Source organism: Macrotis lagotis, chromosome 2, assembly GCF_037893015.1.
Source record: "Macrotis lagotis isolate mMagLag1 chromosome 2, bilby.v1.9.chrom.fasta, whole genome shotgun sequence".
In the NCBI taxonomy this organism is placed as follows: domain Eukaryota; kingdom Metazoa; phylum Chordata; class Mammalia; order Peramelemorphia; family Peramelidae; genus Macrotis; species Macrotis lagotis.
In genome coordinates, this window is record NC_133659.1 from 275,778,365 (window position 1) to 276,066,722 (window position 288,358).

The window sequence follows — 288,358 nt, forward strand, 5'->3', positions numbered from 1 at the left end:
GAGCTTCTTTTGCTACTCAGGTTGTTATATCTATGCTTCTTAAAACCATGGCAAACTGCTAAAATGTGGGTTCTTATAATGGAAGCAGAATTGTGTAGAGGTAGGGAGAGGAATCTATAGTATTATAGTGTTACTACTGTGAATTCCAAGTTAGCACTATTATAGTAAGATTTCATGCTGGAGCTAAGAAAGAGAGTTGAAGATTATTTTTGTTTCAACAGTTTCCCAGGACACAAATAAATTTATCAGGGTTTCTATAAGAAAATAAGTCAGCAGCTGTGGTTGGGTGACTAGCTTTGTAGGTTGGCATCAAGGCTATTGGTCACCAATACTGTGGTCTCACTTAAGAGGAAAATCACTCCCCCAGAAATTAGATGCTGAGGAAGAAGTTTTTTTAAGTCACACCCCAAGATTGGTCGAACAAGTTATAGTCTATGAATGTTGCAGAGCAGTATTGTTCTATAAGAAACCATGAATGGTTGGACTCTAGAGATACATGGAAAGAATTACAGGAACAGATACTAAGATGAGAACATTATACACTTTAACAACAATATGTAAATTGATCAATTAGGATAAATGAAGCTCTTCTCAGCAGTTCAGACAGCTAGAGACTTTGGAAGACTTGTTATGGCCACACCATCTACATCCATACCAAAAAAAAAAAAAAAGAAAAAGCCTTACAGAATTTGAATGAACACTATGTTCACTTTTTAAAAAGTTCTCTTATGTTTTTCCATCCTATTACATGGTTTTCTTTCTTTTCTCTTTTTTTGCATCATTTTCTTTTTTTATTTAATATTTATTCTCATTTTATACAAATAATTTTTTTACATTAATAAAATATTCTTGTTTAAGAATAAATGAAATACCCCCTCCCCCCATAAATATAGACTTGCTTGAGTGATAAAGTAAAAGGGAGAGAAAAAATTAAAATAAAAAAATAATAATAGTAATAATTGTAGGTATGGCCAGGTGGCTCAATGGACAGCCCTGGAGCCACGAGCACCCAAGCCCACACCTGGCCCTGTACACCCAACAATCACTCAGCCGTCTGACATACAAGTCACCTGAACCCCACTGCCTCGCAAAAAAAAAAAAAAAAAGAAAAAATACCCAAAATAAAATAAAATAGTAATAATAGTAGGGGTGGCTGGGTGGCAGACAGAGCATTGGCCCTTGAGCCAGGAGCACCTGGGTCCAAATCCGGCCTCAGACACCCAACGATCACCCTGCTATGTGGACCCAGGCAGGCCACCTAGCACCGTTTGCCCTGCACCCCCCCCAAAAAAATAATAATAAAAAAGTGCTTGAGTCTTTGTTCCAACACCAACAACTCTATCGCCAGTGGATCACATTCTTTTTGATAAGTCCATGGCAAAAGTTATTTTCATATTTTTCCACCATTGCCATTGCTGATCGCAACTCCCTCCTTTCATATTTCTCCACTACCATGTACTATATTTTCTCTCTCCTTTCACTCTGACTCTGATGTAGGGTAGCTGAGTGGCGCAGCAGACAGATCCCCGGCCCTGAGGCCAAGAGGCCCTGAGCCCCCACGCCACCCCTTAGGCCCAGCATCCACCTGGCCCTATGGTCCCAGACAGGCCATCCAATTCCAGCCCCTTGCAAGAAGTAAAAAAGAAAATGTGTTATATCTGACCACTCTATCCCCATGGTCCATCCTCTCCTCCATCACTCACATCCCCCCTCCCCCCTGTCCCCCCAACTCCTTCTTACTCCAGATGTCTATACCCCATTGAGTATATATGCTGTTTCCTCTCCTAACCACCTCTGATAAGAGCAAAGATTCCCTCATTCCCCCTTGCCTTCCCCCCTTCCATATCATTGCAATAGCGCATTATAATAAAGAAAAATCTTATTATATAAAATATCTTGGCCTATTCCCCCTCTCCTTTTTCTTTCTCCCATTACATTACCCTTTTTTCTATTGACTCCATTTTTACAACATATTTTATCTTCAAATTCAGCTTTCTTCTGTGCTTCATCTAAAATCTCCTTCTACCTGCTCTATTAACTGAGAAGGTTCATATGGGTATTATCAGTGTCATTTCTCTATGCAGGAATACATGCAGTTCATCATCATTAAGTCCCTCATATTTTCCCCTTCTTCTCCAATCTCTATGCTTCACCTGAGTCCTGTATCTGAAGATCAAACCTTCTGTTCAGCTCTGGCCATTCCAACAGGAACATTTGAAATTCCCCTGGTTCATTGAAAGTCCATGTTTTTCCCTGAAAGAGAACATTCAGTGTTGTTGGGTAGTTGATTCTCAGTTGCATTCTAAGCTCTTTTGCCTTCTGTTATATTATTTTCCAAGCCCTACAAGTTTTTAATGTAGTTGCTGCTAAGTCCTGTGCGATCCTGACTGCAGCTCTATGATATTTGAATTGTGTCCTTCTGACTGCTTGTAATATCTTCTCTTTGACTTGGGAGTTCTGGAACTTGGCTATAATATTCCTAGGGGTTGGTTTTTGGGGGAATCTCTTTCTTGGGGGGATCGGTGGATTCTCTCCATTTCTATTTTGCCCTCTGCTTCTAGAATATCAGGTCAATTTTCCTGTAGTAATTCTTTGAAAATGATGTCAAGGCTCTTTTCCTGATCATGACTTTCAGGTATTCCAATAATTTTTAAATTATCTTTTCTAAGCCTGTTTTCCATATCAGTTGTTTTTTCAATGAGATATTTCACATTTTCTTCTAATTTTTCATTTTTTTGGTTTTGAAGTATTGATTCCTGATTTCTGGTAAATTCATCAATCTCCCTGAATTCTATTCTTTGTCTGAAGGATTTGTTCTCCTCGGAGAGTTTTCTTACCTCTTTTTCCATCTGGCCAATTTTGCTTTTTAAAGCATTCTTCTCCTCAAAAACTTTTTTTGAACTGTTTTATCTATTTGACCTAAGCTGGTTTTTAGCATGCTATTTTCTTCAGCATTTTTTTGGATTTCCTTGACTAGGCTGCTGACTTCTTTTTCATGTTTTTCCTGCATCTCTCTCATTTCTTTTCCAAGTTTTTCTTCTAACTTCCTCATTTGATTTTCAAAGTCTTTTTTGAGCTCTGTCATAGCCTGAGCCCAATTTCTGTTTTTCTTGGAGTCTTTAGGTGCTGGAGCTTGTGCTTCCTCATCTTCAGACTGAGTATTTTGATCCTTCTTGGGCTCATATGCAAAATATTTCTCAATGGTGTTCCTCTTTTTTACTCTGCTTGCTTATTTTCCCAGCTTAAGCCTGTTTTGGGGGTGTTTCCTGAGCTTTTGGGACACTCCCACAAGGGTCTCAGTGTGTGAGGCTTTGTCCTCCCTCCTGGTCTGTGAATGACCATAAGTGCCCCCCTCTGCCACGGGGCTGAGGTGGGGAGAGCCCTGCTCTTCTATTGGGGGGCCTAGACTGTGATCAGGATCTGAATGTGTTCAGAGCCCCAGAGTCCTGTTCCAGAGGCAGAGGACAGAACTCTGCAGTCTCTCTCTCTTCCTCCCCTCCCTAGGCTCAATGGGCTCATGCCCTGGAGGCTCCTTCTTACTGACTCCACCTGCTTCTGTTTCCTGGATCTGGACTGCCTTGGCCATGCTACTTGCTGTGTTCCCTGAGGGCTGGGCTTCAGTGTGAGCCCCCCAGTGCCCTGCAGCTGCCTCCAGGAAGCTGAAGTTCTTTCCTTCTGGCAGGCCACCCCTCTGGTGGGCCACCCCTCCAACCCCAGGGAGCAGAGCCTTTCTGCTCTTTTCCAGGTTACCTTGAGTAGGAAAACTGCCTCACTTGGTCCCTCTGTGGGTTCTGTCTCTCGAAAATTTAGTTAGAGTCCTTAGTTTATAAGTTTTATGAGAGAGCACTGAAGGCAGGATCCTTTCTTGTTGCCATCTTGGCTCCGCCCTCCTTTCTTTTCTCTTAATCCTAATTCCTCAAATACAAAATAACTTAATATGTAAACATGTTAAACACAAACATGTAAAACATTCACTTAACTTTTGGTCACTGAGAGGAGAGAGGTGGAAGAAAATTATGTAACATAAATATACAAGTTGATAAATGTTAAAAAATTTTTCATAACATGTAAGTAGAAAAATAAAATATCAATCTCAAAAAAAGTACACCCCAAGTAGGGTAGGGAGTATGAGTGACTGAGCCCTGTGTCTGCATGCTCACAAGCTTAAAAATACTATCACTACTACACAAAAAATAAATCAGTAAAAACTCTATAAAAATCTACCACCTACCAAATATGTAGCAAGACCGACCTAGTGTCTAGAATTATACATTAGAAACTCTCTCTTTCATAGGTTGACAGATTGCAAAGTCCCATTATTATAAATACAGAGACAAAGTAATATATACTAGATAGGGCTAGTCAAGAAGTCCTAAGTTCAAATTTCACTCCACACACTAAATAGAGTGATTTAACATCTCTGGACTTGTTTGCTCATTTATAAAATGATGTTTCTTTCCTCTCTAAAGAATATTTGGTCTATGATCATATGACCCCAAAATATTCTAAAGAAATTCAACCAATAAATTGAACTATTATCATAGAATGAGATGATTGTCTCTATCTGCCTGGATGTAATTTCTTGCTGAGTTCTTCTTCAGTCATGTTTGACTCTTCATGATCCCATTTGGGATTTTCTTGGCAGTGATACTCAAATGAGTTGTCATTTACTTCTCCAGCTGATTTTGCAGTTAAGGAAACTGAGGCAAAGAGGGTTAAATGGTATGCCCTGGGTCACACAGTAGCAAGTGTCTGAAACCACATTTGAATTAAGCTCCTTTTTGACTATAGGGATAGCTCTCTATCCACTGTTATTACTTAGTTACTCCTAGATGTAATACTTTACACAAAACTGAATTACGTTTTTTTTTTAAAAATGCACCATACCAAATACAAATAACCTCACAGTATTATTCAACCAAAAGAAATGTCAACATTTTTGCCAGTATCTTTGCCAAGGAAACTCCATGGACAACTATGGTCCCCGAGCTCATGAACAGTTGGGGACAACTGAACAACAATACTGTAATACTGTAGGAAAAAACTGTCTATGTACCTAACTGCACATCTCCATAAACCTTCAATGTCTAAGTCAAAGAAATATCACTGTGTGATCAAATTTATTTACACTTCTGGTTTGACCTTTTTTTTTTAACATGGAAGAAAATTGCATTGGAGGGTTGTAGAAAGATTCAACATCCCTGGTTAACAGAGGTGACATGTTTTGATGATTACTTCCCAAGATTCTTATAGGCTCTGGCAGAAAAAAAAATACTACTTTCTTTTGCCCCAGAGTCATATTTCTTATGCAAAAGAGGCAAGTCTGTTGGTCTATAGGGGAAAGGGAAGAAAGAGTCAGCACCTTCCACCTTTAGGAGGAGTTAAAAATGACAAGTTGATTTAAGTACCAGAAATCCTAAAACTTGAAAGAGAAGTATTAACCCCCCCAGATCATAAACAATGACTTCATCTACTAACTTTGACCTTGTTATTCTTCTCTTGGCCAAAGCCCTGGAGGTTTTCTTATCAGAAAAGTGATTCTCTAAGGATGCTTTGAGAGCAGTATTAGACAATCCTGAATATACAATAGGACAAACTTCTAAAGTGGCTTTTGTTTATTATGGATATTTTTTAAATCTTAGTCTCATTTTCATTTTCCCCTGCTCCTATAATCTTCCCTCTATTTCTCTGGGAGTTCATCAAATATTATAATATTTATAAAGCTTTTAGTCTGGCTGGTTCCCTATCCCCTTTTGCAGACTACATGTTTCTATATTTACATTTTCCCTTCTGGTACTTCCCAAGGGGAAAAAAAATACCTTGTGGGCTGGAAAAGCACTGGAAATTGTAATGACCAGTTCCCAAGTCATCTGCTAAGTCAGTTGAAATAAACAGTAGTCTAGTTAAAGTGAAGGTCATTTCTAACTGAGAACACAGCTGTCTAAACACCAAAGGCAGCCGGAGCTCCTTCAAGTGGGGGGTTATAGAGTTTCATTTCATTCATAGGGATAATTTAAGCAATGACTAAGAATAATAATCATAGCAGCTAATATTTATATAGTGCAAGTACAATATTATCTCATTTAATCTTCACTCACAACAAGCCTGGCAAAGTGATTATTCCCATTTTATAGATGAGGAAACAGAAGCAAATAAAGGTTAAATAATTTACTTAGGGTCACACAGAGAACATATTTGTGTTTCAGCTTTCAATTCTCTGTTCTCTCATTAACAATAAACACACTTTGCACATTAGATCCTGACCCCAAAATCCAACATAAATCGAGATTAATGTTTTTCCCCCTCCTAAAGATTCTTTTATAAACACATAAATGAACCACTCATTTTGTAAGCTCTTTTCCATGGCTTTGCTTAACTAGCTTTGCCGACTTTTTCTCAATCCAAAATGACCCTTAAACATTTACCAAAGTTATTAAAGAAATTGACTCAGGGACAAGATCACACAGCAAATAGATAAATCTGGGATTCAAACCCAAATCTCTGGATCCTCATTCGACTCTCCTTTTATACTTTGCCTCTCTTCTATCTAAAAACAAGGTCTTTAGCTGGGTCATATTTTTCTGGCAACTTCTTGACCAAATGCTCTTTTCTCTAAATCAAGTAGCTTCTACTTTCTCCAAATATCCCTTTGTCCAAAGGGAAGAGCATGGAGTAATGCAAAGACTTTAGAATTTGTACTTAAAAGATAACAGGTTCAAGTGTTGACTCTTCCAATTATTAACTGTGTGACATTTAAGCAAGATGTGTCTCCTTTTTGGGTCTCCTTATTTATAAAATTGATCATTTGGACTTAAATAATAACTATTATTTATATCATGTCTTATAAAGTGTTTTAAATACATAGCACGATAAGATCACAAAATTAAAGTTGCAAAGCATTTTTGAAGCCACAGAATGCAACTCTCTCATTTTACAGGTAAATAAATATATGAGGAATACGGGTGCTTGGCTTAAATGAGATGTTAAATATTATATATATATATATATATATATATTCATATATATTACAAAGACTGGGTCTGCCTATGACTGCTGATGCTTATGTGTAGGTATGTGAGTGTAAGACATAAGAAATGAACCTGACCAATCATTGAATTGAATTGAGGTCCTCTCACTTGATATTAAGCCTCTTTCTACAGGGGGAGGTCAAGACTAGCTTCAGCTAGTCAAGGGTTGACCTAGGGTCCTTGTCCTTTAAAGTATGCTTGCTCAAGAAGGTTCATGCATATTACTGTTCACTCCCCTATGTTCATTAACAAAATGACCAGGGTGGGGAAAACATATTATTAGAGAGTGATATTGTTGTGAGTTTATTGATTAGATTGTAACCCTGACCAATGGCATAAAGAGGAGGAATACACCTTTCAAGCTGCATATAAGACTGTATATTGTTGTATTCTCTGCCTTTCTCATTAGGAGAAATGACCATGTCTGCAGAAAAGTTCATTAATAAAAGCTATTTTAATCATTCTGGATTAAGTATTCATAGTTACAAGTAATTTATAACATTATTATCTCAGTTAATCCACACAACCATTCCAGAAAGCAATGATCTCCAAGATTCCTTCCAGCTTTGAGACAGCTAATAATCAAGTTTCTCTATTAACGTGTCAGAGAAAAAAATACAGTTGTTATCTTTATTTAACTTTATTGAACAGTTAATATACATCTGTTGTCTGGCAAACATTCTAAAATAATTCTAAAATTATTCTGACTTTAATCTGTCTTCAGAGCATTTACAATATTTGATTGTGTCCCTGGTAATATGAATAATGAATAATGATTACAGTATATTACAAACAGTCAAAGGTCACTTACATGAGAAATTAAGAATGCAAAAGTATCCAATGCAGATGAGGACATTGATTATTTAGACTTACATTTCTATCTAATCTATAACTTTTCTCAGGAAAATATCTAGCAACATAATTTTGAAAATAACATGACTAAAAAAATTTCTAAATTCATATAGGAAGAGAACATAAAAAGATCTACAGAAAAAAAAGTTCAAAAGTAGCTTCTCTCAAAAATGAAGTCTCTGGTATTGATCTACAATAAATTTTGACCTCATGTGCGTGAGATTAGTCGACTTGTATCTGCTTCCAGTGACTACCAGCTCAATATTTTCTTCCCTGAGAAGAAAAAGAGAAAAAGTCAAGTATGGATACAATACAGCATCAAAGGACCTAATGAAGTAGTCTTTTCTATATAGTAGATCCTTCATCCACCCAATTAGCCCATACTCATAAACCAAAGTCATAAATATTCAGTCATTATTTATTTGAATTTTTAATGTTCTAAAGAGAAGTCATGATGTGCCATAATTGTTATGAAGATACTTTTTCATCAACTATGCCTTTATTTCTATACTGGAGAAACAAATTGGAAAAAATACTTCCTATGTCTCCATTCATAATAAATGACAAGGAAAGGGCATCCAAGATGCTACTAATCATGGAATGATGCGGCAGAAAGAGGAAAAACATTTTTGGACATGAGGCCTGCAGCTTCAAAAAGAAGCAGTATGCAATATTATGCTTTATTAAACTGCTTCAGGATTAAAGGTCAGATTACTTCCCAATAAAATTTTACCATAAGCAAAATATTTCTATACTTCTGCTAATGGCTCACTTACTCAGCAATCACAAATATCTATTAAGGTCTTGGGTACTGTGATAATGTTTTTTCAAAAATTCAGTCTCTGTCCTCAAGGAGTTTACAATTCACTGGGAGGGAAAGAGGAATGGTATGGACAGAGACAAGTGAAATGCAAGGTAAGAAAAGATGGAAATAAAGGAGAAATACAAAGTACCCTAGTGGTTTTGGCTTGAAGGAAACAGGGAAGGATTTCACAGTGCTCACCCCAACACTAAGAGACTCTTGGGACTTCATGCTCTATATGGCTTTCACAACTGTTCCCTACATCATTTTTTTAAAATTTATTTTTTTAAGGCAATAGGGTTAAGAGTAACTTGCCCAAGGTCACACAGTTAGGCAATTATTAAGTGTCTGAAGTTGGATTTGAACTCAGATCCTCCTGACTCCAGAGCTGGTACTCTATCCACTGTGCCACCTGACTGTTCCCCCCCAGATCATTTTTGTGGCCATTTTTAGCCTCTGTATCTTTAGACTGACTGCCCCCACATGCCATACCTAGAACACACTTTCTCCTCACTTCTGTATCTCTCTTTTCTTTTGATGAAAAATGCTGCTCACCTCCAGTCAGAGAACTAATGGCCTCTGAGTGAATATTAAACCTTTTTTCTTTTATTTTTCTTGCTTTAAAATAAACATGACTAATATAGAAATGTTTTTCACATTTTCACACACATATAATGGGTATAAAATTACATGCCTTCTCAATGGGTAGAGGAAGAGCTAGAGGAAGTGTAAGCATTTGGAACTCAATATTTTAAAAAACTAATTTTAAAAATACATTTAATTTTAAATTTTTTCCTTAAAAAACTCCCACACAATTCCTCCATTAAAATATAAGCTGCCTCTCGGTAAAAATCATTTCATTCTTTGTATTTGTATCCCTCCTCCCTAGCACAATGCTTGGTGCTTAATATTTTTTTAATCTTTGGTAGGCAAAATATATTCCAGTTTATTCCATGAAAGAAAAACATGTTCTTAAGATCATGCTTAGCTATACAGTGTGATAGGCTGGAAAGAGAATAGACTTGGTATTAGAAGACATGAGTTTGAATCCCAACTCTACCCACCCACCCCCACTAGTTATGCAATTATAAACCATTTGATTTCTCAGATCCATTTGTGAAATGGGGGGTTTAGGCTAGATCAGTAGTGTCAAACTATGTGAATACACACACACACACAAACACACACACACACGGATCTCTGAGGGTTATATAAATGAGGGGATTGCTAGATCAGTGATGTCAAACTCAACTAGAAATGGGGGCCACTAAAGGGTCACATATTAACATAGAAAATCATTTGTCATCATTATCTGTTTTATTGCATTTTCACTTATTTTGTTAAATATTTTTAATTACATTTAAATCTAGTTTGAATGGTACTTGGGAGTGTTGTGGCTCACAGACCACATGTCTGACCTCTATGAGGTAGATGATTTCCAAAGTCACTAACATTCTATCATTCTAAGTAAGAAAAAATAAGGTTTTGGGGAACAAGAAGCTATTGAACCCAGTTGTTTAGAGGGATGCCCTGTAATAAATAAAATAGCATACATTTAGGGAAAGAAACTGGATCCTTGATTTCAGTAGTATAAGTGATGAAGGGAAAAATGTTGGGGTAGTCTATAGTTTCAGGTTCAAGAATGTGTGAACAAATTCATGAAAGATTGATTCAACTCAGAAGTACTTAGGGACCAATAAAAAGGTTTATTATGTATTATTGTCGTTAGCAGAAGTTAAGAGAGAGAGAAAATAAAGGCAGTAAAGGCAGTTGGAATGAGCAGCAGTAGCAGTCAGAGAGGAATAAGCAGCAAAGAAAGTAAAGGATTGTTAAAAGGGGTTGTTACTGGACTGATCATAGGGGATCCTCAGCATGTGAGAGATATAGGGACACAAGAGTTTATTTGGGGGATCATGCTTTCCAAGAGTGAGCTGGCCTCCCAAAAGGAGATGGCAACTCAACTGAGAAGAAGGTGAGCTTGTAAAGGGGAAGAAAGAGGAGTTAATTAGGAAGACGTAGAAGAGGGGTACATGCTGGGGAAGGGGGAATGGAGGAGTTAGGGGAAAGAGTTGTGATAATTCCTGTTATCTCAGGATAGCCTTTGGGCCACCAACTTCAAGTCTCTTTATCTGAATATCAAAATATACAAGATGGGAGCAATCTCTGCCTCTAGTATGATAGATTTAAATGTATAGGTTCAACAATGGGAGCCATTCTACTTAACAATCAGAAAGGAGTATGGGACATTATCATGATGGCCTCCATCTTTAAGTTTCATGTTAAATTCAAGAGAATAAAACTTCATATCTAATTTATTTTCTGTCATTTTCTTTTAACCCTATATTTAAAGACATAATTTATATATCTATACATTTGAGGTCACCTGGCTAAATAATAGAGATGGGAATGGAACCCCAGACTTCTGATTCCAAAAATGACTATCTTTTGCTGCTTTTTGTATCCACGGTGCTTAGAATAGGGCGTGGTATAAAGGAGGAACTTAATAAATGTTTATTGATTGATGATTGATTGATTACATCATAGTAATCAACCATAATACCAGTTGACTCCATGCAACAACAGAACTAAAAATAATCAAAAGGTAATTGGAAAATATTTAATAAAATCAAGAACATTAAATTTGAAAACTTAGGGGCAGTTAGGTGGCACAGTGGATAAAGCATTGGCCCTGGAGTCAGGAGGACCTGAGTTCAAATATAAATTCAGAGGCATAATTGCTTAGCAGTGTGACCTTGGGCAAGTCACTTAATCCCATGGCCTTAAATAAATAAAAAAAATTTTAAATTTAAAACTTGATCGATATACATGCATGAAAATTCTTATGCAAGATCAGTGGTTGCCATTTCTCTTGACTCAGACACCCCTACGGTACTATTTGTTTTAACACCTTGGTAAGTCTATGACTCGATTTTTCTCCTATTACCTTTTACAATTTACTTCAGCAAAAGGTGGGAATAGATGAACTTCTTTGCAGCTAGCCTCTTTTTTAGACTCTGCAGCTTTTTTTTCACTCTCCTCCACCTTGGAGCTGCCCTCTGGATTCATGAGTTTTCTAATGGCCTTCACATTTTGTCGAAACTCCTCCAATAGGATCTTGGCTTTTTCGACTTTTTCTTTATTTTTCTTGGCATTCTAAAAAGAATCAAACAGGGAGAGGCAGATCAAGCTTACAATATTAAACAGGTTTAATTGATGTTTATTTTTCATCAGAGGGAAGAACTGTGATTTATAATTCTGTATTGTTGTTTCAAGTATTATCTGACAGACTCATCCCCAAAATCAAACTCTCATTAGACTCTGAAACCAATTCAAACAAGCATGCCTAGGCTTTTTTGGTGAATCCTTGAATTTTTTTCAACCATTGTAGAAAACAATTTGGAATTATGAAAGAAAATAGGCATTAATTAGATCTGTGAGTTGAACATAAACAAAACAAGGTACTATTATAATAGTCTTTCTGTGGATTATAGCAGAACTCTCAGAAATCTGGAAATTTCTCCATTACAGGTGTTATTTCACCTGTTCTAATGAAGCCAACTCAACTACACAGAGAGAGCCTGTGACAGCCAGGCAAAGGTTAACCACTTTGGTCAGCAAGTCTTTTTTGATCCTGCCATTTCTAACCCTACCCACATTCTTGGTCATAGTTGACACTGTCAATTGACAAACTGCAAAATCTAAGGATGAAGAACATCTATTGTGACAAGCAGCAAGTCTGAACCTGAAAAATGGCCCACATGCTTGCTTCTCTGGGGATTTCTCCCATGAGAGGAGAAAATGCTATGCATATTTTATCAGATGGAAAATAGAAAACCCCATAAATATGGCCCATCATAAGTCTTCTTTTTATTGGCCTTTGTATACAACTGTTATGAAACTCATATTAGCACCAGCTATTCAGAAAGTCTTCTTTGTTTTTTATATTTTGAAAAATAAATTACCTCTACCCACATCTCTGACTGAAGGAAATTAGTTGTCATTCAAAGCTCCCATTGTTTGATAGATAAGGTTTGGAAATAGATAAGCAGAGGTCACCTTAAACTCAGTTTGTCTTATTGAAAAACTATGTACAAATGAGATATCAGTTGAATAATTTTCCTGTGACATTTGAAAATCTCAGGTGATAATAAGTCATTTCCTTTTATTTTCTTGTCCTTTACAGTCACCCCTTACTTGGCGGGGTTGCATTTCTCTCCACAACTCTGAGAGGTCCCTAGGATAGTTATTGGTCTGTTGGGCAGAGATCTCCTATGGTGGAACTTGTCTTCAGTTAACTCCAGGGAGAGTGAGGCAGGAGGAGGAGTAGGAAAGGTACATTCCCATACACACCAACATACCAGTTCACTTCAAGAATCAACTTAAGACTTATCACCTTTGAGAAGTCTCCTAATTCTCTTAGTTATTGGTGCCTCTCTTTATGACTGTGAATTAATTTTGTATTGATCTTTAATTTATTTAATTTATTTATCTATAAACATGTATACCCCCAGTGAAATATAAGCACTTTAAGGGCAGGGACTGACTTGCTTTTTGTAGCCTTGTCTTGTAAGGCATAGTCATCTCAGAATCTACCAGCAGTGGACCTTATGGGAGCATTATGTGAAAACTGTTCTGGAGAAATTTGGGATAAGGAACAGAAGACAGAGGCTGGTGAGTATCCCATCTTAGAAACAAATGGAGGAACATTGATAAAGAGTTCATTCTTTCAGTCATGAAGATCATGATGAATGTCTGATTGCCTCCTGGGGAAGACAACATACTCAGTGTGGTGATTGAGGATGATGATGAGACAGTGGGATGCTAAATTAACCTGCTTCACTCCTGAAGCTAGGGAGGAAACCACTTCATCAACTGTCTCCTACCCACTCCCCAGGTGTCTTAACTGTAAAAGTGTTAATGTTTCCTTCTTCCCCTTTCTTCAAACCCCCTTTCTTGCTTCTTATCATGACTAGAAAAAGAATTAGCACATTGATCTTCATTTGTGTATATTGCTATAAAAATGGAAAGCAAGAACAAATATGGGTAAATTAGTACTCATCCAATATCTATTGGGGGAGGGGGAGTTGGGGAGATGATGAACAGGAAGAGATTAGGAATCCATAAAGAACTTCCCAGCCACACAAGTAATAAAATATTTGAGAGAAAAAGAAGTACATTTTTTTAATCCCTTAGTGGTGTCTAGGTACCACCAACACTGGTCGTAATTCCCCCAGCATGTACTATTTTTGTTAGCCGATCCCAAGTCCAGGGCAAAGAGGGAAGGGGGAAAGGTTTATCCTGGGGTATTCTGGATTTATTTCTAGCCCCTCTCCCATATATAGTTATACATGGTAATCCCTATTATATATACATTTCCATGCTTCACTCATAATAGGGGTATTATATGTTACATGATATATTATATGTAAATATAATATATCTACAAATATTAGAAATTAGTATTATTCATTCCTTTGGTAATAATATTTTATATATAGACTGCCATGCTTCACTCATCATGTGGATATTACAAATTACATGTAATTACATGTAGATCTAATACATCTATACAAATATTATATATTAGTATTCTTCATTCCTATAGTAATCCCCTATAATATGTGGAGTATCACACTTCACTGATTATGTGTATTACATATTACATGTAATTACATATATACCTAATACATAATCAATATTAGATATCTAATACATAATCAAATATTAGATATTTGTATTCTTTGCTCCTATCACAATCCCCTATTATTTATGGACTACCACATTTCACAAATTGTGTGTGTGTATTGCACATTACACATAATTACATGTAGATCAAATGAATCTACAAATATTTGATGTTAGTATTCTTCATTTCTATGGTAATCCCCTATTACATATGGAGTACCACACTTCACTCAGCATGTCTGTATTGCATATTACATGCAAACTAAATTACATGTAGATCTAATACACCTATAAAAGATATTTAAATTCATTGTTCCTATGGTAATCCCCTTATATGTGATATGTGTTTTACGTGTTATATGTAATCTAGAATACATGTAGATCTAATACACCTATAAGTATTAGATTATTTTTATTCATAATTCCTAAAATAATTCCTGGAAATCTTAGACTCTTCTGGAAATATACCTCTTAGAATTCTTGAGAGGGATATGGGAAGATGCCTAGGATTATCTGTAGAGAATGCTGGAGAGATGTTGGAAGATAAGAGATTAATCAGTTTCTGATTGTTAATTTTTAAAAATTCTTTAGGGAATCAGGGTTAAGTAGCCTGCCCAAGATCACACAGTCTGAGGCTGAATTTGACCTCAGGTCCTTCTGACTCCAGGGTCAAATGTCCTAGCCACTGTGCTACCTGACCCTGATAGATAATCATCTCTAAGTTTTATTGGAGGGATGGGAGCTGCAAAAGAGGGGAGGGAGGTTCTTGAAGAGTCAATCTTGGTGTAACAAAGAATACTTAATTTGAAAGCAGGAAAAAATCTATTTTCAGGTTATAGTTCTAACATTAGCAATGTGACCCTGAGCAAGGGTCCTCTCTGAGCTTGTTTCTTCAGTTGTAAAAGGGGAATGATAATTTCCTTAGTCTACTCCACTGTGACTTAGCACAGCCCCTGCCAACACTAAAATCCAATTCATGTGTTTGTCAAGGCAACACCTTCCTGATGTCATAGTCCTTTTCAAAAATGAAGAACAAAAACATTGATATTAACTGTAACCTATGAATTATGTGACATTAAGTTTTTTGAGGCAAGGGACTATATAACATTTTTCAGCTTTATATCCCCAGTGGCTACACTCAAAAATGATTTATGAATTGATGATTAATAAATACTTAAAGTCCACTGCTATTTAAGCACAGACTAGTGAGATATCATAAAACTCTCTCACAGAAAAAAAAATTAGTAGACAAAGAAAAGAACAGAATAATGGTAATATTTATATGATGCTTTAATGTTCCCAAAGTATATCACATATGATGTCTCATTTGATCTTCAAAACAACTCTATAAGAGAGATACCAGAGGTGTTATTACTCATGCAAGATTAAATGGCTTTCCCACAGTGCTTTGCTTGTTAGCATCTGCAAGAATGTCTCTCGTGACTTCAAGGCTAGGAAGAAATATTGAAAGAAGGTCATGTTTCTTCTTACAGACTCATTATTGACTTATGGAGAGACCTTGTGACAGAATGGGGTTTTTTTAGCCAAAAAACTTCAAAAAAATGAATAATGCACTGAATATAGAGTAACTAAAATTAAATCTATAAAATAAAAATATAACATCACACAAAGTTTAAAAATACACATAGGAGGGGAGATGGAGCCAAGATGGCAGCAGGAGAAGAGCTTCTGCTAGGTGTTCTCTCCAAAATATTTCAGAAATCTTAAAATTATGACTCTAATTAAATTTTCAAGAGACAGAACCCACAGAAAGATCCAGTGAGGCAATTCTCCAGCCCAAGGTAACCTGGAAAATAGTGAAAAAACTCTGTTTCATGGGGTTAGAGGGGGCAGCCCCACCAAAGTGAAGAAACTTCAGCCTCCCAGGAATAGCCCCAGGGTGCCTGGGAGCCATAGCTCCTGGAAGCAGAAGCAGTTTCCTGACCTGCACCCCAGGGAGAACCAAGCACAACTTGGAAGATCAGCAGGGAGACCTCTGACAGAGCAAGCACAAAGACCAAGGCCTGAGCACAGTTGCAGCACTCACTCAGTGCAGCCATGGCAGTCAGGTCAGACTGCAGCCCAGATCCAGGAAACAGGAAGCAGGCCCATGGAGCTGGCAAGCAAGAGCCTCTAGGCAGCTGTGCCCTGAGAGCTTAGCCCACCGAAGGTAAGGGAGTGGAGGACTTCCAAGGTCTGTCCTCTATCCCTGCAACAGGACTCTGGGGCTCTGACCACATTCAGATGCTGATCGCAGTCTAGGCCCCCCATAGAACAGGGAACCCCCCCACCCTCAGACCTGTGGCAGAGGGGTAAGCTTGTGGTCAATCACAGACCAGGAGAGGAGAGCCTCACACACTGAGGTCCATGTGGGGGTGTCCTAATAAAACTCAAAAGCTCAGGAACCACCCCAAAACCAGGCACAGTCTGGGGAAATGAGTAAGCGAGGAAAAAAGGAACCTGACCATTGATTAATACTTTGTCTATGATCCCAAGGAGGATCAAAATGCTCAGTCTGAAGATGAGGAAGTACAAGTTTCTGCATCTAAAGACTTCATGAAAAATGGAAGTTGGACTCAGGCTATGACAGAGCTCAAAAATTTTGAAAATCAAGTAAGGAAGATAGAAGAAAAATTGGGAAAAGAAATGAGATGCAGGAAAAACATGAAAATGAAGTCAGCAGCTTAGTCAAGGGGATCCAAAAAATGCTGAAGAAATAACATGTTAAAAATCAGCATAAATCAAATGTAGTTCAAAAAGTTATTGAGGAGAAGAATGCTTTAAAAAGCAGAATTGTCCAGATGGAAAAGGAGATAAAAAGCTCTCTGAAGAAAACAAATCCTTCAGATATAGAATGGAGTGGAGCCAAAGGAAGCTGATGACTTTATGAGAAATCAAGACATAATACTTCAACACCAAAAGAATGAAAAAAATAGAAGAAAATGTGAAACATCTCACTGAAAAAACAACTGATTTGGAAAACAGATTTGGGAAAGATCATTCAAAAATTACTGGGATATTTGAAAGTCATGATCAGGAAAAGAGCCTTGACCTCATTTTTTTTACTACAGGAAAATTCCCTGATATTCTAGAAACATAGGGCAAAATAGAAATTGAGAGAATCCACCAATCTCCCCCAGAAAAAGATCCAAAAAAAAACAAGCCCCAGGAATATTATAGCCAAATTCTAGACCTCCCAAGTCAAAGAGAAAATATTACAAGCAGCCAGAAGGACACAATTCAAATATCATGGAGCTGCAGTAAGGATCACACAGGACTTAGCAACAACTACATTAAGGGCTTGTAGGACTTGGAATATAATATTCTGGAAGGCAAAAGACCTTGGAATACAACCAAGAATCAACTACCCAGAAAAATTGAACATCCTCTTCCAGGGGAAAAGATGGGCTTTCAATGAAACAGGAGAATTTCAAATGTTCTTGTTGAAACAACCAGAGCTGAACAGAAAGTTTGACCAAGTACAGGACTCAGGAGAAGCATAGAGTGGAGAAGGGTAAAATATGAGGGACTTAATGATGAACTGAATGTATTCCTGCATAGAAAAATGATACTGATAATCCTCATATGAACTTTCTCATTTAATAGAGCATGTAGAAGGAGCTTTTATAGATGAGGTACAGGAAAGAGCTGAATTTGAAGATATAATATATTGTAAAAATGGAGTTAATGGCTAAAAGGGAAATATACTGGGAGTCAGAGAAAGGAGAAGTGGAATAAGCTAAGATATTTCATATAAAGATATATATATATATATATATATATATATATATTGCAATGATATGGAAGGGGAAAGGTGAGGGGAATGAGGGAACCTTCACTCTCATCAGAAATTGCTCAGAAAGGAAACAGCATACACACTCAATAGGGTATAGACATCTAAAGTAAAAAAGAGAGAAGGGGGAAAGGGGGAAGGGGGGATGTGTATGATAGAGGATAGGGTAGATCATAGGAGAGAATAGTCAGATATAACACATTTTATTTTTCACTTTTTTCAAGGTGCTGGGATTGGGTGGCCTGTTCATGACCATGAGGCTGGGTGGTTGCTGGGTCTCTGGGGTGGTATGTGGGCTTGGGGCCTCTTGGCCCCAGGGTCAGTGCTCTGTCCACTGTGCCACTCAGCTAGCCTACAGCACATTTTAGAAGAGGGACAGAGTGAAAGGAGAGAGAAAATATAATATATGGTAGTGGGGAAGAATGGATGGAGGGAATTACAATCAGCAACAGCAACTGTGGACAAATATGGAAGTAAATTCTGTGGTGGACTTATGATAAAGAATGTGATCCACCCGAGACAGAGTTGATGGTATCAGAACACAGACTGAAACTTCTTTCTTTTACTTTGTTTCTCATGGGGTTCTGTATTTTTGTGGGAGAGGGGGTATTGTGTTTGCTCTTAAACAGGTATATTTTGGTAATATATGAATAGTCATATTGACCAAAAAGGGAAGAGAGAAAAAAAGAAACCAGGAGGGATGGGAATTCAGGGAAGCAAGGAAAGATTTGCATGAACTGATGCTGAGTGAGATGAGCAGAGCCAGCAAAACATTGTGCACCCTAGCAGCAACATGAGGGTGATGATGAACCTTGATGGACTGGCTCACTCCATCAGTGCAACAATCAGGTACAATTTTGGGCTATCTGCGATGGAGAATACCATCTGCTTCACATTTTCTTCTAATTTTTCATTCTTTTGGTGTTGAAGTAGTGTGTCTTTATTTCTCATAAAGTCATCAGCTTCCTTTAGGTCCATTCTACATCTGAAGGATTTGTTTTCCTCAGAGATCTTTCTTATCTCTTTTTCCATCTGGCCAATTCTGCTTTTTAAAGCATTCTCCTCAAGAGAAAGAATTGTGGAATTTGAACAAAGACCAGAGACTATTACCTTTAATTTAGGGGAAAAAATCCATTATCTTATTATGTAATTTTGCTATCTCTTATACTTTATTTTTCTTCCTTAAGGATATGATTTCTCTCTCATTACATTCAACTTAGAACAGTGCATACCATGGAAACAATGCAAAGACTGGCAAATTGCCTTCTGTGGGGGGGGGGAAGCAAGAATAGGGGTAAATTTGTAAAATTCAAAATAAATAAAATCTTTCGTTGAAAAAAAATACATATAAACAAAGAAAATACAACTGACCTCATTCAGAGAAATTCCCAGAGCTCTACCTCAGGGACCCTACCCCTAACCACCGCAAGGTCCTCAAAAGCTTGGTTACTTTTAACACCAACAATCTCACAGGGTTGATGGCTCAAAGTCTTACCAGACATACTTTACTAGAAGATTTTTAATTGGTGACTGAATTCATTCAAGAAGTATGAACAACATTGTTGTAGTTCCTATTTGACCTCCACAGTACAACTGGACTCAGAAAAGGAATAGGGGAATAGCACCTCTACTGTCAAGTCTTCTTGCCCTACAACCCCAAGAGATTTGGGTTGGGGAAGAATATGAAGAGGCTGAGGCTTCCCAACAGCCTATCCCCAGAGGATGATGCTTCCTTAAAGGGAGAAATAAATGCTATTGTAACAAAATAAATTGTGAAAGACCTAGCTACTCTTATTTATACAATGATCTAAGACAATTCCAAAGGACTCATGAAATGAAAAATGCTATCCACTTCTAGGGAGAACTCTTGAGTACAGAATGAAGCACTTTTTTCACCTATTTTTCTTGCTTCCCTTTTTTGCAACATGGTCACTGTGGATATAAGTTTTTCATGACTTCATATGTATATTGGCTATCCTATTTTTTTCCTCCTTATTGGGTAAGGAGGGGAGTGTAGGAAAGAAGAGAATTTGGAACTAAAAATAAAATTTTTTAACAGGAAGAGGAAAGAGACTTGAGAGAATTTCATGAGAAGAGAATCCAAAGGCAAATAGGAATTTTAAGAATGCTGAAAGACCAAAAGATCAAGAGAAAATGCCTATATTAAAACCTATTTTCTAAATAAATAAATCAGTATAAAGGCTCATAAGTACAAAAGAAAGAATGAGGAAAACATAGAGACCAAGTTCTATAAGGAAAAATTAGCCAAATTACCTGATCAAAAAATTAATCCCTAGACATTATGAAACAATATCAATGAACTCTACAATGGTTCAAAAGAGAAATAAAACCTTAAAAAAAGAAAAAAATTAGGAATGAATTTTGGTCAGAAATAATAATTCAAAACAGAATTTAAAAAATTCAAACAGCAAAATAAGAAAAATGTAATGTTAAACAGAGAATTTCTGTCTTTAGAATCTAGAACCAACCCAAAAATGGAAGAAACTTTGGATGAAGAGGCTTAAAAAATTTGAACACATCAAATTTAAACAAATCAATGTGACTGGTCTTAAAGATAGTATTCTGAAAGACGTCTTAAAGATCATAGGTTCTCCAGAAGAACAAGACATAAAATAAATATATATATATATGCATATATATATATATACTTTCCTGAAAAAAATAATCTCCCCCCTACAAATCATTCAAATTATTAAACATGTACAATAAAATATTGATTATGAGAATTCACAGATCCTTGCAAAGGGAAAAAAATTTGTTTCAAATTACAAGAGATATTATGGTTAATTTTTACAATTTTATTTTTAAGCAATAAATTTCGTGAACAGCCAAGTGTTTTACTCTCTCTTAAGACCTAATCAAAAGTCAGCATGGATTTAATATTCTCATTCCCTGTGTGAATCTAAATCTCCTTACCTCTACAAGTATAATCAGGTAGTTTCAGATCAATTGGTTCAAAAGTCTATTCTTGTGACTTGTACTTCCTCACCTGAAACTTCAACCACTGCCCAGATTCTGGAGAAATGTGCCTAAAAGCCAATCTCATTAATCTGGACTATTATAGCAATTCCTTTTACCTACAGACAAATCATGTCACCTAAGAACCGATTTCATTTCCCAAAGGTGTGGTATAGAGAAACTGAGATGACACTTATTGAAACATCTAGCCAATCAGAAGAAAACACACCTATATTGCTTGAGAATTCTCTGTCATCTTATTAATCACCATAAAGGATTCAATCATTCCTAATTCAGTCTCTTTGACTGCTGAGGAACCATTGGCCCTATAGATCCACCAATTTTTTCTAATAGATCTATAAATTCCATGAGCTCTTTCTATAATGAAAGAGTCTATTACCTTGGTTTGGAAGAAGTTGAGTGAAACTCAAAAGGGAGTCCATTCCTAGGGTGGCTCTCTGCAAAGATCTCCCTTGGTAGAAATCTTCCAGAGTGCTCAAGGGAGTCTTTGATGGGGTTGTCCCAGAGACAGTATCCCTCACTTGAGTCCCTTCATAGTCACCAGTTCTCATGATGAAATTAAGGTAAACTGAAGCAATACGATTTAGAGTGTGTTCTCTTTGTTAGCAAGGTAAAAAAATTGGTGGATCTATAGGTTCTCTTATGAGAATTGGTAGAAGAAGAACTCAAATGAATTATGTAAGTGTACTATCAAATTGCTTCTATTAAGTGTTTCTAATTGACTTTTGAGATTTTTCAATCAACCTTAAAGATATATTGCAAAGTTTTCTGTGTCACTTCTTAGAAAGGAGGGAGTCACGATCAGCAACAGCAACAATGGAAAAATATGGAAGTAACTTTTGCGATGGACTTACCATAAGAAATGTGATCCACCTGCGACAGAGTTGTTGGTGTTGGAACAAAGCCTGAAGCACATTTTTTATTAATATTATTTTGGGGGGAGTGCAGGGCAAATGGGGCTAGGTGGCCTGCCTGGGGCCACAGAGCAGGGTAATCATTAGGTGTCTGAGGCCAGATTTGGACCCTGGTGCTCCTGGCTCAAGAGCCAATGCTCTGTTCTCCACCTAGCCACCACTACTATTATTGCTATTTTATTTTATTTTGGGTCTTTTTTTCCCTTTTTTTGGTTTTTGCAGGGCAGTGGGGTTGGGGTGGTTTGCATGTCATATGGCTGGGTGATTGTTGGGTGTATGGGGCCAGATGTGGGCTCAGATGCTCATGGCTCCAGGGCTGGTGCTCTGTCCATTGAGCCACCTGGCCATACCTACAATTATTACTAGTATTTTTTATTTTAATTTTTTTCTCTCCCCTTTATCGCTCAAGCAAATCTATATTTTGGGGGGGAGGGTTATTCTGTTTACTCTTAAACAAGAATATTTTATTAATGTATAAAAAACATTATTTGTACAAAATGAGAATAAATAAATATTAAATATTAAAAAAATGCTTTGTGAACTTAATTGTTTAAGTAAACCAAAGACAAAGACCAAAAGATATAGATATTTCAATTAAAGGTTTGATATATATAGAAAGACAAAGTTTTTTAAATATCATATGTTTTTAAATGTAATAAAGACATCTGAAGCGAATAATTTTTATTAAATACAAGTTATATCAAGTGCTTATTCAAGCAATAGTTCCTTTTCTAGTCATCAGTTTTTCTGTTTAACATATTGTTGAAATCACAGTGAATATGTTTAGAATTTAATTGAATAAAATATTTCACTTAAATTTGGAAGGTACTGAATGTTTTAGATCCAAAAGGGATTAATCTATTTTAAAAGTTAGTATGCAGTGTTAGCCTTTCTCATACTTTGTTGCAATAATACTTTATACTTACTGTTGAACTTCTAAGTTTCCTTAAATCCATAAAGGTCAATCTTATGTCAAAATTTTATTAAGTCATCTGATTTAACTAGAATAAAAAAATTGTGTAACTCAGATGTGAAGCACAATATTGCTTTCTTAACTATATGAGCCGGTTGACATTGAAATATTGACCAAGAAATTAATTTTAACAATAATTCATTGATTTAAGTCAGGGAGATCTGTATAAAGTCACCAACCATACTCTCTCCTACAGAGTCATCTCAATCCAGTGGGAGGCCTTGGATGCAGTGGATGAAGTGGGAGTGCCTTTGTTAGCTGACTGAGGCAATATTCATTCAGTGATTAAAACTAGGTAAGAAATGAGAAAAAAATAGCCTCTTATCTAGTCAAAAAAAAAATCAATCAGGAAGAGGAAGACCCTGTATGATTGACTCTCAAATATACTTTTTTTTTTGGCAAGGCAATAGAGTTAAGTGACTTGCCCAAGACCACACAGCCAGGTAATTATTAAGTGTCTGAGGCCGGATTTGAACTCAGGTCCTCCTGACTCCAGGGCCAGTGCTCTATCCACTGTGCTGCCTAGCTGCCCCTCAAATATACTCTTGTCTGGATTCAAACAAAATTAGGGGGAGAGGTAGTATTTCCCATTTCTATAGCTAGTCTCCTTTTCCCTTTAATAAAAAATTTCTGTTAAAGAGCAGTTGAACGCTAATGCATCTAAGTTACTGTGGGCTCATATTAAAAACACTAGGATGACAATACATAATAGCAATTCCACATCCTAATCAATTAAATAATAGCTTTTGAGTTTGTCACCCCTTAAGAAAGTTTTTTAAATAGCTCTTTCTTTCAAGCTGATATAATGATAATATATTCCTAAGAGGGAGGAATTAGATTTAGATAAAGATGTAATACAAAAATTTTCAAATTGAATGGGGGAGGGGCTAGATGTCACAGTGGATAGAGCACAGGCCCTGGAGTCAGGAGGACCTCAGTTCAAATCCGGCCTCAGACACTTAATAAATACCTGGCTGTGTGGCCTTGGACAAGTCACTTAAACCCCATTGCCTTGAAAAAAACCTAAAAAAAATGAATGGAGGGGAAAAATATTTTTTAAACTTAATTTAAAGAGTTTCAGAGTCTTGTCTTCTGTGATAATTTAAAATGTTTAATTTTTATTTCTCAATAGCATCACTATTTGCTAAAATATCACAGGGCAGTCATACATAGTAAAATTGAAAGTATTCTTCTTATGTACCATATCTTATATGTTGATTTTGGTAAATATTAATCTTTACCCAGAAAAGTTCATCTTCAAAGTCAAGTCCTCATGGATTTCTTTTAAGATTCTTTTGTCTATTGATAGCAGTATCCATATTAAGAATAAGGTTTAGATAGTAACAGGTACAATGTAAAAATTCAATTTCTCTGAAATTTTGGATGAATGCTTGAGTTAATTACTAGAATACCAAATGTAGGAGGGTATACTAAATGATATGGAGTCTTCTTTATAAAAGATCATAATAAAATTAGCTAAGAATCTCTGCAAGAAACCTGAACTTAGAGAAGTTGATCTTCTAGGAGAAGTCCTACCCATCAGAGTTGCTTTCCCATTCCAACATGCCCAAGATGAGATGTTTGCAGAAACCAGACACCTGTATGAGACATCTGAGCCATTGTTATGTTTGGTACTGCTTTAGATCATTACTGAAGTGTTCATTGGAGAGCTAGGAGGATTCTTTTAGGATCTTTCCCATTATCATCTTTCTTTGAAGGATCTCTTTCCTTTATATTTGAAGGTTTTTCTTCTGTGTCATGAAAAAATTTAAGGTAGATTGAAGCAATAACATCCTGAGTATGTTTCCTTTATAAATAAGGTTGGGATTTACCAATAAAAAGAGTCAATGTTTCTTCAGTTGCCAAAAACTCAAGTTAGGGATGACATGGTATTGGGAATGGACACCCTTCTCTCTCATTCCTTCCCCGAACATCACTTTCTTTATAAGGTTTACTTACTAAAGGGGAATGTGCCCAGATGGTGTCTGTCAATGCCATTGGCCACAAGTGGTCTTCAAGACCAAGGGATGGATTGTTTTGAGATTAAATGTTGGACATTTTCTGGGGAAGACCTTCTTTGAAATTAGTCCCATTAATTTAACCCCTGGGATTAAGTTTCTTTAGTTCTTATTCTCACAAATTGAGATCACAGAATTAGAACAGAGATACTAACCCAAACTACTTATTAGATCATCAAGGGACCAGTGCCACATCATAAGGCTTTCCTAACTTTAGTTCTCAAAATTGCTTTTTGTCTCTGATAAATTTCCTTCATTTCCTTTTTCTTTCTTTCTTTCTTTCTTTCTTTCTTTCTTTCTTTCTTTCTTTCTTTCTTTCTTTCTTTCTTTCTTTCTTTCTTTCCTTTCCTTTCCTTCTTTCTTTCTTTTTCTTTCCTTCTTTCCTTCCTTCCTTCCTTCCTTCCTTCCTTCCTTCCTTCCTTCCTTCCTTCCTTCCTTCCTTCCTTCCTTCCTTCCTTTCTTTCTGGAATCACTACTTCAGTTTTACTAAACATTATGGAGTGATAGGTATACATGACTTTTGCTACACTTTCTTTTCTAGCTTCAGTCAGGTTAAGTAATTCATAAGAAGTATAGTCTGCCAAGAATCAAAGAGAGGAATTATGAAATTGGAAACTGATTTTTAATTCTAATCACTAAACCTTAATCAAGCTAGCATAGCTTAAGTATTCTTTCTCTGTTTATCAGTCTAAATCTCTTACTCCTGTAAGTGTATTCAAGGTAACCTTAGGTCACATGGGATCTAATTCTACAATTCTATTCTTGTGACTTATACCTCCACCTTTATAATTTTACCCTCTGTCCACATTCAGGAGAAACTTGGTTAAAATTCAATTCTTCTTGCCCAGAAACAAATTCTATTACCTACCAGGTTAATCCCATCACCTGAAAACTAAACTCATCTCTCAATGATATAATAGAGAAGAGCTTAGATGACATATCCCTCCTCCTTATGAACCAGCTAACCAATCAGAAGAAGACACACCTTTGTTATGTGAGATTTTGCTTTGTCATCTTCTTAATCATTATAAAAGATTCTATTATCCCTAACTTGGGGTCTTTGACAGCGGAAGAATCACTGACTTTTTTTTACTGGCAAATTCCAACTTTGTTAATAAAGAAAACATGCTCAGAATGTTATTGCCTCTGTTTTACCTTAATTTTTATCAAGACACAGAAGAAAGACTTTCAGATATGAAGGAAAGGGACAATTCCAAGTAAGGTGGTAATGGGAAAGGCCATAAAAGAACTTTCCTAGTTCTCTCATCAACACCTCAGTAATGATGGAAAGCAGTACCAAACAGAACAATGATCAAGACCACCAAGGAAGAATACCAGCAAACTTCTCCATCCAATACAGGTCTACATAAGAAAATCCTGAGGACTCTCAGAAAGAAAATGATTAGGAAAGACTGAAGTTGGCAAGAGCTCCGATAAATGGAGCCTAAAACAGTGGAATCTTTTCCCTAAACTGTCAGAGTCATAATGGAAAACAAAACCTACCATGGATAGACCACTGCACTGGGATATAAGGCTAGGGAGAGCAAGCATACCTCAGTATGCCAATTCTTCTGACAGCAGGTGATAGGGCCAGAACCATGGAGGCTATGGGGGAGTTGGAAGAGGGAGTCAGTGAGGCAACTCTGACTTGGGATTTTCCAAGGAAACAAACACTGGGGCCATTATTAACACATACAATGAGCCACTAGAAGATAGAGGCAGAAGTTAGTTATTGCAGCAGTGGATAGGGTCTAGATACCTAAGTATATAAGTATGTAGATATCTAGGAGGTGTCAATGTATGTTATCTAGAACTACAGATGAAATAGTATCTAGACTATAAAAGGGACTAAAGCAAATATAATCAATAAAATTTTAACTTTTTAATAGATGTCATCATACCAAATATTCACAATCTCCAATTTACATGAAAGAAAAAGCTTTCAAAATATAGAGACCAAACAAAGGAGATCAAAATCTTTTAGAAACAGGATGAAGTATCACAGGTATATGGCCTGCTTCTTGAGTTATACTAAGGATGCTTTCAAGTAAGGATGCCTTCAACTAAGTAAGGATGCCTTCAACTATGAAAGAAGGGCACAAAAAATGATGACCTTATAACCTAATCCTTCTTTAAAACTCCAAAAAAGTATTCATTTTATGCATTAATGTAATAACCCATAGAACATTAAACAGAAAAGAATAATAGCAAGATAATTTATCCTAAACCATTTCTATAGAACTCTATAGAATTTTGAGTCTATCAATGCTTATGCCAATTATTTTAGTTTGGTTTCGTTAAAGAACTATTTGCTGTAGGTAATTTGTAATTTTTCTGATCCATAGGCTTAGAATTTTGTGGATTGGTTCTTTTTTAATTGATACTTTATTTTATTTTTCTAATTACAAGTCATGGAAGTTTTTCAATGTTCATCCATTTGCATATTTATAAGATACACATCTTTCTACTACTCTCCCTTCTCACACCTTTCCCCCTGGTAGCAAACAGTCTGGTAAAAGTTGTACGTATACATTTGTTTAATATATTTAAATATTAGTCATGTGTATGAGGAATTAGGATGAAGGGAACAGAAAGAAAATTATGGGATAGGAAAGAAAAATATAAGAAAAGTTTTTAAAAAGTGAACATTGTATACATTCAGATTCTGTGGCTTTGTTATTTTCCCTACTCTACATGTGGATGGCATCATCCACAACAGGTCTCCCAGGGTTGTCCTAAATCTCTGAACTATGAAGCTGCATTCATCATAGTTGTCAACTCACAAAGTTGCTGCTCATATGGACAGTGTTCTCTTGGTTCTGCTTCCTTCTCTCAACATCAGTTCATGTAATTCTTTCCATTCTTCTCTGGAGTCCAACTACTCGTGGTTTCTTATAGAATAATAACATTCCATAACATTCATATACCATAAGTTGTTCAGCCATTCCCCAATTGATGGTCATTCCCTAAATTTCTTGTAGAATGGTTCTTAAAATGGGACCCCTCATTTTCATATCCAAGAGACTTAATGGCATTTAAATATAAAAAATCTTATTGCAATTTAAGAATTTGTGGTATCATGAGAGAAGTTTGTGCAAAAGTTACCTGTTCATTTTTTATAGGTTTTGGCACTGAAATTGAGGGTTGAAGTTTAGGTAAAGTGCGTTTTTTCATTTTGCTATTCAACTCTTCTGTGTTTTTTGAAGTTGAAGCAAGTGTATTTCTTTTTTCATTGATCTTATTCTGTAATAATCTGCAAGAAAAACAAATTGCGAATTCTAATACCAAATCATAAGCTAGAACAGGTTTATAGGAAGAACACACTCACATACATAACTGTTATTTGAACCATCTAAGGAATAAGTCATTCTAATTAATTAGATGAATATGGAATGGATCCATTCAGGAATACTGTTCCTCAGAAACAATAATTTAACTTTGGTTTTTCAGACTTATAGTGCCACACTGTGGTTTGGGAGCAAATATCAGAGAAGACTGCTGCAGAGTCAGGTAAATAGAATCAGAAAAATTTACATAGCAAAAATAATATTTGAAGATAAACAACTTTGAAAAAAGTGAACTCTGAGGCAATGACTAAACACGATGTCAGAGGGGTTGCATAAGAATTCAGTGTTTCTAATTCACTCTCTGATGCTATGAGCAGATAAGTCCCTTTCCTTCCTTAGAGACCCAAAATTCAAAGACTCACTAATAATGGAATTTGCCAAGATTGAAGAATTTCCCCAATTTCCCCCCTTATCCTCATATCAGATGATTGCCCATTTACCTTCCACTAATGTTCACCTCTGATGTCTCATCAGAAGGTGACTCTGGATTTTCTAAAGTTACATCAGCAAAGTTCAACATCAATAATCAGACAAGAACTGGAGAGGTTCAGAGCATGAATCTGGAAACTGATTTTTGAGTTTGTTTTCCAAGGGTCTGCCTTGCTGAGTATGGATATTCTCACTGCAATCCTGGCAAGTAGGCAATGAAATTTTATCAATTATAAAAAATAGTCATGAAATTGTCTAATAAAGTGTGTCAAAGATGTAATTGTGTCCATGGTGATCACCCATGCTCATTCAATCATCAGTCTTGAAACGTGGAAATTTGTCATAGATACTTGATGGGATTTTGCCCAACAAATGGGAAAAGTTGCTGATCTTCTAAACTGGCAAAATTAAGAAGAGGAGCAGAAGGAAGGAAGGAAGGGAGGGAGGGAGGGAGGGAGGGAGGGAGGGAGAGAGGGAGAGAGGGAGAGTGGAAGGAAAAGAAAAGGAAAGCAGAGGAAAATATAGTGATTTTTTTTATATCAAGTCTATTTTGTAGTCTCTTTCCCTTCCTAAATTTACTTTACTTTGCATTTACTAATTTGTAATCCAATCACTCACCTCCAAAATAAAAGTTCCTTGAGGCAAGACTATTTTGGTTTATTTTTATATTTATTGTCTTTCACATAACAACAATTTAATGAGTTTTTTTAGTTAATTGAATTTCTATATAAGAGCAATTTTGGCTAAAATATCCAGAGTTACCTTTTTTCTTCAAAAGACATAAAAAGATAAAGTTTGCTTCATATCACATCTATAAAGTACAGCGCATCCCCTTCATCTGGTGTCTCCAAAGTCATCAGTCAAGCTTTGGGTCATCATCATGAACAACAATTTTCAGTTGAGTAATTACTACTATCTTAAAGAGTTGCCTTTTAAAATAGATCCTTTCAATTACATGAAATTGAAAATTTTTGCAGCAACACAATTAATGTAGGTAAAATAAGATGAGAAGATAAGAGGAATGGGGGGTGAAATCATATATTGGTAATAAGGTGGTGTGAATCATGCCATCAGTCAGGCAGAAAATTCCAGCATCCATTACTCAGTCAAACCAAAGGAATGGTAGGAGAGAGACCAGCCCTCTCAGTCTAAGGTAGGTTGGGGAAGAATAGAGGGGCTACAACTGAAACGATGGAGAAGAATGAACACCAATACCTGGGGCAAGCAAGGAAAAAACAAATGTAATGTGGTCAGTAGAGCAAATGAGAAGTGAATTATGTTGAAATTCCACTCCCAGGTGGAAAGGAATTGACCTGGAAAGTGGGTAGAGAATGGAAGAGATTGGAGTATCCCAGTAATCTTTATGCTGAACTTTTATGTAGCTGTGGGTCCAACCAGTTCACCTCTCCCCAGAGCTAATGGAACAGGAGCAGCAGCTCAGGAAAACTGGGGACAGACATTTCAAGTTTTGTCAATGCTCATTGGAGGTGCAAGAATGAGCTTTGTTTGGTTTAGAGGGTTGTAGGGTTGGAGACTTGAAAATTCTCTTCTTATTCTCTCTTGGAGTCTGGGATCCCCTTCCCTTTTTTCATCTCAGTTGCTAACTTGCTTTTCCTACTTCCTAATGAAAAGGATGATAAATGGAAGCCAATTACTGTCTTTCTTCTACCACTCTCCCCTTATAGCTGCAGATGGCAGGACCACATTGGAATCAGATATCCCTTCCAAGGTAGTAGGTTTCTTTCTCAGTATGTACTTTAGAATTTATTAAAAGACAGACAGAATAGTTATTTGAATTTGTGCCAATTCCACTTACATGAATCTAAGCAGTGAGAGTGGGCAAAGAGACTGAATCAATGTGGTCAGGGAGTAGATTTAAATCACTGAGATTTTATAAACCCAATTTGGCTTCTTGCCAGTAAAAATTGGCTGGGGGTGGTGGTTTCCAATTAATATATTTAACAGAGATTTTAGAGAGTTTGGCAGAGAAAGAGAATAATATTTGGGGGCCAGATCCCTGCTGAGATGCAAACCAAACAGATAAGACTAAATCTGTAAGTGTGTAAAATACAGGAAATATTTACTTTCCATTTCCCACCCCTGGTGGCCAGATTTTTTTACATTTATTTTTAGCAAGTTGGAGTTTTGAAAGAAAGTCATGACCCTATAAAGGGAGGAGGAATTACTTGCTGGAGAAAGAAAAGTCATGTCCCCAATGGAGGGGTGAACTGGAAAAAAAAGATATGACTATGAAAGGGGAGGGGGGGTACCTCTTCAGTGAGAACTCAACCTGCTGCTCTCCAAGGCCAACTATGGTTTACACGTGATTATAATGCTTTAAGATGTTCTCAGTGGTTCAGTCTTAATAGTTTCTTCCTTAAGGAGGACTCCCATTATATTTTTTTTTTATTTTTTTTGAGTCATGTCTGACTATTCCTGACCCTATTTGGGATTTTCTTGGCAAAGATACTGGAATGGTTTGTCATTTTCTTTTCCAGCTCCTTTCTACAGGTGAGAAAAATCAACAGCATGTAATTATCTCTTGGATTTGAACTCAAGTTACATTATATAGAAGTGTAAATTTAGAGATGAAAGGCATTTAGAAAGCCTCCAATCCTACCCTGATAAATTTTTATTTGTTTATTTTTGTTCAGACATTTTAAGTTATTTCTGACTTTTTGTGACTCTCATTTTAGAGGAGGTAAACAAATAATGGCTTAAGAAATATTTGAACTCAGGTCCTCTGTCTGTAAAACTGGTATTCTCTCCACTAAACTCCATAGTCATCTTCTCACAACTTGGAATATTTAGAAAGAACATTGGTATAGAGATCTGAATCACACCCTCACACAATGCCACTTATATTCATGGAATCAAAATTTTATCTTCTAAATATAGTTCACAATGAGTTTTTTAAATGTCTTATTCTGTGATGGCAACCTCATTTTATTTCAAAGTCCATGCCTTAATGGGAAGCTTAAAAAAATTACCTTCAATGCATTTTCCTACCTTCTCTTCTTCTCTCACCTGGTTGCCTACTAGGACTTTTGTGATTGACTTCTCCATCATGTTCCAGGAAGCTTATTATTAGGGTTATCTTCCTAGCCTTGGTGACTACCTCATCACTACTCTCTGCCTCTCTGATAGGAGCTGGGACCCTGCACACCAATCTACATATAAGGAGGGGGCTCAGTTCAGACATCTCTCATCTCCCAGCAGGTATATTCTACTCCTCCTTCCCCCAACCCTGCTTTTCAGTTTTTTTTGTCTCATCCCATTATTAGATTTTTTTAGATCCTTAAGGACAGTGTCTTTTTTCTTTTTCTTTTTCCTTTTTTGTATCCCTAACACATAACATAGAAACATATTGTTGTTCAGTCATCTTTTTAAAATATTTGTCTATTTGTCATTAATTTTTAAATTATTTCTGACTTTTTGTGACCCCATTTAGGGTTTTCTTGGCAAATCTACTGGAGTGGCTTGCCATTTTACGCTCCAGTTCATTTTAAATATGAGAAAACAGGATTAAGTGACTTGCCCGGCATCACACAAACAGTTAAGTGTTTGAGGCCAGAAATTAATTCAGAAAAAATTTCCTGATTCAAGGTCTATCATATCACCTAACTCCCCTCCTAGAAACATAGAAGGAACTTAATAAATGTTTTTTAACTATTGATACATAATTTTGCTATCTCTAATATTTTATTTTTTCCTCAAGGATATGATTTTTCTCTCAACACATTCAACTTTTCTTTTGCAAGGCAATAGAGTTAAGTGACTTACCCAAGGTCACACAGCTAGGTAATTATTAAGTGTCTGAGGATGAATTTGAACTCAGGTCCTCCTGACTGCAGGGTCAGTGCTCTATCCACTGCACCATCTAGCTGCCTTCACAAACACACATTCAATTTTTATCAATGTATAGCATGGAAGCAATGTAAAGATTATCAGACTGCCTTCTGTGAGAGGGTGGGGGGAGGGAAGATGGAGGGAAAAATCATAAAATTCAAAACCTTATGGAAAAATGATAGGTAGAAACTACTATTGTATATAATTGGAAAACAAGATATTTATAAAAAAGAAATTATACTACTGCTTGTAAAAACTCAAATTAATATTCAAATTAATATTGAAATGAAATTAATTGGCAAATTTCTTTTTTGTTGTTTTATTAAACTCCCTCAGAAATTTTTTCTGAGTTCTGGGGTGCCATGCTATAAAAAGGGTGATGACCAGTGGATTGAAGTTTCTATTTATATTCAAGCTCCATAGGTATGTATCTCTCCAACACCAGCATCATTTAGCCTCAAGTTAGAGAAAAGGGCTTTATTGACTGTGGCATGCTGCCACTGACTATCCCAGTGACCCACCACCTATCACCCAAATGTCAGCCAGCTTCAAGTGGTGGGTCTTACCTCTCTTCCAAAGGGAAATTCTTAGGAAAACAAGTTGGCTCCTTTGGGAACTGGAGATTGTTCATGTTCCGAGCCTTATTCTTCTTTGTAATATAATCAATAACGGTAGACATGTTGATATTTCTCGGATCCAACTTCCTTACATTTATCACGGATGAGCTGATGAAAGGCAATGGAGCAGTCGAGATTGGCATGGTTCTCAAGTAGAAATCCTGAATTTCTGGACACCAATAGAACTGTAAATTGAACAAGAGACTAAGTCTGGTTTCATGTGCAGTTTTTAATAACTATTTCAGTTATTAATGATGGTTCCAATCACATTTTTCTGACTAGTGGACTATCTTTCTCTCCCTTGGTGACTACATTAAATCCCATGGGTTTAATTATCATTATAGATTATATTTACATATACACCCCCCCTTTTCTCTTATTTCTTTGGAAACAGAAATGTTAATAGCTGATAACTATCAAGAACATAATAAAATTATTTTTAAAGTCTTTAAAAAAACATGACTATTATGAAAATATATTTTACATGAATACACATTTATAACCTGCATTGCTTACCATTTAAAAAAAAGAGGGGAAGGAAGGGAGAGAGAAAATTTGAAACTCAAAATTCTTTAAAAATGAATGTCTTTACATGTAATTGGGAAAAAATAAAATACTATTAAAAATAATAAGGTCTTTTACAATCTAATCCCTATCTACCTCTTTTCCAGCTTGATGAGTCACTGCCCTCTTAGATCACTATAACAGTTCACTCAAACTATTTCTTTATACAAGAAACCCCATATCCCATTTCCGTGCCCTTGCTTGGAATGCAATCCCTTCTCACCTCTATTTCTGAGAATCCTGTCTCCCTCAATAGTCAGCTCAAGCTGTACCCCTCTACATGAAGCCTTTTGTGATCTGCTCCCTGAACCCTCCCCCAAATATTCCTTTCCTAGCACCCTCTCTATCAAAATCACCTTGTATTGATTTTGTATAACTAAAAAAACCCCAAAAAACCAACATTGGTCCCAAGAAGCTAAGTCCCTATAAAGGGACTCTTTACTCTAGACCCTCCACTACCCCCTATACACACACACAGAAACAGGACTCCTTTCAGACATGGGAACCCTGAACCCCAGTAAGACCTAGGAACTGAGTTCAGTTAAAGGAATAAGATACACATTAATGAGACAAAGAAAAATAGTATTTGATGTTCTTAATGTAATCAAATATTTTCCCTAGAAATAGGCACAATAATCATTACTCTTGAGTTCAGCTTTCAACCCATCATTTTCATGTTATATGACTTATAATAAATATCTAATGTTTGATGATTGACCTCACACAGAAAACAAAGATTTTTGATTTAAAGCAGTAAAGAAGTTTGAGGAACTAGAATTTTTTTTCTTTCTTTCATCTAGTTGTGTCATGTTCTATGAATCTCCCCAAGAGGACCTAAAATTGTTGAGAATAAGGACTTTTAATTTTTGCCTTTGTATTTCCAGCAACCAACAAAGACTTATGCCTAGGCAATAGATAAAGCAATGGGAGTGAGGAAGACTTGAGTTTAAATCCAGCCTCAGGCACTTGACTAGGTGAGTGACCCTGATCAAATCACTTAACTTTTCTTTGGCTCAGTTTCCTCTACTGTAAAACAGGGATCTCCACAACACCTACTTTACAGAGTAGATCAATTAAGACAAGTGATTGGTGGGTTGATTAGGTGGTTCAGTGGGTAGAGCACTGGCCCTGGAGTCAGGAGTACCTGAGTTCAAATTTGACCTCAGACACTTCATGATTACCTAGCTGTGTGGCCTTGGGCAAGCCACTTAACCACATTGCCTTGCAAAAACCTGAAGAAAAAAAGAGACTAGTTGTTGGAGTATAGATTTGTATTACTGTGAGGTGGGATGGTTACCCTTGGATTCAAAAATTTGGTCATTTTTGAGGTTATACCCCCAGGACTTCTTTTCTCAGCTCTTTATTGACTATTTTTTTTTTCTTTCATAAATTTTTTTAGAATTTATTTTTTATTCTCATTTTGTACAAATTTTTTTTACAATAATAAAATATTCTTGTTTACAAGTAAACAAAATACCCCCCCCATGAATATAGATAGACTTGCTTGGGTGAAAAAAGTAAAGGGGAGAGAAAAAAAATTTTTAAAAAATAATGCTAATAATTGTAGGTGTGGCCAGGTGGCGCAATGGACAAAGCACCAGCCCTGGAGCCACGAGCATCCGAGTCCATATCCAGCCTCATAAACTCAATAATCACCCAGCCATGTGACATGCAAGCCACCCAATCCCCACTGCCCTGCAAAAACCAAAAAGAAGGAAAAAAAAGACCCAAAATAAAATAAAATAGTAATAATAGTAGGGGTGGCTGGGTGGCAGACAGAGCATTGGCCCTTGAGCCAGGAGCACCTGGGTCCAAATCCGGCCCCAGACACCCAAAGATCACCCTGCTATGTGGCCCCAGGCAGGCCACCCAGCCCCACTTGCCCTGCACCCTCCCCCAAATAATAATAACAAAAAATGTGCTTCAGTCTTTGTTCCAACACCAACAACTCTGTCACGAGTGGATCACATTCTTTATGATAAGTCCATCACAAAAGTTACTTCCATATTTTTCCAACATTGCCATTGTTGATCACAACTCCCTCCTTTCTTATTTCTCCACTACCACATACTATATTTTCTCTCTCCTTTCACTCTGACTCTGCTGTAGGGTAGCTGAGTGGTGCAGCAGACAGATTCCCAGCCCTGAGGCCAAGAGGCCCGGAGTCCCCATGCCACCCCTTAGGCCCAGCATCCACCTGGCCCTATGGTCCCGGACAGGCCATCCAATTCCAGCCCCTTGCAAGAAGTAAAAAAGAAAATGTGTTATATGTGATCACTCTACCCCCATGGTCCATCCTCTCCTCCTTTATTCACATCCCCACCCCTTCCCACTGCTCCCCACTCCTTCTTACTCCAGATGCCTATACCCCATTGAGTATATTTGCTGTTTCCTCTCCTAGCCATCTCTGATGAGAGCAAAGGTTCCCTCATTCCCCCTTGCCTCCCCCCCTCCCATATCATTGCAATAGCTCATTGTAATAAAAAAATCTTATTATGTGAAAAATCTTGGACTATTTCCCCTCTCCTTTTTCTTTCTCCCATTCCATTTCCCTTTTCTTCTATTGACTCCATTTTTACACCGTATTTTATCTTCGAATTCAGCTTTCCCTGTGCTTTAACTATAAAACCTCCCTCTACCTGCTCTATTAACTGAGAAGGTTCATATGAATATTATCAGTATCATTTTTCTATACATGAAGTTCATCCTCATTAAGTCCCTCATATTTCCCCCCTCTCCTCCAATCTCCATGCTTCACCTGAGTCCTATATCTGAAGATCAAACCTTCTGTTTAGCTCTGGCCATTCCAAAAGAAATATTTGAAATTCCCCTGGTTCATTGAAAGTCCATCTTTTTCCCTGGAAGAGGACATTCAGCCTTCCTGGGTAGTTCATTCTTGGCTGCATTCTAAGCTGTTTTGCCTCTTGGTATATTATATTCCAAGCCCTACAAGCTTCCAATGTAGTTGCTGCTAAGTCCTGTGTGATCCTGACTGCAGCTCCACAATATTTGAACTGTGTCCTTCTGGCTGCTTGTAATATTTTCTCTTTGACTTGGGAGTTCTGGAACTTGGCTATAATATTCCTAGGGGTTGGTTTTTGGGGATCTCTTTCTTGGGGGGATCGGTGGATTCTCTCCATTTCTATTTTGCCCTCTGCTTCTAGAATATCAGGGCAATTTTCCTGTAGTAATTCTTTGAAAATGATGTCAAGGCTCTTTTCCTGATCATGACTTTCAGGTATTCCAATAATTTTTAAATTATCTTTCCTAAGTCTGTTTTCCATATCAGTTGTTTTTTCAATGAGATATTTCACATTTTCTTCTAATTTTTTCATTTTTTTGGTTTTGAAGTATTGATTCCTGATTTCTGGTAAATTCATCCATCTCCCTGAATTCTATTCGTTGTCTGAAGGATTTGTTCTCCTCAGAGAGTTTTCTTATCTCTTTTTCCATCTGGCCAATTTTTCTTTTTAAGGCATTCTTCTCCTCAATAACTTTTTGAACTGTTTTATCCATTTGACCTAAGCTGGTTTTCAGCATGCTATTTTCTTCAGCATTTTTTTGGATTTCCTTGACTAAGCTGCTGACTTCATTTTCTTTTTTTTCCTGTATCTCTCGCCTTTCTTTTCCCAGTTTTTCTTCCAACTCCCTCATTTGATTTTCAAAGCCTTTTTTGAGCTCTGTCATAGCCTGAGTCCAATTTCTGTTTTTCTTGTAGTCTTTAGATGCAGGAGCTTGTGCTTCCTCATCTTCAGACTGAGTATTTTGATCCTTCTTGGGCTCATTCGAAAAATATTTCTCAATAGTCTTCCTGTTATTTCTCTGCTTGCTCATTTTCCTAGCCTGGGCCTGGTTTTGGGGTGCTTCCTGAGCTTTTGGGACACTCCCACAAGGGTCTCAGGGTGTGAGGCTCTGTCCTCCCTCCTGGTCTGTGAATGACCATAAGCGCCCCCCTCTGCCACGGGGCCGAGGTGGGGGGGGCCCTGTTGTTCTGTGGGGGGGCCTAGACTGTGATCAGGATCTGAATGTGGTCAGAGCCCCAGAGTCCTGTTCCAGAGGCAGAGGACAGAGCTCTGCAGTCTCTCTTCACTCCCCTCCCTCAGCTCAATGGGCTCATGCCCTGGGGGCTCCTGCTTACCTGCTCTGCCTGCTTCTGTTTCTGGATCTGGCCTACAGAAAGACCAAGCTGCTAGCTGTGTGCCCTGAGGGCTGGGTTCCAGGTGCTTGCTCTGGCAGAGCCCCCCCCCCCCTGCTGTTCCCCCACTTTGTGCCCGGGGTGCATCTCAGGAGACTCCCCTGCTGCTGTGAGCTGTGGCTCCCAGCGCCCTGGGGCTGCCTCCGGAAAGCTGAAGTTCTTTTGCTCTGGCCGGCCACCCCTCCATCGGGCCGTCCCTCTTACCCGAGGAGCAGAGCCTTTCTGCTCTTTTCCAGGTTACCTTGAATAGGAGAACTGCCTCACTGGGTCCCTTTGTGGGTTCCATCTCTCAAAAGTTTAGTTAGAGTCCTTAGCTTATGAGTTTTATCAGAGAGCTCCTAAGACTCGATCCCTTCCTGTTGCTATCTTGGCTCCGCCCCCCTCTTTATTGACTATTAGGGGCTACCCCATTTCTTCTAAGGGATTCTTACCCACAGTAGTATATGCAGTGTAAAAGTATAATAAGTTTCTTAAGCTATATTCTTGGAAAAAGTCTGATTTCTTTAGATAATGCTTGTCTTCACTTCTCAGTCACCTTTGCTACTAGGAAAGAAGTCAAGATAATTACAAACTCAGGAAGATAAATGATCAGGAAGCTAGAAAACCTGGCATTCCTTCATTATACTTCAAATCCAATTAAATATAACAGCTCATTAGATGGCTTTGAATAAGGCAAGATAGTTTTTGGCTAGTGATTATGCCACTCAACCTCATAGATAGGTCTCCAAATAGATTAACAATTGGATAACTACTCATCTTTCTCTCCATTTAGTCTGGTCATTACCATAATGACCTTCACCTATAGGTTTCATGGTAAATCCTAGGGAATAAAACTTCATGTTATATTTTTAATCTTAATATTTGAAATTTACAGTAATGATCACCTGAATTAAATTCATCCAGTTTTCATTCATTTAAGACTGAGACCCATGATGCTAATGTTTAATCTTTCCATCTTCAGTTGGATCACATCTAGTTTACCTTGGTTCATAGAACTTTGCCTGTAGTAGGAACTTAATATTATTGAGTTGCATTAAAATTAATTATTGAAATAGTATAATATAAATATTATAAACATGGAAATATAAATGTTATTGGCATTATGTAGATGTCACATTTGAATGAGAATTTGTTCTATTTGTATGGTACTTTATCTAATGAAACCATATTATACCTAACTTTTGATGATTCAGGGTTCAAGTGTCCCTATTTGTGAATTGCACAGACCTTTTGCTTTTTCTTATCATTTGAACTATTTTCCTGATTGTTAGTACATCAACCTAATGACAGAAGGAAGGGAATTTGAGGTAATCTTTTTGCAATCCTTTGCCACAAAGGCTACGCTAACTTTTCCTAAGACCCTACCCCACATGGGTTAGGCCAATGTTTTTTCTTAAAAGTTATTGGGGAGGGCGGCTAGGTGGCACAGTGAATAGAGCACCGGCCCTGGAGTCAGGAGTACCTGAGTTCAAATCCGGCTTCAGACACTTAATAATTACCCAGCTATGTGGCCTTGGGCAAGCCACTTAACCCCATTTGCCTTGCAAAAACCTAAAAAAAAAAGTTATTGAAACAGCCCCCAAGTTCATTGGACCAGGGAACCAAGGCTCAGGTCAGAGACATACCTTCCTAATGGATTCAGTATAGAAAGAGTTAAAGGTTCCTCCCTTGACACTGGCTTGCCTCAAGGGCAAATACAGAGGCAGAAACACTTGCCTAACAGAATCCATGCTGTATCCTCACTAAACTATCCTTTCTACACTATGGCTAAGTAAGCTTTCTTTTGTGAATAGGAACTTGGGTTTATGAGTGTCTCACTTTCCAGTCCAGCTTGAACCACTGGTCTGGCGTGAGTCATGTCTGCCTTCCCACAGAGGGAGAGTTCAAATTAACTTGGTTTATCCCAAAGATTTTCTGATGGAAATGTCTGCTATTTAGTTGACTAAAAGTAGGTCTCCAAGCTGAACTTTTCTGTGAATTCCTTGAACTCATTTACAAAACATAGCCCAGAAATGCTCCTATTAGCAGAAGAGAAATAAAGGTCCATTACTTCTTCAAAACCTCTTTAATTTATATCAGTAGAGGAAAAAGTATTTGATGGGAGAGTTACTGAGTTAATCTATCCTATTAAAATAGTAATTTATATTAAGAAATAGCTCTAAAATGCTGGCTTCTCCTCTTTCCCTCCCTCTAAAAATGACTATTCAGGAAACTGAAATTTCCCTTCTAGTGTAGGGTTTGGTTAAAAAATAAATATTTTAGCCTAGAAAAGAAAAATTAAATAGCTTCTGTTCAAGTGAGATATAATTCCAGTTCATTATACCCATTAAAAATCCAATTTGATGTTCAACAAACTATAGAGAGATTCTGCTACCCTTACCTTTCAAAGATCATCTCATATTAGTCAGTATGAGCTGTTGCCATGAGATTGAATGAGTTAATTGCATTGTACTCTTACTGAATATTTTTTTTGTTTTTTGCAAGGCAAATGGGGTTAAGTGACTTGCCCAAGGCCACACAGCTAGGTACTTATTAAGTGTCTGAAGCCAGATTTGAACCCAGGTACTCCTGACTCCAGTGCTTTATCCACTGCACCACCTAACCGCCCCCACTCTTACTGAAATTTGAGCAAACCACAAAGTCTAGAACCTTGAAAAACTAAATTGTCTTCCACTCAGAGCTTGGTTATGAAGTCACAATCCAAAAAACAAAATCATCTTGGGAAATGGGGGGGGGGGGCATGATAACAAAACAGCTTATGTGAAAAAGACCTGGGGGTTTCAGGAAACTGAAGGGATTGAGAAGGTGTTGAGTACCAAAAACTGAGTCAACCAGTGTAGGGATGAGACTTCCGGTGATCAATTTATCCCAAAAGGAGTGGACATGGCAATCTGGATCAAACATTACTACTAATTACTACTAATACCATTCCACATCTACATTTATGGGTGTCTGTTGGCCTTTGTTATTGAAGAGGGCCAAAACAACAACACTATATCAAAGTTATAGGTGTGTCCTATTCAGACAATATGAGCTTGGAATGTTCAACCATAGATCAGGCACAGATAGTCCATGTGAACACCTGGGGTGGAATCTCTAAATTTACTCATGTTTCCTTCAAGATGCTTCCATTCTGCCTTGCTCACAGAGCACAGCACCCTCTCTGATGAGGACACTACACTGAGCAGTCTGAAGCCAAGGTCTCCTCTGTAATACCAAATTTCTTAGAGGGACCTCAACAGTGTCCTTGTATCATTTTTTCTGACCACCTGTGAGGATTGGCCTTGTTTGAGCTCTCCATAAAATAGTCTTTTTGGCAAGGACAATCCTGTTAGTACAGGTATGATTGGCCTCATTTTACAAAAAAAGAAACAGACCCAGAGAGGTTCAGTGGCTTAATTGTGGCTATTAAATAAAAGAGAGAGAATTTAGACTCAGGTTTTCTGAGTGCTACAGCCAGCCCTTCATTCTCTAGGCCATTACTGACCTAAGTTTTTTAGGGAAAAGGTGAGTTTTGCCCAAGATCATCTTAGTTGGTAGCAAAGTCAAGGTTGAAACAAAATGTACATCTATAGAACACCAGGTCTAGAGTTAGGATAACTCATCTTTTTGAGTTCAAATTGAGCCTTGATGGACTAGCTGTGAGACTCTGAGCAAGTTCCTAAACCCTTTCTGCCTCAGTTTCTTGATCTATAAAATGATGGAGAAAGAAAAGACTTTTTTTTAGGTTTTTGCAAGACGATAGAGTTAAGTGGCCTGACTAAGCCCACACAGCTAGGTAATTATTAAGTGTCTAAGGCTGGATTTTTCTTCTATGATACTCTCATCATCAGTCAGGGCTCAAATGAGACATCTCACGGACTCTGAAGATTACTGGCCACCATGATCATTTGTAGACACTTCAGCTTTTCACCTCAATCATCCCTGCATTTCTTCAAGGTGAGGAAAAATCCCGAGTCATACCAAAAATCAATTTAATTCAATTCAAAAGACTGATTAAGCTCCAATACATATAGGGATGAGAGTAGAGGGAGAGATATCAAGGAGAGGTTTGCATCTGGTTCACAGAACACACCTTTCTTTACAAGAGTGGAAAGATCCCCGAGTCTGCACTGAATCCATGTGAGCAGAGGTCACTGAATTAGACTATCTCAGAAATTACTTCACCTACAACACCCATAATAGCAGTCAAAATCTGCTGTGTTTTTTTGTTTGTTGTTGTTTTTGGATCACACCAATGATTTTATTGATTTGGAGAACTGGTAGTAAGGAAGCTCCTTCTACCAATGCAGATTGGTTCCCTAATCTGTGATTTATAGTCAGAGAGAGCTGACTAGGAAGGCTAAGTGAATTGCTCGAGGTCACCAAGTCAATAGTGAGACTTGAACCCAGTCAAGACTTCTTGATTTCAAGGCTAGTTCTCCGGTCACTAAATCATACTACCTTTCCAACTAAAATTATTAAATATATAAAATAATAAAAGACTATCCTAAATACTTTTTCAAAATTGCATTATAACCTGCTATATTCTTAAATAAAAAGAATAACTTTCCCTAAACAGATAAGAATAAATTGCAATGAACAGTAATTGGTCTTTTCCTAGTAACCGCAGTCTTTAATCTGCAGCAATTTAATATGAATAACTCATATTGTCAAAACTACTCACCACAAAATAGAAAGATATTAAATTTGTTGTTCTATATTAAAAATCTTAGCATGTTTGCTATTCTATAAACTTTTACTTCTCTTTTTTCTTTTTTTCTTTTTTGCAAGGCAATGGGGTTAAGTGGCTTGCTAAGGCCACACAGCTAGGTAATTATTAAGTGTCTGAGGTGGGATTTGAACTCAGGTACTCCTGACTCCAGGGTCAGTGCTTCTATCCACTGCACCACCTAGCTGCCCCTACTTTTCTTTTTTATATAATGTATTTATACTCTATTTGTATCCCTTAGATATTGATCAAAACTCACCCTGGCTTAAAACTTATGTTGCCCCCTCTCATAATGCAATCTTATAATTGTCTAATTATCACACCTTTAAGGAAGTTCATAACATACATGGGTTTAGAACTCAGATCAGCAACTAGGGAAAGAAAACTACTGAGGGCCACTCTGTTACATTGCTCCACTGGTCTACTCCACAAGAGTTCCCATCACCTCTAAGTCTAATCAGCCCTGAAACACCATCATACCATTTTGAACTTTGGGGATGATCTGTTTTACAAATTCTTCCAACCTAACAAAAGTCTTTCTCCCACTCAACACATCTCAGCTCAATCCAGTGACATCCTCCATGTTTATGTCACTTAAGCATAATCACCCTTAGATCCCTTAGATCACAGGTGGACTAGTCTCTGTAGGCCTGTGCCATGATACATACCTTTCCTTATTGCTATCTTTCTCTGTAATCTCAACCTTATCCAATTCAACCTTAACCTTTCCCCAGGTTCACTCTGTCCCCTCTATAGACTGTTTTACTATGTTTTTTCTTAACCTGTATAAGGAAAATGCACTAAATCCTCTTCCTTTTCTGCCATTGATTCATTCAACATTAAAGTTCCTTCCATCTTACCTGAAATATGAATTTCCAGTGATGTCTCTACCTTTACAATCTTCTTTAGTGGATACTACTCCTACAAGCACCATCACTCCACAATGAGGCAAAATGGAGGTGTTGGTACATTCCCCATTGTTTCCAGATCAGGGTTCATTTAGCATTCATCACAACCTCTCCTCTTTTGAAGCTATGCCATCTGCTTATACTACACACTCCCCATCCCTTTTCCAATTGCTAACCCCACCCTATAAATACTCTGTTACTTCCCAAGTGACTTCAGTACCTGGTTCATAGATTTCTCCATTTATTCTCCTGCCATCTTTCTTGGTAACCTCAAAACTCACATGATTGAATCTTCCAACACTTTTGCAGTTCTTTGAAGCCCTCATCTCAAATGACCTATTTCTACTCACTTTTACTGCTCACAAGCACACATATAGGCTGGACATCAACATCACTGAGAACTTCACCTCCAAAGATGTTCTGTAGTTGCTTTTTTGGTTTTTCATTAGAGGCAGATATGTGGTAGAATGGGTAGAATGCTAGAACTGGGGGTCAAGAAGATGAGGTCAATTCTGGACTCAAACATGTGGGTAAATCACTTAACCTGTTTATCTCAATTTCCTCATCTGTGAAATGGAGATGATAATAATAGCATCTATCTCCTAAAGTTGTTGTATAAAAGAGTTCTGCAAACCTTAAAAATATTATATAAAGTCTATTTATTATTATTATTGTTATTATTATTCTCTACTTTTCCATTCCCACCCTCATCATCATTCAGAACTTCTCCACCTCCAAGGATCTTCTGCAGTTTTCTTCATGGAGGCATTATCTCCTTTCTCGATCCCTATAGATATCATCCTTCACTTCTTTCCTGAGTCATGAGATGATGGCCTAAAATTATATCATTATTCAACATGGCGAGGAAAACATCTGCAGGGGTAGAGTGTGCAATGTTCATCCCATGGTTGTTAAATTGACCCTTCTTTTCTTTTTCTCCCATCTTGTTGGCCAAGTCCCTCATTCAGATACCTCTGATTCCTATCCTTTGAGATGAAAATCATCCCTGAATGATTCTAATAAACCATTAATATTTCAGGATCAGACTTCAAAGTTTTTTTTCCTAGAACCAAAATATGCAATATTGGGCACATGTAGCAGAGGGGTGGCATTCTAGGCTAGGATATGTGAAACAACACCATAAAATCACCAGAAATAACCAGGATGATAGAGATAATATCTTTCAACTCACTCATTGTTCAGGTAGAAAACTTGAAACCTAAGGTGATGAAATGACTTTCCCAAAGGATCAAAGCCAAGAAATCACAAAGTAAGGACTATACTCAAGTCTGATGACCCTTACTCCAGTGTTCTTTCCACCTTTCCAGGGACCCTGCAGGATCCAAACTTCAACCAAGAGCTCAGCAAAGAGGACCACTCAGCCTTATCCCATAGATCCAGAAACATAAAGTAAGATTTTCTGATTGTATCCATTCCCAGAAATGTCTGTCTTCACTTCTGCCAACCTCTTTCCCTGGGAATCAGAAAAGAGGTGGAGAGTCTTCTCCTCCATATTGTCTAGTATTCTAGTATTCTGTCATGTTCTTGATCTTCCCATCTTTCACAGCAGAGGGCCATTTCTAGTACTTTTTATCCATATCTGGTCACTGGACCCACATAGCTCCAGAGGAGAAAGTGAGTCTTGATTCATGTCTGGCCATTAGACCACATGATTCCTGAGAAGGTGAAGCTGATAACTGCACAGCCCTCCCTCACTTAAATCTAATTCATTTGTAGGTCATGGCACCACCTTCCTGATGTCATGCTCCTCCTTGAGAATGAAGGACAAAAACAATAATTTGGCAGTATCTATTTGAGGAAATCATAATGGTTTAATATTAGTCACAGTCACGACATGTACAATTGATCAGAGATCACTCTTGATTTAACAGTCACTAATCCTGGCTATAATTTGCCCCCAGTATGAACCCTTATGATCTTAAAATATATTGCTGTCAATTTGTTGTTTGCTATAACCCAAAGGGATCGTTTTATTTAACAACTGGCTCTTATTAAGGGGTGTGAAAAGGAGATTGAGAAGGAGACATACTCATGACACATATTTCAATAAAATGTATTATTTACATTCTTTCCATCACTTTCTTAAGTCTAGACAATTAGTAAAAACAATAAACCAAGTCCAGATTGGTAGCATCCACCAATTTTCAAAATATAAATGCTCATACTAGAATTGAACAATCCACTTTTACCAGTCAGTCTGAGTTGGCTCCGCTGGCTCAGACTGAGCTTCAATGAGGAAAATGGGATCAATAATATTGCTTTTACTCAAAAAATTAATTCACTGGCTTTTCTCTCGTATACTTGGTGTCTCAAGATGGAGTTTAATCATTCTCAAGACAAGAAAAATAATAAATGATAATCATGAAAAAAACAAAATGTAAGAGGGACAAAAAAGATATGAGCATGCCTCTCTGTTATTTCTTCATGAATGTTAGAGCCAGAGAAGATAAATATGACTTTATAATAGGAATAGACTTATGGTTTGGTTTGCTGAAACTACACAACTAAAAATATCAATGTTGAAAAATATGGAAGGAAGGAAAAAATTGTAAAACTCAAAATAAATAAAATCTTTTTTTAAAAAAGGAAAAAAGAAAAATATGAAGGAATAGAAGTGACAAGTAAAGCATATTGCCTTATTCCTAAGCCTCAAAGACATGACTAATATTGTACAGTGTTACCATCCTGCCTTGATATGATTTTCTAGATATTGAATGGGCACAGTGCATTGAGAGAGTCAGAGGGAGATAATAATTCCAATGTACTCTATCCTGGTCAAACCACAAAGTGAGCTCCCATTAAGGGAAATACAGTGAACGTGAGTCATTTATTTACAGATTGGTGAGCAACAGAAGAACTCTTCTTGGAGTCCATAGGAAATAATGCTTACCAGTGAACAGAGAAGTAATGTGTCATAAAAAAAACCTTGAATTCAAAGCATTCAAAGTATTTTACATGGGATATGCAATTTGATTCTCACAATAATTCAATGTGGGAATTATTATCCCTATTTTATTATTATATCCTTTTATTTATTATTTTCTATTATTTTCATTTTGTAAACCATCCCTCCTAGGGAGTTGGAATATTCAAATTATTAGGGGATACTTTTCAAAAAAGTTAAGGCAGGGGTTCGTTTTTATTGTTAAATTTTAAAAACTTTTTTCTAATTGCATGTAGATAGTTTTCAATATTTATTTTTGAAACATTTTCTCCCTCCCTCCTCCCCAAGAAAGCAAGCAATCTGATATAGGTTTATATATTCACAGTCATGTTAAACATATTTCCATATTAGTCATGCTATGAAAGAAGAATCAGAATAGAAGGGAAAAACACAAAAAAAAAAGAAAAAATTTTTAAAAACAAATTTTAAAAAGTGAAAATAGGATGCTTTGTTCTGAATTCAGACTCCATTGTTTTTTCTCTGGATGTGAATAGCATTTTCCATCACAAATCTTTTAGAATTGTCTTTGTGCACTGTATTGTTGAAAAGAGCTAAATCTATCTTAGTTGATCATCACAAAACATTAGGGCAGGGGGTTTTAACCTAAGAACTATGGATAGAATTCAGAGGGTCGATGAATTTGTGTGGGCAAAAATTACATCTTTAGTTTCATTAAGTTCTAAGAAAAACTGAGCATTTCCTTCAATTATTTAAAAACACTCTTCTGAGAGTAGGTTTATTAGATTATGAAGGAGTCCATAGCCTAAAAGAACATTAAGAATCCCCAAACAGTCTGGGGAAAAAAGCCAGAGAGAGAGAGAGCTTGCACATTTTGGGGAGCTCCCTAAAGTCTCTCTCCCCTCTCTCCTCCCTCTTTCCCTCTTTCCTCCCTTTCTCTCTCTCTCCTCCCTCTCTCTTCTCTCTCTCTCTCTCTCTCTCTCTCTCTCTCTCTCTCTCTCTCTCTCTCTCTCTCTCTCTCTCTCTCTCTCTCCCCTTCTGGAAGGGCAGAACCTGAGTCTAGGAATGTCCATTCCTATTTTCTACACATGTTCACATCTTCACTTCTCTGTTCCCCAAAATTAGCCACAACCTCACTAGGTTCAAACCTTATGTATTAGACCATTGCCCCAAAATTCAATAATAATAATAATAATAATAAGCATAATAATGTAAGTTAAGTAATAATGATAATAATATTGATAAAATATTGAAGGGTCACCTCTATGAAAGCCAAGCCATATCCATCTTCTCCTATCCCTACCTCCACATAACCTGTTCCACATATGTCCCTGATGGTGATGCCAATTCCTAGGCTAATCTATCATAATCCCAGAAGATCTTTATGATTGTATAACAAAGAGGAATTCATATTTCCAGTTCACAGAAGGAAGGGCAAGCATAACTCTGGTCATGCTTGATGGGAACATACCTTCTGCCTTGTTCCTTAAAAGAAAGGACAAGGGCATGGCCTGCCCAACCTTGAAAAAGAAACCCTTGGCTCCCTCTGACCTATCCATGAGCAGCTAAACTTCTCATCCTTCTGGCAAAAGGCAGGTAGAAAAGGAGGAGGGAGCTGTACCATGGTCCAAATCTCTGATCTGAAAAATGTCACAGGTGCTTCTGAATAGAGGCAATATGGCACAGTGGCAAAACACTGGCTTTGGAGTTAAGTGGACCTGGGTTCTAATCCTGTCTGCCATCTGATGGCCATTAAAACTCTTAGTTTCCTCACCTGTATAACAAGAGAGGTTGAACCAGGTAGCCTCAACTCTTCTAGTTCTAGATCCCTAATCCTGAAATACATATTTCTAGGCTGTTCCTCCAGAGTTTGTCCTCATTCAAGATTATTTTGATAATTATTTTTTAAACAAGACTGGCCTCACTTATATAACAGCCCCCCTGGGCTCACATCATCAATTAGCACTAGCAGGTTGATTCCTCAGAGGGGAAACTGATAATTCAGAATACTATGAGTGATTACTCCTAACAGCATAGTCCACAAGCCCTCACCTATATGTTTCCCATTAAAAATAAGCTAGTAGTTTTAATTACTTCTTACAAAAGTCATTATTCAAAAGTCACAGAAATACTGTAAGATGATCAGCTGTGAATGACTGCTTTTCTCAGTAATACTGTGACTCAAGAAAACTCTGAAGGATTTATGATAAAAAAAAAAAACCAGAAAGAGCTGATGGGACCTGAATAAAATTGACACTTTTTTTAAACTATTTTTTTTGGGGGTGGCTAGGTGGCACAGTGGATAGAGCACCAGCCCTGGAGTCAGGAGTACATGAGTTCAAATCTGATCTCAGACATTTAATAATTACCTAGCTGTGTGGCCTTGGGCAAGCCACTTAACCCCATTTGTCTTGCAAAAACCTAAAAACCGATTACTTTTTTGAGGTTTCTTTATTTTGGGGAGGGTCTATGTTTTCTTTTACAATATGACTTTTATGGTAAGATTTTTTCATGACTACACATTTCTAACCTATATCAAATGGCTTGTTTCCTCAATAAGGGAGGAAGGGAGAGAATTTGGAACTCAAAGTTTTAAAAACAAATGTTAAAAATTGTCTTTATATGTCATTGGAGAAAAATACTAAATAAATTTTTAAAAAATAGAATTGGAAATTTAAAAAAAATTCATCACCAAGACCTATGGTGCACTCTCCCACAAATACAGAGTCCATTGGGAATAGATGAGCATAAACTGAAGGATTGACCTCAAGTCCTATCTCTCTCCTGGGTCCTCTTAGAGTTGATCTTCAGATTGTAGAATCAATGATTCAGTGATGGACGGGTTGCCCTGTTTTTAAGCAGGGTTGATTTTCCATAAAAGAACAGGGTTACAGTTATAGGCAGCTCATCGGATGGGTTCTTCTCTGGACGTGAAATCTCTCTACTGGACAAGTCAATTTACTCTTCTGCTCAGGCTTGTTCATCGATGGGGAGCTATTGTCCACACCACCTCCAGCCTCAGACTCAGGAGTCTTGTCCTTTCAACCGGAGTATTTTTATTTTCCTTCTGAAAAAGCAGAGATCCCTTTGCCTGAGATTGGTAGACGCCCTTCTAGTTCTGTTTTCACAGAACCTCAGCTCTCAGGTTTGTTACCTACAAGAAGGGGTTGAAGAGAGATGCACCCTTTCATATTCAATCACTTCTTCTGGTTCAAAGTTGACCTCCCTTGAGGAGAGACCTCTCGCTAACTTATGACAATCAACTAGTACTGTTTCCAGATTCCTGTTGGTCTATGAAAATGAGTGTCATGCAGAAAAGATCTCTGAAAAAAATAGCTAAGTTGTCTATGTACTGAGGATAAGTTCATATATATAAATATATATTTTATATATGTATACATATATAAACATATTTATATATGAACTTTTTTCACATATAATTGAACTACTCTAGCATGAGATCCGCTATAAGGAAAATTTCAGTTACATCAGAAAGGGCTTCACCCTTACATTTTATTGCCTCTGTCTCCCCCACCTATGACCTTCAACTTTTTTTTTTAGTATTAAGAGGGATGTTCTGTGAGTTGACATGGATATAAGAGAACAAGGAAGATCTCTCTAACCATAGTTGTACTATGCTGTCTGAAATTTTCCTCAAATGATCCTATAATCAGTTCTAAAGATTCCATTCATAGAAACCCATTTTGGGGGAACTTAATACATGTGTCTCTTTCAAAGTATAAATAATCCCTGAGATATCATGAGATATCATCAACCATACATACTTCATTGGGAATTAATCTGGAAAGATTTTTTATTATCCTTAATAACTAGCTAGAATAACCATACTAAGGATATTGTTTTGATGGATGTGAAGGGATGAGAAGAGTAAATAATAATCTGGGTAACTGTGCCACTGCCCAAGAAAATCAGGTCTGGGTAGGGTGCTGTAAACAACATGAGATTATACTCATCTTTTGGAGAGAAAGAGCACTAAATGGTTGAGAGGATGAGAGAAAGACAAAATTGGAAGGTCCAAGAGGGTTCATTTTACCCAAAGTCAGCCCAGATGCTTCCATTTTTCATTCCAAGGTTGCTCTCTATATGAATATGAATGAGTCATGATGAGATAAATATCATAAAATTTCTTCAATACAACCCAAGAGATCAAAGCTATCTCTAGACTTTTAGTGCCCACTATTAATTTAATTTAATTTATATAAATTTCTAAGGCAAAGACCACTTGGGACAACATAAATTCTCTACTTGGCTAAGAGCTGAGGTTATAAATACACAAGCAAAAAAAAGGCCCTACCTTCAAAGAGTTTACATTCTAATAGTGAAAGACAATACATGAAAGGGAAATGAAAAAGTGATATGTAGAGTTAGGTAAGGGGAAAACTACTGCGACAGAGTGATGGAAGAGGGTAACTCTGACAAAAGGGGCTTTAGTCTGGTATACAAGAAAATTCATACAGTGAAGGGGAAAACAGACCAGAGTATTGAGGTAAAAGTCACTGGAAGGGCAAAAAGAAATGATATTTTTGTGGGGTGTACAATACAGACCATCCTAGGTGAAAGGAAGAAATGAATGATACCTTCTAGGAGGAGATCACAAAGTAGCAAGAAACTATAATATAGTAGTCTTTCAACTCTCTGGTCATCAACTAGAATTCTCTCTATTTAAAAGCAGCACAGTTAATAAATTATTAACATCTTATACAAAGTACTTAAACCTGGTGTCCAGGAACTTGTTTTTAAAACATTTTTTTTGTAGTACTTAAGACATTTTTAAAAAATTGAAGGCAATAAACTTTGGTCTTTGTTCAAACTCCACAGTTCTTTCTCTGGTACAGATGATATTCTCCATTACAGGCGCTCTAAAATTGTCCCTGATTATTGTACTGATGGAATGAGCAAGTCCATTAAGGTCGATCACCAAGTCCATGTTGCTGTTATGGTGTACAACATTCTTCTGGTTCTCTCATCTTGCTCAGCATCAGTTCATGTAAATCCTTCCAAGCTTCTCTGAAATCCCATCTCTCTTGGTTTCTAATAGAGCAATAGTGTTCCATAATGTACATATACCACAATTTGTTCAGTCACTGATGGACATTCCACTCAAATTTCCAATTAATTCTTTGCAGCCACAAACAGGGCTGCTATAAATATTTTTATGTAAGTGATGTTTTTACCCTTTTTCATTATCTCTACAGGATATGGAACCAGTAATGGTATTCTGGATCAAAGGGTATACACATTTTTATTGCTTTTTGGGTATAATTCCAGATTGCTCTCCAGAAAGGTTGGATCAGTTCCCAGCTCCATCAACAATGCATTAGTGTCCCAGATTTTCCACATCCCTTCCAAAGTTGATCATTGTCCTTTCTGGTCACATTGGCCAATCTGATAGGTGTGAGATGGTACCTCAGGGCTGCTTTATTTGCATTTCTCTAATCAGTAATGATGTAGAACAATTTTTCATATGACTATGGATAGCTTTGATTTCCTCATCTGTAAACTGTCTCTGCATATCCTTTGACGATTTGTGAATTGGGGAATGGCTTGATTTTTTTATAAATTTGACTCAGTTCTCTATATATTTTAGAAATAAGTCCTTTGTCAGAAATACTAGTAAAAATTGTTTCCCGATATACATTTCTTTTGATCTTGGCTACAGTGGGTTTTTTTCTGCAAAAGCTTTTTACTTTAATGTAATCAAAATTATGTAGTTTGTTTTTAATGGTGCTCTCCATCTCTTCCTTGGTCATAAACTGCTTCCCTTTCTATAGATCTTACTGGCAAACTATTCCTTGATCTCATAGTTTTCCTATAATATTTCTTTTATGTCTAAATCCTGCACCCATTTTGATCTTATCTTGATATAAGGTGTGAGATGTTGGTCTAATCCAAGTTTCTGCTGTACTAACTTTCAATTTTCCCAACAGTTTTTATCGAAGAGAGAGTTCTTATCCCAGAAACTAGACTCTTTTGGGTTTATCAAACATTAGATTACTATAATCATTTCCTGCTGTCTCTTTTGCCTCTAATCTATTCCACTGATCCACTCTATTTTTTAACCAATACCAGATGCTTTATAGTATAATTTTAGATCAGGTAGGGCTAAGCTACCTTCTTTTGCACTTTTTTTTTCATTAAATCCCTGAATATTCTTGACTTTTTGTTTCTCCATATGAATTTCATTGCAATTTTTCCTAGCTCATTAAAGAAATTTTTTGGAAGTCTGGTAAGGCACTAAATAAGTAAATTAATTTAGGTAGAATTGCCATTTTTATTATATTAGCTCAGCCTATCTATGAGCAGTTGATATTTGATCAGTTATTTAAATATGATTTTATTTGTGTGAAGAATGTTTTAGAGTTGTTTTTATAGGGTTTCTGGATCTGTATTGACAGGTAGACCCCCAAGTATCTCTCTAGCTCTTGCTGCTGTATCTTGCTATAAATTTATATAGAAATGCTGAGGATTTGCGAGGGTTTATTTTATATCCTGTGACTTGGCTAAAGTTGCTAATTGTTTCTCTATTTTAGATGCTTTTTTAGGATTCTCTAGGTATACCATCATGTCATCTGCAAAGAGTGAAAGTTTTGTCTCCTTCTCAATTCTAATTCCTTCAGTTTCTTTTTCTTCTCTAATTGCTGAAGCTAACATTTCTAATGCAATATTGAATAGTCATAGTGATAATGGGCATCCTTGTTTCACCCCTGATCTTATTGGGAATGCCTCTAGCCTATCCCCATTGCATAATGCTTGTTGATGGTTTCAGACAGATTCTGCTTATCATTCTAAGGAACAATCCATTTATTTCTATGCTATCTAGTGTTTTTAGTAGGAATGGGTGTTGTATTTTGTCAAAGTCTTTTTCAGCACCTATTGAGATAATCATATGATTTCTGTTAGGTTTGTTAATGATATATACTAACAGTTTTCCCTAATATTAAACCAACCCCATATTCCTAGGATAAATACTGCTTGGTCATAATATATTACCCTAGTGATAACTTGCTGTATTCACTTTGCTAAGATTTTATTTAAGATTTTTGCATCCATATTCATTAGGAAATTAGTCTATAATTTTCTTTCTCTGTTTTGACCCTTCATGGTTTAGGTATCAGCACCATAATGATGGCATAGGAGGAGTTAGGCAGAGTTCCATCTTCATCTATTTTTCCAAAGAGTTTATATAGAATGGGAAACAATTATTCCTTAAATGTCTGATAAAATTCACTTGTGAATTCATCTGGCCCTGGGGATTTTTTTTTTAGGGAGTTCAATGATGGCTTGTTGAATTTCTTTTTCTGAGATAGGGTTATTTAGGTATTTAATTTCCTCTTCATTTAACCTGGGCAACTTATATTTTCATAAATATTCATCCATTTCACTTAGATTATCTTAAAACATTTTAATAGCTGCATTTCAACATAATTGGTTTCCTTTGTAATCCTGTGTATTTCATTTTATGTATTTTACAAACATTATTCTAAGAGGAGGTCCAAAGCTTTTCCCAGACTTCTAAAGGAATCTACACAAAAAAAGACTGAGAATACAAATTTTATAGGAATACTTAAGTGCCATTAAGCAAATTGCTCCAGAAAAGAAAGAAAAATTCTTTGATCCTCTTCTTCTATGGTGACATCTTTCATTTTTCAGAAAATAAAAGAAGAAATGTAGAAAATGTATGATTCTGATTATTGAGGAGGAACTAGTTTTCCAAGAAAAAATGATGGGGACCTTGGAAGAAAGTAATCATGCCATCATTGGATTCATGATGGATAAGAAAGGAATGTGTCAGACATGATCTAACTTGGACTCTAGATTTGGGGAAAAAACAGTGACTTTTAAAGCATTCAGAGGGAAAAATAGTGTGGATCCAGTCATCTTTTGAGATTCCATAAAATTCATCTCAAGAAGACCAGGGGATTCCCATGAATGGGATTCTGAAGTCATGAATATAAGTGATTCTAATAAGAAAGAGCAAGACAGAGCTATCTGAAGAAACCCAGGTGGACAAGCTAGGAGCTTTCTGACTCAGAATTTTAAAAAGGTAGCTGAGGAGCAAGAATAAATGATTGAGGATAAATAAGAAAAACTGGCACATTCCCATAAAAATCATGTCAGAAATGCAAAAACCCAGAACTATTTTAAACTTACCCAAATGAACAGACAGCAACAGGATGACCTGGGACCAAATAAAAACTATAGCTTGGGAGGAGGATGAAACAAAAATGATGCAATGGAGAAAAGGCACAATAGATAGAACCCTAGAGCTAAGGTCAGAAAGCTCTGAGTTCAAGTCTAGCCTCAGAAACTTACTTGCTTTGTGACTCTGGGCAAGGCACTTCACCCTACTTGCCTCACTTTCCTCATCTGTAAAATGAGTTGGAGAAGGAATTGGCACACTCTAGACTCTTTCCAAGAAAACTACAAATGGGGGTTACGAACAACAAGAACTAAGCTCTCATTTTATTGGTAATCTTTAAATCCTAATCCTAATCATAGATTTAGAGCTGGAAGAGACCTTAGAGGAATCAAATTCAACTTCTGTATTTTACAGATAAGGAAACTGTCAAATAAGTCACTTATCCAGAATCATATAGCTAATAAATGCTTGAGATAAGATTTGAACCTAGGTTTTCCCAGTGGAGCTGGGTGAAAAAAAATGGATAAAGCAAGGAAGATCCAAGTTCAAATCCAATCTTAGATACTTACAAGCCATGTAACACTGGGCAAGTCACTTAACTTCTATTTGTCTCAATTTCCACTTTTGTAAAATGTAGATAATAATATCTCTCTTGCTGTGAAGATCAATGCCTGGCCCACAGTAAGCACTATATAAATATTAGCTTTATTATTTCTTAATTACTATTTACCTCAGTTTACACATCTGTATGATGAGGATAATAATAATACCACCCCCCTTATAGGGCTGTTGTAAGGATTAATTTAAAATACTTAGCACAGGACCTGTTACATAGTAGGTGCTATATAAATATTAGGTCTTATCATCATCACATCATCATCATCATCATTTTTCCTGAACCCCAAGTCCAGAACTCTCCCCACTCCTCCATGCTTTCTCATTAGTAAAAAATCAATGTTTAGTGAATAATCTAAAATTCACATGAAAGGGAAATTCTATTTTTCACCATTTACATTAAGATAATTAGATGTTCTGTCTTTGAAGGTGTCGTTTCTTTTTATACTAGCAGAAACCCAAATGACAGAAATGAATTGTTTCAGAGCACATGTCTCTTAGACAGCCCCAGGAAAAGGACTACATTAAGTTTTAATGGTCATCATTAAAGTTTTTCTCTGAATTTTTTTTCTCATTAACAAAAAACAATAACAATGTTACATCATTAACTAAGACTATCCTCTATCACAAAGAGCAACCTTCCTATCAGGAAAATCAGAACAAAACTGGCAGAGGCAGGTCAGGCCCCAGAGATGACCTCAGTGAGGACAATTGACTGCTTGGTCTTCCCCATCTCTTCAATGAGCGAAGAATGCCCAGGCTGGATGAATAATGGCAGGGCACTAAGAGAAATGATGGCTATAATTAATGAGCCACAGTCCCTGACCTTTGAAAACATGAAAGATGCCACAGGACTGAAGAGAGGAAAATAGATTCCTGATTTTTTCAAAAAAAGGTGGAAATTTTCCAAGTTATAAAGCAATGAACTTGACTGGGAATCTTTTTTTAAAATTATTTTTGAATTTTACAGTTTTTCCCCCCTAATCCCTCTTCCCTCTCCCCACCCCTCACAGAAGTCAGTTTGCTAGTCTTTACATTATTTCCATGGTATATATTGATCCAAGTTGAAAGTGTTGAGAGAGAAATTGCATCCTTAAGGGAAAAAAAGATAAAATAAAAGGGACAGCAAAATTACATAATAATTGGGATTTTTTAAAAATTAGAAATAATAGTCTTTGGTCTTTGTTCAAAGTCCACAATTCTTTCTCTAGATACAGATGGTATTCTTCCTTGCAGATATCCCAAAATTGAGTCTGATTATTGCACTGATGGAATGAGCAAGTCCATTAAGGTTGATCATCACCCTCATATTGCTGTTAGGGTGTACAATGTTCTTCTGGTTCTGCTCATCTCACTCAGCATCAGTTCATGAAAATCCTTCCAGGCTTCTCTGAAATCCCCTCCCTCCTGGTTTCTACTAGATGGAACAATAGTGTTCCATGATATACATATACCACAATCTGTTAAGTGATTCCCCAATTGATGGACATTCATTCAATTTCCAATTCTTTGGCACCACAGAGCTGCTATTGACTGGAAATCTTAAAAAAAATTTCAGAATGTTTATTAAATGGATAGCTTGTGAACTTTTAAAAAAAATAGTCATCTCCTCGAGCCACCTGGGGTTCTGTTCATTGAAAAGATGATGTTCCTTAGGAAATGATGAAAAGTATTCCTACTATTCAGTCCTACTCAGTGTTTTCAATACAAATGTTCCATCTTCAATCTCTGTTTCACATGGATAGTCTCTTATATTTGGAACATTCTTCCTTCTTAATCCATGTCTCACTTCCATGGCCTTTGTCAAACCTCAGCTCAAGTTCTGCCTTCTTCAAGAGGGCTCTCTGGGTCCCCCCACCCACCCCTGCTGCTAGGCACCCCCTCCTCAAACTACTTTCTATTCTTTTTGTATTTATTCCTCTCACACTCATGTGTATTCAGGTTGTCTCCCCATTAGGATGGCAGCTCCTTGAAATCTAGAAATGTTGTTTTTGAAACCCAAGAGTAAAACAAAGTATTTAATAATTTGTTGATTCATTGAATGAAAACAGAGGAAAATGACTAAGAACCGAAGTTACTTGTATTTTTTCATCTTACTTTGTTGTTAAGTCATATGACTGACTCTGTGACCACATTTGAGGTTTTCTTGGCAAAGATTCTAGTTTGTTATCTTTTTTCCTGTAGTCTATCTTACAGATGAGGATATGAGACAAACAGGCTTAAGTGATTTGTCCAAGGTCACATGGTTAGTGAGTGTCTGAGGCTGGATTTGAATTTAAGGGGGTTAGCCTTTCTGACCCCAGACCCAACACTGTAGCCAGGTACCACCTAAATCTTACCTCAAACTGGCCCTCGGAAGTCTCTCTTTCCCATAATGTTTATTTTTGGTTTTGGGGTTTTTTTTTTAGTTTCTACAAGACAGTGGAGTTAAGGGGGTAGAGCCAAGATGGCAACAAGAGAGGATGTCTCTTAGGTGCTCACTCATAAAACTTATAAACCAAGGACTCTAAATTTTCAAGAGACAGAACCCACAGAGGGACCCAGTGAGGCAGTTCTCCAACTCAAGGTAACCTGGAAAAGAACAGAAAGGCTCTGCTCCCCAGGGAGCACCACCACCAGAGGGGTGGCCTGCCAGAGGGAAAGAACTTCAGCCTCCCAGAGGCAGCCCCAGGGCTCATGGGGTGTGGGGGGGGGGAAGTTTCCTGATTTACATCCCGGGGAACACTGGGCACAACTTCAGAGAACAGCAGGGGACCTCTGCCAGAGTGAGTTTGTGAAGCCCAGCCCTCAGGGCGCATAGAGAGCAGCTTGGTTGGCAGCACAGATCCAGGAACAGGAAGCAGAAGCAAGTAAGCAGGAGCCCCCAGGGCATAAGTGCAGAGCCTAGGGAGGGAGCAAAGAGAGACTGCAGAGCTCTGTCCTCTGCCCCTGGAACAGGACTCTGGGGTTTTCACCACATTCAGATCCTGATCACAGTCTAGGCCCCCCACAGAAGAGCAGGGCCTCCCCACCTCAGCCCCGTGGCAGAGGGGGGCACTTATGGCCATTCACAGACCAGGAGCGAGGACAGAGTTTCACACACACTGAGATCCTTTTGGGGGTGTTCCAAAAGCTCAGGAAGCACTCCAAAACCAGGCTCAGGCTGGGAAAATGAGTAAGCAGAGAAAAAAGAGGAACACAATTGAGAAATACTTTGCCTATGATCCCAAGAAGGATCAAAACACTCAATCTAAAGATGAGGAAGTCCAAGCTCCTGCATCCAAAGACTCCAAGAAAAACAGATGGAAAAAGAGATAAGACAGCTCTCTGAGGAAAACAAATCCTTCAGACAAAGATAGAACTCAGGGAGATTGCTGATTTTATGAGAAATCAGGACTCAATACTTCAAAACCAAAAGAATGAAAAATTAGAAGAAAATGTGAAACATCTCATTGAAAAAACAAGTGATATGGAAAACAGATTTAGGAAAGATAATTTAAAAATTATTGGAATACCTGAAAGTCATGATCAGGAAAAGAGCCTTGACATCATTTTCAAAGAATTACTACAGGAAAATTGCCCTGATATCCTAGAAGCAGAGAGCAAAATAGAAATGGAGAGAATTCACCAATCCCCCCAAGAAAGAGATCAAAAAAACCCAACCCCCAGGAATATTATAGGCAAGTTCCAGAACTCCCAAGTCAAAGAGAAAATATTACAAGCAGCCAGAAGGACACAACTCAAATATTGTGGAGCTGCAATCAGGATCTCACAGGACTTAGGAGCAACTACATTAAAAGTGCATAGGACTTGGAATATAATATACTGGAAGGCAAAAGAGCTTAGAATGCAACTGAGAATCAACTACCCAGCAACACTGAATGTCCTTTTCCAGAGAAAAAGATGGACTTTCAATGAATCGGGTGAATTTCAAATGTTCTTGTTGGAATGGCCAGAGCTAAACAGAAGGTTTGATCTTCAAATACAGGACTCAGGTGAAGCATAGAGATTGGAGGAGAAGGGGAAAATATGAGGGACTTAATGATGATGAACTGCATGTATTCCTGTATAGAAAAATGACACTGATAATACTCATATGAACCTTCTCAGTTAACAAAGCAGGTAGAAGGATATTTTATAGATGAAGCAAAGGAGAGAGCTGAATTTGAAGATAAAATGTGGTGCGAAAACGGAGTCAATAGAAAAAAGAGAAATGTAATGGGAGAAAGAAAAAGGAGAGGAGGACTACACCAAGATATTTCATATAATAAGATTTTTCTTTATTACAATGAGCTATTGCAATGATATGGAAGGGGGGAAGGCAAGGGTGAATGAGGGAACCTTTGCTCTCATCAGAGATGGCTAGGAGAGGAAACAGCATATATACTCAATGGGGTATAGGCATCTGGAGTAAGAAGGAGAGAGGCAGGACAGGGGAAGGGGTGGGGATGTGAATGATGGAGGAGAGGATGGACCATGGGGGGAAAATGGTCAGATATAAAACATTTTCTTTTTTACTTCTTGAAAGGGGCTGGGATTGGATGACCTGTCCAGGACCATAGGGCCAGGTGGATTCTGGGCCTAAGGTGTGGTATGGGGGCTCAGGGCTTCTTGGCCCCAGGGCCAGAGATCTGTCTGCTGCGCCACTCAGCTACCCTACAGCAGAATCAGAATAAAAAGAGAGAGAAAATATAGTACATGGTAGTGGAGAAATATGAAAGGAGGGAGTTGCAATCAGCAATGGCAACAGTGGAAAAATATGGAACTAACTTTTATGATGGACTTATCATAAAGAATGTGATCCACCCATGACAGAGTTGGTGGTGTTGGAACACAGACTGAAGCACATTTTTATTATTATTATTTTGGGGGGGTGTAGGGCAAATGGGGCTGGGTGGCCTGCCTGGGGCCACATAGCTGGGTGATCGTTGGGTGTCTGAGGCCTGATTTGGACCTGGGAGCTCCTGCTCTGTACGCCACCCAGCCTCCTCTACTATTATTATTACTATTTTATTTTATTTTGGGTCTTTTTTTTTCCTTTTTTGGTTTTTGCAGGGCAGTGGGTTGGTGTGGCCTGCATGTCACACAGCTGGATGATTGTTGGATGTATGGGGCTGGATTTGGGCTCGGGTGCTCCTGGCTCCAGGGCTGATGCTCCATCCACTATGTCACCTGGCCATACCTTTAATTTTTACTATTATTTATTATTTTAATATTAATTTTTTTCTCTCCCCTTTACTTTATCACTCAAGTGAGTCTATATTTTTGAGGGGGCGGGGGTATTTTGTTTACTCTTAACTAAGAATATTGTATTAATGTATAAAAAACATTATTTGTACAAAATGAGAATAAATAAATTTTAAACCCCCCCCCAAAAAAAAGGAAAGTGGAGTTGAGTGGCTTGCCCAAGGTCACACAGCTAGGTAATTATTAAGTGTCTGAGGGTGGATTTGAACTCAGGTCCTCCTGACTCCAGGGCTCCCTTAATGTTTTAATGAAAGCTAAAAAAATCCACATATTTCATAGAGACATTTGTCTCTTGATGGTACTGCACTTACTAGATGTGTGACCCCGGACAAGTCACTTAACCCTATTTGTCTTAGTTTCCTCATCTATAAAATAGGCTAGAAAAGGAAATGGCAATCCACTCCAACGTTTTTGCCAAGAAAACCCAACTGAATAACTACTTTCTGACTCTAATTCTAAAACTTTATCAAATATATCATTTAGTTCCTCTAAGTAATGAGACATTGGCTTTACTTGGCCAAACAAACAGAATGCTGTGTTTGGAGTTAGAAGATTTGGATTCAAATCCTACACACTTTAAAGAACTCTATAGAAGATAGTTACTATCATTTTCCAATATTGCTGTTTCTCTATTGATTTGTAATTTTATTCTCAACCCTCAGATCAGAACTTTCCTTTGTCCTCGTCTTCCTTTCAGTAGACACAAGATAATTTGTCCTTTTTCACTAGAGGAAGTCACATTTAATCTGCATTCTTGTTTTAACTGAATAAATTAAGTAAATAAGGAATGATGAAAGAAAAGGGATTAAAGAAACATCATCTGTTCTTCTGAAACTGCATCAAAATAGAACCTGCATGATGGACACCCCCATTAGTATCAAACTCAGGTCAAGACCTCTGATCTGAAAGGTCAAAAGATGCTCCAGAGGGGCAATCTTTGTGACATAGGTGGCCTGCAATTTTTGAAGCTCTATTGCCATCTTCTGGAAGAAAAAACCAATAACAAAGGCAAGTGGCACTGCAGAAAGCCAGGTGAATGTAATGCTTTGGTGGAGGCCAATGGGAGGCTTAAAAGCCTATTCTGGTATTTCAGAGGATGTCAAACCTAGTGATTGATATGAAATTTTCTGGTCCATATCTGTGAAAAAATATCATTTACATAGGGGAAGAAATTCCTTCCAGTATATTTATTGAGACCTCTTGTACAATTTTGCACCTCGGACGGTTTTTTAAGAAGTTAATAACATCATCCAAGGTCACACAGCCAGAGGTCAGACTTGAACTCAAACATTTCTAACAATGCAGTTGATTCTCCACCTACTTATCCTATATTGTCTCCCAAGATACATTTACATTTTGCCCTGAGAAAAAAAATCTTGAGTTTCCATTTAGGATAGTTCCAGAGACAGCTGGTAAATTTGGAATAAGAGAACCTGGGTCCCATTTCCAGCTGATTCTACTGACATGAACTTAGGCAAGTGAGTTAAACCCCTCCATGCCTCAGTTTCCTCAGCTGTAAAATGAGAGAGCTGGTTCCAAAGAACTTGAATAAACCTCTCAGTTCTTATTCTTTGATCCTAAGTCAGCATCCTTCAAAGAGGAGAGAGAGAGAGAGAGAGAGAGAGAGAGAGAGAGAGAGAGAGAGAGAGAGAGAGAGAGAGAGAAAGCTCAGGGGAAGGATTTCCATTTAATTTTCCTAGAATAGAAATCCTATATTTAGATGTAAGATTTCAGTAACTGGTAAGATTTAACCAGAAACAATTCTAAAGCAAATGTAGGATGTTCCTAAAATGAATTGGGATTATTTTCCATATTATCTTTTAGATGTCCTATAGTTTTCAGCATATACTGAATCAGATATTCTGACCAGTATGGCATGGAGATAAAAAATTTTTAATTAAAAAACTATAATTGACTAGCAATGGAAAGGATCTTGGAGATCAATGGTGTATTGGGGAAAGCACCTCTGTCCTAGGTTAGGTATATGACTGTAGGCAAGCCACTCAAACCTCTCTGGATCTCCGTTTCCCAATCTGCAAAATGAAGGGGTTGAGCTAGATGATCATCCAGGTTCCTCCCATCTCTAAATCTATGATCTTAGGATTGACTAAGTCCAATTTTACATAAAAGGAAATAGGCTCAAAGAGATAATTTGCCCAAAGTGGCAATGGGAATGAATAGTAGAGCTGGGGACTAAAGCTGGCTCCCAAGTTCAATGTACATTCTATTACATACACCATACTGGTTCCCATTGGGTATTTTTGACTACCAGGGTTTTGGGAGTTGGATTTTGGGGCAGTTAGGTGACGCAGTGGATAGAGCACCGACCCTAGAGTCAGGAGGACCTGAGTTCAAATTAGACCTTAGACAAAAATTACCCAGCTGTGTGACCTCAGGCAAGTCACTTAACCCCATTGCCTTGCCAAAAAAACCAAAAACAAAAAAAAAGAGTGACTTGATAAGGTAAACACTGCTAGTAAATATCAAGTGTCTGAGGTTAGGTTTGAACTCAGGTCCTCCTGGCTTCAGGGCCAGGGTTCTATCTACTATGCCATCTGGTTGCACACCCCACCCCACCACCAGGGTTTCTTAACCTGGAATCTGTGAATGAAGTTTTACTTTAACATATTGATAACTATTTTAATATAATTGGTTTCCTGAAATATTATACATTTTGTTTTATACATTTATACTGAGAAGGGAATCATAGACTGCACCAGACTACCAAAGGTGGAGGACACACAGTGGTATTCTGATAAATATTGAACACCTGATTCCATGTAAGTTTAATTGGTATTAACAACTAATATTAATATATTCTCCATCATTTTCTTAAGTCTAAGCAATCAATGATACAATGCATCAAGCTATGAGATGTGACATTTGCAGATTTTTTGAGATTTAAATGTTCACCCTGAAGGTTTAAGTCAGCTTTCCCAATAAATTGTTCTGGAGGGTATGCAACACACAAACACACACACACACACACACACACACACACACACACTTTTGAATAATGCTTTGTCTACTCTGACTTTAACTGTAATAAAAAAATAAGAAGAGTAAAATTGTAGGGTCTTTAGAATGGTAATTCTGGAAAATACCTTTTGTTGTTTTTTTCAGTCATGTCCAATTCTTCTTGATCCCGTCTAGGGTTTACTTAGATAAGATACTGGTATGGTTGACCATTTCTTTCTCCAGTTCATTTTACTAATAATGAAACTGGGCAAACAGGGTGACTGGTCCAGGGTCACACAGCTAGCTAGTAAGTGTCTGAGGCTGGATTTTAACTCAGTTCTTCCTGACTCCAGACCTAGTACTCCATCCACTGTGCCACCTGGCTGTTCCAGAAAGGACCTGAAAAATGATCTGGTCATTTTGTGGATAGAGAAAAGAAGACCCCAGTTCAGTACCTACCTTATTTTCAAACATTATAAATTGGTAGGTAGTTCTTTTCTCTTCATTTTATCATAGAGTATTAAGTTTGAAAAAATTATCTATTTTCATTCTCTCATTTCTTATAAGTGAAGAAAACTAAATGTCACAGAAAGCAAGTAACTGGTCCAAAGTCAACAAAGAACTCTTTCAATTGGTTCACTGGACAACTGAAGCCAAAAAGTATCAACAGCCCTGAACAGGACTCAGCAGCAGTATTTTGAGGACTTTCCTACCTTGAATTGTCTTTGGAGCTCCTTGTAGAGTTCTCCGTCAGTCCCAAGTTTTAGACTTGAGAGACTTTCTGAACTTGATTAAATCAACAATTTTCAAAAGCAGCTTCCCTTAGGTTCTCTTATTCCTCAGCCAGTTCAACATGAACTGAGTACAGAGATAATGGAACATAGAACTTTGAGGCTGGAATAGACTTGATGGATTATTACTTAGTACAATGCCCTCATGTCACAATCCAAGGAGCATGTATATCATATTCATTCATTTGATTTTTTTTCTGCTTGAACAATATTTTATTTTTCTCCAATTACATGTAAATACAATCTTTAACCTTCATTTAAAAAAATCTAGTTCCAAATTTTCTCCCTCCCTCCCTTTGTCCTTTTACCTCTTCTCTCCCTAAAATGAGATGCAATTTGGTGTAGATTACATATGTGTAATCAGATTTCATATTAGTCATGTTGAAGAATCATTAATTTAGCACCAGACTGATGATAAAAAGAAAAGCAAAAATATTCCTCGCCCTTTAGGAGGTGGCAATCTAAGAGAGGAGACAGTGTGCAGGAAAAATTGGGTATAATCCCAGCATTATGGGGCCTGGGACAGACTTCACTGAGAAAATCTCACATAAGGTAGGACTTTAATTGAAGCTTGAAGGAAACCAGTAAGTGGGGAAGGGGGGCGAAGGAAGAGTTTTCTAGACATAAGAGACAAAGAAAATACATCCTCAAGAGATGGATTGTCTTATTCAAGAAAGGAGGCCAACACAGCTAGATTAGATTATTGAGAGGATGGAGGGAGCAGTCTCTGAAGGATTCCAATAAGGAAACTAAGAATCAAAAAAGTCAAGGGAATCCTACTTAGCTGATCAAAGTAAATGATATCCAGTATCTTATAAGATGGCAGCTTGGCACATAGATCCAAAGAAAGATCATTTCCTCCCCAAAGCAGCTCTCCCTTTCACTTTCAGTCAGTTCTAATTGTGAAAGTTTACTCCTAGTATCAAGTCTAAATTTTCTCCTTTTTTACTTTCACCCATTATTCCTAGGTCTTGGGGGTCAAATATTTGAATTCTATAACCTCTGGTATCCATATTGATTTTTTTTTAGGTTTTTGCTAGGCAATGGGGTTAAGTGGTTTGCTCAAGGCCATACAACTAGGTAATTATTAAGTGTCTGAGGTCACATTTGAACTCAGGTCCTCCTAAGTCCAGCGCCAGTGCTCTATCCACTGTACCACCTAGCTGCCCCTATCTATATAGATTTTGATCAATATTTTAAAATCCTTTGAAAAGCTTCCCATTTCTCAGACTCTAACACACAAAGTGTATACTCTATATAATATATACACATATTTATATGTATATATAATATTAAAGTGAGATTATACACTTTGATAAACATTTATTAAATGGAATCAAATGGAAATTTACTCCTCTGAGTTCTTTTTTCCCCAAAAGTTCAATATCAGGAAGATGTAGTGGGTTATAGCCCTACCCCAAATCTTCATACTGGGGAAAGCCTCCAACCAGAGAAAATTCTCAGCATCCCAACCTCCCACTGAACCCAATATTGGCTTGAGAAATTCAGTTCCCATAAACACACACAAAATGAGAGGCTTCATTGGCCCTGGACCAAACGATTGGAGTCTTTTAAGTCTCTCCAACACAGACTGTTCCTCCTACTCCTTCTAAATCATTGCTCTTTTTTTTCTTTGAAGATTCAGCAGTTTAAAATACTGGTTTCTGTTTCATCTTCCAGTTGTTTGTTGGCAATACGTTTCAGTTGTTTTGGGTCTAACTGTGCCCCTAACTACTGTTTAATATGTAAAAAGATGGGGATACAAAAAATTTTTGCAAAAAATCTTAACCAACTAGAGTAGCCCATCAAGGCAAGAAGGTCAAGTTATCAGCACAAAGAACATCACAACGTCCAAGAACTGCCAGAGCTTTTGATGAGGCCAAATATTTTTCCTTTTAAGATTTGTTTTCAGTGAATAGAAATCTAGCTCTCTTCCCTATCTATTTAAAAAAAGAAAATAGAACTTTTATAACAAAAATGCATAAAGAGAAAGTTAATTTCCAAATCAGTCAAGATTGACCATAATTGGCCATCATCTAAGTCTCAATCTGTACCCTGAGTTACCTTTATTCTCTGTTGGGTGGTAGGTAGCACTGCTTTCTCATCAGACCTCTGGAATCATAATTGGTTACATTCATCAAAATTCAATATCATTTGTCTTTTATGTAAAGATAATTATCAATATTCATTTCTCCCTCCCACTTTCCCTTCTCCCTACCTCAGTAGCAGGTAATCTGATAGAGGTTCTACCTGTGTATAATTGTGTTACACATATTTCCACATTACTCACACTGTGAAAGAAGACTCAGAAGAAAGCAGGGGAAACCACGAGAAGGAAAAAGCAGAAAAACAAATTTAAGAAGGTGAAAATAATATGCTTTGATCTGCATTCAGATTTCATAGCCTTGCTCCAGTTGTTTTCCACCAAAGGCCTTTTAGGATTGTCTTTGTTGTATTGCTGAGAAGAGCTGCATCCATCAAAGTTGACTATCACACAATTTTACTATTGAGGTTCTGCTTCTGCTCACTTCACTCTGCACCAGTAAGTCTTTCCGGATTTTTCTGAAATCTGCCTGCTCATCTTTTCTTATAGAGCAATAATATTCCATTATATTCATATAACACAACTTGTTCAGTCACTCCCATCTATTGGACCCCTAAAATTGGATGCATCATAGACATACTATACTCATGTACAAAACTGGACTCAATTTCTTGGCCCCCCAAATTTTCCCTCCTTCCAAACATCCCTGATACTTTTGAGGGTACCACCATCCTTCAAGTCATTCACACTCCCAACCTAGATTTTGCCCCACAACTCTTTCCAAACTTACCCCCATATACAATTTGTGGCCAAGGCTAGCTGACCTTATTTTTCCAACAACTTTGCTAACAACTCTTGAATACACACCTTCTTTCCTTCAGACAATACCCCCCAGTGCAGTCACACCTGGACTATGGTAAACAGTTGGACTGTCCACTCTAAGTTTCCATGTATGAGCTTCCTAAAATACAGGTCAGTCCAACCCCCCCCCCCAATTCTACAGAATGCAGTAGCTCCCTATAACCTCAAAGATCAAGTTTAAAAGCCTTTGCTTGGCTTTTAAACCTCTTCTTAACCTCACTGCTTACTATATTTCTGCTCTGCTTGGACCATCCTACCCTCCACATACCCTGTGATCCAATGACACTGGCCACCTTACTTTCTCTTACACATTTCCTGATTCTAGATATTTTCACAGGAAAAATACCATTCCTGGAATTCTTTTCTTCCCTATTCCTTCATTTCTCAGCTAAATTCTGTCTTCTGTCAGAAAATTTCTTCAGTCTTTCTTAATGCTATCTCCTTCTCTGAGATTACCTTAAATCTATCCCTATCTATATCTATCTATCTATCTATCTATCTATCTATCTATCCAAATAAACACACACACACACACACACACACACACACACACACACACACACATATATATATATATATATATATATATATATATATATATATATACATATATTTCATGCTTATTCATAGTGGCTTTCATGTGGTCCCCTCCCCTGAAATTAGATTGTAAATGCCTTGATGGCAGAGATTGTTTTGGTCATTTTTAGCAACCTTAGCAGGGTCTGGTATATAAGCTTAAATCCTTATTTAAGAGTTAACTGATTCCATTGCCATTGAGACCTACTTCTGAGAGGGCTAGGTAAACAGTTTCACTTCCCTATCACCAAAAAGCGAACCCTCTCTCAAAAGTCACCCTTTGGCCATCTGAGCAGTGACCACTAGGTCCTGCACTGGTAGCAATGTGAAGGGGCCAAATAATTCTAGATTATTTTTTAAAGGGTTACACTTGGCATGCTGTTATAATGGCTAAGGTCCATGACTGACCACTCAGCCTCCAGAGCAGGGGGACATTGGCTATCATGGTTATGCATCTTCTGCTGCTGGCCCTCCCCCATTGTCTGCTGCTGCTGCCAGGGCCAAGGAGCAACTCTCTACCTAGGCAGATGGAGCAGAAGTGTTGCTACCTTTATTGGGACCAGATTCCCCATAGATTCCAAGCCAAAGCTGTGCTGCCCCTTTTGCCAGGGACTCACTCCCATTCCCTCTGCCAGGGACAGCACCTTGACATTGCCCCATTTTGTCTGGGCAGGAATACTGTGTGAAGGCCTACTCTGTTCTCCAATGCCAGAGCTGGGCATTGCCCTGTATTGGACAATGCTCCACTGTAACAGCCAGGCAGTGATTCCCCTTTACCAGGGCTGCATGGCATGATACCAGTGCCCCAGGCCAAGGAGACGCCCTTATTGGTTCAACACCTTGATGCAAATGTGTGTGAGTGAAATAACAGAAACAGGGACATCTAAACAAGTTTTGTTTTGGAGAATAACATAAAAAGCTTCAATTTAAACAAACTGAGTTTAAGTTAGCAATAGAACCTCTGATAGAGATTCCCACAAAGTAGTTGGGTGATACACGGCTGGAACTGGGGACAGAGATTAGGGCAGGATATATAGATTTGGGAGTCATCTATACAGAGATAAAAACTGAACCCATTAGAAGTGATGCAATCAACAATAAAGTGCAAACAAAGAAGAGAGCCCTGGGTGATATCCTTGGCTACAAGTGGGGTGAATAGACACATGGTGATCCAGCCAAGAAAACAGGTAAGAGGAAAGTCTTGAGAAAAGGAAGCATCCAGAGTAGTCAACAGTCTGTGATCAAAATCTGAAGGCAGGTCTAGAAGGATCATCAGAATCCAAAGTCAGGAGATTGTTGGTAATCTCAGAAAGAATCATTTAATTAAATGGAAAGAGGAAGGGAAATCTCAAAATTATATTGCAAGAAATTATAGAGTAAGAGGTTAGAAAATAGAAGCCAAAAATATAAAATGTGGTCAGTTTTCCCTAAAAGATTGGCTATGAGAGGGAAGAGAGATATAGTTTGAGAGCTAGAAGCTCTAGCAGGGTTAAATAAAGGATTTCTAAGGATAGGGAATGACCTAGACAGCTTTGTCTATGTAGGGAAGGAGTCAGTGGATAAGGAAGGAGAAGGAAGAAGAGAAGGAAAAGGAGGGGAGGAGGGTTACAAAGAGAAGCTCCCAAAGGAGATATAAAGGAAAGGAATAAAGGTACTAGCAAGTCTGTTTTCTTTGTTGGGGATGCATTGTCCATCAGCCTGAGTTGTAAACCATGGACACAATTGGTCATCCAAGTCCCCCCCCCCCCACAGGGTCCCTTCCTCATAGTCATCTCATGGGGGGCAGTCACAATACCTGGCCTCTGTCTCCTTGACACGTCTTGGGGGGGGGGCGGTGCTGCAAGAACACAAATCGGTTGAATTCTTCTCTGCCAAGACTTGGATAACCTGGGTATCAGACTGTATTCTTTAGTAGTATATCCAGACTCCATATCACGTTCATCAGGATCCCATCACCTTAAATCTTTTGGGAGCCAAAATCTGGCTGTAACAGATGCTACTATGAAAAGCGCTTACGTCTTAATGATTGAAGATTTTACAGGACCGCTTCCTTGACTTTATCCATATGAATCCTTAATACCTGTAGAGTCATAGCATCCCAGTAGATAGATATATGCTTTTCTTAAAAGCATACCACAAATACTTGGAACTAAAACACTAACATTAATGCAAATAAAACATTAACATCAAACTAAAAACAATAAAATGCTAAAAAAATTACTGAACATAAATAGGATGAAAATAGTAGTATAGCGTTAAATTTTGTAACTCTGTAGAAGAAATATAAGAGTGCAAAGAGCCCTGGACTTGTTTCTGTTCTATCTTTGTATATCCAACACAATATTTAGCAGCCATTAGAATCTAATAAATGCTTGTTAGATGCAATTATGTTCCTGTTTAGTTGGTGCCCCAACCAGGTTCCCATTGAGAAGAAAGTCAACAAGGATTCATAATCTTGAGAGAGTTTTCTCTATCATGATCTGGCCAGGTCCTAGCTATTTCCCTGCATTATTTTTTAGACTTGCAGGATTCCCGGTCTCATTTATCTGATATACAATTGTTTTCTACCAGTCAGTTTGGTGCAGTGGGCTAGAGTAGTGTGTGGCATCATGATAGGGCTTGTTCCTCTCAGGGTCAGTAGACCTGTGCTCATCATTTGGCGTTAAGTGCTTTTCACAGTAGCATCCTCCTCATTGTCATTGCTTGTGTCTCTAGGTCACCTGAGACCAACATTAGGAAGCATCAGGCCAAAGGTGTCACCGTGTCTGAGTGGTGACATCACAGATGGCATCAGGGCTGTTCCAGCTCTGTGAATGAAAGAATAGAGTGATGTACCAAGGGGATACCCAAGACAGCCTTTTCTATATGCTGGAATCATCTCCTACAAGTTCCAAGACTGTCTGTGAAACTTTCAGTGCACCTTGCACCTCAGACATCAGAAGATGCTTCAAATCTAGAGGTAGTGATGTTTTTCTTGACTGTATAGATTTTTAAAAAATGATGGAGAAAATGTTAATAATGAGGTTTAAGCAGTACATTCTATTTTTAAATTTTATATATATATATATATATATATATATATATATATATAATATAGACCCATATATTTTATCTATATCTGCATCTATATATATACAAATAATATCTATCTAAATATACAGATACATATATGCACATATACTTATCAATATCTATCTATATGGATGTATACCCACATATATTTATCTATAGCTAATCTAGATATACAGATATTATAAACATATTTATCTAAATATAGATATACACACATATGTTTATCTATATCTGTATCTCTTTCTTTGTATGTTACACACACACACACACACACACACACACACACACACATAAGAAAGCAAATTATTAGATAGCACAATCCTGAGTGTAACAGTACCTGGACATTTTGGGATGACACAGGCCAAGATACGAGGCTGTGTATTTCAGTGTTACATCCCCACTTACCCACTTAGGAATTTTTGTAATTTAAAACAGTTTTGTTCTCAGAACATCTCCCTTCATTTCCTATGTCATTTTCTTCTTCAAGAAGGAAGGTCAAAAAACAGCAATCATTTCCCCCCTAGCAGTTCTGGTTTCTAGGCCAATTGGCTGAAGCAATGGTTAAGGCACCAAGCCTGGAGTCAGAAAGACCTGAGTTCAAATCTGACCTCAGACACTTAATAGCTAGATAACCTTGGGCAAGTCATTTCACCCTGTTTGCCTCAGTTTCTTCCCCTGTAAAATAAGCTGATGAAGGAACCATCAAACCATTTCAGTATCTGTGCCAAAAAAAAACTAAAATGGGGTCACAAAGGGTCAAAAGAAACTGAAATGAATGGATGAGTACAACTTTGGATTTCTTGGAACTTCCCCATCATACCTTCCTTCCCCAAGAACCTGGAAGATCCCATTTTACTGCAAGGTTGAAGCCACCTGGTTCTCACATCTCACCAAATCCTCAGGTCCCATGACTACAGGGCAGAGCTCTGGGAATTCTACTTAAGAAGGGACCAGCTATAATCTTTTTGACCTCTCTAAGATGTTCCAATATGGACCTGTATCAGAGCCCTTCCTTCCTCTCCCCCTTCAACTTTCTGTTGTGTGCTGTATACCCCCATTAGATTGTAAATTCCTGCCTTTATTTTTATTTATATTTGTATCTCCAGTGTCTGGCATATAGTAGATGTTTTAATATTTAGCAACGGATTGACTACCATCATTCTAGTTTTATCATTACCCCAATGAGAGACAGACTTTCAGATGGTCTCACATTTCTCTTTCTTTGTATTCCCAGTGTCTGGCACTTAATACATGGTTTTTAAATTCATTTTCATTCATTCAGTTAGCTGGCTCCTTGAAGATTTCATCATATTGCATTCCTCTCCAGAGGAATCAAGACAATTCCCATTGCTGCCTTTTTTGCTCAGGACGCCTTCCCACCTTTTAAATGGGGGGATAAAAATAGCTGGCTGTTGCTTACCTCCCAGGGAAGTTCTTATTGGATTTAAAGGGAGTGATACATTTGAAAGTGATACATTTGGCAAACTTGAAATTGCATATAGTTCATCAGTTATTGAGTCAGAACTAAGATTTCTATAGGTCTTTTAAGATTTTCAGGGTGGGGCGGGCCAGGGAGGAGCCCGCGGCGGGGCCGCCAGGCCACCACCTTGAACCCCCGGGAGCGGCGGGGAGGAGGGTGCCCGGCCGGTGCGGAGCCAGACGCCGCCGCCCCGTCCAGTATAATCATGTTGGAAATCCAGAAGATCTGTTGCATTGGAGCAGGTTATGTGGGAGGACCCACCTGTAGTGTCATTGCACGTATGTGCCCAGAAATTAGGGTCGCAGTTGTTGATGTTAACGAATCTCGAATCAATGCATGGAATTCAGCCACACTACCAATTTATGAGCCAGGACTAAAAGAAGTAGTTGAATCTTGTCGAGGGAAGAATCTCTTTTTTTCTACTGATATTGATGCTGCCATCAAAGATGCTGATCTTGTGTTTATTTCTGTTAACACACCAACAAAAACTTATGGAATGGGAAAAGGTCGGGCAGCTGATCTAAAGTATATTGAAGCCTGTGCTAGACGGATTGTACAGAATTCCAATGGATACAAAATTGTGACGGAGAAAAGCACTGTCCCAGTTAGGGCAGCAGAAAGTATCCGGAGAATATTTGATGCCAACACAAAACCCAACTTGAACTTACAGGTGCTCTCCAACCCTGAATTCTTAGCAGAAGGCACAGCAAAGACCTAAAGAACCCTGATCGAGTGCTGATTGGTGGTGATGAGACCCCTGAGGGGCAGAAAGCTGTCCATGCTTTGTCTGCTGTCCATGAACACTGGGTTCCCAAAGAAAAGATCCTCACAACCAACACTTGCTCCTCAGAGCTTTCTAAATTGACAGCTAATGCTTTTCTTGCTCAGAGAATCAGCAGCATTAATTCTATAAGTGCTCTGTGTGAAGCAACGGGAGCTGATGTTGAAGAGGTTGCAACAGCCATTGGGATGGACCAGAGAATTGGAAATAAGTTTCTGAAGGCCAGTGTTGGTTTTGGTGGGAGCTGTTTCCAAAAAGATGTTTTTAAATTTGGTTTATCTCTGTGAAGCTCTGAATTTGCCTGAAGTAGCTCGTTATTGGCAACAGGTAATAGATATGAATGACTACCAAAGAAGGTTTGCTTCCCGAATTATAGACAGTCTGTTTAATACAGTCACTGATAAGAAGATCTCTATTTTGGGATTTGTGTTCAAAAAGGGCACTGGAGATACAAGAGAATCCTCTAGCATCTACATAAGCAAATATTTGATGGATGAAGGAGCACATCTCCATATCTATGATCCTAAAGTACCAAGGGAACAAATAGTTGTAGATCTCTCCCATCCTGCTGTTTCAGAGGATGACCAAGTGTCCCGACTGGTGACCATTACAAAGGATCCATATGAGGCATGCTGTTGTCATTTGTACTGAATGGGATATGTTTAAGGAATTGGATTATGAACGAATTCACAAAAATATGCTGAAGCCTGCATTTATCTTTGATGGACGGCATGTCCTCGATGACCTTCACAATGAGTTACAAACCACTGGCTTCCAGATTGAAACAATTGGCAAGAAGGTATCTTCAAAGAGAATTCCATATGCACCTTCATGTGAAATTCCAAGGTTTAGTCTACAGGACCCACCAAACAAGAAGCCAAGAGTATAGGAATTAGCATTTTTGTATTTTAAGTATTGGAGAATCATGAATACCCATATTATATTAAATAGCAAGCCAATGGAGTGTTTTTAAGGAAACAAAAACTTATTTTTTTTAGTGATTTTCAATCAAGTTTTTAAAAGCCACAAAGCTAGTAGCATACCTAGTCATCTTAAATCTAGAATCTATTTTCTCTATATTTTTATAATATTTTATCAGTTGTTGAATGAGTAAATGGAAAATAATCATGATGATTTTAATGGCATACATTTCTGTAAAAATTAAACTTCAGATCTCTTGCTTTAAAATATGTTCAATACTTGTACTTCAATTTTATACCTTTCTATATTTTGTTCATCAGTATATTTTTTAAAAACTAGATGTTTTGTTAATGACTTAAAATTTTTATGTTAAATTCCAAACTGACTCTTGAACTCAACAGAAATGCCATAAAATGAGCATAATTTGTGTAGGGTGTGATTGTCAGTACTGTTTGATATATAAACCATGGACCATAGAGAAAGGTAGTAAAATGAACATTCTTGGGCCTTTTCTGTTATCATCTTTATATACATAGCAAACTTATTCTCCTGGTTATGAATCCGAAGTTCCATTTTTCATGGTAATTTTTTTTTTTTTAGAATTTTTCAAGGCAGTAGGGTTAAGTGGCCTGCCCAGGGCCACATGGCTGGGTGGTTATTGGGTGTCTGAGGTCGGATTTGAGCCCGGGTGCTCCTGACTCCAGAGCTGGTGCTCTTATCCACTACGCCACCTAGCCGCCCCTCATGGTAAATGGATAAAACATTCCATAAAACCTTAGTGGGAGAGTACGGAGAGCACATTGAGTCACACTTTTGTTCCAAAGAGTCAGTCAGTTGTCATCTCTTTGATAAGTTAAAATGTGTCAAAGTAATTATTCATCAGAAGAGAAAAATAAATAAATAGCCTGGTCATTTTGTTCCTGTCTTCCCATAATTTTTGTTGTTAAAATTTTCTTTCTGAAAATCTGAACTTAAATACCTCCCAACCCCCAAAAGAAAGAACTTCCAAATATATAGCAGAATGCAAAAATGTGGATTATTTATGAAACTGAATCTCAATTTCAGAACTTGCTTTTTTAAAGGATATAATAAATTCCACACATTGCTTTCAAAAAAAAAGATTTTCAATATTCCAGTTGGAGACAGACTTAGAGTTGAAAGACACCTAAGAAGCCATCCCATCCTCTCATTTTACAGATGAAGAACCAAGACTCAGAAAGGTTTAATTTTTGCCAAAGGTCACAAAATAACAAGGGACAGAATTAGAATACGAACACAGGTCTCTTTATTTCTGGACCAGCATCACCCAGTCTCACAGACTGGAGGAATTAGCTAAAAAGAGCATGAGATCAGAGTATCATTGATCAGATGGGGACCTTCAGAACATCAGACACATCAAGAGAATAGTTATGGAGACAAGGAGGGAGCCCCAGGGACTCTGCAGCCTAAGCCAGGTTGTGCTGCTCACTTAGCCAAAAGGACTCCTATAGAGAACTCACACAGGACAGACTCTTATGGGGAGGTCAGAAAAAACAATATGAGGACCCTCAAGGTCTCTCTTAAGGAGAGTGCAACATAGGAGACACTCCTGTTGGGCACAGGACCAACCCAATATAGTGAGTCCTCATCTGAAGAGGTGTTGTGAGCTCTATGAGCAAAGTAGAACTGAAATAACTTAAAAGAAACTGGAGATGTTCAAATTCAGAAAATCCAACCCAATTGTTCACAGGATCCATTTGTGCTCAACCTGAGGTAGACCATTTTGAGCTCTGAGAAGCCTCAGTCAGATGCACTTTAACTTGATTCTAATGGTGATGCTATTTTTGGTTCTTTTAAAAAAAAAAGAGCAACCAGCATCCAAGGGCTCAGGTAGACCTGACAGGTGTGACATTGAAGGTAAGGTAATATGACTTGTTGAACATAGGATTGACTTCAGCTAGTCCCTGTGACACAAGGGGCACTGAGACACAAGCAAAATGAGTTGGTTTTATGAGCAATTTCTATAAGCCTGAAAGGTCTCAGAGGAGGAGTTAACCTCTATTGGTGGAGCATTTGCTCATTTGAAGTTCTCTGTCCCAATGTAATTACAGTTCCAGACCCCTACCTTTGAAGGAGACAGTTCAACGATTCTAAAGCCTTGCGGCTTAAGAAGTTATTCCAGAGAAAAAGAGGGTGCAGGGGGTTAGGAAGAATACAAAATCAATCAATTATTGATTTTTAAAAGTTCTCCTTTTACTTTAAAATTTTACACATAGAATGGGTGATGATAGAAAGAGGTAGTTTTGGGAGCAGAATTTATGCAACCAATAGAGTTGTGGCTAAGTTTTAACTGATGTTATGCTTTGCCTTGCAGATCTTATTTTAGTTTTCTAATTAGAAGGCAGTTATTATAAAGAAAATGAAAAAGCGAAGCATTGCCAGTAACAGTGAGTTCTTTTGAATAAATATTTGCTGGTTTTGAATTTCCACATTGTCTTTTTTATGATTTGTGGAAATATGCTTAAAATCCAACTAAGTTTAATACATGCTTTTTGATGACTGATTGGGGTAAGGAAAATACTTTGCAAAACTTAAAACACTATAAATCAGAGTGTTTGTTATGGAGACTCTGTCCTCTTCTCCAATATATTTTATCACTTCCTTGGGTAAGGAAAAGGAAGAAAGCTGATGTATAATAATGATAACATACATTTACCTAGTCCTTGCTGCATACAAGGCCTCCTGCTAAACACTTCCTGAGAGGAAGTTGCTATTATTCCCATTTTACAGAGGAGGGCTGAGGCAAGCTTGACCAAGGTCACACAGCTAGTGCTTGAGGCCAAATCTGAACTATTATGTGTCATACATTAGGAGCTTAATAAATGTTTATTAACACTCCAGGTTCAGCTATGCAACCAAGTATAAGTTCTGACTTGAAAGGAAAAAAAAATTCTAATAACATTAATAAAGATTACAAGGAGAAAAACGTCCTTAACAGACTGGAAGACTACACCATTGCAAATGTAGATTACCTTGAGACCTACTCCTAACCTTGCACTTTCAGGCTGGATTCCCTAGATCCACATTGCTAAAACTCATTCATGAGCCCCCACTAATAGGTTTACTTTCATTAGTCAGTCAATTGACATGATTAACTCCAGATGATGGATCCGATGAGGATGGAAATAATGAACAAGCAATAGGGAACCAAGAATGGGGAGGGCATGATGACGGAGGAGTCTATTAAATACTGAGGAATGAGTTTAGGTAAGTTATCCCCATCCCTTAAGGGTCAAGTCTCAGGCTGAAGACTTCTCAGGACCAGAGGCAGCTGTGGGTAAGAGAGAAAGATAATCATGAGAGGGAGATGTGATGGCATTTCCCTCCTTTCCTGATAGGCTCCATATGTGATAAAGACCTATATGAAAATGGGGCTAGAATTACCACTAATGTTCTCCCACTGCTTCACCTATATTAGTCTCCCAGTCTTACTGAATGCTAATTTTCCTAGTGGCAGTTAGTGATACCATAGACAGGACCCTGGGTCTATGGTCAAAAATACTTACATTCAAATTAAACCTCAGAGATCTCTGGGAGGGAAGAATATACAATTAAGTGAAAAATTATGTAAAAGGAAAACTACAAATAATTTTTAAAACTGAGTACACAGCTTTTTTGAAAAAGATACTTCCAAGGCCAGCTAGGTGCAGCAGTAGATAGAGCATCAGCCTTGGAGTCAGGAGGACCCAAGCTGAAATTCAACATTGGACAATTAACAATTACCTGTGTGACCTTGGGCAAGTCACTTAACCCCATTGCCTAACAAAAATCTAAAAAAACCTTTTTTCTTTTTTATCTTATTGTTTTATGATGTGATACTTTCTATTCACTGAATATTCATTATGGATTTGTGTTATATGACATAAGTTGTTGGTCTAAAAATTTTTTTTTTTTTTTTGCCAACCTGCTTTCAAATTTTCTCAGTAATTCCTGTCAAATAGAATCTTTCCCCAAATAGTTCCACTGGAGAACAAGTGGTCGAGTTAAATTGTCTGATTCTACTCTGTTCCATTGACCTTATTTCAAGATTATTACTTTACTGTAAAATTTAAGATCTAGAAGAGCTATTTTCCCTACATTCCTACTTAAAAAAATTCCTTGATATTATTGACCTTTTTCTTCCTCCAAATAAGTCATACTCATTATATCTAGTTCTGCACAGTAACCTCATGTTTAACTGATAAAGCTCAATCTGTAAGTTAATTTTAGTCCTAATTGTCATTTTGATTATGCTGGCACAATCCAATCAGAAGAAATGACTACCATTCACTACCACTCTTCTTGAAAGAATATTTTGTAATCTTATGCATATAAGGGGTCTCTCTACATTACTTCCCACACTTGGTAGTCCTAAGTCGGTTCCTGGCTGGGGGGGGGGGGGGTAGTGGGAAGAGTCATCACAAGGGGCTAATGACCATTCCCAGCTCTACACTCCTCAAACTACAACTCACAAACTTCCACCAGGGTGTTTGCTTTAACAGTCAGCCAGAGGACACAATTAACTTGAAGCAAAGGCTTCTACTGGAAAGGCCCAGTCATAAGCAATGGAGACAAAGCCCCCTCCAAGCACCCTGGGACTACCCTTCCACAACTACATAGTGAGTGGCAGAGCACCTAGAAGAGACTCATGAAGAAAGGAAGACTCAGAAAGTCCTGTTTTTGGCACAGCAGGACTCTAATGTCCCTTCTCTTCTGGGGTCTCCATGCTGCTCCTCCTGAGAAACCTGGGCGGACCCCTCAAGCCTTCCCCCTGGACTCAGAAAGTTCCTCAACCTCATTTCTTGACCCACTAGACCCAGATAGTTTTTTATTGAGGGAGAGGCTCCATTTCAAGACCGTTGTGGGTGAAGGGGATATGGAGCTGGGAGAGGAAGTGCATCAGTCATTGACACTCTTACTATAAACTAGAAGACAAAAGGGAGCTGGAACTAAATGCTGAAAACTCCCAGATTCTCCTAGGAGAAGTAAAGGAGTTGGGGGATCCATAGTTCTGGTGTGTATTCAAAAAAACAAGAAATCATTTCATAAGACATTCGGTCATCTTTGATAAATGCAGCTTCATATATCAATCATTATTGCAAAAGGATTAGAAAAGAGAATTCTGTGGAAAAGTTGATTAAGACCTCCAAGTTAAATCAACATTTAATCTAATACTTGGAGACATCAATGAAAAGGTGGGCATGGGAAGGATGCCCAAAAAAAAATAGGTAAAACAAGAAAACAGAAAGGACCAACCATTTGTAAGCTACACAGAAGTCTTACACCTACATATCGTGAATAGTTTCTTCAAGAGTTGGCAAGCACTGGATGTAGTAAGAAACAAATGACACTACCTAAGCGAGAACTGCCTATTTAGCGAAATGATGGCTTAACAACATGAGGGCTTTCTAATCCATTGTCTGGTATGAAGTATGGCCATCAACTGTTAGAACAAACATAAAAATCAACTCCAAATAAGAGAAATATCAAGGGGTAAAATTTAAACAGTTCTTATCTGACTTAAAAGTTTTCAATGCCCTTCAAATGGGAAAAAGGCATTAACAAAGACTATCATTTCTTAAGGAAGTTTAACCTCTGTGAACCAATTGCTCCAAAAGCCTAGAAGCAGAAGTAGCCTCCTCCAAGAAATACTTGATCTCTTTGCCAAGTAGAAAGAGATGGTAGGCCAAGGCAATAGCAATTTAAAAAGTCAATTCATTTGTAAAATCTTATGGAAGATGATGAATGACTATGATAGAGGAGTAAAAAAGCAAATTACGAAGTCTGATGACTGATTACCTGTAAACAAAGCCATTCAGAATATATAAGAGAAACAGAGACAGAGAAATGATGAGAAGAGTGAAAAAGATCTATCAAGATCTCTGTAGGAATCTATTATTTTAATCAATGATAGTGAAGACACTATGTTGGGACCCTAATAGACAGACAGATGTGTGTGATGTGAAGAATGAGGAAGTAGAATGACACAAAGGAAAATAAAAGATGGGGAAATCCCCAATTCCTAGAGATCCATGTAGGAAAGAACACAATTTTGAGGATATTCTGGCCTCCAAGCTAAAGATAATTCGGGGGGCAGCTAAGTGGCACAGTGATAGAGCACTGGCCCTGGAATCTGAAGGACCTAAGTCACTTAATTATTTAATAACACCAAGCTGTTTGACCTTGGGCAAGTCACTTAACCCCACCACCTTGTTAAAAACAAATAAAAAGGCCAATTCAGAGAAGAATGGCAAAAGCTTAGGAAAACTCTTAGACATTATTGCCACTGGGGGGGGGGGGGGGAGTAATCAAGAAGGTATCAGTAACTACTGACCCATAGGTCTACTCTGCAGTCTTTATAAAATATTTAGAATAAGTTCCATTAGAATATCAAGGTCATTCCAATGGACACTTTTGCACTAATAATCTTTAGCAGGTCACATCTTCACAATCATACAATTTGCTTAAAGAAGAATACAATATCCAACTGAACTTATCATTTATGGATTATAAAGGATTTGATTACAGCAAAATGTTGCTTTAAAGGCCTTGTTCCAATAAAGTATCTCCCAAATAGATAATAAAAATCATACAGATTTCTTGCAAAGATGCCACAGGAGAGATAACTTTGATTAGCAAACCTCTGGTTATAAAAAAACAAATGAAACCTATTAAAACAAGGAAAACCTTGGCATTTTTAGATGCCACCACTGTCAGTGTAAGAGAATAGTGTCCAAATAAACAACAGATTTTTATGGATGTGGTAAGGGTCCGATTTCAGGTTAACATACTGAGGATTGCATCATGTCCTAGAACATCATAGAACCTACCATTTCCTAGTCTGTAAAGAGGAGGGTAGGGGTTAGGCCTCTGAGATATCTTCCAATTCTATAATTCTACGATTCTGAGATTCATGACTCAAGAAACTTTTGTTCAGGAAAAAACACCTGGTGGTGTTTAGTTGGATATATACCCTACAGTTAGTCTTATCAGAACGTATACCTGAGAGAAAGAGACAAGATTCTAATAGGACAGAGTAGGCTACCTTGCATTTGGGAAATTGTACAGTGCTGATTGATAACCTTGTCCTTGAAACAAGGGCCATCTTAACATTAGGACCCCCGAAGAATTAAATCACCCAAAGGGCAATGGAGGAATATAGCTCAAGTAGCTGGAGCATATTAAGTATGAAAGAACTATACCAGAAGTGACAATAAAGAGATCAAGAAAGTTAACCCAGTGAAATGACAAAATAGGATGACAAATGAACAGTTCACATGATCCCTAGTTACTCATGTAATAACTAAAAACCTAGGTAAAAGCCCCCAAATCCATCAAGGAGACCCCTGATGGAGGAGTCATGGATGAGTAACAGGTTGCAATTTGCACAATACTCACAGGGTTTATCTCAAAGAACCACTAAAGTATCAAAATACAATCACAAATTGTTACAACGTAAACTATATTAAAATACAATCTGATAAATTTTCACCTACAAGTTCTATTTATGAATGCAAGGTCAAATTTTAGGGTTAATAATCAGAGCTAAACAGGGCAATAGTTGTTTTGAACCTCTAATTTTTATTTTACAGGGTTTCACCAATTTATAGATTTTGACCCCTACTACTAAGGTTTCTGTATGTGACAAAAATCTATTAGGACTGAATTAAGAATAACATGCTATTCATTTAAACTTTAAGTATATGCAGAGTCCTTAATTTTTCTCATGCACAGGCGCAACCATGTGAAACCCTTCCTCTAGATCATCAAGGGTTCCTGAGTGCCTACCACACAAGTATACTGGAAAACATCGGGACAGGAGGTAAGAAATCTTTATTTCAAATTTCTGCTCTGAATCTATTTGCTGTACTTGGGCAACAATCTGGTTCTCAGATTTCTCACCTATAAAAAGAGGATGCTGCAGATTTGAGCTTAGTTAATGTCAAATAAAATATAAACCCCTTAGCCTAGTATTCTGGGCTTACCACAATCTGTTCAGCTTATAGAATCACTGATTGCAGTATATTTAGTGTTGGAAGAGGTTTTTTAGAGAATTTTAATTTCTATTTACAAATCTTATTAACAGAAGGCAAGCAGGATGAAATTACTTGACTAAAATCACCTCAATAATAAGTTGCAAAAGTAAAATTAAAATTTGGGTTAATAGATTCCTATATGGAGGTTGAAGGAAGAGCATCATGACACAGTAAAAAGGACATTGTATTGACAAGTCAGGATCTGGGCTTGTACACTGAATCTTGAACCCATACTTGTGTGACCTTAGGAAGTCATACCCTCTCTCAGGGTTTATTTCTTCAAAAAATTGAGCTAGGAGAAAGTTGATTTTATGCTCTCTCTCATGCCCCTTCTCTAAATCTATGGTCCAAGGAGATTTCCAATATTGATTCACAGCCCTCTCTATCATACAGATTTACATATTAGCTAATCTCATCCTGACTTTTCATTTCTTTGGATTTGTTGGCACTTTTTTCATCATGCTTGCTTTCTCCACCCCCATTTCTGCTGACATTCTTTACTGTCTCCAACCTCCATTATGAAGCTTCCCTAGCTAGAAATGATTGTCTTAGCACCTAGGACAATACTGAAACTTGGAGGAAAAAAGAAATCAATATCATAACAAAACATGCAAATGAGAGAATGGGGACAGTGTTCAATATTATCTAGCTTGTTTTGCAGCATTTCACAATACCATAGACTCATTAGATAGTTCTTTTTTTTTTTTAAGACTTTTCAAGGCAGTGGGGTTAAGCGGCTTGCCCAAGGCCACACAGCTAGATAATTATTAAGTGTCTGAGGCCACATCTGAACTCAGGTACTCCTGGCTCCAAGGCTGGTGCTCTAATACACTGCACCACCTAGCCGCTCCTAGATAGTTCTTTTAAAAGACAATCTGGTCACAGCTGTTGTGTTTTAACCTGACTGACTCAAGACTTTCAGGCCCAGCCCTAATATATCAAGAACTGTAGGTTCAGGGCATGAAAATCAATGAGAAAATTCAACAATAACCCTGCAAAACATCTCAAAGTACAAAATTAGATCATATTGGTCTATCAAATAATCTTTCTTTAAAGCAACAGTAAGAGTGGCAAAATTCTGTTTACGGAAACAAGATTTTAGGTGAAATACCTAAAAACACAGTTATTTTTATGTTGTGACATCTTAAGGGAGTGTTCCCAACATAGCTGATTTTTACAGCTTCTCAAGTAATAAGTAGAATAGCAAGAAGTCAACAAGCTTATCAAGAGACTATACTATATAATCAAGTAGGACCTAGGGATGCAATGGTCCAATTTAGGTCACATTTGTGTTGGACCTTTCCCCGAGGGCGCCCCGCCCCCCAGTTACTGTTATATTGCTCTACAAATGATAGATAATAAAAGCATAACCATGACATAGGAATGATGCCATTACTTTGGCTTGAGGAGACTGATATCACATACAACTACAACTCCAAATCTGGGTAAGCACACAGTAGCTAAAAACTACTGAATTGAAAATACTAATGCTTCAGGGGGTTTAAGAGCTTAAACCTCTTGATACTGAAGAATCAAATACCCAAAATAATCTGTATAAATAGCTAGCTGACATCCATTTTTCTTAAGCATTTTCCAGGAAGTTGAAATAATACCTTTCAAATTTATAAACATCTGAATGGTTAAAAATTGTTTTTTAGTCAGTCATTTATTAAATAGTATCTTCTATGTGCAAGTCACTCCGTCAGCAATACTTCTGAACAAATGAAAACAACTCTTACTAGGCTCATTTTAAAATTCTTATTAAAGCAGTTTCTTAAAAACTAAATATAGTGGGTTCCCCAAAGTTTCATGCTTCCCAACTTAATGTGTCACTATAACAATAAAAATGTTCCAGAAGAAATAATTTCTACTAGTGCCTATCCCATAGCTTCATAGGTATGTATGTCTGATGTGGATTGGGTGCTTGAAGCTTTTGAATAGCATCAATAAACCCTTGGATCAAAATTATTTTTAAGTTATTTTTTTTCCTATTATCAATAGACCATAAGACATATAATTACACACAAGATCAACTGATATTTTTAGATTCCTTACTTGAACACCCCCCCTCAAAACTCCCCCATACCAGGAAAAATGCAACAAATTTCTAATAGCCCAAGTATTGTTATTTGTATGCCTTAAAAAGAGTATTATTGCTAAATGACTTCCCCAGAGTAAAAAATTAACTTGTAAAGTTTAGAAAGCATACATTAACTGTCTTTAGTGAGTAGGGAGTAGAAGATTGTTAACAAGTCTATTTCTATCATCTTCCTCACAGGACTGCTGTTACTTTGGGAAATCTCTATTCCAAGGTATTCAAACTGCTATCCATGTGTCTCATTTATATTCACATCCTTGGGAGAGATTCAAAGAGAAATTACTGTCTTCTTTTATAGCTGGAGAAATAGGAATGTAATTTAAGAGATTGACATGATATCTAGAGTTCAAAATCTTTCACAAAACTATGCTGTATCTGCTTACTGAATGTGGGGCGGGGAATAGAAAACTGTCTATTAGTGACAGATAATCAGTTGGCTTAAAATGTCAGAAACTTGTATTTAAATAATTTGAATATTACCCTCATGAACACAGGTATTTTACACACATATACAATGGCATGTGTATGTATCTATATACTTCATTTCTGCACCTCTCTCCTCACTCCAGTATAAAAATGGATGTTTAACTATCAATTTCAGTTTTGTTAAAAAGATTTATTTGCATTTTTTTAAAAAAAGAATTTTTAAGGTTCAAAAGGTTTTTAAGGTTTTTAGGGTTTAACCATTCAAATTCCCCTTTCATATCTATATCTAATATATTGAAGAACATGAGCAAATATTTGGTCAAAACAAAGTAGTATTCTGCATTACATTCCATTTGAAAAGATTGCTCATCTTGTAATGGAAAATGCAGGTGTGGAAAAGAAAGGTATTGATAATAGAAAAATATATAAATTGCTTGATTTCAGTAGCCTTTAGTGTTTTAAGCATGAAAAACAAACCTTTTCTATTAATCATCTTTTATTTTCCTAACTGATGCACAACCTAGATAGAGTAATGGATTTTGTTAACAACCTATAAGAAATGAACTGTGAGCTCATTTCTAGAGAACCTCTGAAAATCAGGGTTAATTTGCCCAATAGTTATCTATTGCTTCAGTAGATAAAATTTTAAATGTTTCCAAAATATCAGGATACCTATATGCTGGGATACATCCATCTTCCTGGTTATAACTTTGTTGAATTTGCTATTGATTAATTTTAAAAAGATTGTCATCAGAATAGCAGAGATGGGAGACACCATACTCTAAAAACTTTGCTATTTTTAAAGGTCAAAAATGATTTCCTGTATTCAATAACATAGTTGGTTACACTCTAATTCTTACAAGCTGTTCAATGAACTGATAGGAAGTTTATCTCTTCTAATTTCAGATTTTTCTTTAACTGGGGTGAATTCAAAAATCAAATGAAACATTTCTTTTATATTAAAACTCCAATAAACAACAACCAAGTAGCTGATTTTCTGAGGCCTAAAAGTTTTATAAAACCATAGAAATCTGAAAATGTTCAGTACTTAAAAGTATACTTCAATACTTTATCTATTAATAAGTCACCTAAGGTAAGAATTCTTATAAATTCACTTTATTTAATATGGAAAATGTATTTTCTTTTGCAATATCCTGTGAACATAACAAATGTATATACTGTTTCCTTGGAGGAAAATACTATCTAAATATTATAAAGGGGGTTATGGGAAAACAATTCTGTTAGGTACTAAAATATTTCAGGGTGACAAGGTCGAACACGGTCAAGAAATCCTAATTTGATAGAAAACAATTGCTTCTTATTTTGAAAAGCAGAAGGAATATGAATTTGCTTTTATGGATCATGAACAAAATTACCTCATTTTGTCAGATTAGAAAGCAATTAGTCTCAATGCATTGATCAAGTGCAAGAGTGGGCTTAGGTGGTGATTAGGCCTCAGGGCTCTCAGCACTTAAGTGAACTACAAGGTGAGGAAAGATGCAAGTATTTTCAGACAAGTTCAATGCATTTGTTTTGCTTGACTGAACTTTTAAAAAGGAAAAAGTTTCCAGAGAAAGAACTGACCGTGATGAGAAAAGTTATCAATAAAACTAAAAGATTATTTTTAAAGATTACTTGCATGTTGAATTTTTACAACCTCTAGCATGCAACCTCTAGAATCAACTTTCATGTTGAATTTTTGCAACCTCTAGCATGAAACGATTTGTTAATTGATCAATAGTCCATTAACCAAAAAAATCTTTCCTTGAGAAAAAAACTCTATTTTGGGGTTTACCTGGTTTTTTTTCATCAATAACAATGAAAATTAAGAGCAGATCTCAAAACAAAATTTACTATTATATAACATGATCCAAGATAGAGCTATAACGTTTGATTTGCTCCAGGGCAGGTTGAGAATTTTAATATTATGTAAAACCTTGATTAAATCGTATTTGAAGATGTCAATTTTCTATTTGATTAAAATTTAAGAAAGTTCCATATATTTCAAACCATTATTGAAAGTACTTTTAAAAATAGTTAATAGTTCACTTTCATCAAGTTAAATACAGTAAGGATCTTAGTCCATTTTATAACTATAGTAATCATTAATAATGATCACATTAATGGTATAAATGGAATAGGGCATTGAGATGAATCTGTAAAAGTCTAACATAGCTCTTAGATGTTGGTAGCTTGAAGAGATCTCTGATGTTACATTTGCTTGTAAAGGAAAATTTCCTTTGTAACTGAGCTTTTATTTAAAAGCTGTAAAACTTTTAATAACAAACTTAAGGAATTTTCAACCTCTATGAGTTAACATTATTATAGGGACAACTATTTTAGAGTTGCTCTTGGGTCAAAAGGGTATAAATATGCAACAAATTTAATTATAGTTAAGTCCAAATTATACCTGAGTTCTCAGAAGAAAAACTGGCTATGTCTCAATTTCCTACTTCATAAACTAGGCATAAATTTTAAAATAGACCCCAATTAAATATCCTACAAATGAAAATTAGAAGATAAAACTTCCAATAGTCATTGCATTTCCTATTTTCTTTTGGTTTTCACAAGTAATCTAGTAATAGACTAAATTGGCTGGGTTGTTGGAATTAAAAGTAGAGATAGGGAAGCTCAGAAGGGAAAGTAGAATCTCAGATTCCCAAGTTGGAACAGACTATAGAAAGCACCTAGTCCAATCTCTATCATCTTGTCGCATAAATTTCATCCACAACTTCCAGATACCTTCCACTCTGCTTCAAAGACTCTAGTAATGGGAAACTCACGACTGCAGTCCATCTTTGGACATTGTTTGTGGGGGTTCAATGAAGACTGTGTAAATACATATCTCTTCTAAACTAGAACATTCACATAGTCCCATTTTTATTGCTCACAGAGAACAGGTGGAGAGTTACTATAAAGCAGAATTTTGTAGGTAGAATTCACACAAGCATTATCATTGAAACGGAGTTCACATAACAAAGCTACTTCTATGATGGAAATAGGTAGTTCATGAACAGCAACATGTAAGAAGACAGTGTTGGCCTTAAGTCAAGTCATTGACCTGAGTTCAAATCCTGCCTCAAGATAATTATACTCCATGAAATCAAGAGCAAAGTCATCTAACCTCCAATATGACTGTTTCCCTTGTCTGTAAAAATGAGGGGAATAGACTCAATTCTTTATAAGGTACCCTCCATCTCAAAAATCTATGATCTTATAAACTGCTTACAAGTGACTGGCTACAATTTACTGCAAATAACTAGTACAGCAAAAGTTTTCTTCATTCTTATTCTTTTTTTAAATAAGGTTAATATTTATAGAACTCCTCAACTATTTAGGATTTATCATTGACTCTTTCATCAAAGTTCTCAATAACTTAGATGAAGATATATGGAAGGCATGCTTATCAAATTTATGAATGATGTGAAGCTGGGAGCAATAGTTAATGTTAGAGAGCAGAATCAGTATCTGATTTTCACAAAGACTGGAAAGAGGGATCAAATCTAACAAGGAAAAATCTAAAGATATCAAGTCTTATTATACTTCTATTATAAATATAGGATGGGAAAAGGTAAGGTTCAACAGAAATTCATTTGTAAGTGTTTTTTTACTTCACAACAAACTTATTGGGTTAAATAAACTAATGCCATTTTAGGGTACATAAAGAGACTTAAGAAACGAAAGTATTTAAGACCAGTACTTTTTCTTGTGCTGATTAGGCCAAATTTAGAACCTTGGATATGAAAGAGCAACATTAACAAACTAGAGAGCATGTCTAAAAGACTAGTAACCAGGACTTGAAACCAAGTCATATGAAAAATAATTCAAGGAATTAGGGCAACTCATCCTTAAAGAAAATAAGGGGGGGAGGGACAAGCAAGAGGATAGGGACATGACACTGTATGGACCTCAAGATAGATGTCTTAAAATATATTCTAAGGGCCATCATCAGAAGATTTAGACCTATTCTGTATGTCTCCAAAAAGAACTTGGAACAAAGGGCATTAGCTAAGATTTTCCAGATATAATTTCCTAAAAAGCAAAGCTGTTCAAAATTGGAAATAAGCAGCCTTCTTAAGTACAAAAATCTCCTCGAGAAGTGTTTAAGCTTACAACAGAAGACCACTGCATTAGGAAAGAGACTTAATTGTCTTTATGGGTTTTCTCTCAACTTAGGGAGAAAGATTGTTAAGAATTGATAAAGCAGATAAAAAAACAGAAGTCTCTATTAGGCAAGTCACACAACACACTCTTTGGGTCTTAGTTAAATACATATATAAATACAGGGCTTGTGCTAGAATTTCCAAGTTCCCGTGAGCATTAAATTCAAATAATTATATTATTTTAAAAGCTTATCTGCAAAAAAGCTCATCAGCTCTTGAAAACACTGTACACGTATTAGCTTTTCAAAACAACCAACACTAAAGAATCAGGAATTTGGAGGAAGAAAGAAATAGGCATAAAGACATAGATACACATGACATTTTCCTCTTTACATGTGATCAGACCATTTCTTCACTCAAATCTGAGCTGAGAATAAGTTGTAACTAACCTTTACAGACTAACTTCTAATAATATAATCACAACAAAATCCTGCAATGATGAAAACTGAATATGACTCTGGGATTCATTAAAATGTGTAAACCTGCATAAAATACTCTGAAAAACCGTGACCTGTAAAGTTCTATCCCAATGCCTCATTATGGTCTAAGACTGACCCAGGCTTTCAGAGGCTCAGTCCAGATTCTAGCCATCATTATAGCAATACGGAAAGGCTTCAAGTACAGGATCAGTGATGGGCTATGTTATTTTACCAAAGACTAGTAAGATCCAAGAGGCTCATCATCAAGCTGGCTGCAAACTGATGGCATTTTTTGGCTGCACAGTACTATTGAAGAAAACATCTGAGTTATAGAAAGGTCATAATCATTATCAGAAGTAATCACAAGGACAGGATCAGTAAAAAAAAAATGGAAGTAATACCAATTGTTGTCTAATTTAATCTGACTGAAATCCTCAGATTCCATTTCAATTTAGTAATGAGGAAACCAAGGGCCAGGAAAATTTAAGTGACAAGCCCTTAATTACATGGATAATTTAATGGCAGTCAGTCCTAGAACCTCTAACTAGTTTTCTTTCCATATAACACTGTCTCTAGTTACTAAAGTCATCATAAGTCTGATTCAGCACTTAAAACTGGAGGAAAGAAAAGGGAGGAGGGTGTCTGTTTTTCATTTCAGTGCAATATCAACTATTTCCTCTGGTATTAAAAAATAGAATTCCAGATATATCAGAAAAAGTAGACTGCAAGACTCAGAAGAAAACAGAACATGTGTTACAAAAAAAAAAAAAGAAACCCTTGAGAATAAAAAAAAAATTCAACATATGAAAATGCTTGGATTTAAACCTTAGGTAATTAACAGTGACATCCACAAAAATCCATGCATGTCAACCTCCTATTCAGTCCTAGAGCCTGCAGTATTATAATTTATTGTGAAACCAGAAAACCGAATACTTAAAATATATCCACAACATCTACACCTTGATAATGCATAGTACATAATATACTAACAACTCTAAATAAATTTCTAATTACATGTCTATGCAAATTATGTTAATATATCAACTGCCATATACAGAAATGGCAGCAACTTCATAAAAGATTCCATTTGAATGTATTAGCATCCTTAATAATAGTAATGTGATGTGCATTATCTGAAACTCTCAAATAAGAGCATCAAAGCTGTTAACTAATTACTACAATGTGCTGTTAACTAATACTACTGTAAATTCAGATGTTTAAAGCAGTTCAAGTTACACAGCAGGGAAAATATTCCTAATTCACAGTTTCAAAAACAAAGGGTGCAGTTTTCAAATATCTTTGCTTCCCATAAAATTGGTCATTTAGTGAACCTAATGGCTGCCTCTTTCAGTACATGTAAACTACTGTATTTGAATAGCATTAGGAGATGCCATTTATTTTTAGAAGTCAGCTTTATATTACACAAGCACCACACATTTGTAGGAAGAGGCTACAGTGTGAAATGTAGACTGCTTATATATATGTTCAAAATTAGTCAACTAAAGAATTACTGCACAAGATTTTTTCCCCGCAGCATAAGTCCTACATTCAGGAAAAGCAACTAATGCTTAACAAATACAGTTTACACTCCATAAAGGAGGGGAGGAAAACAGACAAAAACAACAACAACAAAAAAGTTGTTAGCTAACAAGCCCTGATAAAACCTGATACAGAATTATCTTACAATAATTTTTTTTTAAGTTCATGCTATAAAATTTCATAATAATGTGTACTCAAGAGACCCAAAGGGATGAAGAATATGGCTCTAGAATTTCTAGGTGGAAAAATGAACAAAATGGATGAGAAAACCTGAATACTTAAATATTTAAATTTAAAATAAGAAAGTAAACTTAGTGTTAATTTTTAAAAAGTGGAAAAAGATTAAGTAAAGAACTTGATTTGAAAAATCTGAAATTTCTCTCAAACTGACATTAAGAAAACCAATTTAATCCTCTCTCCAGAAATGTTTTCTGTGCAAAAATAAATATCTGAAAATTGCACTGATACAATACTTATTTAACTTGTATTATGAATACACTGCACATGCTGCTTTACAGACAATATATATTTGTAAACTTGCTCATGCAAAATTAGTGTGTACAACAGGGGTATTATTTGCTAATCCCCATACTTAAAAAAAAAGATACCTTCTGTTTTTCTAAAATGCCAAAACCCTCTGCGATATAATAAATCTTACACAGAAATTCTTATCTGCCAGCCAAAAGAAATAAATTTATATCGTTGAAACAAAAACAATAAAAGTTATACAAAAACATGGTATTTGTCTAGAGGCTTTTCTGATTTTGTTTTAAAACAGTAAAAGAAGGAATTATAAAAGAAAATTCATGGTCACAAAATTTTAACATTTTAATCCTAAACATTACAGGGCAAATGGATACTGGAACCTAATTCCATACTCCATAAATTCTAACTTTATTTCCATTTTAAATGTGGCTCAAAAACCACTAAAACATTAGTAGTTTTACAACCTTTGGATTATGGAAATACATATTTTTGAAATAAAAGCTACAAAAGCAACAATGGAAGAAAGCCAAACTGACTCCATGAAAGAAAATAAAAGTGGAACATTGTGAAGTTTTAGATACTTCTCTTTCCATTTCTTATGATTAACCTGTCAATTCAGTGCATCATTCAATATAATGGTCCCCATATGTTGAACAAACATTTAACTAGTGTCCATTGATTCCAAGTTAGTGGATGATGAATCTTTCTGGATACTTTCAAAGATGGCTGCCAGCTCTGGGTTAGAGCTTATTTGTGACTGGAATTCGCTCATTAGTGGACTTTTTTCCGCTTCTGGAATGGTCAGGAGCGCTGCTACAGCCCTCATGGCAGATCGCTTTAGCTCATCTTGTTTTTCAAATTCCTGTTTCACTGAGTTTGCCTTTACCTACACCAGAGAGCAAAGGGGAGAAATTAAACACAAACAATTCCTTCAGGTTCAATATCTAGAGACATTTTTTGGGTGTTTTATAAAATCCCAGATAATAATCTAGCCTACAAGTTATGCAGCCTCCAGGGGGAGCTATGTGGCACAGTGGATAGAGCAAGAGTCAGGAGTACCCAAGTTCAAATTTGATCTCAGACACTTAATTACCTAGCTGTGTGGCCTTGGGCAAATCACATATCCCCACTGCCTTGCAAAAACCAAAAAAAAAAAAAAAAAAAAGATACGCTGCCTCCCAACTCCAGGTCTTGCCATCTGCCATACTCCCCTGCCCTGCCTCCTGCAGACAAACTTTCTTCTACAAACCCTCTCTTCCAATTAGAGCATGAATTCCCTGAGAACAAGGAGTTTGTCCCTTTTTTCTTTTTTTTTTTAATCTCAGCATTTAGTAAACATAGGTGCAAGGTACACAATGAAATGCTGAATAAAAGTTTTTTTCATTCATTCACTCAATTACACAAAACACTGAGACTGAACTTGATCTGAAGTGTTCTAATAATGAGATATTCGTACCTTCAATAAATTTGGAAAATTAAAAAGCTTAAAACATCACCAAGTTCAATTGAAGTCAACCCTCCTCAATGTTTACCTTAGTTGTACATGTGGCACGTAGCGGCTCAACAAGTCTGTCCAATCTCTGCAGTACTGCACTTGGACAAAGGGTAGACAGTCTCACCAACATCAAAAATGTAAGCATCTATTAGGAACCAAAATAGGCAAAAGTTAGGCTTGGGACAACTTTCTGAGTATAAAACAAATACTATTCAAGAATGCATTAGATATCAAGTGCAATCCTTAGTAAATGCCAGAAAAGTTGATATAAAATAGGAAGAAGAAAATATACAGGCCATTAGAGCCCAAAACTCTTTCCTTTTCTTTTTCCCCTTGAGGGTCTCAACTTAAGGTCCTGATGAATCACTACCCATAAGAGGATTTCTCTTTTCTATACACAGTGAAAGATAAATAATTGCAGTTAACTATATACCACTTCTGGTCCAGTTAACCAAAGGCCCTAAACCGAATTCAATAACTATATACAACTATATTTTACTAATAATTTGATTCTAGAAGTTAGTTTTACTATCAATTTTATAAGCCATGGCTAACTACTAGAAGCCAGGAGGTTGAACAAAGAGGTCTTTAAAAAAGGCTATTCAGGCATTCAGGGGGCCTAACCAAATCCACTGTTACCTTCAATCCAGTGAGAAAAAGAGAATAGCCTGGGCAATCTGCATGCAGGATTGTGACTATGGCTTTCAGCATACCCATACCTCCTACTTTATTGCTTGCTTTCTTGCCACTCCAGGCCTTTGAGGTAAATAAAAATGGCAAAATGGTATGCGTGATGTCTTTTGACTTGTATATGAATTGTGTTTAAGTGGGGAAGAGTTGTACAAAGGCATCAATCTCACTCTTTCACTTAAGTCTAGTGGCAAAACAAAAGTCAAGATGACCAATGATGACCCAGAATGCCAGTAGATGACCTTGGTATCTCTGACATCTAATGCCAACTTCAGTCTCTTGATGGTCATTGAAACAAATTGTTCTCAACAGCCCATCTACCAGGGGAAGTCTTCTCATGCTTGGGATAAGACACCCTGCCTGCTCACGATGGTGATATCAGATACCAATAAACTGGTTGAGCCCATCTGCTGAAATGGTTTGGCAAGATGTAGTTACCATATATGCTACAGTTTTGGAATCACAAGTGAGACTTGAGCAAATCAGGTGGACACCAAAGGTAGGTGAGCAGCCCTTATTATCAGAGGGACTAGTATTTCCTGAACAACTCCACATCTCAAATAATACTTACTACACTAATTCAGAATAGGGAGCAATCACCATAAACTGAAGTTAGGGAAATTCACTCTACAGAGAGTATGACAGATGTCCAGACTGGGAGAGGAAATGTCACCAATAAGTAATACTGTGATACTTTGGTCCAACTTTCTGGTTGTTTCTGGAAAAGCACAACCTCCTGGAACCCCACTCTCCTACTCCAATAGTTATCTTCTATAACGTACACAAACAATAGTAATCTGCTTTTGTTCAAAACACAACTAACAATTAACTACAAACAGCATGCTAACTGTGACCAAAAATTCTACTTTCTTATTACACTGCTAACATACATTTTATGAGAGTCTTAAAGACATTTTACAAGGAAACATAAATATCTCACCTTAATATCATAATGGTCCTTCAAACCATCTTCAACGTGGTTTAAGAATTCAAAGATGTCTAATCTATCAAGACAACTGTCTAGAAGTGTATACATGCACTCAAAAGCTGCCTTTCTTATATCCAGGCCATCATCAACGGTATGCTTGAATGGTCCCATTTCTACCTGTTAATAAGACAGAAAATTTGAGTATGTATATGAGTGCTCATTAAATAAGCTTAAATAAGTTTATTTAAGTATAAATGAACTGGGGCAGCTAGATGGTGCAGTGGATAGACTACTGGCCCTGGAGTCAGGAGGACCTGAGTTCAAATCTGTCCTTAGACATTTAATAACTGCCTAGCTTTGTGAACTTGGATCACTTAACCCCATTTCCTCAAATTAAAAAATATATAAATGAACTTCACTTACCTCTCTTATAAGTTCCTTTCTAACTTTTGTCTCATTGTAGAGATGTGGAAGAACAGTATCTAAAAGATCCCTTATTAAGGATGGTTTATTATGTGCTGCTGAATTAAATGTTACCAGGGCTACTCGTCTTACATTCAAATCAGGATCTTCTAAAGTTTTTAAGAAGTCCCCTATAAATAATGAAAGAAGCCACTTAAAAACTAACACAAACTGAAAACTTTACAATTATTTCATAATTCTGTTTCCTTTCAATATTATTCTTCCCAAACTTTATATTTAAGGAGGCATCATGAAATTATAAGTCCTAAAAGGGGAAAGGGGATAACAATATGAATGAAAGAGGGAAAAGGAAGGGAAGGAAGCAGGGAAGGGGTGGACTCTAAATTGGGAATTTTATAAAGTCCTTTATCCCTGTGTGCAAGCTAAGTAACTTTGTGTTAAATGGCTTCACTCTACAAATGTGCCATGAATTCTCTTGATGCTCTTCCATATAAAGCACCCTAACAATCTAAGAAAGTTCCGTATAACCTCTCTAAACCTCCCTTTACAGATGCACAGACAAATGTTGGGAGTCAAAAAGTCAGTCTATAAACAAGCTTAAAAAGAATGATCTTCTCATCAGCATTTAGGGTAAAACAAGGGTCTAGAAAAAAAATCAGGGAAAGCATGACCTCTCTTCTAAGAATATGGACCACAGGTACAAAAATGTTTTACTGGTAAGTTTTGCTTCACTATTTTTCTTTGTTATAACTGTAAATGACTGATATAAAAACAACACATAGCATCAATTTTAAAAAGACTAAGGACAGGAAGCATTAAGGTTGAATTCACCATTAAAAGTATGAAATCTAGAAAAGATATTAAATAGGTTCTTAAATATTTCCTTACAAGACTCTCTTCTTAAAAAAAAGAAACCAGAACACAGCAACTTTAAACAACTTAAACAATTATTTAAAGACAACATTATTTTAGAGCTGAAGGACCTCAATCTTTTAGAATCGAGAAATTTATGTATCTTGCCCAAGGCCACTCATCTAGTTGGTAGCAAAGCTGGGATTAGAAACCAGATCTCTCAATATCCAATTAAAGAGCAATATCAAATCTATGTGTCTTTCTGAGTAAATTATTGTTTCTGGTACAATATGTATCCAAATATCCTAAGAAAACTCATGTCTCCAAAGAGTAAAACTTTTCACCACTCTACTTCTGTAATTTACCTGTACACTATTAATTTACTCCATAAATAATTAAGCCCCTTTTAAACTCAATAAACAATGTAAGAATTCTTTTCTTTTTTCTTGTTTCCTCTTCAACTCCATTAAAATCTGATCTGTTTGGTGATAAGTGGAAAAGAAATTTTATGCCCACTACAATGTATACGGTATGGACTCTAAAACTGGATACTGAAAAATTAAACCAGAGTTCTAAACCTAACTCTGATGTTACTTGTTTGACCTTAGACAAGACATCAAATACTTCCAAATATTTCTAAAAATCAAGTTAATAAGAGATAAACTTTGTCCCTACTTACCTATACAATTCTTTAGTAGTGGATCTATGGGTTGTGGATGGTCAGAAATAGTAAACTTCACAGCTGTAACCACTGAACTTCGGGCATAAGATGAGCCTGGTAAGAATAATAATTTATTGACATAAAAACACTAAAAATTCTTACCATAATTACTTTCAAATTGATGTAGTAACCAAACTTTTTATACTTCTTTAATTTTTATTTGGCAAAGAATGGTGCTTTTTTTTAACTGTACTCAGGATAACAAAGACTCAAAATATGTCCTCTGACTTTATATTCTATATCAGGACAACTTTTCCAAAATGAAAAATTTACAAGTAATTATTTCCATGATCATTGTACAGAACTGAACTAGGGGGGGGGGGGGGAATAAATCAGAAAAAATAAACTTGCTTGGCTTGGAAACCTTAATGTTTACTTTTAAAAGAAAAAAATGCAACACTAACATTAGTTTAATTGTTCATACACATTCTAAGTATCTTCTCTTACCTAAAGATTTCAAAGTAGTCAAGAACATCATCACCTATATCAATTTTTACTTGTCTAAAGGAGCTGAGACACACAAATAAATCTAAGGAACCATAGCAAATGAAAATCATTTCAGAGAACACACTTTATTGAGGGTAATTAGGGCTTTAAGTTTTTATAACTATTTGTACTTAATAGTATTAAAAAGTAGTCTGGTATAAAATATTAACTCAAATGGATGAATACATCCACACTTATTTCTTCAAAAGTGGAAAAAATGGCATTAATATGGAATATTCACTATTAAATAACCTAAGTATTCCTTATCTATTAAAAAGAAACAAATTGGCAATCCTCTGATCAAACACTCTATTTTTCTGTGTTAAGGAAAAGAAATCAGAAATTTGGGTGACTTAATTAAAATGTCTCTTATTGCTTCTCAGAATTTAGGTCTCCCAATGTCAAGATCTTTTTTTACATTTAATTACAATATTTCAATATACAAAACAATTAATGACTATCCAAAGCAAAAGACATATTCCTTTTTCTCAGAAAGCTTATGTACCTACCTGATACTAAGTACCCTTTAAGCCGTGGAAGCAGAGTTTCTGGATCAATTAAAGTGAGTTTACCCAAGCATTCAGCAACAACATTCCTGGTTCCTTCTTCCGCACACTCACAGTGTTTCAGCAGTAAGGTCCAGATGTTCTCAACATATGGTTTAAGGCCTACCACTGATGCAGAGCTAATAATTTCCTTCAAGGAATGAAGTAGAAGATACTGCCTCTTAGGCTGACTGGTTATTTCTTGTAAGACAAATGGTAGATATTCAGGAAGATTGCCAACACTAATGCTACCTAATGCATAGGACGCTGCCGATTTGACTTCTTCACTAGGAGATGAGAAGGCTTCTAATATTACAGATTTAAGTTCAAGTTGTCCACTTAAGTCAATATGATGCCCAACTTCCCCAAGAGAAAGTAGAGCTAAGAGACGAATGGAATCAGTAGACCTTGAGTTCTTGACATCTTGAATAAATTGACCTACTACAGCTGGTCCCTCTTTAGGGCATGCTCGAGTAAGGGCAGCTACACATTTGGCAATGGAATAGTAAGACTGCTTGTGAGTAAGTGCTGTGCTTTGAGCATAAACTGGGCCTGTCAACATGCGTAACAAATCCATGTATCCTAAATTATTTGTTCCAGTTACAACCAAAGCTTGGAAAAATTCTAACATGGCACTGAGTGCTCCTCCTTGCAGCAAAGGTGATCTCACAAGTCCAATAAGTTCATTGAGTATGGACCCGCTTATCTTTGAAAGGGAAGAGGGGTACACTTTAGCAAGTGTAGTCAGAAAGCTGATAGCCATCTGGGATACATGCATATCACTTTCACTGATAAGAGGTGGAAGCTCATCCAGAACAGCATCAATCATGGCAGCTGTTAAGCTGTCACTATAGTTTTTAATTAGGATGTCTAGAGCTGAAAGGGTACCCAGTTTCAAAGCTCGCTGGTTTTTCCTAAGAAAAGAAGCAAGAATAGGTACTCCTTCTCCCAGGACAGGTCTTAAATCTATCTTCAAGGGGGACCCAGCAATCAGTGTCAAAGACTTCACTGTTGTTAACCGGGTGATTTCATTCTTTAGTCTCTCCAAGAAAATCTGAAGGGTACTAGGTAGATCACTACCCAGATTGTCTCCAAGGCTACAAATGATTTGTCCCATACAGGAGATAGCCCTCTCTTTGACTTCCTGATCAATGTCAGCTGCTTTTAACCGTTTGATGGTACAGGTGAATAAATCTTTGATGTAGGGAGTTGCATCAAATGAAGAAGGTTGATCTAAAGGACGAATAACTTTGACAAGCTGCTGAGTAACAAGAAGTGCTTCAGATGTGATCTTGTAGAATGGATCACCAACACAAGCCACTACTGGAGGAACCAATGCCTGAACATGCGGATGGAAGACTTGAGGAGAGTGGTTACAGAGGATTACGTAGAGGCATGACAAAGCATCTATCTTCAGATTTGATGAGCTGGATTTGTCATTCAGTGAGAAAATTATCCCTAAAATGTTAAGAAAACCCAGAATCACTATAATGCATTTTGTTCAAGGTAGAGAAAATACCTCAAGAGGTATCTGAATTGTTTAAATTGTTGAATAATTGAATTGTTGAAATTTCTTCCAAAATTCTTTCCTAGTTGTATTTAACAAAGATTAAAATTAAAACTAAGTTCTTTCCATTTCAGCTATAAATACCAATCTAATTTTTCTTAAAAACAAATTACTGTGACAGAACAATCTATCAGTTAAACAACTGAAGTTATGAATGTAATTTTATAGTTTATAGTTTTCATTTTGAAGGAAATAATTTAAAACTAAAGGCATTAAATTTGAAATAAAAATTGTAACTTCAAACATCAATTCTTTGTTACTTTTCCTACCTGGTACAAGTACAGGAATGTGCTGTGTGAGTGCCCCAGGTAATACATTTACCAGCTCAGTTAACATGTTAAAACAACACTGTCGAGTCTTCACACTTTTCTCCTTCATCTGTTTGTGAAGAGCTTTAACAATGTTGGGAACCTATAATTATCAAAAAAACCACCATTAACTGATTTAGTCATTGGGATTTCCAGTGTAATTATCACAAATTACTAGGGAAAGGGAGAATGTACAGGCTGGAATGCATCTTTTATTTGTTTTTTCAGCTAAAACTTTTTCACTATCCATTTCCAACTCATTTCTTCGTTATACATTTTGCATTAAAAACCCACTAGTATTGACTTGCTTCATATGAAAGTAATTTTGCCTGTATTAAAATTCTTGGCTAATTCATTCTGTACAGCAACAAAAGTCTTTTGGTACTAATCAACTTAGAAATCTAAGAAATGTACTGTTTAATCTCAAGATTATCAAAGCTATAATTTTTAAATGATTCAAAGAAACATAAGAAACATGGTTTAAAAGAACATGGGGGGCAGCTAGGTGGCATAGTAGATAAAGCATCAGCCTTGGAGTCAGGAGTACCTGAGTCCAAACCCGGCCTCAGACACTTAATAATTACCTAGCTATGTGGCCTTGGGCAAGCCACTTAACCCCATTTGCCTTGCAAAAAAACCCTAAAAAAAAAAAAAAGAACATTGACATTACACTTAAGCGTTCATAATTTTAATTGAAGAATGCTCTAGCAGAATATTGTGAATAATAGTGGCACTGACAAATATGGTTGAAGAACAGGATATTTCTGTTTTATAAAGTTTTCTATAATTTTTCTAAAGGCAACATACAAATCCTTCCTTTGGGTCTGTCTTATAAATAATATGCCCAGAGGATTAAAAAAAACACATATTCAAACAACAATCCTCCCACCTCCCCACCCCCAAATACCTACAGATGAAATCCAGTCCAGGAATACCCCTCATCAAGTTCTTAGCTTTTAAATGACAGCCACTTATCCAAAACAGAATTTATTAATAAATATTCGTTGTGAACAGCAAGGTAAGTTTCTAAAAACTTCTTAAAAACAATACAACCATCAGGCAAATGAACAATAGCAAGACACTGGGCCCAATTCTCTGAAGAACCATCAGAATTACTGCAGATTTCAGAAGAAAGTACAGTTCTATCTGTACCTCCTAAAGGTAGTAGGCACAACACAGCAGAGACCACTATGCTTAGATCCTACCTCTGTGCAATACTACTGGCTAAGTAGTCATCATTACCTAATGTGTCTCAGGCAATTCCCCAGGACCCTTCTAAGCCATTTTAAGGATTCAACACTGGAGGTTAAAGTTTCCACACCCCAATTCTATGTGTAGTATCAAATCTATCATATATCCCTCTAATTTAGAACTTTTTGCTTCCCAGGTATATTTCTCAATAAGTTTTCAATATTAAAACATTTATGTACCCTGCAAAAAATATACAATTTTTAAATGATATGGACAATACTAAGAACTCCATGGTGGAAATGTAATGCAAAATTCTAACAGTTATAATAACCAACCAAAATTTAAACATGAAGATTAAAACTATTATTGACCATTTAAGTTTTATTCTTTATCAAGTAGATAACAAACCAACAACATTATATTTGTGGTGTGATCATCACCTGGCAAAACACATTCATATTATGATCATTATGAAATAGATGGTCTTGGTTCACAATCAAATTAAGATTTTCTAAAACATTAAAATACTACAGCTTTTCTGTGTGTGTGTGTGTGTATATACATACACACACACAAACACACACACATACATACACATATATATGCATAATAAAAAAATACTTGACAATCGGAAAGCCTTTTCTAAATTTTTTACAAACCTGACTCTGAAGCATTGTCAGGGGTGTTTCTCCTTGTTCCATTGCATCAGGATCACAAAGCCAACTCTGCACAGGACGAGTTTGCTTCAAAAGGGAAAGATATGCATGGAACACATCTGCTTTTACGTTCTCTTCACGTTCTTTAAATCTGGCTATCAAGGCTGGAGACACAGTCTTGTAGAATTCTGGAAGCATTTCATGCCGGGTGCTAACAACAGCATCTAAGCATTTAGCACCTGCCCGTCTCACTTTCCAACTCATGTCATCATCATCACTATATTCATCATCACTCCCTGAAGATAAAATTTTTAAAAAATAGATTAAGAAAAATACACAAATTTTAGGAGTGTAAATGAACTGAGATTCTTCACAATGGAAACAGGTATTATAAATGACATTATATTATCCTACAACTAGAAAACCAAATCTAACTAAAGAATCAATATCTAAATAATATCTAAATACCTAATATCTAAAAGTTACATAACTATAATGAAATATCTAAATATAATGAATAATATTATATAATAATATATAACTATAATGAAATATCTAAACCTTCTTTAAACATTTCTTAAATTTATTTTTATAGAACATGGCTATTAAGGTATACACAGAAATCACATTTTCTGACAACGAGAGAATTCTCCAAATATATTAAGATTTATCCCCCTAATATTTTAAGGTATCAATTTAATTTGTATGGAAATCATCCTGAGACCACATTCTACTTACTCATCTTATTAAATAGAATCGATGAAATCTCCTGGTACTAGCTTGTTTGATGAATATTTGCCTCTTGCCCGAAATCTAGAGATCCTCCATACATCTGCCTTCACTCATGATCAGGACTTTATCCCTCTGGGCTACTAGAATATTTTTCCTTAAATATCCTCCCCTCTTCAATTCACCCTTCACAGAGATGCTCTAATCATGTCACTTCTCTTCTAAAATATCCTTTCTTGGAAAACATTTTCCGTTGTTTAGAATTTAGAGCCCTAAATTCAGGCTCCAATCTTCAGGTCATAATCTTTCTGTGTTCCAATCAGATCACATATGAAATACTGTGTTCAGTCCTAGAACCCAGTGTAAAAATAAAGACATTGATAAGTGTTATGAGGAAGACAATCAGGAAATGTTGTATGAAGACTGGCTGAAGGAACTTTGGGCATTTGGATTGAGTCTCAAATCTTGTAATTCTGTGTTGAGTTCAGCTCTCGAATATGATTTTAAAAATGGTTCATGGAGAAGAATGGTAACACCAGAAAAGGGATCATGGGATTTGAGAGTTGAAAGTAAATACACAAATTTTAGTAGTGAAAATGAATTGAGATTCTTCACAATGGAAATAGGTTACTATAAAATGGCCATTAATTTATTCTACAATTAGAAAACTAAACCTAACTAAAGAACCAATAATACCTAAAATGGATTTGCAGTTAGAAGACCTGAAGCTCATATCCTTCCTCAAAAGCTTGCTAGCTCTGTGACTCTGGATGATGAAAATCATAGTTTGCTGTTGAGTCCCTAAGTCGAGTCTTATTCTTCATGGCCCTATTTGAGGTTTTCTTGGCAGAGACACTGGAGGGATTTGCCATTTCCTTTTCTAGCTCATTTTATAGATGAGGAACTGAAGGAAACAGAGGGTTTAGTGACTTCTTAGCCAGGCTCACAGAGCTCATCAGTGTCTGATGCCAAATTTCAATACAAATCTACCAGACTCCAGATGTGGCACTCTACTCACTTAACCACCTAGTTGCCCTATGGAACTAGCATTTATTAAGTGAAAAATGAACTGAGGTTTGCGCCAAGCATTGTAGGAAGCGTTTTTTACTTCTCTTTCACGGCCACCACTCTGGAGAGCAGGAGCTCAGATGAGCTCAAACAGAGGTTAAGCGACTTGACCATAACACGGGCCCATCCTAATGGTACTGGTTTCTCTTCCTGGAGGAGAGATAGACTGAGTGAATACTCAGCACCCAATACTATAGGTATGGATTCCTTTTGAATAAGGATTGAACAAGATGGTTGCTTTTAACTCTCAAATCCCATGATTCCTTTTCTGACATACTTTTTATCACTCTTCTTCACAAACCATACGTTTTTTGAAAACATACTTTGAGGGCTGAGCTCAACACAAGATTCGAAACTCAAATATATCTAGTCCAAGGTCTTTTAGTCCAATCCCTCCTATCATTTTAACTGGATGCTTTTATTTTTCCTACAACAATCATTTTCTGACCAAATTATCCCTCATCCAGAACCAGACATACTCCCAAAAAACCTTTCTTTTTTTGTAACAAAGAATTATCATTTTGATTGCTTCAACAAACAATATTCAGCACTTACATCTGCTGTAAGCTGCAGAAACTTAATATTTAACTTTCAGAGGCTGGTGGATTATGTTTCAAATTAAATATTACAGAATAAAACTACTACCTAATGTCTACAATATACTGACATTTGCTTTAAATGTCTTTTCCATCATTGTTGATGGCTTGTCCTTAACCCTTTATCCTGCCCCTCTCTTCCTCTTAACTTCAGTCTTTTATTTTCCTTTTAAATTTCACTGCAGCCCGATCCTTTTGACATCCCCATCAGCACTAGTCTTCTCCTTATAATGAAAACAAAACAAAAAAAAGGCATGTAAGCAAAAGCCAAGAGATACCAACCACCTGTGACAGTATAGATAGTACTCTATATCCAGCTGCCACCTCTCTGGGGAAAGGTCTGTTTCTCTGGCAATTCTCCAAGACCATTGTGTGGTTAACAATTCAGAGTTCAGCTGCTTCTTGATATTTTTCTTTATATCACCATAGCCTGTGTGTACTGTTTAGTCCTGCTTTCTTCGTCCTATAGTACTTCATCCACGTGTTCCTGTGTTACTCTCCATGCTTCCTATTTGCTGTTTCCCACACTGCAAATAATTATCTCTCTTACTCATACACTAGAATTTGTCCAGCTATTCTTTAACAGGCTTCCACCCATGTTTTTCCTGTCTGTGATCTGCTCATTTGTGCCATGGACCCCTTTAGCAGTCTGACATATGGAACTCTTCTCAGAATGTTTTTTAAACCTGGCAATGTTTTAAAACGCTGGTAAAAGTTCATGTTCTACCAAACTACTTCACTGACAGTTCCTAATGTAAAGACTTCATTTTCCAGTAATTTGATCACACATCCCTAATGGTTCTTCAATTTATCTAACACTAGACAATTCTGCTTACAGTTCTTCCTTATCTAAGCTATTCCTAGCTAAGTTTATTTTGCAATCAATACTATTAGAAAGTTTGCTCTTCAGTCAGCTGGGTGGCGCAGTAGATAGAGCCTTGGCCCTGGAGTCAGGACCTGAGTTCAAATTCAGTTGCAGACTTGGGCAGGTCACTGAACTCCATTGTCTTGCAAAAATCCAAAAGAAAAGGTTTTATATCCCCCCCAGTGCCTAGCACATGAGACACTTAGTATTTATTTGTTGATAATACATAATTTTAATGAATACTGCTTTTTAACAATTTGAGATTCATTCAAAGTTCTCATGATTTCTATTTCCCCAGTTCTATGAAGAAAACCCTTAGAATTGCAATTGGTATGATGCTGTTTATAAATTACTTTAGAAAGTGTTATTGTCATATTGACAAAGCCTTCCTCTAAAAAAAAATTTCCCCCCCCTTTATGTACTTACAAATGTGGCACAGTGAAAAAAAAAAGTGTTACAGTTGGCAGTGAGAAAAACCTGAGTTTACAGGCCTTAAACCCCTGACTAACTGTGACCCTGAATAAACCACTTAAAACTTTCCATCCCTTCATCTGTAAAATGAGGGTAATCACATTTAGTTCACAGATTTGTTATGAGAAAAAAGAAAACATGTATACAATGCTTTGCAAAACCTCAAACACCCATAAAAACTCTATTTTTTTCCTGTCAAAAAGCATTGAATTTATATTAAGTCCTGAATATTCCCATTAGGATGACTGCCAAACATTCTAATGCATTTTGTATTTTCCCTGTTTCATCTGGATTTATAGAGATTTTTGATTTTCTGTTAAGTATATAAATTATTGGTAGGCTAACTTTTTTTTCTGATTCTAGATTTCTCAGTAAATTTAACATAATATCTTTAAATTTTTCTTATAGCCATGCTATGGTTAGTTTCTATACCTCAGACCAAACAAAAATATAGAAAAACAAAATCCTCAAATACTACAAAAGTCTTCATTGCAAATAATGCTTAACTTTGCTTTAGAAATGTAAAGTCTTGTTAGGAAAATTAAATATATACCACTTATATTGAAGGCCTTTCCATGGCTAAGATTTTCGGGTTATATAAATGCAACCATATCTCATCTTTAATGTTATTTCAGTTATATTTCAGTGCTGGTTTGGTTTTTTTTTAACCTTTCTAGTTGGAAAATGTAGTTGATCAAATTCAAGATATAAAGTATTATCTCTAGATCTTTAGCTATTTTAACATTGTTTACTGCTCAGGAAGCCTTTCTTCCTTTCATTCTTCTTTTGAGTTTGAGTTGAGTCTTGTCCTAGATACTTTAAGAAAGCTAACCTTAGTTCTACATATAAACAACCATCTCATATACCTTCAGAATTGAACTGTTTCTAAGTGAAAGAGAGTTCATCTGAACAGGGACAACATTTTTGTAAGCTCTAAACATCTAATAAGCTTTTAACTAGAGGTTAATACTGATAACAGCTAATTCCTTTGTTTTGCCTTTGTGAAATTTGGAAAGTATGACAATCCCAATTCACCTAATAATAATAATAAATATATACTTATATATTTGCATCTTGAAACTTGTCTTCTTTCGTCAATTATACTTCAGGAAGGTTCTTAGGCAATTGTGGTCAATTTTGTTTTAAAATGAATGTATATTAAACCCTCTAAAGCAAAGATGAGGCAAATACTACTAAAACAATTTATACCACCTTTAAAATTTTATTTTTCTTGGAGTTTTTTTATAGGTGTTTTCTTTTGGAACACTACTAAAATCAAAATATTTTTTGCTTAACTTCACATATACAATTGAGATTCCAAAATTTTTAAATTTTAATTTGGAAATATTTAGCAAAATGAAAATACCAGGGATCTGTGTTTACTCCCCTGATTCCATATAAAGTAAAACAATAATGGATAAAATAAAATAAATAATACTTGCTCACTGATCTGTGTTACACATTTCCAGCTGAATTTACGTATTTTAGCCTCAAATACTGGAAAAGCTGTGCTTCACCTAAGATTGCACAATCCCTCACAAACTGAGTTGAGCGCATAATACTAAACACATGTCTGTTGCTATTTCTCTAGATGTCCCCAGTGTAATGTTTGTAGGCCTTTATTATACATGCTCATTTTCCAAAGTCGAGATGATGCATTTCATGTATGTGTGTAGGACAATTAGTACTGCCTATCTAGATTTTTAACTGCCCCCAAAAAACAACAGGGGTTGCAGGCAGTCCATCTGCCTCACTGAACGAAGCCTGCATGTGCTTCCTCTATTAAGCTCATACAGTGCAAATCCTGACTCTTGATATGTTATGCCTTCCCAGTCACGGACCCTACCACTGCATGTCACTGAAAAATACAATTATGCTCCCTATGTGAATGTTATAATCCATGAAATTTATTCACCATTTATCTGAGGCTTAATTTTTTGCCCTGAATTTATCTGCAGTTCTTATTTTTCCTTATATCCATGTGTCTTTGTTCTGACTGAGCCCAATGCTTCACAACTCTGTAGACCACAGTATGCCAACAATGCCCTACAGTTTTCCTGGCAAGAAAACTGGAGTGGTTTGACATTTCCTTCTCCTATATATACATGTGGGAATTTACAATTCTCATCTCTTAAGATGACTTAGACAATTTGGCTTTCTACTATGATCTGAATAAATTAACATGATCCAGAAATTAAACATGTAGAAGCAAATTTCTATTTTTTAAACTCAGAGTCAAGATAGTTTTCTCCATATTCTCCATCCTTGCCATAGAAGAAAACATAATTAAGAAAAAGAAAATTTACTGTGGGTTGGATTCAATACGTATTCCAATTCTGCTGAGATAGCATAGAAAAACTCTTTCATGAACCTTGCCAGTCTTTGGAAGAGATAGTTCTATAGGTAATAGAAGTCTAACCTTTTAGTACCAATGGACAGAATTGACCAAGTCCATAGAACTAAACTGCAAGTTCAAAATTAAAATCACTCAATCCCTCCAAAATTATAATTTAACCAGATCATTTCTTTACAAACAAGTTAAACAAACCTTCCGCATGAGTGACAAACAATCCAGACCAGGGTTTAGCTATGTAAAGGGTCAAACCCAAGGCACATTAAATTTAGTCAAACCACTCCAAACAAATTATTTGTCTAATCAGATACAGACTTCTCCAAGGACAATTTTCTTTTCAAAAAAGATTTATTCTAAGGGGGTGGCTAGGTGGCATAGTAGATAGAGCACTGGCCCTGGAGTCAAGAGTACCTGAGTTCAAATACAGCCTCAGACACATAATAATTACCTAGCTGTGCAGCCTTGGGCAAACCACTTAACCCCATTGCCTTGCAAAAACTGAAAATTTATTCTAGTTTCATGAGTTAAGCATGAAGAATATGCATCTGTCAAGCAAGGCTAGCTGAATTCTTGCACCAAGCACCTATAGTAAACAGGTACGTCACTAAGGTTCATCATTCCTACTGACTGATCTACTCCCACAGGAAGCTGGAGAGAAAAGCTAGAACAGAGTCACAAATTGTAATGATTAACTTCTATTCTGAAGAAGCATTTTCATCATTTTGATGGTCAGGGTGGTAGTTTCTTCATCTATCAGTAGTGTCAGGACACATGGGTCCCCACTAGGTGATACTGGGTTGGCATATAGGTCTTTTAAAATATAAATATCATATTTCACGATAAAAATTCTAATTGTTACATAAATGCCACACCCAAAATAGAAGAGGAGAGGGGGTTTTATGGATACCTGAACACCTCTCACTGCCAAAGGTGATCAAAAGATCATCAGGAAGCTCACCACCTCCTCGCCAAAAAAGGAAGCAACAGCAGTCATTTCCAGCTTTATGTCCAATACAACGTGCTTCTTAAGAGCCTCCCAACGTCCTGTGGAGCCATGTTGATGATATTGTGAACCAAGGTTGGAATCTTTCTAAGGTTGTCAGGTCATGCCCAGTCAAATCCAGATGCAAGAAGGCACGGGAAAGGTAATTACCCTTGAGACATGGGCACAGCATGGATGCTCATAATGATATGGGTGGTAGAGAAGGCAACAAAGCTTCAATTGCCTATACATGACTGGTGAATTAATTAAAAGCTTCAAATGTGCTCTCTGTCACTTTCTTTTTAATGGCTTTAGTGGATTAGGGCAGTTACCATAAGCAGCAAGACAGGTTGTTTCTCAGGGGTCACAAGGTATAATGCCAGATTTTTTTCATCTCATCCTTAGTGGCTAACAATCCCATAGAATAAAGCTCCAAAATCAATATAACCAAGAAACAATATACCACACCCACCATGAAAACTTTGGTGTCTTGGGTGCCCATAAAAATGAAATACAACTCCAAGGGCATCATTTCCCAGGCAACACTGTTTTGTATATCAGAACAATGTTTGCTAAGAAATGGCACTCCAGACCAAATCTGACCCAGGCCAGAGCAAAGAAATCAGATCCTTCTGCTGTCCAGGCTTCTATATCCTAACCATCAACCCAGCCTAAAAGTAGTAGGGCACAGATAGATATTGGGCCCTGCTGCTTTTAGGCTGGGTTGATGGTTAGGATATAGAAAAGTCTGGCCACAGACTTTTCGCTCTATCCTCCAACCCTGCATGTTCTAGCTCATTGTTAACAAGCTAAGGTCTTGAGCACATTTACCACTGCTGCAGGGAAGGATGTGATACTCTCCTGTCCTATAGCTAGGACTTTCTCTCCTCCAGTCAGTATTTTTGTGATCTGAAATAGAAGGCTCTCTTGATAAAAATAAAACCAAAAAAGCTTATCTGTTAATGCTTCCTACTCCCTCATCCCATCCATGTTAGCTTTCCACTTCTCTCCCCCTATTCAGCTGTCACCCTCTCCAGATCCTGGGGGCAATTACCAACCAGTAGCCAGGTTGGGTCATCTCAGGCTTCCTATCAAGGTCAATCTCTTGCCTTTGAGGTCAATTTTACAGTAAGGAGTGATGACATTCAAACAGCACCCACATGTATTCCACAAACACAACTGAGTGAATTTGTTCTATTTAAAAATAACAGTGGATTCTTTCATTTTCCTGTGTGCCTAATCCCCTCTGCAAATATCTGGACTTTACAAATAGATACAGTTCACTCACATCTTTATGAAAACTTTCATTTGTCTCTACTATCCCCTAAACTATTTTCCTTTATTTCTTCCTTTTCATAGAAAAACTCCTGGAAAAGAAACGTATATTCAGTTACTTCTAACTGAAATAAAAAATTAAATACACTGACTGACTTAAAAAGCTATACAAAATTTAGTCTGTTTATAGTCAATAATACAACAATAGTAATTAAAAAACAAAGTTTTTAGAGTTTCAAGCACTAATAAAGTCATTCAAAACTCAAACGGATCACATATTTATTATACTGGTTATATACAAGGTGTTCCAAAAGTCTTGGTTTTACTTCAAAGCTCTAAGAGTTTCAAGCTATAAACTACACAAAGATTTTGGAGCACCCTGCATACTTCTCATATTAAGAACTAACTGTATGCATATGAGTGCATTATTTATCTTTTAACTATTCTCTTGACTAATTTATATCTGCTGAATTGAGAACGGTAGGACCAGAAATGATTATTTGTTGTTTGTTGATCAACATTAGATCTCATTCAGCATTGTGACCTACATTCAAGACCCAAGGAAATCATAATCATTCCTTCCTTGAACAAGTGTCCATTCTCCTAAATATAATTTGAACCCACCCTCCAAAAGTCAGAGAACTGAAACGTCATCACTATCTAGGACAAAAAAAGAACTGTCAAGCCATGTACTTCATTATGTGTTCAAATACTCATTCACACTCAGTCATTTCTACTATTCCTCTATTAGCAAAAACAGTAGCTCCATTAGTGGACAGCATGGAAACAGAAGAACAAGGTCAAAGCTGTGTCAAAGTCTATGAAAAAAGAAATATAGCTGTTAAGAGTAAATCTAAAGAGCTCTATGAATAATAATCGGATCATCTATTCATTACTAATCCAGGTTATCAAGAGCAAATGAAACAATGTTTTTTCAAAACAAAAATAAAATTATAGTCTGATTTATCTTAAGACATATTTTTGTTAAGTAATTTGGGAAAGCAGTTCAAATGAGTCAGAAGATTAACAACCTAAAAAATATTATTTTTGTGGATACCTTGATCATCATCATCACAGCCATCTGCATCCATAGCATTTTCATCTTCATCTTCATCATCATAATTATAATTGGGATCATAGGTAAGATATTTAAGACAAATATTTATAATTGTTGAAACATGGGGATAAACTTCCTTAGGACATCTACAAATAAAATTTACCATGATTATATTAGAAGGGAATAATAACTCAAACTGAACATTTTTCCTAGCAAAATAGAATAATCATATATACTATATATTTTTTCAAAATACACCTTAAATTCTCAAGTCAATTTCCTTGTAGACAAGCATTAATAGTGCTCAAATAATAACTTGCTCACTCTTTCTAGAGACAAAGAAATTGCATACAATCATTGTTTTGGCCATAAAATCATTCAGTAAAAAGGACTTGGATCTGAAGTTAAGTGAAACTGTTTACATTTTCATCAATATAAAACCCATCTTTCCATTTGCAAGCTCTACATCAGATGATTCTAATCTTGAGTAATAATATTTAATTTAATAATAAAAGTGGTAAAACAAGGATATTCAAAATACTTACCTTCTCACAAACGATTCAAAGGCTTGAATGCAATACTCTCTTAATTCGTCATCATCTACATTACAAAATTTTACTACCAAGGGAATTATTTTCTCGAGATATTCACCTAACAAAGAAAATTTAATTTATTCATAAGCATATGAAAACAAATTTTGAAACATACAATTTTTTTTTTTTGCCAAGCAAATGGGGTTAAGTGGCTTGCCCAAGGCCACTCAGCTAGGTAAGTATTAAGTGTTTGAGACCGGATTTGAACCCAGGTACTCCTGACTCCAGGGCCGGTGCTTTATCCACTGCGCCACCTAGCCAAACCCCAAAACATACAAAATTTTAACATCAGATTCCTTACCTATTCTATGACCTGCTTGTCGACTAATAGCAGCAATACATTGTATGTAGGTCCTTGTTGTAGACATGGAATCATTTTTTGATAGCTCTGACAACAGATGTTCAATGAGATCAACAAAAACTATATTTCCACAGCTCATAACCAGGTGGCCAAGAGCAATGATAGTTCTTTTCCTCACTGCAAGTCTGGGGCTGGTCAACTGGGGGAGCAGACAGGTCAAAATTGAAGGATGGAAATTAACAAGAAGTCCTCCTTGCCTTAAAACAAAATGAAAAGACAACAAATCAATTCATAACACCCAACCATTTATTAGTGAATCAGTGAAAAATGTTTGGCTTCTTCAGTTTTACCTCAACTGAATTTGACCTTTAAAATGCCAACAAATTGCCAACTTGTCATAAATACAAAGGAGAAAGAAGCAGTTAAAAAGGAAGGAAATTGCCACTATTACATGCAAACTGGAAAATGGAGCACTTTTAAAATTAAAAGCATAAAAGGTGGGGCCTCTTGTCTAACACCCTCTTTATCCCAAGAAAAATTTGCTGACATTCCAGAGTATCCATGAAACCTGTATGTCAGAATTTCACTACCTCTCTATCTGCACATTCCATTTCTTAACAAATATAATTGTTAGGAAATTTTTCTTTGTGATAGAGTAAAAGTTGCCTTTCCAAGTTTTGCCCTTATTTCTTCTTTGAAACAACATGGTGCTATGAAGAGTACAGCTTTCAGAATCAAACTTTCAGTTCTTTTACATCATAATCTATCTCTTTTTTCATGTGTAAAAAGAGAGATCAGAGAAGATAATCACAAAGGTTCAGATTACTTCCTTCTAGTTTAAACTACTCAGAGTTGAGTAGATCCAGTTTTCTTTATGACATCCCTTACAATATTTGAAAGGCTAAAAGATTAGGAAATTACAGCCACAGAGGTATTGTTATAATCTAATGTTTCTTCTAGCTGAAGATTCAGCATTCAAGTATACAGTTTACATTCTGATAATCAATAGAGAGGGAGGAGTACAGAGGGAGAAAGGGAAGAGAGATAAGGACAGTATCTTAGAGGGATGCTTTTTGGCATCCTCATATGCCTTAGATTTGAATCAGAAATGTAGGAGGAAAGAAGCCTGAGTAGGCATTTTAAGGAAGCAGAGGTTTTTTAGTTTGGAAAATAAGGATTGCAGGTAAAGTACATGGCATTATATATTAAACACAAAAGGAGTCATAATTTACCTGCTCAACATATCAGCCATAATATCCAAGGCTTCTAATTGAACAGAGACATCTTCCTGCTTCGCTATAGCACTTGTAAGACGTCCTGTGATCTTTTTACAAACATTAGCTGCTAACGCAGAACCTAGACAAGAAAACCAGTGACTATATTAAAATGAAAATGCATAAATGTTAAATTTAATCCAGTTCTCAATCACAAATATTTCCAGTTACTTAAAAGTATTTTATTACAATAAACAAAATTCTGTTAAAACTCAGCCCACCCAAACAAAACAAAAGAAAAAGCCACCACCATTACCACTTAGAACTTCTTGGCTTGATTTCAGAAACTGAAAGAACTATTCAAAGAAGGAAAAATGATCAACTAACAAATTACATAAGACTTTTAAATCAATTAGGCAGATGCCAATAAGATATCCTGGGTAGGAATAGCATAATAAACAGAGAAGTATATTTAAATATATTCTCTTATATCATAAAACAGAAGAGGGAGATTTAGACCCAATCTATAAATTTGCAGTAACACTAATAACTTAAAGCAAACAGAATTATCTTCTACTTGATTCCTTAACCCTCCCTAAACTTCTAGCTCAAAGTGATACAAACCTAACCACATCCAATGACTTTTAGAGGCTTTCAGGGTCTATACTCAGGAGGAGCTCTGCCTCTCATCTCTTAACACCTTGAGACTGTATACATGATCTAACCCTACTTCTTGGACTAAAAATGCATGAAATCAATACTCCCTACAGAAATGGTAGGTCAATGGACTCTCCTAATGCTCCCTCCATCATCCCCATGACTTCTGGTCAATCTAGCTGTTGTTCCCCTACATGTATTATTTCTTCAAATTAAATGTATGGCCCATCTCATGTCTGTATTAGAATACTCTACATTTAGCACACAGTAAGCACTTTTCATTCTAACTCGCTCTTTAAAAGAAAGCAGCAGGGACTCACAATCAACATGGTGGCACATGATTTTAAGAGATTTTTTTTAAAATTGACTTAACAGTACTGACTATATCATGAAAAGATTAATTTCTAGCAGATTATTTAGGGTGTCACTATAATTGAAAAGTATGTAATTTTTAAAATAGATAAGCAGAAAGAAAAATAATTTACTAAAGGATGACATATGACTAGACAAACCAGGTTTTTTTAACAAGAAAATCTAGAGAACCAAGAGTCCATAAAAAATTTTAAAGGGAGGAGAAACTATATCTAACATAAAATAATAAAGTAATTTCTAGTTATCAACAGGATGTTTTATCTTCTCAAAATAATGTCAATCCAAATTTCTCAATAAAAGATTCAATAAGCTGAGAATAATTTTTACTATATTGATCTGTGAAAATAAGAGCCCATAAAAGATTCTAAAATTTTTTAATCTACCTCATGTTCTTCAAAAGACTAGAAATTGATTAGCTTCATTAATTGCTTAGTCCTTAATTCCAAGACAAAGTTTTTCAGCAGATTCTACTTTAATTAGTCATTAATGAAACAATGCTTGTTTTTCTGTTATATTTAAATTTTAAAAAGTTAACATTTCAAATAAGTGAACCAAGCTCCACAAAAACAGCTTAATGTACTAATGAATGAATTATCAATTCTAATCAAGGCAGAAGTCTTCTTTTATACAATTAACACTGGTACTATAAAGTTAAATAATGCTCATGTTTGTTAAATTTGTCTTCCCTTAAACACTGAAGTCAGTCTTTCTAAAATTAAATCTGGGCCAAATGCACAAAATATAACAAATCCTATAAAATTAGTATTTAAAGATCATATCCAGCAAACAGTAAGATTACTGAACAAGTACTTTTTTTTTTAACATCTTAACTATTCAAAGGGATATTTATTTAAGGAGAATTCAAATAAAAGTAATTAGAAAGGAAAACAGACTATCTTTCTTACCACTGGAAGCAGGAGGAAGTTCTCCAATTACTGTTTTAAGGCCAATGCTTGATATATCTCGTAGTTGTTCTTTATCAGAGAGCATATTAGTACATAGAGTATCTACAATTGTTTCCACTTGATATTCTTTCACTTTACTCACCAAAGGGCCAAGGCTGTAATGTTGGGAGGGAGGGAGGGAGGGGAAAAGGTTAAAAAAAAACCCAGAAAACAAAAATTAGCAAAAAAAATCATGAAATATGTAGAACTATGTAATATATATCAACATTTTCCTTTCCTAAGAATAAAATTTTACCTACATATAAGTAAAATGCTACACTACTGCAAAATTAAAAAATAAAATAAAACATAAGAGTATAAAGTATAAGAGAATATAAAGGTGACCTCAAAGTCAAGAAGAACTGGGGGGTTCAAGTTTCAGCTCTGAAGCATATTGACTGTGACTATGGACAAGTCATTTAATCTATCAGTGTTCCAAAGAACTAAGAAAAAGTTGCAGAGAAGATGTAATGGTAAAGAAGTTCTTTACATGAAGGTCCCTATACAGAAGCAATAATACGTCCAGACCAAAATATGTAACATGTCATATACACACATAAATGTGTATGTGTGTAAGCATATTAAAAAATGTATAGTCACACATAACTTTATGTAAACACATACAGTTTTATTAAAATACTGACTAAATATTGACTAGACCACATATTTTGATGGACTGCTATACTTCATGCTAATTCCCATATAATCATATATTTTAAATGTTATGCTACCTGTAGCAATCCATTTGTAAAACAACTATCAATGCATTATGATTGAATGGTCTAACAAAAACCTACTTTGTGGACTAAAGATATAAATTTAACAATAGAATGTTACAGTAAAATTCATCTTTCAAAGTATATTCTATTTTCCTTAGTGAAAGAGTTATAGAACTCAAGATGTCTTCTCAAATAAAAAAAGAGGGTATAAAAGCAAATTGATAGATTATACTAAGCTATTAAATGTAGTCTATGACAACAATACATTTGTTAAAGTGAGAAAATCACTGAGACCTAGACAGTCAAAAAAGTCTATTTTCACAATGTTATTAGACTCAAACCAGCTAAGTAAAATCTCTCATCCTTGTGGATAAATTATGGGCTAGATGATAATATAATTAAACAAATCATTGGCATCCATCCTCATCCATCTAAAACTCAGTATTTTAACAAGAATAAAGATATGGATGGCATGCTGATCAATTCTAGAGAAGACACAAATCTGAGAGGAAAGATAGAGGAGACAAGATTCAGAAATATCAAGAAAAGTAAAGAATGGGCCAACAGATGAAAGTATGTAGAAATAAATGGAAACCACTCTACTTCTTTACTGGAGAAAGGGAGAAGATACCATTAAACACAGGGGGCATTATTAAACAATTCATATTAAAAAAGCGGGGGAGGGGGTACCAGTTCAATGAGTTAACAGTGCAATTACTGGTAGACAAAAAAAAAAGCAGATTAAACCTCAAGAGTAAGGGGTGGGGAATGGGGAAATAAATGATAGACAATAGAGCATTCTTTCCTTGAAAAGGATTTCAATGAATAAAACTGCATAGAAAGTTAGCTGAAATGCATATTAAAATTAATAAAGACCTAAGAAGATAGATTTAACTTGATTCTACTATCTGTGTAATATTAATATCATAGAAGAAGATGAAGAGTTTAAGAGCAAAAGTGTGTAAACTGCTAAATATTTTGGGATATAAAACATCATTTTGTATTGGAAGCACAGAAGTTCACAAGACCTCCTTTTTCATTTTTATTTAATATTTTATTTCCCCCCAATTACATGTAAAAACAATTTTTTAATATTCATTTCTTAAAATTTTGAATTCTAAATTCTCTTTCTTCCTTCCTTCTCTCTCCTGCCCCCAGAAGGCAAGCAATTTGATATGTTATACATATATGTGCAGGTGAAGACTTCCTTTCAAGCATCACTTTTTTCCAAACACATTAAATTTCTATGCTAATGTCTTGCACTACAGAAATTGGTATGATCTATTTCAAAAAATTCAATTCTGCAACTTATTATGAAACTTGATCTAAAGAGTTCTTATAAAGGATGTCAATGCCTTCATACCTCGAAAATAGCAGTGCTCAAAATACAGTTCTTGGGAAGTAACCATCACCTGGTGAAATTCAGTCATCTCCTAACTTTTTTTAGTCATGTACCCTATTCATAAAAAGTTAAGCATATACCTCCCCACCCCCACCCCCACCCCCAGAGAGTGGAATAGTTTTCAATAAAAGACTAATTTTCAGGGGGGAAAAAAAAGCAAAAAAAATTATCTAATTTACCAGCAAAGAACTTTAGAATTTATTTACTCATTTTACAATTAAGGAAATAGGCCTACAGGGTGGAAACACTTGTGTTTCAGTTCTAAAATGAGCAAATTTAAGAAAAGATGTTTGTATTTCTGACTAGGCTTGATTCTTCCAAAAATTTCTAAAAACTGTGCTATAAAATACTGATAAAAACTAAGTATTAGAAAATCAACATTTTTTAACAAGATAAAAACAAACAGTGAAGTCTAACTTTAAAAATCGAGATGCTACTTAGGCCTCCAGGGAGAGAAATATATTTGTCTACAAATAAAGATATAAAATTTTAATGTCAATTGAAAACAGAAACATCAAGGATGACAGCACTGCTGAATGTTGTACTTGTCTTATAGGGCTCTATGCAGTGCTGAAAATGAATTTTCAAACATCATTCAAAATAAAACTGTTAAGTGCTCAGTTCAGGATTATAGTCTGAGATTCTATCATTCAGCAGATTCAAAATTGAGAAAACTTTTATATAACAAAGCTTACACTCTCTTTGCCCCTTACACATAATACATTCTTCCATCTTTCACGGAATATTTAAAAATGATATTGTTTGGATATATGCCAGCTCCAGAAATCAGAAGAGAAACATAGGAAGGAAAAGGGTTATTTTTAATTAAGCAAAGCAGTTGTGAAGTCTCCCAAATTGGATAAAATAGAAATTGGTGAAAATAATAGACTGAGGGGCAGCTAGGTGGTGCAGTGGGCAGAGCACTGGCCCTGGAGTCAGGAGTACCCAAGTTCAAATCCAGCCTCAGACACTTAATAATTACCTAGCTGTGTGGCCTTGGGCAAAGATACTTAACCCCATTTGCCTAGCAAAAACCTAAAAAGACTGAAAGTTGGATTCATTAGAATTCCACATGAAAAAAATTAATTCAAAAAGTTAACATCAGTTCATATTATGCTTGATATGCTCTCCAGAAAGCAATTTGCGTATGTTTTACTATAAAATGCCAATGGTTTCAAGTTTTTGGCTGTTTTTATCAACTCAGGTAAACTGGTCTAACAGTATTTCAAAAACAAAAAGGTCCTTTGAATAAACTGTACTTCAAATTTGTTACACAATTCATAACATATATTAAAATAATCCCAGAAATTACATCACTGTCCCTCCTTCCCAAGATAACATGAAAAGAACTCCTGACTTAAAACTTAGGTCTAACCTCTAGTTCATGGATTTTTTCAAGTGGTAAGCCCATTTTAGCTAATTCTAGGAGTTTCTTCTCTTCTTTTTAATTATTTAAAGAAATATTTACATTCAATTGAAAATTGAACAGGTAGAACCAAGTCACCACAAACACAGAATCAAAATAAAAAATTATTAGTTACTTTTCAGGTATCCTTAGTAAGAAATTTGCTTCACAAATAAAAATATAAAAATAGCTTCTGTGAGATAAATTGTCAGCAATTACAAAACATCTGTTTATGGGGAAAGTGAATAAACTTACCATTTGACAGCTAAGTTTTGTACTTCTCCGTTTTTATCTTCCAGCAATTTCAAAATCATTTTCACTACTTTTCTTTCACTATCATCGTCCAGCTTGATGGAATCTTTCTGTAGTTCTGTCATCAAATCATTTGTTGCCATAAACCTATCAAAAAGTAAATCCAACTGTGAAAATACAGATATAACAAATTCAATTTAATCTAGTAAAAAAAAGTCCACTATTGCTATTTTGTTTAAAAAAGGCAGTTTTTAATAAAGCATTGTCAGTTTTACTCCTAAATGTCATACCTTTCAGCATCACACAATCTAGTCATAGAAAAACATATCTACTTTAAAAAAAAAAAGGCAAATCTCTACTGATTAAGTGAAATTCTCACCCTTCAAGTTACTGCCAAAACCTACTTAGACTTTCCATTAATTTCATGTTCTGTCAACAAGGGTCTCAAATACACTTACAAATCTTAAATGTACTTCAATACTGCTACTCATAAATAAAGAATGTAAAATGCTGCAGTTAAATGATAAATAAGCAGGTTTTTGTCATTTGTAAGGCAGATTTTTAAATAATGGAACATAACAAAAATATTATTTTGAAAATTATTCATAGATAAAATGTAGTTTTTGTCTTAAATTCTTCTGGATCAAATTTTAAAAATCTAAGGATCTTAATAGTTTTTAAAAATCTCCATCAGGGGTCAGCTAGGTGGTACAGTGGATAGAGAGCACTGGCCCTGGAGTCAGGAGGACCTGAGTTCAAATTACGTAGCTGTATGATCTTGGGCAAGTCGTTTAGCCCCAATGCCTAGCAAAAACCAAACAAAAAAAAACCTCCACTAAATATTTTATTTTCAAGAGTAAATGTGTTGTTACTCAGAATAAAACATTTATTTTAGCTCAAATGTCCTTCAGGATATTTGGCATAAGCAAGCTGGAATGATTGCAATATTTCTTTGTTCTTTGATCTGCCTCCTGATCACACAATTTTTGCCAAGAGCCTTCCTTTCAAAAAATAATGCTGATTACCTCAATAGTCTGAAAAAAACTTCCCACTTTCTCATTCATATTTCTTCATAAGTATGATTTTTGAATCATGGAAATTACATAGGGGGAGGTCCTTCATTTTTGGTTAGTGCTTAAAAAAATATGCATCTTGTCCTGATATCAATTGAGTGATTGGTAAAGTATAATTCAATTTTTCTACATACACTTTTTCTTGATGTAGTACTGCAAGACAACAATTTCCTAACATTACTTTCTTTTTAAAAAAGAAAAATTTATTTTTCAAACTATATGCCAAGTTTTTAACATTCAGTTTTTTTGTTAAGAGTTTTGAGTTTCTCATTTTTCTCCCTTCCTCCTTCCCCTTGACAGCAATGAGAGCAAGTAATCTGATATAGGTCATACATGTAAAACTATGTTAAACATATTTCCATATTAGTCATGTTGTGAAAGAATCAGAACAAGTTAGGAAAAAACATGGGTGGGGGAAAAATATAAAGCATAAACAAATCGAAAAAGTGAAAAATAGTATGCTTTGGTCTGCATTCAGACTCCAAAGTTTCGTCTCTGAATGTGGACAGTATTTTAGATCAAAGTCCTTTAGAATTGTTTCTGATCATTGTATTGTGGAGAAGAACAAGTCCATCATAGTTGATCATCACACAATCTAACATCAGTTTTAATATATTGTACACACATTTTTAAGATGTTATTTCAACTTCTGTGGGGGGGGAGTAAGATTAGGGGAAAAATTGTCAAACTCAAAATAAATAAAATTTTTAAGATGTAATTTCAAAGTTAGAATTCATGTGAACTGCAGCTAAAATAATCATTATACAAAGCAAATAATGAACTTTCCTTTACAATCAAAAAACAGTACATATGAATTCTAATCATATAAAGAAGACAGTTTTTTTAATTTAAATTTTCATTTTCTGATTCTGTATTACTCTTCCTGAAGTGTTTCTATCACCTTTACTTGCATCAGCTGCTTTAGTGGATTTCCTCTTCAAACTGGTTATCCATCCCACAGTTATTATTTCATTAAGATAATATAAAATTATTATCTATAATCACTACATTTCAATTTTTTTTAAAAAGTTGTATGATTTTGTTTCTATTTATTGAAAATCAGCTACTTATATCTGCCAACATATTGACATTCTGACTGGGTGACTGTTCTGAGAGAGAAGAGGTAACTAAGGTCTTAGCACCAAAGTGACAAGTGTGTGTGTGTGTGTGTGTGTGTGTGTGTGTGTGTGTAAGAGAAACATTCAAGATGTTTTGTAGGGGTCAGATAGGTCATGCAATGCATATTACAAGGAGGACCTGAGTTCAAATTTGAGCTCAGTCACTTAAGAATTATCCAGCTATGTGACCTTGGGCAGGTCACTTAACCCCATTGCCTTGCAAAAAGTCAAAAAAGGGGAAAAATGTAAATTTATAAACTACAAGATTTGACAGCATATTAGTTTTCTGTAATGAGATAAAGGAACAGGGGATAACAGTTAGATAGTGAGACTGGCTAACTGGGAGGATAGTGCTAACTGAACAATAGAGTAAATGTGGAAAAAGAGAATTATAAAAGAATGGATGAATCCAAAGAAGTTGTACTGGAAAGCATTCACAAATTTTGGACATTGCTTCTTATATCCCAACATTTGAAAAACTGACATTTCCTACAATGCTATGAAATCACATATATATTATTACAAATAAATTTTGTTGGTATGACTTCACCACTTTTATTTTTTTAATTGAATTATAAAGTCAAAACATAACATAACCAAAAACAAGCAAAATTCAAGTTATTGGCTCTTAAAGGGACCAAAGGTCATTGCTATGGCCATTAAAAACACCAGTTGGGTAATGGCTGAATTATAGTGTATAATTTAGATTGGATTACTGTGCTCTAAGAAATTAATGACAAATAGGATAGTTTTATAAAAATCTGGAAAGACTTAAATGAACTTATGCAAAGTCAAGTGAGTATAACCAGAAGAACATTGCACACAGTAATAGCAATAATGATCAATTGTGAATAACTTAGCTATTCTCAGCAATACAATGATATAAGAAAATCCCAAGTTTTTGATTCATGATGAAAAACACTATCCACTCCAGATAAAATGATGGGAGTTTGAATGGATATCAAAGTATACTTTTTTTCATAATTGCATATGTAAAATCTATAGAAAATCATTTGCCTTCTCAAGGAGGGAAAAGAAAGAATTTAGAATTCAATTTTTTTAAAAATTAATGTTAAAAAAATTACTTCTACATTATGGAAAAAATTTAATGTCCTCATAGTCAGAAGACTGAGGAACCCTTTTTCCAATAACCAGTGGAATATACCCTGAACCATCAGTTTCTTTTAAGAGTTATACCACAGGCCCAAAAGCTATCCTAGGGGCAGATTCAAATGCAAGTTCAAAATGACCAATTTCATGTTTCTTCTATTGCCTTGTGCTTCTTCCCCCCTCAATACATTATATACACAAATCTCAAAATCCACATTTCTACTTTTTTTCAAAAGAAATCAATGCAATGTCAACTTTTCTTAAAAAACCAGTCCTTTTGAACCTCCTTATCTTGTCTCTTCTAACATTCATCCAGTTACTACACCTCAGGAAACCCACTCTGTCTTCACTTAATCTGTGAGAAGAAACAATCCTATCCATGGCTGATAAGCCTAAAAATGATATGCTAATGATATGCCTATGAAGAAAAAAAGAAAAGCCAAACAGCGGCAAGTCTCATTTATCAAACAACAAACATTTATTAAGATTTTATGGTGAAGGTACTCTGCTGGCTAAGCACTCAGGGAAACGACTATTTTTTTAAAAAGTCCTTGCCCTCAAAGAGTTTATATCTTAACAAAGGAGAGAACATATATTCAAGGTAAAATATTTCTGAATTTTTTCTATCCTGTATAAACAACAATACTGCCTAAGTCCTGTTGTCCCATTTTCTGATGTATGTGTGCACACACGTGTTTTCAGCTACCCAATTCTTCTCAATTGTATTACAAAACATTATTATACTATTGTTTTTTGGTCTACAATTGCTGTAACTATTTTGCCAAGGCAATAGAGGAGCAGGGAAAGAGGTTTATGATAAATCATTTTCCCCAAAGGAAAAATAGAGCCAATTTTTGGATATATTTTTAGTATCTTTTTTACAAGGTTTCCCCAAGTTTTAAGCTAACTTAAAAACTGCTCTAAGATTTTTGGAGACACTTCTTGTTTTAGTGAGGAATTGCCTGCAAAGAAAGCTCTCAACCTGAATCTAAAGCTAAAAAATTCTACTCCCCCTCTTCCAGAAGTTTATGAAAGAATCCTTCTAGGAGTCTAAATGTATGCATTCCTTTGTCAGAAGGCATTACATCACCCACTTCTGTGGCCTCTGCATAGATTCCCAAACCTGAATTCTTTCTTAGTCTCTTGTAACTTCTAGCATATCTTTAGATTAACTAGATATCCTTCAAGCTCTTCCGGGATTCCCAATACTTTTATTTCCAATCGTATATATTTTTTCTTCCCTCAGTAGAACATATACCCCTTGAATTACAGGTACTATCTCATCTCTAACTTGCATTTCCAGAACCTAGCAATGTACCTGGCATATAGTATACACTTAATAGTTGTTGGTCTAGTCCCTACAATCATCAAAGAAATTAAGTAGTGTTCATTTAGCAGTTATGGCTTTGAGATTTGCGAAGCACTGTTATTACCTCACTTGATATTCAAATATCTAAGAAAAATTTCCTATAATCATCATTTCACTATATATCTTTGTTCCTTCATTACTCTTTATTTAGGTCTTTATTAACAAAAAGTTTAAAAAAAGGGAAGAGATTTCCATTTAGTTATACAAAAAGGCCTCAAAAATCATGCTAGATTCTTCCTTAGTAAAAAGTCTTCAAGCAAAAGCTGAATGATCACTTGCTGGGTATGATACATAGGATTCTTTTTTCAGTTATCCATTGGAAATAAAGGACATCTGAAAAACTGCTGTACAAGTAACAGGTAGTACAATCAGGCTGGGTTATAATTGTGAAAGATACTGAAACATCAGGGACTAATGGTCTAGGGAGCTAAGTCTCAACCAGGCCACAGAAAGTTGGGAGCATCTTCCTCAAGTTACTATGCTCAGGATTCTGATAGTGGTGTCAGCATGGCCAAACAGGATAAAAAACCATACCCAAATGAATCAATACCGCATTCTCCCTCAGGCTATTGCTAAGTAAAATTCCTTTAGCTCTCTCCCAAATGTCAACTTCCTTGCAACCAATGGGCAAGCATGAGTCAGGCTTAACCTAGAACTACTGAGAGAATTGGAGCAGCAAGAGGTGGTGGAATGGAGTGGGAAATGACTCCATCGTATGACTCGATTCTGGAGCTAGCTCAGCTCCTTTCTATTCAATTATGGGTCTAAGTCAAATTTCTGTCCTGGGAGAAATCTTTATTACATTGTTTGGCTCGATCCCAGGTGGCTAGGAAACTGGACCACCTCTTCCTGCTGCTTAACCAGGGCCCTAGACTATACTAACCAGAAACTCAGTCAGATCCAAAGATTGGTAAAAAGAGTTTTTCATAATTATACATCAAGCAATACAAGCCTGCTCTGAAAAACTGGTCCCATACTGATTTGTCAATTGTTACTTCCAGGTTCTTTTGATTGTTTACAGACTATGGGGGAAAAGTAAGATACCTCTTTTTCTGATTTCAGAGTACTGCACCTGTTCACTCTCCCTCTCCCAACTTGGAAAGTCCTTATTTTCTAGATTATCTAGAATTATCCAATAATTCATCTAGATTATCTAATGATTGGTATCCTATTAATTCTTCCCCATATTTGGAGTCCAGCCCAAGCGGAGGTGATCTGGTCCCAATTTATTAAGCAACTGGCATGCATTGCTTAATAAATCAATATCCTCAGAAATTCAAGTCTGAGAACCTCAACAAATACTTTTGCTTCTAGTTTCTATTACTCTATTATTCAATCCCAATCTCTGTGAACCCAGAAAGCCCTTCTCCACAAATGTAATAGGCTTAACTCCCTGAACAGAATTTAAATGAACTTTATTATTTAGATTTTAACCTTCATTAAACTCTGACTTCAGTGTCTCATAACATAGAAGTAAGTCTACATAGGTTAAGATTAGTCAGACAAGCAGATTTCAATCTCTGGCACAGCTTATTACACCAAGATAGAAAAGGCTTCGAGCACAGATTTAGCAATGAAATGCTGTCTTACAAGGAATAGCCCAGTAAAATTTGGACAGGGTCATCAATGTAAAGGTGTAAGTAAAAGATAATTTTTTTTTTCCCCTCTAGCAGAAGTGAAAGAATCTTGAAGTCACACAGCCCTGGCATGAAGTATGTGATTTTGACATATTTCTTAATATCGTATTAACCATATCTGGAAAATTTTGTATTGTCTTTTGTCCTTAATTCTGGAATGAAAGAGCTATAATTTCTTTGAAAGGACAGAACATCAAAAGCAAGTAGGAAATAGTTTGTTGCTGTGGTCTTTCAGGGGAGGAAGAAGGGGCTGTGCTGTGGAGCTTCCTTTGCCAATCAATATTTACCACCTTAGGTGGACTCTAAATGTTCAAATTCTTTACTCACATGAATTTAAACTAAAAGGGAACTGAGAGAACATCTACTCCAATCCCCTCACCTCATTTTAAGAAAGATAACTAAACTAAGACCCAGAAAGGATAAATGACTTACTCAAGAACACACTTATTGTTTTAAGGTGCCTAGAAGTAGCTAGGGTCAGAAGATGTGAGAATCAATCTCTTCTTCCTCACATATTTCCCAGGGAAAGATAAGCCCTTCCTGGAGATAAGTTGGCAGTGAATGTATCACTTAACTGTAGTTAACTAAATCAAGGTACTTATCAACTGAACACCTGTTCTCTAAACTGTATGGTTTCCTACTCCTTAACCCTAAGAATCATGTGCATCCAAAATCATTCACATTCTTCTGACCAAGAAGAGAATCCACAGATACTAGGAATTCCTATTATTTGGAACCTTTCCCACACCTAGGAAAACAGGAAACCTCTAAAACAGACTATGTAAGGACCCTTAACCAAAGAGAAATGGTTAATAAAAGGGGGGGGGGGGGTAAGATAACATGATGAAATGTCTTAGGAAGACTCTTTTCACCAAACCCCAAAGGGATTCTTCAGAAAAGAAGCTAATCAGGAAAAAGGAGAAACCTGGAGCAACAATTTTAGAATCTAGTGTCTAAAAGGTATACACAGTTGCTAAAGGGCATTGCTTTATGGGATGAACTAAAGCAAAGACTAGTAAGACAGAAGCAAATGGGAAAAGCACAGTCAACCTCTTAAGAAAAATCCAAGCTATCAGAAAGTCAGATAAAGGATCATGACTAAATATAGATGGTATCAAAGAACATTTTCCCCAAATTTAGGTTGATTACAGATCTCCTGACCAAAAAGGGAAAAAGTGAATTATGAAAATACAAATCACATTTATATTAACTGCTTATCATTTATGTAAAATTTCAACAAAATACAGTAACAATTTGGTAAATAAAAGATGTGAAGGATCAACTTTAAGTATTATTTTGCTAAGTTATCAACACTTACTCTGTGCTTATTTAACATGTTTTGTACGCTCCTAAACATCATCATCTGTGCACAAATGTAAAATATATATATAGTAATACGGGTCTGAACTAAAGTAAACACAAAAGGTCTCTTTCTCTCTATTCTCTACCCCACTCCAATCCATCCTCCATACTCCCTCTAAATTAATCTTTCTAAAACAGCTTACATCATACCACTATTGTGCTTAAAAAAAATAGGTTCCCTACTGACTTCAGAATAAAATCTTAAAATTTCTGATCTGGAATTTGAAGCCAACAGTAATACTTTCTTTTTTGTGTGTCTCATCTACCACTATTCTTCCATATCAAGTATTCTTAAACTCAAGACAAGAAAATTGGAATTTAAAAAAAAAAGTGTTTTGGTAACTTTCGATATAACTGGTTTCCTTTGTAACTCTATGTAATTTAGGCATTTTAAAACATTACTATGAGAAAGGATGCTATTAGGCTTCAGCAGACGGATAAAAGGGCCCAATATCCCCCCTCCCCCAAAGGGTCAGAATAGTTATTTTACAAAAATCTAATATTAATACATTAGAAAGGGAATTATAACAACCTAAATTGACGTCTGGATCTCAAGTCAGATAAGTTACTTTCTACACAATTCTGTAGAATGTCTACATGATTAAAAGCTCTATGCTTATGTCAGACATTTTTCCATTTATTATCTCCTGAAAGTTGTTTCCCAATCCTCAGATTTGATTATCTTCTACCTGGAATTCTTTCTTCCCTTTAAAAACCTATCTATCTTCAGGCCTGAGTGAATGATCTCTCCTAATCAAGCAACAGAGAACTTATTTTCTTTATTTCTCATTTAGTACTTAATTTACATTATCTTGTTATTTAATTTTTCAGATGTTTCATTTCCCCAACCTGGATTATAAAATAGAAGGTCCTTGAGGGCAGGACTTTCTTTTTCTTTTTTTGTTTCACCAGAGCCTAGCAAAATTATTTGCTAGCAAAATGATTAAAATAAGACCTAACAGGTTGACTGATTGTGTGTATTCCCCTCAGCACCTAGGACAGAGCCTTGCATACAAGCTAGAAAATGTTGGTGAGTGAGTGATCTGAAATTTAAGCTCTTTTATTTAAACTATAAGGTCATTGTAGTAAAAAAAAAAAAAAAAAAAAACTTCCAAGAACTACCAAGGGAGGAAAGTGGGGAGGGGTATCTAAAAACCAATCTTGTTTCTTAGCATACTCTGAGCTAAACATTTAAGTCAAGAATTTTTTTCACTCAACTAAAATTTCAGTTTGGCTATATGAACATTACCACAACTTCTTCAATTGACTCAACCAAAAAACAAATAAAACTTCATTCTTACATAACAGATTATACAAAATGTTTTTTTTAAATAAATTTTGTTTTAACCTTACTGAGAAAAATTATACTAAGTCCTTTGTGAGCCCTGCCACTATCATTAGCCTTATTCCTTTTAAGGAGCAGTCCAGCAGAAGCCTGAAGAAAATACTTCACCAGCTTCTAGAGCCCAAAGATGTGTAAAAAGCACAATGACTGCAAGTTTTGTGAGAAGAGGGGATGCTGGATTGATGCTCTGCAGGTATTTATTCGGCATCTATTATGTACCCAACACGATGGGGTTTAGCATGGGGTAGGCAAGAAATACTGGAGGGGGGCGGGGGACGACTAAGAGTCCTTGTCTTACTAGACTGTAAACTCTATGAGGGTGGAAGCTGTGTCTTCTGATCTTGATGTTTCCAGTACCTTAAAGACAGTAGCCACAGAAGATGTCAAACAAAGGTAAATAACTTGGACAACTTTCCAACTATTTCTTAAATAATTTATGAAATAACATTGAAATTATACTTAAAACTCTATTCTTGGAGACCCCACTTCAGTGCTCTTTTATGCAGACAATTTATTAACATACTAGCTCTGGGTCATAAATCCAGTACAAGAGTTTTAAAGTCAGTTAAGTTTTTATACCATGAAAAATATAAACAAAAGAGATGGAGGAGAGTAAAAGTTCAGTGTTATCATAAAGCAACAGATCCTAAGCTCAATTCTGAACCAAGTCACCAAGCTACATAAAGATATTTATCCATCCTCTTGGAAAAAAAATCTTAGAGAGGAAAGTACACTGGCTAATGCTCTTTTTGGACCACACATGTAGCTTCAGCTTACTTGCTCCCCACCAATACCCTCAAAAACTCTTTTCTTCTCCCCGTTAGCATGCTTAGCCTATGTCCAAACACAGCAAGTCCAATGAAGGCTGAGAAATCCAAGAAGTCACCAAACAGGTCTTCTCAATTGTCTTCACTGAGGGCTGTTCTTTGGTGCACTAAGGTTTCTTTTTAAGTTAAATGATAAAAAACAAACTAGTAGATAAGAACATCAAGAACCAAGATCATTTCCATAGTAAAATGCTAAGTACTTCAGTGACAGTGCTTCCTTTACCAAATGCCATGATCCAGGATATTGATCAGTGTTTTAAGAATATTCCCAAAGAACTAGGCTTCCTTATATCTCTTATGTGAACCACTGGTTTGGTGGGAACAAAATAATTAGTTTGAAAAAAAAACTTGAGCTAAATATCATTATTCCCCTTTTACAATAGGAATAAAAAAAAAGATGGACTATTTACATACAATATATTTATTCATTGCCTCATTCATTTAGGAAGTTACTGAGTGCTACTATATGCATGATTATAATAGTAGGCAAAAAGACAGACAAGGCTGTTCTGTAAGTATCCTTACCTATATAGACCTATTATGTAAAAAAAAAGTCTATCATAACCCACCTTTAAGGGTTTCAAAAGCATATAGATTTCACTAAGATAAAAAAATGTTTTAAATGCCTACATTTCAATATCCTTGTTGCATTTCAATATTACCATTTCATTTTTTAAAAAAAAACATTGGTTTTAAAATGACTTTGAACATCACTGCATTGTTTTTCCTATTTACAATAATGTGCTGCACAATTTGCAGGATTTGTTGCTCTTTTTTTTTGTCTACTATAGTGAGGAGTATTCTGGTAAATATCTAATAACTAGCTCTAAACATACAGATCATTTTATCCATCACTTTTAAAAGTCTAGGCATTCAAAAAAGAAGCAAACTTTAAAAATAAACCAAATGTTTGTATTTGTAGTCTTCTAATTTCTGAGATATAACTATAAAATGCTCATACTAAAAATTTAACAATGAGATTAGAATTGGCTCCAATATACTCTTGATGTCTATAGTCTAACTTGAATTTAAAATGAAAATTCACATTATTTTTGAGTTGGAAAGGAACATCAAATTCAATAAATTCATTTATTGGAATGATGGCCCAGTTCTAGAGGTTCTAGAGTCAGAATCTGATTTGAGTTCTGAATTTGGGTTCAAATCTCACTTCTGTGGGACCCTAGGCAACTCTCTTAACCTCACTGGAGCCTCAGTTGCATTACCAGTAAATTGAGTGGTTAAGATTACATTGGATGGATTGGTCTCTTCAGTCCCATTCAATTCTACTATCTCTCATCAATTAAAACTAGAGAGATTACATATTTTATTCAAAATATATTGGATAAAGTTTGTTAGACAATTGGGTAGTTTTGATCAAAAGTTATCCACCAGAGAAGAAAAGTAAAAAAATCTTAACTTTAGTGAAATTACTAGAATATTTGCCAAAATGTTTGGGGATTCAGGAATGTTTGAAACTCATCAATGTCTTTTCCCATATATATTAGATCATGTTCAGTAATCTTCAAGAATAGCTAGTTCTCCAGTTTTAAACAACAAGAAAATCTTACTTATGGAAGGAAGTATTAACCAAAAGTTAGTTTTCAAGACACTGGAACTTCAAAAAAAAATGGTTAGTAAAGTATCTACTGTGGTGTAAGGGTAGCAAATCTTTTAATTTCCCCTTTGATAGTCTTCATTGCTTAATGATGTCTTTAAAAAGGGAAAAGTTGTAAATAATTTGCAATTATTTGTTTCATTGTTCAATTAGAAAGATACCTCTAAGACTTTTAGAATTGTTTCACATGATTTTACCATATGCTTCAGGATCTCACCACCACCATCACAGAAAGACATTAAAATCTGAAACTGGATACCATCAGAAGGGCACTTTTTAGTATTTTAATGAGCAAGCTAAGATAAAAAAGTAAATTTTAAAATCCCATCACACCCCTGCTTAAATAGGTAACACTTTTTGAAATTAAAATAAGCTTCTGTGACAAGTTGAGAACCAAGGGAAAAGTTCAATATTTTGGTTTATTTTGACCCATAATTATAAAGTGTACAGAAAACAATAATCAATCCAAGAGTGAGTGACCCTCAGGATTAGTCAAATGTTGAATCTTGCCTGTTATTATAAAGTATAGAGACAACAATAATCAATCCAAGAGTGACCCTCGGATTAGTCAAATGTTGAATCTTGCCTAAAATTATAAAGTATAGAGACAACAAAAATCAATCCAAGAGTGAGCGACCCTCAGGATTGGGCAAATGTTCAATCTTGCCTATTATTGTAAAGCATAGAGAAAACAATAATCAATCCAAGAGTGAGCGACCCTCAGGATTGGGCAAATGTTGAATCTTGCCTATTATTGTAAAGCATAGAGAAAACAATAATCAATCCAAGAGTGAGCGACCCTCAGGATTGGGCAAATATTCAATCTTGCCTATGTAGTATTAAGTTCCTGACAAAACAAAATTAGTTTAAAAAAAATGCAAAAATCTTATCGTCAAAAAGTCCCAGAACGAGAGTTTCCGTCTACTGGGTTGCTGAAGATGGTCTGTGTAACTAAAATGACAAGCACGAGAAGTCCTTTTTCTCGGGCGCTTTTTGTCTGGGCGCTTCTGCGTGTGGCAGGGCTCGGCGGGAGGAAGAAGCGAGGCACAAAGGCGGCGAGCCTCGGCGTCTGCGCGGGGCCCCCCTGGAAGGTGGCAAGCCCGCTCTCCCGGCCGCGGCTCCTGTCGCGGGGCGCCGGAAGCTGCCAGCCCGGGATCGGGGTGCGAGGGCCAGCTTCCGGCGCCCCGGGGGCGGCGGCGGGAAGGGGGCCGGGCCGCGCTGCTGCCAGTTCCAGGTCTCCAAACCGCCCGGGCGCTCGGGCCGGGCCGTGAAGCGCAGCCGCCCCAAGTCCAAAGAGCGAGGCCGGCGGGAAAGAAAAGCGCCCCCGCCCCCCGCGCCCCCAACCGTTCCCGGCGCCCCCTTGCCTCCCCGCGGGCCCCGCCCCGCCCCCCATCGGGGCCCCGCGGCGGCGGCTGCAGGGGCCTCACCTGAAGTCCTTGTCGCTGGACGTCATCTTCTCCAGCAGGTTGGAGATGTGGTACGAGGCGCTCGCCATGTTGAGGGCCTCGGTCCGTGCGGCCCGCCGAGGCCGAGACTCCTCCCGCGCTTCCTCCCCTCCCCCGGCTCCGGGGCTCGCGGCCCGGCCCGCTCCCGCTCCCGCGGCTCGGGCGGCAGTGACGAGGGAGGCGCCTCCGAGCGCTGCCCGCTCCCCGGCGGAGCGCGGGCCTGTCCCGGGCGGAGCACACGCCTAACGACAGCGCGGCTCGCGAGGGGCCGGGCGCACGGGCGTGGGGGCGGGAAGTCCGGCCGGGGCCTCTCCGGGGCGCCAGGCGGGCCTGCTCCGGCCTCTCGCGAGCTGCCTTCCTCCCCGAGGCGAGCGGCCAAATCCCGCCTCCTGCGCTCCGGGGCCGACGGCGACCGCGACTCCCGCTGCGTCCCCAAGTACCCAAGGAGCACGGAAACCCGGGGTGAAGGGTCACGGGGGCTCCGGCGAGCGCGCCCCCGCAGCGGCGCCGATCCGATTGGCCCGGGGCTGTGTCAGTCTGCGCACCGACGGCCGTGCGTGAGGCGTGACTGGGACGCAGACGGGCGTGTTCTCTCGAGACTTCCGAGCGACGGTTAAAGGGCGCGAGGAGGCGGCTTGGGGCGGGATGGGCTCGGAAACGGTAAAGGGTGGGCTCGGGCGTCATGCGCATAATTGGGCCTGGAAGTCTCGGATTTGGGCCACGAAGAAAAGCAGAAAGCCACCCCCGGGCTATTTTAATGTGGGAATGGAGCCGAAGTGAAGAATCGGGGCTTGCCTTCCTTTTTCGTGTGGGACGCGTGGCCTGCGGCATCTTCGGAAGACTACGAATCCCACCATGCACCGCAGACGTCACATCCGGGCACGGTCTGATTGGCTGCTGTCCCTGTCAGCTTCCACGTCTCCCCACCCCCCGCCCTCCATCCGGTCCCACTCTCCTAGGAGGGAGGGAGGAATGAATGCCGGGATTCGGAGGTTTGGCCGAAGCGTGCCGCCGGCGCGGGGGCTTCTGGGTCTTGACGTTCCGACGAATCCCTTTTGACCGTGCACGAAACTTGATTTTGCCAGTCTCCCCCAGCCTTCTGCACACGTGCCCAGGCCGGGCGGCCATGGTGTTTGCCTCCAGCGGGAACTGCACTTGTCCTACCCATCCAAACCAATCCGCGGCCTTTAAGCGTCTCACGGTGTTCCTCAACCCCGGGGGTCCAAAGACTGATGGCCCCTGCCCTCGAGGAACTTCCATTTCTATTGGGCTGAAATGAAAAAAAATAAACAAAAACCATTTTTTTTCCTACTCTCAATCTACTTTTCACACACCAGAAATATCTCACATTATTTATCTGTTGGTCCCTCTCCCCTTTTTAAATCAAAGTCATAATAAATCCAACCTACTAGTGTGACCTTTAGGTTTAAAAAGTATTAACTAAGGCCTAAAAACATGAGCTTAATATCATTTCCCACATTTTCAGCCCTTGTAGTTTATTCTGACTGCAAGGAACCATTGTTCTGGCCACATCTGCCTGCCAAATAAAGCAGTAATTTATTGAATAATAGATTTTTCTCTATTTCTCTAATCTATTTTTCAACTGTACAATGATTACTCTTGGGAATTTTCCTCCAAGTTAATGACTATTAGGTAGATTTTTGACATTTGGAATTCTTTTGCAGGGTTTAGATTTCAGTTCAATAAATATTTTTGAAGGCCTACTATACAAAAGACTTGGTGCTGGAGATAGGAGGATGATTGTGACAAAGGAAGTCAGTGTATAACTATGGAAACAAGGCGGAATTCTGAGTTAGGAATGACTAAAGTCAGTAATTTCCCTGGATCCTCAGTTTTCCCATTCCATGAAAGTTGGACCAGATAATCTTTAGGTTCCTTCCAACTCTAAATTTTATAATTGTAGAAATTCCTGTTCTCAAGGGAGTAAGTGTAAGGGATATATACTCATTTTGTATATAATTCTCCTTTTCTGCTACCACTTTAATTATTTATTCTCAAACCTAGATAGTCTACAAGCTGAACTTTTCACTTTCAGTCTCTCCCTGTTTTTTTTTAGTTTTTCAAAGCAATGAGGTTAAATGACTTGCCCAAGGCCACACAGCTAGGTAACTAATTTATTAAGTGTCTGAGGTCGGATTTGAACTCATGTACTCCTGACTCCAGGGCCAGTGCTCTATCCACAGCGCCACCTAGCTACCCCAGTCTCTCCCTGTTCTAACCCATACTATATATATTCCTGCCAGATAGATTGATCTTCCTAAAAAAAAAACCTTTAATTATAATACTGCTATTCAGAACTTTTGATGGTTTCCCCCATTTTTGAATGATTAAAACTACTTGGTCTGGAACTACAACTATAAAAGAGTCTTAAATTCCACACTTAAGTTCCTTTCATCTTTTTTCCTGTTATTTAAGTCATCTGTTTCAGCAAGTTCACTACCTCAGGGCTATTAACTAACCTTGAGTATTTTCTCCTCTAGGCCTCTTTGCATAATGTTCATCTTTCTTGGAAAACCTACTGATCACAGTATCACAAGTTTAAAGCCAGAAAGGATCTTAAAGACTATTTCATCCAAACCTCTCATTTTACAAATGAGCCACCAGGCTCAGTGAGGGCAAGAGACTTGCCTATAGTTGCACAGCCAAGAAATATAAGGGGCAGACCTTGAATACAGGTCTTCCTGACTCTAAGTGCAGAATCTTATCTACCATGCTATGCTCTCTCTCCTTTTCACTCATCTAAATCCTATCCATCCTAAAAGGTTTAGTTCAATGCTGCCTTTTCCTCAAAAACTAGACCACTCAGGCGGCTAGGTGGCACAGTGGATAGAGCACCGGCCCTGGAGTCAGGAGTACCTGAGTTCAAATACAGCCTCAGACACTTAATAATTACCTAGCTGTGTGGCCTTGGGCAAGCCACTTAACCCCATTGCCTTGCAAAAACCTTAATAAAAAAAAAAAACTAGACCACTCAAGGTCCCAGGAATTGTTCCAGTATTTTTTGCTATGACACTCATCTAACACATGCAATTGACAGTATTTTTGTGATGTTATCAATCTATGAATTAATAATCTTCCCAGGAAACTAAAATGTTCTTGGGAGCAGGTTAGCCAGACTATAAACAATAACTGAATAATTCTTCTATCAAACTCAATTTACAAAAAAATTTCAAGCATTTGGGTTTTAACTGTATGTATAGGCAATCCCACCACTGAAAAAGTTCACAAACTTACATAGCTTTAGAAAGTTCTTACAGTCAAAAACCTCATCATCCTATAAAGTACCTAGTATTTAGCAACGTCAGATTTGGGGAAGCTGGTTGTTAAGCAACAGAAATACAGTTCAGTAAACACTGGCCAGTAAGTGAAGGCTTTCCAATATGTACCTGCTGCAGCTTGCCCTACACTGGCATAGCCTATGAAAAATCAGGGTCACTCCCTGCCATGATGAGAGCCAATAATCTTTGGTTGTTGCCTTTCACACTTCAGAGAACATCACTATGTTGGGGTCAAGATACAATGTGTCAGACGATACAAGCTCAAAAGGCTTTACAAGTCAGGCACAAATAGTTTTGAGAGTGGAGATATCTAGAATTTTGCATCTCACATTTCTTTTGAGCTAGTGCAATTCTACTTTGCCATGAGAACACAGTGCCTTCTTTGATTCAGGTACACTATGCTGGATGGTCCTGTTGTGCCTGTGTCTCCTTTGTCTCAAAATCAATTCCAGAGCTCTTCAGAGAGACCCAGAAAGTGTCCATGTATGGCTTCTGATATCCACGTAAGTGCTTGCCTTGTGTGAGTTTTCCATAAATTAGGTAAATGATACGTACATTTGGCATTCCAATAATGTGGCTAAACCATCTGAGTTGCACTGTCCTCACTGTCCAGTCTTGCTGGGTCATCTTTGGAATCTTCCTAAGATCATTCAAATAGAAGTAATTCACTTTTCTGGCTTGGCACTGATAGACTATTCAGATTTCAAAGGTTTACAACAATGAGGTCAACCCAAAATAGACCTTCAGTTTTAGTAGGCTACCTCTTCTCTGTCACATTTGTCTTAGGAAACTTGAACTAACCTTGGCAGCACGAGGATCATCTATGTACACATCCCTGGAAAGTATACTGCCAAGGTAAGTGAACTTATCCAAAGTATTCAAAATTCCTGCAGTTGCTGTAACCAAGAGTTCAAGGTATGGCTGAATAGAAGTTCTATTTTCATTATGTTAATTATTAAGAAAAATTAGCACAATCTATATTTTCTTGCATCTCAGTCTCAGAGGCTATATTGAGTACATATCTAATATGACTATATTGGAGGTATTTTACCTAAATAGGAATTGAAAATGTTTATTGAATATTGGGGGATTTTCTTAACCATGAAAGCTTATGACTTTGGAAAATATAAATACAATCTAAATATATTTTACTTATTACCTACAACCAATACCTTATTTTAAGGAAAAGAATAGTTTCAAAGAAAGCTCCCCTATTTGAATTCCTATTTTGAAATACCTCTGTATTCCTTCACTATGAGTATACAGAGAGGTGCCAAATCAATATTTGTTCATTGAATCCATGCCATTTGCTATAACATTAAATGTATTAGTTCTGTCTCCTCAATTACTTTTTAAGTTCATTGTAGGGAGTGACCAGATCCTATACTTATCTTCTAAACAGTGCCACACTGTTAATCATATATCAGGTACACAATAAATACATTTTGGGTGATTGATTTGTGGCCAACCTAGTGGTTGACAAATTTACCATGGTAAGAATTTTGTCATAGCCCCTAACATTGTCAACATAATCTAGCTCAAGACTATAAAAGTACACTTTGTCCTTCCTGCTCATTTAAAATCACTAATTTAAAGAGGAGTCCACAATACCATACTCCTAGACACTAGATGGCTGGTGGACCCTTGAGCTTTTGACCTCCCACTTTCTACAACTCAGACTTAAGCTATAATTATAAAATCAGATTAATAATACACCTGACAGATAATCATCCATGTTTTGCTTAAATAGCTCTAGTAAGGGGGAACCTTCCTTCCTCCTGAGGCAGTTCATACTACTTTTGGTTAGCTGTATTTCTTAGGAAGTGTTCTCTTACAACAAGTAAAATCTAACTTTTTTTTACAACTTCCTACAAGTTTGGAGGAAAATAGACATAGGGAAGAGGGTCACTAATCTAACTCATATGTAGTTCCAGAAGTCGGCTGCCCTCAACCCCTTTTTATGCCTTTCCAAAGTTGCTTTAAGAACCCATCTTGGTGAACCTTTGGCAAACTAATTTGAAAGTCTACTAAGGTAGGAAACAAATTTCCTATAGTGACTTGCTTCCTTTGAGTTTTTCTTAATGGTTATAAAATTCATCTGACTTCTAAATTTTGATTTTAGTTTCTAGAATCAAAGTAAATTTATCAATTCCTTAATTAAACACATAGAGACTTTAATTACACATGTGCTACTGTTAAATCTCTTGTCTCCAATGACTTTCCATTGAGCTAAATTCACAAAACTTCAACTACCATGACCTGTTTTCTCAATTCCTGTTCCAGGGCTCCTGGATTTCATTAGAGACAATCATTGACAGTTAAGCTGAAGATTTTCCAATTTGCTGGTGCCTACCTCAGCTTGCCCATCATAATGTTCCAAAAATTAGGGTCACCTAATAAGTGACTAATAAGATAACTGTACTTGAGGCATTTTACAGCATATCTTTGAAAATTTCTATGATGATGATGATGATGATGAATATTATTAACCATATGACTTTGGAAAATACAAATACAAACTGATGATATGCTTATTACCTAGAACTAATTCCTTATTTAATAGAAAAGGGTGATTGTGACCACTCACTGAAAAGAAAATATTATACTTATTATCTTGAACTAATTCCTTATTTAATAGAAAAGGGTGATTGTGACCACTCACTGAAAAGTGTTGCTTAACCTTTGTAGTGCTCCATAATTCTTCCCTGTGTTTATGCATTCCCTATCTGATTTTTATGCAGCTTTTTACATATCTATAGCCTGTCCTGTAAAACCTGGAATAAGAAACCTTGCATTCTGAGAAAACTGGGTTTAACCCTTATCTTGCAAAGAAACTTGGAGATAATTCTTGAGAAGAGATTTAATTGATGTCCTGAGAGAATTGAATACTGAGACTCTTAAATTCCATAATTTAAAAATCCCAGGATTTTAAAAAGTTGAAGAGACTTCAGAAGCCATCTAGTCAAACCCACACATGAAAAAATCCTCACCATAGAATAATTGATAGGTCCAGCCTCTGTTTGAGGAAAGCCAAGAAGGGGGAAGTCATACTTCATTAGGGAACCTATTCCACTTTTTGAACAACTAAAATGGTTAGGAGACTTTTCCTGTTATCAAACCTAAATTTGCTTCTTTACAATTTTCAGTCATTATTTTGTTTCTGCCTTCTCAGGACAAGCAGAGCAAAACTAATTCCTCTTTCTCATAACAACCTCAAAACACTTGGATACAGCTATCTGGAACCTCTTAAGTCTTTTTTTTTTCCAAACCAATAATCTCTACCTTCAACCAATCTTCATACGACATGGACTCAAGACCTTTTACCATCCTTATTACCCTACATTAGACACTCTCCATGGACGCCATGGTGCCCAGAACAGAATAGTTAGTAGGCATTCAGAAAAGGAGATAGAGATCACAAAGAACAATGTAGATTTATTAAGAAATGACCTAAGGCAAAGTCATTTTTCTACCAGTCTACTAGACTGGGAATTGGTAGGAATGATTTAAATATATTTAGATTCAGGAATTTGCTAAATGATTAGACCCCAAAACTAGTCATTAATGGTTCAGGTCAACTTGAGGGTGATTTGTATGACCTAAACAATCTGTACTTTGCCATCTGCTCCTTAATGTTTTATATTGGAGAAAGGCATAGATGACACATTTATCAAATATATATAATGGGTAACACATATAATAAGCAGAATTCACAAAGTATTCAGAGGGCTAAAATATTGAGCCAAATTTGATTATTTGAAACTGAAGAGGAATAAATGTAGTTTATGCTTGGTTAATTTTCACAAATAGAAGTGAGAAAGGCATGACTATACTGCAATATACTGGGGAGGGGGGAATCTCATGGTTTACTGCACTATATGCATGCATGGTAGGAGTCCATAATTTGATAAAACAGTCAAAATATTTTTTATTTGACCTAAGACTTTATTAGAAAACCGTGGTGTCCAGACTAAGGAGGTGATAATTCCATTGTCCTATGCCCTGATCGTTATACTATATATGAAGCTCTGCATTCAATTCAATTTTGAATGTTAACATTCTAGATAAGTAGTAAATTAGACAGCAGGAAGTGTGGATATTTAAACTGAAGAAGCAACAACATAAGAATCAGTGATGGGATAACTGTCTTGAAATAATTGAAGGCTTATTATCCACAGGAGGGATTAGACTTGTTCTGTTTGGCCCTGGAACCAAAATGAAGAGAAATGGGTGGAAATTTCAAAGTGGCCCAGTTAAGCTTTCTGTAAGGAAAATCATCCTGGCAATTAGAGGTTTTTAGAAAGGGGATTAGTCTACTATACCAAGATATATGCCAGCAAATCTGAGAATTCAAAAGTAATAGACAATTATTTATAAAACTATAAAGGATTCAATTGAACTGAATACCAAATAGAGATTGTAAATAATCCACTTTAAGAAAAAAAGGAATTGAACTGGCCATAAAAGGAACTATAAAAGAGAAAATCGTGGTCCAAATGGGTTTACAGGACAATTCTATCAAACTTTCAAAAAAGCAATATCTAACACAAAGTATAAATTACCCTACTAAATTGCTTTTGTGAGAAAAATATAGTCCTATTACCCAAACCAGAGAAGACTAAACTAGAGACCTATAGACTATATTTAATAACAATAATGGAAAATAATTTAATTAAAAAAATTAAATCTTGGCAATAAGACCACAGCAATATATTTTTTAAAAATCATTAAATGTAATTAAGTTGAGTATACCTGGGATTCAGGGGAAATCCATCATTGGAAAAACAAAATAATAATAGTGCTTACTATGTGCTAGGCTAAAATCTTTGCAGTTTTCATTTCCATTTGATCTTCCCATTAATCCTGAAAAGAATGTGCTATTTATCATCTCTATTTTACAGAGGAGGAAACTGAGGTAGAGTGTTATATTTGAGAAACATATTCAGAATGCAGGTAGTTTGACTGTACTGCAAAGTACAGGAAGGAGAATGATATACAATGAATCTGGAAAGGTAGACTAAGGGCAGGTTGTAAAAACTAAAGGAGGTTTTTATTTAATCTTATAGACAATGAAGAATTGAGTAGGGGAATAACACATTCAAACCTGCACTTAAGACTTATGTGATTTATGTCTCAGGTCAGAGAGATCTGAGAGACAGGGAAACTAATTAGGAGGAAATTGCCACTATCTAGGCAAGAAGAGAGGGAGTTCTAAACTAAAGTAACCACCATGTGAGTAGGGATAAGCTCTGGTATATAAGAAATATTTGGAGATAGAAAGAGCAATATATACTAACTTACAGATAGGTGGTGAAACATGTCCATTAAAGAAAAATGGCTAAATAAGTTGTGATATATGAAAATAATGAAATACTACTATGCTGTAGAAAAATGATGAATATGACAATTATGTTAGAATCATGGGAAAACTTCTGAATTGAGTGAAATTGGAAATAATCAAGAAACAAAGATCAAACTACTGAACATATTGATTTTTAAAAGTTTATTTATTTATTTTGAATTTTACAATTTTCCCCCTAATCTCACTTACCTCCCCTCACCACCCACAGAAGGCAGTCTGTTAGTCTTTACATTGTTTCCATGGTATACATTGATCTAAGTTGAATATGATGAGAGAGAAATCATATCTTTAAGGAAAAAATAAAGTATAAGAGATAGCAAAATTACATAACAGTTTTTTGAAAATAAAAGCTCTTTGGTCTTTGTTCAAAGTCCACAATTCTTTCTCTGGCTACAGATGGTATTCTCCATTGCAGATATCCCAAAATTGAGTCTGATTGTTGCACTTATGGAATGAGTAAGTCCCTCAAGATTAATCATCAACCCCGTGTTGCTGTTGGGTATACAATGTTCTTCTGGTTCTGCTCATCTTGCTCAGTATCAGTTCATGCAGATCCTCCCAGACTTCCCTGAATTCCCATCCTTCCTGGTTTCTAATAAAACTATAGTGGTTCCATCATATACTTATACCACAGTTTATTAAACTATTCCCCTATTGATGGACATTCGCTCAATTTCCAGTTCTTTGCCACCACAAACAGCACTGCTACGAATATTTTATACAGGTGATGTTTTTACCCTTTTTCATAATCTCATCAGGGTACAGACCCAGTTGTGGTATTGTTGGATCAAAGGATATGCACATTTTTGTTGCCCTTTGGGCATAATTTCAAATTACTGAGCATATTAATTTTTTAAGCAATACATGCCGATTGCATAACAATTCAGAACCACTTCTCCTCAGCTTGGCACTGGACTCCAAATTCAGGGGAGACATATTTTTATGCATTAAAAAGACATAAACCAGGATAGAAGATTAGGTAATATAATTTCTTTTTTTTTTAATTTAAGGCAATTGCTCAAGATCACACAGTTAAGCAATTATTATGTGTCTGAGGCTAGATTTGAACTCAGATCTTCCTGACTTCAGGGCTAGTATTCTATCTATTGTGCCAACTAGCTATCCCTATAATTTCTAATTAAAGGAAAGGTTAAGGGCTTTCCAAGTTAGAAAGAGGAAAGTGAACAGGTGCAATACCCTAAAATCAGTAAAAGATGATTCACTGCCCCCAAGTATCTGAATTCAGTCAAAGGAACATGGAAATAATAACTAATTGATCAGTTTAGAATCAGTTTTCAGATAAGGCATATAGGTTGCTTTAGATATATAATTGTAAGAAAACTCTTTCCATGAGTCTTCACATCTGTCTTGGTTTTTTGATCAGCCTAACCTAGATCCTTAATTAAGGGTCCCTAAGCAACAGGTAGAGGTAGTCCAGCCTCCCACAGGACCAAATCCAAATAATGCAATAAAGTTTTCTAACAATTTTCACAATTGAAGAAAATTTTCTCACAAGACAGATATTAGACTAGACCCATAATTGAATAGAAGGAACTGAGCTAGAATCAGAATTGAGTCACAAGTGGAATCAATGTGGTTAATTTACATCTCACAATTCTCTCAGTTTCCCTCTCTGATTCATGGGGAAGGAACGAGTCCACTCCTCCCATGGATCACTTCTCTATAAGCCAAATTTATAAGATTTTGAACATGCTCATGCTTACCATCAATATTATATACCAAGAAAAGATCGCTTCTAAGTGATGGGTAGAGGTAAACTAAGTCAGGCTACAGATCACACTACTAGAGAGTTCACAATGGACTAATTTTTGAGATAAGAGATTTACATGTCACCAGGGTAACCAAGAAAACTCAGCAAACAAATACCATGAAACAAAAGGTCAAAGTTATACAATGTTGATCATTAATATTAAATAATTTTGTCTTCTTGTGTCCACTCCCCAATGTTCATTTATCATCACATTTTGTCTTGAGTCCCAGATGTCTCACACATAGTCATCTTGTCCTGGAAATATATTTTGTGGAACATTCTAGAATAGGCCTCATTCTTAAGACAGCTCTGAAGAAGGCTCTACTTCTTTCATTCCAAATCACTTATAGAGGTTCCTAGATAATTCTGCTATAATCTACCAGTAACTAGACTTAATACAACTTAGTAAAAATTCTTAAATAGAGTTTTCAATAATTAGTTCATATGTTGAAAACAAGATCAAATCTAATGCTCCTGATCCTGTTAATAACAGTACTTTCAGAAGAACATCAAATTAGCAACCCATAATTCACCTGACTTTAGAGAATTTCCATTTTTATTCCTTAGCTGTAAAGTAAAATAAACAGAAACAGAAAAAAAAATACACAATGAATACCATAATGTAAAATAGAAGAATGATAGCCCAATAATAAAAACTTTAAATTTATAATGAACAAGTGTGATAAGGGCAACATCCATCCTTCACAGAATTGGCTAATGAAATTCACGAATGAATTGCTTCTAGGGACTAAGTCTAGAATTGGGCCAATGTCTTCTTAGTGACCTAAGTATTAAAGAGTATTAGAGCACACAAGACTCCAGGCTCCTCAGACAGAGGATGTCACCATAGCAAATCCAGTGACATTTGGAAGCCATGTCTGACTAAACCAATGATGTATCTATGCTAAAAGTACCCTATTGAGACTGGTCCCAGAGTTTCTCATTTTGTTCTAGTTCTGAGTCTAAACAATCAGACTGGTCTGATTTAGATCTCACTTAGAATAACAAGCTTGGTCCAAAAAAAGATCCTAAAGGAAAGCCCCCTTCTCTGACATAAGGGTATGACATGGCATCTAATATTAGACCTTTTCAACATGTGGATTAGTTTTGTTCTGCTTTTCCTTCCTCATTTTTATTCCTTATCATAAGGGATGACTCTCTAGAGCTGGAAAGCTAGATTGGGAAATACAGGTAATGTAAAAAGAAGAAATATGTCATTAGTTGTTTTTTTTTATTTAAGTATTGTGGTCTGTCACTCCCCAGGACTGTGTCAGTAAATGCTTAACTGCTTCTCTGGGTAGAAAAAATATATGATACACTTTTAAATTTTATCAGTAGTTCATTTTTACCATCACTTTCTTCAACCTAAACAATGAACAGAATGATAAATTAAACTCTTCTTTACAGTGTGGGCAATTTCCAAGATGTTGATGCCAATGCTCACACTAAAATTTTAATGGTCAAACTAAAAAACTAGCTGGCTCTACCACACCTGTTATAAATAGCTTGTGAACACTTAGTCCAGAGTGATTAAAATTGTTTTTTATTAAGACATCTTAATAAATGTCACACCTCTCTCAGGGGAAGAGGGGGCCCCCAAATCTCAAAATGCTAAATGTTATATGCACTTTGAAAGGCTTTGTTCCTGCCCCTTTGTGCCAATCATTGTCTGGAGTCACAAATTTAATTTATGAATTTATGAATTTATGAATTTGCCCCCATACATTTCTCCCACCCTGCTCATCATACTAATGAGCAAGAACAGCCACCTCTTTGACCAGGTCCTAAGGACAATAGCACAGACTCCCATTCAACCCCTGCAAAGTTATTTCACCTTGTCCCTTTCTCTTAACTCTCTTGAGTTTCCACAAAGCAGGCATACTGGCTTTTATAATGTATTATCCTCACAGACATCTATGAGACTCTGGCAATACCCTTTCTTATCCTTGGAAAACAAAACATTTGATTCTTTCCCACAATTTCTCCCCCCCCCCCTTTTCCTTTTTATCAATTTTGCTTTCCACACCTTCCTAGTAATTCCTCCTTCAAATAATAATTCTTATTATTGACTGGCTACTGATTTTTCCTATCAAGATCTTACTTTTTCATTATCAGGCATGGACCTGTCCTATTTTCTAGGTTTGCCAACTTTCTGATGTCTCTGCTTATTTCTTTTACTACTTGCCTATTGTCATCTATCTTTAGGCAGCAACTTGATAGATTCAATTTACCACAAACTCTTCCTTTTCCAATCAACTGATAATCTTTTGTTTGGCTTAGGCAGTCAGCAAGTCCAGGGCCCTGTCTAATTGGTAATTGTTTCCATTATAGCTTAGAATCTAATCAGGATATAAATTGGGGTTCCATAGACCCAACTCCCATCCTGTGCCAAGGTATCAGGCCCATGAGTCTAGCTAACAACTCCCTGACTAACCCTTGGCAGATGGGTATATCACAATTTTCCTTACCAAGGGATCCAGGTACCATCATCACATCTCACATGAGTCTCAGTCCACCTGTCTCTGTAAATTGCTCAGTCTAGAATATGTGTACCCTGCTTCTGGATATAAGTCCACAGACATTTGCTACTCTCCAGGAAAATGTCCTATCCAGGCTGGTATAGACAACAGTCACCCTGAACTGACTCAGTCATATGCCATTGGTGTTTCTCTCCTCTGGACCAGAATCCTGTGCCACAGTACATCTCTGGCCAGGAACTGAGAATCTAGGCTGGACACAGGGGGACTGGCACCCAAGGTAAGTTCTCAAACTACTGTGAACCAGCACAAAGCCAACAGTTAGCCACAACAAAAGACTGGGCATCGACTTCTGTCAGCTATTACTAATACCCCATTGTCTAAATCAGAGATAGGACTCTCCCTAGATGGGATATATAGACTTATATAGGATATAATCATGTCACCCAACAATCTCGACCTCCTTTTCTCTCAGTGGAGTACAACTTCACCCTGCCTCTCCTCCTTTCCATAAGGAGAATCAAGGGGAAGTTACAGTATCAAAGGGGACAGATCCCCAACTAAACAATGTATACATAGGCGAGAAATGGAGATGAATTGGTTGATTGTCTCTCTTCTCTTCTCTCCTAGAGACATCTAATGTCATTCTGCATCTTCTGAATTGGTTCCAAAAAAAGTCCGCTCCAACTCAGGTGACTTGTTGAACTTTCTTTTCTGATGAAGAAACTGCTTATCATTTTACTCAGATCATATACATGTTTTCATCACAAGACATTGAAATTCTGGAGCTTACTACAATTTACATTTTGCCTCACTCACAGTCACATACATACTTCTCTTCAACACAATAAACTTCCATAACTATCCGAGTAAACTCCACTGAGAATCACCAAATTAATTTAAACTTGTAACAAACACATTTAACAATTATCTTAGTGCAAAGAATATCCAACATATAGTTTAAAAATAAAAACTCAATCTTTTGCTCTCATTACAATAATGACTCAAACATTCTCAACCAAAGTGAATGTTTTTCCAAAATATTTCCAACTATACATAGATTTTCCTTTTCCTGATGCACTTATCTGACTCACATTCCTTTCCTTAAATTAGACCTTGAAACTGTAATTATCCTAAGAATTCCCATTCTTCTTCTTACTTAATATTCCCTCTAACATAAAAATTAAGGAATCTTAATTCCTATCTAAACATGTAGCTGGCAGTAGATGTCAGAATCACACATCTAACCGATATGGCTATTAAATCCAATTGACCTAAATTTTCTTTATCAGATTTGCTTATCATTTTACTATAAAAATCCAGTATATCAAAGGAAAATTCCTTTATAGATATCATTTTGAATGTCAGTGTCCAGGCAGAAGTCATGTGGGTAATCAACTGTCTTAGGCCAGATTTATTCTACCAGATCTGGTAGAATGTGACTTTGGGGAAGTCAAGTCAAAAGGGTCCAATCTCAGGCTGCACTGAAAAGTCTCCACTTCAACTGTTTATCCCTGTTGAACTCTTAGCCCATTGGATCCCTTGGCTCCAACAACCCATTGACCTAAGAACACTTCCTTTTTGCTGACCATCCTGGTATCTGACAGAGAAAGGGAAAATTGATTAAAAGTCCCATAATCTAACATAGTAATTTTACCTAATTAGAATTTCAAGTGAATCCAATTCACTAAATTCCCAATTTTAATCTTAATGGGGTCCCAATTAATGAATCCCCTACCTAAAGCTCTGAGTGTCCTTCCTGGGTCCTTGCTAAACCAGGAACTCTTATGGCTGGCTCTACAGGCCTCATCTTCCTACCTCTTACTCTAGATCTCTGATTTCCAGACCCACATCCCTTTGTCTGAAATAATATCTGTTCTATCTCTCTATATAAAGATGGTGTATCAGATTCCCCTTGGCTAGAGACCCATACTTCTATCCTATTGTATTATACAACAAATAAACACCTCCTTTGGCTGGAAGACTGCCTATCATCTTCTAAATTCTCAAATAACAAACAGCTAAATATTGTCACAGAAAATTCTCAAATTATCTTTCTTGTGTTTATCTTTCTCATATTACATAGGTACTTTTACTTTAAAGCAAATAACCACAGTTTGGGGATAGTTTCCACAAAGATCAGGTGTCCTGGTTTTTGTGATGTGTTATCCTCATAGATATCTGTGAGACTCTGGCAAAACCCTTTATCCATCATTCTTGTGGAAGCCGAACACTTGATTCTTTCCCCACCACCCTTGTTTCTTCCTCCCTGGAAGTCAAGTTAAGATGGAGAGAGTAATAACACTTTTCAGGTCTCTTGTAGGAAGGGATTCTTTTCCAGGTATAGATTGTAGTTCAATGTAGGCATCCCCTTATATCCCTTCTCCAAGACTCTATGCCTGAATCTATGCCAAATCTTTAATTTCTCATCTCACCCTCCTAATCCTAATCCATAGCACCTACCCTAATGTCTACTGTCATTTCCTATTAAGGCTATACAGCATCAAGTTCCTTAGTCCCTCTGCTGTATAACATTTTATTCTCTTTTTCGTGAATCACAGAAGAGTTTTAGAAGTAGTTTATCTCCAGGTGGCATAGCTAAGGTCCAAGAGGGAAATCAGAAATTTATCCTCATGAACTCAGCTATCACCAGCTGACAAAAACATGTCAAACAAGTAGCTGAATCATGTGGATTTTGATAATAAAAGTTTATGAAATCAATTCAAAGCTGGGTCATCACTGCCAGAAATTAAAGGTTTGCTGGGTGATGCCTCACTCAGACCAGTCTAATATTTCTGACTAAGGATATAATAGGACAGCTAGGTGGCAAAGTAAATAGAATATCCAACCTGGAATCAAGAGGACTCATCTTCCTGAGTTCAAATCTGACCTCTGACACATACTGGATGTGGGACCCTGGGCAAATCATTTAATCCTGTTTGCCTCAGTTTCCTCAACTTAAAAAATGAGTTGGAGTAAGAAATGGCAAAATACTTTGGTATCTTTGCCAAGAAAACCCCAAAGAGTTAGACACAATTGTAAAACTACTGAGCAACAATAATAAAAATATACATGTAATTCGGGTAGACAGGTTCTCTTCTTCTTTCCTGTCTTCCATGCTGGCAGCACATAGTCAGAAATACATACAGACCCTGTTGGCATTGGGAATTCTGCCAGATCTGAGGAACTTCAAGTCAGTTCCCTAGATCAATTAAATCTTGTCTAATTTAAGTAAATATTATCTATCAATGAAGATTATATGACAATTTCGTAGAAACTGCTGCAAATTTTTGATGGTTGCAAAAATTTAATATTAATTGAATATGTAGCAAAACATGGTCAGATAGCTAACTTACTATCTTCCATGGATTAATAGACAAAAAAACTTTCATACTATAAAAACAGACCTCAATATGTTCTTGAGAACTCAATCAAAATATTATTAGGAACAGCACTTTCATAAATTGTTGCCTACAATTATCTAGAAACAACACTGATCTATTAAAATTTTTAAATGACATTAATAGATGGGTCCAATACCAAATACTTATAACTTGCAAGTTGAATGGAATGGAAAAGCTTTCAAAATACAAATGCCTATCAGAAGAAATCAATATCAAGTGGGACTAGGATAAGGTTCATATCTTCTCCATAATACACCCTACTTGTGGAATTGCCCAAAAGATACTTTCATTGATCTATAAAAGATGAACTTGCATCCAAATACTTTCATTCAACTACAAAGAACAGTTATTTTATTTACCTGTACACAATCCACAGAAAATTATATATGAAAAGAATAGTAGCAGAATAGCTAATTGTCACAGGATCATTTATATTGGAACTCCATCAAACAAAATGTGAATAATTTTTCTAAAATAATAATAATGAAAATTATATTAAAAATTACTGTCTTCACCATAATCCTCTTTGATAGGTAGTAGAATATTCACATCATCCTATAAGAAATGAGTCCCAGGGGCAGCTAAGCATTGCTGTGAATAGAGCACCAGTCCTGGAGTCAGGAGTACCTGACTTCAAGTCCAGCCTCAGATATTTAATAATTACCTAGCTGTGCGACCTTGGACAAGTCACTTAATCCCATTGCCTTGCAAGATAAAACAAAACAAATGAGTCCCAAATCAATATATACAATATATACAACTCATCTCTTCTGAGCTTCAGTTCTATATCCTCAACTTGCTTTCTTGACATGTCTATCTGAACGAATGAGAATCATTTTCCACCAAGGTCAAACTCTGTTCCTGTCCTTGATTCCATTCACTTCACCCCCATCTCTTGCAAAAGGTTGTTCCTCCATTTTCATCCCAGCCCCATTTCCTTTTTTACTTTTAATTTTCAATTTCTCTTTATCCTCTGGCTCCTTTCCTATAGCTTAATGAAAGCTCAGATCTCACCCATTCTTAAAAACTTCACATGAGCATAACATCCCCTCAAGCTTTTGAGACCTAACTCCCCTCCCTTTCACAAGCAAGGCAAACAGCATTAAGTGGCTTGCCCAAGGCCACACAGCTAGGTAATTATTAAGTGTCTGAAACCGGATTTGAACCCAGGTACTCCTGACTCCAAGGCCGGTGCTTTATCCACTACGCCACCTAGCCACCCCTTACAAGCAAACTCTTAACAAAAATCATCTCAACTTTCTCAGTTCTACTCAATTGAATCGATCTCTTCAAATTTATCAATGATCAAATCCAATGACCTTTTCTCAGTGCCCCTTCTTGCTTTCTCCATAGCTTTTGACACCATCTCTTAACTTGGAAATTGTCTGATTTCTGTTTTCATGACACTTCTTTATATGTTTTAGTCTTAACCTTTTAACCATCATAATTCAGGTCCCACTCCCTTCTATAGCCTTGATTCCTCTTCTTAGATCTTTCTAAATTCTTTCTCTTGATGACTACATCATCTCTCATAATCTCTCTACAGATGACTCCTAAAACTATATATCCAATCTGTATCTCACTCTTGAATTTAAATCCTACATCATCAATTGTCTCCTAGACATCATTCCTTGGATGGTCCTATGGAATAGAACTAGGAATGAGACCTGAAATGATAATTACATTGACACAGGGAACTCTCAGGTAAAGGAAACTCCCTTTGTTAATGCTGGTCTGCATCTTTTCTGAAATTATCGCCTTAGAAAGTAGCCTAGAGCACTAAGACGATGAAGGACTTTTCCAGTGTCATGGAACCAGAATATATCAAATGTGTCACTTGAGCCCATATCTTCCTAGTTGAGACCAACATTCAACATATCTGTGACAGAATTCATTACTTCTCCTTTATATTAACCCCTCCTAATGATATTGCCACCTCTTCTATGTCTCCGCATCCCTTCCTACCAAGCATTTCCCATTAGCAACATTTCTTGTACTGGACCCCACCAGGATCATTCCTCTAGGAAAACTCTTCACTGGAAAACTCATTATCCTTTGAAATCAGCTTTGATAATTACACTTCTTCAGTATCTTCTAAAGCCCTCTATCCTACTGACTGTAAGCCTAGAGGTTAAGGAAAAGAACTACTCCCAAAGCTTCCATTTAAAGAGGGGTAACATCTCAGCTGCACTCCTTGAACGGTTCCCCACCTTGCCTCAATGCTGGATATTCTCTCCTCCTTCTCCTTTCAGCTTTCTTTTGTGTATTGTATTCCCCCATTAGATTGTAAGTTCCTTGAGGAGAGCAACTGTCTTTTTTTTATTTGCATCTTTAGTGTTTAGCCCAAACAGTGCACATGATGAGTGTTTAGAAAATATTTATTGACTGTCCAACTAAATTTCTCTTCTCTCTGTTCACATGGCCACCATCTGGACTATTGGAAGAGTTTCCTAAATGGCCTCCATACATGGTTTCTTTTCTCTCTAATCCATCCATTCTCCAAGATGTTATTCCTGACCTTGTCATTCTCTTTCTTGTAAGCCTTCATTGGCTACATATTGCCTCTCAGATAATATACACACTCCTCTTCAGCATTGAAAGCCTTCATAATCTGACCTCAACTAATATTTTCACTCTTATTTCACATTATTCCCTTTTATCCCAATCAAACTAACATACTTGTCATTCCTCTGCACCTGTCCTTGTGCCTTTATCCAAGCTGTTCCCCATACTTGGACTGCTGTCCTTCCATCTCCATTTCTTGGAATATCTAGCACCCTTCAAGGCTCAGCTCAGGTGTTAACTCCCAAATGAAGGTTTCTTGAGCCTCCCCCCCCATCATGTTACTATTTCTCTTACCAAATTACTTTGGATGTATTTATCTGTGTATTTGTTAAATCATGCCTATGTGTCATATATATATATATATATATATATGTACATATATATATATATATGTATATATATATATGTCCTATCATGCCCCCAGGACAATGTATGACCCTTGAGAAGCAGGACTTGTTTCATTCTTCCCTATGTGGCACTGTTTTTGGTCTGTCTGAGGTCTTCCAGGTCACTTTGAGGTGTTAAGATGACAAGACCACTGAAAAATTTTCTCATTAAACCAGAAGGACTAGGTGTGTCAAAAGATTCAAAATTTACTGGGTCCTTCAAGATATTCTTAAATTCTGATCCATCTAGTTAACCAACAAGAGAGTATAGTTTATAACTTTGCCCACCAGATGGCTCTACACTGGATCACCAGCACAATGGTTCCTTCACTGATGAGTGAGATTCTTCCTGGCTGGATAAATAGCCCAATCCCAATAAGCTTCATGGACTCATAGAGCTGGGGAGAGAAATCCCTAATGATTTGACTCTAAATGAATCTAAGATATCATATGGCTTAGCATGATTAAAATACATAAACTTTTATGCGTCATCTCAACCCTGCTCTCTATCAGCCAACAATAATATCCATAACACTCAGGCAAATAATGTTTGATGTGATACATGATATATTCAATATAATAAAATTATATCAAAACTCTCAAGTTCCTCTCATGGAACAGCTTCATTTAATTGGTTCCCCAAAACAAAAATATCCTCCTGCTGAGTCCCCCTAGCTTTCTAGAGTTGGAGAATAATCAGGGAAGGAGTTGTATCTGGAACATCAAAGTCTAGGTCGTAAAGTAAGGACAGTTTAGTGCTTGCAATCAGTAATAGTAATAACTGACAAACACCAATACTCTAGAATTTTTCAGCAACAATGTCTTTTGCAGTATAGGCTAGGAATTTACTCTCAAGTCTGGACCAGTCCCCTTCCACTTGATGTTCCAGATCATCACAGGGTCATTTCTACCTCTAGCCCAAGAAGTCAGCTTCTTAATACCTGGTGTTCCTCATCCACTAGCAGTAAGTCTCTCTAGCCTGAGAAATCTAAGTCTGATTCCCAAAGGTCAAAGCTTCATGGTGGGCATGCTATGGGTCTCTTCCTTCTTACTTCCAATGAATCAAATATTGTACTAGAAGTCTTTTTTGAGGATAAAGGCAGGAAAAAACCAAAAAAGATCAGGAAGAGGTAAAGAACCAATATGAATACTCACAAACAAAATTTCTCGTGTACTTCCCCAGCTTCATCCCTGAACCAACTACACTCTTGGGCAGTTCCATTTTCTGTGTCTTGCTGATTCAGTACTCCAGTGGGAATCCTTCAGCTCCCACAGAAATGAAGTACATTGCATAGGTATCCCTAACACAAACCACAGTAGGGATTTACTAAGAATTTGTTTAATTGAATTGAATTTCAGAGGAGCAAAGTTATTTGGCTAACTACTCCTCACTTCACCCAGTTGTTCTCAAAAAAGGAAAGTAAAAACCAAATGTCCAAATTCCTTCATTAATAACCCAGATTATTCTATACTAAACAATCAATCAATCAACAAACATTTAAGCATCTAATGTGTCAGACCATTTTGCCCTTTCTAGAGAAATATACAATTTCCACAAATAATCATTTTTAGAATGACTGAGTCAAAGGCCAATTCTACCTCAGACACCTACTTAAGATTCATGAAGCCTGGCTATTTAACCTCAATCTGCCTCAATTTTCTTAATTCTCAAATGGGAAAAGAATAGCACCTACTTCCTAAGGTTATTGTCAAAATTAAATAGATAATATTCCTAAGGCATTTTGAGGAGACCCTGGCCCATAATTGGCATTTAATAAATAGCTTGTTTTGTTCCTTTTAGAATATAATGGCCTTTAATTGTAAATACATTACCCATAATGTAATTGTATACAAATAATATTACCAAACCATCTTTAAACTGCAGAAAAAGGAGCCCAAAGACTCAGACACCTTAAATTACTTGTTGAAAATATAAGTAGGAATAAGAAACTAAGTCATGACTTGAAACTCAGTTTTCTAGATCTAAACAAGCCAAGGCACCTCTCATATAACATTGAATAGGTTCTTAGGCTGATGCCTAAGAGAAAATAAAATAATTAATTCAGTTATCCAAGATACCTCATTTATAGCCTATACAGTTCCTTCTCTTCTAACTCTACCATTTAGGGCTTTTATTGTCCATTCACACTTCCATTAGAAGACAAGAAAAAGAAATGAAAGGGGAAATCAAAAGCATTCCTATTTTTGAATAACTGGAGTTGAGCACCCCTCTTGTATTAGTAACCATGTACAGATGGAGAAGGGGGACCAAAAAAGGAGATTTGAGATTTTATTTTCATAAAAATGTGGGAAACTTGATCCCCTATTTTGCTTTAGTTTTTGTCTAGATTTGAGATTTCATCCTTCTGACAACACAAATTGCTATTCACCAATTTTATAATCTTAGAGAGTTGTCTAAGAAGGAATGGAGAGGTGATCCAGGGTCACATATCTAGTATATTTAGAGGTCAATCTAGAGCCCAAACCTTCTTAATTTTAAAGCCAGTTCTCTCCTCCTACTTCTCCAGGTTACCATGAATAATTCAGCATTAGCTCCATATTTTAATTTGTGGATTAACCAAGCCTAAGGTACAAGAATGAACTCTTTTGACAGCATATAAATGAATGCCAGCTGAAAAGGTAGAATTTTGTCTATTCATAAATTTCATGAAATTGAGTCAATAGAAATTGGGAGTTATTTCAATTCAATAGAAACTCTGGGAGTTATTAATATCTGAAATATAATTAGATCTTTGTAGAATGTCAAATCTGATATGGTAATAAGGGAGGGAAAGGGCAGCCCTGATTTGTGTTTTTATGGAGATAGCTTCTCTCTCAAATACAGATGACACTAAATGCTTCCTGTTAGAGATGATTTGTCAGGTCCAAATTCAGTTTAACTGCTAAAGGAAGTGAGAGCTGGACAAGTCTAATCTCAGAGATTTATTTCCAATTGATGAGAAGTAATTGTAGAAGTTTAGTGTTGTTTATAACATGCTTCCCATTGATGCAACTGTTGAATGTTCTGAGTTTTTAGAGTCACATCTAAATCATCTTTAATTACTCTTTTGTGAAAGGCTGTGTTATTTTAGCTTCAGAAGCATATTTGCAGCCTGTTAGAGAGAATTCTAAAGATTGTTCAAGAAATCCTACCCATCATTTGGTATAGAGAAATTCACGGCATTTTGTGATAGAGTGCACAGGTACACTATTCAGGTAATTCAAAACAAATAGAAAAGCTGTTATCAGTTTCCCCAGAAGGTTGTAGGAGGAAAGTACTAGTATAAGTTAAATTCTATAATTTGCTTCAACTATGGATTCTAGTTCAAAGTAAAATAGTTTTGCCACATCATTTAGGGAAATGTTTTGCTTAGTTGACATGTGAAAGCTACAACTCTTTAAATGGACCTTTAAAAAGACATACAAATTATCATAAGTCCACAGCAGTGGAGTCTGAAAGAAATTAGACTAGGAATAAAATCAAGCTAAGGGAAAGTATTTTCAATAAAATTGAAAATATTCTTCCAGAACTAATACTATGTTTTATTAGGTTATAGACACTCCAAGAAATCAGATGAATAAAATGAATCAGAATGATATCTGGTGGAAGAACTGGTGATAATGTGGCTTCCTTGTAAAAACTTTTGCTTACCTAAAAATGATATTTCAAGGACTATGCTTCTTTTTAATGTAATTCAGGTCAAGAAAAAAAATATCTTGACATTTGGGAATGGGAAGGAAGAGATAAATGTGATACCAATTCTTTACCTGATTCTAACCAATCATTTAAAAAATGTTTTTAGATTCATCTCTTTTATAAAGTTCATTGAATGGACAAAGTGTAATCTTAAACATCAGATAGACACAAAGTTTAAGTTTGAAGATTCCAAAGAGTGAAGGAGAAAATTATTTTAAGTAGTCACAAGTTATAGACTTTGGGGTTATTTTCCACAAATGAAGGATTGTCATCTAAAAACTAAAAAAGAAAAAAAGTACTGCAAGTAATTGCTAATCAGAAGTGAGGGATTTCATGTTATTTAGTTGTGTCTGACTGTTCATGATCTCATTTGAGGTTTTCTTGGTAAAGATCCTGGAGTGATTTGCCATTTCCTTCTTCAGCTCATTTTGCAGATGAGGAAACTGAGGCAAATGACTTGCCCAGGGTCACACAACTAGTAAGTGTCTGAGGCCAGATTTGAACTCAAGAAGATGAGTCTTCCTGACTGCAGGCCTGCCATTCTATTGCCTATATACTTAGCTGCTCTACCAGAAGGTAAGAAAACATTGTCAAAGAAGAACTCTTTTATAATGTCCTATATCTTCACTTTCAACATTTTAAAAGAAGGTAAGATTTTATCAGTGTGAATACTCTATTCTCTAATGTAATCCAAAAACTATCAAGAATGATACAGAAACAGTTCCTGCCATCCAAGAGTTTACAGTCTATTGAATGTTTATAACATGTTTACAAGTAAATAAACACAATTTAATTTTCAGTGGAAAAGAGTGTTAATAATTAGGGGGAAAAGGTGGCAAGCAAGGAAGGGAGAAAAATGAAGCCTTCGCAATAGAGCTGGCACCTGAGTTAGCTGAACCTTGAAGGAAAATAAAAATTCTACAAGGTGGAAATGAGGAAAAAGTGTATTTGAAATGGAGGGAGGATGATCTTCAGGTGCAGCAAGCCCTCTGGTCAAGATGTCCTTTATCTCTTGAGTTGGGCTGCCAAAGGGCATCTACTACTCTGTTTTCATTTTCATTCTGGTTCATTAACCTCTATACCTGTGCTTCCCCTTACCAACCAATTGGTAAACACAATTAAATTTTAGCAAAAATGTGTACTAAGATGGCAGAATAAGACAAATAACTAGAAAACATTCTTCCCATAAACCTAGAATGCATTCTCATACCAATACATAACAAGAAGAACTGCCCCAGACTTAGACTAGTAGTCACATGGAAAATTTATAAGGAAATCAAGACAGTCAATAGTTTTTTTTAAGTTTCTGCTATATTCTAGACACTATACTAAGAATTGGTGAGGGGACTACAAAAAAATAAAAAAAACTAGTCCCTACTCTCAAATAGGTCACTGTCTAATGAGGGAAACAACATGCAATCTGTTATGTACAAACAAGATGTATACGTGATAAACGGGGGCAGTCCCATAAGGGAAAGCCCTAAGATTAAAGAAAGTATGGGAGAGGCCAGGACTTCCTGCTTCTCTGATATTGCAGGATCTAGATGTGCTTTCTCTCTTTGTAAAGTCCTCATGAAACTTCCTCCAGACAAAACATCTCTGCTGAACTCTACTCAGCAGGTCTCCCAAGGTCTGATCCTTTCTGAAAAGTATCTCTTTGAGCATTGACTTGAACATTTACTCCAAAAATGCAAACCATAACAAATCCATACTTACTTTTCCTATGAGGTTCTTATTCATATTTTCCAAAAAGGTCACCCCAGCGAGTCTACTCAATGTTCCTGAGCCTTTGTTGACTTTTCTTAACATCATTACAGGAGTACAAGAAAGAAACTCTGGTCATCCATCTGTCATCACTCATTCAGAAGCCCATCTTCTCTTCTTGGTATACACTTCCTTGATGACACTCCTTGATTCATCGTAAGAGTTCATAGTTGAATATGGAAATATATTAAATTATATGTATAAACTATATTAGATTACTTGCTGTCATGAAGAGGGGGAAGGGAAGGGAGAGGGGCAGAACTCAAAAATCTAACAAAAATGAATGTTGAGGGGGGGGCAGAGCCAAGATGGTGACATGAAGGGATTGAGTCTTAGGAGCTCTATGATAAAAACGCATAAACTAAGGACTCTAACTAAACTATCGAGAGACAGAACCCACAAAGGGACCCAGTGAGGCAGTTCTCCTACTCAAGGTAACCTGGAAAAGAGCAGAAAGGCTCTGCTCCCTGGGGTCAGAGGGGTGGCCTGCCAGAGGGGTGGCCGGCCAGAGCAAAAGAACTTCAGCCTCCCAGAGGCAGCCCCAGGGTGCTGGGAGCCGTGGCTCACAGCAGCGGGGGAGTCTCCTGAGCTGCACCCTGAGGAGCACCGGGCACAAAGTGGGGGAACAGCGGGTGACCTCTGCCAGAGCCAGCATGTGGAGCCCAGCCCTCAGGGCACACAGTGAGCAGCTTGGTCTTTCTGCAGCCCAGACCAGGAAACAGAAGCAGGCGGAGCCTGTAAGCAGGAGCCCCCAGGGCATAAGCCCATTGAGCTGAGGGAGGGGAGTGAAGAGAGAGAGACTGCTAAACTCTGTCCTCTGCCCCTGGAACAGTACTCTGGGGCTCTGACCACATTCAGATCCTGATCCCAGTCTAGGCCCCCCCCAATAGAACAACAGGGTCCCCCCACCTCAGCCCCATGGCAGAGGGGGGTGCTTATGGTCATTCACAGACCAGGAGGGAAGACAGAGCCTCATACACTGAGAACCTTGTGGGAGTGTCCCAAAAGCTCAGGAAGCACCCCAAAAAACAGGCTTAGGCTCGGAAAATGAGCAAGCAGAGAAATAAGAGGAAGACTATTGAGAAATATTTTGCAAATGAGCCCAAGGAGGATCAAAATACTCAGTCTGAAGATGAGGAAGCACAAGCTCCTGCATCTAAAGACTCCAAGAAAAACAGAAATTGGGCTCAGGCTATGATAGAGCTCAAAAAAGACTTTGAAAATCAAATGAGGGAGTTGGAAGAAAAACTGGGAAAAGAAAGGAGAGAGATGCAGGAAAAACATGAAAATGAAGTCAGCAGCTTAGTCAAGGAAATCCAAAAAAATGCTGAAGAAAATAGCATGCTAAAAACCAGCTTAGGTCAAATGGATAAAACAGTTCAAAAAGTTAATGAGGAGAAGAATGCTTTAAAAAGCAAAATTGTCCAGATGGAAAAAGAGATAAGAAAACTCTCTGAGGAGAACAAATCCTTCAGACAAAGAATAGAATTCAGGGAGATTGATGAATTTACCAGAAATCAGGAATCAATTCTTCAAAACCAAAAAAATGAAAAATTAGAAGAAAATGTGAAATATCTCATTGAAAAAACAACTGATATGGAAAACAGACTTAGGAAAGATAATTTAAAAATTATTGGAATACCTGAAAGTCATGATCAGGAAAAGAGCCTTGACATCATTTTCAAAGAAATACTACAGGAAAATTGCCCTGATATTCTAGAAGCAGAGGGCAAAATAGAAATGGAGAGAATCCACCGATCCCCCCAAGAAAGAGATCCCCAAAAACCAACCCCTAGGAATATTATAGACAAGTTCCAGAACTCCCAAGTCAAAGAGAAAATATTACAAGCAGCCAGAAGGACACAGGTCAAATATCATGGAGCTGCAGTCAGGATCACACAGGACTTAGCAGCAACTACATTGGAAGCTCATAGGGCTTGGAATACAATATACCGGAAGGCAAAAGAGCTTAGAATGCAGCCAAGAATGAACTACCCAGCAAGGCTGAATAACCTCTTCCAGGGAAAAAGATGGGCTTTCAAGGAACCAGGGAAATTTCAAATGTTCCTTTTGGAATGGCCAGAGCTGAACAGAAGGTTTGATCTTCAGATATAGGACTCAGGTGAAGCATGGAAATTGGAGGAGAGGGGGGAAATATGAGGGACTTAATGAGGATGAACTGCATGTATAGAAAAATGATACTGATAATATTCATATAAACCATCTCAGTTAATAGAGCAGGTAGAGGGAGTTTTTATAGTTGAAGCACAGGAGAAAGCTGAATTCGAGGATAAAATATGGTGTAAAAATGGAGTCAATAGGAAAAAAAGGGAAATGGAATGGGAGAAAGAAAAAGGAGAGGGGGAATAGCCCAAGATATTTCACATAATAAGATTTTTTATTACAATGAGCTATTGCAATGATATGGAAGGGGGGAGGCAAGGGGGAATGAGGGAACCTTTGCTCTCATCAGAGATGGCTAGGAGAGGAAACAGCAAATATACTCAATGGGGTATAGACATCTGGAGTAAGAAGGAGTGGGGAGCAGTGGGAAGGAGTGGGGATGTGAATAAAGGAGGAGAGGATGGACCATGGGGGGAGAGTGGTCATATATAATACATTTTCTTTTTTACTTCTTGCAAGGGGCTGGGATTGGATGGCCTGCCCAGGACCATAGAGCAAGGTGGATTCTGGGCCTAAGGGGTGGTATGGGGGCTCAGGGCTTCTTGGCCCCAGGACCAGGGATCTGTCTGCTGCACCACTCAGTGACCCTACAGCAGAGTCAGAGTGAAAGGAGAGAGAAAATATAGTACATGGTAGTGGAGAAATAAGAAAGGAGGGAGTCACGATCAGCAACAGCAACATTGGAAAAATATGGAAGTAACTTTTGTGATGGACTTATCATAAAGAATATGATCCACCCGTGACAGAGTTGTTGGTGTTGGAACAAAGACTGAAGCACAGTTTTTGTTATTATTATTTGGGGGAGGGTGCAGGGCAAAGGGGGCTGGGTGGCCTGCCTGGGACCACATAGCAGGGTGATCTTTGGGTGTCTGGGGCCGGATTTGGACCCAGGTGCTCCTGGCTCAAGGGCCAATGCTCTGTCTGCCACCCAGCCACCCCTACTATTATTACTATTTTATTTTATTTGGCGTCTTTTTTTTTCTTCTTTTTGGTTTTTGCAGGGCAGTGAGGATTGGGTGGCTTGCATGTTACATGTCTGGGTGATTATTGGGTTTACAAGGCTGGATATGGACTCGGGTGCTCATGGCTCCAGGGCTGGTGCTTTGTCCATTGTGTCACCTGGCCATACCTACAATTATTACTATTATTTTTTTAATTTTAATTTTTTTTTTCTCTCCCCTTTACTTTTTTCACCCAAGCAAGTCTATCTATATTCATGGGGGGAGGAGTATTTTGTTTACTTGTAAACAAGAATATTTTATTAATGTAAAAAAATTTGTACAAAATGAGAATAAAAAATAAATTAAAAAAAGAAAAAAATGAATGTTGAATGGGGATGATGATAAACCTTGATGGATTTCTTCATTCCATCAGTGCAACAATCAGGCACAATTTTGGGCTGTGATAGAAAATACCATTTATATCCAGAGAAAGAATTTTGGAGTTTGAACAAAGGCCAAGGACTATTACCTTTAATTTAAAAAAAAATTATCTTATTGTGTAATTTTGCTATCTCTTATACTTCAGTTTTCTTCCTTAAGGATATGATTTCTCTCTCATCACATTCAACTTAAATCAATGTATACCATGAAAACAATGTAAAGACTAACAGACTGCCTTCTGTGGGGGGGTGGGGGGAGGGAAGCGAGATTAGGGGAAAAAATGTAAAACTCAAAATAAATAAAATCTTTCTTTATTTAAAAAATGAATGTTGTAAACTATCTTTACATGTAATTAAAAATAAATTTAAAGAAAAGAAAAAAGAAAGAAAAAGAGGAGAAAAATAATAAAAAGACTTCATAGTTATTTTTTTTCACATCCATCATGTATCTCACTATTATTTTCTGTGTGATACTTACTCTTATATCTTTGGAGACAATGGTTTTCTATATCTCCTTTCCATATTGCAATATTGATAAAATGTAAATAGACTTGAAAAAACTAGAGAAGTTTTTTTTTTTCCTTCTTTCTCTCTTTTTCCAAGAGAAGCTTATGGTCAGTAAAAGTGATTGGGAATTTTCTTAAAGTTATCTCTAGCATGCTCTCTTCCTCCTTATGAATTCTGAACCCAACTCACTGTTCATCTGTACCATATCTGTCATAAATATACATGCTGTAAGGGAGGACTGGCCAAGAGGGGCCCAGGACTGAAGAACGTGCAGTATTGTCTGAATTTCCACATGGAGAATTCTGAAAATGTATATTGATGCCCTTCAGAGGGTCTCTGCTTTTAAGTCATGTCAAGGTTTGGAGAGCATTTTATTTTACTACTAAGCCAGAATTGGATAATCATAAAAAAAGACAACAGAGGAACTCAACATCTCTTTCTTTTCCCTCCCCTTATTGTTGTTGTTACTAGAATGATGAGAATTGCTGCAGTCTTCTTAGTGGGAGAAGGAACTGTTGCTTCTGTTGCATTATCTGCCAAAGTTGCCATGTATGGTTATGAATGCATGGCAGTTATGTCTTCCTTCTTTCTGTTGTATATAGTCATCTTAGGTGAATGAGTGTTAGTTCCAGAATACACTAGGTATTATTTGAATAGTCAAAAGAGCCAACAAAGGTCCAGTGATAAGAAGTGATAGTGGGGTCTTCCAGGGGCCACAATAGGTGAGGCATGACCTGGTTTCAGGGAGGAGTCAGCCCTGAGGAATGACCTGTTTGACCCAACACAGAAGAAATGAACCCCAAAGCCAAGACATCATGACATCCATCAACAGGACTCTACTTGAAAGTGGATTGGGGGAAGGGGATGGGTAAAATGTTTGTAGCCTGATTTCAAGTTTAATCCAATTCTTTTCCAAGGTCCAAAGTGGTAGAGAGGAATGGGATCCAGATTTCAGAAGTTTCTGTACTTCAGGTCTTCCTATATAATCTCTGTAAAATCCTTTTGCAAAAACTAATTGATGTTATTTGATTAATTTATATTGAGAAGCTATATACTAGTTATTAATGATATTGAAGAGATCACTTGTGAAAATGACATGGAATCAGTAATGACTGGTTAGATATTATTGAGGAGAAGGTAACTGGTTGATTCACAGTGATCCTGAATTGGGACTTGAGAACCATAGAATTAGAAGAACCTTCAAGAGTATCCCTAGATACCTGAGGGGAAATGTAACAGTGACCTTACTCTAGGAACTCAATCTGTTAAGGCAAATGTGAGTTGGGAGAATAAATCTAGATGCTAGAATACTGATGGACAGATTCTATAAGATGACAATCCAAATGCATGTTGAAATCTGGGCAACAGACATTCTTTATCCATTTGTTGTTTTCTGTGTGGGTCAAATTTCTTTAAGTGATGACAAGTCATTTCCAGGAGACTTCAATCCCTTGGGATTTGATGCAATCAGCACGTTATCCACCAGATAGAAGCATCTGAAGGTTCTCACTATTCACAAAGAATCTCTCTTCAATCTGGATACTGAGTTGGATCCACTCCATACAGTAGCAAATAATTTTGGCAAGCATACATCTCTATTACATGCCTCACCTGATGTTTATTATCAGAGGGTTATTGAATAGATTTATTTCTGTTGTTATATCTTCCAAGAAAGCCTAAATTAAACTAATAAGTGAATAAGCAATACTGTCAAAAGAACCTTTAAGAGAGCATTTTCCCCTGCTGAATCAAATGACTTGATATTTGAGGGATTTTGGTAATTAGTAAACAATAATTACAATGGGACCTAATATTCTTTCTGTCTTTTAGTTAATTATAAGTTAGTAAAAATGTGGTCCAATTTTGACTTTGGCTTGCAAAAACCTCTGAGTTCCCCACCAATATCCTTATTGAGCATTCCCTTGATTCATGTATAGATAATATAGATAATAAGCATATAGATCAATAGTTATTGATGTTCTTTTGCTCACCTTTTTGAAATTAAGAAGATCCAATATTTTTTCACACCTTTCTTTGAAATGTCTTTTATATTGGCTCCTCAAAGCCCTCCATTTTTGCTACTTCATCACATATGTCCTCTAGACTTGGTTCAATCTAACTGCTTTTCTTATTTTTGTTTACTTTAGTGCTATCCTTACTTTCTCTAAAAGAACATTAGAAACTATAATGTTAGGTTATAAATGTGCTGTTTTCAGTCAGTAATGAAAAAAACCAGGTTTTTTGGTAATTGTTCTTTTTAAATCTTTTCCATTTTTCTGCTGTTTATAGTCCTTCAGTTTCTATCCTGGAGTACCCTCGGCATGACTTTATTTAAGAAAACTTCCTATGCCCACAAAATTACAGCTCTGGTAAATCAAAAACAAACCCATATAACCAAGGACTATCATTTCTTTTTTACCCCAACATCTCTTTTATTTGTCCCTTCCTCCTCATTTTCACTGTCATGAGTGCTCATTATCTCACTTCTGATTTGTAATCTTCCTTTATCCAATCCATAATAAACAAAAAAGAGCTGACCAACTAACTAATCATATTCAAATACTGCTTTTATTTATGCTTTAAAACATATCTTGAATTCCTGTTGTCTAAACATCAACTGAAAACTGTGCTATGAAAGACCCCATAATTTCGATTCACTACCTTACCACATGGTTCCCACTTCTCTCTGTCAAATGTTCTCCACACTAGTCTCTGTATGCACCTTCCTCATTCTAGCCCAAAGGACACCTTTTCTCTTAAAATAAATAGAAGAGGAACATGTAAGTGGCACAGTGGATAGAGCACCAGCCTGGAGTCAGGAGGACCTGAGTTCAAATCCAGCCTCAGATACTTAACAAAGCTGTGTGATCTTGGACAAGTCATTTAACGCCAAAACCAAAAAAAATTTTTAAAAATACATAGGACATACCCCCCCAAAAATATTGAGCAGATCCAATGTGATTTTGAATAGATATATGTATATATATATATGCTTAGAGATATGTATATATATATATTTATAGATGGAGAGTTATTATTGATATTCACAAAATATGTGAATGTATAGAACTTATATTCTTCAATTTCTTTATCTGTATCATGAAGAGACTGAATTTGACAAATACTAAGGTTCAGTCTAAGACTAATATTACACGAATTCTATGCCTATGCTCCCCAGCTTTCTATCTTTCTCCCTATTGAAATTTATTGAAATCCTTTAATTATTAAGACTGAACTTCTCAAAGCCTTTCCATTCTGAAGCTTTCTTTGAACTACTCCAGTAGATTGGCTCATAGGTCCATAAGTCCATAAAATCCATTTGATCTTTCCCTTCTTTAAATTCTTATGAACTAGTCACTTCCATTCATTTTAGACCAAAGGATCACAGAATTGGAAGGGAATCTGGAGAGTATTTACATTAATACACTCACTTTGTGATTGAGGAAATCTAAATCTAAGAATTTTAGCTGACTTGTCTAAGATTGCAAAGGTACTAAGTGGCAAAGATAGGTCCCTTTACACTCTGGGCAGCTAGTTGGTGAACAGTAGATAGTGTGCTGAGTCTGGAGTCAGAAAGACTCATGTTAACAAGTTCAAATCTGACTTCAGACACTTACTAGCTGTGTGACCCTGGGAAAGTCACTTAATCCTGTTTGCCTTATTTTTGTCATATGTGAAATGAACTGGAAAAGGAAATGGTAAACCATTCTAAGGTCTTTGCTAAGAAAATCCCAAATGAGGTCAGTAAGAGTAAGATACAACTCAACCTGACTCTCAATCCAACATTTTTTCCATAGTGCCATGGTTTTCATGCAGTTTTGCATAGGTCATTAATTATTCTCTAGTTATTTCCCATTTGATAGCTTTATTTTTCTATGTAGGTGTTCATCTCCTTGAGAAAAAGAATTCTTCTTTATCCTTCACGGTGCTTAATACAGTCCTGGATGAATGCTGAGTAAATACTTAGAAAATCATAGTGTAAGAGCTGGAAGGGACCTTTAAAAGCCAGTGATTATAAATTTCTTTTCACAAATAACTGGAAGGCTTGGATTAAAACCTGAGTCTCTTGCCTCCTTATTATACCTATTCATTGCTTGATTGAATATTAACTGAAAATGATAAATGTCATTAAATCCAAAAGGATCATTTTGTTCTGCTCATTGCTCACATATTACTATATGATTTAGGGAAAGAATAGGTTTCACTCCTTTTCATAGCCTCATATACTTAGATGTATATAATAATATGCCAATGGTTTAATGTGTTTACTTGCTACTTTTGAGTTGTAATATCACTGAAACTTTAAGTTTCTTTTATTTTAAATGGGCGGCAATCACTAACCACTCTTAAATTTATTAAATAAGGAAAAATCCTAAATTACCTCAAATTTGAAATTCAAATGGAAAACTATAATATTATTATAATAATTATAAATAAAAATAAAATATTATTATAATATTGGAATTTACTTTTTAGTATGATTTTTCTACTTAAGTTTTGGTTAGAGTTTCAAGCTAATACTTTATTTCAAAATAGACTATTAATTTTCTTGCCTAATATCTCTAATGTTAATTTTTAAATGAAAATTTATATGAAGTTTATTTAACATAAACATATCATAACAAGTTCATTTTTCTAACTGTTGAAAATATCCTAAAGTCAGGGCATTGGAACTGGCTCTAGGGTATAAAGCATATTGATAAAGAGAATTCCCAAATTTGATACTTTCTTTACGAATGCAAGTAGGCACCTTCTATGCAACTTAAAATCTCAGATTGCTGCTATCTAGAGAGCTTAGAAGTTAAGTCACTTGCTCAGGGTCCCAAATCCAAATTGTATAAGGGACAAAAGCTTGAATTTAGGTCTTTGAGATTTAAAAGCCAGATTTCTATCCACTTTGTTTTGTTGCTTCTAACCTCAAAGTACCCTGTTTCAATATCAAATGTTTCCATTCACCTATAAAACTTTAATTATCACATTTTGTTATTTGACTCAAATTACTTAATTCATGTGAAAATCATTTATTTAGTTATTTATGGATATGTTTCATAGGAAAAAGTTTCCAAAGACATAAAATAGCCTTCAGATTCCATTCTTTGATGTGTTCTTTGAAAGGTATCAATTTAAAATTTAAAATATATCATTGTATATTAAATGGACTTCCTATAGCAAACTTTGAGCATGAATGGGTTGTATCATACATTAAATAAAGGGAATGCCCTCAGAGATGAGATCATAGGTCCACTGGAGTCTTAAACTGTCAATAATTGACAAAGTATATAGTATATATAGAATGTATAGTGTGTATAATATATCTGTGTGTGTGTGTGTGTGTGTGTGTGTGTGTGGTATATATAAAGTATATATAATTATTTAATGAGTAGTTCCATTTTTGTTAGACCCTCCTTTGGCAAGCAAAGCAAATATTTTTAATCAACTAAAATATGTCTTACATCAGTTCCATTTATTTTTATTTTTATTTTTTATGGATTAGAGGTGACCCTGGATTCTTAAAGGCTATGACAGCAGAGGGCAGGCTCTGGCAGATTCTCTAGTTAGCTGGTTTCAAGGACACTCCCAGTGACAGATTGTCTGCTGTCCAAGGACCAGTCTAGCTTAATGCAGAGAGGTCATTACCAGAATTTTGGCAGGTAGGAGATAACTTTACAGGCCATAGCAAACCATGACACAGTTGGTTGAAAATACAAATTGTCCCTCTGCACTCTCTTTTCCCTGCTTCTGCAGGATGTTGGTACAAAGGCAGAAAAAGGAGCAGATCTTGTTGAGAATGGCACAGGTTTTCTATGAATTGTAAATATTAACTATGGGCATTCTAACTATGTGATATTTTTTGTTCAGCAACCAATGAGGAGATGCCACTGGAAGGACTGAAGCAAGCCCATATTGAAGTTTTCAATATAAATGTAGAAAACATAAAAGTTCACAGACTTTCCCTGAAGAGGTGAATAAAAATTTTAGTTTCATCATGCACCCAAGAAAAGACAAAATTTCATGGAACTTCAGTCCTCTCTCCTCAAATATGCCACACCTTGAAGAGAACTGAAGCTAATGAATCTGTGTCTATTACAGAGGAAGGAGAATCTGGTAAAAACCATAAGAAATGTGACAAATGGCTTTCTAGTTAAGATGATGGAGAAGCTGAAAAAGAGTCAGGTTTCTTACAGACACTTCAGAAAAGCCCCACAAAGCAGAAGAATCAAAAAGAAGAAAAATAAAGGGAAAAAATGAAAGAAAATGAAAACCAACCTTCTCAGAGAACCAGGCGAAGCTGTGGAAAGTGGGCCTTTTAGAATTCTCTACCATCACAGCAGTTATTTCTTAGTCTTCCCCCCCCCCCCCCCAAATAGTATAGAGAAGTCACTGGAATAAGATTAAAACAGTTTTCTCACTGCTTTGTGTTTCACAATTCTCTAGTAACCCCAACTATTGGATTTGCAGAGAACCAATGTAGTGCCAGAAGGTTTGAAGAAGTTCATTTACCAAGTTTCTCTTGATCCTTTTTCTGGTTGAAGAAACAGTTCTGGAAAGATTTATTTTAGCCAGAAGATAGGATAGGACCTTCCCCCTTTCACCACCACCCCTTCCCTATACCCTGCACACACTCAAAAAATAAAACTCTCAAAATGTTAAATCAAACAAGGAAGGAAAAAATGAAGCTTGGTTCTCTCAAGAACTGGACTCTTCCTCCTTAGTTGGCTTTTCAATTTACTCCTTAAGGCTTTTTTTGTTCTTAACTTATTTTTAATGTCATAGAACCTTTTGGCAGTTTGATGAAGACTATGAAACCATTCTAAGAATAATGAGATTTGCAAGATCTTTAATTTCACATAAAAGTTAATGAAAACAACTTTTTCCCCCACATCCTAGTTCATGTACATCTTACAATCCGTCTAAGGGCTCCTCAAGGGTCTGCAATCCAGAGGCTAAGAATCCCTACCTTAGAAACTGCATCCAGTCTGTAGAGTAGGCTGACTTTTTAGAACTACCAAGAACTACCTTGTAATGATATTGATGAAGGACCTTCTTCAGGCTACCTCAAGGAAATGAAGAGCAAACTATTCATTATCCTTATTTTACAAGTTGTGAATAGAGCACTCCCAACTTCAGGTGCTGCTTATACCAGTCTAACAAAAAAAAAATCCCTAATTTCAGTGAGTTTGCATTCTGAAAGAGGAGGCTACAAGTACATATAAAAATATAAACAGCATAAATATAAAGTATATGTATGTTTCCATAGAATAGAAGAGGTTCTTTGCATTTTTATTGTGTTTTTGGAGGGGTTGTTTGTTTTTTACCCCTTTTCTGTTTGGAAAAAATAGAACCCTGTGGAGATTTAGAAAGTGAGAAAAAGGACAGATAGAAACACAGAATGAGAACAGAGATCTTTATGTATATATATATATATATGTATATATATACATATATATATATATAGTAGTTAAATACAAGGGAGGGTAATAGCAATTGAGGAAATCAAGAAAAGTTGCATATAGAAGATAGTGTCAGATTTGCATGTAAAAAAAAGATAGGGACTCTAAGAGGTAGTGGTAAGTAGGCAATGCATTACAATTGCAAGAAAGGACCAGTGCAAAAGTAAAGAGATGAGAGATGGAATATCATGAAAAAAGAGGAAAGGTCTTTTTTGTAGAGGTTGGAAGAGGATTAATTTCCATTTGAGGCTGGAAAGGTAATTTGGGCACCCGGTTATTTAGGGTAAAAGATGAATAGATATCCTAGACCACTGGTGAGAAACCACTGGAGTTTGTTAGTAGAGGAAAGGGGAAGGGACACAGTCTGATTTGTGTTTACAGAAAATCACTTTAGTAGCATTGTGAAGGATATACTGTGGCTGTAAAAAATTTGAGGCAATTAAATCAATGAAGAGGCTGTTGCAAAAATCTAACCTATAGATTATGAGGATTCAAACTAAGATGGTAGCTGTTTAAGTAACAGACATTGCTAACAGTGTAAAATTCTAAGGAAATTGCCTAAATTACTGAATGTTTCCCAAGAGTATTCCAGTGAAATAGAAAAAAAAATTAGGGGAAAAACTCAAGTGGGAGAAGAGAATAGGAATGAGGTAATCTCAATGTAGAATGCCTATCTTTGATAAAACAAAATTCAAGTCAAAGATGTCTCTATGGTTATTATTATCATTATTTTATTTGTCAAGATAAGATAAAGAAACTTTGAAATGGTTTTGTTAGGTTTGGGTTAATAACAGAAATAATAAAAATGAGAAAGTATCTCTATTCCTTTTGGTAGAATACCTAAAAAAGACAAATTTTGGAATTATATAGCTAAATGTAGATTGATTAAACTCTCCAATAAAAAACTGGAATTAAAAAGAATAATTTATTGTGCCTGCTTTGCAGAGAAAGAACATTTTTATCAATCTAACAAATGGAAGAAACTATTAGAGACAAAATCAATGCATTTGATTATACACAGATAAAAGGTTTTTGCTCAACAAAAACCAATTTGTCTTTTCAAAGAAAATAGAAGGATTGGAAGAAAATATTGGCAGAAAATATATCAGATAAAGGTCTGACACCCAGAATCTATAAAGAATTGGAACATATCTCTAAGATACAATCCCCATTATTGCAATGGTCAAAGGAAATGAATAGACAATTTTCAAAAGAGAAAATACAAACTATTAATAACCATATGAAAAGATGTTTAAATTCCTTAATAACTGTAGAAACTGCTTCAGCCAGCATTACTTCATTGCCTTGCCAAGCAGAGAAACATGACCACTGAGGGAAATACTCGTTTAAAATGCAAAATTATTTGAGAACATTATGGAGGATGTTTATAGAAGGTTGTAAGAATTATCACCTCACAAAATAGTGAAAGCCATGGATGGGAATTTGTCATCCAAAATCCTGGCATGAGACCTAGATAAACCAGGTTGACTAGTAACCTACAAGGAGTATGTCAAAGAGATGTGAAATTGGATGGATCAGTTAGCAAGGCTATGGCAATCTGATTCATTGGTGGCAATAATGGTACTACCACTTTGAATTATTCTTTTCCATTACCTATTGTAGTGACTATATTAGTAAGTGACAGTAGCATTAAAAAGATCTAGTCAGCACTTATTCTGTCTGGGCTTTTGTGTCCTCATCTATAAATTTAAAAGGTTGAAATTAGTGACTTCTAAGATCCTTTCTATTTGTAACACTTCCCCTGGGATACTCTCCCAGAGGGCTAACAGCTTCTCCCAGATTTTAGGGGATACTCTATGGATATGGTCTCTCATAACTATGACCATGATCCCTTTTCAGTGTACCTCCCAGTAGCAGCCATTTGACACAATTAGCTTTTAGCAAAGACATTTTCAAAGACGGTATAATAAAAAGTGCCACAAAATATTGTTCCTTTAAATATGGGGTTCTCTCTCCCATAAATATAAATGAGGGAAGATGAGCACAATGGCATAGACTTAGGGAAGGCATGGCTCCAAAGTAACTCACACTTTGGGTAACTGAAAGTCTCATTATCATTGTAGGATCCTCATTAAGCTCCTATGTAGGAGCAGCATCTCTGTAAAATGGATTGGCTCAGCTAGGCTCCCAAAGTGTGCTCTTCTCTACAGTTCATCTCTCAACTAGAACTAGCTCTCAGGTCCATAGCCAGCTCTCTTTTCTTTGCTTTTAGGGGGTCCTGACTTTGAAATAGCTTCTGTCATCAACTGTCCAGGGAGTTTGTACCTGCTCTCTCAATTGTGACTTGAACTATCTCTTAATTTCCAGTGGCTGGATGATGCGTCTCTTTTGGAATGAGTAGCAATTCTTAAATTCCAAGAACAATGGGCTGGGAGTGAAGGTAAAGAGCTGGAGAGAGAGAGAAACACACACACACACACACACACACACACACAGAGAGAGAGAGAGAGAGACAGAGAGACAGAGAGACAGAGACAGAGAGACAGAGACAGAGAGACAGAGACAGAGAGACAGAGACAGAAAGACAGAGAGACAGAGATGGAGACAGAGACAGGGAGGGAGACAGAGAGAGACAGGAGAGACAGAGACAGAAAGACAGATAGACAGAAACAGAGAGACATAGACAGAAAGACAGAGAGGGAAAGGGAGATGGAGAGAGAGAGAGAGAGAGAGACAGAGAGAGACAGAGAGACAGAGAGACAGAGAGACAGAGATTCATACAGGTTAACACCTTGTCACCAAATCAGTTCATTTGTGATTATATATCCTCTCACATCAACTTAACCTTATGGCCAAACCCTTTTAGATACTGCACACTGGAGTGGTCTGTTTGCTGATCAGAGCAGGAGTTCTATAGTATTTTCCCCTGTCTCTCAAGGGTTTAACCCTCACACAGATTTTTGGGAGCAAATTATGATTGACAAGAAAAACTTCCCATCCTGCGAAAACCTGGAAAGATCTAACCCTGAAGCAAGTGTTCTGAGGAAGAGTTGAGAAAGAGCCTAAAGAGCTCACTGCTACCACTTTCATGAACTCCGGGTCAAGAATAAGCCTAAATAGCTTCAACCAGTTGAAGGAATAAAAATAATAATAACAACAATATTTTAATTAATTAATAATAATAAAATAATAATAGTATTTTAAAGTAGTTTAAGGCTTTGACATTTTTTTTTAACAAATATCTCATTTTATGCTCACAACACCCCTGAGATAAGTGCTGTTATTTTCTTCATTTTACAGATAAGGAAAACGTGGCAGTCAGAGATTAAGTGATGTGTTCAGGTCACATAACCTGTATGTATTTGAGGCTACATACCTACATACCTACACCAGCTTCTAGGTTCCATTCATTGCAGCACATAGCTACTCTTGGAAAACACACTCTGAGAAAGACTTTGTGAGGATATGATAGTTGCCTTCATGTATTAGGATGATTTTCCTATGGAAAATACTTATTTTTATTGACTCCAGAGGGTAGAATCAGGAATAGGGGTCTGAATTGCAGAGGCAGATCTAGGTTTGATGTCAGAACAAATTTATGACAATTAGGACTATCTAAAAAAGCAGAACTGGAGAGCTGTGTGGCACAGTGGATACAATGATGGACCTGGAATCAGGAAGACTCGTTCATCAGTTCAAATCCAGTCTCAGATACATCCTGGCTTATGTGATCCATGACAAGTCACTTAATCCAGGTTGCCTCAGTTTCCTCATCTGTAAAATGAGCTGAAGAAGGAAATGGTAAACCACTCCAGTCAGATAGGGTTGAAATGACCTAATAATAACAAAAAAGCAGAACAGGCTGCCTTAGAAAATAATGGATTTATCATCACCCTCCAAAGCTTGGGTGACCTTTATCCAGGGATAGTGAAAAAAATATATATAGCTAAACATTCCTATGGATTAAATATTGAACTAAATCAACCCTGAGGTCCCTTTCTCACAGCTTATATAATTACAGAGGACTGTGGACATAGAGTTGGTTGGTATAACAGATTGAATGAAATGTATACTGATCCCCTGATATCATCAAACTTTTAAAAACAAGAATCATAATAGGTCTTTTCCTAGTCATTTTCTTAACTTTCTAAAGGCAAGCCAATCTTCAAAAAAATTCAATAAAGGTTCTAGTCTAGCAAGCTCTGTTCGATAAATAGTTAAATGTAAATGCAGACCTTTATCAATTCAACTTTCAGGAGAATCAAATACTTTCCATTTCCAGTTTGTATCTTTTTTTACTGAGTGTTTGCTTTTGTGAATGTACACAGTAAACTTTTGTGACTGTAAATTCTAAAGACAATTGTACTTATAGTCTTTCCAAAAATTTTTTATCTAGAGTCCATATATTTGGTTTTTTAAAAAATTCATTGGGGGCAGTTAGGTGGTGCAGTGGATATCGCACCGGTCCTGGAGTCAGGAGTACCTGGGTTCAAATCCAGCCTCAGACACTTAATAATTACCTAGCTGCATGGCCTAAGGCAAGCCACTTAACCCCATTGCCTTGCAAAAAACCTTAAAAAGAAAAAAGAGAAAAAGAAAATAAATACCCTGATAACTGAATTTCAACATAATAGCAATCCTATCAGTTTTATTTCATACATTTAATAACAGTATTCTCAGAAATATGGAGGTTTCACTAGCCTTGCAAAGAGGTATTCATACTCACAAGCAGGTTAAAAATCCCTGTAAGGTGGGAATTCTTTACCATGAGAAGGAAGTTTTCAAATTACTGCTTTAAGAGATGGGTTCCCCCCCCCCCTTTTCAACTTTTACAGATGAATGCTATCAAATTTTCTTTACACAATGAGCCAATAGTCTAATCACAAAAATAGAAGGGTTTACCATGTTCATTTCTAGAATTAAGATACGTACAGCACCTGCTGGTGTTGAACAATCCCCCAGACTGTTGTATGTCATGACATTTGATTCCATTCTTTTAGAAAAGGTACATTTACACCTTAAAAGGTAAGGATGTAATTTCAGTTGAGGGAATGGTGCTTGATAAAATCTAGTTTGCAAGTCTTTCCTAAAAGGACTTCCTGAAAAATAAGCCAAATAATACATTAAATATAGACCAGTTGATGGTGTTTTCAGGAACAAACCTAAAAGCATACCAAGCAATTTAGTGGATAACAATAAATTGACAAATACAACTGATAGTTCTAATAATCTTTTGCATATTGTCTATAATGGTATTTAATCCCATTATACTTGTATATAAGGTATTCCTGCAGCTAATTAAGTGATAGAAGTAGAGATTTAAAACTGCAAAGAAACTCTGGAGGTCAATTAGTACATAATCTCCACTCTTCAAATAAGCAAAGGGAAGCCGGGAAAGATCACGTGACTCTCCAGAGATCACACTGGTAATAGGGTTCAGATACTCACTAGCTGCTACTATGGACAAGTTGATTAACTCTGTTTGCCTCAGTTTCCTCAAATATAAAACAGAGGAAATAATAGCACCTATGTCCCAGGGTTATTGTGAGGATAAAATGAGATAATATATGTGAAGTGTTTTGTAATCTTTAAAGTACTATATAAATTTTAGCCATAGGTCTATTAGTTGTTAGCTGAACACCTACTCAGGTGACTCAGTGGATTGACTCGCTTCTGAGTTCAAATATGACCTCAGACATTTACTAACTGTGTGACTCTGGCAAGTCACTTACCCCATTTGCCTCAGTTTCCTTATCTGTAAAATTATCTGTCTTTTCCTTTCTTTGTTCCTTTCTCCCTCTTTTCCTTCTTTTTTGTCTTTTCTCCATTCCTCCCTCTTTTTTTCTTTTCTTCCTTCTTTTGTTCCTTTCTCCTTTCTTTCCTTTCTTATAAGTTGGATTGGTGCCTTTTGGTTTTCTATATCTATCATTTCTGGGCAGACTCCATTCCCTTTTCCCCATACCAAATGGAATAAGAATTGTTACCCTGGTCATGAAGAAAAGCAGTTGAATAAAAACTATGATCCAGTGATTCTATAATATACTCACCATCATATCCACCTCTCATTCTACTAGTTTCTCTACCAACAAGGAATGATGTTTCATCATCTCTTCTCCAGGATCACTGTTGTGGTTTTCGATTACTCAGTTTGACCTCCTTCTAGTGATCTTTCCATTTTAGGAAACAGGGTAGTTGTTCATATCGTTCTTCTAGTTATTGGAATTTAAATCTTCATCCTTTCATACAAATCTCCCTGAATTTCTCTTTAAAATTTATTATTTTCATTCCATTTTTATATTCCATTACCTTCATTGATATCACAATTTGTTCAGTCATTCCTGATGCATGAGCACCCATTTTCATTCTCATTTCCTTGTGTATTTTTATGCTTTTACATTCACAGCAAGACTTGGAGGGACAAGAATAATGATCTGACATGCTTAAATAATTTTTGGTGATACAGTGGATAGAGTGCTGGATCTGGAATCAGAAGACCTAAGCTCCAATTTGATCTGAAACAATCACTAACTGTGTGACCACTTAACTTCTATTTGCCTCAGTTTCCACATCTGTGAATCGGAGATAATAGCATCTACCTTCTTGGGGCTTTAGGATCAAATGAGATAAAATTTGTAAAACATTTAGCAAATATCCTGGAATATACTAAATAGTTAATAAATGCTAGTTATTATTATTATTTTATTTGATCTTTACAACAATCCAGTGAAAGAGGCAGGACCTTATAAAGCCCAATTTGATAAGGAAAGAGGCTTAGTTGGACTGAGCAGTTAAACTAAGACTGAGAGTTACATAATTAGTCAGGGCTTCCAGTGATTCTGCTGTAAAATGAGGGAGCTGTTCTAAATGATATATAAGGGATCTCCTTGTTTCCACCCATTAATCCATAGAGTACCTTTCAACTCTGACAGGCTCTGATTCTGCAAAACCAGTGTCAAAACTGCATTAATTTCAAGCAAGTTTGATGTTATAGAATTTTCCATAATCTGGAGCCCTCTCTTAAGAGGAGCAGGAAGGCTTAACCAGGGTCATAGAAAAAGAAGGATGAAGAACACTTAAGATGCAGGTTGGTAGACAACAAAAGATCAGAGCTATGGATGAGGCAGAAGCTTAGACAAGGATATAAAGATATCCCAGAATTGTTGGCAGCATCTAACTGTTCCACTGGGAGTCTGGGAGCTTTTTAATAAGGAACACCAAGGCCTTCCTTCATCATCCCTCCCCTTGGGACAACACCTGTAATTCTAATTCAGACCCATTAGAATATGAGCTTCTTGAGAACAGGGCCTGTTTCAGCTTTCCTGTTTGTACTCCCAAAACTTAGCATGGTGGTTCACACATAGTAGACATTTATTAAACATTTTTTCATTCATTCATTCATCATTCATTTTCATAGTTTGTCCTCTAAGCCTAGAAACACTTTCACTTTACCTCTGCCTCTTAGAATCCCTAACGTCTGACAAAGCTCTGCAGTTGTTAGTGCCTTTCCCCTCACAAATTTACCTTGTATTGTGTGTGTGTGTGTGTGTGTGTGTACACGTGATGTCTCTAGTTCTACAACAAAGTGGTGGAACTAAAAGAAGTCTATCTCAACTCCAAGAGCAATAATCTTCCCAGGATACTATATTCTTAATAGTCAATAAAGAAACTATGTTTGCTTCAGATGTAATCATTGAATGCAGGTGCACCTCAGTTCACAGTAAAACAGCATGAAAATATCCAAATTGGTAAAACAAAGTAAATTAGGATGCTATTATAGAAAAAATTTCTTATTAACAACTTGGCTGCTTAAGTACAAGGGAAGGAAGTTTACAGTTAAAACAACAGAAGTCATCTCTAAAATTATATTATTTTTCAATGCCAAGATACTACCTCTATGACCTTGAGGAAATTACCTTATCTACCTGGGTCTCAGTTTCAGGTTTTTTTTGTAAAATGAAGGAATTAAACTTAGATAACCTCCCTGCACTTCAGTTTCTTTACCTGTAAAATAAATATGAACTCTGAATTCTCTTTCAGCTCCCTTGTTATTGAGTCATTTCAGTTGTGTCTGACTCTTCATGACCCCATTTGGGGTTTTCTTGGCAGAGACACTGGAGTGGTTTCCTTCTCTAGCTCATTTTACAGATGAGAACACTGAGACAAACAGGGTGAAGTGACTTGCCCAAGATAACACAGATGGTAAATGTGTGAGACTGGATTTCAACTCATGAACATGAGGCTTCCTGACTCCAAGACAAGCCTTTATTCACTGCACCACCTAGTTGCTCCCCTTCTAGTTCTAGCTTTCTTCATCATTCTATGAAAATTTAATTTCCACAAACTGTGAAGGGTAAATCTATTGCCTAAAGTTCATGCACCTATAGAAATATCCTGGAGCATACCCATGCTTGGAGTAGCACCTGCTCTAAAATATATTTAAGTTTTTTTCACAATTACATTTAAAGACAATTTTCAACTTTCATTTTTGGAAATATTTTGAGTTCCAATTTTTCTCCCTCTCTTCTCCACTCCCCCCCCAAGACAGTAAGCAAACAGGAAGATTATATATGTGAAATCATGTAAAAATTTATGAGATGGATAGTCTTAAAGAGTTGCTTGAAAGGCAAAGTCACTCGTCCACAGATGCAAACTTGTATATGTCAGAAGTAGGACTTGAACCCATGTCATCTTGACTCTGAAGTTGGCTGTCTATGCATCACCCCCTGAGCTTGCATGCTCTCTTCCTTACTTCCTTCTTCTCTTCCTCTCTCTGTCTCTGTTTACCTGCCTTTATGTCCCTCTAATCTTTCTCTTATGGGGTACAAAAGAGATATGTATGAGACAATGTGTATGAGACAACTGTGGGCAAACAGAGAGAAAGGTTTGCCTAGTAGCGATTTTATTAATGATGAATGTCTCCTTTTTATGAGATGACACCAATTTCTATCTCCTTGAGAACAGAGATGAGAGGAAAACACTAAAAGGCAAATCATGTTCATTAACCCAGTGACTTCACAAAAGCAGTCCCTGCTTCTTCAGTCTAGCTTTTGGTCATCATTTCTAATGTCAGGGCATTGATCTGAGAAATTCTAAATCCTCTAGTAGTAGCCATGATGAATCAGCTTACTTCTTCCATCATCTATCTTTGGTCAGATTTTAGATCTATGGATAAAAGGGCCTCTGAGACCAGCTAGTCCATTCATTTTACAGATGAGAAAGCTGAGGTGAATACACATGAGCTCATAGATTTAGGGTCGAAATGTACCTCAAAGGACATGAAATCTAATCCTTTATTTTATAGATAAGGAAAATGAGGTCCAAGCTAAGTGAATTTCTAAGAGTCATCCAGATAGTGTCTTTAGCAGGATTTGACTCTTTGACTTTAGACTAGACTCTAGAGTTAGGACTCTGCACTGAACCTGCTTCCCCTCTGGGTGTCTATAACAGACTAAATTTATATAATAGTTTAATCTAATGGTCCAGAACACATGCCTATTTAAGAAAGACAGTTCATTTTCTGCCAGAGTTCACTTCTGATTCTACATCTATATGATCATGTGAGCTTAGTTCAAAAAGCACTAGTGGCTTCTGTCAACCTGAAAAAGCTTTGAGTAGAAGCCAATGACCATATATCCGCCATTTGAGAACCATCCTAGTAAAGAGCAAAGTAGAGAGGCTCATTCCCCAGAAGGTTGGCCACCACATGATGATATGAGGAGAGAGCAGCAGAGCAATTCATTACATTGTTTACAACATAGTCAAAAATTGGAAACAAAGGGAATGTTCTTGGCTAAACAGTTTCCAGTGTATGAATATAATGGAATATTATTATGCCACAAGAAATGACAAAATGGACAGTTTGAGAGGAAACTGGAAAATTCTATATAAACTAATATGGAAAGAAGTAACAGGACTAAGGGAATAATTTATCCAAATGATAACAATGTTATAGAGAAAAATAACAATGAAAGATTTTAGAAATCTGATCAAGTCCAGAAAACTATAGATGAAACATAACATTCATACCCTGATCAGAAAGGTGATATAGAGAGATGTATGCTCCAGTAAGAACAGTGTGGAAACTTGTTTGTTGTTGCCGTTGTTGAATTGGAAGGTGGGGAGAGGAGGCAGTGGGAGGGATAGATTTCATATACACACACACACACACATATATATATATATATATATATATATATATATATATATATATACACATATATATGTATATATAATATATGTATATATAAACTAAATATAATTTTTAAATTGTCCAAATTGTCTAAAGTAGGGAGGTATTTTGGTCTTCTTCAATAAATAGAGTACCAACACTGATTTAATCATGCCTTTGAAATACTGTAGTTTAGCTGGACATGATGATACCCACTTACCATCCCTGCCACTGGGAAAACTGAGGCTGATGGGTCACTTAAACTTGGAAAGTCTGAGCTATTGAAGAGTTAAGACTACTGGGGTGTCTACTCAAAGTTTAGAACCAATATGGTAAGGACCTAGGAGAGGGAAGTCACTGGGCTGCTTAAGGAAAGAGCAGGTGATCCAGATCAAACATGGTCAAAGCTCCTTTGTTGATCAGAAGTAGTCTTGAGACCATGAAGGTCTAGGGTTGGAGAGATAGGGAAATCCAGTCTCTATCTCTCCCTGTTTTTCTCTAAATGTGTTTGTGTGTGTGACTCAGTATATAAATATATATGGATAGATTTAGATTGATATTAAAATAAATAAATATGAGACATTTATATAAATATATGTATTTCATATATATATTATATATATGAAATATTGAATTATGGGTTTTGTAGAGTAGGCTTGTGTTAGCCCTATCCCCTGAGCTGATAATCCTTCTGCTTCTATACTCTAAACCCTTTGTTAATTATTCCAGAGATATCTCCTCACCTGTTTGATGGCAGCAATTGAATTTACTAAGGATACTGATAGTTTTAATTTTATAAAAGGGCAGAGTGTCTTCTAAGGAGAGTCAATGGAACTTAACTTCTAGACACAACAGATCTTAAGTTTATCAGCCTTCAGGCACAAAACAAGCCCCATCTGTTCACTCCAAATTTTGCCTAATTGATGTAAGTGGGAGACCAATTAGAATGTTGGGAAACTGGTTTAATTCCCTGTTTCTTTGACATTGTAACTATACCTGGAGGCTTAGGCTGTAGGTGCATTTATTATATTAAAACAAACTTTAAAACAATATCATTTAAGTAAATACTCATACCCTCAAAAGAACAATCTAGCTTGAGGGGGGAAAACACCCAGAAATCAAAGTCCTTGAAAATCAAACCCCCATCATTGCCTGTGATATTTCTTAGAAATGTGAGTTAGCAATCTTGGGGAAAAGAATGGCATCTCCAGTTGCAGATTTGGGTTGCTTCTCTGATATCAAATGATTATAACAATAAAGGAGCAGATTACTTGCTATTTTGCTACAAATCCTGGGAATGCACCTATTTCCACATTATTGATTGTATTTCTACCTTCTGAATGGATTTTAATCTTGTAGCCTAAGCCCTTTGAAGCTTGCCCATAGCTTGGTAATAACTGTGGTAAGAGCAACATTTATTAAGGTCTCTGCCAAGTAGATTAGACTCATTTTCCTTAAAAAGGATTGGAATCATCCTCCAGACTCAATTGATGCAGGGAATTGGGGCTTGAACCTTTGCTGTAGCTTTCTGGCAATCTAAGCAGAGAATTTCCTCAGGCTTGATAACACACTTCTGACCAGGAGTATCATCATGGCAAATAAAGGGACAGGGGAATTGTGACTAGATAAATCAATGTTGTAATATTGCTGAATATGTTTTCTGTTTTATGACTGTAGATAAACCATATGACTGTCCTGAATCAGCCCCTGAGACAGAGCATTTGATATAGTCAACAGAATGGGATTGAAATGACCTTGTGGCTGACCTCTTGGTTGAAGAGAGAGAAGAGTGTTCCAGAGAATGGAGAAATAAAGTGATCAAATGCCTGGATATGAAAGCCTTAAACCCCATAACTGGGATGCCTCTGATGGAATTTTTGGTCATGCTTCTGGCCACATGCCTTGAATTCTTTCAGTGAGATAAGAAGAGGCTTTTTCCACTTACCTGAGAGGATTAAAAAGTAAAGTAGCAGACATTTGGCAATTAGAAATATATATAAATGTACTTTAGATCTTTTTAAGAGTCATGCTCTGAAAACAATAGATATAAAATAATGTGTCTTTAATTTACACAATTCTGTATTTGGGAATAGTTTCGATCTCAAAGAGAACAGCAGTGGTGGTACCAGACTCTCTCTGAAGTTTGTTACCTTGGGAACTTTGCCATGTGCAAATGAGTCAGGGGAGGTGCTTGAATGGATAATGGTTGTGACCTGAGATCTTTTTGGTAATAGGGATATGGACAAATTTTTCAAATGTACCCTAGTTGATTAATTAAGGACAATGGGGCTACATCAGTTTCAAAGAAGAGAGAGCTTCAACTCTCCATTTCATACTGACTTGTAACTCTCTCTCACTTAGGTTTCCAACAAGGAGAAGCTGGGAGATCTTGTAGAAGGGGACGCTAATTTGGTCCCCAGGAACTCTTCTGCCTGAATCAGAAAGATCATTTCCTCATGCATGATAGCTAGAGTATATGAATGTATTGACCTAGAAAGACCTGAGACTAGACTGCCTCTTCTGTTTTGTGACTCTTTCCCTGGTTGCAGATGAGTAAATAGTAATATTAAGATTAATTTCTTAACCTTGGTCAGAATTGAGTTCGAGAAGTCCAGAGTTCCTAGGTACCTCATTCAGAGCTAACTCTGAACAAGAGGAGTTTCTACATCAGAGGATAACAATTGCCATGAATAGCTTCTATGGTCAGAACCCCTTGAAGTTGCCTAAGCCATGGCATGTGTCTATTTCTGCCTTATCAATGTGGGACACCAGAGAGAAACAGTGACACTCTTGCACATGGGACCTGGAAATTTGTAGCACGTAGTAAAGTACTTGCAACAGTTTTCTCTAAAAGAAGAAACAGCATCCTGGTTCTGGAAGCCCCAAGTCTGGGAGAAGGAACAATGGCACCATCTGTGGTAATGCTCAGGTCCTAGTGGAGGGGGCAGCTGGCCACAATACCTCTGAGACCCTGGCGGTACCCAGGTCAGAGTAGAGGGAGCACTAGGATAGGCATGCTTACTATGAGTTAGAATTGATAGATTCCCCTCCTTACTACTCTCAGAACTTTATTCTATGGTCAACCCCATAATTTCCCTCTACTTAAGCACCAATAGTTGAAATTACTGAGAAATGCTATGCCCTAAATCATAGGGCATAGGAATTCCAGGGAACGGAATTATTGGTGTTTAGCTTTCTAATGGGGGAGGCAAAGCTTTCTCTCTATAACTATTTAGTCCACTACGAAGAAGAGAAAAGTCCCTCACAGAGTGGCTTCTTTGATTTTGTATTCAATGCCCCTATATGGGGTTCCTCTTCAGGGAAAATTTTAGGTAGAGACTTAGAGAACATTAAGTGACTGAATTGCAGAGAGCAGTTCTTGGGATTCATCCTATCTGTGGGACAGGTTGAATGAGGGTAACGGCCCTTTAGCAATCTTACTACAAAACCCCCTATAGACCCCAGGTCTATAAGGAGGAGCATGCACTCTGCCAGAAGTATCACCGTCTGTGCTTTGGCCCTGGTGTGACTCCTGATGTGATACTGTCATTGCTTTGCAATAGGAGACCTACTGGGAACTGAAAAGATAATCATGGATCACATGGACCAGATTGTTAAGACTTGAGCCCTTGGTCCTTCTGAAAGAGAGAGAAGAGATTAAGCTCCGGATTTCTGGTCTTTGTTCTCATTATTTTGTCACCTTTTATAGAGGGGTCAGCATTACATTAATTGCATTAATTGCTAAGAATATTTTACTATTGAAGGTTTTTGTCTTTTACCTTCACTAAAACCCTCTTCTACATCTGCTTCACTAGGCTTCTCATGTCCCAGAAGTCAGGATATTTCAGTAGTGGCCATAAAGTCATTTATATGATAGAAACTCCTTTAGAATAGTAGTGTCATGTCTAAATAGAAATAGGGGCCACTGACCATAAATGAAGAGCCTGAGGAGCTACATATTGAGTTAGCTTTAAGATGTGCTATTAACTATATTTTATTGTATTTTTATTTATTTTGTTAAATATTATCCTCTTATTCTTTAATCTGCTTTAGGGTTGTACTTGGGAATGTTGTAGACCACATGAGTCCCATGAGCCACATTCCTAACAATTATTTTTGGAGACCTTTAGAATCTTTCTACCAAGGAGTGGAATAGGGTAGTTTGCTGCTTGCTGTTCAGTTGTTTTTCTGTCATGTTTGATTCTCCATGTCTCATTTGAGGTTTTCTTGGTAGAGAAACTGGAGTGATTTGCCATTTCCTTCTCCAACTCATTTTATAGATGAGGAAACTGAGGCAAACAGGGTGAAGTGACTTGTTCAGGGTCACACAACTTAGTAAGTGTCTGAGGCCAGATTTGACCTCAGAATATAAGGCCTTCCTGACTCCAAGACCAGCACTCTATCCACTATTCCACTTAAGTGCCCAGGGATATAGTATTACTACTATTTATTAACATACATATTTTCCTTTAAAGAAGATAAACCATCCTTGAGATTTAATAGGTCCCAGAAGTTAAATGCCTCAGTGGATAGAGTGCTGGCCCTGGAGACGGGGAACCTGAGTTCAAATCAGGCAACAGACACATACTAGTTATATGGCCATGAACAAGTCACTTAACTTTGCTTGCTTCAGTTCCTCCTCTGTAATATGAGGTGGAAAAGGAAATGGCAAAACACTCCAATATTTCCACCAAGAAAACTCCCAATGGTGTCATGAAGAGTTGGACATGACTGACCCACTGAACAATAAACAATAGTGGACCAGAGAAGCAAAATCATCACTGATAATTATCATTAATGTATGCATTGAAATTGACCTGGCTTCATTCTTCTAACAATCCATCATCCAAGTGGACCAAGTGGACATTATGATCCTCATCTTCTAGATTGGGAAAAAACTCTTTGAGAAATAAATATAACTTGCTCATCACCCAGCTTAGACCTAGAGTTCAAATTCAAGTCTTTCACAACTGATTCAATGATCTTTGATCTACACAAATTCTCCATTGGATATGGTCATAAATCATTCTCTAAAAAATTCCTCAATCATCCATCAAAGATATGAACTAACCCTGGGCTGTCAAGGGGTAGATTGAAGTGGGCGTTCCATTTCAGGTTAGGAAATGTCACTTTTTGGAAAGGCAGATGGAGGGGTTAGGGGAACTCAAAAAGCAAACTTCCTGTCAAATTTTTCCTAAGAATCGCCATGATTGAGGAAACCATCAAGGAAGGCAGCAAGGCCAGAAACTTCTTCATTTCACATCTGGCTGGGTTCCTTTGGACACCATGACAGAGGAACCTCTCTATATCCTGCAAAATCATACCTCATCATATCAACTCTCATACCTTATCAGTAACCTCTAGACTTTTCAGTTTCCTTTTGAGTATTGTATTATTATTAGATTGTAAGCTCCTTGAGGGTAGGAATTGTCTTTCTTTTATGTAATTGTATTCCCCAATGCTCAGTATAGTACCTTGAACTGTGTCATTTGATAAATGTTTGTAAATAACCACTTAACAAATTTTTATTGATTGATTGAGGGGGCAAGAAATATTCAAAGTATATATTTTAGTTAAAAATCTAAAAAGAAGGTTAATGAAATTGCTTGCCATCTCAGAGAAGAGGGAAGGGAGGGAGAGAGAGAATTCAGAATTCAAAATTTTAAAAAGTTGAATATTAAAAAGATTTTACATGTAATTAGGAAAAAATATTCAAAAAACTTTTTAAAAGGTGACCATTCTTAAATAACATTGTATTTTATTTTTCTTTTGTTGTTATTCAGCCATTTTTAGTTATGTCCTACTCTTTATTACCCCATTTGGGGATTTTCTTGGCAAACATAGTTAAGTAGTTTTACATTTCTTTCTCCAGCTCATTTTACAGATGAGAAAACTGAGGAAAACAGGGTGAAGTGACTTGTTCAGCGTCTTAGAGCTAGTAAGTGTCAGAGACCAGATTTGAACTCAATTTCATTTTCCTTTAGCTCTTTTCAAATCATGAAGAATGTGAAAATTTAAATTTCATAAAGTCCAATAGCATTTTTTTAGAATACAGGGTATTTTGTAACATGTATATTTTTAGGAACTGTTATTTGCTTGGCAAAATAATGGGATTAAACACAATGGAGGATGGGACCCTGGGTTTTTATATGGAAACAAAAATTGGGTATTTGGCAGAACAAGTTTCCTTGTTAATTAATGAGTTTCTTGTAGTTGCTACAAATTAAGTTTATATTACTTAATATTAAGTGTCTGCTGGAAAATTTTTCCTCTTTTGTGCTATCATAGTTTTGCCTTTATCTTTGATATTTTAATAATATTAATGCTTCAGACTGTCTTGGCAATTTGTTTGAAATTTAGTTTTAAAAATTAATTTAAGGGGCAGCTAGGTGGCATAGTGAATAGAGCACCAGTCCTGGTGACAGGAGGAAATTTCACCTCAGATACTAAGAAAAAAGTTACCTAGCTATGTGACCTTGGGCAAGTCACTTAACTGCATTGCTTTAAATAAAAAAAAATTAATTTAATGTTCACTGTTAAACATATGGAATCACTGAATCTTAGAGCTAAAAGATGATCTAATTCAGCCTCTCATTTGACGAAATTGAAGTTCAGAGAGCAAATTTTGGGGAGAAAGTGGGAAAGAGTTGTACAGGATAGGTTGGCATGAAAGGGTCACTATTGACATCATTGAAGACTTCCCAAAACAATGAATTCATAAATCCCTTTGATCTGAAAACATATATCTCTCTATATATATAGATATATATTTGTGTGAAACTAATATATGTTTTATATATAAATTTATACACATTTAGCATGTATATATGTATGAAAGTGCATGTATATGGGTGTGTAAGTGTGGGTGTAGTGTGGGTGTGTACATATTACCTTCCCCAATAGAATATAAGTTCTTTGAGGTCAGAAGCTATTTAATTTCTGTCTTCCTGCCTTCCGTTCCTGGTATAATGTCTGACATATACTAGACATTTAATCAATATTGACTGATGAGAGTATTTCCCATTCTTTATCAAGTCAGGTCAGAGAGGTGGGTAAGGCAATGGAATAAGCATTTATTAAGAACCTATTTAATGAAACACTTTACAAATTTCTCATTTAGAACCTCATCAAAATTTATGATGGTGGGAATACCTCCACCATCTAGCAATGCCTTGGGGACCCTTAAGATGAAGAACAGGGTTGCTCTGGCCCTGGTTAAAATTGTAGAATAGGGAGAGTGTGTCATGGCACCACCATGTCCTTTCCCACTCCTATTAATATTTCTTCCGTACCCCTTTTTAGATGCCTATAGGCCTTTGCTTTCTACCCACTTTCTCTTCAAAATATGCTCTCAAGAAATAATCTGAAGGAAGAGGTGATGTAGAGGTAGAATCAAGATTGACAGTTTATAGAGAGGGAGAGAGAATTTAGAAATGATGATATCTAGGGAACCTGAATGATTGAAAGAATGAAGGTGTATTTGATTTTTTAAAAAGGAAGGTATTACTAGAAGGTTTAGTTTGATGAAAGATGAGTTTTGTTTGGGATCTATTATGTGATTGATGTTAAGGTCATATGATATCCTTCTGGAAATGTTTGAGCAACTATGTGATTCAATAAATTGAGTATTAACTCAAAAAAAAAGAAATAATCTGAAACTCATTTTTACTAGAATGTAAATCAGTGGTAAAAACAAGTAAATATCTTTCCCAAATATATTTGCAGTATAGAAAAGATCACTTCATTAAACAAATGGAATAAAATTATAATGATAGAATTTCAAGCATCATACAGCAAATAGAGAAATGCTTCAGAGATGATGATTGATTGACCTTTTTGGTAACCTTGAATCAGTATTTAGGCAGTTTCCTATTCTGCCTATGCATAGAGTTGACCCTTTGTAAGGGAAGCGTATTTTATTGGTAGCATGGGTATCTTTGAGTGTCTTGGTACATCAGTTCATCATATGCCTTTATCACAAATCCTATGCTCTCAAAACCTTCACGTTTTTTGTAAAGTAAACTTTCCTTTTTTCCATTTTTTTTTCTCCTCACCCTTAGTATCTGGGACAATTTGCCTTTTGAGCCTTTCCTTTGTACTAAGCTTAAGGGAAACTCGGAGAGTTCAGTCCAGGAGTGAATCTTTCTAGTTGCTTAATCATCTCATTGTTTCTCTGACCCACAGATATGCCAATCAATGGATCATTGTAGATTCAGGTGCTATTAATTATTTAGCTTACCTGTTATCCTGTCAACTCCTGATTTGTTATGTAGTCTCTCATTCTACTACTAGATTTTTATTTTATTTTTTATTGATATTTTATTTTTCAAATTACATGTTATGAAACTCATACATATTTATAAGCTGCACAAATTTTCTTCCACTCTCCCTTCCCATTCCCCTCCCCTCAGCAGCAAACAGTCTAGTGAACATTATACATGTACATTTGTGTTTAACAATGTTCACATATTAGTCATTTTCTATATGAGGAATTAGGGCTAAGGGAAAAGAAAGAAAACCATGGGATAGGAAGGAAAAGCATAAGAGAAAATTTTTTTAAAGTGAACATAGTGTTCATTCAGATTCTGTAGTTTTGTTTTGTTTTGTTTTGTTTTCTTCACCGAGATGTGGATGACATTGTCCATGACAGGTCTCCCAGGATTGTCCTAGCTCTCTGAACTGATGAGAGGAGCTGCATCCATTAAAGTTGATCAAATCACAACATTATTAATGTGTACAATGTCCTCTTGGTTCTGCTCCCTTTGCTCAGCATCAGTTTCTGTAATTCTTTCAATGCTTCTCTAGAGTTTGACCATTCATGGTTTCTTATAGAACAATAGTATTCCATAATATTCATGTACTATAACTTGTTCAATCATTCCCCAATTGATGGGCATCCTCTCATTTTGCAATTCTTTGTGACCACAAAAAGATTATTTTAGAACATGTAGGACTTTTCCCATTTTTTATGATTTCTTCTGGATATAAGCCTAGTATTGATATTGTTGGGTCAAAGGATATGAACAATTTTATTTATCTTTGGGCATGGATTTTCATTTTAGATGCAGCATTTTAAACACTTGTGTGTGTGTGATCTCTTTAAAAGTCAATATTATTCTTTCATATTTGTAGCCCTGACTGTGATTGTTTATAGTGCACTAGAGACCAAATTTAAGGATAATAAAATAATCCTATTCTCAACTTTCAGAATATTAGATTGTAAATTTGTAATCCTGTAATCCTGGGGATATGTAAAATTCCAGGACCCAGTTACCAAAGTCATCCATATTGCACATTACCAATTTAATAAGACTTCCAAGGAGGTCTCCCCTGATTATTAATTTATATGTGCAGATGGTCTACACAAAATACAATTTCACAAAGGAAAGTACACACTGAGAATTTTATATTTCTTCCAATTACCAATCAAATATGAGTGAAGACAAGCAAGTACCAGGAGAAAAGTTTTTTAGTGTAGGTCCCAAAGCAAATGGTTACTGAAAGCATGCATCAGTGCACTGCCATAAATTGAATTTTGAAACTATGTGTGCTCAAAACAATTTGTACTCATTTATTTTAGTACTAATCCCTGCTATTTTTCAAGCGCGTCAAAATGCTAGCCAAAGTTGGGGTGATTTCTCTATCTCCAGTTTCTCTCCTCTCCAATCTGTACTTCACAGAGTCACCCAAGTAATCTTCCTAATGCATAGCCCTGACCATCTGACTTCAAAGTTCATAAACCTATATTGGTTCCCTGGCACAGATAGAATACAATATTCCTTAGCCTGGCATTGAAAGACCTTACTATGACTCCAAACTATCTTTCCAAACTTATTTCACAGTATTCCCCTTTTAGTATTTCATAATAAAATCCAACCAGACTACTAGACAATCCAAAAAGTCACACCTGGGCATTCTCTTACATACCTGGGCTTTCATACAAACCATCCCTACTCCTCCCTGTATAAATTTCCTCCCCTTCTTTGTAAATCAAAATTTTTCTCTTTCCTCAAATTTCAGCTCAAAGTCATTCCTCCATGAAGCACATTTCTCCAGTGGAAAATATTCTTTCCCTCTTTCCCTTGTTTAATCTTCCTTTTTCACAAAATTCATTTTAATTTTTATTGACCATTTTTATTTTTAATATCACATTCAGTTTCTAATACACACACACACACACACACACACACACACACACACACACACACACACCACACCTTACTTACTTAACCAGACATCTCTTTAGCAAAGATTTTAAAAAGAGGAAAATAAGAGTTCAGCCATACCAACTGATGTATCATCTGCATCTTACAGTGTATACAATATTACACATCCATAGTCCTTTCCTACTTCTGCAATGAGAGGAATAAAGAATGAGAGAAGGTATATTTTATTAATTCTTCTCTAGGGTTAGTCTTGAACATTATATTTTAAGTATAGAAGTTAATATATTATGTATATTATATATGTAATTTATATATTTATTTTATATATAGTTATGGTTTATATATATTTATAAATATGCTATAATTATAAGTGCTCAGGTTTTTTTGTTGTTTATGATTATATTGCCATTGTCATTGCATATACTGGTTTCCTACTTCTCTTTTCTTTGCTTGACATCATGTACTTCTTCCCATGATTCTCTTAATTCTATGTGTTTGCTGTTTCCAATCAGGCAAATAAACATTTATTGAGTACCCGTTATATTCCAAGTACTCTGTTAGTGTTTGGGGATTCACCGACAGAATTGAAATAGTCTTTGCCTAAATAGGACTAGTATTCTCTAATGAAGGTGTCAACATGTTCACATGCATGTGTGTGTGTGTGTGTGTGCACATGGTGTATAATTCAGCTTTATTGGGCATTCCCCAAATCTGTCCAGGAACTGATTAGTTGGTATCTTGGATCTAGGGGAACCCTATATTTATCTGCTTTCCTAACACTGTAGATTCTGAGTACCCACCAGTGTCCTCCCCATTAACAATAAACCAGGTACTTCAATTAGCTTTTAGCAAAGGGATCTACTAAGATGCTGCAGCAAGAACATTGATTATAAAACTAATTCCCCAAAAGCTAGGGAAATGTTCTCCCATTAATATACACAGAGTCCTTTAGAAGAGTGGGCTAAAACTTAGAAAATAATGGAAATGAGGTGTACATGTAAAGAACATGTGTTGGGGCAGCACTATTCCTGGAGTCAGGACGACCTGAGTTCATATCTGGCCTCAGATATTTAAAAAAAACTACCTATGTGACCTTGGACAAGTCACTTAACCACATTGCTTTGTAAAAAAAAAACAAAAATCAAAAAAATGTGCCAACCCAATTTCCTGGAACTGGAATTTCTTTTTCCCTTCAGAGTCTTTATGCAGCTTTTCTGCTGGTCCCTGGTAGTTTCAGAAAAGATATGCAATGCTTCTTCACATAAGGGATTATCCTCCTCACAGACACCTCTCCTTGGTGTATGTCTCTGCTGCTAATGGTGGATGGATTTTCTTCCATCAACTGCTAGCATGCCAGTGGCTACTTCTGCTTCCTCCACAGCTACAGACCTCCACAGTTTTTGAAAATCACAAGGTCACCATCTGGACCCTTTCATTTTGGAATGATAATATACCTAAGACCAGGTAAGAGCATATCCAAAGAGGCAGAAGCAGCAATGTCTTTAAAGTAACCTTGGAGAGGAGGAGGGATGCTCCTTCCTGGCCTAGATCTTAGCAGTTATCTCAGATCATCACTGCTTCACTTGCTTTCAAGAAAAGGCAGAGAAAAGTTGGAAGAGTAGGGCAGTTCTTCCAGCCAGTTAAGGACTTCTTCATCATAATCCAATGCAACTCCTCAGTGATGAGTCACAATATGGCTAGAAGCAGGCTCTCCCCATCCCACTCCCAAATTTCCAAGTGATGGACAGAAAGCTATCAGAAAATATCAGCACATGTTATAAATAATCCACCAGAAAGAGAACTCTGAGACTATTCTATCACCCTGTTACATTCTCCCTCCCCATTCCCCATCCCCCTCACCTTATCTCCCACTAAATACTTGTACTTATTCAAAAGGAAAACCTGGCTCTTCCAGACCTCCCAGAATATATGGGGTTCAACTGGAAGTCGCCCCCTCAGTCAACAGGTGAAAAATCGAGCTGCTTTATCTTGGTGTAGAGTCACTGCAATAATATAAGATGCCCAACATGTCTCTAGGAATCTCTGAAACACTAGAGTTCAATTGGAAGTTTGGACAAAGCATCTCTAGATGTCATCACATAGGGAGCATAGCAAAATTCTCTGGATTTCTACAACTTCATAGGACACAAAATTTCTCTAGAAGTCCCTGAAATGCATTGATCTAGAATATCTAATTAGAGGAAAGTTCAAAGTCATCCTTCATTAGAAAGCAAGGTGAAGAGAGAGAGAGAGGATTTCAGTCACTGAATGCAACTATTGACAAGGAACTCAGTTTTGAGGTGGACTTTTTTTTAGAAGGGTGAAAAGGTAGATTAGCGTTAGGTTGCAAAGACTTTAAATGCCAAAGAAATTTACATTTGATCCTGTAGTTTATTCAATTGTGAGATGAAAGACGAATACTTTGGCAGCTAGGTGAGAGATAGATTGGAACAAGGAGATGATTGATGTTTATCCTTCATTCTTGAAGAAGACCTTGATGTCAGGGAGGTATTGGCATGACAAGCAAGTGAATTAGACTGAGTGAGGGGATGCTGTCCAAAGTCACCAACCTCACTTTTTACTCTGAAACCATCTGGGTCCAATGGCCAGATAATAGATTAAGGTGGCTGGAGATGGCCTTGGATGCCAAGCAGGGTTAAGTGACTTATCCAAGATCACACAGATAGTAATGTTATATATCAGAGGCCACATATGAACTCAGGTCCTCCTGACTCCAGAGTTGGTGCTCTATCCACTGCACCATCTAGCTGCTATCTGCTCAGCTAGGGGTTACTTGACACAGGAAGACCAATAAGAGCCTATTGCAATAGTCCAGATAAAAAGTAATGAGAACCTAGATTAATGTGATATTTGGAGATAGAAATAGCAAAGTTTGGCATGTATGTATGTATGTGTGTATGAATGTTTGTGTATAAGAGAGAGAGAGAGAGAGAGACAGACAGAGACAGACAGAGGAAGATATAATCAAAAATTACACTAAGGTTTCAAAATTGGCTTCCTCAAAGGATGCTCTAGAGTCTATCACACTTAAAATAAATTTGGGAGGAAAGATTATAAATTTTATTTTGAACATTTTGTATTTTTAATTGTATTTGAGTTTGAGATACCAATGGTATATAGGCACTTGGTAATGAAAAGTTCAGGAGATGGAGTTCAGCAGATAGAGGTATAGACCTAAGAGTCAAAAGCAGAGAGGTAATCCTGTAATTCATGAGAGCTGGTGTGGTCACTGAAAAAAATGTAGAGAAATAAGACCAGGTTAAAACCCTGGGGTACACCCATTGTTAGTAGGAATGATATGGATGGTCAGATAAGTGGAAGACCCTAGGAAAGAAATATATCAAGAAAACACATAGAGAAAAAAATCCAGGTGGAGAAGGTAATATACAGTGTCAAATGCTGCAAAGAGGTCAAGGAAGATAAGGTTTGAAGAAAAAAAAATCCATTAGATTTGGGACATTTCATAACTTTAGAAAGAGCAGTTTACACTGAGTTTTGTCCTTCAGGATGTGGAAGGTCAGAAAAGAGCGACAAATCAATTATATTACATTATATCTTGAACCACAACTTCTTTTAACCATTCTTCAACTGATGGTCACCTGTTTATATATGTATATATATATATAATCTTTGTTGATGCAAATATTTTATATATATATATACATATATATGTACATATATACATACACATATACATATATATGTATATATATGTATATATATATATATATATATATATATATATATATATATATATGAGACCTTTACTACTTTACTACTGTCGATGACCACTTCCGGATTTATGCATTGAAATGAGTTCTTTGGGTTTTAGTCACCTTGGAAGGATAAAGGAACAATTCCAAATTGCTCTCCAGAGTGGTTACTTCAATTCATAATACTGCTTTGTGTGTTTGTGTACCCTCTTCTGTCTTCCCACATCCCCTTCACTATTTCTGTTTTCTTTCATCTTTGCCAGTTTTCTCAGTGGGAAGAGAAACAACAGAAATGTTGTGATTTGCATTTCTCTTAGTAGTGATAATTTAGAGCAATCTTTCACATGATTATGAATAGTTTGCAATTCTTTTGACAACTATTTGTTCATAATCATTTGAACACATACATCGTAGTTCAAAAATTTGTTTTTTCTCCTCCACTATTTCTTATTTTAAGTAACATTATTTTGCAACACCTATTTCTGGGAAATTTTCCTTTGCTTTCTTATTTGTTCTGAATTCTATTATACAGTTATGTGTTTCTTCTTTATTATTTTTGTCCCTCATGATAGTAGGCCTTTTAGAGTATCATATTTGAACTCTTTCTCTCTCATTTATGTTATTGCCTTTCTAGATCTTTGTTTTTAGAAACATCATTTCATGGAGAAAATGGTTATATAGATACAATGTTGTTTGTGGTATCACAAATTGTGAGTTCCTAACACCATGCCTCTACAGTAATCTTTCACCACCCCTAAAACCAGTTTATCCTAGCTCTAATAGGTTCCATCTACCATTTTGGATGGAGTATGCTCTTAGGGAATCATAAATCCTCATTCCTACCCTGGGATATAGTCCTGAATAGTACGATCTATAGTCACCTGTAAGGTACAAGAAAGAGACTGACACTACTTAAATAAAAGCCTGTTAGATTTCTTGAACCATCTACACCTGTAGTGCTGTGTATATGTGGGATATGGGGTGAAAGGGGGAAGGGTAGGGAAGGAATGGGAGAAGGAATTGCTGAGTAGGACCTCTAAGTATTCAGATTCTTTGATATTACTTCATGGAGCCTTTACCTTGTGAAAGTGCTGCTGCTTATTTTTATAGTTACTTAAGCTAAACAATAATTGCTCTAAATTTGGTCTACAGTTGCTTTTCCAAAGTTTTAATTTGGAGATATTTATGGAGAACAGTTCCACCATCTTCTCAATCACACCCTCCTCCAATTTTCCTACTCCTCTGTCTCAATCACCACTTTACTTGCTCTATTATACTTATCTGTGAAATGCTGTTCTACCACCTCCCACCCCTAGAAGAATGGGGTGTTTGGTGATGTTATACCAGCTCATTACAACTGTTATGACTTAGGGCTCACTGTAAACGCACTGAGGGCAGGGGTTGTGTTTTTCTTTTAATCTTTCTTATCCACAAAGACTAGTACAATGCCTTGTTTATAACAAATACTAAATAAGTATTTATTGAATTGAATCAATGAACCCAAAGAGGCACTAGGACAAATCTTCATCATCTGAGAAAGTACTTGTCTCAGCACTTAAATCAAGAAAAAGCTTTTGATATACATTATATTCTTATTAAATAATTTTTATTTTAATTCTCTACTCATACTTCTGTCTTAGATTGGTCAAATATATTTCCTTCACTTCTCATTTAACTGTTGTCTTTGGAGCTACCTGGGACAAAATTCCCCTTCTTGTCCCTTTCTCTTTCATATTCTCCCTCCTGTGTAAGACTCTGAACACTTCTCCTCTATTTTCCTTTTTAAAGACAGAACGATGATTATAGGAACTTAGATCCAAAAGGAACTTGTGAGACATCATCCACTCCAACCCTGTGGTTTTATAGTTGAAGCAACCAAAGCCTGGGGAGGTGAATTGATTTGCCTACAGGCACAGATGCAGGTAGATGTTGCAGAGCCTGTATTCCAACCCCAGGATCCAGACTTTGAAACCAGCTGGCCTTCCGCTGTTCTGAGGACAGACACTACTCTGTCCAGTCAGACTTGGAGCCATTCCAGCTCATCAGGACCTAGCATAGTCTACAATCTGTCAATAAAACCTTGGAAAACCCAGGGTGACCTCTACCCCATGAAGAGTCTTCCAAGAGAGAAAAATGATAATTATCATGATTATGTCCACACTATCAGGACAGTTCTTTCTTTTCTTATGCTTCACCTTTTTGTTTTATTTTTTTAATACTGTAAGAAAACAATTCAAGTTCCTGCTAATTCTCTTTTCTATTTGAAACTACTTGAAGACATTTAAGACCTGATGCTTTTGCCATTCCCCTTTTGTGAGCTTCTGTTAGATGAGGGAGAAATGCTACATATAAAAACCAAGTGCAGCAGCCAAATTTAGACACAAAGATGAGACATACAGCAGGTTCTCTCCATGTTATGTATCCTTTCTTGGCATGTGCTTTCTCATAGCATAAGAATGATTGAATAAATGAAAGAATGAATGAAAACTCATTTATTAAGCATTATACTCTAGGTAATAGGGATACAAACAAAATACAAAAAAGCAGGAATCTTTACTTTCAAGGAGCTCATATTCTGATAGGGGAAGATAACCTTATAAGATAGAGATACCCTAGGGATGGGCTATTTTGGTCAAGGCAGCTAAAGGGGGTCATTATTGGAGTCATAGAGCAATCGATTTACATGTTCTTTCCATATATAATCCCTATCCCAAAAGCTCTTTGATATGAAACCTTACTGGTGAAGATGAAAACCTTGCATCTTGTAAAGGGTGAAGCAAGAGTGCTTCCAGTGTCTTTGCCAAGAAGACCCTGAATGGGGTCATGAAGAGTCAGATATGACTAAAAATGACTGAACAACAGGAGTCTCCAAGTGAATGTTATCTTCTCCTAGCTTAGAATAAAGGTGGCTTTCAGCTTTGAAAGAGAAGGTGGAGGAGTTCAACTCCACTTCAGATTGCTCCCTTCAGTATTCTCCAAGTAAATGTACTCATCTCACAACTTAGAATAGGTTGGTTTCGAGCTTTGAGAGAGAAAATGGAGGAGCCAATCTTGCTTCAGGTTGCTGAAGGAAAACATCTCTGAAAAGACAAGAGAGTATCAGGAGACTCCATCATATCCCTATCCCCAGCTTGCTACTCTAGCTTCCCCTTGGCTAGGATCTAGGACACTCTTAACTGAGCTGAGTTTTCTTACTCCCAAAGGGAAACATCCTTCACTCTATATAATATATAAATTTTCTCCTATCTTTTTCTGAATTCTTGTTTCCTACCGATTTGGGTTGATGGGTTTCTTTGCTATTCTCTCTGTGTGTGGATTGTAGAACTGATATTAAGTGGAAAAGGGGTTGTCTTGGATATGTAACCTAAGGTTCTCCTTTCCTCAAAAAATAATGAAATGAAAGATGAAATTCAATCATATCCCTGAAATAATACTACTTAAGAGAGTAGAAAGATAGAGATGTCTGCTCTGTCTCCCTTTGAGCCACAGCCCCTTCTCTTTACATGTGAAGACCTCACTACACTTGTGGGACCTACTATTCCTCTTGCTACACTAGAGTAGTAATAATTCCTAAATCTAGAGGTAGAAAATGAGGGACAAGGAGATGGAAAAAATGTATGGATCTATAGCAAGAAGACGACTGGGAAACAGCAGTGTGGTTGCCCTAGAAAAGGCAAGATCTCACCAGTCAGAAAGCCTGGAACTCCAGGATAAGCTAGAGCTCTGATTCAGAGAAGGAAGCTAGAATACAGTAGCATGGTATGATCAGACAGCATCATGTAATGTTTTATCATGTATTCAATAATTGTGACTGAGTTTTCCCAGAAATTCAAAAACCATATAATAAGTCATAAAGGTTAAGATCTATGCCAGAGGAGTAAGGACCCAGGTAGCAAAACCTTGAAATACTAAATTGAAATTTCTTGTCCCCACACAACTCAATTACTTTAACTTAGGTTTTCACTTTTCTTTTTCATCCAGTGCAAGGTCTATTCATATTTTTTGTCATACAGACATTATTATTGCAAATATTTTTGATAGAAACAATACACATTCTTCACAAGTAGTTACATAGATGAGAGAACCCTGGATCTGGAGTTAGGAAGACCTGAATTCAAATCTGGCACCAGATATTGACTGTCCGTATAACCCTGGTCACTATCTTCTCTTTGACTCAGTTTTCACATCCATAAAATGAGAATAATAATAGGATCTACCTCAGAGGGTTTATATGGATCAAATAAGATAATACATATAAGGAATTTTGTCAACCTTAAAATGTAATATAAATGTTAATTGTTGTTTATTGTTATCAGCAAAATTTGAGTATTACCAATGGTGCTGTATTTTGGACAGTGCAAATTTTAAGTTTTTTATAATTGTATAATTAGTGTGGTAGTGTGACCTTGGGCAATTATCAGTGCCCACCAATGTTGAAGGATAGTTGCCATTGGTTCCCATATCACTAAAATCATAAATCAACAGCAGGAGGAAGGGTATAGGAGAAGGAGAGAGAAGAGAATTAGAAAGGAAAGGCAAAGGAAAAGAAAAAAGCAATAAACATAACAACTATTTTTTATAAGTAAAAAAGGCTAAAGCTCACGTCTTATACTATTTAGTCTTAGTTTATTTCCTAGCACCTAGATTCAAAAGAAATCTTAAAAATGATCTAACCCAACTCTTTCTCTTAACAGAGAAGGAAACTAAGACTCAAAGAAGTTAATTGATTTGTCCAAGACCACCCAAGAAGAAAATGACAGAATTTGAAGTCAGTTTCTCTAACTCTAATCCAACTCTGCCATTGCATCCCTCAAAGTAGTTCTAAAAGTTCTAGAAGTAATAGTTCTAAACTGCTTTAAAAATAGGCTATTCCACTAAGTCCTGATACTAGAGTCAGAACTGATATACTCAAATCAATATAGGGCAGAAAAAAGATATCATAAAGGATTTCAGCAAGGACCCTCAAGCTCAATGACTTTCAAACCATAACAAAAGTAGTGGGACTATGATGGACTAGTTCAATGATTCCTAATTTTGAGTTCAAAATTTTTTTCTTTTTGATTTTGTTGATTTTTTAAATTTGTGCTTATTTTGATTTTAAATACAAAAGAGACTAAAAAAAAGAACATTTCCATGTACATAGCACAGGATAAAAAGAAGATTCAATATAAAACCATGAATTTCCATTTCAACTGTTTATTTTTTTGGAAAAACTATGCAATAAATACTTCATATCATATGCTGTTTTCTATACTTCCTTCTAAGTTTTCTTTTGCTTGCTGTTGTGTACCTTTTGGATTTTTTCCCTACCTTTAATTTCTTCTACTTTTCTCTAATCACCTTGGATTAGGGACATTGCTGAGTCAAAGCGTAGACATAATTTTCTAAGACCTTGGTTATATTACTTTAATATTTTGATAATTATTCCAATAATTGATTACTTTTATAACATCTTATAGTTTATTTTTTAAATTTAACAATCTCATTCTGAAAAGGGGTTCATAGGCCTCATTATTGACTGTCAAAGAGATTCATAATTCACAGAAAGTAGAGAACTCCTGGCTTAGAAAGAAGATGCTCCCAGTCCATGGAGTATTATTGAATTTACACAAAACTCTTGTTTGAACTCCTTCCACTGTGCCGGAGTGATTCTTCTTGTTACCATAGATCCAGAAGATAGAATTCACTCACCAGAGAAATATAAATTAGAACTTTGACATTTTTTAAGTTTCTAAAATCTTAAAGTTATTTAAGGATTCTTAAGAATCATATAAGCGGGGACAGCTAGGTGGCGTAGTCGATAGAGCACAGGCCATGGAGTCAGGAGTACCTGGGTTCAAATCCGGTCTCAGACACTTAATAAGTACCTAGCTGTATGGCCTTGGGCAAGTTACTTAACCCCATTGCCTTGCAAAAACCTAAAAAAAAAATCATATAAGAGGGGCTAGGTGGCGCAGTGGATACAGCAATGATCTTGGAGTCAGGAGTACCTGAGTTAAATCCGGTCTCAGACATCTAATAATTATATAGCTATGTGGCATTGAGCAAGCCACTTAATCCCATTTGCCTTGCAAAAACAAATCATATAAGCTAAGTGACCCTTAACTTGTTTACTAGATGCTATAAATTATCGGTTAGATTCGACATATCGTAACCTTGATACTTCCCAACAGCTATAGCATGAAGAGATGCTTTCATATTTGATATCTATATATTTCTGTACCTCACTCCCAGTAGGCACATTCTTATTTTTTTTTTGTTTTTGGCATAATATTCACCAAACAGTAATCTCACTTAACGCTAAAGGCCAACACTGCAGAGAGTTACAATAGGGCAAGGAAGCTTTGTCATCAATTTATTTAGTCCATCAGAGATGCTAATAATCTAAGTGTTGGGTAATTGATGCTGAATGTAAATGTTGACCCAGAAATTACAATGCATTTTTATTTTTTTTCCTTTTCTTAAGGCTCATTATTGAGCCAAATTTTTAAAAAAAAATACAAGCTATTCCCCAATTGATAAATAGTAAAAGGATATGAATAGGCACTTTTCATAAGAAGAAATCAACATTATGTATATCTACATTTTAAAAAGACTCTAATTCACTATTGATTAAAGAAATATAAATTAAAATAGTTCTAAGATATCACCTCACACCTATCAAGATTGGTTAATATGACAGAAAAGGAAAATGGTAATGCTGAAGGGGATGTGGAAAAATAGGGACATTAATACACACCCAACCATTTGGAAAACAATTTGGAACTATGTCCAAAAGGCTGTAAAACTGTGACCCAGGGACGGCTAGGTGATGCAGTGGATAGAGCACTGACCCTGGAATCAGGAGTACTTGAGTTCAAATCTGGCCTCAGACACTTAATAATTACCTAGCTGTGTGGTCTTGGGCAAGCCACTTAACCCCATTGCCTTGCAAAAACCTAAAAAAAAAGACTGTGACCCAGCTCCATCTGATACTCAGAGATCAAAGGAAAAGAAAAAGGATTTGTAGGTCCAAAAAAACATTTATAGCAGCTCTTTCTGTGGTGGCAAAAAAATTGGAAATTGAGAGGATGTCCATCAGTTGGGTGACGGATGGACAACTTGTAGTATATAACTACAATGAAGAACTTGAGCTATAAGAAGTAGCAAGTCAGATGGTATTAGAATTGATGGTATATGAATTGATGCAAAGTTAAATGAGCAGAACCAGTAGAACATTGTACACAGTAATAACAATATTTTACAGTAATCAATATGAAGGATTTATCTACTCCAAGATAATTTCAAAGGACTCATGATGAAATGATATCCATTTTTCAAAGAGTCAACATTAACTCTAAGTATAAATTGAATCATAATTTTTAAGATTTTCTTTATTTTTCCTCACTTTTTAAAAAGTGTAATATGGCTAGTAATGGAATCATGTTTTGCATGATTTCATATATAGAATTGATAGCATATTACTTGCCTTCTTAATGGGTGTGGAAGAAGCTAAAAACAGAACAGAATTTCAAACTCAAAATTTTTTATGAAAAATATTTACAAACAAACAAATAACTAAATTATGGATTTTTTTAAAAAAAAGTAATGGCTTAAATATTTTAATAGTTTTGAGGAAGGTATTTAGGATAATGAATTTAGGACCATTCCTCCTAGTGTTCTGAGTTTCCTGGTTCCCTAATCCCTTATCTATTCATTCAGGTAGTTTGTAGGTTCTGTCTACATTCTGAGAAATGTTATGAAGGCCAATATAACATTAGTGGAAAGAACATTGGATTTTGATCCAGGAGTCCTGGGTTCAAATCCCTACTATCATTTACTGTATATGTAAGTTAGGACAATTCATTACTCTTTGGACTTCAACTTCTTCATTTGTAAAATGAAGGGAAATAGATGTTCTAAAAGGATTCTCCTAGTTCCCAAACTAAATTTCATCCCAAGGAAGGAAGCAAAAGAGACAATTAACTTAATATCAAATTCTACTATCATTAATGTTCCATGTTATTATTGACTCTCTTTGTTCAGATTCTGATTCATGTCAAAGACTTTGCCCAGGTTCCTGGTCCTTTGGTTATTTATTATAAATCTTATTTATTCTATTGCTGATTTCTAGATTTCTTTGACTTCTGGTTTTGCAGTTACCCTACTGAATGGTCTTAAATTACACTCTTGCTGATAATATCAATTGGCAAGGGTTGGTGTTCCAATACTAGCCTCCTGCCCTTCTCCATTTTGTCTTAGTTTCTGTCTGTATCTTTCTACTGATGGAGTTCCATTTCCTAAGTTCACCAAGTTTAATAAGATACTGTGCAATTGATGCCTCCATTTGTAGGACATCATCACCATCTCACCTCTGGCTCATTCTTAGAGTTGAGTAAGAAGGGTTATTTCTAACCCATTGCTGGTAATTCCTTCTGAAGATGATTCAAGGGATTACAAGGGTAATTTTAAAATAAGAAAATCACTGTAGGAAGAGTCCAGTGTAGCTCTTATCCTAAGCATAAATTATCTCTGTAACATCTCCAACAACAAATGTTCCCCTGGTTTTTTCTTGAATATTTAGGATGATTAAAAACTGCCAACCTCCATAGTGGATAAAGCACCAGTCCTGGAGTCAGGAGTACCTGGGTTCAAATCTGGTCTCAGACACTTAATAATTACCCAGCTGTGTGGCCTTGGGCAAGCCACTTAACCCCATTTGCCTTGCAAAAACCTAAAAAAAAACAACTGCCAACCTCCAAAAGCAATTGGACTCTAATTTCCTAACTGTAATTCTCAGGAAACCTATATTGAACCAAATTTACTTTTCTAGTCTTTTCCATCCATTGATCTATGTTCTTCTCTCCAAAATCAAGCAGAATAAATCTAATGTATCTTAAATGTAAATGAAATGTCTTCATTCCTCTTCAGGTTTTCTGCCTCAATCTCCAGGCTTTTCCCACCATGCCATACTAACCTTTTCACCTTTAGAATGTTGCTATACCTTTGGACTTTGCAGGTTTGATGAATACTCTGCCCCTTCATCCAGTTAGTCACTTTTTCCCAGGACTCTTTTGTAAGTAAAGAACCCAGACCAGCCATGGTTTGGTTCTTCACTGTGCCCCAACATGGTATCTTCTCCCATCTTTTCTTTCTTGAGTCCATTTTCCAGTTTTCTTTTATAGCTTGTCTTCCCCCAATAGAATGCTGTCTTCCCCTGATAGAATGAACCATACACATGTAAGTTGTCTCTCCATCAGAATGTAAACTCCTTGAGGACAGGCTCTACTTCACATTTGCTATTGTATCCCTACTGCCTAAAAGAGTGCCTGGCACATTGTAGGCAATTAATGGATGCTTGTAAATTGATTAATAATAAGCAATTTTGTGGATGTGTATGGAAAGGATAACCCATCAATAAATACCTGTGAAAGGATATGAGCTGTTTTCAATAGAATTCCAAGCCATCAACAAATTTTTTTTTGGGGGGGGAAATGATACTCTAATAATGCTCACTAATTAGAAGAGAAATGCAAATTAATAAAGCACTAATGTTTCATCTTATACTTATACAGGAAATTGGTAAAGATGCTAGAAGATAGAAATAATCAAAGTTAGAGGAACCCTAGGTAGATGGACAACATTATTGGACTCTGGGTGGAGCTGTGATTTTTCCTAATATTTTGAATATCTATTTGGAATTATTCAAGAAATGTTACTAAATTGTCTAAACCAGTTTGATCCATTCATCCAAAAATCGAATCTATACTCCAATGAGTTCTCACTAAAAAAAGAAAGTCTTACATGTATCAAAATAGACAAAACAGTCCTTTTTGTAGTAGCAAAAAAAAAAACTGGAAACAAATCTCCATCAATGGGGGAACAATTGAACAAATTGTGGGATATGAATGTGTAAGCTCCTTGAGGAGAGGGACTGTCTTTTTTTCTTATATTTGTATGCCAAGTGTCTGGAATATAATTCCTTAATAAATAATTGTTGATTTCTCTTGACTTGAAGGATCTTAAGTCAGATAATGACCATGGATAGTCTTCTTTTCTCTAAATTAGATATCTTCATTTACATCAACCCATTTTGATATTAGCTGGTTTCTCTTGCTTCTGGACACTTTCTAACTTTCCATTCTTCCTAAAATGTTGGAATCTACCCTCCAAATGTGATATGACCAGTAAGGAGTGCAGCAGGACCATCACTTGCCCTGTCACTAAAGACATTAGCCTTTCTTTGTCACCCCAGAAAATCAATTGCTATCATTGATTTTCCTTGAACTTGAAGTCCACTAGAGTTCACTAAAGGATTTTAAAGAATCCTTAAATTTTAAAGAATTAATTGAAGACTTAAATGAAAAATCATTTAGCCACCTTTCCCCCATCGTATACTTATACAATTGATTTATAAAACTTCAAAAATAGGACTTCATATTTTTTATTAAATAGATTAAATTTATAGGTGCTACAATGGAGTGTCAGTCCAGAAGTCCAAAACACCAGAATTCAAATCTGGACACAGACACTTACTATGTGACCTTAGGCAAGTCACTTTAACCTGTTTGCCTTAGTTTCTTCATCTGTAAAATGAACTGAAGAAGAAAATGACAAACCACTCTAGTTTCTTTGGCAAGAAACTCCAAATGGGGTCACAAAAAAGTAGGATACTGAAACAACTCAGCAACAACAAAATCCCACATTGTTAGCTCTGACCCATTGTTTTTGCCTCTGGTATCTTCTACATTGAAGGAATACTATCGAGAATTCTAGAGGAGTTTGAGAAATGGCTATTTGTCCAAAAACCAGCAAGCTTCACAATGACTTAGATCAGCATATACTTCTCTGAGAGATATTAGAAAGAGCTCTGAATCTGCAGTCAAAGAAGCATGGGTTAGAATCCTAGCTCTGACACATAATCAGCTATGAGACTTTGGTTAACTCACATGCCTTTTAGTCCCAACTTTTCCTTTTGTAAAATGCAGATAATAATGCTTATACTATCTACGTCACAGATTTATTGAGAAGAGAGTATTTTGTGAACCACGAAGGGATAAGGAGTCGACTTGTGATTTAACAGATAGAGGGAATTCCAAGGTAGGGAATGCCCTCTAGAAATTCAGGTTCTTACAGACAACTATAAGAATTATAGGAAACTATATAATTATAGATTTATAGTCTTGGAGAGCATCATAAAGAGAGGCATGAGCCTTGCCCAGGGCTCCTTAGTCAGTGTGACTTGAACACAGATCTTTCTGGTTTTAATCACTCTGCCAAGTAACAGTCTCAAAAATATTAAAATGCTATAAAATGAATTATTATTCTACACTCAGCATTTATCACATTGAGAATTAGTCTTTTTTTCTTTTTCTAGGTATGTAAATCTAACAGAAGTTTTTTATAGATTAGCTTATGGATAAAAATATGCATAAAATTATTTTCAAAGCCACAGATAATTATTAAATACTTACAATATTCTAAATCCTATAATAATCAATATGGGAATACATAGGAAGGATAAAATATAATCCTTATCCTCAAGGAGCTCATTATGGCCCTGAGGAAGCAAGGAAATTATATATGAAAAACTGAATGTTAGCATTAAATAACAATAAGCAATAACCACAAAAATGCAAGAAAACACCAAATAGCATATGATGGGTAGCAAAAATGATAAAATGTTAGGCATTTGTTACCTTTTTATTTCAAAGTTTTCTTAGTAGAACTACCAGATTTTATCCTTTTATACTAAAAATTTTGAAAACTCAGTTTCATCTCCCTATCATGAGATGGTATCAGAATAGGACTTTATGTTGGCTATCAATAAAGACCCATCATCAGTTTCAGGTTCATTACTCAGATTCATCATCTATTTCATTTATTTTCCCATTTTTTGCCTTTGAACTCATTACCCAACTAGTAACAATAAATCATATGATTTTATAACAATGAAAAAGAACGTTTATTTTCAAAAAAATTCAAGATACACAAAAAGAGATGGGACTCATGCAGTAAACGCTCTCATCTCCCATTTCCCAAACTACATCTTCCCAAAACTGTAGGTTATGAGTTCTCTTGGATCAGCTTCTTACATTAGCTTATAAACCTAGCACTACCAAGGGGTAGAATGAGGAAAACAGAATTCAAAAACCCACTCTTTGGCATACCCAAACTATCAGTGAATTGCAAGTAACAGAGGGAGGATTAATGCAGTGTTAGCAAATTGACCAGCACCAGACCCAGGAATCTCTGGGTCTGAAAGGTATTGCATCTCAGAACTAGATCTGCAGTGCGACTGAAGTCTTGCCACTAAGAAGCCACAACTGGGAAGACATCTGTAGTCATTACTCCCACATGAAAGAGGGATATGCCCATTGTTGGTAATGGCAGGTAATTAAATGTACTGGAAAGGCAATTCAATCCATTCTGCTCTCTTTCTCTTATAAATGGACCTTCTCAATTATTTTCTATTTAAATAGTTTGTTTTGAAGATATTTATTGGCATGTTATCTTCCCCATTAGATTGTAAGCTCTTTGAGGGCAGAGACAGACTTTTTTATCCTCTGTTCCTGTGCTGGGTAGATGCTTAATAAATGTTTATTGTATTAAATTGCAATGAATTAAACCTAACTGAAAAAAAAAACCTAACTGAAAATTTTCCCTTTTTGTCTCACTTCTGGAAGTCTTGGCCCAGCCTCCCACTAAGACCACTATCCACACTGTCTTCTAACTAGGCCACATTCTGGATAGCATCATCACCTGATGTACTCTGCACATTTATAGAGGCTATTATCCCTAAATAAGAACCTGCCCTCCTTAAGTCTCAATTTTCTCATCTATTAAACAAGGAACTTAGACTAGATAACTTATAATGTCCCCTTTCAGGGTTAAATCTGTGGTCCTCTGATTTTCCTTCATTATTTAAATGTCACTTCAGAGTAAATAGCCATTTTATGATCTCCTAATAAATTATCAAACTCTTTAAAAAAAGAGAAGAAAAAGACCAACCAGTGGAGAAGAAAAGGAAAGAGGGAAAACAGTAATATTTCCCAATTGAAGTCCTAAGTATCAGGGACACAGAAATGTGATTCTTTTGTGTTAACACTCACACCTGGATGTTCTTGATAAATAATTCACAAGCGATTGGCTTGTTTGGAAGATTAAAAATGGATTTGAAGCTCTGTTTTCCCTCAAAGTGCCTGGCGTTGATTTAGGCAGCAAAGACAATAATAAACCAATTTTTCAAGAGATTTCATGCCAAAGGGAAAAATGTGGGGTGATGGCATGGGGCCAGGTTTTGTCCAGTTCCATAAAAGCGTTTCAAAAAGGGAGGAATCGAATGTTGCAACTGTTCCCAGTTCCCACCGAAGTGCTTGGTGTAGAATTGCTCTCTATTTCCGGCCAAAAGATGTGTGCATCTGCCTCTCAAAGATTAAACTACATTGGTTGACAAGAAATAAGGACTGGGAAAGCACATTTTTTGCTGTTGTTAAAAGCATGTTTTCTTTTCATTAAGCCTTAAAGGAAGGACATTAAATTAGCATCCTCAATTTTGAAATTGAAGCTGTATCATTTTCACGACTCAGCACTAATCTCAAGAGGCTGAGGGTCCTGAGTAATGAGGATGGGGCACAGGAGAACAAGAAAATTGGGCTGCCCAGAGTGGTGATATAGACATTAGGCAATATTTGATTCAATGGTTGCATACCCATCCCCAGCAACCACTGACCTCATACTATGAATATTTGTTACAAAAGGCTGTTTCCTTTTCTCTTCTCTGCTTCCACCTGGAATATCTGTCTGATAACACACAAATGAGGATAGCAACACAAAACTTAATGAACAAATCATATACATGGGATATAATCCCTCTTACATCAATGCACTTTTAAATCATTTGGCTGAAATGAGCCCTTGACTTTATCCTGACTTTCTGTTTCTCTCCTTCCCTCTCCTTGATTTACTGATCACCCATCACTTTGACTTTGTGGGGAATTCAAATAATAAGGGAAAGTTCTATTCTCTAGGAACTGGATCTCTCTAATGTTTCGTTTATCTTTTTTTTGATTTCTGAAATTTGTGTCACCTGCCTAAGTACAGAGGGGCTTAAGTACATGAAATCAATACATCCATTACACTAAATAAATCATTAAACAATAAAACAACTTAAGCTATTTCTTCTTTTTTAGGTTTAATATTTTATTTCCCACACACACACTTATATGTAAAAACAATTTTTAGCATTTTTTGAAATTTGGAGTTTAAACTCTCTCTCTCTCTCTCTCTCTCTCTCTCTCTCTCTCTCTCTCTCTCTCTCTCTCTTCTCTTTCCCTTTCTATCCCTTATTGAGGAGCAATTTGATACAAGTTAAATATGTGTAGTCATGTAAAATATATTTCTATATTAGTCAGGCTATGAAAGAAAACACAGACAAAAACACGAAAAATAAAGAAAAAGTATGACTCAATCTGCAACAGTTTTTTCTCTGGAGATGGATAGCACTTTTCACTGCAAGTCTTTTGGAATCATCTTGGATCAATGTTTTGCTGAGATTAGCTAAGTCATTCACAGTTGATCAATGTACAATTTTGCTGTTACTGTGTACAATATTCTCCTAGTCATGCTCATTTCACTTAGTATCCACTCATGTAAATCTTTTCAGGTTTTTTCTGAGAGCATTTTGCTTATCATTTCTTATAAAACAGTAGTATTCCATCACAATCACATTCCAATTGCTGAACTTCTGTATTTCTAATTCTTTCCCAACACAAGAAGAGATTCTATAAATAATTTTGCATATATTAGTTATTTCCTTTCTAAAAATTTTTAAGATACAGACCTAGTAGTGATACTGCTGGATCAAAAGGTATGCAGTTCTATAGCCCTTTGGGAATAGTTCCAATTTGCTCCCCAGAAAGATTGAATAAGTTCACAACTCCTTCAAAAGGGTATTAATGTCCCAATTTTTCCACATCCCCTCCAACATTTGTCATTTTCCTTTTCTATCATATCAGCAAATCTGATAACTTTGAAGTGGTACTGCAACTTTGTTTTAATTTGTATTTCTCTACTCAATAAAGATTTAGAGCATTTTTCATATAACTATAGATGGCTTTGTTTACTTCTGAAACTGCCTGTTCATATCCTTTCACCATATGTCGATTGGGGAATGAATGGCTTGTAATCTTATAAATTTTATTCAGTTCTCAATATATTTGAGAAATGAGACCTTTAACAGAGAAATTTACTGTAAAAATTATTTTCACAATTATTTTTACTGGGTATTTCCCTCCAGCTTCGTTTCTCCCATTTATTCTACTCTTTTCTCCTGTTACCCTGTCCATCCTGAAAAAGTATTCTTTCTTCTAAAGAATGCCTCCCCAAATATTCTTTCCCTTCTATCAGCCCCCTCTCTTCTCTTCTCCCCTTTCCCTCTCCCTCTAAGTGTGTATTTTATTCCCTCTTTGAGCCAATTGCAATATGAGTAAGGCCAGGTCATCCTTCTTTCTCATTCCTTTATTTTATTTTTAGATATCATCTTATCATATTCAATTCATACCTGTGCCCATTATTTATGAATAATCCTTCTGACTTCCCTAATAATGATAAAGTTCTTAGAAGTTACATGTATCAGGCATATGAACAGTTTAATCTTATTGGATTCCTTATGATTTCTCTTTTCTCTTTACTTGTTTATGCTTTGCTTCTCTTGTATTTGAAAGTAAAATTTTCTATTCAGCTCTGGTCTTTTCATCAGGAATGCTTGAAAGTCCTCAATTTCATTAAATATCCACTTTTTTACCCTGAAGGATTATACCCAGTTGCACTGGATAAGTACTTCTTGGCTGTAATCCTAGCTCCTTTGCCCTCTGGAATGTCATATTCCAAGCCCTCCAAACCTTTAATGTAAAAGCTATTAATTCTTATGGTATCCTTGTGACTTCAGGGTGTTTGAATTGTTTATTTCTGGCTGTTTATAATATTTTCTCCTGACTCTGAGAACTCTGTAATTTGGGTATAATAATATTCCTGGAAGTTTTCAATATGGGAATCTCTTTAAGTTAATCAAAATTAAAAGATAGTCTGAGCGTTCTCCTGGAACATCAGGAAAAATCAATACATGGCAGTGGACTCCTATGTCAATATATTTATCAGAGGATCAGGATCCATTATTCATGAACATAGAGAGATCCTGGTGCGGAAACTTTCTCTACCAATAAAGACTGGCAATTTCTCTACAATTTATGTTGTTGTCATCCAGTCTTTTCAACTTTTTAGGTTTTCTTGGCAAAGAAACTGGAATGGTTTGCCATTTCCTTTTCCAATTCATTTTACAGAAGAGGAAACTGAGGCAAACAGGGTTAAGTGATTTGTCTATAGTTAGTAAGGGTCTGAGGTCAAATTTAAACTCAAGTTCTCCTAACTCCAGAACTGATAATCTATCTAGTAGTAGATAGGGAATAGCCTAGGGCACTAAGAGATTATAGATCAAATGTGTCAGAAGTGGTACTTGAAACTGGGTTTTCCTGTCTCTAAGACACTACCCCATACTGCCTATCTAGACTCTTAGGTTATAGAAGATAAATTACAATATAGAATCCTCAATTCTGTGTATTCACTAATCTGATTAAAACCATTTGCTCTCTTCAATTTTGCTTTGAAATGATGATTAAATTATCTTAGTCATCAAAGATGGTGGTGTGGTTCATTCTTACCTTTAATTTCTAGGGAAAAGAATGAAACATCACCTTTTCAAATCTAATATTCTTTTCACTTCACCGGACTGACTCTCATTCCATTTAAGGAAAATGTGGACCAGTGTATCGTCCAAGATTGAACAGATAGTTAGTTCAGTTTCAAACTACAGAAATGAGTCTTTTTTATATCTCCTATTCTTGTTTTTTATATATCCCTTGCATCAACTTCTCTTCCTTTTTGTTCTCTATTCCTATTCCACACTGTCCACCAAGATATGCTATGACTACTTAAAGAAGATATCCAATTTCTCTAAACCATGAGTCATTTTATATCATTAAAGATTGAGTGAGTTACTGTTTAGTTTATTAAAGCAATTTTTTAAAATTAACATGCTTAATATATTTTCCCATTGGCAGAATGCTTCAATGTCATTTTTATTAATATTCTCTATAGCCCCCTGAGCCAAGTCTAGCTAATTCCAATATACTTTAATAGACTGGTTACCAGAAAATTATTTCCTTGGCCAAGACAACCCTTAAAATTCCAAGATACTAGATAACAAAATTTTAAAACTCAGAAGTCAACAATGGATCATTCATTCACACTTGTCAACTAGGTTGTACAATAGATAGGTCCCAGAGTTAGGAAGACTTGAATTCAAATCGGACCTCAGGTACTTTATAAGCTGAGTGACCCTAATGACTGCCCTCATGGTCTGATTTCTGCAAGTTCCTGACCTGGGTTTAGGTCTGAGCAACAGACCTGTGGGCTTGTCCCAGTTGAGTTCCAAAATACTGTTGCTTTACTTAGAATGACAGAACTACAGGCTCTATTTTGGTCTGGAATTTCTGCTCTGGTGATTCTCCAACAGGCTTCAGACTGAGATCCTTCTCTGCTTACTTCTGAACTTGCTCCTCTCTCCAGATACAGGCAAGGTCTATGATTGCACTTCATCCAGGAATGTCCTCCCTAGACTCAGATCTCTTAATCACTTACCTGATTCTAGGACCCAGAACTGGATAGTGAACAGCAAAGTGTCCAAATAGCACTCATCCCTTGGCCTTGCACAAATTTAGATTCATCTGTTCTGGATTTGAGACCTCATTTTGCCCTGGGACTCAGTCTTTCTGTGTGTTGGAATGCTCTTCACAGGTAATGCTGGCTAGAACACATCCTTAGTTTCCACAGACTTTGTCTTCTTGTGTGGACCTAGGGCAGGAAAAAAATGACTCACTGAAGATGCATAGAAGAAGTATACTATTTTCACTTTGGGGGAGGTTTTGCTTTTTCTTTCTTATAGTTTTTCCCTTTTGTTCTGATTCTTTTTTCACAGCATGATTAATATGGAAATATGTTTAACATAATTGTGCAGGTATAAACTATATCAGATTTCTCACAGTCATGGGGAAAGTGGTGGGAAAGAAAGGAGGGAGAAAAATTTAGAATCCAAAGTCTTATAAAAATGAATGCTGGAAACAATTTTTACAGTTGGAAAATTGTAATTAGAAAAAATTGAAATACTATTAAGGGGAAAAAAGAAAAAATACTTGTGTTTATAGCTATAAGAATAATAATGATAACTACTTTACAGTGCAGTGTTGTCATGAGGATCAAATGAGATAGCATATATGAAGTAGTTTGCAAAACTTTTAAAAGTAATATCATTATTATTATTGTTATGATTATAGCCATATGATCAATTTACTATGCTAGCAAATAGGTGAGCCCTGGACCACTTCCAATGGGCTATAAGTCTGTAGGGTTACAGGACTTCACACTTTGGGGTGGATTATGCAGCAATCTCTTATTTTCCATAATGACATCAGAGAATTAAAAACTACCTCAAAAAGGTTCAGTCACCAAATCAGGAAGAACCCTCTCAATAGATTTTAAAAGGAATGACTGCTCTCTGGCTCTCTTTTTCCTGGATTCTCTATCTGAGAGACTTTCCCTTGTGGGAGGAAAAAAAGAGCTTTTCTTCTCCCCCCCCCATACCCCTGTTCCCCAGCATGTCCATTATTTGGAGCAGGCAAGACTCAGCCTGAGCCTCAGACCCCTGATACCTCTTGGGTATGTGTGAATTTGAAAGTTTGAAACCCTTGGGTCCCCTTTTTGGTGCCTATTATACAGTTGAAGGTATTGTCTGCAACATGCCCCCCTTCTCAGACAAGATGACTATAAAGAGATCATGAACCCAAGTTCTGTCCTGGCTTGCCTGAAAACATGGACCCCAAAGGAGTTGTTTCATCAGTGCAGAGCCAAGATGAAATGCAGTGTCTATTTAACAATCCCATGTCTCAACAGTACTTCAACAAGAGTATAGGCCTCTGTGTTCTGTTTAAGTCTCAGCCAATATGTGTTTTTAAATCATTGTGTTTTGGCTTTTCTTTTTGTATGATAAAAAATAAATTAGCTGTTCTATATTTGATCTTCATTGTACAGTGAATATTTTTCTTTTGGGGACTTTAGAGAAATCTAAACTTATTTAAAGTTATTTTTCTGGGGATCCAATTTGGGGGCACAAAGGGCCTAGAATTTGAGAAAAACAACCTCTCTCCCTTGAGAAGTTCCCCAAAATGGAATCTGCCTCTAGAGCTAGGAGTCCCTTAGTAAGAGAAGGAAAATGCGCCCACACTCTTGGGCACAATGCCAGTCTATTATTCTACTAGGATCATCAGAAACTGTTTTGCCATTTTCTCTCAACATGAATCATCCATCTCCTTGTGCCCAGAGGAAAACAATTGAAAGAGATAAAAGCAAAGAGTTTGGGCTATACTTCCTTATGCACACATTTTATCTTCCCAATGGACTGGAATCCCCCAAGCGGCAGGGATTATTTCACAAATTTGTATCCCTTGTGCCCAGCACAATGCCCTTACATAGATAGTTACTTAATATTTGTTGTATCAAATTTTTTTGAAATATGACACTTTAAAAATTTTATTTATATTCAATTCCATCTAAAGTCAACAAAATGACATTCATACCACTTAATTTGTTTTGGCAGAAAGCAAATTAAATTATTTAAATCAGAGTCTTTATTTTTCTCTTACTATTCAATAGTCTAATATACAACATTAATAATGATAAGAAATAATAACCTATCCATAATATAAATGAATTATTCTTGCATCTGATAATACAACCAAGGGCACATTTCCTTAAAAATCATCTAATCTAATCTTCCCATTTGAGGAACACATTTACATAGTATATCTATATTCATAAAGTACTTGCCACAAAATAATGATGTTCCATCTTATAGAAGAAGAAACCAAGACTCAGAGAGAAGTGATTTATCCATCACCACAGATTCCTAAGTAGAGGAAATAAACACTTATATAGTGCATACTATGTACTAAGTGATTTACTAAAAAATATCATATTTGATCTTCACAACCCTCCTGAGAGGTAGACACTATTCTTTTTTCTTTTAAAATTTTTCCCCAGTTACATGTAAAAGTGGTTTTCAGCATTCATCCATTTGCAAGTTTATTAATTTCATAATTTCCTACCATTCTCCCTTCCCTCCCTCCTCTCCAAGATTGGCATTGTCCTTAACCTTATTATATAGATGAGAAAACTGAGGCAAGCAGAGGTTAAATGACTTGCCCAGAAGTATCTGAGGGTAGATTTGTACTCTGGAATTCCTGACTCCAAGTCCAACTCTCTGAGCACATTGGTGCCCCTAAATACTTAGCACTGACAAATAGACTAGAATGTAAACTTTCTGACTCCATTTTGAAGACTCCTTCCATTCCAACATTCTGCATCTCTTTACAGTGAAAAAACTGAGGGCAAAAGAAGTTGAATGAGATGGCTTTCTCTAAAACAATGTTTTGCTTTGTTTTCTTTTCCAGGATGTAATAAGAAGACAACTTGCAGGAGCAGCTAGGTGGCACAGTGGATAAAGCACCGGCCCTGGAGTCAGGAGTATCTGGGTTCAAATCCAGTCTCAGACACTTAATAATTACCTAGCTGTGTAGTCTTGGGCAAGCCACTTAACCCCATTTGCCTTGCAAAAACCTAAAAAAAAAAAGAAGACAATTTGCAAGCTCAATGCCAAACAAATCTAAGAGAATGATCACATAAATTCAGGTAATGGGTTTGACATCTTACCTTTAGTAACTGAGTAATTTATCATGTTAGTATCATCAATGGCTAGCCAATGAAATCAAAGTATTCCAGATAAAATTGCATTTGCTTTCATTTTAGGCTAATCTGTATTTTTTTAGTCTTGAGTTTCTCTATGATCCATATTTTTGCAAGTTAAGGGAATAAATAGTTTGATTGCTGGATAGACAGCAGTTCATCTAAAGAAGGTCTGGGAGTTTGGGTGGCTTCAAAACTCAATATGAGTCAACTATGCAATATGCTAGCCAAAAAAACCCCAAGCTAATGAGATTTTAGACTGCACTTAAGAAGAAAGCAAGGAAACAAGTATTGACTAATATATGTCAGTCACTGGGCTAAGCATTTTATAAATAATATCTCATTTAATCTTCATAATCCTAAATAGATGCTATTTTTAATTCCCACTTTACAATTAAGGAAACTGAGGCAGACAATAATTAAAGATTTGCTCAAAGTTAAACAGCTAGTAAGGTTTTGAGTCTGGTTTTGAATTCAGATCTTCCTGACTTCAGGCCCAGTACTCTATACACTGTGCCACCTATTTCTACTTAGCCTCAGAAATTGCAGGAGCAAATTTAGGCTGATGTCAGGAAGAAGGCTTCCTGCCTGTCCAAAAGTGAAAAGTACTTCCTTTTTAAAAAAAAATGTATTTATTTATTTATTCAGTTACATGCAAAGATAGTTTTCAACCATAATTTTTTGTAAGGTTTTGAGTTTCATATTTTTCTTTCTTCCTTCCACCTCCCCTTGACAGCAAGTAATCTAAGTTTTACAAGTATAACTCTGTTAAAAATATTTCCCTATTAATAATGTTGTGAAAGAAGAATCAGAACATGAGAGAAAAAACATAAAAGAGAAAAATATAGAGCATAAAACAAATTTTAAAAATTGAAAATAGTAATCTTTGGTCTATATTCAGTCTCCATAGTTCCTTATCTGGATATGGAATTTAATAAAAAGTCCCTTAGAATTGTCTTTGATCACACATTCATTTCTGATCTATGCTTATCATGGATGCAATTGTAAAGCCTATATCAGATTATCTTCTTTTGGGGGGGGGATGGAGGGAGGGAAAAAATTGTAAAGCTCAAAACCTTGCAAAAACTGATTGGTAGAAGCTATCATTGTATGTAATTGGAAAATAAATAAAATATTTATATAATAAAAAATAATTATCTTTGATCATTGTACTTCTGAGAAGAGCAAGTCCATCATAATTGATCACTATACAACACTGATGTTATGTACAATGATCTTCTGATTCTGCTCAGTTCAATTAGCATCAGTTTATGCAAGTCTTTCCAGGCTTTTCTGAAGTCTGATTGCTCATGATTTCTTATAGAAGAACAGCACTCCAACACATTCATATACCACAATTTGTTTAGCCATTCCTAATAGATGGACATCCACTAAATTTCCAATTCTTTACTATTACAAAAAGCATGTACATGTGATTTTTTTTACCATTTTTTTAGGTTTTTTGCAATGCAAACGGGGTTAAGTGGCTTGCCCAAGGCCACACAGCTAGGTAATTATTAAGTGTCTGAGGTCGGATTTGAACCCAGGTACTCCTGACTCCAGGGCCGGTGCTTTATCCACTATGCCACCTAGCCGCCCCTTTTTACCATTTTTCATGATCTCTTTGAGATCCCAACCTAGCAGTGGTATTGCTGGTTCAAAGGGTATACACAGTTTTATAGCCCTTTGGGTGTAGTTCCAAATTGCTCTTCTCTGGAGGTATTCTTCCCTCTGTAGAGTTGTTCAAGCAAAGGCTAGAAAAATATTGGAATGTTGTAGGAAAGAATTTTTTGGGAGGGGACTGTGAGGTCCCCTGTGCAACTCTATGAAGAGTCTAGAACCTCTTCCTAATGGAAAACCAAAGCAAAATTCTGTCCACAGAGCCAAAATAGCCAGCTTCAAAGATGTGAATAAATAACAGGGTGACCAACTGTTTTTTGTGTCTGATGGTTCCTTGCTGGCTGCAGGCACCCCATTTTGTAGTGATAGGTTTCAGTTGTCCCCTTCCCCCCTTTAACATTTCACTATTCCCACATGATCAACAAGTGCAGGAAGGCAGCCCACCTAACAGCCATTCATCATTCCAGCTGCCATTGTTTCCTCCCTTGCTCACTTCCAGTCAACATTTTTAAGAAGCCTATTTAAGCCTTTGTCTTGGGCTGGAATCACCTGATGAGTCATGGCCCTCAGAGAAAGGAGAGATGTCAGGAATGTTTAATAAGCAGTGATTTAAACAAGGGACAGATTTGAGCAAATTAACAAAATCAGCATGCACACTGCTCCAAGGTAGGCTCTCTTGCTGGTAGAACTAAATGAAAATCAGGACCCAAAGCAGGAGATATATTCCAGGTCCAAGTCATGCTGCCAAAGTAAAAAGGCTGCCAGGCTGGGAGCGAATCACTCCCTCTGCCAGTTACAGCTGTGTTTTTCATCCTCATAATGAATCTTGTGATTCCAATAATAAGAGGAACTCAATGGCATTCTGGTGCTTTATTCTTATCGGTCTCCACCCCACCCCAAATCCCAGGCAGTGATTGCAAAGCTGATACAGGCATTATATATCTCATCAGTGCAAAATGACCTAATTTACTCAGATGCAAAAACGTCTTGGGGGCAGAACGCTAAGCTCTGAGAAAGAATTCTCTAAGAATTAGAAGTGTTCAAAAAACAGATTGAACTGCTTTGGGAAGTGATGAACCTGGATGCCTTCAGTACGGTAACGGATGAATATTTGCCAGGTTTATTTAGAGGGGGTTTCATATTTCAAGTAAAAATTGTCCTAAATGACCTTTGGCATCCCTTACAACTCTCAGATTTCCTGGATGGACGACTCCAGAAAAGAATTATTCTTTGCCCTAGGAGGCCACTGTGTTAACAATTTGCAACATCTTAAGAATCTGTCATGGGGATCTCATCAGTATTTATGGGTTCAATTAGCATAGTTATGCAAGTGACTCCCCTTTCCACATATCAAGCCCTCACCTCTCTCATGAGTGCTAGTCCTATACCATCAATAGCTTCCTGGACTGGATGTGCTTGGATGTACCATAAGTATCTCAAATACTTGATATCTGAAACAACCCCCCCCCCCAAGCCTCTTCCTAATTTTGCTATTTCTGTCCAGGACATCCCTCTGCCTGTGGTCTCATTCTTCTAATCATTCAAGTTGTACCTGACTTCACTCTAACTCATGCTCTATATCCAATCCATCACCTGTTAATTCTCAAGGGTTGCTATGGCTAAGGAATTAATTACCTGGTAGCCAACCCACTATAAAGTATTGAAGTATATTGGAATTAGGCTTGCCTCAAAGGGGTATGGAGAATATTAATTAAAATGACATTGAAGCATTCTGTCAATGGGAAAAAATATATTAAGTAAACTAATAAGCAGTTGAGGCTGGTTTAAACTCGTCTTCCTGACTCCAAGACTAGTACCCCATTGACAACACCACTTCCTATACCCCAGTGTGATCTAAGAAAAGAAACTAGACAAACAAAAAATACTTATAGCAGTTCTTTTTTGAGGTAGAAAATAACTTTGAAGGGAACCACCAGTTAAGGAATGGAAAAATAATTCATATTATATAAATGCAATGGGATGCAGTCAATTCTGATAACACATATTTCAAAAACATGAATTTGTTCCAAAGTGATTGATATAGGAGGGAATATTTTGAGCTTAATTCAAATTCAGAGATTGTTTCTGTGAGATTTCTTCCTCCAAAGACATCAAGAATGCAGAAAACTACAACTCTTACAGTTGTGTAACCCTTCAGATACCTACTTCCAGTGTTGTCCTATTGATTATGTATTTTCTGATGCAGGAGCAGCTGTGAGAAGGAAAAACTGGCATAAATCACCCTCCAGAGGAAGACTGGAACTTACAATGTGTCCAATTTGCCTATTCAGTCTGGGATTGCTGACTGAGCAGCAGACAGAATCACAATTAATTAATTAGTGTATTTTGGAGACAATAAGGATTAAGTGACTTGCCCAGGGTCACATAGCCTGTAAGTGCCTGAGGTCAAATTTGCACTCAGGTCCTTATGACTTCAGGACCACAGAATCACTATTAAGTAAAATACTTATGTATTTCTTAATCATTAAATGTGCGTGTATAAAATATAAAACTATGCTTCCATTTTTATTAAGTTCCTCTCTTTGTGTGTGTGTGTGATCATGAAGTTTTTGAACATTATGCCCAATTTCATTTTCTCCCCTAAGCTCTGTGGTTTTTAGTGAGTAATTTTGCATAGCTCTGGGCTTTGGAGGGAACAAACATGTCCATTATAGCAGAACTGACTGTACTATTGTGTTGCAAGAAATGATAAAGGGATCTGTACCCTCAAAACTACCACCATTACATCTCAGTAAAGTGACTTGCTTTTTTTGTTGGAGGGGGGAGAAATAAGGAAGGAGATGGTTTCAGAGAATCCTAGGGAGACTTTTATAAATTGATGTAGAGTTAAGTGAATAGAACCAGAAAAACAATTTATTCAATAACAAAACATGGTAAAAACAACTTTGAAAGGATTCTGATCAATGTAATGACAGATCATGGTTTCAAAGAACCAATGAAGAAGCATACCCACCTCATGACAAAGTGGGGATAAACTCAGCATACAAATGTGTTTTGCATATATATTTTTGTGAACATTGTCAATACATGAATTTGTTTTGTTTGCTTATGCATATTTGCTATAAAGTTTTCTTTTTTCTTTTTTGAATTTTTTGGGAAGAAGGATAGGAGGATTTTTGCTAAAGAATTAATTAAAAATTATGACAACTATAAATTATAAATTTTATAAAATTTTACATTTTATTGAAATTTTCAATTAACATTTTAAATAATCTTTTTAGATGGAATCCAGGCTGGAGGCAACTGAAAAAAAGTATAGAACAGCCCATATGAGAGACTAGATCAAGGTGAGCTGGCAGATGTGACTAGTTTATAAAAATGAAGATCAATCTGTAGCCCATTTCTCTTTCACTCTTTCCAGAGTGTGCCCCACACAAACCCCAAATGGAATAGAATAATGTCAAAAGGAATAAAATATCTAAAGAAACATAAAAGAAATTTAAAAAAACAATCAAAATAAGAAAGGAACAAAACAAAGCAGAGAATCAATATACTTTTTTAAAATCCATAGTAACATGTGAATAAGCTAAAACAGCAAAAACAGCATATAAGAAAAAGATGCAATATATCCCAGGAGATGTCTTAACACATTCAAAAAAAATTCATCAAGAACTGTCGATCTCAAGGAAACCACATGGCTTGTATTGGTTAATTCTAGTTTTCCAAAACCTCCTCTGCAGTGATATAGATTCATGAATATGTGTGTATAGCTGGGATATGTATGTATATATATATATGTATATATATATATACATATATATATATACATATATATGCAGATGTTTCTGTTATTTGTGTTTTCATGTATGTGTTATTTTTAATTCACAGATGAAGAAATATTGAAGTATATAGAATTTATTTATACTACACTGGACAAATATCCATAGAACACTTCTTTGAATATATTCAATATTCATTACCTCCCAAATAAATCAATCCAATTCATTGTAACAGTTGTGAATATTAGAAAATTCTTCAAAAGTGCTGAATATAATTTTTAAACTTTTTAAAAAATTAGTAACAGACTAAAAATTTTAAAAAAAAAGCAAACCAAAACCTTAGAAGCAACAAATAGCAGACTTATAACAACAGAAACTGGAATTTCATGGAATGTAGACCTGGGAAATATGGGATTAAAAATCACAGAATTTATGTTCACTTTGGGAAATCTACAGAAAAGATACCACTGTGATTTGACCAGATACAATTTAAAAAATGAAAACAAGAAAGAGTACATCTCAAAACAAAAATGATAATTTCAAAGTCTTATTTCAGTCCTTGACTTTGATCTTAATAGAATTTTTGAGTCTTATAAATTTAGACCTACAACAAACACTCATTCTTACTCTTCTCAGGAAAAGACAGAGACACAGAGACAGAGAAAGACAGAGAAGTGCAATTTAACTATACAGTCAGTGAGCAGCTTCTTTTGAGACCCTTGACAACTGCCCCAGGACCACTGGATAATTACCAGGAAAATAATGAGCATGATCCTTTCTCTCTCTCAAATTAAGTTGAAATCAGATTCAACCAGGGTATAGGGAACAGAACTAGATATCCTCTACGATCCTGATCATTTCTAAGGTTCTATGGATTAAAAATATTACATACATGAAAAACACAAATAATAGAAACATATACACATATGCATATCACAGCTGCACACACATATTCACGAATATAAATATATGACTGCCAAGGAGGTGCTAGGGAAACTAAAATTAACCAATGTAAGGCAATGCATAATTATTCCAGGAAGGGTTCATAGACAATTTTAGGTATGAGTTGGTTTTTGAAAGAAGGGGAATGACTTGAGTTGGTGGAAGTCGCTCCAGGAAGGAGGAATAGAAAATCAGTTTTCTCACCATTACGATTTGTTTGATTGCTTTGAATTTTCTGCTCATCTCTCATTTCTCAAGATAAGGCTAAAAACAGAGGCCATTTCACAGCAGTCATAGATCTTATTTGCAGATACCTTGAATGCATCCTCATGCAGTAAATAAGAGTTCTTTTTGTCCCTGGGGTCACTGACAATTTTTGTACACAAGTATAAGATATTTCATTTTCTAGTGTAGGAAATAGAGCACATTTTCTATGTGTGTCTTCAGTGCCTTTTGTGAGTCTTTAAGTCCTAAAAGGTCACTACTCAAAGAATGGTTGAGTTTTCCCTTTCTCCCAAGAATCTTAATGGGTTTCTTACAAATTAAATCTTCATCTTTTAACCGACATTAAAAATTTTCTCCTAACATGCCCCACTAAAGAAAGTGAACCTTTGGTATCATCATCACTGACTATGCAGGTGATGTGCCCAGCAGTCTGCCAAATTTAGGGGAAAAGAAAAGTTTGCCTAATGAACTTAAAAAAAATAAGTCATCTAGATGAAGACCCAAGATCACCTTTATACAAGTGAGAGACCAGGACACTGGATTTGGAGAACACAGATGTCTGTTCAAGCGCTTAACCCATCATTTACTAATTACTTAGGCAAGCTAATGATAATAATAACTAATATTTATAGTGTTATGTGCTAAACATTTTACAATTATATCTCATTTAATCCTCACAACCCTGAGGAGCAAGTGCTATTATTAACTCTATTTAGAAATAAGGAAACTGAGCCAAACAAAGGTTGTGATCTAGTAAGCGTCTGAGGTTGGATTTGAACTAAAGATCTTGACTGTCCAGGCCCAGTCCTCTATGCACTGAGCCTCCAGACCTTTCTGAAAGGAAAGTTTCCGAAACTGAAACATCTGACAGTTCCTCATCTATAAAACAAGATTAATCAACTATCTAGCCAGGTTGTTGGGAGGACTAGATGATACGATGTAACTGAAATCGTTTGTAACTATTCATTGAATGTTTGCAGCTGAGGCTGCTGCTGTTTTGGTAACCAGGAAGGCCATCTTGCTTGTATAAAATAGAAGGGCAGCTAGAACATTGGTCTTTGATTCAGGTTCAAATCCAACCTCAGATACTTGTACTTACTAGCTGTGTGACCCTGGACAGGTCACTTAAACCTGATTGTCGCTCATCTGGGGTCATCTCCAGCTGTCCTAATTCATATCTGGCCACTGGAGGAGAAAGCGAGATTAGGGACTCAGCAAAGCCCCCCTCACTCAAATTCAATTCATATGCTTGTCATGGCAGCACCTCCCTGAGGTCATGGTCTTCTTCAAAAATGAATGACAAACATTATAAAATAGAACTGTCACATGTTTTCTGATGCTTACATTGCCTTTACCAGTTGCACAATTAGAAATACATAAATATCCCAGGGAAAGAAAATTCCATTGACTTAAATTCATACCAACACTAAATAATTACCCTAAATATAATAATATATCTATATATCTACACACACATGTGTATATAATATATATATATATGTAGATATATAAAACCCCTTAATGTTTTTTTCATTCATTTTTTCATTCTCTCACTCATGGTCAGAAATGGGGGTAAGGCTTTCAAGAGTGAGAACAGCAAAAAAGAATACAAATTTGATCACTTCACAATTTTTAAGGGGTGGAATAAAATAGGACAAACATGCCCTGTCTTTGCTTGTGCACTTTATATTTTTTGTTTTTTAGGTATTTTGGCAAGGCAAATGGGGTTAAGTGGCTTGCCCAAGGCCACACAGCTAGGTCATTATTAAGTGTCTGAGGACTGGATTTGAACCCAGGTACTCCTGACTCCAGGGCTGGTGCTTTATCCACTGCGCTACCTAGCCACCCCTGCTTGTGCACTTTAAATGGGAGTGTGAGCACATGAGAACACATAGACACACATACACACACACCCCAGAAAGCTGAGGACAGTATTTCCCTATTTCCCTACTTATCAACTGGACTCTCTCTCTCTCTCTCTCTCTCTCTCTCTCTCTCTCTCTCTCTTTCTGTCTCTCTCTGTTTGAGGGCCCAGTTGGTGAGGACAAGTGATATGAGCTAAATTGCTTCTAAACATAATGTAATTTCCTTTTTTCCTCTTTCCACCACATTGACAAGGGTATGGATTTTTCCTCTTATTTTTTTTTTCTGATTTCAGAATCTCCAATTCTCTGACATTGTCCTTTCTCTGCATACTGTTCTTAATCACTCTGACATTCTTTCTCCTGGTGATTATTACAAGAAGTTTTCATTTGAAATAATCCTCTATTAAAGTCACAGAAAGTTACACATTGGTTCAACTTTTGATCAGATGTATCCCCAGATTTCTTTATAAATCCCAATCAAGAGATTTCTTGACAGAATCATAGTTAGATTTATGATCAATGAATAAGGAAGTTATAACCACTTTTAGGCAAGACCATATGAATTCTATGTCTATGGCTCATTGGCCCATAAGGTGGCAGGGCTTTTCCTTGAAATATGAGAAAGTAGGACATTTATCCTACCAATTTTTGAAAGTTTCATTCTATATTATTATTTTATCTGCCTCAAAGCATCATGACATTGTACCTTTAACTATAATCTATTCAACGCCTTCCTCTCCCTTCCTTCCTCCTGTCAAAGGTCAATGGCTAGAATGAGAATCAGTGATGAATGTAGATTATAGGGATGGGATGGTAGGTCATGGTAACTGGAGCAGATTGTGGAGGGAAATCTTGTTTAAGTAATCTCATTTAAAAAAAAAAGTAATCTCATTTCCTAGTCTTCTCTATACCAAAGCCATGCCCATAAATAAACTATTTTCCTTTGTGCATCTTTGTCAGAGTGGGGAGCAGGGGGCAGGATGGGTAATGTGAGGAAGGAACCAGGGTAAAAGGTTTAGTAATCCACCTTGGTGGAGGAGGGGTAGCCTCTCATTTCAGAGAGCTTGCAGTGGTTAAGGTATCTGTTTACAAGTCCTTAGGAATGGTTGTTGAGCCCACAGGAGCCAGGTTCCTGTGCCATTCCATATTTCACTAAAATGCCCAGCTACATAGTTTGAACTCAGTTCTTTATTGGAGGAAACAGTCCTCTGAGATGAGTTGGGCCCCCTTTTCTCAAACTCTTTAACTTGTTAAACTTCTACCTCAAATGTCCTGGGGGGAAATGTACTTACAACTTGCATTATGATTCATGTTCAGCATTTCCTCAAAAGCATTAAGAAGAAAGATACTCAAATACATAATATGAATCAGGTATGGTATGATACCTGGCACCCACAAAGAATACTAATCATAAAAGAATGATTGGGCACTAATAGAACTACTTAAAAGTGAATTCATTAATATACTACTCATAATCTGGAAGGAGGCTAATTCTGAAATCTCATCAAAACATAGAGCAGTCTTTAGGATTGCTAATTAACCATTTTGCATTTTACCTCAGTTCTGTACTATCTAAATAACTAATACAAATCTTCTATTAAAATGACTAAGTTTATCTTCTTGCCAGCCTCTCCAATATCACTCGAGGAGCTGGTGAAGATTACTGCTTTTTCATCATTCAGTTGTCACTTGATGAGATCCAAGACTTCTAAAATTTCCTCAATTAACAAACCCCTCTCCAAATCTGGACATCCATCTCAGGGTAGATATTCATTTGTCCAAGATCAGGAAAGGATATATACAAAAGAGGCTATCTACCAGTCTCAAGCTTACCTAGGCAACACCTGTGCTTTGGAAGTCATCTGCTCACATTTTTATGGAGGGCAGAGGTGGGATGGGGCATTTTGCCCATTCACCAACCTAAGGAAATGATTTGAAACAATTCTCAACTGAAGAAGAAATTAAAGGCTGAGAGGAAGGGATATTATTCTCCTGGGGGAAAAAATCACTGTTATATAAAGGTATTTAATCATCTCAAAGTTCTGAGGCACAGATGGTGGAAGCAACCCCCAATGATGGACTAGATCCAGGAAAGACAACTCCAAGAACACTCTATGGGTAGCCCCTTTCGTTGATTCACCATCTGATTCTGATGTTATCCATCAGAGGCTTTAGAAGATCTTAAAATCCTAGAATGTCATATCTAGAATCTCAGACCTCAGATGCTATCTAGTACAAGCCTTTAAAAAATTCCTACAAAACATATCAGACAAATGGTCATCTGCTCTCTATTTGAAGACCTCTAGTGATGATGAACTTCCTCTCTCCTGAAGCACTGCATTCTTCATCTGAGCAGCTCAAATAATTAGGAAGTTTCTCCTTACATCGTCAAAATTTTCTTCTGGCATTTCAATGTATATCCCCCCATTTCAGCCTTCTGAAACACAATCATAGCAAGACTAACTTTATGCCAATTGTCCAAATATTTGAATGTAGATGTCATATCCTGTATTCAATTTTCTTTTTGTCATGCTAAACTACATCCCCAGTTTCTCCAAATGATCTTCTTACAGGCATGACCTCAGTACCCCTCTCTGGATATTATCTGATTTATCTTTCCTAAAATGTGACACCCAATACAATATTTCATATATAATCTGACCAGGCCTAAATAAAGCAACATTTTCATCTACTTGGTCCTAGACATTATCTCTCTTAAGACAGTCTAAAACATTATCTTTTTAGTTGTCATTTCAAACTTAATTTATATTGAACTTGCACCACTAAGAGCCCAGATTCTTTCTCAGATGAACTACTTTCTAGTCATTCTTTCCCCATCTGGGAGCTAAAAAAGTGAATTTTTCTGAACCCAACTATAAGACTTCACATTTAAATCTTGTTAGATTTGGTCAAATGTTCTAGATTGTCAAGAACTTTTTAAGTTCTAACTCTCATCATGTGGAGTTTTAACTATCCTCATCTTGGGGTCATTTGCAAAGCAGAGAAACATTTCTTTATTCAAGTCATTGAACATTAAAATAAATAGAATGGGCTCAAGCACAAATCTCTTGTTTACTCCCCTGGAGACTTCCATCCTAACTGGCATGGAACCACTAATGATTATCCTTTGAGTATAGTAAGTCTAACCAGTTCTAACATCACATAAAAATACTATCATCTAGACAATATCTTATCTTTTCTAGAAGAAAAGTACTCAAGATATCACCAAGGGTTTTAATAAAAATCATCTAGGTAAACTCTAAACAATGTCCTGATCTGCCTGTCAAAAGAAGAAATAAGATTAATCTAGCAAAACTCATTCTTGATAAAGTTGATTACTTTTTCTTGTTTCTGGATGTTTAACTAATCACCCCTTTAATAATATATTTTAGAATTTTACCAGAAATTTAAGTCAGATGAACTGACCTATAGTTTTCCCACCCCATTCGTTTTTTTAAAGATACCAAGTTTTTTTTTTAACTTTATTTACCACCATGTTATGGAAATTAGAACATTTGCCCTTCTCCAAATCTATGGTCCCTCCCCATTACCTTATGTTTCATTGATCATTGGCAATGGTTCAGCAATCACATATATCAGTTTTTTCATTAATTTTGTTCATTCATTTTTTTTAGCTTTTTGCAAGGCAATGGGGTTAAAGTGGCTTGCCCAAGGTCACACAGCTAGAAAATTATTAAGTGTCCTGAGGTCAGATTTTTGACTCCAGGGCTGGTGCTCTATCCACTGCACCACCTAGCTGCCCCCTATATCAGTTCTTTCAACAACATTATGTTGCAGCTCATCCAGACTTAAGATATAAATTCATTAAAAAGCAACCAGGTTCTCTCCTATCATGTTCCTATTTATTGTTGATTTGTGATTGTTCAGTCATTTTTTTTCAGTCATGTCTAATTCTTTGTGATTCCATTTAGGGTTTTCTTGAAGGGAATACTGGAGCATTTTTCTAGCTCATTTTACAGATGAAGAAACTGAGGTAAATAGGGTTAAATGACTTCCTACTGCTACTAAACAATGTTCAAAAGGTCGAGAGAATTTTTGACTGCCCTTTGGTGTCCTAGAGATGGCCCTGGTTCAACTGGTAGCAGTATCTATATTGGGCAATAAAGATAGATGGGATAGAGATCATTATGCTTAAGGGAAATTTCTTACACATCCCACAAATAGGAGAAAATAACTTCTAGCAACCAAGAACCATTTTACCTTTTTGCTACATGAACTCTCTAAGCTTGAGCTATTCTCTTGGATTTCATGTACTTGTGGGAGAATATAGCAGATTTGTCTTTTTTTTTTAAGGGAAAGGGGATGTTTTATAGCAACTATCATTACTATCTATTATTAGCCAATTCTCCTTTATAAAAGCTAAATTATTCTCAATTCATCATCTAGTTAACTCCTTCATTCTTCGAGTCTTGCTTCTGACGTGGCTTCTTTCTTCACTGTTTACCTATGCCCTCTTAACTCTGAAAGTTGACTTTATCACCAGATTCTAGCAGTCTGAAAGATCCAGTTCTGAAAGATCCTCCCGTCCCTGCTCCCCCTTTATTTGATTGTTTCCTCCCAATTTCAGAAAGGATCCCTAAACCAATCATGTTCAATCTATTTCCTCTCCAGCTCCCACTCTTATCCCTCCAGAATTTTTCTCTATCTTCCCCATTTCACTTTTTAGCTTCCTTTTATACATCTTCCCCCTTTAGAATAAAAGTGTGGAGTACTTACCACAAATTTACATAGTAAATTTTTAATAAATACTTATTTACTTGAATTGACTTGGAGGAAAGAACATTGCCAGCTATGAGAGTCAAATGCATTAAAGAATAACCCTAAGACTCTTCAGAGGTGCCCCTAGATCCCTCAGGGGAAGATGTACCTAGCTTTGCTTTTGTAGACCTAATTCATAGGAAAAAAAGTATGAGATCCCAAAAAGTATGGAATCCCAAAAAAGTAAATATGGGATAAAGATGCTCCAGATAAAGATAGACTACCCTCCTTATGTTCTATTTAAAATCTAAATTAATTGGTGAGTTCAGTGTAGATCTGAGTTGGTCTCTTTGGTCAGCTCCCCCTCTCCTCTACTTAAATTATTATTTTTCTTTGTGTCTTTCTAATTTTGTTTTGAAAGTTTTCTATCCTTCCTGGACTGACTTACCCAGTAGAATTATGGACCAATGGAAGAATGATATGTGAGACCTGTCTATGAGACAAAGGCCCCTCTCACTACTTCCTTTCGGAAGATCTTTTTTTAAAATCTGCCACTGTAGCCAAGTCTAGATAAATGAGCCAACAAGGTCATATTGAACACCTTATGAGGCACCCAAGGATAAGGAATAAATAATAGAACTCATCATTGCCTTCCCTCTGATTTTAATTAGAAACCATGTTATTCAATGTTTTGAACCCAGATAAGAATTTAGTAAATAAAATATCCTCAGTGGGCAAAAGAAGCGCAGACCTTCAGACATGAATAAAACTGAATGTGAGGGTCTCCTTTGGGCAGACAAAGTCTTAAGGACCTGAAAGAAAGATCCAGAGAAAGGGAGCACCTTAAATGCATCTAAACTATCTATTAACAGGGGAAAAAACAAAAAGGCTAAATGTTCCCACAACACAGTTCTTATCGCAGAAGCAGGACAGACACATAACAGTCCAGTAAGCAAAAGGCAGAACATCATTTGGGCTAAGGGAATATTTTTTATCATTTTTCTCCTGGAGTCATCAGATAAAGTCAATGAAAAAAATAAATACATAAACTAGATGACTGTAACTTATCCCTAAATCATATCATGGAGTGTTTATCAATATAACAGGTCCCAAAAGCTTTCTGCTGTGATGGAAATTTAATAATTAAAAAACAAATTAAAGGGAAAATCTGTCTCTTATTGAGAAAGGAAAATTGTCACTTGTGAAGTTTTGATAGGAAACCTCAGAGATTTTTCCAGAATCAACCATGAACTGAATTGGGCATTTGGAATCCTCAAGGCTCTAATTCTACTTTTAAAATAATATGGAATATGAACAATGAGGAAATTCTAAAGATAAAGATGATGCTACTGCCAGCCTCCTCCTAGGTCTAATCCTATAAAAGCTTTTTAGCTTTTGATAATGATAATATCAATATGGGAATAATGATAATAATACTAAGATAGATTAAGGCAAGGGTCCTTTTAAAATCCAAAAAGGTTCTTTTAAAGAGGCTTGGCAAACTGGATAAAGTAAAAAAAGAAGCCTTTATTTCTCAGATGCCAGCATTTTATTGAGATATGTATAGTATGAACCTTAAAGGAAGAGAGGCTATGGAATAAGGGAGGAAAGAGGACAACCTGGAAGGAATAATAAGGACAAAATGTATTTCAATTCCCCAACCTCAACCAGTGAGGAGAATGAGTGAAGATACAACTGGGGCTGCCAAGGGTGGACAATGTCAGGAGGCTGTGTCATCAGGAGGGGAGTCAGATTTCAGTAATGACTAGTGGATAGAAGGTGTAGGAGAGGAAAGGATTTTGGATGAAGCAAAGTTTATAAGAAAAGGAAACTCTTCTCATTAGACAGTTTTGTATGGCTCCCACCATTCATCACCTTCATTCTTGCACACACACTACTATACAAAGATGGAGAAAATCACTCAGCCATTCTGATTAGGTCCACTTCAAATTTTATATTGCACAATTTCAAGTGGGTCCTCACTGCTACTAAACAATCCTATTATAGCCTCCCTTATTGATTCCCTCTCCCACTCTCCATACCAGCTCTCCCAAATCTTTTCATCCCTCCTGATAAAATCCCTCCCTTGCCCCCCCCTCCTCATATTCTCTCAGTTGAGAATCTTGCCTTGTATTGCATAGGAAAAAATGAAACCATTCACCATGAGCACTCTCTTCTCCCCTCTTATGTTCTTCTGACACTCTCTCCTCTTTCACCCCTCTCTCACAAGATGAATTGGCCTTACTCCTTCTCCAATGGACTGACCACTCTATCACTTATTTTTCAATCTCTCCCTGTCTGTTCCCATTTGCCTTACAATCATGTAACATATCCTCCATCCTGAAAAAATCCTCACTTGATTCTTCATCCCTATTTAATATCATCCTGTATCTCTTCTGCCCTTTGTAGCTAACCTCCTTGAAAAAGTTGCATACAAAAGTTTCCTCCCACTTTAATGTTGATCTCATATAATCTGGCTTCTGACATTCCACTGAAACTACTCTCTCCTTATTACTAATGATGTCAGAGTTGCCAGATCCAATAACAATTCTCAAATTCTCATTTCCTTTAACATTGTAGAATGGTCTCTCCTTGATACTCCTCCCTCGAGGTTTTCTGTATACCACTCTTCTCCTATCTATCTGACAGCTCCTTCTTTGCATCCTTTGCTGAATCATCTTCCAGATCACACTTTCAAACCTTAGGTTCCCTCTGTCCTGGACTCCCTTCTCTTTTCTTTTTTTACTATTTTACTTTGTGATCTCCATTAGCTCCCATGGGTTTAATTACCATCTTTGTGATGATGACCCTCAAACCTACTTATCCTAACCAAAACTCTCTACTGACTTCTAGTCTTGCATCTTCAATTGCCTTCCAGATATCTCAGCCCACATGTTCAGTAGTCATCTTGCTAAACTCATTTCTAAACTCAAATCCTCCCATTTCCTTCCTTCCCTATTACTATGGAGGCAACACCATCCTCCCAGTCCTTCAGGCTCACAACACAGGAGCCAACCTAGGCAAGGTAGTATAGTGGACAGAGCACCAGCTCTAGAATCTGGAGAACCTGAGTTCAAATACTTGATGCTTATTAGCTATGTGCCCTTGGTCAAGTCACTTAACCCTGATTGCCTCACATTCAGGGCCATCTCCAGTCATCCTGATTCATATCTGACCACTGGACCCAGATGCCTCTGGAGGAGAAAATGAAGCTGGTGACTTAGCACAGCAGCCCCCTTACTCCAATCCAATTTACTTGCTTGCCATGGCATCATCTCCCTGATGTCATGGTCTTCTTCAAGAAGTAAGGACAAACATCAAACTCCTCCACATCCAAGCTGTTGCCAAAATCTGTCGATGTCACTTTTGCAATGTCTCTCCAATGCACCCCCTTCTTTCCTTTGACACTACCACTATTCTGGTGTAGGCCCTCATCACTTGCCTTGATTCAGACTGTTCCTAATACAATCCATCTTTCATTGAAACACTAAAGTGATTTTCTTAAAGTGAAGTTTTGGCCATATTTCACACCCTTCTCCCAACACATACACATTCTCAATAAGCTCCAGTGACTCCCAGCTGCCTCCGGGATTAAATTTTGGGGAAAAAAATGTTCTATTTGTCATTCAAAGCCCTTCATTTTTAAACTCCCTCTTGCCTTTCTAGGCTTCTTTCCTCTTTTTTCCAACACATACTTTTGATCCAGGGACAATGACCTCCTGATTGTTCCATAAACAAGACATTCCATTTCTCTATTTTAGGGGCAGTCTCTCCGGTTGTCCCCCAAACCTGAAATGCTCTCCATCTTATGCTCATTTACCAACCTCCCTGGCTTCCTTCAAAACCCAATTAAAACCCTTTCTTATACTGGAAGCCTTCCCTACTCTGTCTTACTTCCAGTACCTTCTCTCTCCTAATTATTTTCCATTTACCCTGTTTTTTGTTTGGTCTGTATATATTTGTTTACATGTTGTCTTCCTCATTAGATTATAATTTCCTTAGGATTGGGTGTGGGGGCAAGGGTAGAAAGAGGATAAGCGATTTGTATTTTTTAATTAATGTTTAAATTAGGCATCTAGAAGGTAAAGTGATTGAATATTGACCTTAGAATCAATAAGGCCCAGATTTGAATCTTATCTCAGACACTTAAAAACTGACCTTATCAAGCATATTCCTTAAGCTCTCTTAACCAGACATTTACTAGCTGTATGACCCTGGGAAAGTCACTTAACCATGTTTGCTTTAGTTTCCTCATCATTTCTTGGAGAAGGAAATGGCAAACCACTTCAGTATCTTTAGCAAGAAAACTCAAACAGGGTCACTAAGAGCCAGATATGAAAACAAAAATAGGATCAAATGAGGATCCTATTATTTATTAAATTAAATTGATTATTAAATGAAATTTATCAAATTAAATTGATCATCAACCAGCTCTCAATTTGACATGCATTCTTGCCCAAATGATTTTCAGCACCAATTAAATATGGAAAGACAGGGAAAGTCTTTGCAATGGTGCCATCAAAGTGGAGATAGGCAATGAAACTTCATGAAAAGAGCATTAAAATGAAAGTCAAAGACTTGCTCTACAACTGTCATACTGTCTCACCTTGAGCAAATCAATACATTTTTCAGGAACTCAATTTCCAGTCCTTTTAAAATGAGGATAGGTTGAGATGACCTCCATTCCAAGACAAATGTGGTCTAAACTATATCTTCCTCAAACATGTCTAACCTATTCAAATGTGGAAAAATTAGTTAATACACAATTTTTATCTCCCTAAGAGATATTCTCCATTGAGGAAAAACATCTATTTATCCATGTAGTACCCTCTGGTGGTCAAACCAAGATCCTACAGCCTTTTCTGCCTTGTCAAGTATCAGTTGTGGGTGATCAGTCGTAAATTTTGAGTTGTTAGAGATGTTAGGCACCATCTGATCCGATACTTTTCATGATGGCCACCCAAGTGAGCAATAAAATCAATATTTGCACCCAGGTCCTCTCAATCTGTATCCAGTGTTCTTTCTTTCCTCTATATCAGTCTGACTCATTTCTTATTAGATCATAATCTTATTGAGGGTAGAACCTGTGTTACTTTTTTTCCCTTTTAGCATTTCTACCTCCTAGCTTGACCCTTAGCAAGTACTTTGTCTTAGTAAATGCTTCTAGGTTTTTTGGAGTCTTTCTGATCGAGTAGTCAGATTCTTCTATCCTGCTGACAGAGGCAGCCAAGTACCAATATTCAAACTCAAAAATATAAAGATCAGGAGAAAGTATTTATAAACAATTTAAGCTCCTTGAGTTTGCCCCCCATATCTAGTCTTTCCTCCTCTTTTCCCCAACATCAGAGAGTCCTTATCCCCTTTTAGAGCTCAGTTTAAGCTCCTTCTCCTCCTTAAGGATTTTTCCTGATCTTCTAGTTATTAGTATTCTCTCCCTCTTTAAATGTCTTTGTAAACATTTCTCTAGCCCTCCTCCCCACCCCACCTTCCCCAGAGATATTGCCATGGATACTGAGAGGAAAGGGAAGGGAGCACTTATCCCGAGTTGTGCATGCATTTACCTAGCTTTCCCAAATTTTCCTGGGGCTTTTGAAGAAATTTCTTTCCATGGAGAAACCTTGTGGATGAGATGGAAAAATGATGGGGAAGGTGTGGGGCTCCTTGCTTCTATTGCAAAGCAATATCATAGAGTTTGAGATGAGTACAAGTGACCTCCTGTTGCTTAAGAGAGAGAACAGTATAAGTGAGATGAGGAATAGGAAAGAAGTGTTGAACAGATGAGAGTAGAGATGATCAGATAAACCACTGGAGGCAAACTTAAATGGAAAACAAATTGGTCCAAATTGGGAGACTAGAGTTCGCAAAGCTTCAGGACTTCAATCCTTAGAATGGCCCAAGGAAGCCACCCCCATTTACCTGTTCAGCAACTTTCTTTCCAGTTTCCCCCTCTACCAAATAGGAAGAACTAATGGAGATGAGATTTCTGTTCCTGTGACTGCTATACCTTGTGTATGTTTCTATTCCATTTGAAATTGCTTTTATCTGTTTTTATTCTATTTGAAATTGCAATTAAAGTAAATAGCCTTTTAAAATTATTTTAGTCTAAACTTACAAGTTCATAGTTCAAGATTGAGAAAATGGAAACCCCCCCAAAAGGAGAAAGGATTTTCCTAGTTCTGGCTGGGATAAGGACAGCAGGCTGATTAGAGAAAGAATGTCTGCAATTTTATTAATCTCTGAGATAACTCTATCCATTAGACTATCTTCTGAACTTTTATTAGTGAGGAAATGAGCCAATAGCAGTAAGAGTAGAGGCTTCTGTGTTTATTTGGCACATAGTGGGCACTTAATATTTTTTTAAATTAATATTTGAATAAATGCACTCTGAAATTAGCCAACATCACTCCCTCTATCCCCAGTTTGGCTACTGTTTATATAAATTTATGTGCATACATGTTGTATCTCAGGGTTCTTGACCTGGAGTCTACACAACCTCAAGGAATTAATGGATAGATTTCAATGTGTCCATGGACTAGGATGGGAAAAACTCTGATCTTTATTTTTTATTAATCTATGATTTTTCAATACTATGTGTTTTATTTTACACTTTCAAAAATATTATTCTAAGGAATCCATGGATTTCACAGCCTGTAAGAGGGGTCCATAACAAAAAAAAATGATAAGCTCCTTGAGATCAGGGATTGTTCTTTTTTTTTTGTCTTTTCATAGTAACTTTCACATTGTAGGCATGTAATAAACCTTTGTTCAGTTGAATTGAATCTAATATTTTTAAAGTTATATAATTTTAATATTTTGTAAAATTTGAGTTTTCATCTCTCCCTTTCACTCCCTCCTCCCTCTCCCTTGGGAAGGAAAGAAATGTAATATAAATTGTACATTTTATATGCAAAATCTATTTCCATAACATAGAATAATTTAGAAATGTTACCCAAAAAAGCAAGAAAAAAAATCTTCATTCTGAACTTAGACTCTGTCACTTTTCTGTCTGAAAGTGGATAGCATTTTTATTCATAAGGTCTTCAGAATTGTGTTAGATCATTATATTAATCAGAATAACTTAGTCATTCTGAGTTGATCATTGTATAATATCACTGTCTTGAAGTAAGTTTCCCTCGTTCTGCTAACTTCATTTTATATCAGTTCATAAAAGTCTTTCCAGGTTTTTCTGAAACCATCTTGCTTGTAATTTCTTAAAGCATAATAATATTCCATCATAATCATACATCACAACTTGTTCAGTCATTCCCTGCTTGATGAACATCCTCTCAATTCTTTGCCACCATAAAAAGAGCTGCTATAAATATTTTTGTACATATATGTCCTTTTCCTTTTATCTGAGCTACAAACAAGTAGTGTTGTTAATGGTTAGAGGGTATGGCATAGTTTTATAACCCTTTGGGGATAGTTCCAAATTGTTCTTCAGAATGTTTAGATAAGTTCACAACTCCACCAACAATGCATTAGTATCCCAATTTTCCCATATCCTCTCCAACATGCCATTTTCCTTTTCTGTCATATTAGTTTGAGGTGATATCTCAGAGTTGTTTTAAATTGAATTTCTCTAATCAATAGTATTTTAGAGCATTTTTCATATAACTTTAGTCATATTTCCATAAATAACTAATTTCTCCTTCTGAAAACTGTCTTTTCAGGGGCAGCTAGGTAGCACAGTGGATAGAGCATCGGCCCCAGAGTCAGAAGTACCTGAGTCCAAATTTGGCCTCAGACACTTAATAATTACCTAGCTGTGTGGCCTTGGGCAAGCCATATAACCCCATTGCCTTGCAAAATCCTAAAAAAAGAGAGAGAGAGAGAGAGAAAGAAAACTGTCTTTTCACATCCTTTTGATCATTTATTAATTGATAAATGACTTCTATTTTTATAAAATTTACTCAGTTCTCCATATATTTGAGAAATGAGGCCTTTATCAGGGAAATGCTATAAAAATCGTCTCCCTTTTCCTGTTTTTCCTTCTAATCTTGGCTTAGCTGATTTTGTTTGTACAAAAAAATAATTTAATTTCTTCTAATCAAAATTATATATATTTCTCTTCCTGTTATTTTCTCTCTTACTTGTTTGACCATAAATTCTTTCCTTATCCATGGATCTGTCAGGTAATTTGCCATGTTTCCTCTAATTTACTTGTGATATCACCCTTTATGTCTAAATCATGTGCCCATTTTGACCTTATCTTGAAATTCAGTGTGAGATGTTAAACTGTATCTAGTCTCTGTCAAATTGCTTTCTAATTTCCCCAGCAGTTTTTGTGAGTCTTTGTCCCCCAAATTTGGATCTTTGGGTTTATCAAACACTAGATTGAAATGGTCATTTACTCCTAGATGTTGTGGATATAATATATTCCATTGATCCACAATTGAATCTAATCTTAAATGTTCACAGAAACCTGGAGAACTGGAGAACAGGTGATGATTCAGAACCCAAGAACTCCTTTGACTCCAGAAGAATGCTAACACAACTGACCTGAAAGTCAAGAATCCTGAGTTCAAATTCAGTTTCTGCTCCTAACTTTGAGTGTGACCTTGGCCAACATGTTAGTTTACTTTTCTAGACCTCATCTGTAAAATGAGGAGGTTGGACTGAATAATGCCTAAGTCCCCTCCCCCTTCCTATGCTATTCTCTTCAGTTTTAAATATCCTAAAGCCTTCCTGATCATTTTTCAAAACCAGTTTGTTTTTGTTTTTTTTAAATCACATGAATGCAATCTCAAAGAATACTATTTCGAGCCTGCTTAGCATTCATAACCAAACTGAAATCTGACCACCTCTTCATAGCCTATTGATTTGAGTTCCACTGCTCCTAAAATTAAACTTCATTGTTAGCACAGAGCTTTCAGCTTGAAGAATCCATTTCAAATTGGTTCCTTTTCCTACCCACCTTAATAAAAAGTAAGTAAATATGTGCCTATAAAGGGTCTCTCTGTCTGATTATCCTCTAAAGTGGTGACTGCTGCAGTCTTTCAGAAGGAACTCTTAAAAAAGCTAAAATTGAGTTAGGTGGTAAACCACACTGACCTAAAGACAGTCATCTTTGAACCTGAATACATCTTTTCAGCCTGAATAGCAAGTACAACTTATAAGACCAAAGTCTGATAATCCAGGGAATGATCAAAGATTGAAGATTGAAGATCTTGGTAGATTTTTTTTTAAATAGAAACTTCAGGGGGCGGCTAGGTGGCGTAGTGGATAAAGCACCGGCCCTGGAGTCAGGAGTACCTGGGTTCAAATCCGGTCTCAGACACTTAATAATCACTTAGCTGTGCAGCCTTGGGCAGGCCACTTAACTCCGTTTGCCTTGCAAAAAAAAAAAAAAAAACCTAAAAAAACCTAAATAGAAACTTCATGTACCTATCTTGAGAAATAACTCCCATTCTCTAAAAATAATGAAATAATGTTCCCCCCTGCTGGCACGAGCACTACTGGATTAGCAGAAATAATAATCCATCGTTTTATAGACATCCTGAAAGACAAGGGGGAGAAATGATGAATAGAAGAGGGTTATGAAGAGCTGTGAATTTTGAATAACAAGATCAGCAAAGGTAGCACCTCTTTTGATCTCCATCTTACAGACAGTGGTATTTAGGAAATGAGTGAAAGGAAACACATTTAATTTCTTTTCATGAGTGCTTGTGTTTTTTTTAAAGACTATTCTGATTTATATGGATGTCTTTGAAAGAAGATGAGCAATATGCAGAATGAAACATTTGTTTTTGGACAGAGTCAGAATGAGAATTTGTTTTGCTTGAAGATGCATATTTGTTACAAGGGTGTTTTACAAGGGAGGCAAGATAAATACTGGATAATTTTTTAAAAATTTTAAGAAATAAGATGAACAAAAGCACAGAAAATTGCCTCCAGAGCATCATGGGATATTGCAAACACCACTGGATTAAGAGAAAGGAAAGGTGGATTCTAGTCATAACAAGGCCACTTACTAGTTAACTGACCTCAGATAAGTCATCTTCCTCCCTTTGGGCCTTAATTTCCTCATTTATAAAATGTGAAGATTGACTAGATGCCTTTTAATTTCTCATCTATATTTCACATTATTTTATCTACATTTCAAAATATGTGTGTTTGCTCAAGATTGTGACTATTTCTTGTTTAGAAATGCAGAATTCTATCCGACTTATCTTCTGAATCCCCTTGATTTTCTAACACTAAGCAAAGACAAATCCCATAGAAGGCCTCCCACCAGTTTACCTGCTGTGAAGCATTTACGGCTTGTGAAAGGGTGAATCTAAGATTTTTGTGGGAAGCAACTCATAAAAGCTCTGCCTTACACAGCAGGTTGAATTGGAGATGGGAAAGGATGTAGAGGATGTTATTCCTTTACAGTCTGTGTCTCCACAGCACAAGGAAATAGCAGTTAGGCAATTATCCACTAAATTTGATGGAAGGAGTGAGCCAATCTGGAATGGCTGCAGGCCTTACACAGATTTCTTTTCTCTCCCTTTATTCAACCCCAACCTATTAGGCAGCAATTAGGGAAAATATGCTAGGGAAAAAAAAAAGAAAAACCACCATACTATTATTCATCAGCCAAAGAAAACAAATGTTAGACAGTACCAACTATCAACAGAGGACTTAGCCCTTAATCAAAGGGCCAAGACATACATACATACATACCTATAATACAAGAATCATACATAAGAATACATATATATGTATATATACATATATATATATATATATATATATATATAAATAATCTGGAATTTCATCACCATGGGGGACTTCTAAGTGGTAAACTCTCTCTACCACCCCAGGTCTTATCATTGTCCACCACAGGTTACTTCTAGGACATTGTCATTGCATTCAGCAGTGGAGTGGGTCAACCTCCTTTTTCTTCTCCCTGATCCCATTCTTCCATCTTCTACAAGGATTGGATGCTCTGGAGCTCACATTAAAGACTCCTTGTGGACTTCCCTTACTACAATTAAGCTCCAGTTTTGTAGTCCTTGTCTTCAATCTCCCTACCCATGTTTATAAGACTTACACTAGCTGTCAGAATTGCTAACATCTCTAGTTTTCAATTTCCTCATCCGTAGAATAATGGGATTGAATTCAATTTCCTTCTAACTCAAAAATTATAGGATCTTAGGATTCTATGACTATAATAATTAGAAGTCACATAATCTTCAAATAAAATAGTAATAACAACATAACTGTAAGACCATGGGAATTAGCACAGGCTTAAAGAATGAAATCAGACTGGGCAAAATAGTTTTATGGTCTGGATAAGAGTGGTTACTCAAAATGTACAGTATAAAGCTCTGGTCTTGTATTTCATCAGGTTCTAGATCCTTTATTCCATAAAATCAAAGGAGCATACAGTTAAGGCCTGAGAGAAATTTAGAGATCATTCAGTCCACCTCATCCCTTTTTATAGATGAGGAAATTGAGGTTGAGTGAGGTTAACTGACTTGCCTAGGATCCCACAGTTAATAAGTGTTTGAGGTCAGATTTTAATCTTATTTTGTCACTGAGGAATGTACGTATATCTGGAAAAAGTTTTGAGGGATACTAATAAGACCTTGGGGTTAGTAGATATTTTAGAAGATATAATTAGGGACAGCCAGATAGCATAGTGAATAAAGCATGGCATAGCATTCTAGGTCCTCATATACCAATGAGCTACTATGGGTTCAAAGAACTAGGAATGTTTAGCAATTGATCAGGATGGAGTATGAACCATCATCTCTTCAAAGATTTAAAAGCTTGTGGCATAGAAGAGACATTAGTGGGGCAGCTAGGTTGCACAGTGGATAAAGCACCCACCCTGGAGTCAGGAGGACCTGAGTTCAAATCTAACCTCAGACACTTAATAATTACCTAGCTGTGTGGCCTTAGGCAAGCCACTTAACCCCATTGTCTTGCCAAAAAAAAACCTAAAAAAAAAAAAGAAGAGGCATTAGCCTAATTTTAGAGGGCAGAACCAGGACCAATAAGTGGAAATTACAGGGAAGCAGATTTGTGTTCAATATAAGGGAAAGCTTCTTAACATTAAAACTGTCTAAAAATAGAATGGGCTAATTTGTAAGGTAGTGAGTTTCCTGTCATTGTTCAGGATTTTGAGGATGGGATTTATTCCTCAAATAAAATTCAGACTAATAATCTATGAGAATCACAGGATCTCATTTCGGAGTCTAGATACTATTCACATCCTGATTCAATTTGAAGATCGAATTAGCTTTTTAAATTTTTTTTAAATTTTATTTGGGGTTTTTACAATTTTTCCCCTAATCTTACTTCCCTCCCCCCACTCCCCACAGAAGGCAATTTGCCAGTCTTTACATTGTTTCCATGGTATACATTGATCCAAATTAAATGTGATGAGAGAGAAATCATATCCTTAAGGAAGACACATAAAGTATACAAGATAGAGATTTTTAAATTTTCTGGTCATATTTTGACATATATAGAATTTAGACTTGACTAAAATCTTCAGGTCTTTGGATTTGTTGTCCAGGTGAATCTCTCCTAAGGTGCAATGGATAGAGCACCAGAATTGAAGTCAGGAATATCTGAGTTCAAATCTGACCTTAAACATTTACTAGCTATGAGACTCTGGGCAAGTCACTTATTCTCCATTTGCCTTTGGTTACTCATCTGTAAAATGGAGACATCCTGGGGAGGGAAATGGAAAACCACTCCAGTATCTTTGTCAAGAAAAGTTCATGAAGAAAGTCCATGAGGTCACATAGACAGTCAAACATGACCAAATGACTGAACAACAACATATCTTTCTCCTTGGTTTCTCCCATGGGTTCGGGTATCATCTCTATCCAATTGAAACTTTGATCGACATATTTAGCCCTGGTATCTGTATCCAACCCTATTTCCAGTCACAAATGACTGCTGAACTGCTCTACCAACTGTCAAGCTGGTTTAGTCTCTATTCATTGAGCTCAACAAGCAATCTCCTGACTCTCAGCATTGATGCCAAGTCCTTTCTATTGAATTTCCTTCTCGTGTTCATTGTTTGGATTCTTTATATTTAAGACTAAACTCAAGTGCCACATGTTCCATGAAACCTTCCCTCATTCACCCAGCTGTGAGTGTTCTCTCTCATCAAATATTTTCAGAGTACTCTGTCTAATCACTTCTTTAGCCCAATTTTTCAATCTTGTATTATACTTGTCTCTTTATTCTTTGTATTTCTTTTACCACCATCCCAATCCAGAAGAATGCAAACTCCTTTAGGGCAATGGACTATGTCATTTTTCTTTTTATCAATGGAGTGACTAACAAAGGGACCTTGCACATAATAAGCTATTTATAAATGTTTTTAATAGTTATTGAATTGAATTATGCAATTGATTTTTTAAATCAAGGATTTTTTGAAACCAATTAGAATCATCTCAGAGTCCTATCTTGTCATGTTGCTTTTGGATCCTGTTTTTATCATCCAACATATTATTTTTCCAAACATCACAGGTGGGATTCTGAGTTTTTAAGCCTGATTGTAGGATACAAAAGAGTCAAAGAAACCAAAAGTTACCCTAAAGTTTACAGCTTAGGAAGTAAGAAAGTGGTAGTATCATCAATAGAAATAATGAATTCAAGAGAGGGAACAAATTTTGAGGGAAAAGATGAGAAATTCATTTTGTGTTATCCTGCAATCAAGGTACCACCAACTGGACTCCCAGTAGGAAATTGAAATATAGGCTTAGAACTTCACAGAAATATAAGAACTGATGGGATAAATTTGAAAACTCAAATTAGAGGATGATATTTTAAAATGTAAAAATTATTGAAATAAACTAAGAAAAGGGACTTGGTGAATTCCCACAGTTAAAGAAACAAAAAAAAGAAAAATGAAAAAGGAGCTAAAGGAGCTATTGACTGAGAAAGAAGAACATTTAGAAAGTTAGGAGACTCTAGCAGTCCTAATGATGGGTCTATATTCTGGAAGATAAGAAATACAGTAAGAAAGAAATCTATACTAAGGATATTTATAAGCAGCTCTCTTCTGCTGGTGGGGAGCAGGAGAGTGAGGGGATGCCCACAAATGGCTAAACAAATGGTGGTATATAATTGAGATGAAATGCTGTTCAGTTATGGGAAATGATAAACAGGATGCTCTCAGTAAAAACTTAAATGTGTTCATTGCAATGAGATGCAATGAGAAATGTGCCTTATACAAAGGAACAGTAATACTGCAGGATGATCAGCTGTGAATGACCTACATTTTCTCAGCAATGTTGTGACTCAAGAGAACTCTGAAGGACTTGTGATAAAGAATGCTAACCATCCCAAAGACAGAACTACTGATGTGTGAATACAGATTGAAGTATACTTTTTTTCACTTTATTTTTCTTGAGAGTTCTCTTTTTTGGAGAGAGGTTATGTTTACTTTTACAACATGACTATTGTAATAATGTTTTTCATGGCTACAGATTTTTTTACCTACACCAAATAACTTGCTTTTTCAATATGGGAGAATGGGGTAAGAGGAAGGGAGAGAATTTGGAACTCAAGATTTTTGGAAGTAAATGTTGAAATTTATTTTTTTTTCTTGTAACTGGGGGGGATTTTACAAATAAACACCTCAAAAAAAGGGAAAAAAGAAAGATAGAAGAAGGCTCATAGAATCCAAAATTAGAAGGGACCTCGAAGGTCAATGATTCTAATCCTCTCATTTTATAGATAAAATTGTGATCCAGAATGTCAATGTGATATGTGACACAGGCAGCAAGCAGAAGAGAGTCAAGATTCAAAAGACAACCTTATACTTCAAATCCAATTCTGAGAAGTAAGGTGGAATGAAATGTCAAGAAAGAAAGGGTGGTTATCAGTGGAAGTCAAAGAGAATGAGAATTGAGGAAAGGTCATCAAATTTGGCCATTAGGTTATCTTAGGTGACCTTTCAGACAGTTTGAGGAAAGTGATGGGGACAGATGGATTTCACTTTAAGGGGGCCTTAAGGAGGAGTGAATACGAAATGGAGGAAGATAAGGTAGCAATTTAAGTGGGGTAGCAAAGTCAGAGAGAATAATAACAGAAATGAGCAGTTTTTCAGCTAGAAGGAAAGAGCTGGCAGAGGAGATATTGAAAGGAAAAGGGGGACAGCTAGGTGACAAAGTGGTCCTGACTTCAAATTCAGTCTCTGACACTTACTAGTTGTGTGACTCTAAGTAAGTCACTTAACCCCGATTGCAGCAAAAAAAAAAGAAAAGAAAAGAGTGTATTGTTCAGATAACTTGCTTTCTTGGGGGGAGAAGGGGAGAGGAGAGAGAAGCAGGGAGAGGGAGGAAGAAAAATGCGGTACTCAAAATCTTACAAAAATGACTGTTGAAAATGTAATAAAAAATTAATTTTTTTAAAAAAGTAGATTGTTGATGAAATAAAGGGCTGGAGGACGTAGGATAAAAATGTACAGCTGTGGCAAAGAACACAGAGGCTTCTTTCCTTCTGTCTCAGATGAAGGAAGGAAAACGGGTGACAACATGAATTTTGCAATGTTGAAGAGGGAGGAAGTTCACACCAGATGAAATAGGTATTTTTCAGAAAAGTGGGGAATATAGAAATCTGGAGAGTAGGGAGGAGACAAATGCTTTGTGGGCATGAGGAACAAGTTTGGGGAACAAGCTGTGGAATATAAAGGAAAGTCAAGAAAGGTTAAGGAAAAGTATTTCTCAACAACGTCAGTGAGAACCTAGCTGAGGGCAGAAGGCACAGGTCTAAAGTCACAGAAAGGATGTAAGACAATCTCAGGTTCTACAAGCTTGCAGTCTCATTGAAAATACAAGATATGAAACGCAAATGTGGAATAATTAAGTTAATGCTACTACCAGAGAAGACCCATGTACTAAATCTATTTGCCATAAAGCACAGTACAGAGGGTAAGTGCTATAGGAACTGAGAGGATAATGTGAATTGGAATAGGCTTATGGGTCCATTGAAGTTATCTGTTGAATGAGATGGTATAAACTAGCTCATTTTAGCCTGTTATATCTACTGACTAGCTCCAGATACCAGATCAAATTTCTACTTGATATCCCATCCAACCCTCCAGCCAGACCATCTAACCAGGTGCCAATATATTCCCTCTTTCCCCTTCCATCTTTGCATTCCATTACCCCAAGAAAAAACAAAAACAAAAGCAACCCATTCTCCACCACCATAGGTCCATATAAACTCCTTGAAGACCTCTCTTTAAAAATATTCATATATACAGCTCAGCAAATAGAAAGCCCTTAATAAGAGCTTTTTTGCATTGAAACAAGAGTCAAGATTATCTGCAGAGAACTCTGTGTGGGAGGGGGAGGGTAGAGCAGAGAAGTTCAGTATTTGAGGAGGTAAAAGCCTTTGGTACATAGAGAGTCCTTCAATAGGAAATAAATAACATCATTCCAGACTTCTTAATTTTTTTTTCTCCCCTTCAGATACTCTACAATCCAGAAGGCCCAAAATGGTTCTCATTTCCTTGAGTAATTTTATACTTTTGCATTTGCAGCAAGACCTAGGAGACAATAATAATGAGGACCAACATAAATGAATGACTTGTGGGCTGTTTGCTGGTCTAGTGAACTAAGTACTGGACTGGGAGTCAAGATCTAAGCTCAAATTTGGCCTGAGACAATCATTAGCTGGGTGACCCTGGACAAGACATTTAACCTCTGTTTGCTCAGTTTCCTCATCTGTTTAATGGAGACAATAAGAGCAACCATCTCCCAGGGTTATTATGAGGATCAAATGAAATTACAATTGTAAAGTACAATGTCTGGTTCATAGTGATGATGTTTGCCCTTTGTTCTTGATATTTTATTTTTGTTTTTCCAACTACATGTCACGAAAGCCTTTCAACATTCATCCACTTGCATATTTATAAGTTACACATTTTTCCACCACCCTCCCTTCCCACTCCCCTCACCTTCAGCAGTGAACAGATCATGTTCATTTGTGTTTAACATGTTTGCATATTAATCATTTTGTATTTGAGGAATTAGGATCAAGGGAAAGGAAAGAAAATCATGGGATAGGAAGGAAAAACATGAGTTTTTAAAAAAGTGAACATAGTGTTCATTCATATTCTTGGGGTTTTTTTTGGGGGGGGTTCTTTTTTTTTGTCTGGATGTTGATAGAGTTTTCCCAGGGTTGTCCTAGCTCTCTGAACAGCCATCACAGTTGAACAATTCACAATGTTGTTGTTAATGTGTACAATGTTCTCTTGCTTCTGCTCCCTTTACTCAGCATCAGTTCATGTAATTCTTTCCATTCTTCTCTGAAGTCCAAGCATTCATGATTTCTTTTAGAACCACAGTACTCCAAAACATTTATATACCATAACTTGTTCAGCCACTTCCCAAAGGATGGGCATCCCCTGAATTTCCAGTTCTTTGTCACTTCAAAAATTGTTGCTATAAATATTTTTGAAAATGTGGGATATTTCCTATTTATTTATTTTTTTAAATAAGCCTAGTATTGGTATTTCTGGTCATAGCACATCAGTTTTATTGCTCTTTGTGTATAGTCCTATATTGCTCTCCAGAATGGTTGGATTAGTTCACAACTCCACCAACAATGTATCTATATCCCAGTCTTTTCCACAACCTCTTCAACTATAATTATTTTCCTTTTTGTGTCATCTTAGTCAATCTGATAGTTATGAGGTGGTACCTCATAGCTGTTTTAATTTTCATTTCTCTAATCAGTATTGATTTGGAGCATTTTTTCATATGATTATATATAGTTTAAATTTCTTCATTTGAAAACTGCCTATTCATATCCTTTGATCATTTATCGATTGGAGAATGAATTATAACCTTATATATTTGATGTAATTCTCTAAATATTTTGGAAATGAGATCTTTATCAGAACCTCTATCTGTGAGAAATTATTTCCAAGCTTTCTGTTTTCCTTTTAATCTTGCCTGCATTAATTTTATTAATATGAAACTTTAAAACTTACTATCTATTTTGCATTTTATAATGTACTCTATTTCTTGCCATGACAAGCAAATGAATTAGATTTGAGTGAGAGGGTATTGTGCTAAATCCCCAGCCTCACTTTATCCTCCAGAGTCATCTGGGTCCAGTGGTGAGATATGAATCAGGATTACTGGAAATGGCCACAAATGTGAGGTAATCAGGGTAAAATGACTTGCCCAAGATCACACAGCTGGGTAAGTATCAAATATCTGAGAATGAATTTGAATTCAGTTCCTCCTAACTCCAGGGTCAGTGTCATCCATTCTGTCATCTAGAAGTTGTTAAATAAATGTTACTTATTATTATCTATTATTATTTTTTATTGCCTTCTTCAGACTAAGAGTAGATCAAAATGAAATCTGAAAAGTCAAAGAACATCTTTCTTTTAATATACTGCCCTTTGTTCATAACAAGTAAACACAAATCCAAGCTGGGCATGCCAGGGACTTCATGGAAAATACCAGCTGGATCTCTGAGGTACCACTTCATACCTCTCAGATTGGCCAATATGACCAGAAAGGACAAAGATCAATGTTGGAAGGGATGTGGGAAATCTGGGACACTAAGGCATTGTTGATGGAGCTGTGAACTCATCCAACCTTTCTGGAGAGCAATTTGGAATTACGCCCAAAGAGCAACAAAAATGTACATACCTTTTGATCCAGCAATACCATTACTAGATCTATACCCTGAAGAGATTATGAAAAAGGGTAAAAACGTCACTTGTACAAAAATATTCATAGCAGCCCTGTTTGTGGTGACAAAGAATTGGAAATTAAATGAATGCCCTTCAGTTGGGCAATGGCTTAACAAACTGTGTTATATGTGTGTCATGAAACACTATTGTTCTATTAGAAACCAGGAGGGGATGGGAATTCAGGGAATCCTGGAAGGATTTTCATGAACTGATGCTTAGTGAGATGAGCAGAACCAGAAGAACATTGTACATCCTAACAGTAACATGGGGGTGATGATCAACCTTGATGGACTTGCTCATACCATCAGTGAAACAATTAGGGACAATTTTGGGGTATCTGCAATGAGAATGCCATCTGTATCGAGATAAAGAATTGTAGAGTTTGAACAAAGATTTAATTTAGGGGAAAAACCATTATCTTATTATATAATTTTGCTATCTCTTATACTTTATTTTTCTTCCTTAAGGATATGATTTCTCTCTCATCACATTTAACTTAGATCAGTGTATACCATGGGAATAATGTAAAGACTAACAGACTGCCTTCTGCAGAGGGTGGGGGGAGGGAAGCAAGATTAGGGGAAAAATTGTAAAACTCAAAATAAATAAAATCTTTCTTAAAAAAAAAGAAAGAAAAAAAAGATGCTGGGAAGATACAACTCTGGGCTTCCTCTTCCCTCTGGCCAACAACAATAACAACAACAAAAAAGTAGCACTGGCTCTGAAAGAATGAAATAAAATAGAAAAAATAAAATAGAGAAAATGCTCAGGCTGCTGAAATCTTGTCCTGGTGATGGCAGAGGTTTTTCCCACCACAATACAAGAAATTCAATATTCTAATAAATTTAGAAATCTTTTTTTTAAGACTACCTAGCAAAGAAACATTCATTTCCAAGCTACTTCTTACTACAAGAGCTCTTTCATTAGTAAGTCAGAAATTAAATGCAACATTTAATTTAATTTTCAACTTCCCTTTTTTCTTTCAGGCTTTGATATGAAAATTAGCTTTATTAAAGCATGAGCTAGAAATCAAACTTAACAGGGAAAATGCACCCCATGGAATGCTCCATGCAGCAGTGTAAAGGCCCCAAGTCTGGAGATAGTCAAAGGTAAGATGCTGGAGGTCATTTGGGAAATTTTAAACTGGGTAACAGCAAACCAATCAAATCTGCCACAGTAGGCATTGATGGGACCTCTTGAAGTGCTTATTACAATTAGTCAGTAATTAGCCAATGTGGGAAGTCTGGGGGAAAATGCTGCACTTTCAAGGGTCAATGATTAATGAGTTCCATTCTTTCATTTAAGTCAGATCTTAGTTCCCCTCTAGAATTAGATTATTAATACTAAACTATCTCCAGTACTGTCCTTATGGGTAAGCAGTGGAGATCTGAAAAGACTCCTCTGTTTCCCTTCTGTCCTTCCCTTCCCCCTTTCATCCCATCCTCCTCCTCCTCAGATTTTTCCTCAAGTGACATTATCAGAGGAAAAGTCTTACCTGCCACAGTTTGTTTTTCTTGCCATTCAGTAGTGTCTGGCTCTTTTCTATGTAGGCTTTTCTTGGCAAAGATACTGTGGTGGTTTGTCATTTTCTTCTCCAACTAATTTTACAGATGAGTAAACTGAGGCAAACAGAATTAACTGACTTGATGAAGGTGACAGAGCTACTGAATGTCTGAATTCACATTCAAACTCAGGTCTTGATTCTAGGTCCAGCCCTCTATCCACTACACTACCTATGAAGGTCTTGGTTAAATCTTGCCTCTTCACAGTAGATAAAGCACCAGCCCTGGAGTCAGGAGGATCTTGCCTAGTGGTGTGACCTGGGGGAAGGCACTTAATCCCATTGCCTTGCAAACCTCCCCCCATCCTCCCCCCCAAAATCTTGGCTTTTCTACTAACTGTCCAGGTTCACCCACACAGCTGGTAAGTATCTAGGCTAGACCACAGTTAGACATGCTTTAAAACCCAAAACCCTTGGAAAGAAAATATTTTTATTTCAATTCACAAAAAAGATAAAATGATTAATAGTAATTTTTTTATGGAACACTTTACAGGGGCAAGAAGAGATAGAGAAGAAAGAATACAAAGTCCCACTGGATAGCCATCAAAGGAAAGGAAGGAATCACATGGAGGGGAGAAAAGAAAAGGGAAAGGAGAGGTAGAGTCCTTTTCTATTCCCCTCCTTCAAATTCTGTCAATCAACAAACATTTTATTAAGTGCTCATTATATCCAAGTCCTTGTTCTAAGCAAGGAGTTTAGAAAGAAAGGCAAGACTATGACTCCTGGCCTCAAGAAGTTCACATTCTAATAAGAAAGACAGAATTTAAATAACTTGGTACAAGGTAGAATGGACAGTCTATTTGGATTGAGAAGACCTGACACTGAGTCTTGGTTCCATAAAAGTGACACAGATTTATTAAACTTAAACATCCACTATGTATCCCAGGCTGTACACTGTACACTAGAGATACAAAGAATGAAATTATGTCAACACAAAAATGAACCTGCATTCTAATGGTGGAGACAGATACATAGCAAAAAATATTTATCAAAATATAAACTTAATGCAGTTGGAGGAAAACTGCAGATGTGGAGGGAGGGGAGGAAAAAAGTGTTTATTTTGTACCACCAATACTGTTTTACAAATTTTATCTCATTTGATCCTCATAACAATCTTGGAAGGAAGGTGTTATAATAAATACAGGGGCAACTAGATGGTGCAATAGATAGTGTACCAGACCTAGAGTCTTTCTTCTTAGTGGGTCCAAATCTGATCTCAGACACTTAGAAGCTTTGGGATCCTGTGCACATCACTTAACCCTGTTTGTCTCTGTTTCCTCATCTATAAAATGAGTTGGATAAAGAAATGGCAAACCACTCCAGCAACTTTGTCAAGAAAACCCAAATGGGGTCATAGAGAGTCAGACAGAACTGAAAACAACTAAATAACAACAATATGAATAGCATTTTACAATTGGAGGAAACTGAGGCAGACAAAAGATAAATGACTTGCCTTGGGTCACACAAATATGTCTGAAGGCAAATTTGAACTCAGATCTTCCTGACTCTGGAGCCGCAGTGCCACCTAGCTTATCACTAGTTCCATAAACCATGAGCCTTTAGCTATCTGTTAAATAGCTATATCAAGAAAGGATATTTCTCTTCCTTTGTGGTAAGGATCAAATAAGAAAATAAAAAAAGATTTTAAAAACATAGTTGTTGTTCAGTCCTTTTAGTCATTTCTGACTCTCTGTGACCCCAGCTGGGGTTTTCTTTTCAAAAATACTGGAGTGGTTTGCCATTGACTTCTCCATTAAATAAGCACAGTGCTCTCTACAACTGGAAGCTATTGTTTCTTCCTGCCTAATATTATTTAAGACCACCCTCATCATTTTACCGGCTAAAATATCCCAACCGCTTTGTCAATATTTGTCAAAGAAGTTTGCTATCATTTCACTTCATTTTGACAAAGATTTTTTAAGTATCTGCTTCTATATGTAAAGCATTCTAGGGTCTATTGGAATTCTTGGGATTCTCTTGGGTATGTCCTCACTCCACCCTCAAATATTGCTTAACACATATCACGTCCTTCCTGTCTGTGGACCAGATCACCAAGTTCCCTCTCTGAGACACATACAAAATGCTGGCCTCCCCTACTTTCCCATGGTGTAACCACTAAACTATCAAAGCAAGACCCAATGTGATGGATCAGTGGACACTATCTCTCTTTAGAGTCTCACTTATTTCTGAAGATCAAAAGGCTTTAAAAACTTGGCAGCATCCTCTCTGAATGCAAATATAGAGAGGTCACTGAACACTTAGCACAGCATGTCCAAATCTATTCTTTTGTACCTCTGAGATAATTTTGATTTGTTTTCATCCATTTCTGTGATCATTACCATCCTGCTGAATAATTGAATTGTTCTGCACCCACACCAAGCTATCAGGAAATAAACTCACCACCAGGGAAGAGACCATTCAGGAGCAAGAACTGTTGGAGAGTATTTCTCCTTGACCTTGTCTCCTAAGGACAAGTATTTGTGTTGAGTTAAGTTGGAGAGTGTATTCTCTTCTTGCAGCATTGACTCTTCCTCCTACCCTCTTTCAGTCTCAGGAAAACTAAATAAAAACCATTTTGAAGGTTAGTAGGCACATGGCAACCTGCCTCTGAAGTTCTGGTTCCAAATCTTTCATCTCTAGAGTCCTTCCAATTGGGGTTTTTGTATAAAATTGCCATTGACCTTCTGAGTACCCCCTGTCCTCTTGAAATATGAGAATGATGATGATGACACACAGCACTGATAATAACAAATGGTAGTTCATATTTCAGCTGAGCTGGGCTTTTATGCTTTGCTATTAGACTCAAAGAATTCAATCTGAACAGAAAAATGATAAAATATAATTCAGCTGAATGATCTGTTATTTATGCTACTAAATAGGACATCAGTTTTTGAAATCTATACTCATTCAACAAGCATTTTTTAAAAAATGCCTACTATGTACAGAGCACTGTGCTAGCTTCTGAATATAAAAGGGCAAAAACCATAGAGTGCCTCCTTTCAAGGAGCTTCTAATTTTGGAGGTGTCTCTGTATGCCTACAGATAAATAAAGATGCCAAGAAGAGGGTAAAAATATTGATCTTTTCAAAGATGCAGGAAAGACTTCCCAATGGAGGCAGTGATGGTGGTAAAGGGAGTGTATTCCAAGGATGGGGAGTGGAAAGAAAAGATACCATCAGGTCCAGTGAATAGTTGATCTCAAACAATAAAAAGAAGCAAAATGAAATCAAGTCGTAAAGGTGGGGTTTGAGCCCTACATTGGAAGAGAGTGTAAGTGCTAGACTGAGGTTTGTATTTTAATACCAGAATAATAAGGAATCACTTGGGGGCTTTTGTTGGTTTTGTTTGTTCTTTTTTTTCTTAAAAAGTACTAATGACATCAAGATGGTGATGTCATAACTTGAAAGTGAACTGGATTTAAATGAGGGAATGCTGTGCAAAGTCACCAGCCTCACACTCTCTTCCAGTCATATAAGTCCAATGGTAAGGCATGTCAGGATGACTGAAGCTGGACCCAGATGTAGAGGAAGACTTTGACCTTTTTCAGATAAGGTCTTTCCTGGATCTCATTTTGTCTGACGTCATTCAGTGATTAAGGCTCAATAAGAAATGAGACAAAAAATGACCTCTTTTATCTACTCAAAAAACATCAGTTTTGGAAGGAAAGAACCACTGAGGGTTTTTTAGAAGTAACTAGATGATGGGGCGGCTAAGTGGCGTAGTGGATAAAGCACCAGCCTTGGAGTCAGCAATACCTGGGTTCAAATCCGGTCTCAGACACTTAATAATTACCTAGCTGTGTGGCCTTGGGCAAGCCACTTAACCCCATTTGCCTTGCAAAAAAACAAAAAGTAACTAGATGATGCAGTGAACAGAATACTGGTTTCACAGACTGGAAGATCTGAGTTCAAATATGGTCTCTATCACTTACTAGCTATGTCACCCTTAATCTGTCTGCCTCAGTTTCTTCAACTGTAAAATGGGATTCATAATAACACTACCTCCTAGGATTGTTATAAGAATTAAAGGAGATATTTGACTTACTTAGTATCTGTCACATAGTAGGTAATCAATAAATACTAGTTTCCTTTCTTTTAAACAGGAACTTGAGATGATCAGATCTGTGCCTTGGAAAGATAAAAAGGATGTAAAAGGAGCAATTTACAGAACCTGTATCAGGTCTAAAAGTATGATTATAGGGAAAAAACACCTGGAACCTAATGGATTTAGGGCTTTAAGCCAGCAGATATCTTAGAGGTTTTAGGATTACAGCTACAAAGATGAACTTCAAGGACAATCCCCTCATTTTACAAAGAAAGAAACCCAAAGGTCAGAGAGTAGAAGTAATTTATCCAAAGTCATGAACATAGTAGATGTCATTCACACACATTCTCAAATTCAATTGTTCCACAGGGTCACAGACAGGATTGAGTAGACAAAATGAGTAGACCAAATTTCCCCTAGGCTTACAGATATTTTGAGTGGGTTTTTCAGTCATGTCTGATTCTTTGTGACCATGATTTGGATTTTCTTTTTTTTTATATTAAAGATTTTCTTTATTTTGAGTTTTACAATTTTTCCCCTAATCTTATTTCCCTCCCCCACCCCCACAGAAGGCAATTTGTCAGTCTTTACATTGTTTCCATGGTATGCATTGATCCAAATTGAATATGATGAGACAGAAATTATATCCATAAGGAAGAAACATAAAGTATAAGAGATAGCAAGATCAGACAATAAGATAACAGGTCTTTGTTCAAACTCCACAGTTCTTACTCTGAATACACATGGTATTCTCCATTGCAGACAGCCCCAAATTGTCCCTGATTGTTGCAGAGATGGAATGAGTGAGTCCTTCAAGGTTGATCATCACCCCTGTGTTGCTGTTAGGGTGTATAGTGTTTTTCTGGTTCTACTTATCTCATTCAGCATCAGTTCATGCAAATCCCTTCAGGCTTCCCTGAATTCCCATCCCTCCTGATTTCTAATAGAACAATAGTGTTCCATGACATACATATACCACAGTTTGTTAAGCCATTCCCCAATTGAAAGACATTTACTTAATTTCCGATTCTTTGCCATCACAAACAGGGCTGCTATGAATATTTTTGTACACGTCATGTTTTTACCCTCTTTCCTGATTTGGATTTTCTTTGCAAAGATAGATATTGGAGTGTTTTGTTATTTCTTTCTCCAGTTCATTTTACAGATAAAGAAACTGAGGCTAACAAAGTAAAAATGACTTGTCTAGACTGGATTTGAACTCAAGAAGATGAGTCTTTTTGTCTGTAGCCCTTACACTCTATCCACTTTGCCATCAACCTGCTCATGTTTGCCACAAAGTTCCCCCAACCCTGGGACTATTTTATAGATTGAGGTAACCACTCAGCCAGTTAACAAAAAAAGGAACTTTTGACTTGCAGGAAGTTAACTGAGAGTCTGGAATAAAAAGAAAGTCAACTAAATCAATTCTTCCTTGAAAAATAAATCCGTTTATTAAAAGAGGACCAATCATTTTTGAATTGCAAAGTCTATCAGTCACTTCCTCCCCCAGGGGGCTGTGGTATGCAGATAAAACATACCATTTGGGTCTGAAATAGGATAGAGAATTTTCATGGAGTTCTTTGATGCCTGACTTGAAGAATCGTCACTAAAAATATGAAAAACTGAGAGAAAGATGTCTGTTTGCCTTCCCAGGTATCAGCATGCCTAATGGCCTTGAGCCTGAGCCTTTAAATATTTCAGACAGCTGTTTCAGAAATATCTAAGGGAATACAAAGAATGGATAATTGATGCCTAAGCATGAAGAAGGTAAGGAAAGCATTTGAGAATCACAGAATATCCATCCTGGAAGGAACTGAGGTCAATAGTTCAATTCTCTTGTGTCTTAGATAAGAAAATTGAAGTCTGATGAAAAGCATTGACTTGCCCAAGGTAACATGGCCAAGCTAGTCAACAGATCAAAAAAATCTAAATCCAGGTCTCTTTGTTCCCACTAAAGCCCACCCTAATTTTCTAGTCAAAATCTGCCTCATGGTGAAGAAATATCTCCTGGGGCATTCTGCTCTGGAAAAGAAGAAAAAAAGATATAAAAGAAAAAGTTTTAGAACCTTCTTCTCTAGGTCAAAACGATTACTCAGAGGAAGACCTGAATGAACAAGTCCTAGTAAGAGATCAAGGAAGATGATGGTTATTTGAAGGTTCTATTGTTTAACACAAAATGTTTTTATTTTGGTTTTGACATTTTCAGTCCGTAGTCTGTTGTTGCCTGAATCCTTAAATCAATATTCAAAGCATGTCTCCATTGTGACTGAGATAATGATAATATTAATGGACTTGAAGGGAAGAGGAAAGCAAATCAGAAGAAAGAGTAAGAATTTCAGTCTTTCTTAATTGTCCTTATGCAGATTATAATGCTCTCCTATTTAAATGTGTATATATGATACATGTATGTCTGTCTATGCATGTGTGCATGTTATTGTTCAATCCTGTCCAACTCTCCATGATATCATTTGGGGTTTTCTTGGCAAAGATTCTGGAGTGGTTTACAATTCCTTCTCCAGCTCATTTTATAGATGAGGAAACCAAGACAAACAGGGTGAAGTGACCTGGCTAGGATCACACAGCTAGGAAGTAGCTGAGACTGGGTTTAAACTCTGGGGGAAGTCTTCCTTCCTTCAGATCTATTGCTTTATCTACTGGGCCACCCCCTGAAGGGGCTTATGGCCTTTCCAATTTCCATTTCTTTGAGGCAAGATCTGTTAAGCTTTTGCCATAGTCCAGTATCTCCATCACTTAACACAGTACTCAGATGTTGTTTGTCCTTCATTCTTGAAGAAGGCCATGACATCAGGATGCCATGATTTGCCAGGGAATTGGATTTAGAGAGAGGAAGGGCTGTGCAAAGTCACCAGTCTCATTCTGTCCTACTGAGCCAAGATCCTGATCTAGAGCTTGGAAAATAGTAGGTGCTCAATAAATGCATGTTGGTAATTGGGTCATGACTTGATTGACAAAAGCAGGCATGACTTAAGAGAAAGAACCCAGACTTTAGAGTCAGACTTAGAAATTCTGGCCATGCTGTTTAACCTATGTGATCTCACTTAATCTCTTTTGGTCTCCATTTTCTCATCTGCAAAACAAAAGGAGCAGCTAGGAGATGCAGTAGATAGAGTACTAGAGCTGAAGTTTGGAGGATTTGTCTTCTAAGTTCAAATCTGGTCTCAGACACTTACTAGCTTTGTGACCCTGGCCAAGTCACTTAACTCCTGTTGCCTTAGTTTCCTCAGCTGAAAAATGAACTGTGGCAAAACACTCCAAGATCTTTGCCAAGGAAAACCAAAATGACATCATGAAGAGTCAGATACAACAATAATAACAACAAAAACGAAGGTGTCACTAAGCTGTAGGAGGAGTTACAATTAATAACATTCATAACTTTAAGCAGGTCATATCATGGCCAGAGGACGGACCAGAGAGGAGGCACTTCGTTTGTTATTTTGGCACTTCTGCAATAGACCCACCTTGCTCCTGAGGTGGAACTCATAGGTGATTAAAGGGCCACTATTTCTTTTGTGGTGGCTCAATGGACTTGGAGTAGGAAGGACCAGAGTTCAAATTCAGCCTCAGGTGCTCCCTAGCTGTGTGACCTTGGGCAACCCATTTAAACTCTGGTTTGCCTTCATTCCCTAAGAAGGACATGGCAAACTAGTCCAGTCTCTTTGCCAAGAAAATGCCATCGAGAGTATGGTCAGTGGGATCCTGAAGGGCTGATACAATTAAATGACTGAAAATAAATAGTTTTATGGCTTTTTAAAAAAATTTAAGGCAATGGGGTTAAGTGACTTGCCCAAGGTCACACAGTTAGGCAATTATTAAACTAATTATTAGACTAAACTAAGGCAACAGGAGTTAAGTGACTTGGCCAGGGTCACAAAGCTAGTGTCTGAGACCAGATTTGAACTTAGAAGACAAATATTCCAAACTTCAGATCTAGTACTCTATCTACTGCATCTCCTAGCTGCTCCTTTTGTTTTACAGATGAGAAAATGGAGACCAAAAGAGATTAAGTCTGAGGTCACATTTGAATTCAAATCCTCCTGACTCCAGGGCTGCTACTCTGTCCACTGTGCCACCTAGCTGACCTCAAATATCTTTTATACTTCACAACGTTGGGTACATCAAAGGCCCCAGGATTTTGGAGGATTCCTGAAATATTATATTGCCTCTTTTCTGGGTTGCTCCCAATCTGATGGTGACTCTTCCAATTTTACAAGGATTTGTAGGAAACTGTTAAGTGGGGCAGTGGCTAGTGCACCAACCCTGGAGTCAGAAGGACCTGAGTTCAAATCTGACCTCAGACACTTAATAATTGCCTTGGCTGTGTTACCTTAGGCAAGTCACTTAACTCCATTGCCTTAAATAAATAACATTTTTTTTAAAAAAACAAGAATTTGTTGAGTATTAATGATGCATTCAGCATCAAACTAAGTACTAAAGTGATGGAAAAGGGTGTAGACTTGGGTGAGAAGGCCATATATAAAATATATATGCATCAACATAAGACAAAGAATAGCTAAATAGTGGATCATCATGAGAGACGAATGCCTTCCTAGACCCTAAAAAGAGTTGGAGGTGCCAAAGTTGGAAAAAATGTGGCATATCATTCCTTATTCGGGGGTGTACTAGGGTCAGCTTAAATTTGCTAGAGATCTTATTGTTAAACTTTCACCTTGCAAAACCATAAAATGCTACAAATCAAGCCTTGATTTATTATTTCATTTCAAGTCTTAAGAAAAAATTGGGGTGGCTAGGTGGCACAGTGGATAGAGCACCAGCCCTGGAGTCAGGAGTACCTGAGTTCAAATCTGGCTTCAGACCCATTTGCCTTGCAAAAACCTAAAAAAAAAAGAAAATGATGGAGAAAATATTAATAATGACAATTAAATGTAAACATATGTCATTTATACTTTTTTTCAGAGAGCCAGTTGTTAAACATTTTCCACCACACTATTGTTATAATATCTTATCAGAGATCTTATACTGAATATAGGTGAGAAGGCAATATATGAAATAGGAAGATATCAATATAATGATAATCATGGGACTGAACCCCAACCTACTCTTCCAGAACCTGGGAGGAGTTGGGGGAGGGGAAGTGATGCAGAAAGACCTGGTTAAGTGGGGAAAATGCAGCAACCATTATCTTGAATATGGGCAGTAGCTGCGGTAGTGGGCTACCAGGCTTTGGGACGAGAGGGAAATACTAAAGGAATTATGAAGGGTGGTGAACCCAGGTCCAGGGACAAGGTCAGGGAATAGGGCTTGTTGTTGTTCATCCTTCATTCTCAAAGAAGTTCAGTGACATCACAGGATTTATGTCGAGGCAGATTTGATCTGTCATGAGACTCACTCTCTTCCCAAGTCATCAAAGTCTAGTGGGAGGACAAAAGTCAAGACAGCATCCCAGACAATGGCCTTGAATCCCATGGATGACTTTAGCATCTTCAGTGTCTAACCAAACTCTAAGCATTCCATAGTACTTAGCTTCATGACCATTGGAACAAAATTTTCTCATCTGCCCAATCTGAAGGAGGAAGTCTTCACATGCTTAGGGTAGACATGCCCCTAATTCACCAACTTGTTTGAAGGTTGTCTGTTAGCCTCAACTTGGTTTAGCCCATTTGCCAAAAGTTTTACCAGTATGTGACTGCTGTGTATGCTTTGGCTTCTTAGAACCTCAGGTGAAAGCTGGGTGATAGGTAAACACCAAAGGTGGATGAGCAGGCTTGAATAGGACCCAGGCAAGGCTTCACACAGATCAGATATAGGATTCTTCACTCTCAACCACTAAGACCTACTACAGATATATTATTAGTGGGAATTGAAAGCCCACTGAGGGAAGACATGCTTGCATCTTTGTATAAAGGCCCCAGCCACCCCATTCTAATTACAAATGCATAATTATGAAAGGATGAATGCATTGTGAACTAGAATAGTGAGGAAATATTTCATAAAGGCAATGAGTGCATAGAAATTCTGACACTAAGAACTAATAGAATGAAACTTGCTTGGAAAAAGTTTTTAAGGTAAATAATAACATTTCTATAGCATGTCAAGGTCTGTAAGTGTTTTAGGTGTATATGTATACATATATTTATACTCTCTTATTTGATCTTCATAACAATCCTGTGAAATAGGTGCAATTATCCATATTTCGTGGCTAAGGAAAATGAAGCTTAGAAGAGTTATTACTTACTCAGAACCCTGCATCTAGAGGCAGCTAGGTGATGCAGTGGATAGTGCAGGCCCTGAAGTCAAGGAGGACCTGAGTTCATATCCAGCCTCAGACACTTAATAATTACCTAGCTGTGTGACCCTGGGCAAGTCATTTAACTCCATTGCTTTAAATAAATAAAATTAAAAAAAAAGAATCCTGCATCCATTAAGAATCTGGGGTAAGATTTGAGCTCAGACTTTTCATGACTCCAAGCCCAGGATTCTATCCACTAAATCAAGTACCTGTCTCACCTTTTTAAGACAAGTTCAATTGGGAGAGCAAAGAGAAGAAGCATTCTCATGTCCTGTGTCCTCATGGAAGGAATAGTTCTGATGCAGCTGCTGGGACTGGATCAGGAAAGAGTTCATTTGTAATATGGGAAGTTCTCAGGATTCTACTTCATCTAATGTATTGAGCCAGTCTCTGCTTACATTACATTACATTACATTACATTACATTACATTACATTACATTACATTACATTACATTACGAGGGGTTTTCCTATGCAACCCAAACTTATTCACATGTCATTCTCCTTGGTCTATGTTTCAAAGTAGGTCAAGTAAGTAGACATTAGTGCTTTTGACCCGGAGCAATCTTACCAAGGCTTGGCACAGGTCGACAGGCATTCATGCTGAGTGATAGACAAGTAGTCTCCAAAAGAATCTGGCCTGTACCAATGACACCCAAATCTGGAAGAAGGCAGAAGCATAAGAGGGGAAGTATGGGGCTTGAGGAATGCAAAATAGCAGTAATCTTCCTTGACCTTTTGATCAATCAATCAGTAAATATTTATTAAACATCTAGGTTTTTTGCTTTCTTTATTTTCCTTGCATTTGTGTGTGTTTGTGTTTGCTATGGGGCTAATATGGAAATATGCTTTTCATAACTTCACATATATATTTGATATTATTGATTCTCAATGTGTGGGAGGGATGGAAGGGAAGGGGAAAATTTGGAGTTCAATATTTAAAAGATGAATGTTTAAAAATTTCCTTAAAATAGAGGAAATATTTAATGAAATTAATAATATATATTTGAAAAATCTAGGTGCTAGAGATGCAAAGAGGAAAATAAATACAATTCTCCCCTAAGAAGCTCATATTCTATTAGCAGGTAAAAAAGTGTCTGCTTATAAGTAGAATATGAAACAGATTTAATAGCTACAGGTTAATCAGGAATGAAAACCCCAGACCAATGCTTAGAGATGACATGAGAGTAGTTGTGTTGTAAAAGCTAAGGATTATAATACAAGGCCCAGGGAAGTATATATTCTTAATATATCATCCCCCTGGGACTAAACCCTGATAGCACCACCCTAGTTACAATTCTATATTAAAATTAATATGAGAATTTAATGTGTCCTAGAGTCATGGTCAATATTTAACAGCAACCCATGTGAGGGGAAAAATATGTACCATGATACATTCTTGTTTAATCTGAATTATTCACATTTTCTCTATCACTTTAAATCTAGACAATCAGAAAAACGATAAATCAAATCTCGATTTGTAGCATTTCTAATTTCCCATGTGTAAAGAGCCAGAAGGAGCAGGATCCAGAACTTTCCTAGTTAAGAGAAGGGGGGGGCAAATTTGTGAATGAGGCTTCAGGAAAGGGAATGGAAAGATTTGGTTAGATGAAAAGAAGTAGTTAGGGGGTATGCTGAACAGGGACAAGAAAGGTGAAAAATGCACAGAGGCAAGAATCAAAAGCATGTATTTGGAAGATACAGGCTTGCCTGGCTACAGCTGATGACTTGTGTCAGGAGATAGCAGAAGATAGGAGATTTGATTGGAAAAGGAAAAGTGGAGACTTCTATACTTTAGGGATCAAAGGAAAGAATTAAAAACACACACACATACACACACACAAATATGATATAAATGATTCCTAATAATTGATTCATAATAATGTGATAAAATCTTGTTATAACTTACTCAAACATTAGAGTTACTCAAACTCTAAATTAATGCTTACATGAGAATGACTCCCTGACATTTTAATGGGTAAATGTGCTACAAGTCTGTTTTTTAACAAGTTATTCAAAGAATCATAGAATTGCAAGAGATCTCCAAAAGTCATCCATTTATCTCTCCCTGCACAGAACTAAATTTGAAGCAAGCTGATCATTAACTATCTCCTCCCCCCATCATCTTTAAATCTTCTGGAAAGATTTGCATAATACATTTTTGTAAAATACTTCTGTTTTCTCATATTTACTGTTAAAAAAAGAAAAGTTTTCTTTGAGAATGATTTAAAGCATTCCTTCTACCAAACATGTCCACTTACTTTAGTTATGACCGCACTGGAAATGAAAATTTGTTCCCTAACTTCTATGCCTTATCCTTTCTTGTGTTTAAAGACTTTAATTCAATCTTCCACTCAACTTTGCATTTGCCCAGTTAACTGAGTCTACTTCTGATACATGACTATTTCAGTTTTCTTTCCATATGATAAGGACCCTGAAAATCGGCTGTCACTCCTTATTTATTATAAAAGGTGATATCTGTTCAGTGGTTTGAGCCCTGGCTCCCAGAAAGATTAATCCGTTCACTCTATCTTGCTGATCATCTAAATCTTTTAATAGTTTCATCTCCAAGCAAGATCTTAGAGAGATCAAGATGAGCTGTTTTTCAATGAGTTATAAGGGATTGTAAGTGTAATTAATCATTTCCAGAATGATTTGTCTTTCTTTGTCCTAATTTTGATGGATTGAATAGTTTTTGTCAAATCCTTGATCCCTAAAACTGACCCAATTGGAGTTGATTGAAAAAAATGGAAGTTTAAAATTTGAATTGATTTCTAAAAACTCAGGAAGGAGATTAACAGGTCTAGATTTCTCTTAGAGTTGTCCTTTCAAGGACATTCTGATAATGTATTAGAGGAGAACAGAATTTTGATTTCCTACAGCTTGAAAAATACACTGAGTGAATTGCTCTTCAGATGGATAGAAGATTGGGAGGGAATCTTTTTTGATTTTTACTTTTTTGTTTAAAAGAGAAGCTTGATTTTACATCCAGTTACCAGATTAATTCTATCTCCATTAAGAAAATGGCCATAGGAAATTACTCTTGGCTGGTTATACAAAGAAAATGGAGTTAAATATAGATTACTCCCTGAGGAGAGATTTTATCTGATTCTTTAATATTAAAAAACCTGGACAACTGTAGTCTTTGCAATCATCACATCTGAAAGCTAATGGAATGAAAATATATGATTAGGGTATTTAAAAAAATATTTTTATAGATATAAAAATGGACCCCAAGATAAAATGGAATAAAATATTTCTGGAAGAAAAGAATTAGGTTAAAGAAACCCCAAGCTCAAGAAATATAGGAGATAGCAATGATTTTCCAATAGCATTTTATGAAAAGTTTATTGGGTCAATAACATCTCTATTTCTAGTCTAAGAGTTCACTAACGGTGATTGGAGCACTAGACTGCCAAGGAATTCCACTGGGAACAGTATTTCACTTTCATCTGATAATCCATCTCCCGTTGTTTAGTTGTTTTTCAGACTTTTGGTGATTCCCATTTGGGCTTTTCTTGGCAAAGATACTGGAGTACCCAAGTGGAGTTGCCATTTTCTTCTCAAACTCATTTTACAGATGAGGAAACTGAGGCAAACAGGGTAAAGTGACTTGTCCAGGGTTACATAACTAGTAAAATTCTGAGGACATATCCTGACTCCAGGTTCTACCTAGACCTAGGAAAAATAGCAAATTGTTGTTCTACCTCCCCCAATGAATTTTGAAGGCATAAAAACAGCAGCTCCAATGCCCTTGGGACCTTGGTTTCTTGAGAGGAACATCTGCAGGTCGTCATTCAGGGAGGAGGTACAAATGTGTCCTGCTAAGGTTAATTTTGATTTGCTTTGAAAGTATACTTAGCGAAAAGGAGTTAAGAACCATAGACTGGGGCCAGAAATGAAAGAAGCAGAATAGAAAACCTTCAGAGACCTCAGAATGCCAACATCTCTGAGCAGTCTCTCCTTACGATATACTGTGCGGTGTCCTCTAGCCAATGCATCACTGCTCCCAACTGAGCTTTGGAAATGGATTGTGTCATTTCAAATTAATCATGTTCAAACTTGTTTCCATATGTTTTGGCACAGAACAGAAGTCTGGCCTTGCAGATCCTTCCTATTTCTTCTCCAATAAACAAGGTTATCCCCACCTCCAACCCAAGAGTCAGCATAAATGCTGGAATTTTTTTTAGGTTTTTTGCAAGGCAAATGGGGTTAAGTAGCTTGCCCAAGGCCACACAGGTAATTATTAAGTGTCTGAGACCAGATTTGAACTCAGGTACTCCTGACTCTAGGGCTGGTGCTCTATCCACTGTACCACCTAGAAGCCCCTGGAATTTTTTTTTTTTTTTACCTAAGTACCTAAAGTAGAAGACCTTTCCATAGCAACAGTGGTAGCTTTATGTGAAAGTTAAATATGAGGTGGAGGTGCTATTGGAGGAGTTCAGCTGAAAGGTCTATCTAACCCACCTCACCCCCAAATTCTCCATCCTATTATCTGGTTTGCCACACTAGCAAGAATGAGAGATTCATCTCTTGTTAAAGGTATTTGTCTTTTTTGAACTCTGTTAAGAATTCAGTGCTTTGAAGAAAGGTAAACATTGTCACTGTCAATCACTAATCATTTAGCATAAATTAGTGTGCCAGATTAACCCTTGGTTTGGTAGAATACTAACAAAAGAACAGGAAAAACTAAATGGGAGAGACTGGAACTTCAGAGAATTGAATATTGATGTAAGAGATATTGAGAATAGTATAGTCTTAGGTCAGAATAGTCATAATCCTTAATAATAATAATCAAAAAGTCAAAAATGTAAAAGAAAGGATGAATATCAATGTTAATGATTTTTGTAAAACAAGAAAAGTTCTAACCACATCAAAACTTTGGGGGATCACAGGGTAGGGTATAAATTACCCCATTTGGAGATGCATGAGTCCCAATTGGAAATTTGCCATCTTCCATCTCTTACTTTATTATGTGACCTTTGTTAATTTCTACTAATCAGTTGGTACAAAATTCCTATATAAGTCCCTATAATCAAGAGATTTGATGTTAATGATACCCAATGCTCAATGGGATTCTGGTTGAACTTATTCTTTTAGACTTAACTTCTCTTTGGAAGATGGAGACATACGTAATTTAGGTAGGCCTTTCTTGATCTGTAAAGCCAGGAGATATGGTGGATAGAGCACTGAACCTAGAGTCAAGAACACTAGAGTTCAAATCCAGCCTCAGATGATTCCTGGCTCTATGACTCTGGGCAAATCAATTAGCCTTTACTTTCTCAGTTCATTCATCTATAAAATGGGGGTAATGACACTTACCTCCCGAAGTTATTGTAAGGATCAAATGTGATAATATTTGTCAAATGTTTAGCATAATGCCTGCATAGAAGTGCTATAAAAATGTTAGCTAAAGAAATAAAAGTGGTGAATCAGTAGAATAGATTAAGTACACAAGACAGAGTAGTAAATGACCATAAGGATCTAATGTTTGAGAAACCCAAAGACCCCAGCTTTGGAGATAAGAATGCACTATTTGATAAAAACTGCTGGGAAAACTAAAAAAAATCTGGCAGAAACTAGTTATAGACCAATAACTAACATCCTATACCAAAATTAGGTCAAAAATGGGTACATGATTTAGATATGAAGGGTGATACCACAAACAAATTAGGAGAGCATGGAATAGTTACCTGTCAGATCTATGGAGAAGAGAAGAATTTATGATCAAAGAAGAGATAGAGAACTTTATAAAATGAATAATTTTCATTATATTAAATTTAAAAGATTTTGTAGAAGCAAAACAAATGCAATCAAGATTAGAAGGAAAGCAGCAAGTTTCTCTGATAAAGATCTCATTTTCAAATACATAGAGAACTGACTCAAATTTATATGAATACAATCCACTCCTCTTTTGATAAATTATAAAAGGTTATGAACAGGTAGTTTTCAGATGAAGAAATCAAAGCAAATTTTAGTCATATGAAGAAATGCTCTAAATCACTATTGATTAGAGAAATGAAAATTAAAACAGCAATGATGAGATTGGTGAATATGACAGAAAATGAAAATGATAAGTGTTGGAGAAAGAAAATAAGTGTGGGAAAACCAGAATACTAATGCTTTGCTGGTGGAATTAGGAATTAGGAATTAATCCAACCATTCTGGAGAACAGTTTGGAACTATGCCCCAAGGGCAATAAAACTGTGCATACCCTTTGATGCAGCAATACCTCAACTAGGTCTGTATCCCAAAAAGATCATAAAAAAGGAGAGAGGTTTTACATCTATAAAAATATTTATACAGCTATTTTTGCAGTAGCAAAAAAATGGAAATTGAGGGGATGCCCATCAATTGGGGAATGACTGAACAAGTTGTGGAATACGAATGTGGTGGAATACTATTGTACTATAAAAAATGATGAGCAAGATACTCTCAATAAAACCTAAAAAGGCTTACATGAACTGATACAAAGTGAAGTGAGCACTTTGCATTCAGGAGAACATTGTGCACAGTATCAACAATATTGTGTGATAATCAACAATAAATGATTTGGCTATTCAATGAACCAAGATAATACCAAAGGACTCATAATGGAAAATCCTATCGATACCTCCCAAAATATCTGATGGAGCCTGAATGCAGAAACATATTAGTTTCACTTTCTTTATTTTTTCATGGTTCTTTCTTTTTGTCCAGGTTCATCTTTCACAACATGATTAATATGTAAATCTGTTTTACATGATTGAACATGCCTAACCCATATCAAATTGCTTAGGAAGGGGGTGAAGAGGGAGAAGAGGGAGAAATGTTGGAACTCAAAGTTGTTTAAAAATGTGTTAAATGTGTTAATATTAAATGTGTTAAAAAATTTACATGTAATTGGAAAAAATAAAATATTTTTAAAAAGAAATGTTAACTGATAATAATACATTATAATACTTTAAAAAATAAATGTTAGTTAATCATTATATACTATCTCCCAGATGATAGTGGCCTTTCCTCCCACCTTGCTTTGCCCCTCACATAGCATTTTTTTCCTTATGCCTATCATAGTGTAAGGGAAAGAATAAGATAGATATAGATTCAAATCCCTCTTTCATAGCTTCCTGCCATTTGAAGTCCCTAAACCTCAATTTTCCTCATCTGTAAAATGAGGAATAATAATAACTGTTATTATCTCCTTCTCAGGGATATTGTGGGATCAAATATAATGAGGCATATAAAGCACATTGAAGACTTTAAAGTCCTTTAAATGTTATTATATGTAGTTCACTATGAATATATCATTTGGAAGCTAGGTGACTCAGTGGATAGAGTGCCAGTCCTACTGGCCTCAGAGGCTTACTAACTCTGTACCCCTGGGCAATTCACTGTATTCTGTTTGCCTCCGTTTTCTCATCTGCAAAATAAGCTGCAGAAGAAAATGGCAAACCACTCCAGCATGTGCCAATAAAATACCATGTAGGTTCATAAAGAGACAGACACAACTGAAATGACTCAAAACAACAATAATAATAGATGTATCTATTAGATAGTAATTTAAGAGTGAGATGGGAGAATTGTTAGAGAAGATCTATGATTTTAGTGATATAGAGAACTTACAGAAACTTTGAATTCAGATTGAAACCTCTGCTCTTTATAATCCAGTAGCATTTCCTCCAGGAACAGGAGATGCTAGGGTCCCACAGTCAGTATATATCAGAAGCATAACTTGAAGCCAGGTCTTTCTGATTCCAAGACAAATTCTTTATCCACCAAGACCACCACATTGACTAACATTTTAATATTTGCAAAGTCCTTTCTCCATAACATTCCTATAGGAAAAGTTTACACAACTGACAAGATTAAAAGGTAGAAAAGATCTTAGAAGTCATCTAATCCAACCCCCCTCATTTTACAGTTAGTGTCAGAGAAGGAATTTGAATCTAGTTCCTCCAAATCCAGATTCTCTTCCACAACAACCAATAACTTCTCATCTATACATACATACATACCCACAAAATATCTGAGTTTAAATTCTTGGGCAAGTCACTTCATCCCTGAGACTCAGTATCTCATATGTAAACTGGAATAATAATACCCATGTTACCCCTATATAAACAACTTGAAGATGGGAGCTACGTTTGCTTGATTTTTTAGTCTATTTTGGATAGACCAATGAATCTACAGTCAGAGTTCAAATTCTGCCTTGGACATTAACTAGTTGTGTAACCCTGACAAATCATTTAACCTCTACTTATTGCAATTTCCTCCAAGGCAAAATGGAAGGAAAACACCTCTCAGTGTTTGACAACACAACAAGTTATGGAGGCAGCTAAGTGGCAAGAAGATTCATCATCAAGAGCTGTATGACCCTGGCAAGTCCAACAATTCTGTTTGCCTCAGTTTCCTCATCTGTAAAATGAGCTGGAAAAAGAAATGGCAAACAACTCTAGTATTTGCCATGAAAATTCCAAATGGGGTCTCAAAGAGTAGGACATGATTGAAATGAGTGAACAATGAGAAAATAATTGTAAAGTGTTTTGCAAACCTTAAAGCATTACATAAATTCTAGCTATTTAGTTGTAATAGTATTTTTTTATTGTATACCATACTGACTTTCTTTAAAGTCTATAAGGTCAGGGAATGCGTCACTTCTAAACTTTGTATATAATCCCTCACACTAAGCAAAACTAAATAGGGTAGGTGCTTAATAGATGTTTGTTGATTGATTTGCTGATTGAAAACAGTACTTTAACATGTTAACAACTGCTGAATCCCCTTACAGTTTCTGTGATGAGTACAACATTTAACAAAAAAAAACCATGAAATCACACTGAAAACCCCAAAGGATTCTACTGTTCTTTAGCCCCAAGTACTCAATGACTGGAGACCCCACTCCTCCCAGTCCTAAAGGCTGGATCAATTCTGGGCCATCTTTGGAGATGCAGTCTGTACTCTCACTCACACACTCACATTCTAATGAAATCATCAAATGGGACATCCAGGAAAAATAGGATCATGGGATCATAGGTTTGTATCTGGGAAAGAATCTTAGAAATCACTGTCCAACCTATTTATTTTACAGATGAGGAAACTTAAGCCATAAAGATTAAACAACTCTTCTAAGGCCACATAAAGGAAAAGTAACAGAATTCCTATCTTCCTCTTGTTATGGAAGGTTAGTATGGGTCATTCTAAGACAGCTGTAAATTGAAAGAACAACAATAAAAGAATCAAAACTAGAAATCTTGAATTTCTAATGATTGAGCTTTGCCTCAAAGTAAAATTACAAGAAGACTGCTTCCCCCTGCCACACACACAACTATTTTCTCAATTCCTTCCTCCTTTGGGGGAGGATTCATGAATGTGGACTATTCCATGCAACATTAAACTTTTTCAATGTGGGAAAAAAATCCAGTCTCCACCATTAACTTCCTGTTGGATTTGGGGCATCTTAGTCCCAGATTCCTCCTCTGTAAAATAGAGACTTGGATTCTTGTTTTTTTTAAGGCTCTAAAAACTCAGAAACTGTAATTTTAAGTTATAGTACTTCAGGTGGGAAGTCAGTGAATTTAAATTATGAAGGGTTTAGAAGACTACAGGATGAATATGATTCAACAGTTACATGACTGTCAAGAGACCTGACAAGGTTATAGGCAGACTATGTAGAGGTGATGAAAATTGCTGTACTTTGTCCTGATCAGGTCACATCTGGAATACTGTCTTTTGTTCTTGGCACTTCATTTTTAAGAAGGAGTTATCAGTTTGAAGCCTATCCAAAAAAGAAGACAGTCAAGTTGGTTAGATTGGGAGACCTAGTCATATGAACTTTAATCAAAACCTCTATGGATGCTAAACTTGAAAAAGAGAAGACAGGATAGGCAGATAGTGGCACAGTAAATAGAGAACTGGACCTGGAATTAGGATAATCTGTGCTCATATTTAGTCTCAAACACTGACTATGTGACCCTGGGCAAGTTACTTAACCACTTCCACTTTAGTTGCAGTCCTTAGGATTTTCTCCTTCATGGCTCATCATCCTGCAAAATGGCATCAGCCTTACTACTAACACCTAGTCAGTCCTTTCTGCCCCTCCTACTGGAGGGTATAATGAAGAACTTCTCCCAAACCCTCCGTTTAAGGAGGTCGAATTAGATCAATCAACCCTTCATTTCCCAACCTCCTTTGAATTTCTCCCTTACTCTCACTCTGAGTATTCTTCACCCCCTTTCCTTTTCCACTTCTCTTTGTGTCTTCTCCTATCAACTCCTATCAACTATAAGCTCATTGAGAATAGGCAGTCTTCTTTCATATTCCCCCCCAGAACTTAGCACAATGCTATACATACATAATAAAATTTAATAAATATTTATTGATCAAATTAACAGTTGATCAACATCAGTTTCCCCAACTATAAAATGAGGATAATAATAACATTAACCTCACAGGTTTATTGTGAGTATAGAATGAGATATAATATTTTTAAAGTGTTTTTCAACTTAAACACAAAATTCAAAAGACAGCTCATTACTATTATTAATATTAGACATGATAATGATCTTTTAGTATTTTGAAGGGCTAAGTGGAAGAAGGATGAACCTGTTCTAATTCACTACAAGAAGTAGAAGAAGAAGAAGCAATGGGTGAAAGTAGATGTAGACCTGATGTAAGGAAAAATTTCTGGACAATCAGATCTGTCCAAAGTGCAATGGAATGGACAGCTTAGAAGGAGTGAGCTGCCCATCAGTGACAGTCTTCAAGTAGAAACCAGATGGTTACTTGATGGGTAGGACATAGAGGAAATTCCTGTTCGGGTATAAGTTAAACTTGATGATCTCTGAGATCCCTTCCTCTTATGTAGTTCTCTGATAATAGGAATTCCTTCATTCCCCTTCCAGCCCCTTTGCCCTCATTTCTAAACTCTTTCAGTCAATTCCCAGGATTAATAAAAAATGACCATTAATTTAAAGGGAAATAGCTATTTAAATACTGTCTTCACATATCCTAATCAGAATCTGACCTTTCAAGTACATTCAGATGAAGATCCTTTTCTCTCACTGCAATGCTATTTGAAGGTATTTATTTATTTTTTAAAAGCATTTTTATTTTGGGCACCTCCAAAGACTGAATAGAGCCATTTCTTTGCTGAGAAGCATTTTGAAAATCATTTTCAAAGTCCTTTTAAAAAGAAAACAAAAAAATGTTGACACCTAAAAATACAAAAACTAATGAATTGGCCACTTGCCTTTTAATAAATTTAATAGATTTTTGACCATCACTCATGTTGGTCACCACTTGGCCACATGAGAGAACCTCTGCTTCCTTCTTTACTTGTCAAACCAGGTTCAAGAAATCCCAATTGCCCCTATTCAGTAGAAATGTACATTTACTAGTACAGGACCATTAAACTCTATTCATTATAAATAATTTTCTGGCGCTTCTTTCACTTCTCTGCATATTTCAGCATACATTTTTCCCTTTCTCTACAAGGGAATTCAAATCCAAATGAAGCCCTCCTTAGTATTATTATAAAGATGACTCAAAGACAGCTAGCTCCAAGTGGAAATTCTCCCTTAGACATTTTCTGTATGAGATTCAATCTCTTAGGGATTTATTTCTATATTTGGAATCTTTATTTCCAACTCTGTCAATTTCCTTATGTACATTTATTATAATGATGTTGTCAAAAGATTATGAAATTCTTAGAGGTGAAAAGTAGACTTTGAGTTAATTATGTGATCTGGATTTAAAGACTTCTTTTTAGACCTTTAAGCTAAATCAAACAATCATTTTCTCACATCCTTTTTTTTATAGAATTGGGCTCAGATAAAAACCTCACCCTCTCTTTTATTGTTGTCATTTACTTTTATTTTGTGATTTCTAACAGAATTCAATAAAACATGAATAAGCACCTGCCTCACTGGATGAGTTTATAAAAACTTATTTTTGAAGGGGAAATTCTCACTTTGTTTTCTTAGTGGTTGATGTGAAAGATGCAGGATGCTATGTGATTCACTCCTTCTAATAACAGTAATGGTGTTTGATAGTTACTACCTCCCTCCTTTCCTGGGGAAGGTTCCAACTACTCTGTAAAGTTAAAAGAGATGATGAATAAATCTCAGAGATCCCATAACATTCAGTTCTGAAATATAGGCACCCCTGGGGGAAATTACCTATGCTTAATCGCATGGAGTGATGCTCCCTGTTGTTTGAGGGAAGGAGACAGGAAGATTCGTCTACAGTCACACTCCCAGGCAACTGGATGAGAATTATCTAAATTATAGGACTGGCTTCAGCTAGTCCAGAGTGCCACAGAGTGTGACTTGGATCTCTGTCCCATTTGTCCATCTGAAATTGCTGGGGGAAACTAAGTAGGTAGAATGTGCATCTTCCACACCAGCTAGAATATATCTGGGATGTGACAGTGGAAATTGATACTCAGCCTGTGTCCAACCCAGCAAAATGAACAGAAGATTGAAATCAGGTCATGTAGAAAAAAAAATGACTTGGGTAATTAGGATAAAATTTCCCTAACATATAAGGGAAGGGAGAAGAGAAAAAGCATTTATCAAACACCCACTATATATCAGACACTTTACAAATATTATCTCATTTGATCCTCACAATCAAAATGCTAAACACTTTACAAATATCTTAGTTGATATCCTTGCAAAAACCTTGTGAGGTAGTTGCTATTAAATATATTAGGAAACTAGGAAAATTAGGTAGTTCAGAACCTGAATTCAAAACCTCAGACACTTCCTAATTGTGTAACCCTGCCTCAAAAAAAAATTAGGAATCTAAGGCAAATATAAGTCAGATCTTTGCCTCTAAAAGCCAATGTTCTATCCAACCTTGGTTACTATTGACTCTATTGTATTATACTATCCATTTAAGGTAAGTGGGTCTATCTTTTCCTTAGAAGAAAAGCTAGTAGCCCTTTAGCAGGTTCATGATAGCTCTCCCTACAAATAATCTCCATGCTACTTTAGGGCTTGGGTGGTCTGCAGAATGCACATGGTGGTGTCATAGCAGAAGTGAGTAGGAATTCTTTCCATTCTGGGGGACACACATGAGGTTTTCTCTTTCTGCCCTCATCATTAAGAATCACAGGCCAAGGGGCAGCTAGGTGGCATAGTAGGGGCAGCTAGGTGGCGTAGTGGATAAAACACCAGTCCTGGAGTCAGGAGTACCTGGGTTCAAATCTGGTCTCAGACACTTAATAATTACCTAGCTGTGTGGCCTTGGGCAAGCCATTTAACCCCATTTGCCTTGCAAAAAAAAAAAGAATCACAGGCCAAATATCTTCAACTATTTTAGTTTTTTTCTGTGAAAAGTGGCCCCCTAAGTCAAAGTAATTATTTGTGCTCAATAGATAGTCAATCCAACTTTAATGTACAAAATTTCACTATTTCACATAAGAATTAATCTAGTTAGGATGGAATTCTTTCAAATTGATTTTTACATAGTAAACCATATTATTAATGATTTGATTATTTTCATTATTTTTCCTCCCAATAAGATATCAATATTATTGTCAATTATAATGAACGATGTTAAATTAATAATTATGATGTAATTAATTTTAACATTAATAATACTAGTCAGAATTTCTATAACACTTTAAGGCTTACAAAGCACATTACAAATATTTCATTTGATCCTCACAACCACTCTGGGAGACAGGTACTGTTATTATGTCCATTCTGTAGATGAGGAAACTAAAGAAGATAGGTATTAAGTGATTTGCTCAGGGTCGCACAAAAAAGATAATATTCAGAAAGACAGTGTAGTCATCGGTATCAAATACAGTAAATGGGTCAACAAAGATGAGGACATAGAAAAAGACAATAATAGTGGATAGTAATTTTGAAGGGAGTAGTTTTCATTGGGGGATGAGCTTGGAAGCCAGAATGCCAAAGGAGAGTAGAAGTTGAGGCAATGAATTTAGATAGCTTTTTCCCCTAGACATTTGATTTAAGTTAAAAAAGAATAGCAAGTTGCATGTAATAGATTTGCAGTTTTGTGTGCAATCATCTATCATCTAATATATTTATTATATTATTATTTATTTTATTCAAACATCTAATTTATTCTACTAAGTTATGAAAATGTTGTTTTATTTCATAAAATTAAAATTTCAAAAATTTAAAAGAGACAAGAAATATAGGATGATACCTTGAGGGGATGCTAGGACCTAGCAAGTTTTGTGTTTTTTTAAGAATGGGGGAGACTTGGGCATGTTTGAAGGATATACAAAAAGATTCAGCAGATAGGAAAATTAGAAAGGGATGATGGTTGAGGCTGTAAGAGGTATTTTGGAGGTAGAATATACAAGAGCTAGCATCTGGTTGGATTTGAATAATGTGAATGGGGAGTAACAGCACTGACAAATGGAAACAAAGTTAACGAGGAAATAATAAGGAAAAGAATAAAAGCAAAAGAGGTGTTATAATCTGGAGGGCAAAATTGTTGAGCAATACTAATTATATTAATTAAATGCCAAAATGAATAATGTATTAGGAAAAAACTATGGTTATAAATAGCATTGGCAAAAATAAACTGAGATTATGTAATCAGTTCTCTCCAGGATGTTCCAAGTATTTCACAGACTTCATTGCCGACATTCAAATCCAAACTCTTTCAGCATCTTTCCTCATTTTCTCCTCCTTTTCACCAGTCTCTGAAGAAGCAATTCTCCTTTGTGCCCTTGATCTTTGCCCTGAGACCTTTTTTCTAGGCTTTCTCTTATTTCTCAATCAACCTCAGTGGGTTCAATTTTTATCTCTAAGCAGATGACTCCAAAATCTACAATATCTAGCCTTCTTCTCGCAAATGGAACAGCTCTCTCCAAAGTTACTATCTACCTCTTCATTGTTAAATTCGATGGATTTTTCTGTGTTCTCATCCTTCTTGCTCCCTTTACTGCATTTGATACTGTTGACTACTCTGACCTCCAAAATACTGTTTCTATTCTCTGGGTTTTGTTGATACTGTTCTTTCTTAGTTCCTCTCTTTCCAAAGAAGGAAAATACAACTGTCTAGGAGACCAACCCATTTTATTTTTGATAGCAAATTGTTAGGAGTTTGTTTGTGTTTTAATTCTCCTTGTGATTATTTTTAAACTTTGGTTCCAACAGGAATCTGCTGGTAAACATTTAATAACCAGCCCTATCGAAGGAAAATGAAAGTGTGATATACTTTTATGTTTAATTTGAATTATTAACATTTCTCCATCACTTTAAGTCTAGGCAACCGACAAAATAATAAGTCAAACCCTGATTTGCATCATTTGCCAATTTCTAATGTGTGAATACTCATATTGAAAACTTAACAATCAACTTTAAGGAGTAAGGATGCTGATGCCTGCATACCCCTGATTCCTAAGGATCCATTCTGATGACAAGTAGAAAAAAATCTAATCCTATTTGCACATGATAATTATTCAGATAGACAGAGTTGTCACACATCCCCCTGTCATTTTCTTTAGGCTAAATATCCTTGATGTTAAAGTGAGGCCACTCATTATTCTGAGTCCTTATGATCTTTCAGTATCTATAACTGATAAAAACAAATAGAAATACATTTTGAAATACCAGGAAGAACACAGATAGAGCACCAGATCTGGAGAGATAGAAAGACAAGTTCAAATTCAACCTCAGACATATCACTGGCTTGCAACCTTAGGCAAATCACTTAAACCTATGTTTGCCTCAGTTTCCTCATCTGTTAATGGGGATAATAAGAGTTTCTACATCCCAAGGTGTTTATGAGGATCAAATGAGACAGTATTTATAAAGTACTTAGCACAGTGTCTAATGTAGCATAAGCTCTATATGAATGTTAGGTTATTATTATAATTATTAGTTATTATTATTGTAGTCATAGGCTAACCTGAAAAAGTTCTCAATTTCCCATCTTCCTTTCTTTCACAACCTTCTCACATCCTTCCCTTTTCCCTAAACCCTAATAATTTCATGCTGTCCAAAGTTTACTCCCATATCCCAGGTTTGTATTCTCACATTCAAAAGTTACCTTTCCCTTACCTACTTCCCACCTCTGCCATCAAAATTGTCATTTCTTCAACTAATTGTTTAATCAACCATGTTTTTCCTCCTAATGAATTCATACTAAGATAGATCAAATACATCTCCTTCTCCCTTTGGTGGTACCCCAAATCGTGGAAGCCACTGCACTTTGAGACTGGAGCATCATAATGAATATATATTGTATTATTCATCTTTCCTTTTCTTTTTTTTTCTATTTCTTAAGGTTTTTGCAAGGCAAATGGGATTAAGTGGCTTTCCCAAGGCCACACAGCTAGGTAATTATTAAGTGTCTGAGGTCAGATTTGAACCCAGATATTCCTGACTCCAGGGCCAGTGCCCTATCCACTGCACCACCTAGCTGCCCCTCATCTTTCCCTTTCAAAGAGGACCGATGACATTATTGGGGGGGGGTCTTGACTAACTCATTAATTGGATTTAAGTGATTTAAGTGAGGCCTCATTTTCCCTCACAAAATTATCAAGAAATGGTCTGGGATGCAGTGGATAACTTTGGCTTCTTTGATGTGTGATCAAACTCCAATTGCTCTACAACGCCTGCTTCAGCCTCCTTTATGACCATTGGAACAAATTGTTCTCATCTGCCCATCCCACCAGAGGAAGTTTACACACTCTTGGGACAAAGACCCTCCTAAATTGTCATTACCCTCAACTAAATTTAAAGAAAAGCTGTCAAGACAGTTTTACTGGGGAATGGCTGCTGCACATGCTACAGCTTCTTGGAGACCCAGATGAGAGCTAGGTGAAGGGGGAACTTGAAATGTGGATGTGCAGCCCTGAAGACAGCCCAGTGAGCCCTCACACCAGAGATGCTAGACCTCCCTGAACACCTCATAAACTCCAATAAGCATAAATATATGCTAAATATATATATATATATAAATTTATATAGTTTATATATATATTCTATATAAAATGTATTCTTCAGATATGTATATATTTGTATGTATGTACATAAATACATTTACTTGTATATACAGATATAAAGTATATATATATGGGAATATGCATATACTTAAGTATATATATATATATATATATATATATATATATATATATATGTATATATTCAAAATATTGTGCCTGTAGACAAATATACTCAGGGGCATCTGCATATACAAATATAGAGATTTGTATATCTAGAAAATAGATATACATATACACACATGTATATGCATTCATATACTAAATGTGTGTATGTATGTATGTACATATAAGCAGACACATACACTACACATGAAATGGACATGTGTAGATATCTACATATGTCTAAGTATATACAAAGCATATATGTATTGGATGTATGTGAGCATATACACCTATTTTGTAGGCATATACTTATACAAATCAGACATGTGTGTGAATATGTGTAGGCATGCACCTATACAAAAATATGTGTGTGCCTGAATATATGTAGACATATGGCTATACAAAGCATAATTGTATGTGAATATATATATATGGGCATGTGCTCATATATATATATATAGACATATTTCTATACAAAGCATATATGTATGAATGTGAATATAGGCAGGCATATGTTCAAAGAAATAAGCATATTCTATACAAAGCAAATGTCTACATATGTGAATAGGCAGGCATATACACATATATACATAGGCATATATCTATACAAAGCATATGTGTATTGTGAGTATATGTAGCCATATGCACATATATAGGAATATTTATATATACCGATAGGTATATGCACACACACACACACATATGTATAAAACACAAAGTATATGAGGGGGCATACATGTGTATTGCATATGTGGGATTAGAATGATCTAGATATATTAAATGCATGCATATAAGTGATATGTATGTATATATGATATATGATATAAGAAAGAAATACACATTTGCATGCATACAGAGCATAGCTGAAGAACACATTATATATAGAATGTGCGTATATATATGCATATATATCTATTTATCTGAACATACACATACATATAATTTAGCAGAATGCTAAACATTTAAAAAATCAGAAATGATCCCAGTCATCAGATACTGAAGCACCTCCATTCTGATGGGAGAGAAGCAGCCTCTGACCCTAGGGTATGATGTTGTCTAGCCTCCATGTGTCAGATATGGTCACTGTACTGGATGTTTCAGCTTAACTGCTTTTCTTTGTTACATCTCCCTTTGTCAGCCTGGATTCTCACTGGCTAGAGCAGCAAGCCCCAGGCTCCTCACAACACCCCCCTGCCCCAGCAGTTTCCACACCCCTGGTGTCCTCCCCTTCTAAGAGACCCCCGAAGGAGAGCCTGGACTGAGCTTCCAGCCACAGTTCCATAGCTTTCCAAGGTTGAGCCAGATCAGCATTGATGATTACCTAGGCAAGAGGGGTGGTGTCAAGCCTCTGTAATGTGCAATCATACATATTTGTCCTGCCTGCTTTGAAGATGAAATCCAATCCTGGGAGCAGTTTGTGGGTTAGTGAATGAAAGCTTTTGTTTTCAACATGTTGGCATGGTGCATTTACAATCACTAAATTTACTGGAAAAAAGTTAATGCAGTATGTTCAGGTGGGGCCCACTATTCAATTTTAATGTGAGGTGAGGCCCTGTTACCTTTAATGTGAGGTAACCTATTGCCTTTCCTTCCTTCCTAAGCAAAGAACTTGATTTTATTTACTTTCTTCTCCCTCCTGACTATATGATGCCCTTCTTGCTATTTGCATCGTTGTCTTTTTCAGTAAACTTCTATCACTTCTAGAATCAAATATAAAATCCTCTGTTTAGCAATCAAATCCCTTCAAAACCAGGGTTGTCCTCGACATCCAGTCTTCTTTCATCCTCCTCCCCTCACCCCCATATTATTCTGCCATAGAATGACATCAGTCTCTGAGCTTCTCCTTGCGTAAAATAGCCTACCTCCAATTCTGCGTTTTTACTGGCTGCCCCCATGCTCAGGATTCTCTCTCTCTCTCTCTCTCTCTCTCTCTCTCTCTCTCTCTCTCTCTCTCTCTCTCTCTCTCTCTCTCTCTCTCTGCCTCCTGGATTTCCTGGCTTCTTAAGGACCCAACGAAAATCCCACCTTTGCTGATCCCCCTTAAGCCTAATTCATTTCCTCAGTCAGCAACTCCAATCTATCCCATTGGTCTCTTTTTAATATATTGTTTTCTGATTCTGTCTCCCCATTGACTTTTGCTTTTCTTTGCATTTCCCAGCTCTTGGCAAAGTAACTGGCACATGGTAGCTTCTTAATAAATGCTTACTGACCGTCTGGCTGGCTATTCAGAATCTTAGTTGGTTTTTTTTAATGTGTTTAAGCTCTCCTTAGACTTCTTAATACTTAACACACAATACTCTGCAGAAACTACTGGTTGCCATTTTTATCCTCACTTTATCTCAGCTTTGGGTTGTCTCCAACCAGGTAAACACAATGCCACTCTTGTCCTTCTCTAGTCCTTTAATGTATAATGTGTCAAAACCTAGATGTGACACTGCCCTGTGGGACCTACTTTGATATTGCTTTCTCACAGGTGTTGCTAAAACAGATCTGCTTTTCCTACCTTTTCATTATAAAGAGATGACATGTTTTTCCTTCCTTTCTTTTCTCTTGGATGAAGGCAGAGCTTGCCTCCCCCACTTTACCAGAGAGGTAGTAGGAAGCATTCCTTGCTTTTATGAATAACTTCCAGTTAATCATGCTCTGAAGGATGGGTAGAGCTTTATATACAATTAGAAAGAAACTGGATAGGGGGTGAGGAATCAAGGGGTTTTTTCGGGGGGGGTAGATTTAGAGAAATGTTGATGTAAGCATGAAACATGCTGTCTAGAAACTATGGGGTGTGGGATTTGGAATAAGATTTCAGACTGTCCCAAGGACCCACAGAGATCAATTTGAAATGAGAGGATCAAGTATTCAATGAATCTTCATGTGAAGTCAATAGTATATGGAAACTGGATGATAAGGAAGAGATTTCAGAGTAGAGTCAATTAATATTTATTGTCTATTATGTACCAGCCCTGTGCTAAAGGGTTGAGGATTAAAATTTAAAAAAAAAGACAATGCCTGTCCTCAAGGAGATTATAATCTAATAGAGGAAGACAACACACAAAATAAAGAAAGGTATCTAGCTCAGGGGAATGATGGAGAAGTCCAAAGGCAGTTCTCAGTTGATGGGAAATGGGAAGAAAACTGTTTTTAAAAGGAGGTGTTGGCATTCATGGTGCTAGACCGCCACCACCACCACCACCCCACCCCAGACAGAAGGTTTAATAAGGGGGCAGAGGGTACTGATGAGATGGGAGTTTCAAGGCTAATTTAATCTGAGATTTCTCAGTAATGGGCTTCCTGGGGCATGTAGGAGATGGAGAAGTCCAAAAAAGACCAGGAACCCTGATCCAGCACTGAATATGAGCTGTAGGGATGGAAGACCTATCCAAATATTTCACACCATGACTGGAAGACTCTGACGTACTCCATTCTCTGCCTTAGGAAAAAATAGCTTTGCATGCTTTTCCTCTGTAAAAAAAGAGGTAACAATAGCTTCTTCTGGGAACTGTAGAGAATTGTAGGCAGAGAGAAGGTAGAGGAGACTGGAGAAATGAATAGGGGATAGATATCCCTATAAGAATTTCAGGTAACTTATGGAAGTTCTGGACAACTACAGAAGGTAAACTATCAACTATCATGAACTATCAACCACTCTATCAATGAGCATTACACTTACTTTATATCAACATACAAATAGCAAAGTAAGACAGCTTCTACCATTAAGGAATAGCAGTTCCCTGAAGGACTGGCAAGGCTTTATATACAATTAGAGAGAAACTCCATGGGTGTGGAGGAGTCAACACATAGAGGGATAGTATGTAGAGACGAGAGGAGATCAGGGAGGGAATTTTTGGTTAAGGCAACCACAAAGATTGTTAAATAGATTCACAGGCAATAAATTGTTAAAAATCTTTAGTAGCAATGGTAATATTCATTTGATCAAATGAAACATTATTTGGAAAATGGAAACAGGGTGATCTTGTATTGAGGAACATGATGTCCTGGTGGATAGTTGGATGGAATAGGGAGCGTGATCTGAGGCTAGATCCAGACTAGATGTGGCTAGAAATAGTAGGTTGAGATTTCAACCACCCACCAATAAGGAGAGTTCAATCCCAGGATGGAGTCCTAAAACTGAATGGATTAACTCCTTAAGATTAAAGGGTGAATTATGGTCTCTGGAGTTTTGTTTCTTGTAGGGAGGAGAACACCAGGAAGAAAACTAGGAGAGACTGTTTGGTTTGCTTAGGTAGAGAAAATCTACTTTAGACACAAGGTTGTATAGGTCTCTAGGGAATGTTGATAAGCTATCTACATTTTACATGCACTCTGCTCTGCTCTGAATTCTGTTTGTTTTCTTTGACCCGGAAATAGTGATATACTGACAAATGGTTAACAATCAGCTCTCTGGAATTAAAGATTAATCTACCTTATTACTATTTCGCCCATCACTTAAAAAAAATGTGAATGGGCAATCAACAAATCACCTCACCTGTAGTGTTTATTGATTTCTCAGGTGTAAATTTTCAGTTCAGACTGAAAACTTAATAACTTGATCTCCAAGTCAGTCCAAGCTGGCTTCAACACACCTCCATCTGTAAATAACCTTTTTATGAACTTTGCAAACAGTCTGTTTACACAAGGATTTGGTGACAACAGACTGAATAATATACCATAAGGGAGTTTTCTGAATGGGATCAACAAATCACAGAAGTGTCTCCACAAATGCACCATGTCTTTCCTGGCATGTGAAGTCTCAATATAGGATTATAATAATAATATCCTTCCACCTTATAATTTAGTGAATTATCAGAACCAGATTTAAGTCCTCTTGTAGTTGAGTGCATTGTCTTATTTACCCTATGCTGGTACTGCCACTTAGCTGCCCTCACTCCAGACATAGGATACAAGTATTGCAAAGGCACAGAGGAACAAGAATAACATGTTCTGGGTAGGGGAAGAGAAAAGGACAGCAGCAAAGTGGGGGGGGGCAGCAATGCACAATGTCAATGGAATAATAAATTGAGGCAAGATTGTGAAGGGATTTAAAAGAGAAAAAGACAAGCTTATGTTTCATTCTAGAAGCAATAGTAAGTCCCTGAAGTTGGCTGAGTAAGGGGCATGTTCAAATCTTCACTTAAGAAAATCACGTGTTCTCATAGTGGAGAATGGACTCAAGTCAGGGTTAGATGAGGCAGGAAGGTAAATTGGGAAGAGCTGCATTAATAACACTTTTTTTTTTAGGTTTTTGCAAGGCAAATGGGGTTAAGTGGCTAGCCCAAGGCCACACGGCTAGGTAATTATTAAGTGTCTGAGACCGGATTTGAACCCAGATACTCCTGACTCCAGGGCCGGTGCTTTATCCACTGCGCCACCTAGCCTCCCCATAACACTTTCTAACTCACCAAAATGTGAGAAAATTTTCATAAGTGAAAAATGCTATTGAAATGTAAGTTATTCTCATTATTATTATTGCAATGGGAGTTCAACCAATTTCTATTAGTGATTTCCAAGCAAATTTCTCCCCAGATTTTCTCTATTGTCTGGCTCCCTTTACTAAAGTTAGAAGTGCAAGACATCACAATGGATCTCTAGTCTATTACCATTTGCAACCCATGTTTTAAAAGGCATTTCATTTTTTTAGTTGGGTGTTTTTTTCAAGGCAATGGGGTTACGTGGCTTGCCCAAGGCCACACAGCTAGGTAATTATTAAGTGTCTGAGTTTGGATTTGAACTCAGGTATTGCTGACTCCAGGGCCAGTGCTCTATCCACTGTGCCACCTAGCTGTCCCTCATTTCATTCTTAACTATTATTTTTCCTCTTTTTAAAAATTTATGTAGCATTTTAGTTTTTCCCAGTTACATGAATAAACAACTTCTAACATCCATTTTCAAAACTTTGAGTTCTAAATTCTCTCCCTTCCTCTCCCCCTGCCCAGTCTCACATTGAAAATGCAATAAATTCCAATATAGATTATTTATGTGTAGTCTTGTAAAACATTTCCACAATGGTCATACTGAAATATTATTTTTAAAAAAATTATTGAATTATTTTGTCTAAGAATTCTTCATTGCTAAATCTATTGGGCTGATGATATGTCTTAATACATGTGAAATTCATTCAGGGTTCTTATTCTTATCTTTATTGACCAGATCTGTGACTTCATCAGTGTTCCAGATAAGGAACTCCTCTACCAATGAAGAATGACCCCTGCTTATGGTTTTAGAGATTAATAATAGCTGGTATTAAAACATACCACTTTAAAGTCTGCAAAGAGATTTATATATTATCTGATTTGTGAGATAGCTACTACAGATTTTCTTCCCTTTGTTCAGGAAAGGAAACTGAGGTTCAGGAAGAATATATGACTTCTTGAAAGTCACATCCTAGTGAGAGATTTTGGCCCAATTCCTTTAATTCCAGGGCTTATGTTCTCTTGACTGTAGCAGGCTAGCTGCCTTTTGGGCACTCAGCCAAGATTGTTTGGTATGTTTTAAACATTCAGTTTAGGTTTTAGGAATCCTAGATAACATTGGCTATTTCTAAGATTGCTCATTTCTCAAAAAATAATTTTTCAATCCTTCATTCAATAAGCATTTATTATTTTATATCTTTACAGAGCTATATAGTGATGTCTACATCTTGTACCAGCAACATGAAATGTATCTGGGCAAGCAGCATGAAATGGGTCCTTAAATCAATTTTTAAAGACAAATTCAGTTGGAGAGGTGCCAGCCATCATGGTCAGATACCCTAGGATTCTACAAAACTGCTGCAGAGGAGAGTGTTTGAAGAGCTTTCAATTTGGAATTTGGAATTGATTTTGGAGGGTCAAAGTGACAGAGGAGAAACCCTTAGGTTATACTTTAAAATGCTATATAGAAATCAGGCATTAATTATTCAGGAGTATATACATACTCTTTATTGTAGTTGTTATTCTCATTTTTATCATTAAATCACCTAAGTGGAACTATTGTTTCCAAAGTTGCCAGTGATCTCTCCTTTTTTTATGACTGTAAAAAAGCTTTTATTGATGCTTTTTCTTGTTTATATCACCATAATTTCCCCAGATGCTTTTGCTCATCTTAGAGAGCCTTCAGATAAACCAGATAGTATTTTTAATGACAAGAAAAGAAAACAAAGCTGCAATATACATCATTTATGGACCTCCCAACTCTGCAAAGGAATGGGGAAAAAGTATCTTCTCATATCTCTTCATTGGGTCCATGATTATTCTTTATAATTTTGCAATTTTGATGAGGTATTTGGTTGAATGCATGTGGCTATTTCTTTCCATTTATGTTGTTGCAGTCATTTAATAACAGGGCAGCAATGTGGAATGGAGCACCTGACTTGAAGTCAGGAAGACATCTTCCTGAGTTCAAATCTGGTCTCAGACACTTATTAGCGGTGAGACCTGAGTAAGCCACTTAACCATCTTTGCCTCAGTTTCCTCATCTATGAAATGGAGAAGGAAGTGGCAAACCACTCCAGTATTTTTGCCAAGAAAACCCATGGAGTCATGAAAAATTAAACACAAATGAAAAAATGACTGAACAACAAAGTTATCATAAATATTTTTCTTGGCTCTACTTATTTTACTCTGTATCATTTCATGCTTCTCTGCATTTATCATTTCCATTATTTCTCCCAGCATATTAATATTTCATTACATTTATGTACCACAATTAATCCATTCCCAATTGATAGGCATTACAAAAAATGATGCTATAAATATTTTGGTATATAAAGGTGATTTCTTCTTATCAATGGCCTCATAAGAGTAAAAACTTAATAGTGGAATCTTTAGGTCAAAGGGTATGGACATTTTAATCATTTTATTTTGTGTAATACCAAATTGCCTTCCAGAATGGCTGTACTAATACTTCTCACTCCACTAACAATATGCAATCTCTCCAGTATTGACAATTCCAGTCTTTTCTCTTCTTTAACCATTTTCAAGATGTGAGGTATCAATGATCAATTATAATATCTAATGATCCTTTCTCCATTATGGTTCTCCTTGGGCAGCATCTTCAACTCCTTACTCTCATTTATTTACCTCATTTATCTAGTCCAACACCAAATTTGTCATTTCTACCATCAAAACCTCTCTTGTATACGTATCATCCTTTCCACTCATACAGTCACTCCCTTAGTTCAGACCATCATCACTCCTTGCTTGGATTACTGCTGTACCTTCTAACTGGTCTCACTACCTCAAATCTCTCTCACTCTATTCTCTGAAGCACTTGACTCTATCAAATGCCTTCTTCCTCTCTGTTTTCAGGACACTACTCTCTGATCACTCCTCAGTCTCCTTTGCTGACTATTAACTCATTCCTTATCAATTAAGTAGAGCTTTCCATCCTGGTTCCCCTTCTCCTTTCTCTATATTATCTCACCTGGTGATCTCATTGACTCTCAAGGATCCAATGATCATATCTGATTCCAAGATCTATTTATTTGTAATTTTTATCCTGAACTCCTGCACTATCCATCATTATTCTCTTAGTCACCTAGTCTTATAACCTTATTATCATTGCAACTTCTCCCTTTTGCTCATCTCATGCAACCCAAGCCATTTCCAAATCAATTAAATTTGTCTTTTTCCCTTTACAGTTTCTCTAGTATACATTCATTCTCTCTACTCATATAGCCACAGTTCTAGTTTATGCCTTCATCTCCTTTTGCCTAGATTACTGCCATAACCTTCCAACTGGTTTCCATTCCTCAAGTTTCTCCCTACTACAGTCTCCACTAAGCTGCCAAGTTGATTTTTCCAATATACAGATCTGACCAAGTGATCTTTCTGCTCAATGAACCTCCAGAATCAAATATAATTTCGCATTTAAAGTTTTTTATAAGCTCACCCATCCTACCTTTTCAGCCTTCTTATACCTTACTATCCCCACTCCATACACTCTATGATCCAGTTATGGTGGTCTAGTTCTATTTCCTTAAACAATGCATATCCTATCTCCATGTCTTTAAACTGAACTGGAATGTTTTGCCCACCAACCTACATCTCTTAGCTTCTCTGACTTTCTTCAAGACTCAACTCAAATGCTATCTTAGCAGAGTTATTTTTTCCAGTCTATTCATCCCTTAGGTCTTAGAGTAGATAAAACACCAGTATAGAGTCAGAAAGACCTGAGTTCAAATAAGTCCTCAGACACTTACTGAATGTCCCTGGGCAAGTCACTGAAACCTGTTTGCCTCAGTTTCCCCATCTGTAAAATGAGCTAAAGAAGAAAATGGCAAAACACTCCCATATCTTTGCCAAAATTCTTCCCTCCAACTTCCAATGCCTTCCCTTTTTCAGATGACCCATCCATATCTTTTATGTACTTAGTTATTTACATGTTGTCTCCTCATTAGAATATACTTTCCTTGAAGGCAGGGGTTGTTTTTTTTTTTCCTTTCAATCCCTAGCACTTAACACAATGCCTGGTAACAAATACTTACAGAATTTAGTTTAATTGAGTTAATTTCTATTCTGTGGAAGAACTGCAATAGTCACCCTGCCCTAGTTATGTATATATTTTTTAAAAAATATAGTTTTAAGGAGTTTGTAAAATTTTCACTTTAATAATAATAAAAATATCATTACATTTTACATTAAAGTCATATTACTTAGTAATTTATTATTCAGTATATATTCAAATACTAATTTTAAGGAGTTGGTCAAATGTTTACTGTAATAATAGTAATATTAAATGATAATAGTTATAGCAATACCACCATCCTCAAAATCCAATTCATCACCCATCCTCTGAGAAAAGAGGTCCCAGCAAAATAAAGAAATACTAACTAGGGTGATAGAATGCTCTAAGGGAACACTGAAATACTAGAAAGTTTTGATTTAGCAATACTACTAATGGGATTAGCTAGTCAGACTACAAAATTATTTCTCTGACTCTAAAAATAGACAAAGTTAGCATATAGGGTTGCAGGTAGACACTACTTGAAAGAGTCATTATGATCAACGTGTCTTGGAGGACAAATGGAATCACTGGCATTCTTCCAACTTCTTTTGCCCCATGAATACAAGAACCATTGGAACAAATCAGAAGTATAGAAACTCCACCTGTTGAAATGCTTCAGGGAAGACAGCAGTAATCACAAAAGTATAAGTCCATAAGTGAGCAGGAATTGGAACATAGACATTATAAATTTAATTATGAACCATCACTGTTATGACAAAATTGGAAATGGATCTCATCAGTTACAGGTAAGGACTTCCAACTTATTTTTGTCTCAATTCCAAGTCACACAACAAATTATTGTTCACAATAACAGGGTTATCAGAAAATAATATCATCCCTAAACATAGATAAGATGAAATAGGGAAGGGAACAGAATTCAGGAATGATTAAATCTGAACAGGAAAAAGTTGAAAAGGATGAGAGTATTTAAAATCTTTACAGAAATTATTGGTGAATAAAAATAGCAGAGATGTTTTATAGATTTTGAAAGGGAAATGGGCATACTAAACTCAAATAAAAAATGTCTTTTTGAGTTTGAAGTCAAGGCCATTTATACCAAAGAAGAGTAATTCCAAAAAAGTGTGAATTTACTACAATCATAAGGTTTAAATGAATTCTTCCATTGTTTTTTAAATAGGATGAAAAACATTTCAGAACCTGCCCACCAAATTCAATATGGCATTTGTTACTATGGTCAGAACTACAGGTAAATAAAGGAACAGCTGGGTATCCCAATGGATAGAGTACAAGACCAAAAGGTAAGAAGACTCAAATCTGAGTTCAAATCTTACCTCAAACACTTACTATCTGTATAAAACTGGACAAGTCACTTAATTTCCTTAGTTTCCTTATCTCTAAAATGAGCTTTGCCAAGAAAAACACCAAAGGAGATCCCAAAGAGTTGGACATAACCAAACAACAGTCAATAGGAATAAAAGTAATGTTATGAATAAATATCCCATAGTAAAAGGCATCTGGCACCATCATGACAGAGGGTTGAAAAAACTATTGAAGATTTATGGAAAGATAAAGGATGATTCTAACATAATCCAGTTGGTTCACATAGTAGAAAACTTGGACCCATAATTGTTGTTGGTTTAAGACAAGAAAGAAGTAAGCATGCAGAAAGGAATCTGATCAACTAAAACTTATTAGAAATTCTAGATTCTCTTACTCAGTAAAAGAATACAAAGCTCAAAATGGGAAGATGGTTCAAGCAATTAAATCAGAACAGAGATCAAAATAAACAATTCAACATCAATCAAAAAATTTACTATAGAATCTTGATAAATAAAGAAATCAGAGGCAAGAAAGAATCCCTAAAGAAGGTCATGTAAAATTATGATCCATTTAGGTGGTGACAAGAAAACCAATAAATGAAAGCACAAGTTGAACCAAATGAGAAACATGAAACTTATACCCCAACAATTTAATTAATGGCAAAACAGTTTCATCAAGGGAGGTGGCTGAAACTTGAGCTTCTTATCAAATTGTCAGGGGTCTATATTGATTAAGTGGCATCACTATTGATTAAAATTTTGTTGTTCAGTCGTATCAGCCATATTCAATTCTTCATGACCCCTTTTGGGGTTTTCTTGGTAAAGATACTAGAGTGGTTTAACATTCTTCTCTAGTTCAATTTACAGATGAGGAAACTGAGACAAATAGGGTTAAATGACTTTCCCAGCTAGTAAGTGTCTGGAATCAGATTTGAACTGAGGTCTTCTAGTCTCTAGTCTCAACACTCTATCCACTGTATCACATAACTGTCCCAAATACTAAATTACTTAGCAAAAGACTATATCAACTTTTTCTGAAATGCCAGCCTCATCCAACATTTATTTTGAGGCAATAAGTGTTTAGTGACTTGCCCAATGTCCCACAGCTACCAAGCTGCTGAGATGGGATTTACAATCAGGTTCTCCTTACTTCAGGGACAGGATGCTATCTATTGTACTACCTAGCTGCCCCCAATGTTTCTTAAGAGAAGGCATCATATCTCTATCACCAAAGGATGTAAACCTTTTCTACATGAAAACCTTTCTTTTTGGAGAAATGACCTTTCTATATGGAGGCCATATTGAGTATAGCTTTAATAGCTTTTAAGGGAAAAAAAACTAGTTTAGCATGAATGAGATGGATGCTGCTTCTATAACATTTATGCATTAAGTGTCTTTTTGTTCTAAAAGGATTTCTGTATGGTTTATTCAAAGCTTATTATTATATATTATATTATTATATATTCACAACTTATATATTATTATTTGTAGTTTATTCACAACTTATTCACACACATATAATAAATATTTCAAGAAAGCAATATATTGACTGAGGAGTAAAAAGGATATGCCCGAAAGCCCCAGGTATACTAAGAGCAATTTATTACCTATTTTGTAATAAACAAAATGTCTAAAAGTTCCATAATGCTTATACTGATTTTCCTAATTATTGTAAAGTCTGTGACTCAGTTCTGAATTCATGATCTATTCATATTTTATTGTTGTTGTTCAGTTGTTTCAGTCACATCCAACTCTTTGTGACCCCATTTGGGATCTTTTTGTCAAGATATTGGATTGGCTTGTCATTTTCTTCTACAGATCATTTTACAAATGAGGAAACTGAGGCAACAGGGTCAACTGCCTTGCCCAGTGTCATACTAACAAGTATCTGAGGCTTGATTTGAACTCAGGTCTTCCTGACTCCAGGCTCAGCACTCTATTCACTGTACCCACCTCATTGCCCCTATTCACATATTGAAGCTTATAAAAAAAGGTCCAAAATCAGTGAAAATGCTAAAATGTTTGAAGGTTACATGTAAAACATTATCTATTTTAATCATATCACCAAAGCAATACTGTCAAGAATAATTACTATAAAACATGGTATTTTTTTTTGTTTGTTTTTGCATGGCAGTGGGGTTAAGTGACTGACCCATGGTTGCACAGCTAGGTAATTTTTAAGTATCTGAGACCAGATTTGCACTCAGGTCCTCCTGACTCCAGGGCCATTGCTCTATCCACTGTGCCACCTAGCTGCCCCAAAACATGGTATTTTTAAGGGAGATATTTTAAGTCTGTTATAAATTTTTGCCCAAAATTCCCAGGTATGTTGAGTGCAATATCACTGCCCCAAAATAGATCTGTTTAGTTTCCAAATTTAAAAGAGAATTATTAATCATTTGCTATACATGGAAGACATAAGCTATCTGGGTACATTGAAAAACAGTCAATATCTCTTTCATCTCAAGAAATCTTTCCCTAGTTATATCAAAATATCATTTGGGCACCACAAGTACAAAAATTACTAATACATGAAGGAAAGACAGCTTTTTTGAACCAATGGATCAAGGTGATATGTAAAACTATATCACGTCTCTTCAAGGTAAGACACATCAAGCAAAAAGATAGAAAAGACAAGACTGTGGTTGCAAATATTAAACAAGTTACTGTTGTTCAGTCATTTTAGTCATGTCTGATTCTTTGTGATGCCATTTGGGGTTTTTTAGCAAAGACACTGGAGTGGTTTGTCATTTTCTTCTCCAGCTCATTTTACAGGTGGGGAAACTGAAGCAAACAGGGTGAAGTGACTTATCGGGGGAGGGGGTCACATAGCTAGTGTCTAAGGTCAGATTTGAACTCATTAACATGAGTCTTTCTGACTCCAGACCTGGCATTGTGCCACCTACCTCAACAGAACCATGTTTAAAACAGTTGATAATAGGTCTTAATGTACACTTTTGGAATAATAAAAATATTGAAAGTATTCTCACAAAAGCTCATAATATTGATGAAACAGCACCAGTAATACCAAGAAAACTAAAAAGATGAACATTTGCTTGGCAAAAAAAAAAGAATCGGATTGATATTCTTAGATTATCTGATAGCAAAAATCCAACAGAAATCCTTTTAGAACAAAGACACTTCACACATAAATGTCATAGAAACAGCATCTACCCCATTCAGGCTAATCTATTTTTTTTCCCCTTAAAAACTATTAAAATTATACTCAATTGACACAGGAGGCTAAAGTTCAGACCATTTACATGTTTCCTGGTATCCTAAGTATAAAAGCCAAACCACAAAGAGGCAGAAATTTCTCTCAGATCTGAGAGAAGCAACACTTTGGCCAACTCATAGACAAGAAAAAATTCTATTCTGCTGAGTATCCTTTCCATCCAAGTTAGATCTTCCATTGTTAACTGGTTAGAGGTTTCTAGGTATTGCATTTCCTTTCAATTCCAACTCCTTTTTATTTTTTTTGAGACAATCAATGTTAAGTGACTTGTCCAGGATCATATCTGAGATTGGATTTGAACTCAGGTTCTCCTGACTTCAGAACCAGTGCTCTATCCATTCTGCCACCTGGCTGCCCTTTCCAATTCCAACTCTGAAGCACTAGGTCAACCTGATTCTGGCCCAGTCCATGATCACTGGCACAGTAGGCAAGACAAAATGGCTTTGAGGAAAGGCATCACATAAGAAGGTGTTAGATGAACCCTGTGGTTCTACTGGAGTTTCTGGTGGTATTGCCCATACACCCAGGGATCTCTCATTGATTGGTAAGAGCACTGGGCTTGGAATCAGGAAGTCCTGAGTTCAAATTGGATTCAGACAACTTACTAACTGTGTGAGCCTGAGCAAGTCACTTAATGTTTGTTTCTTCATGCGCAATGTGAGAATAATTAATTCTCAAAATTATATTAAATTAATATTACTCCACCATGTTTCTGTGAGGATCAAATGAGAATAATTGTAAAGTGCTTAGCACAATGCTTTGCTTTATTATTATTATTAATATCATCATCATTAAAGAGTAAACTCCCTATGAACATTCAAAAGCTAGAAATACATGTGAAAGTGCTATGTATCTTTAAGAACAATGCCCTAAAAATGAGAAATTCTGTAAATTGTTGTTTGTTGAATTTTTGTATCTAAGGTGATAGTGATCTTCAATCCAACCAGCTGTGGTCGGGGTAAGATCCTCTCTAAAGACTGGAATTTTATAATTCTCTAAAAATCACAATGAAGGAACCATCTGGTACTTTCTAGGTAGCATTTGAAAAGCTATTAGGAGCTGTATCACTCAGATTCTTTGGGACTCTGATAGAAGACACTGGGGAACCCTATTGAATGTATAATATTTGTTCATCCCGAGAAGCCAAAAGATCTTTAAAGAATTGAGGATATGGACAAATACAACAAATGAACCCATGTAATCTGCTTGGGGGAGAAATTA

The 288,358-nt window shown here is 36.5% G+C and overlaps 2 protein-coding genes, 1 long non-coding RNA gene and 1 pseudogene across 3 annotated transcripts; 2 read left to right on the top strand and 2 right to left on the bottom strand.

Moving 5' to 3' along the window:
- Positions 1 to 7,703: 7,703 nt before the first annotated feature.
- On the bottom strand, positions 7,704 to 64,406 carry LOC141511704 (uncharacterized). Its single transcript, XM_074220783.1, has 5 exons — positions 64,282 to 64,406; positions 33,257 to 33,492; positions 28,171 to 28,318; positions 11,627 to 11,835; positions 7,704 to 8,153 (listed from the first exon to the last, which is right to left on the bottom strand). Exons 2-5 carry the CDS (start codon positions 33,448 to 33,450, stop codon positions 8,045 to 8,047), a joined length of 660 nt encoding a protein of 219 aa, XP_074076884.1. The 5' UTR covers positions 33,451 to 33,492; positions 64,282 to 64,406; the 3' UTR covers positions 7,704 to 8,044.
- Positions 64,407 to 64,747: 341 nt separating this feature from the next.
- Positions 64,748 to 84,602, top strand: LOC141514981 (uncharacterized). The gene is made up of 5 exons (XR_012476179.1): positions 64,748 to 64,911; positions 66,754 to 66,901; positions 70,556 to 70,799; positions 81,847 to 81,934; positions 84,427 to 84,602. It is a non-coding gene; the product is annotated as an uncharacterized LOC141514981 (long non-coding RNA).
- Positions 72,598 to 74,062, top strand: LOC141511705 (UDP-glucose 6-dehydrogenase pseudogene; annotated as a pseudogene).
- A 6,994-nt stretch (positions 84,603 to 91,596) lies between the features above and the next one.
- On the bottom strand, positions 91,597 to 131,428 carry CAND1 (cullin associated and neddylation dissociated 1). Its single transcript, XM_074226195.1, has 15 exons — positions 131,280 to 131,428; positions 118,400 to 118,543; positions 114,580 to 114,734; positions 112,664 to 112,787; positions 111,432 to 111,688; positions 111,083 to 111,188; positions 110,538 to 110,683; positions 101,145 to 101,437; positions 99,256 to 99,397; positions 97,384 to 98,877; positions 96,347 to 96,442; positions 94,816 to 94,985; positions 94,405 to 94,569; positions 92,812 to 92,919; positions 91,597 to 92,165 (listed from the first exon to the last, which is right to left on the bottom strand). Exons 1-15 carry the CDS (start codon positions 131,345 to 131,347, stop codon positions 91,941 to 91,943), a joined length of 3,693 nt encoding a protein of 1,230 aa, XP_074082296.1. The 5' UTR covers positions 131,348 to 131,428; the 3' UTR covers positions 91,597 to 91,940.
- Between the last annotated feature and the right edge of the window lie 156,930 nt (positions 131,429 to 288,358).

Coding starts and splice junctions, on each gene's coding strand:
- CAND1 (XM_074226195.1), bottom strand. CDS start 131,347: ATGGCGAGCGCCTCGTACCACATCTCCAACCTGCTGGAGAAGATGACG. Junction 98,878..99,255: donor CATTCCTGTACTTGTACCAG/GTAGGAAAAGTA, acceptor TTAACATTTTAG/GGATAATTTTCTCACTGAAT. Junction 92,166..92,811: donor GTGCCACATGTACAACTAAG/GTAAACATTGAG, acceptor TCTCTGGTGTAG/GTAAAGGCAAACTCAGTGAA.
- LOC141511704 (XM_074220783.1), bottom strand. CDS start 33,450: ATGCCAATCTCGACTGCTCCATTGCCTTTCATCAGCTCATCCGTGATA. Junction 28,319..33,256: donor AATTTCCCTTTGGAAGAGAG/GTAAGACCCACC, acceptor TTTTTCTTGCAG/ATTATTACAGAATAAGATCA. Junction 8,154..11,626: donor GCTGAAGTAAATTGTAAAAG/GTAATAGGAGAA, acceptor TTTTCTTCTCAG/GGAAGAAAATATTGAGCTGG.